Raw genomic sequence first — 288,358 nt, 5'->3', positions numbered from 1 at the left:
GCCAGACGCAAAAGATACGACTCTAGAAGGCCTTTGGGGCTCTGAGGGGATAGCCTGTATTTAACTAGGAATTGAAGTATTCGATTATCGACTGACCAGTCTCATTTCACTGAATCTTTAAATTTTAAAATGAATTCTTTTTTCTTGATGAGTTCGTAACCGGAAGGAATTCAAGCATGATTTATGAGGGGCAGCCAAATGTAAAACGAGACAAATGAAGAAAAGTAAGTAACAGGTTTTTTATTTCAAATGTAATCGCCGTAACTGTTAATATATATTTATTCTACTTTGAAATAAGATGCTCATTACCTTCAAGGAAAAATGTTTGCGGATGCGTGCGAAACGAATGTTCCCCTGTGTGCACGTCTCTGTACGAAGGAAATTGACGGCCACGGTGTCTTCCTTCAGGGCTCCAAAAGCTATGGAAATCGCAAGGGGAGTCATCAGGACTTTATGGAGAATATGCGAGGGCTTCACAGAACAACAGCTGCAGCGGAGTCGAAACAAATGTGAGCGTTCCCACATGTTGATAAAATTCTTTGGACCATGCAGCAGAGGGTTTTTCTGGGAAGCTCGTACACATCCGCCAACCAGCCCTGATCTCTCTCCACGCGATTTCCATAATTTTAGTGTCTTGAAGGAAGACATTCGTGGCCGTCTATTTGCTTCGTGTGAAGAGATCCACGTCTGGGAGCAATTGTGGTTCCGTAGGCAACCGGAAACATTTTCCATGAAGGAATTGACTGTCTCGTCTCACAGTGGGATAAAAGTATTAACAGTTACGGCGATTACTTTAGAAACAACAATCAGTTTACTTTTTTCCCCCTCTGTCTCGTTTTCACTTGACTGCTCCTTACATATGTCAGGTCAAAATTTTTACGATTGAGAGAGCGTTGGTTAATTTGAGAATTTATTAGTCTTCCTTATGGAATGTTTATAGTGTCATACTAGATCAGTCAGAAGGAAGAAGTTTTTTGTTGTTAAACAACCTCTGAATATTTAAAATTCCTAACTAGTGGTATGTCTGCAGCTCGTGGTCTCGCGGTAGCGTTCTCGCTTCCTGAGCACGGACTGCCGGGTTCGATTCCCGGCGGGGTCAGGGATTTACATCTGCCTCGAGATGACTGAGTGTTGTTGTGTCGTTCTCTTCATCACACGTATTTCATCTCCATTACGGTCGGAAGAGGGCAACTGCAAACGACCTCCATTAGGACCTTGCCTAGTACAGTAGTGTGGGTCTCCCACATTGTTCCCTTACGCTTTCTCAAAAAGCATGGGACTTCAATTCCGTTTCCATCTAGTGGTATGTAAATCACTCCATCTTCAGACCTCAAGTGGCCCATTGGGACCATCCTACCGTTGCGTCATTCTCAGCTTAGGATGGGGATAGGAGGGGCGTTTGGTCAGCATACCGCCCTCCGCCTCCATAGCTCAGCGGTAGCGTTACCGCCTACCACTCAAGCGGGGCCAGGTTCGATTCCCGGGAGGGGACTGGGTGTTGTCTGTCCTTCATAATCATATTCATCATCGTTGACACGCTAGTCGCTGAAGTGGCGGTAACTAAAAAGATTTGCAATACATCGGCCGAACCCCGAAGGGGATACCCCTGCCAATAAATGCCATACCGCCCTCCAGGTCGTTATGACGGTTTTCTTTGATCGGAGCCGCAACTATTCGGTCGAGTAGCTGCTCAATTGGCATCACGAGGCTGAGTGCACCCCGAAAAATGGCAACAGCGGATGGCTGCCAGAACAGTCACCCATCCAAGTGGCGGCCACGCCCAACAGCACTTCAATGATCTGACGTGTATCCACTGCGACAAGGCCGTTGCTAGTGGAATGTAAGCAACACCAAACTGTGACGTAGATGGAGTACTACTCCAACGCAGTCTACTTCGAACAACGCGACTTGCTTAATTAATATATAATGGTCTGCTTTTCGAATGATATTGGAAAATACTGAATGATTATTTTTTTACTATTGCGGGGAAAAGATGTATTTTCTGCAAAAGTTATAGATTGAGTACAATGGATTAGCTGTCACAGACTATGAAGTTAGGAAAACAGTACAAATATGTGAAATAAACAGCAGGCAAAGGCTTAGTGCCAGTCCATGCACACAAAGAATATGTGACAAAGGATTCCTTCAACTAATGCAACTTTAAAGAGTTTCTAAAACAAGTAAAAATCATACCTCTATTAACGAAAGATAATGCTGAAGACATAGAAAATTGGCGGCTCACCTGATCTATGACACTTGTTCGAGAGCATCACTAATGCTATGATGTATGTGTTGAGCGAGTCGTTGCTTAGAGTAAGTCTGGCTGTAACTTTCATTAGTCACGACTTATTCATTACACTGAAAGTTCAGTTTGCACTGACATCATTTCATGTAACTAATTCTCCAACAATTTAACCATCATTGATCTACTCATTTCATTTCATTGTATTAAATTAATTTCGTAAACAATGACGAGTCGACCACCGCGAGACTGAATGTTTGTCTGGTGGCATGTAAGGCATGAGACGCTGTAAGCGGTGCAGAGAGGAATGGGAGATTACCGTAAGATATCCATAATGGCAGCCGTAAGTAAAGTGAAATGACGGATGACTCTAAGACAGAAGTTCACCTGAGAATTTAGCCCACTATAACATATTAAGAAAAATAAGCCAATAATGTTCTCTAAGACTTTGTGTTAGGGAATCACTCTAGAGAGGATACGGCTAGCAAATGGGGAAATCAGCTAACATTACTCTGACGTGTGTCAGATTGTTGTTATCGCCCGACACCTGGTAAAGGGCTCCTCGGCAACAATAAGCTGATCGGCCGTTGGATCTAAATTGCGCCGTACATCAAAGGAAACATGTCGTCTGGTCGGATGAATCTAGTTTATTGTTACTGCTGGTCGTTGGTCTTGTTCGGATACGCTGTTATACTAACGAATGGATGCCCACTCGGTCATTTACCTTGTCCTCCACGTAGAGTTGTTCCAAGGCACCATGACACACGTAGAGTACATTAAAACTCCTGCGGACCAGCTGCATCCCTAAATGCTTAATGCCTTCCCCAACGTCAGTGCCATCTTCCTGTTGGATAATTGTCAATGCTGCAAGCCCAGTATTGTACTGGAATGGTTACAGTCGTGCAGCACGCTAGTAAACTCACATTGATGCCTTGGCCATCAAATCTGCCAGAGCTGAACCGATGGAATATGTCTGAGACTCCATTGTGTATGTTCTCAGCGCATATAACCCACCAGCCAAAAATTTACAGAAATTGCGTGACTTGTGCATAGACATCTGGTACTACAAACCCTCAAAATACTATCAAAGACTTGTCGAATCCATGCCATTATGCATCGCCGATGCATTGCTGCTCAATAGGTATGCTGACTCATGTATGTCTACCTATAAAAGGCTTGTCCGTGAACGAACTGACAAACTTTTTTCCATGACCACCCACTTCCACCCACACGTGGTTGTGGTGGTCCATAACCCTTGATCTCATGCTCTTAGTAAGGGAATTTGGTCTCCGTGCTAGGCGGTGGGTGACCGTGGCGAGCAAATTTCGCGAAATATGAAGCAATAAATACTCTTATTGAGAGCTATACCAAATGAATAATTGAACAGTACACTACAGTGCATTCGGACAAACGTTTCACTTATTCTTAGGTAGTATAATCCTTTTCATAATTTATCACGTTTTCGTCATTCACTTTGCTTATTCTTCTTTTGCATTAATCTTCGTTAGTATAAGCAATATCATACTTTTATTAGTTAATGCAGATTATTTAATATTACTCACTCACAATTCTGTTTCCAGATAAGATACCGAAGCGTAAAACTGTGTTCACACATTCTCATGTGAATACGGTTCAAAGAAAACTGTTAAATATAAAATGATTAAAAGATTAAATGTGTCTGCATAGCTTAATGTCAATACGGATGGAACAGAGTGAGGATTGTGTAAGTGAGTATACTCGCTAGTACGGTAATGTTGAATAGTCAAAGAGAATATAGCTTCTTCTAAGAGAACTAAATGTTCCGTATCAGGCATTATATTAAGATATCTGCCAACATAATCACCCACTTCCACCAACCACAGTATCGATAAAACACGTTGTACACTCTTATCTCCATTACCTCGTACATTGCGTCGTGAACGAAACGTTGAAAACATTTACACATATAGGATAAAGTTCGTAAGTTGTGTTTATTTAGCTTTACTTAAGAGTATCTGTTGCCCTATGTTTCGCGGATCTTGCCCTTCAGCCTCACACACTGCCACGCACCTCGACCAAACTGCCTAAGTAAGGGGACAACTGCATTCATCATATCCTTAATGAGATACACGTCTGTATGCATCTCATACCTAGAATGGTACTCATGCTTTCCCTCATACCGTACATTCTGACACTTGCAAAATTTACAAAATTTACAATTTTTACTACATACTGAGTATTAGTAACGAGGTGAAGTGTTTTAGGTGATCCACAGCGAACATTCACAATCACTCCACTCACATCTTAACCTGATTCTTTCCGTTTGACTGTCCAGTGTTTCATTCCTCTTTCTGTTCATTGAGTGTATTGCAGATTCTGCACTTTTCCACTTTACTAAATTGAAAGCCTCAAAGAGATGGTTTATTTTATGAAAATCGACTCATAGCTGAAAAAGGTTTGAATGGTGTTGCTTTCTATAACCCAATAACACGGCGACCCAGAGAAGTAATTTTGCTATTCAATCACCTCATACCACCTCACTTTGCTTCTAATCCCTCGAAAAATCATTTAAACGTTATGACACGGTAACTTTCTCCTTTTTCTTCCTCTTCTTCAACTGGCACTACATCCCGGGATAGGACTTGGCCTCCTCAATAATTTTCTGCCATTCTTCACTCGACTCCGCCATCAGTTACGGTAACCGACTCGGGCAGCATCAACCTCATCGCTCCGTCTCAACCTAGGTCGTCCTCTTTCTCTTCTCCCTCCAGGTTCACTGCAGCAGGCCTTCCTTGCGGAATCTGTCTCATCTAGTTGCATTACATGTCAATCCCATCTCAGTCAAACATTTTTATGAACTTTACATCATCATAGCAATCATGAAGTTCGTCATTCCTTCGCATTCTCCAGGTCCCATTCTCATACATAGGTCCAAAAATCCTCCTCAGTATACTTGTTTCACTTTATCTCTGTTTCTTTTCACCCTGCTTTGTAATTGTCCATTTCTCTGAGCCATAAGTGAGTACTGGGCGTATCAGCGTTTTGCAAAGTCGGCACTTAGTCCCTCGTGATAGATTTAAAGTGTCGCAACATTCCAAGGTAGCGTCGGTTAGAAGCGCTTATTCGAGCGATAATCTCAGTAAAAGTGGTCCCATTTGCTTTCATCTTTGAGCCCAGGTAAAACACTCCACTCGCTCAAATATCATTCCATCAAGGGTTATGGTGAGCTGTAAGGTTTGTTTAGTGCCATTATATGCACAGTTCGTCTTTACTTCATTAATTCTCAGGTCAATCTTCTCTGCACTTAATTTAAGAGCTGAAAATGTATTTTGTAGATCTCTAAGTGTTCTGCTCATTAAATCCAAGTCATCTACATATGCCAGTAATTGTACTGAGTTGCAGTAGATAGCAGCTCTTGTCTGAATACCCGATTCACGTACTACTATCTCAAGTGCCAGGTTGAAAATTTGGCAGCAAAGCCCATCTCCTTCCCTTAGCCCAGTTAGAGTGGAAAACTGAGGTGATAGCCTGGACTGCACTCGCACGGTACACTGGGGATACTTTAGGGTGACCTATATTAAAGGCACTAATTTTCCAGGCACTAGAAATTCTCTCATTGCCGCATAAAGTTTGGCCCGGTTTGTTGTGTCATACGAGATTTAACCTCAATGAAAAGATGGTGGACACCAACATTGAATTCATGCGTCTTTTCTACTATTTGTCGGAGAACCAATATCTAATTTACAGTTGACTTTCCTGCTCTGAACCCGCATTGATAGTTTTCAATAATGTCCTCTGCTACAGGTGAAAATCCACTAAACAGGGTATTTTATAGTACTTTACTCGTATAATATTTAAAGGCTGTTATCCCTCTGTAGTGGCAGCATTCAAATAGAGCTCCTTTCTTACGCAACAGACGCACTGTCTTTACATTCCATTCTTCTGGAAACTCTTCCTTTTCCCAGATGAGGCGCACAGTCTTGTAGATTCTAAGATATAGCTCAACTCTTCCAGCTTTCAATAGTTCAGATGTTCTATTGTCAGTCCCTGATGCTTTACTGTTCTTCAATCGAACAGTTGCCTCGTGATGACAGGATGTTGTGTGATGTCTTTAGGCTAGTTAGGTTTAAGTAGTTCTAAGTTCTAGGGGACTGATGACCATAGATGTTAAGTCCCATAGTGCTCAGAGCCATTTGAACCATTTTGCTTTGTTCACTTCTCCTTGGGAAGGGGGAGGTACTATGTCATCGTCTTCTGGAAGGACTGGGATATCTTCGATAGGGGACTCTGAAGCATCCAACAGTTCACTGAAATACTCTACCTAACGCTCCAATACTTCTTGATCATTGGTTGGTAGTGTCCAATTTATACTTTTACTCAGGTTGGTGCCCGTCTTAAATGCTCTTCTTTCACTATTAATTTTCTCATAAAATTTTCTAACATCGTTTGTTTTTCCAATTGTCTCCAGTTCTACCATCTGTGTGCTTTCCCGTTCCCATTTCTTCTTCTGATGCAGTTTCTTTTTTCATTCCTTTTGTGTTGATAATTTCTTACCGCTAGACGAGTATATGATTTATCCAGCATTTTTATGTATGCCAGATTTATCTCCTGACTTATTCTCTTGCGTTTCACAGCTGCCGTAATGACTGAATCCCTGCAAGTGTTCCATTCCTGATGCAGATTGTCACACTAGGGGTGTACAATCCAAGATTCTCAGCAACCTTTTCAGAGCAATTTTCAGAGATGTATTCGTTTTTTAGCTTCGATACCACATACATTCGGCGTCCCTCTTCTTGTATTGGATATTCCATCTCTTATTTATGCAATTACAAGATAGAGAGCTGAATCTACATGAACTCCTCTGTAAGTACATACATCTAGAAAGTTTGAGGAATGCCTGCCACCAATAAGTACATGATCAATATGGTTAAAGGTACTCTGGTCATGGCTTATTTTCAACCATGAATGTGCACAAAGGTGGCAAAAATGTTTTGCTTCGCTTATGCTTAATGTTTCGGTGTGTAATCTACGACTATTATCCAGTCCCTTCACAATTCTCCAAGGAGAGAGCAAAAGCAATAGAAGTAATGAACATAAGCAGTCGCTTTCCCTTACCTCACTACCATCTTCAGACACAGGAGGACAATCAACACCTTTGATCACAGATGTTGCACTGAGTACTGATAGAAGGGACAAACGTGCAGAAGCTGAACGCATTTACTGAATTGTAAGAAGCTATTGAACGTGATCCGAATTTTTCGCTTGTGAACGTGATCGTTCCATGCCCGAGGCAGGATTCGAACCAGCGACCGTGGCAGCAGCGCGGTTCCGGACTGCAGCGCCTAGAACCGCTCGGCCACAACGGCCGGCTTGTGCAAGTGTTTTGCAGCTGTGTATTACAGGTTGTGCCGATTCCTCAACTGATGTTCAAATATTCATCATTCTGGTTCCGACCAGCAGTGACAGTTTCATTCCTGGGATGCTGAAATGTACAGTCAGAAGTTGCTGCGTAGATAAATCATTGTTACTTGGGGCAGCTGTCAGCTAGGTGTGTCGATAACCGTTTGTACACATTTTTGTCTATGAACAAGCAGCCCATTATCAGGCATCCTCTCACACCTTAATACTGAGCGGGCTTCTGTTTGTAGCGTAACGGAAGCTGCTACTGAAATTATGAATAAGCTACCATTAGCTATTCTGCCATGGAGCCCCTTTGAGCCAGGTAGAGTCGGTATGTATCCGATCAGTTTGAGTGGAAACAACTGCGCAATACCAGGCAGCAGCATTAGTCACAAATCCGTATATGATGTACAGATCCGTGGAATGGTATAACTGCACTTTTTCAGTGTTTTGTGATGAGACGCTATGCATTAGCGAGACTATTAACTGGTCGTCCACATCAACATCGTGAATCCTTGTGCAGACACTTTTCATGTTTCTTAAAAGATTATTGGCCATTGTGTCGAATTCTGTCATAAAAACTGCACAACAATTCAATGAGGCAGTCGAACTTCTAGATGACTATCAGCAGCCTTGTTGGAATGTCTAGGAGCTGCAGTCTGGAGCTGAGCGACCGCTACGGTCGCAGGTTCGAATCCTGCCTCGGGCATGGATGTGTGTGATGTCCTTAGGTTAGTTAGGTTTAATTAGTTCTAAGTTCTAGGCGACCTAAGAAGTTAAGTCGCATAGTGCTCAGAGCCATTTGAACCATTTGGAATATTGAACAATTTTTATGAGAGCATCTGCGATATGCAGCTGCTACGAACAAAGTCTCAAACAGGACATTTTTCACGCTGGTCTACATGGTACAAAATGTTTCTGGATTACTCTCTGCATCGCAGTCAGCGGCATGAGATGCGCATCAGAGGTGGTATGGGAGAGTCGTTAATGGATGGCGATCGATCCACACTACATTACCGAGAAAATCCTTAGACTACTATTTTTTTTTTTGAGTCATCAGTCTTCTGACTGGTTTGATGCGGCCCAGCACGAATTTCTCACAGAGTAGAGCTTGCAACCTACATTCTCAATTATCAGCCGGATGTATTCCAACAGCAGTCTTCCTTTACAGTTTTTGCCCTCTACAGCTCCCTCTAGTACCATGGAAGTAAGTCCCTGATAACTTAATAGATGTCTTGTCATCCTGTCCCTTCTCCTTGCCAGTGATTTTCTCTCCGATTCTGTGCAGAACCTCCTCATTTTTTACCTTATCAGTCCACCTAATTTTCAACATTTTCCTGTGCAACACAAATCAAATGCTTCCATTCTATTTTGTAGCGGTTTTCCCACAGCCCATCTTTCACTACAATACAATGCTGTGCTCCAAACGTACATTCCAAGAAATTTCTTCCTCCAGTTTAGGCCTATGTTTGATACTAGTAGACTTCTCTTGGCCATCATTGCCCTTTTTGCCAGAGCTCATCTGCTTTTGATGTTCTCCTTGCTCTGTCCGTCATTAGGCAATAGTAATACTGCACGAAAAAGACTTCGAAGATGACACACGACACTTCTGTGGTTGTCTTTCGTACGATTTCTGAATTTCCGCGAACAAAGTCTACGCAAATCTGTGCTATGGTGGCTGAAGCTAATCTGCGACAAAAGTCTGTGGATTGGTAAATGATGATAATCACCAAGTATGCAACCCGTGTTGTAAAACAATAAAATTTTATTCTTCTCACGCGCGCACACACACACACGCACACACACAAACGTAAATATACATGCATCATCAGCGAACATGTATCAGAGCTCAATACCAAAATTTCTACCACTTGGCAGTCACAATAATAAACATAATAAACGTGTTTGGTCACGTTTCGTATAGTGGCGTAGACGTTTGCGGAAGTTCATGTCCTAACAGCGGTTTGTGACGTTGTTATCCTGTCACCATATTATCAATATTCAAACGTGTTTTCATGTTTAGGTCCAGTTGTCTCTTCAGAATTACATAAAAAGCTCGAAAGTTCCATTAAAACCAATTCGATATCACAAGGCGGCAGCTGGGAACGTAAAAATGGCCTGCGCACGTCACAAACGTCATTACAATGATCACTGCGACTTTCTGAGAACCGCATCTCGAAGTACTCACTGATTATCGATATACGTTTGCATGTGATCGTACGCGGTAGGTTCAAGTTTTATTTAGTATACCATCGTTTCCAAATACACGAGGGCATGCTAAAAAGTAATGCCTCCTAATTTTTCATATAAAATCTCTAAGCAGTTTTTTAATTAAATAATTTAATTAATACTCTACATTTTATTCTTCATGTCTACATATTTATTTCTCAACAGTTAGCCTGGCGGCGAACACATTTCGCCCTACGACACACCAGTTCGTTCATATCGTCACTGCAGAATGTTTGACTTTGTTGATGGAGTCCAACCTCACCTCGGCTAGCACCGCTTCAACACTGTGAAAGTTAAACTCTTGATGGTGTCCTTTAAGTTCTGGGAACAGGAAAATCGGATGGGCTGAAGTCGGGATTGTATGGAGGAACGTGAATGACAGTGAACCCAAGGCGTCAGACTTTTGCTGATGTAGCTGCGCTCGTGTGTGATCTGTTATTCTCATGTTGAAGGAGAGGGAGCTCCAGTTTGGACGAAGTCTACGAAGTCGTGCCGTCAGTTTTCTGTGCTGTTTCACACTCACCGACATAGTTACGTTACTCCCCGCCGTGTTAGACGCTTCAATTCTGAACCTTCTGACAGCAGAGGGTTACAACTTGCGTCAGTGAGACGTCAAAGTCGACCGCCTAGTAGGCATCACACGTAACAAGTGAACCGATATTTAGAACAGAATGAAAAACTCGGTGGCATTAAGTTTCAGCACACCCTCCTATCTGTTCCCTACATCGGTAGAAGTGCTTAATCTGTCTCAACATCTGCCAACGGACATTGCAACACTTAATCTCACAAAGACCTGGAAACTCTGGTAAACAGCTTCACTATCTTCTCTACCTCATCACGGTGACTGCAAGGCTAAAATCTCAATTAGTTTCGTGTGAGCCCGGTGGCACTGACACATATATGAGCTAAATCTGTGCCTCAGCCTCAGAACTTACTATACCTGCAATTATTTTTCAATAACAGATGTGAAAGTGTCCAACATAATCATAACAGACTACATAGCAGATATCGGAAGAAAGTATTTATCTAGTCAATTTACAAAGAAACGTTTCCACCAGTACTAAAAATTCAGGCACGAAATCTTATGAATTTTATTGTGCTTCGTTTGTGAGCGACAGCGATTTCTTCGTAAACCAGAAGCAATACTACCAAGACCGCACTAAATCTTGTGTCAGAAACGGTGCTAGAAATAACTTCCTGCTCCCGAATTTATTAATTTTGGAATTTTCCGGAACAAATCAATATACAGGTTCCATTTTTGTTCACAGCTATCGTGTTATTTGAAGGTCATATTAATTGTATTAGTCGATAGAACAGAAGAATTAAATAATGCTGAACAGTGTCTAATCATTACAGATCAGGAAAGTTCACGTTTATTTGAAGTTCAACCAAGTGAAATAATTTTAGTTGTTCGAGAATATTTTCGAAGTTGTCGATTTAAGCTAAAATATCTTACTCCGTTCCTTTCACCAAACGTTTGAAAGGCTTTTACGCAATATTGATTGGAAACAACATAGGGCAAATCTTACAAGGGGGAATCTGTCGTTTATCTAAGTTTGGTTCGACGTTTAACAAGGGATACAAATCAGTCATTTTCTTCTGGAAGCAAACATGCAGTTTTGTCCTTAGTTTTCCTGGGTCAGAAAGAGGAACCTTCACGTTGTGTATGTGTTGTACTCTGCACAGCTATATCAGAGGGTAAAGATGCCACCAATATTTTACCTGCGTCTGAGAAACGTAGATGCGTAAAGCATGTACCTGCAAAAGTGTCAGAAGTGGAACGCTGTCCTGATCTATCCAGTGAAACTAGAGAAATAAATACACGCCTAATGTTATGGGACCGCAGATATCCTTCTAAGCGGTATCCACTTCGATGAACGCCTATCTATTAATGATTGACACAACAATTCGCGTGACAAATCTCCCCTATTTCGTGATAATACAAAACGAGCTGCCCTTCTTTGAAATTTTCTCACGTTATCCGTTCATACCCGGTAAGAATCCAGTATGTGCAGGAATAATACAGAAAAGGACGAAAAGGTGTAGTATGTGCAGTCTACTTAGTAATTCTGTTGCATATTCTAAAATAAATAGTAGTTGGTTTACCTCTACCATGATGTTCCCTATGTGATTTCAGTTCGTCTGTATTGATGATATCAAGGTGTTTGGTTCAATCTCTCTCTTTTTATTTTTTCCAAATAGGTATGATGTTTCATGCGACACCATGTAGCAGCGTACGTTTCAGGTATTTGCTGGATGTATTCCAATCTCTCTCTTCATCTACAGTTTTTATCCTCTATAGTTCTCTCTTTTATCCTGGAAGCAGTAACCTCATGTCTCAACAGATGTCCTGAAGCATCCAACAGTTCACTGAAATACTCTACCTAACGCTCCAATACTTCTTGATCATTGGTTGGTAGTGTCCAATTTATACTTTTACTCAGGTTGGTGCCCGTCTTAAATGCTCTTCTTTCACTATTAATTTTCTCATAAAATTTTCTAACATCGTTTGTTTTTCCAATTGTCTCCAGTTCTACCATCTGTGTGCTTTCCCGTTCCCATTTCTTCTTCTGATGCAGTTTCTTTTTTCATTCCTTTTGTGTTGATAATTTCTTACCGCTAGACGAGTATATGATTTATCCAGCATTTTTATGTATGCCAGATTTATCTCCTGACTTATTCTCTTGCGTTTCACAGCTGCCGTAATGACTGAATCCCTGCAAGTGTTCCATTCCTGATGCAGATTGTCACACTAGGGGTGTACAATCCAAGATTCTCAGCAACCTTTTCAGAGCAATTTTCAGAGATGTATTCGTTTTTTAGCTTCGATACCACATACATTCGGCGTCCCTCTTCTTGTATTGGATATTCCATCTCTTATTTATGCAATTACAAGATAGAGAGCTGAATCTACATGAACTCCTCTGTAAGTACATACATCTAGAAAGTTTGAGGAATGCCTGCCACCAATAAGTACATGATCAATATGGTTAAAGGTACTCTGGTCATGGCTTATTTTCAACCATGAATGTGCACAAAGGTGGCAAAAATGTTTTGCTTCGCTTATGCTTAATGTTTCGGTGTGTAATCTACGACTATTATCCAGTCCCTTCACAATTCTCCAAGGAGAGAGCAAAAGCAATAGAAGTAATGAACATAAGCAGTCGCTTTCCCTTACCTCACTACCATCTTCAGACACAGGAGGACAATCAACACCTTTGATCACAGATGTTGCACTGAGTACTGATAGAAGGGACAAACATGCAGAAGCTGAACGCATTTACTGAATTGTAAGAAGCTATTGAACGTGATCCGAATTTTTCGCTTGTGAACGTGATCGTTCCATGCCCGAGGCAGGATTCGAACCAGCGACCGTGGCAGCAGCGCGGTTCCGGACTGCAGCGCCTAGAACCGCTCGGCCACAACGGCCGGCTTGTGCAAGTGTTTTGCAGCTGTGTATTACAGGTTGTGCCGATTCCTCAACTGATGTTCAAATATTCATCATTCTGGTTCCGACCAGCAGTGACAGTTTCATTCCTGGGATGCTGAAATGTACAGTCAGAAGTTGCTGCGTAGATAAATCATTGTTACTTGGGGCCGCTGTCAGCTAGGTGTGTCGATAACCGTTTGTACACATTTTTGTCTATGAACAAGCAGCCCATTATCAGGCATCCTCTCACACCTTAATACTGAGCGGGCTTCTGTTTGTAGCGTAACGGAAGCTGCTACTGAAATTATGAATAAGCTACCATTAGCTATTCTGCCATGGAGCCCCTTTGAGCCAGGTAGAGTCGGTATGTATCCGATCAGTTTGAGTGGAAACAACTGCGCAATACCAGGCAGCAGCATTAGTCACAAATCCGTATATGATGTACAGATCCGTGGAATGGTATAACTGCACTTTTTCAGTGTTTTGTGATGAGACGCTATGCATTAGCGAGACTATTAACTGGTCGTCCACATCAACATCGTGAATCCTTGTGCAGACACTTTTCATGTTTCTTAAAAGATTATTGGCCATTGTGTCGAATTCTGTCATAAAAACTGCACAACAATTCAATGAGGCAGTCGAACTTCTAGATGACTATCAGCAGCCTTGTTGGAATGTCTAGGAGCTGCAGTCTGGAGCTGAGCGACCGCTACGGTCGCAGGTTCGAATCCTGCCTCGGGCATGGATGTGTGTGATGTCCTTAGGTTAGTTAGGTTTAATTAGTTCTAAGTTCTAGGCGACCTAAGAAGTTAAGTGGCATAGTGCTCAGAGCCATTTGAACCATTTGGAATATTGAACAATTTTTATGAGAGCATCTGCGATATGCAGCTGCTACGAACAAAGTCTCAAACAGGACATTTTTCACGCTGGTCTACATGGTACAAAATGTTTCTGGATTACTCTCTGCATCGCAGTCAGCGGCATGAGATGCGCATCAGAGGTGGTATGGGAGAGTCGTTAATGGATGGCGATCGATCCACACTACATTACCGAGAAAATCCTTAGACTACTATTTTTTTTTTTGAGTCATCAGTCTTCTGACTGGTTTGATGCGGCCCAGCACGAATTTCTCACAGAGTAGAGCTTGCAACCTACATTCTCAATTATCAGCCGGATGTATTCCAACAGCAGTCTTCCTTTACAGTTTTTGCCCTCTACAGCTCCCTCTAGTACCATGGAAGTAAGTCCCTGATAACTTAATAGATGTCTTGTCATCCTGTCCCTTCTCCTTGCCAGTGATTTTCTCTCCGATTCTGTGCAGAACCTCCTCATTTTTTACCTTATCAGTCCACCTAATTTTCAACATTTTCCTGTGCAACACAAATCAAATGCTTCCATTCTATTTTGTAGCGGTTTTCCCACAGCCCATCTTTCACTACAATACAATGCTGTGCTCCAAACGTACATTCCAAGAAATTTCTTCCTCCAGTTTAGGCCTATGTTTGATACTAGTAGACTTCTCTTGGCCATCATTGCCCTTTTTGCCAGAGCTCATCTGCTTTTGATGTTCTCCTTGCTCTGTCCGTCATTAGGCAATAGTAATACTGCACGAAAAAGACTTCGAAGATGACACACGACACTTCTGTGGTTGTCTTTCGTACGATTTCTGAATTTCCGCGAACAAAGTCTACGCAAATCTGTGCTATGGTGGCTGAAGCTAATCTGCGACAAAAGTCTGTGGATTGGTAAATGATGATAATCACCAAGTATGCAACCCGTGTTGTAAAACAATAAAATTTTATTCTTCTCACGCGCGCACACACACACACGCACACACACAAACGTAAATATACATGCATCATCAGCGAACATGTATCAGAGCTCAATACCAAAATTTCTACCACTTGGCAGTCACAATAATAAACATAATAAACGTGTTTGGTCACGTTTCGTATAGTGGCGTAGACGTTTGCGGAAGTTCATGTCCTAACAGCGGTTTGTGACGTTGTTATCCTGTCACCATATTATCAATATTCAAACGTGTTTTCATGTTTAGGTCCAGTTGTCTCTTCAGAATTACATAAAAAGCTCGAAAGTTCCATTAAAACCAATTCGATATCACAAGGCGGCAGCTGGGAACGTAAAAATGGCCTGCGCACGTCACAAACGTCATTACAATGATCACTGCGACTTTCTGAGAACCGCATCTCGAAGTACTCACTGATTATCGATATACGTTTGCATGTGATCGTACGCGGTAGGTTCAAGTTTTATTTAGTATACCATCGTTTCCAAATACACGAGGGCATGCTAAAAAGTAATGCCTCCTAATTTTTCATATAAAATCTCTAAGCAGTTTTTTAATTAAATAATTTAATTAATACTCTACATTTTATTCTTCATGTCTACATATTTATTTCTCAACAGTTAGCCTGGCGGCGAACACATTTCGCCCTACGACACACCAGTTCGTTCATATCGTCACTGCAGAATGTTTGACTTTGTTGATGGAGTCCAACCTCACCTCGGCTAGCACCGCTTCAACACTGTGAAAGTTAAACTCTTGATGGTGTCCTTTAAGTTCTGGGAACAGGAAAATCGGATGGGCTGAAGTCGGGATTGTATGGAGGAACGTGAATGACAGTGAACCCAAGGCGTCAGACTTTTGCTGATGTAGCTGCGCTCGTGTGTGATCTGTTATTCTCATGTTGAAGGAGAGGGAGCTCCAGTTTGGACGAAGTCTACGAAGTCGTGCCGTCAGTTTTCTGTGCTGTTTCACACTCACCGACATAGTTACGTTACTCCCCGCCGTGTTAGACGCTTCAATTCTGAACCTTCTGACAGCAGAGGGTTACAACTTGCGTCAGTGAGACGTCAAAGTCGACCGCCTAGTAGGCATCACACGTAACAAGTGAACCGATATTTAGAACAGAATGAAAAACTCGGTGGCATTAAGTTTCAGCACACCCTCCTATCTGTTCCCTACATCGGTAGAAGTGCTTAATCTGTCTCAACATCTGCCAACGGACATTGCAACACTTAATCTCACAAAGACCTGGAAACTCTGGTAAACAGCTTCACTATCTTCTCTACCTCATCACGGTGACTGCAAGGCTAAAATCTCAATTAGTTTCGTGTGAGCCCGGTGGCACTGACACATATATGAGCTAAATCTGTGCCTCAGCCTCAGAACTTACTATACCTGCAATTATTTTTCAATAACAGATGTGAAAGTGTCCAACATAATCATAACAGACTACATAGCAGATATCGGAAGAAAGTATTTATCTAGTCAATTTACAAAGAAACGTTTCCACCAGTACTAAAAATTCAGGCACGAAATCTTATGAATTTTATTGTGCTTCGTTTGTGAGCGACAGCGATTTCTTCGTAAACCAGAAGCAATACTACCAAGACCGCACTAAATCTTGTGTCAGAAACGGTGCTAGAAATAACTTCCTGCTCCCGAATTTATTAATTTTGGAATTTTCCGGAACAAATCAATATACAGGTTCCATTTTTGTTCACAGCTATCGTGTTATTTGAAGGTCATATTAATTGTATTAGTCGACAGAACAGAAGAATTAAATAATGCTGAACAGTGTCTAATCATTACAGATCAGGAAAGTTCACGTTTATTTGAAGTTCAACCAAGTGAAATAATTTTAGTTGTTCGAGAATATTTTCGAAGTTGTCGATTTAAGCTAAAATATCTTACTCCGTTCCTTTCACCAAACGTTTGAAAGGCTTTTACGCAATATTGATTGGAAACAACATAGGGCAAATCTTACAAGGGGGAATCTGTCGTTTATCTAAGTTTGGTTCGACGTTTAACAAGGGATACAAATCAGTCATTTTCTTCTGGAAGCAAACATGCAGTTTTGTCCTTAGTTTTCCTGGGTCAGAAAGAGGAACCTTCACGTTGTGTATGTGTTGTACTCTGCACAGCTATATCAGAGGGTAAAGATGCCACCAATATTTTACCTGCGTCTGAGAAACGTAGATGCGTAAAGCATGTACCTGCAAAAGTGTCAGATGTGGAACGCTGTCCTGATCTATCCAGTGAAACTAGAGAAATAAATACACGCCTAATGTTATGGGACCGCAGATATCCTTCTAAGCGGTATCCACTTCGATGAACGCCTATCTATTAATGATTGACACAACAATTCGCGTGACAAATCTCCCCTATTTCGTGATAATACAAAACGAGCTGCCCTTCTTTGAAATTTTCTCACGTTATCCGTTCATACCCGGTAAGAATCCAGTATGTGCAGGAATAATACAGAAAAGGACGAAAAGGTGTAGTATGTGCAGTCTACTTAGTAATTCTGTTGCATATTCTAAAATAAATAGTAGTTGGTTTACCTCTACCATGATGTTCCCTATGTGATTTCAGTTCGTCTGTATTGTTGATATCAAGGTGTTTGGTTCAATCTCTCTCTTTTTATTTTTTCCAAATAGGTATGATGTTTCATGCGACACCATGTAGCAGCGTACGTTTCAGGTATTTGCTGGATGTATTCCAATCTCTCTCTTCATCTACAGTTTTTATCCTCTATAGTTCTCTCTTTTATCCTGGAAGCAGTAACCTCATGTCTCAACAGATGTCCTATCATACTGGCCCTCCTTATTACCAGTTCTTATGATCACCGATTCCGCGGAGAACCTCCCCACTCCTTACCTTTTCTGTTCACCTAATTCTTCTGTATTACTACATGTCAAATACTTCGGTTCACTTCCGTTCCGATTTTCCCTCAATTCATGTTTCATTACCATACAATGCCGTTCTCCAAATGTACATTCTCAATAATTTCTTCCTTAAATTGAAGCAGACGTCTCTTGGCTAGGAATCCCCTCCTCTCCAGTGCTATTTTCCACTGCTAGTTTGCTTTTTGTGTGCTCCTTGCTCCGTCCGTTCTGGGTTATTTTATTTGCAAGGTGGCAAAATTCCTTAATTTCGGTTGTTTCGAGGTTCCTGATATTTATGTTATGTTTGCCATTTTTCCTACTGCTCATTCTTTTTGTCTTTCTTCGATTTAATCTCAGTCCATACTTTGTACTCATTGGACTGTTAATTCCACTCAACAGATCCTGTAATTCTCTTTCACTTTCACTGAGAACAGCAAATCATCAGCGAATCTTATCATTGATATCCTTTCAACCTGGATTTCAGTCTCACTCTTGAACCTTTCTCTTATTTCCGTCATTGTTTCTTCGATGTTTAGATTGAATAGTAGGGACGAAAGGCTACCTCCCTGACTTACACCCTATTTAGTCCGAGCACTTCGTTCATGGTCTTCCACTATCATTATTTCCTGTTGGCACTTGTACGTGTTGTATATTACTCGTCGGCCCCTACATCTTACCCCTGTTCGCCTCAGAATTTCGAACATTTTGCACATTTTGACATTCAGTTCCCGGTCAAAAAATTCTATGATTGTGGATGATGTTCTTTCAGTCTTGCTTCCAGTATCAATCGCAACGTCAGAACTGCCTCTCTAGTGCCTTCACTTTTCTTAAAGCTGAACTGATCGTCATCTAACAATTCCGAAATTTCTTTTCTCATTCTTAAATCTACAACTATTAAATCTGTGTTATTTAACATATAACCGAAATTTTATGAAATGTATTAGTAGTCGTGAGAACAACTTCACACTATTTCTTCTTTGAGGCCAACCGTGCAGATATCTTGTTGAAATTATTCTCCAATTCGTCCACATAGACCAGACAAACTGATAGGGCGACTGAGACTGTCTGTTAATTTCTTTAAATAATTACGAACAGCAGAAGGCCTATAACGTTACATTTGGGAACCTCAGATACCATTTCTGTTTGAGTAGATGACGTCCCATGATACTACCCACTGTGATAGTTGTAACAGGAAGTCATGAATTCAGTCGGATAACTGAGAGGATGTCCGACTGAATAGAAGCCATCTGTGATGAAAATTGTCAGTCGCCCTTTGGAAGTCTGAAAATTAGTACCACCTTGAGATGATAGTACTCATTATTTGTTGAGAATAAAGAGCCAGTTGTCTTTCACAAGAGCGACATTTTCTGAATCGGTGCTGGTTATGAGTCAACAGAGTCATTCCGTGCAATGCGAATGAAAAGAAAAATAAACAAATGAATAAACCCGCATAAGCGTGAGTGGGACTCACGTACAGAGGGTTCCGTACAAACTTTATTATTTATCCAGACATTTCATTCATATCAGGAATTGAGGATCTTGACATTTCTGGATGGTTAACGATAACGATGCAGGCAAGATATACACCTACTCATTCCTGAGATAATGGGATCTTAACAGGACATGAAGGCATTCGGATAGGAAATGAGAAAAACGAATGATATGATTTAATTAAAAATGAAGAATTATGGGCTTTTTCCTTTGCATTTACAGTGAGGCCTTGCTTCCTTCCAAATAACCTATAGCTTTTCATGAGGTAGTTTGTGAGCACGAAAATTTTTGACATAAATAGCCGTACCTTTTGATTGCATTGACTTTGAAGCTTACGTTAATTACACCACCAAGGACTACAGACCTTAGAATAACATACAAATTTCAAAGTGATACGTTTGCCTGTTCCTGATAAAAAGAGGTCTTAAAAGTTGGACGAATAGACAGACAGTGAGGTAACAAACAACCCAAAAGAATTTTTTTCCTGTGTTATAATTCCGATTTCATAATTTTCTGATTTTTTTCTTTAGTTGTAATGTGAAATTCTGCTTCTTGTCAAATTTCATATTTCTAGGTCAACATGAAGTACCCTATAGGTTTTGATGAGTGCGTTTGCGAACATCCAAATATCTGACATACATGGCCTTATCTTTTGATCTTATTGACTTAGAAGCTTCAATTTTTTTCCCCGTCAGGAACCATAGACCATAATACGTAATATAAATTTTAGCTTTATGTTGGTTGGTTGATTGGTTTTTGGGGAAGGAGACCAGACAGCGTGGTCATCGGTCTCATCGGATTAGGGAAGGATAGGGAAGGAAGTCGGCCGTGCCCTTTCAGAGGAACCATCCCGGCATTTGCCTGGACTGATTTAGGGAAATCGCGGAAAACCTAAATCAGGATGGGCAGATGCGGGATTGAACCGTCGTCCTTCCGAATGCGAGTCCAGTGTCTAACCACTGCGCCACCTCGCTCGGTAGCTTTATGTATCTACTCATTTCTAAGAAAAGGGGTTTTAACAGTTTGACTGACAGGCACCGAGACAGACAGACGCAACAAAGTGATGCTATAAGAATTCCTCTCCCACCGACTGAGGTGCGGAATACTAAAAGCCGGAACAACATAGACGGAGAATTCGCCTAGAATAAACGAAAGCTACTTTTAAACTCACAAAATTTAATAACAAAGGTTTGGAAGATCCTGAACGCACCAATAAAAACGACTGGTCAATGAGGCTTGTAATCAATGTGGAACACCGGCCGTGGTGGTGGAGGTGGTAACCGGCCGTGGCCCGCGGTGAACCAGTGGGGCTGAGGTGTCGGGTGATCGACCCCCGCTCCCTCCTCCGGCAACCACAGAGCGATACGCCGCCACTCCAGGCCACGCCAGGCCGGCATATAAGCCGCACCAGCCGTCACTGCGGCACAGTCGACAACAGGTAGCTCACAGCACCGACATAGGAACTGCTGTAGGATCTTTCTTTTCAAGTATGTTTACAAGTAGCCTGGTGGGTAAGGTCGGAAGCTCCATGCTGCCATTCTCGTACAATAATGTACTGTTCGTGGGTCCCAAATATTTCATATTTCTCATTTCACACTTTCTTAGACTGCCGTAGTTTCAATACGGAATATATGACTTCAGGTTTCTAAGCATTCCTATCTTCAGCTGTATTCTTCAAAGCCTACTATGTGGTTACAATTAAAGTGCAGAGGCCCACTGTCAGCTGTGATTATCATACGACACCGACACTTTGTACATATCCTACTGCTTTAAAGTGGAACCGATTTACGCTGGCAAAAGAATTAGTTCCAATTCTGGCCACCAGGTGCAAATCTGGCGCTGTGAATGCAAGAAGCATAGAAATGTTACCATATGTATTGGATTAGGAACAGGACGTGGGCAGAAAATGTTAAACAAGAGAGAAAGGAATAATGCTGACTTTATTATTAACCCTGCTTACATAATTCGATCAATGTGAGCGCCGGAAACGTTGGTGAGATATTTTACAGGGCTAGGGTTGCACCTTGTGGCCAAATTGAGAACTACTTTTTTCCAGCTTAAAATAGCTTCCACATTAACGCACTAGCAGCCCCACCCCCCAGTACCCTCTCCTCCTTAATGACCGTCCCTTTCCTGACAACCTCAGTAAGGCCAACCACTTTGCCTCCCACCTCTCTGATGTTTTTTCCATCCCAGATGATCCCCACTTTGATTATTCCCTTCCCTGATGTCATGGACCGTACGAATACCTCTGATCCTCCCCTTGCTCCTAGCTTCCAGTACTTGGGCCATACCCCGCCTTCTGCCCTTAACACTCCCATCACTACACAGGACATCAGCCTCACACTCCGCACTAAACGCAACACTGCTCCCGGCCACGACTGCGTTACCTACCGCCACCTCAAACACTGCCCTCCCTCCTTCCTTTCCCTTCTTGCCACCCTCTACAATGTCATCCTTGCCACTGGCTTCTATCCCGACCTGTGGAAAACCTCCCGTATCCTGATGTTCTCCAAACCCAATAAGCCTCCATCTGATGCCTCTTCTTATCGTCCTATCTGTCTCACATCGGTGTTCAGCAAGCTCTTGGAATCCATCCTTTCCTGGCGCATCCATCTCCACCTCCACCAAAACCACCTCCTCCCAAACACCCAATGTGGCTTTCGACCTTCCTTCTCTGCTGATGACCAACTCCTCCGCCTCACTCATCTCCTCTCTCTCCAGCTTAACTCCCGTCGCTCCGCCATTTTTGTCTCACTTGACCTCGAAAAGGCCTACGACCGTGTCTGGCATCCCGGTCTCCTGTTTAAACTCCAAACCTACGCCCTTCCTATCAACTACATCCGTCTGGTGGCCTCCTTCCTCTCCCACCGCCCCTCCTATGTTACCATCCATCATGCCACTTCCCATACCTTCTACCCCTCTGCCGGTGTGCCCCAGGGCTCTGTCCTCTCCCCTCTCCTCTACCTTCTGTACACGGCAGATATGCCCCAACCCCCCCTCCAGTACACCTCTTGCAATATGCTGATGACACCGCATTCCTCGCCCTCGCTCCTACCCTCCAACGGTCCCAACGCCTTCTCCAGAATCACCTTGACCTTTTTGCTGCATGGTGTAACCAATGGCTCCTGAAACTCAATCCTTCCGAGACCCAGGCAATCATCGTAGGTCGTACCACTCGCTCCTTCCGGCTCCTGGATCTCTCCCTTACTGTCTGCGCACATCCTGTCCACCTCACCCCCACCCTCACCTACCTTGGCCTCACCATTGACCGTCACCTCACCTGGATACCTCTTCTACACTCCATCCAATCCAAAGCCCACAACCGCCTCCGACTCCTCAAACTCCTCTCTGGCCGGACATGGGGGTTGCACCCCTCTACCATCCCCCACACCTACAAATCCTTCATCCATCCCATCCTCTGTTATGCCAGTCCTGCCTGGATATCTGCCCCCCCCCCCCAAACTCTATCAGATCCTTGAGCGTCATGCACTCCGCCTTGCCTTCCGTATCCGCCTCCCGTCCCCCACGCGGATCCTCTATGATCTCATTCCTTTCCCCCATCTGCTCCTATTCCTCGAACATATCCGCACCCTCTACACCTCCCGCCGTCTTGAACCCCCTCACCCCCTGGTTGCTCCTCTCCTCTCCCATCCCCGCCCCCTGCCACGTCTTCACCGTTGTGTCCCCCCTACCCTCCATCTCTACACCCTCCATCTCCTTTCCCAAGGTGGCTTCCGTCAACTCCCCCTCCCGGATGATGCCCTCTCTCCCTCCATTTATCCTTCCTATCAACTCTGATCCTCAATCCCCCTCCTTTCCTCTGTCCTCTCCCTGGGCTCCCTCTTCCCCCCCCCTTCCGTCCTGTTTTCTCCCCACTACACCTCTCCCTCCCTCCCTTCTCTCCCCCAGTCCTTTTGTATTCCCCTCCTCTGCCTACCCCACTCCCTGTCGCGTCTGCCCCCCACCCCTCTTATGGGTCCTCATCCTCCTTCAGCTCCTTTCCCGGCTCCCCCCTTCGCTTTTACTCTCCTTTCCCCCCCCCCCCCTTTTTTTCCCATCTTCTGTCCAGCTTCCCCCCACCTACTCTCTACTGTGGTGTCACATTTGCCAACTTTTTAGTGCAGTGTTCCAGTGACTATTCAGTGTTGTTTGTCTTTCTCGTGTTGCGAACAGAAACCATGCTGTCGCTAGGTGTGAATTTTATGTCCTTTGCGAACAGAATCCAGACTGTCGCCGTGTTTTTTTAATTGTCTAATGTTTTCCCTGTCTGCTTCGTATGTATTTTTATTGGCGTCATCATCCCTGTGTTGTTGTTTTAAGTTCCACTATTTCTTTTCGCCTTGTTACTCTCTAAGTCTCCGATTTTATCGCCTGTTTTTTATTATTTGTTCTCTTGATCTTTGTCACAAAATCTGTCGGCTGAAGAGCGGCATACTAAGCTGCTGCCAGCCCGCCCCCTTCGGGGGGAATTGAAATTCAATAAATGAAAAAAAAAAAAAAAAAAAAAAAAAACGCACTAGCATGATTACCGGGTCTGACTACCATACAATAATTACAGGCCACACTGAACCGTGAGTAGCTGCAGTTTAATTACAACCACCCATCAATTGAATATGTCGTACGACAACTTATTTTTATTCAGTCTGTGAAACTGGCAGTGTCGTTTCCATCATGGTATCGAAAATTGCTTCCATATTCAGATATATTTCTATGTTGATCTGAATTTTACACCTTCATTAAAGACTTGTCCTTTGATTTTTCTTCGATTTTTGCTTCCATATTTCAGGCTGTAGTTCATTCACAATCGCTGGTAGGCATTTAGGCATTCTGATTTGAGAACGTGCTGTAGTTCCTAGTTTTGAGATTCCTGTAAACGCACTTGTTTTGCTGTCCTGTTATGTATTCTCGCCCTTCCGCCGTAAGGAGTAATTAGCGACAATAGTGATGTAAGCTGAGACATAATTTGTTGCTATGGTATTCAGTGCGAAGACTTATGTAGCTGTTCCAGTCGTCAATCTGCGGACACCTCTACGTTTAAGGTGTGTGACACTCCCTATTTCGACTTGCAGAGCGACGGTTTTGTTTTTCATAATGACAACGACCAGCTCAGTAGTCCTCATGTGGAATTCCTAGTGGGGAACTATTTAACCTCCACATTATTTTATCTAAGGGGCTACCATGACCAATAAACGTTACATTAAAGCGGCATGTGCTTGGAAAATACACTCCTGGAAATGGAAAAAAGAACACATTGACACCGGTGTGTCAGACCCACCATACTTGCTCCAGACACTGCGAGAGGGCTGTACAAGCAATGATCACACGCACGGCACAGCGGACACACCAGGAACCGCGGTGTTGGCCGTCGAATGAAGCTAGCTGCGCAGCATTTGTGCACCGCCGCCGTCAGTGTCAGCCAGTTTGCCGTGGCATACAGAGCTCCATCGCAGTCTTTAACACTGGTAGCATGCCGCAACAGCGTGGACGTGAACCGTATGTGCAGTTGACGGACTTTGAGCGAGGGCGTATAGTGGGCATGCGGGAGGCCGGGTGGACGTACCACCGAATTGCTCAACACGTGGGGCGTGAGGTCTCCACAGTACATCGATGTTGTCGCCAGTGGTCGGCGGAAGGTGCACGTGCCCGTCGACCTGGGACCGGACCGCAGCGACGCACGGATGCACGCCAAGACCGTAGGATCCTACGCAGTGCCGTAGGGGACCGCACCGCCACTTCCCAGCAAATTAGGGACACTGTTGCTCCTGGGGTATCGGCGAGGACCATTCGCAACCGTCTCCATGAAGCTGGGCTACAGTCCTGCACACCGTTAGGCCGTCTTCCGCTCACGCCCCAACATCGTGCAGCCCGCCTCCGGTGGTGTCGCGACAGGCGTCAATGGAGGGACGAATGGAGACGTGTCGTCTTCAGCGATGAGAGTCGCTTCTGCCTTGGTGCCAATGATGGTCGTATGCGTGTTTGGCGCCGTGCAGGTGAGCGCCACAATCAGGACTGCATACGACCGAGGCACACAGGGCCAACACCCGGCATCATGGTGTGGGGAGCGATCTCCTACACTGGCCGTACACCACTGGTGATCGTCGAGGGGACACTGAATAGTGCACGGTACATCCAAACCGTCATCGAACCCATCGTTCTACCATTCCTAGACCGGCAAGGGAACTTGCTGTTCCAACAGGACAATGCACGTCCGCATGTATCCCGTGCCACCCAACGTGGCTCTAGAAGGTGTAAGTCAACTACCCTGGCCAGCAAGATCTCCGGATCTGTCCCCCATTGAGCATGTTTGGGACTGGATGAAGCGTCGCCTCACGCGGTCTGCACGTCCAGCACGAACGCTGGTCCAACTGAGGCGCCAGGTGGAAATGGCATGGCAAGCCGTTCCACAGGACTACATCCAGCATCTCTACGATCGTCTCCATGGGAGAATAGCAGCCTGCATTGCTGCGAAAGGTGGATATACACTGTACTAGTGCCGACATTGTGCATGCTCTGTTGCCTGTGTCTATGTGCCTGTGGTTCTGTCAGTGTGATCATGTGATGTATCTGACCCCAGGAATGTGTCAATAAAGTTTCCCCTTCCTGGGACAATGAATTCACGGTGTTCTTATTTCAATTTCCAGGAGTGTATAATGGCTGTAGACTCCCGTCCTTTTCAACCAATCACAGTACCAACACAGCAACTCCTTGTTGGCTTATGTCAGATGGCAGCATAAGTCATTCAGACTTGCTCCTGCAACTACATGGAAACAATTCTGTACTACTTCCGGAACCATCTGCTAGTCTGGCCTCCCTACAGATACCTATACGTTGTGGTTGCACGAACCGTACGGTGGCTGAATCGTAGAGGAACACAAACACGACTATCCACTCCACCCCTCGCCCATTTAATGGTTAGGTGCGTGGTACGTAAATAGTGGCATTGTAATCATGAAGCCCACTGTTACGTTAAGAATGGCAGCGAAAGTCTGATGTATGGATACCTACCAAATACTTATGAAACGTATTGAATTCCCGTCGCCACTACTGAGAGCTAATTATTCACTTTAAACGTCAACCAAGGGACTTGTGCATAACTTTGTTACATTTATAGTCTTCAATAATGGCAGTATTTGAAATGAATGTACTCGTTGGGATGAGGGTAGTTCTGGAAATGAAGAGAAAAATCTTTAAAAATGTATCGAACGATGTGAAATAATAATCATGAATTTATGATACGTCCTTGTATACACAGCACCATGTGTCTAAAACAATGTTTTGCATTCAGAAATTTTGTCCGGGTTGTACAACCTCAGAGATCAGGGAGTGTCAGCAGGGCCACGCAACCTATAATTGCAGGTCGACTAACATTTTCAACTACAGCAAGCACGTTAGGTCGTAGTAGCGATGGATAAATCACAACTCAAGGCGACAATGACAAATATGTTTATCGTCTAGGAAAGTATATTCATTTAGAAAAATCAACTTGTACGACAATGGCCACAGTCATTACCTATGGCAATCCTTTATACATATTATGCAGTTAATAAACACTTTCAAACAAAGGAAATGTATTTGTAATAAGACAATACGAGAAGGGAGTCTCTAATTCGCAATTAATAAGTTACATTCGTAAAATATAGGTCTGCAGCTGGGCATCGATGATGCCTTTTTGCCTATGATTCACTACTGGGCATTAAAATTGCTACATCACGATGATGACGTGCTACAGACGTGAAATTTAACCGACAGGAACAAGATGCTGTGATATGCAAATGATTATCTTTTCAGAGCATTCACACAAGGCTGGCGCCGGTGGCGACACCTACAACGTGCTGACATGAGGAACGTTTCCAACCGATTTCTCATACACAAACAGCAGTTGACCGGCGTTGCCTGGTGAAATGTTGTGATGGCTCGTGTAAGGAGGAGAAATGCGTACCATCACGTTTCCGGCTTTGATAAAGGTCGGATTGTAACCTGTTGCTATTCCGGTTTATCGTATCGCTACATTGCAGCTCGCGTTTATCGAGATCCAATGAGTGTTAGCAGAATATGAAATCGGTGGGTTCAGTAGGGTAATACGGAACGCCGTGCTGGATCCCAACGGCCTCGTATCACTAGCAGTCGAGATGTCAGGCATCTTATCCGCATGGCTGTAACGGATCGTGCAGCGACGTCTCGATCCATGAGTTAACAGATGGGGACGTTTGCAAGACAACAACCATCTGCACTAAGAGTTCGACAACGTTTGCAGCAGCATGGACTCTGAGCTCGGCGACCATGGCTGCGGTTACCTTGACGCTGCATCACAGACAGGAGCGCCTGCGATCGTGTACTCAACGACGAACCTGGGTGCACGAATGGCAAAACGTCATTTTTTCGGATGAATCCAGGTGCTGTTTACAGCATCATGATGGTCGCATCCGTGTTTGGCGACATCGCGGTGAACGCACATTGGAAGCATATATTCGTCATCGCCATACTGGCGTATCACCCGGCGAGATGGTATGGGGTGCCATTGGTTACACGTCTCGGTCACCTCTTGTTCGTGTTGACGGCACTTTGAACAGTGGACGTTACATTTCAGATGTGTTACAACCCGTGGCTCTATCCTTCATTCGATCACGGTGAAACCCTACATTTCACCAGGATAATGCACGACCGCATGTTGCAGATCCTGTACTGGCCTTTCTAGGTACAGAAATTGTTCGACTGCTGCCCTAGCCAGCACGTTCTCCAGATCTCTCACCAATTGAAAACGACTGGCCAATGGTGGCAGAGCAACTGGTTCGTCACAATACGCCAATCACTACTCTTTATGAACTGTGGTATCGTGTTGAAGCTGCATGGGCAGCTGTACCTGTACACGCCATCCACGCTCTGTTTGACTCAATGCCCAGGCGTTTCAAGGCCGTTATTACGACCAGAGGTGGTTGTTCTGGGTACTGATTTCTCAGGATCTATGCACCCAAATTGCGTGAAAATGTAATCACATGTCAGTTGTAGTATAATATATTTGTCCAATGAATACACGTTTATCATCTGCATTTCTTCTTGGTGTAGCAATTTTAATGACCAGTAGTGTAGATAAAAAACTCTTTTATGTTAAAACTTTCCACAAATAGTGAACTTTAGCACACAATTTTTGGACAATGTCAGAAACTGGTTAAAAAACCTTTCTGACCACATCGCGTTCGTTTCTTTACGATCAGAGTGTGTTGAGAAAAAGGGATGTTAACTTAAAAAATAATATATATGACCACAAAAAAAGTAAAATATAGTTGCTTGGGAGAGAAATGGGAGAATCAAATATCGTTATAGTGAAGATTAATTATATCCAGTTCTATTTTTCTGGGGGAACGCTGGCGGATGCGTATCCCTAAACTTTTTGATCGGAAAAGTATTTTTTTTACGATGTTGAGAACTTGGAAGAGTGCCAAGGATTTATTTCACGGACGTAAATTTTTTATTTCATTTTTTCTGGTTGGTAATTGCGGTACGAACGACACCAGTACAGTTTTTGGTGGGGAAAGCTATGTTATTGACTGTTTCCAGCATTTCGAAGCTGCGGCAACCGTTCTCGACAAATTAATCGCTGGCAGCCAGGTCGACAAGCATGTAGTGCCCTCTCCCGCTAATAGTGAGCGATGGTAGTGCTAAACTGATATGCATACGCTCAAAGACGAGCTACTGATAGATGTCTACAGTACCGCTACCGTGATCCTTTGTGATTCATTGCCATCTTTGTTTTGTTATTCTTTATGCGTTTGCGTTTGCCGTTCCGTTTGCTGTTTCATTTGAGGTGTATTATAGGTCAATTGAAGTGTACGATACCATTTTCTACTATTGTTCAGGTGTTGATGGGAATCGCTTACTTCATTTGAGGCGATGTAAACTGATGTGTTCGATAGCCCATTCTCTTGCATGTTTGGGTGTTCGTCGGTATCGCCTGCTTCATTTGAGCTGTAAAGTCAACTGAAAAGTCCGAAAACATTTTGTTTCTTTTTTTTTTAGTTCTACATGTTGATGACGTCTAGGCTGAAAGCAGACTGGTGGTATACCATGCTTCAGTTATAAGTAATTTTCGCTGGATTATATCCAATGTCGGAGTACCCTCAAACGTTTTTTTGGAAAAAAAGCACTTGTTATATCTCCATGCGAAGTAGTGATTACCGGCTAGCAGAAGTACACTGGCTGCAAAGATACGCTCTATGCAAACCAGATAGCCGTACTTGGCTTTGGAAAACAGCAAGTCAGTGTGGGTCAGCGGCGAGGCGCCAGGTACCCATACATATACACACACACAGACGTACGCGTGTTGTGGGTTGGGAGGGAGAGCGGTCCAGTCGGCTGTTGCGCCACCAGTGGCGCAGGTCGCGGTTTCGCCGACTGGAACACAGGCGTCACGCCGTAATAGCTGCATCTGCAACTGACGACAGAGTAAAACGTTAATAGCAGCATACCACGCGATAGTATTTCATTTATTAGTCCCACACCACGAGATAGTATTACATTTATTGGTCCCATCTGCTACCGGATACCTAGGATCCTAAACAAATGTGAGGTCAACATCAGTGTGTCGTTCAAAAGTAACTCATTAATCCATCATACGCAAATAGCAAATAACGTGAACTCAATTAAGGCTTGAGTGTATAATTTTCAGCATAGTTGTCACAACTTGTATATTAGACACAGGGAGAGCGTATTAGAATGTATGGAGCCCTTCCACGAAATAATTACAGTAAGTGAACTGTTGGAATCCTTCTGCACCAGGCTGGACACAAAACGACAGACGTCAATACCTGACTGACCATTTTGAATGCATAATCAAAAGGCATAAAGTAAAAGAGTGTGGAAAGCTCAGCAGTACACAGAAACGAAAAACGACAGTGCGCTGTCATTCTGAACGAAACGATTGACAACGAACACACAAAAGTAATAAGGACCTAAGCGAAACATACTCTTTCTCTCAAACCCCATGATATGCAACAGATTGCACTTAGTTTTATTTATTATAGATCCTCTTTTTGTAGGAAATGTTATTTTTGCAAACATATCAAATTACAAACCGAGTAAGTTTATCCAGTAGCATTCGGAATTCAAATTCTGTCATACGCTTTAGTGTTTTTAATTAAATGGATGGCATATTTGAAAAACAGACTAAACACATTACTTTTTAACGTAAGAAACCGTAAAAAAATTAACATCGTCATAAATAGATAAACTATGTAATACCTCTCTTACGGAGGAAACGCTAGGTGCGTGTAACATCTCTAGTGATGTCTGTAAAGACTGAAGTGTTACGTCCAAATGCATGGCCCTCCAGAAAGGTAGGCAACTAATATTCAGGGAATATTTCATCTCTGGAATCCACAAAAAGAAATCTGAACAAAAAACGATAAATTTAAAACCTACATATTTCTACATCGATGTTTTTCCAAGTAAAATGCAACTAGACCTAAACCTGGGAACCAGCAGGAGATGAAGGAGCAAAGCCTCAAAAATGCGTAGTCAATAATAAAAAAAAGTAGAGGAACTTAAAATTTAGTTACTGTTTACGATGGGTCTATATATATATTCCCCTTTTTTCTACTCGATGACTTCAATGTGCATCATCCCCTTTGGGGTTCTCCAAGGATCTGTCAAAGAGGTGCCGTCTTGGGTGACCTTCTTAACAAACTTAACATTTTCTGCCTTAACACTGAAGCACCCACTTTCCTTTCAGAATCCTTGCGCACCTATTCCCATGGGGACCTATCCTTCTGCATGCCCAAGCTTTCCTATCGTCTTGAGTGGTCCATTCTTTCTGACACCCACTCGAGCGACCAGTTCCTGTGTGCTATCCGTTTGCTGGCTCCTACCGCATCCACATGAACACCCAAATAGCAGATTCCTAAGGCTGACTGGCAGCTTTACCTCTCCCTGCTGACCTTCGAAGAACAAGATTTCCCCAGATGGATGACAAGGTGGAATATCTCACAAAAGTTGACCTTAATGCTCCACGTCGTGTACCGGTCCCTTGGTCGACTGAGGCATGCCACGACTCAGTTCGCACACATATAAACGCTCTGTGAGTTTTTAACTGTCATCCTACGATTACAAACTGCATTAATTATAAACAGATGCATGCAAAGTGTCGTCGTGTTCTTCGGGATAGCAAAAGAGCTAGCCGGATTTCCTTCACTAGTTCTTTTCACAGTTCTACCCCTTCCTCTGTCGTGTGGGTCAACCTCCAATGGCTCTCTGAGACCAAGATCCTTTCCCCAATTCCCGGCCTGACAGTAGCAGACGATGTCATCGTAGACCCTATTGCTACAGACAACACCTTGGGCTGCCATTTTGCGAAAGTTCCGAGCTCTTCCCACTATCACCTTGCCTTCCTCCATCGGAAACGAGTGGAGGAGGCTCGGGCGATCCTCTTCTCTTCTCCGAACCATGAGTGTTACAATGCCGCCTTTACTATGAGCTTTACATGCTCTCAGTTCATCCCGATCCTCCGCCCCATGGCCAGACGCCCTCCACATTCAGATGTTGCAGCACCTTTCTCTTGCGGGCAAGCACTTTCCGCTTAACACGTACAAGCGCATCTGGGCAGAGGGCACATTTCCCGGACGCTGGCGTGAAGTCACCGTCATAGCCATACCTAAGCCCGGTAAGACAAAAACCTTTCTTCTAGCTACCACCCCATCTCTCTTACCAGCTGCGTATTCAAGGTGATGGAATGTATGATTCATACTCAGCTGGTATGGTGACTAGAGTCTCGCAATTTAGTGACGAATGCACAGTGTGGATTTCGAGCGCGGCGTTCTGCAGTTGACCATCGCGTAACTTTGTCCACCCGTGTCATGAATGGTTTTCTGCGGAAACCCAGACTATGGCTGTGTTTTTCGAATTGCATAAGGCTTACGACTCCTGCTGGAGTACTGGTATCCCCCGTGGTGTTTCCGTGGCCGCCTGCCTTGTCTCCTTCAGGAATTGTTAAAAGACAGAGTTTTCAAGGTGCGTGTGGGTCCTGCGGTGCCGATCGAACCACTTTCCTCCGTTTGTACCGGTCCCTTGTCCCTTCGAAATTCGACTATGGGTGCTTTCTTCATACGTCTGCACGTCCATCCCTCTTACGACGTCTCAACACTATCCGTTTGGCCACGGGCGCCTTTTACGCTAGCCCGGTAGAGAGTCTGTATGCTGAAACTGCTGAACTACCACTGTCCATCCGCCTTTACTTTCTCCTCAGCAGGTAAACATGCAGTTTGTCTGCCACGCGTGGCCACTCATTCCTATACCTCCATCTTCGATTATTCCTTTGATCGCCAGTATGGGTCGCGCGTCCCTCTTCTCTGTTACCTCCTGGCGTCCGCTTTCGGCACTTGCTGCGGCGGCTTATTTTCACTTTTCCTAGAACACAAAAAACCTAAACAGCTTACTTACATCGCCCAGGTGAAATGGCCGATGAGGTGGGTGCTTGGGGTGTGATATGGCAGGCTGCCAAATAAACATCAGTCACGCATTAACAAATGGTTTAAATGGCTCTGACTACTATGAAACTTAACTTCCAAGTTCATCAGTCCCATATAACTTAGAACTAATTAAACCTAACTAAACTAAGTACAGCACACAAATCCATGCCCGAGGCAGGATTCGTACCTGCGACCGTAACGACCGCGCGGTTCCAGACTGTAGCGCCTAGAACCGCTCGGCCACTCTGTCAGGCACACATTAACAGTTTCAACAAAATAAGCCAGCACTGCACCCGTAAGTAACAATATGCAAAACTGTTTACTATAAAAGTATAAATACCAGGAGATGTCCAGTTTGTTTCCTTTTACAGTCATCCGGATGTGGGCGGGATTGAAACCCGGCACCAGTTAACAGTACTGGAAGTACTTTGTTACAGAACGCTAGCCAAACAGCACCGTCACTGGTAGTTCTAAAACATATAAGTAGAATACAATTATGAAACGTAGTTCACAAAAGTGTGCAGCTCTTCAAAGTTCCTCAAAGTACACATTGCATTTCCTGCGTCCAGAAATATATTTAAATATTCTTTCATAACACCAGTAAATAATTTTGACCCACAAATACGAAGAAGCGTAATTTAAGACTACAGTTTTTGTATCTAACACCACAAATAGCTGTTATCTCTTGAATAATAAACCGACAACAACAAATCCTGTTAAACCTAGTAACAAGAATAATACATGCATGATTCTTCAGTTGCTCCCAGTATAGATCATGTCGAAATAGTTCTCCGGTGAACTCTCGGTTATCAGTGTCCAATGGACACAATATTTCGCCAAACGAGCATGTTGCGATCATGAAGCCGCGCGGGATTAGCTGAGCGATCTAAGGCACTGCAGTCATGGACTGTGTGGCTGATCCCGGCGGAGGTTTGAGTCCTCCCTCGGGCATGGGTGTGTGTGTTTGTCCTTAGGATAATTTAGGTTAAGTAGTGTGTAAGCTTAGGGACTGATGACGTTAGCAGTTAAGTCCCATAAGATTTCACACACATTTGAACATTTTTTTTTTGTCATCATGAAGTTCATAGGGGCCCAGTGCCACGCTTTTATCTTCTACGCCGCTCCGTCAGAGGTCTATGCCCGGTGTCCCTACCCCCACAACCCCCACCTAGGTTCGCGCCCAAGAGTGTGTGCAGCCGGCTCTTCTGCTGTTACACCACCCACCTGTTCCCGGAGTCATTTCGTTGCCTTACTTAGGATGTATCCGTTATCACGATTTATCAGCGATTCCCTTACTTCAGTCTCAATAGATTCCTTAATGACTCAGTCCCTGAAACTGGAGGTCTGCATCAGAACCGGGTGTGATCGTAATCCATCGTCGACATACTTTCTTTTCGATGGTGGCTACTACGAGCAGACGTAAGTAATAGCCATGGGGAGTCCACTTTCACCAGTTTGCGCCAATATGTATATAGAATATATCCAGGAGAAGGTTCAGGAATCAGACCAATGGAAACCTATGTGTTTCTTGTTTATGTAGAGGACACCTTCGTCATATCGTCACATGGAAGAGACAAGCTGAATGACTCTTCATACACCTCACTTTCGTACACCAGAATATCTATTTTAACATGGAAGTCGAAGTGGACTGAGAGCTCCCCTTTCTGGACGTCTTGGTTAGAAAAAGAGCGGTCAGTAGTTTGGGCCATAGCGTGTACCGGAAGAAGAGCCACATCGACCAATATTTACATGCAGAAAGCTGCGACAATCTGGTTCAGAGGAACATTGGTGTGCACCCCCTCTTACAGCGAAAGTATCAACCAAGAACTTTAACATCTGAGGACGATTTTCCGGAAGAATTTGCTACAATGACTGGCAAATTCGGAGATTCCTACGTCCTTTATCCTCTGAAAAACTGGCAGAACCAGAGGAGAATTCTCAGGAGGACGCAGCCATTTTATTTATTCCTTTTTATCTGCGTTAACCGGGAAGATTGAACAGATTCTCCGAAACACCACGTGAAGAATGTCTTCCGCTTACCAGTCAAACCACTGGCACTGCTTGACAGTGTGAAAGACGACGTCGGACTACGGAAATCTAGGGTCCATCAGATTCCCTGCGAATGTGGTAAGAAGCACTTAGGTCAGACTGTGCCTAGTGTCAAAGATCGTTGCCTAGAACACCAGCACCACAGCAGGCTGCAACAGCCTAAAAAGTCGGCTGTCGCAGGATGTTGCCTGACGGGATTTCATGGAGTCGGTTTGAACCACCCCAAGATCCTGACACAGGCGTCAACTTCTGGGACTGCGTCATTAAGGAATCTATTGAGATTAGTGTAAGGGAACCGCTAATAAATCGTGTTAGCGGGTACGTCCTAAGTAAGGCCTGCGACCACGCTATTAGAATGGTCAAAAACCAGAAAACGAACTGATTTCGGGGACAGGTGGAGGAACAGTAGAAGTGACGGCAGCACGTGTACCTGGGGACGAACCTAGGACGGAATACTGGGTCTTAGAAAGGAGTGGGGGTAGAGATGCTGGGCACCGACGGCCGGTGGAGTGGCCACTCAGAGGGAGAGGGGAGGAGGTAAAAGGGCGGTGCCGGTGTCCCATGAGTAAGTTCATCAGGGCACCTGAGGACGTGAGAGACACTGGATTCTGACATATGCCGGTTCGCTGGTGAAACATTCTTGTTTAACAGGTAGATAAAACTTAGAAGAAGCAGTGCTGATGACTGGAGCTTAAGTAGATTTAAGCTAAGGTACAGCATCAACTAGGGCACATTAGAATAGTCACACGGTAAAAATCTTAAAAATGTATTCACTCATCGGGCTAGATCAAATTAGTTGTACAACTCAAATATGTTCCTCGCGTAGTACCCGGCACTCAACGAATAAGTGATAAGTTTAAACGTAGGGCAAACAGAGTTTAATTCCGACCCTTGACAAAACGAGCAAATTAACGAACAGAAGCAATTTAACACCAAATAATGAATAATCAACTTAACTCACTTGGAACCAGTAACAAACATAAACTATGAAACGAACGGGAGTCAAATGGGGAGTGAAATTCTGGAAAATGGCACTAAACGTTCTGCACTGTACGTCAAATGAGTCTCCGGAGCACAAGCTCAAAGCAAAAAGTGCTGTTCTGAAAGTGTTCAACAATTTCAGTTCTTTTTTCTTGAACAGGAACTGCCACAAGTGGTAACCGTTACACCGAACTTCCTTTGTCCGCTCCCTGTGACCTGACGATTCCTTTGCCCGATGTATAGCCGCCCACTTCTCCTCCCGCCTGCACGCTCGATAGCCACAGATGCCGGCATTGTGTACTCGGCCACGTGCTTTCTGAAGATGTCCCTCTCAGCTTCTCCGTTCGGAATAGATTTGGAGCTCTTATTGGCAGCTGGAGCCTTCTTTCTTGACCGCCAGACTGTCTTCCACACGAGCCCGGTACACCCCTAAATTGCTCGGAAGTTGCCACACACGGCTTCTCCAGCGCCACACGCGAAGCCGTTACTTGGACACAGCCAAAGAACGTAATCACGGGCATTATCCGGACGAGCCGACACAGATCAAAAACTAAAGAGACTCTTGACTGTCTCGATCAACTGAGAAGCGACTATACTAGCAAGCGACGTTCAAATTGATTGCCAATTTTTTTCCACAACATTCTTGACTTTTGTGCTTATTACTTTTTCATCCTGTAAACAACAGATGACTCCAACTGGAAAACAAAAACGTTGATAAAATGAAGTGTATTCTTCAGATAAGTATAGAAATTCCTCATAAAAAGAAAATAAATTACAAATAATGCAAGCGTTAAGTGCGACCAGAAAACAAAAAAAAAGAATTAAAAGAAAAAACAATATCAACTTGTGGAATGGGTGCAGACATATTTGCAAAGATCATGTCGCCCACTTGTGCCCAGATTGTACGCAATAAAGTATAATATTAGACTGCAATGCTTGTATGTCTTACATTCGATTGTTACTTTAGATCATTAAATTATTGAATGCATTACGAACAAGTAATACTTTAATAATGTTATTAGTGGCAAAACAGAGTTTATCCAGTGACACACAGACGTGACTAAATATTGTCTGTTTAGTAAACTGAATGTTCGATTTATCATATTGGTTCATTTCGGCCACAAAAAGTAAAGTGAAACCGAACATAATCAAAGGGATAAAACATAAAATGTTTCCGATTTTACCATGCTTTATAGTAAGAGAAATTCTTTGAATTTTGAAGCCTCGGCCTTTTCATCCAGAATGAACACCGCAACATCCCATTAAAATCACAGTAAGCCAAACTTAATTTCCAAAACAAAGTACAACAGAGAAATCTCAACAGTGTCGAATATTGTCACCTACAAGACACATTACGCAGGATACATATTGTATTGTAATCCTGCATATCTTGCAAGTTATAGTGTGACGATTTTTAATTCTATAATAGGTTATTCAGGCGATTTTAATAAAAAATTCTGACATTTTCAACCATTTACTTCCATTTAGAGACTAATTATGTTACTGATCTCAACGGGAAACAGAACTGAAACAAAATGTTAACTTCTCCTCGTACTTAGGGTCTGCTCATTATTTGAATGTTACTCATTCAAAGTAAAAACAGGGTTTGAAGCACAAACTCATATTACAATAGTTATTTAGAAGATATTACTGCATTGGAAAATCTTCACTTACGCTAATTATAAAGGGAATACTTTACAGGTGACCACAATGCATGATTAATTACTAACAGTGAGGACATCAGAAGACACCTTTGATCAGTTTATGTGTGTGCTACTGCATACTGGAGTATTAAAAACATGACGAAAATAAACCGGCGTAAATTTCTGGAGCAACATAAAGTGAGGAGACCTCCACTTAGTGTCGTATGTGGCAGCACTTCGCAAGTCTGCTAATACTGTGTCATGCCACCGGCTCCATTCTGTCAAATTAGAGAAGTTAACACATAAGGGTTCAGATATTAACTGCAGTACCGTATCTTCTAGCATGGTATGCCTCATATTCAACTTTGCAGAGGATGTACTTCCTGCTTCAGTGGGTTTCAGGTGTTTATTATGTCCTGACAACCTCTTTGTCCTATACCGCAGTTCATTTGACTGAGTTCTGCTACCTTATCTTTCTTTATTGTCTAATCTTAAACTTTCAGGCCTTACGCAGGCGAATAAACCGAATAAGACCATGAAATCATACATGTTGCTTAAAAAAGTGTGCAAGTAAACAGCTGACAAAGTTAATCAGGAAAAGGGCAGTGGCAGTCTCCATCTAAATCACAAATAAGATGTTTATATTCTAATGAGCTTATACAACTGTGTGTAAAACTTAAAGACGAAACTATCTTCGTGTGATGTATCACAGCCAATTATCATACTTTCTGAAACTCGGCCTACACGTAGGAAAACCAGTAAAGATCAGCAAGTAAGTGAAAGAAATACGCAGTGAGACGAACAGAATTATGACACTTTTTTCAGACAATGAAGTCACCGCGATTCATGATGGTCACTGATATTACAATTGGTGCAACATGTTCGTTAATAGGGAGTGTGATCACCACGGAGTGCAGTGCAGGCTCTGCAACATGGTCCTATGCTGGCCAAAAGGTTGGTGAGGAGTTTTGTGGTTGGGACTTCTGTTCTTCCACCAGTGCGATTGACAACTACTGGATGATTCGGATAGCTCTGGTGGTAGAGCTCTTATCCGTAAAAGGCAAATATTCTGGATTCCAGTTTCGGTCCGACACTCAGTTTTAATATGGCAGGAAGTTTAATATCAGCCGACACTCTATTGAGGAGGAAAAATTCATTCTGCAGGATGGTTGTTGGTGCATGTGAAAGTTCAGCAATACCTCACCCCCGCGCATCCCACACGTGGTTGATGAGGTTTATGTTGGGGTACGAGCAGGCCAGTCCATTCGTCGAATATCCTCTCGTTTCAAGAGCTCATTCATCTGCTCTAAAATGTAATGTCCTACAACAAGAAGTCCTCACCAACTTTGTGGACAACATGGGAGCACGTTGCAGGGCGTGCTTTGTCATCCGTGATGATCACATACCCTATTAAGGAACATGCCCCCCGTCTGGTAATTGCCAGAGAACATCAGGAATCTCGGTGACTTTGCAGACTCACCCCTACCTGCTTTTCTGATTTCATCATCTGCTATTATCGAGTCTGAGATTCATTCATACCTACTATGGGCGCTTGGTTGTCTCATTTGTAAAAACTTCTGATGGTTATTGCTTGAAGCTAACTCTCACTCCTCTCTATGGCTTGTGGCAACAGGGTTCCTTTCGAATTACGGTCCAGTTAATTAAATGATTAATATTAGTTAATTTTCATCACTCAATTAATTGAGTAATGCCCAACGGATAATGCTTCCTGATTTAATTTCTTTCAGGTAATTAATTTAAAAAAGTCGTGTGGAGAGGACCTCCCGGCGGGTAGACCCGATCGCCTAGTGCAAGCCTTTTGAGGTGAGGCCACTTCGGTGACTTGCCCGTCGATGAGGATGAAATGATGATGATAAAGACGACACAAACACCCAGTCCGTGAGCGGAGAAAATCTCCAACCCTTCCAGGAATCGAAACCGGGCCCCCTGGCACGACAAGGTGGCGGACAGATAATTAATTATTCTCCTGTGCCGAATAAGTCAAGTACTGGGAATTTACTTTGGTTCGGAATGAGTGAGGGTGTCCCTCACATCAAGAGCAATACAGAGATCTTGTTATACAGAGTGTATTTCCGAAGTTGACGGTCATATGATAGTTACCTCTCTCCTCCATATTAGGACTTTTACATCTGCAAGACTATAGATAATAATTGCTAATGGGGATTCATCTTCGTCTCCTAGGGCTAATATAAGATCGTAACACTGTTAGGTAGCATGAATCTGTTATATAACGGAATAAATCTCACCTCGCAACACACAATTCCGACTGGCATACAAGATTCTCTGCTTAACTACTGGCTGTGGAATGCCAAGCATTGGACATCAGCTGAGTCAGTTCTGACTATCAGATCTTATAACAACGTAGATGCGCTCAAAAGCTATCGTGCTGTTTGGATTGGTAAGAAAAGCATCAGTGACTGGAAATATACTCTTGGTTATATTAGCAACGAACTGAGTGAATTTAAGCTTAGCAATATTTCAGAGAAAGTATTAAAACATGAACTGACTGTACGATAACTCTCTTGTCTATCAAGAAGGCTTTCTTTGAGGTGGGTGAGAGCGTTGCCCAACATCACCGTACTGCCATATAGTTATTGTAACTATGAAGAGACGTTACAGCAGACAACTGCGTTGACACAGTGCTGAAATGGGTGGAGCCGCAGCATCAGTATGACCATATGCTGATGCTCTCAGTCAAGCCGATGCGAGACTTCGCTGCTCGAAACTATGACTTTAATTAACTGTCGCACTCAAAGCACATATGTGCATCACTTCAATGTGCAGTGCACTCGGCACAAACGACTATGAATTTCACCACTTTTTAACTGACAATGGAACCCTACAGTCCACCGAAGCACTGACCTAGGTCTCCGACTCTACTGCGGTAACCAAACGCACTCATCTGGATGCGTTGTTTTGGTTGCCGTCCTCTTCACCACAGGGAAAGACACCTTATGTGTGGCCCTAGAACTGCTCGTATACGTTCTACATAGACTGTAGGTTTTTCAAATAGCCCAGTCCAATGGAAAAAATCTCCCAGCCAGCTCCAGCGTGGCTGCTGGCCAGCAACCGACTCACTCCTCTCTGCGTTAACGAGTCCTTGCAGATCCAACTGCGACGCGTTAGGCCTGCGACGCCCATCCAAAATGAGTTGGTCCAGCACCACATATCTGGCTTGGCACTGACTGCCCCAGATTAGTCAGCCGCTTGTATTACAACTTCCCTCGGCGGCTTTAGTCGTCGTCGCTGCATCTCCCTTTCCAATGTCCCCGTCTCCAGGCTAGGCACCCTTCCACAATCTCCGATGCCGCATCACCTCGGGGTCACGACCCATGTCGACAACTGCTGATGGACCGCGTGGTTCCCGGCCGCTCATTCGGGAGGACGACGGTTCAATCCCGTCTCCGGCCATCCTGATTTAGGTTTTCCGTGATTTCCCTAAATCGTTTCAGGCAAATGCCGGGATGGTTCCTTTGAAAGGGCACGGCCGATTTCCTTCCCAATCCTTCCTGAACCCGAGCTTGCGCTCCGTCTCTAATGACCTCGTTGTCGACGGGACGTTCAACACTAACCACCACCACCACCCGGCCGCTCCATCGCGGCCCCTGCGCAGGCCAATGGGAGATGATGAATTCTGACAGCGGAGCAGGTGAGTCCATTCCTCTGTCTTGCATCGCCCCATCTCACCTCTGAGCGACATAAACCGCGGCACCAACGCCGCCGACTGCTCCCTCTGGCCACACAATACTAGTGACAGAGCAACACTGTTGTGCCCATCTGGATGGAAAGGAAGAACTAAGTGCCGCGAATAACAAATTCATGACATATACTGCTCAAATTCCAAACTTCCCATCTTCGGGGTTCTGAAGTTACACACATTTATCTGCAGATTCTAAAAATAACCCCTAAAAAACTTTGATCGTACGTAAAATATATGAACGCTACAAATAATTCAGTACCTTCTCTAGCTGACAGTGCGGGTAATGTAACTGATGGTGATAAACATAAGGCTGAAATTCTAAACCTAGCTTTCAAAAACTCGTTTACGATGGAGGACTGCAACACCATTCCCCCTTTCAATTATCGAACGAACAATTGGATGGCTGACATAGTGTTTAGTGTATCTGGGATTGTAAAACAGTGAAGATCCTTTGACGCCAGGAAGGCATCTGGCCCAGACGGTATCCTCGTAAGATTTTATGTTGACTATGCTACAAATACAGCACCATCGTTATCCGTCATCTATCAGAGATCATTGGAACGGCGGAAAGTTCCACGGGACTGGAAGAAGGTCCAGGTCATAGCAATCTATAAAAAGGGTAGAAAATCGGATACACATAGTTAGCGGCCAATTTCACTGCCATCAATTTGTTGTAGAATCATGAAACATATTTTGTGTTCAGACAGAATGACCTTTCTAGACTCTGAGAAGCTCATGTGCAGAAACCAGCACGGTTTTAGGAAACAGCGATCATGCGAGACACCCACTTTGTGCATGAAATACAACAGGCTCTAGATACTGGCTCCCAGGTTGATGCCATATTTCTCGACTTTCGAAAGGCTTTAGACTCAGTTCTGCACTGTCGCATGCTACAAAAAGTGAGCGATTACGGTCTATCCGATGACATATGCGGTTGGATATAAAGTTTTCTAACAGACAGGGAAGCAGTATGTCGTCCGGAACGGGGTGACTTCAACAGAAACAAGAGTAATTTCAGGTGTGCCCCAGGGCAGCGTAATAGGTCCTCTGCATTTTACAATTTGCATAAACGATCTGGTTGATGGTACTGACAGCGGCCTTAGACTGTTTGCCGATGATGCTGTAGTCTACAGGAATGTAGTATCACATGAAAGTTGTGAACAAATCAATGAGGATTTGCAGAAAATGAATGCGTGGTGTAATGACTGGCAGTTATCTCTCAAAAATAGCATGTGTAACCTACTGCGTATAACAAGGCGAAATCATTATTCGAAATGATCTCAGATGGAATAATCAGATTACACAAGTAACGGGTAAGGGGAACTCTAGATTGCGGTTTATTGGTAGAATCCTGAAGCGATGCAGCCCTTCGACAAAGGAAATAGCTTACAATACGTTAGTGCGTCCAGTCTTGGAGTAATGTTCGTCTGTTTGGGACCCTTACCAGTAGGGCCTGACTCAAGAGATTGAGAAGGTCCAAAGAAGAACGGCCAGATTCGTGACTGGTACATTTAGCCATCGCGAGAAAGTTACAAATCTCATAGAAAGTTTGAAGTGGGATACACTTGCAGATAGACGGCGAACTAAATAGATGGGGCTGCTCACTAAATTCCGCAATCCGATCTTCACCGACGATGTAGATCATATATTATTACCAACAACTTTCAAATCGGGCAATGATCACGATTCAAAGATGAGGAAAATTAGAGCTCGTACTGAGGCGTTCAGATAGTCGTTTTTCCCTCGCGCGATCCGCGAGTGGAACAGAGGGGGAGAAATATGACACTGGGGCGAATTGTGCCCTCCGCCACACATCGCTTGGTGGCTAGCGGAGTATATATGTAGATGTATGTAGATGTAGACTCGTAGAATTTTGTCCTTTCTTTGGTTATTTGTCTCCATTGGTAGTATCATTCTGGGGATCCGAATGCGTGACTATTCATGCCGCATGACCTACGGATTCACATTATGTGTCTTTCATGTCGTGGTTTCTGTTGCCTCATGCCGCGGATCATTGCTGATTCTTCTGTGTTTTATGAGCAGTTTCCAACAAGAGTGCACCCCATCCTCTGTCCGCTTCTTCGCTCTCTTTGGGAAAAGTAGTTGGTGGAACGAGGGTGACTGACTTATAGTGGAAGTCTTCGGCTTCCATGCAGTTGACATACGTACGACTATCGAAACAGATCTTGATGTTTAGATAATTCAAAATTTTTCCATTTTGTTTCCTACTTGGGTACTCAGTTTTCAGCATTAATCGTCCCTGTTCCAAGGTAAAAGTCACATGTGTAAATAATTCCGGTAATGTATTAATTTTATTCTTAGGACTGACTTGCTCTGTCTTATGTATACTTCCCGAAAAGTTTTTTTAAAGACACGTTGCAGCAATTATTACGCGACTCTCAATACAAGTTGCAGCAAGCTAAGGTCACAGTCGGGCACGGGCAGTTTTAATCAACCGACATTTCATTACAGCGGGCGTTCCACACGCAGTGAAAGTTGCATTCGACAGTAAATCCTTCCGCTGTGGTCCACAAATTCCTCGTGGTATTATTTCTACCTTGTTGATAACGACGCAATGTACGGAGGTTCTTGGAGAATGGGGAAAGAGAATGTGGCATGCCAAAACTTAAGTGAGCTGGTAAAACTTTGTCACTGAGATACAAGTATCGCTTTCCACGTCCAGTCAGGCAAATAGGTTTATCTATAATTTTAGCTTTTATAAAGTTATCCACAGGACCAGATATTCTTACACTTCTAGCCTGGTTTTTTTCCTTGCCATTTCACCAATCTTGATCAATACTGCCGATGTATGTGTGTGTGTGTGTGTGTGTGTGTGTGTGTGTGTGTCGGGGGGAGGGGGGGGACGTATATCGTAGGTAAAAATCCGAGATCTTCACACCGATGACTTAAAATTAATTAAAAAAATTGTTTTTTAATGTTAAAAGATAAAACGAAATAATTTCCAAAACTTCAGATTTAGATTATTTGCAAAATGAAGGAGTAAAATTTGAGATTTTGTTAATGTACAAGTCAAACACGAATGCCCTTCGGCGAGTTCATTATCTTGTAGATAGTTTTTATGACAAGAATCAGTAAAATATGTTTGGGACGTAATGAATGACGTGTGGCTGTATTTTTAATGTTGCGAGGGTGATATCTGATTTACGCTATATTACTGAGAAAAAAAATGTTATTGGTAAAGGAGATGATACATGGTCTGTAACATATTCTGTGCGACTAAGTAAGTTTGGAATATTTTGGAACAGGATACTCAATAAAGCTGTTAGGTTAAAGAGTTGAGGTTTAGGGAGCAGAACAACGTAGAAAGGATAAATGCGATTAGACTAAATCTTGAATAAGAGTCACAGGAAATGTCATTAGGAGGGCATACACTACTGGCCATTAAAATTGCTACACCACGAAGCTGATGTGCTACAGACGCAAAATTTAACTGACAGGAAGAATATTCTGTGATATGCATAGCGTTTCAATGCGTTCACACAAGGTTGGCGACACCTACAACGTGCTGACATGTGGAAAGTTTCCAACCGATTTCTCATACACAAACAGCAGTTGACCGGTGTTGCCTGGTGAAACGTTGTTGTGATGCCTCGTGTAAGGAAGAGAAATGCGTACCATCAAGTTTCCGACTTTGATAAAGGTCGGATTGTAGCCTATCGCGATTGCGGTTTATCGTATCGCGACATTTCTACTCGCGTTGTCGAGATCCAATGACAGTTAGCAGAATATGGAATCGGTGGGTTCAGGAGGGTAATACGGAACGCCGTATGGCTGCGGTTACCCTTGCCGCTGCATCACAGACAGGAGCGCCTGCTTTTGTGTACTCAACGGCGAACCTGGGTGTACAAATGGCAAAACGTCATTTTTTCGGATGAACCCAGGTTCTGTTTACAGCATCATGATGGTCGCATCCGTGTTTGACGACATCGCTGTGAACGCACATTGGAAGCGTGTATTCGTCATCGCCATTCTGGCTTATCGCCCGGCGTGATGGTATGAGGTGCCATTGCTTACAAGTCTGGGACACCTCTTGTTCGCACTGACGGCACTTTTAACAGTGGACGTTACATTTCAGATGTGTTACGACCCGTGGCTCTACCCTTAATTCGATCCGTGCGAAACCCTAAATTTCAGCAGGATAATCCACGACCGCATGTTTCAGGTCCTGTACCGGCCTTCCTGGATACAGAAAATGTTCGACTGCTGCCCTGGCGAGCACATTCTCCAGATCTCTCACCAACTGAAAACGTCTGGTCAATGGTGGCCCAGCAACTGGCTCGTCACAATACGCCAGTCACTACTCTTGCTGAACTGTTGTATCGTGTTGGAACTGCATGGGCAGCTGTATCTGTACACGCCATCCAAGCTCTGTTTGACTCAATGCCCAGGAATATCAAGGCCGTTATTACGGCCAGAGGTGGTTGCTCTGGGTACTGATTTCTCAGGACCTATGCACCCAAATTGGGTGAAAATGTAATCACATGTCAGTTCTAGTGTAATGTATTTGTCCAATGAACACCCGTTTATCACCTGCATTTCTTCTTGGTGTAGCAATTTTAATGGCCAGTAGTGTAGTTGTGGTTTGGTTATGAGAGGATGTACACGTTACATAGAAGTAAGGACGAGTGGATTGTTTTCGGTTAGTCTGGGAAGAGAAGCGACAAAGGATATTAGTGGGGAATCTACTGCACTGTGAGCAGCACGTTTGCGATAATCGTGGGGTACATTTAGTATGTACGAGAAGAATTAGGAATTTCATAAACTAGTAAACATTTGGCAATAGAAAAGAAAGCGGATGCCTGAAGCCAGATGGAGTGAGCGTTATTATGTCATTTAGACGGAATTGCAAAATTCGGCGGGAACGCAGATCATCACTCTGGTTCATACGTCATGGGAGCAAAGCCTGATGAAAGAGACATCTGCTAGTCATTGATAACAAGCAGTAAACTATGGAAAACAAGAACTTATAGAATGACTGTAACGCGGTAATTAAGTATCGTATGGCACATAAGACCATTTTTTGCACCGTTTGCCATGCTTGTAAGTCTTGGCTGCACAACCCAAAACATAGTTCCCACTCGCCACTAACGAAGTGTCCTCTTTGTCCGTAGGAAACTATGTCGCATTTAAACGTGTCAACTAGTTATTTGCTTCTCACCATTAACATAAGCGCTACCGGTCACTTATTCATATTAAATCTTTACATTGACCGAACGACTATAGAGTTCGCCTTTTTCGCACAGAGAAGTGTTGCTCAATATAACTGGAAGACATTCTGTGCATCAGACATTTTTCCTCTACACATTGGTAGCGGTCCATGGGTAAGTGGCATCAGATGTCTGCACACAGATCAGTTAATTTGCGTGTATTAGAGGTGGTGTGTAGTGGGCGCGGACCTGGAGCTCGATGTGATCCCACCTGTGTTCCATCGGGTTCAGACAAGGAGATTTTGCTGGACAGACGTCACTAAAGAACGATTCTGACGTTGTGACGGATAGTTGCCCTGCTGGAAGATCCCACCCCCGTCAGAGAAGACTAGCATGAAGTGATGCAGGTGCCCTGCAATAATGCTCAAGTATTACACATTTGTCATTATGGATTCCATACTACAAGTCCCACGGAAGTCCAGGTGACATCTCCCGTAGTATAATACAGCCCTCACCATCCTGTGTCCGAGACGCGGAGCATGTTTTAGCTGCCTTTCGTCTGGATCACAGGTCATCCGCTGTCCAGTCTGGACGATAATGTGTCAGCTGCAGTAGTAATTGAGGTTGGCAGCCCTGCAGCCACGCGACTAGCGCGACCTTTGGTGTTCTCGTAAAGATAAGTCATTTTGGATTATAAAACATATAGTTTAGTACTGATTACGTTGTAAATAGGTGTATTATAGTAGAATACGCGAAAAGATCGTACAGTCGTATTTTCTGTTTACGTCTTGCCGCAGAAAATCTATAGAATTTCGTTTAGTTGTTCCTTGCTCTCTCCAGCAATTTAATTTAGCGTACCTCTTCATTATTTAACTAGCATTTCCGGAAAGTAGCGTAAAGTTTAAGTTGTTGTTTCAGAAACTTTGCACTGTTGTTTTCGTTTACACACAGTTGCGTATAGGCCAAATATGTGGAACCCTACTTTCCTGTTTAACTGTAATTTAACTGACTTATTCTTAATAAACTATTACATTTATCATGAGTCAAAAGTGCTTGACTTGCCGTAGAATTGTTAGGTCGGGGCTTTGGTGTGATCGATGCTGTAGTATTTTCCATGTGGGTGACTGTAGTGGCATGGGAATAAGCGAAGTAGATGAGACTCATCAGTGGTTTTGTAGGATTTGTAGTAGAGATAGGAAGATACTAGAACAGGAGGGGAAAATTGCCGCCCTTCAGGCTGAGTTAGACAAGGCCAGGGGAGATATTGACAGATTAATGAGGGAGAACGGTAAAGAGAGGTGGGAAGTGGCAACAGGCAACAGGAGGTACAGGCCTAGAAATTTGTCTGACAGCTTCGTGGTGATTGTGGAAAATAGATTTGACCCGTTGCGTCAGTTAGAAGCAGATGAGCCTCAAGCAGTTGCAGGTGTAGACGGGGCACAACAAACTTTCAACGGCAAATTGAAAAGTGAGAATGTAGGGAAATCAGTAAAGAGAAAGAAAGTGTTGTTGTTAGGTAGTTCCCATGGAAGAGGTGTTGGCCAACTTCTTCAGGATGAACTAGGATAAAAATACCAGGTCACCAATTTTTTTAAACCTAGTGCTGGTCTGGAGCAAGTGACAGAGGATTTAGGATAACTTTGCAAAGATTTCATTAAGGAGGACACTGTGGTTATAGTGGGTGGGGCAGGTAACAGTACTGACAGAGATCCTGGGCACAGTATGGAGTGTGACCAGGCAAAGATTGCATCAGCATCGAAGCGTACTAGTGTTGAGTTTGTATCTGTTATTGGGCGCCATGACCGACCTCATTTGAACTCTTCTGTCAAGAGAGTTAATTTGTAGCTGGAATGGCTGCTTATGTCGGGTGCAGGGTCACACATTGGTGTGGTTCCTGTTGATTCTCTCACCTCAATAGGAAGGGGAAGGGTAAATTGTTGGCTGGGAAAATAGCAGGAAAGTTTAAGGGGGGAGGCACTGTCATGAGTGGAAAAATACCAGTAGTTATAGGGTTCAGAATAGACCCTTTTTTAGGGTAGGGAGGACAGAAAGAAACCAAATTTTAAGAGAGGTTAGAACTGAGACAAACCTTCAGTTTGAGAAAGAAACCAAAAAACATAATTGTAGCTTATTACATCAGCATAAACAGCTATTGGTTAAGAATTTTCAACAATCAGCAGATATTTTAACTTTACCCAATTTTAACTCAGTCAATGTGAAATGTCAGCTACCTTTATTGCATCAGAATATTCGAGGGCTGGGAAATAAAATTAATGAATTAACTATCTGCACAGATGAATTAGAGTCTTCAAACCCAGCTGTCATTATCTGCCTCTCGGAACATCATGTGAGCACTGGTACAGAAATTTTAAGTGATACAGGGTTTAGATTAGCTTCTCACTTTTGTAGATCAGAAATGGAGGAAGGAGGAGCTGCCACATTCATCAGGAACTGTCATAAATTTAAGAACAGAGACATTCATAAATTTTACCTAGAACAGCATATGGAAGCATGTGCAACAGAAGTAGAATTTTACAAAAAAACCTTCATAATATTAAGTGTATATCGAGCACCTGCAGGTAACTTTAATCTTTTTGTAAACCACCTTGAAGTTGTATTGGCCCATTTAACAACTAAAAACAAAGAAATAGTGATTGCTGGTGATTTAAATGTAGATTTCCTTAAAGACTCTCAAAATAAGAACTTATTTGAGTTAGTAACACTATCATTCAACTTAATTCCCACTGTTAAGATCCCCACTAGGGTAGCCAATTGCTCACAAACAGCTATTGATAATATCTTTATAGAAAAGTCCAGTGAACAAAATTATATTACAAAACCAATAGTCAATGGCCTCTCAGACCATGACATGCAGTTCCTTCTGTTAAATGTTCATACTGAACAGGATATAAAATCTGTTAAATCTGAGCTCAAGAGGGTAATCAATAAGCCAAAAATTGATTATTTTAGGACACTCCTCAGAGACATTCACTTGACTAATGTTTACAGAGCTCATGGCATGAATGAAAAATATGACACTTTTGCTAATAAAGTGCTTACCTTATTCGAACACTGGTTTCCCCCAAAATTTACCAAGGTTAGAGCAAAGTCCACAAAGAAGCCATGGATTACTCAAGGAATAGGGGTATCTTGTAAAACTAAAAAGAAAACTGTATCTGTCTATCCGAAAGAGTTGCGATGTTGATGCTATAGGAGATTACAATAAATAATGCAAAATATTAAAGACTGTAATACGGACATCAAAGCAAATATATTACAAGGAAAAGATAGTTATATCAGATAACTAAATAAAGACAATATGGGATATAGTGAAGGAGGAAGCCGGCAGAATCAGACATGAAGAGGAACAAATAGCGTTAAAAGTAAATGATACATTGGTGACAGATGTGCATAGAGTTGCAGAACTTTTTAACAAACATTTATTAACTGTTACTGAAAAGATGGGCTTGTCAGGTTCGGTAGATGCTGCTATGGAATACCTCAGACCAGACATTTCAAGTAACTTCCATAATATGAATTTTATCCTCACTACCCCAGCAGAAATAATGTCCATCATAAAATCTTTTAAATCAAAAACATCTAGTAGGTATGATGAAATATCAAATAAGTTAATTAAAGAATTTTATTCTGAGCTAAGTAACATATTAAGGTATCTGTGTATCCAGTCGTTTATCAGTGGAATATTTCCTGAATGGTTGAAATATGCTGAAGTTAAGCCATTTTTAAGAAGGGGGATAAAGAAATAGCATCAAATTTCCGTCCAATTTCAATGTTGCCAGCATTCTCAAAAATTTAAGAAAGAGTAATGTACAATCGGCTTTATAACCATCTTATCTCAAATAACATACTGTCAAAGACACAGTTTGGATTTCTAAAGGGTTCTGATATTGAGTAGGCTATCTACACTTACGGTGAAAATGTGCTTAATTCATTAGACAAAAAATTGCAGGCAACTGGTATATTTTGTGATCTGTCAAAGGCATTTGACTGTGTAAATAACAATATCCTTTTAAGTAAATTAGAAGATTATAGTGTAACAGGAAATGCTGCAAAATGGTTCAAATCTTATATCTATGGCAGGAAACAAAGGGTGTTATTAGGAAAGAGACATGTATCAAGCTATCAGGCATCATCCAGCTGGGAACTAACTACATGAGGCGTCCCACAAAGTTCCATTTTGGGGCCCTAACCTTTTCTTATGTATATCAATGACCTTTCATCAGTAACATTAGCAGATGCCAAGTTCGTTTTGTTTGCCAATGATACAAACATTGCAATAAAAAGCAAATCAAGTGTAGTCTTAGAACATCACCTAATAACATAATTATGGATATCAATCACTGGTTCCTAGCCAATTCTTTGTCACTAAACTTTGAAAGCACACACTACATGCAGTTTCAGAACTTTTAAGGGGTGTCTCACGAGCATATGCCTAACATACGATGACAAGCAGATAGAAGAAGTGGACAGTGCTAAATTCTTGGGATTACAGCTTGATAATAAATTCAACTGGGAGGAGCACATTACAGAACTGCTGAAGCATCTTAACAAATCTCTATTTGCAATGGGAATTGTGTCAGACATAGGGGATCTAAAAATGAAAAGGCTGGCAAACTATGCTTACTTTCATTCCATAATGTCATATGGGATGATTTGTTGGGGTAATTCATCAAGCCAAACTAAAGTTTTCCTGGCACAGAAACGTGTAGTAAGAGTTATATGTGGTGTGAACTCATAAACATCCTGTAGAAGCCTGTTTAGGGAACTAAGGATACTAACTACTGCTTCCCAATATATTTATTCCTTAATGAAATTGGTCATTAAAATATATCACTTTTTAAAACCAACAGCTCAATTCATGGAATCAATACTAGAAATAAGAATAATCTTCACAAGGATTTAAAGTCACTTAGTCGTGTACAAAAAGGTGTGCATTATTCAGGAACACACACTTTCAATAACTTGCCAGCAGCCATAAAAAACTTAACAACCAAAGAAATTCAGTTTAAGAGAAGCCTAAAGGATTTATTGGTGGTCAGCTCCTTCTACTCCATTGATGAATTTCTCAGCAGCACTAACTGATTTGTGTGTGTGATACTATAACTTCTGCACAATTTCAGTGCAGTAATGTGTTCATTGTAAATAGGTATTATAGTAGGTGTATTGCACGTTTACCACCTTATAAATAAATAAATAAAGTTTTTTATTTTCGATTCAGTGTAATAGTATTTGTAAAATGACTCTTTCATATAGTGTTCATTAAAAAATGACGATCATTCCACTTGGGACCTGAGGAATGGTACATTAGCTTATTTGTTTTAGGTGTAAATATTTGTCATTTATTGTTGTTTTTCTGACATGTTCTACATCCTGGAGGACTTCCTCACTACGTATCAATTGGAATAAAAGTAAATCTAATCTAATCTAATCTTTCTTTGGTTCAGCATGGGAGCACGTCAGAGTCATTTGCTGCGAAGCCCGATATTCGACGATTTGAGTTGAACGTTGTGCTTCTAAACTCTTTTGCATTAGGGATAAGTGTGCTCTGTAGCCAAATCCGCACAGATTATCTCCTACCCTGCTTTATGGTGTGGGTAAGTGTCCGACCTCCACGCTCTGGACGTGGACTGCCGACTGCTTTCGCCTACTCGTGATTTCACCGTCCTTCAACCACTTTCCTTTGGGGCGTATGATAATACCATACGAACATCCGACCAGATGCTCATTTCCAACCGTCAGATCATAAAAATCCACTCCTTCTCTGTCGGTTGTGTCTGTAGATTTTCTCATTTGCGAATTATCGCTAGAATTATTTCTCTCCATTCCTCTTACGTATTTTCCTTACTGCGTCACGAGCCAGCAACGCCTCCTGTCCTTCATTCAGTCATGCGGTGGGCAGTGGTCACAAATTTTCTGCTCATCCGTGTATTTTCACGGGATTTGTTGGTCCTTAATTCTTTAAAGCAATGTACGAGACGTTGCACTATTGTACAATGCAATCTATTTGTTTTTGAATCATCTAAAGCTGAAGACAATACGAATGTCAAAGAGCTATCTTAATAATATCCTTGTGGAGGTGGCTTGACAGTGCCTCCGGTCTCACCTGCGAATGGATAATTGTGGATGACTGTATCTCGTTACGACTCCCCTAGAGTGTTTTTGTATTGAATAGTAACGACTGGAATGGTAAGACAGGTTGAAATGAAATGCTGGAACAAAACCAATTCCTCTTCAATAGCATCAAAATTTCCGTCTCCTTAACATTAAAATCTAACATGGATCTATATCACCAACACCCAGTGCTGTCATTCCACTACAAACATTGAATAAGTATGGAATTCAAATACAGTGGAGCAAATTTTTGTGTCATGAACCGTATGTCACTCCCTGATTCCTTTTACCAACTATTTACTAATTATGAAAATTACTTCCACCATCAGGATACGAATTGGCCCTGTTGCTGACCTAATTTGCTAATTTGATTGTATTACTTAGAGGTTTATTTTGTGTTTCAGTTCTTGACATGCTACATCTACATCTACATTTATACTCCGCAAGCCACCCAACGGTGTGTGGCGGAGGGCACTTTACGTGCCACTGTCATTACCTCCCTTTCCTGTTCCAGTCGCGTATGGTTCGCGGGAAGAACGACTGTCTGAAAGCCTCCGTGCGCGCTCTAATCTCTCTAATTTTACATTCGTGATCTCCTCGGGAGGTATAAGTAGGGGGAAGCAATATATTCGATACCTCATCCAGAAACGCACCCTCTCGAAACCTGGCGAGCAAGCTACACCGCCATGCAGAGCGCCTCTCTTGCAGAGTCTGCCACTTGAGTTTATTAAACATCTCCGTAACGCTATCACGGTTACCAAATAACCCTGTGACGAAACGCGCCGCTCTTCTTTGGATCTTCTCTATCTCCTCCGTCAGACCGATCTGGTACGGATCCCACACTGATGAGCAATACTCAAGTATAGGTCGAACGAGTGTTTTGTAAGCCACCTCCTTTTTTGATGGACTACATTTTCTATGGACTCTCCCAATGAATCTCAACCTGGTACCCGCCTTACCAACAATTAATTTTATATGATCATTTCACTTCAAATCGTTCCGCACGCATACTCCCAGATATTTTACAGAAGTACCTGCTACCAGTGTTTGTTCCGCTATCATATAATCATACAATAAAGGATCCTTCTTTCTATGTCTTCGCAATACATTACATTTGTCTATGTTAAGGGTCAGTTGCCACTCCCTGCACCAAGTGCCTATCCGCTGCAGATCTTCCTGCATTTCGCTACAATTTTCTAATGCTGCAACTTCTCTGTATACTACAGCATCATCCGCGAAAAGCCGCATGGAACTTCCGACAGTATATACTAGGTCATTTATGTATATTGTGAAAAGCAATGGTCCCATAACAAAAAAAATTGCTCTGAGCACTATGGGACTCAACTGCTGTGGTCATCAGTCCCCTAGAACTTAGAACTACTTAAACCTAACTAACCTAAGGACAGCACGCAACACCCAGCCATCGGTCCCATAACACTCCCCTGTGGCACGCCAGTGGTTACTTTAACGTCTGTAGACGTCTCTCCATTGATAACAACATGCTGTGTTCTGTTTGCTAAAAACTCTTCAATCCAGCCACACAGCTGGTCTGATATTCCGTAGGCTCTTACTTTGTTTATCAGGCGACAGTGCGGAACTGTATCGAACGCCTTCCGGAAGTCAAGAAAAATAGCATCTACCTGGGAGCCTGTATCTAATATTTTCTGGGTCTCATGAACAAATAAAGCGAGTTGGGTCTCACACGATCGCTGTTTCCGGAATCCATGTTGATTCCTACATAGTAGATTCTGGGTTTCCAAAAACGACATGATACTCGAGCAAAAAACATGTTCTAAAATTCTACAACAGATCGACGTCAGAGATATAGGTCTATAGTTTTGCGCATCTGCTCGACGACCCTTCTTGAAGACTGGGACTATCTGTGCTCTTTTCCAATCATTTGGAACCCTCCGTTCCTCTAGAGACTTGCGGTACACGGCTGTTAGAAGGGGGGCAAGTTCTTTCGCGTACTCTGTGTAGAATCGAATTGGTATCCCGTCAGGTCCAGTGGACTTTCCTCTATTGAGTGATTCCAGTTGCTTTTCTATTCCTTGGACACTTATTTCGATGTCAGCCATTTTTTCGTTTGTGCGAGGAATTAGAGAAGGAACTGCAGTGCGGTCTTCCTCTGTGAAACAGCTTTGGAAAAAGGTGTTTAGTATTTTAGCTTTACGCGTGACATCCTCTGTTTCAAGGCCATCATCATCCCGTAGTGTCTGGATATGCTGTTTCGAGCCACTTACTGATTTAACGTAAGACCAGAACTTCCTAGGATTTTCTGTCAAGTCGGTACATAGAATTTTACTTTCGAATTCACTGAACGCTTCACGCATAGCCCTCCTTACGCTAACTTTGACATCGTTTAGCTTCTGTTTGTCTGAGAGGTTTTGGCTGCGTTTAAACTTGGAGTGGAGCTCTCTTTGCTTTCGCAGTAGTTTCCTAACTTTGTTGTTGTACCACGGTGGGTTTTTCCCGTCCCTCACAGTTTCACTCGGCACGTACCTGTCTAAAACGCATTTTACGATTGCTTTGAACTTTTTCCATAAACACTCAACATTGTCAGTGTCGGAACAGAAATTTTCGTTTTGATCTGTTAGGTAGTCTGAAATCTGCCTTCTATTACTCTTGCTAAACAGATAAACCTTCCTCCCTTTTTTTATATTCCTATTAACTTCCATATTCAGGGATGCTGCAACGGCCTTATGATCACTGATTCCCTGTTCTGTACATACAGAGTCGAAACGTTCGGGTCTGTTTGTTATCAGTAGGTCCAAGATGTTATCTCCACGAGTCGGTTCTCTGTTTAATTGCTCGAGGTAATTTTCGGATAGTGCACTCAGTATAATGTCACTCGATGCTCTGTCCCTACCACCCGTCCTAAACATCTGAGCGTCCCAGTCTATATCTGGTAAATTGAAATCTCCACCTAAGACTATAACATGCTGAGAAAATTTATGTGAAATGTATTCCAAATTTTCTCTCAGTTGTTCTGCCACTAATGCTGCTGAGTCGGGAGGTCGGTAAAAGGAGCCAATTATTAACCTAGTTCGGTTGTTGAGTGTAACCTCCACCCATAATAATTCGCAGGAACTATCCACTTCTACTTCACTACAGGATAAACTACTACTAACAGCGACGAACACTCCACCACCGGTTGCATGCAATCTATCCTTTCTAAACACCGTCTGTACCTCTGTAAAAATTTCGGCAGAATTTATCTCTGGCTTAAGCCAGCTTTCTGTACCTATAACGATTTCAGCGTCGGTGCTTTCTATCAGCGCTTGAAGTTCTGGTACTTTACCAACGCAGCTTCGACAGTTGACAATTACAATACCGATTGCTGCTTGGTCCCCGCATGTCCTGACTTTGCCCCGCACCCGTTGAGGCTGTTGCCCTTTCTGTACTTGCCCAAGGCCATCTAACCTAAAATACCACCCAGCCCACGCCACACAACCCCTGCTACCCGTGTAGCCGCTTGTTGCGTGTAGTGGACTCCTGACCTATCCAGCGGAACCCGAAACCCCAACACCCTATGGCGCAAGTCGAGGAATCTGCAGCCCACACGGTCGCAGAACCGTCTCAGCCTCTGATTCAGACCCTCCACTCGGCTCTGTACCAAAGATCCGCAGTCAGTCCTGTCGACGATGCTGCAGATGGTGAGCTCTGCTTTCATCCCGCTAGCGAGACTGGCAGTCTTCACCAAATCAGATAGCCGCCGGAAGCCAGAGAGGATTTCCTCCGATCCATAGCGACACACATCATTGGTGCCGACATGAGCGACCACCTGCAGATGGGTGCACCCTGTACCCTTCATGGCATCCGGAAGGATCCTTTCCACATCTGGAATGACTCCCCCCGGTATGCACACGGAGTGCACATTGGTTTTTTTCCCCTCTCTTGCTGCCATTTCCCTAAGGGGCCTCATTACGCGCCTGACGTTGGAGCTCCCAAGTACCAGTAAGCCCACCGTCTGCGAGTGCACGGACTTAGCAGACTGAGGGGCAACCGACCGGCGTGTCTTATAGACTGGCTTATGTACTTAAGCTGTCGAATATGTAAAAGTAATCCAGCCCATATCTATTTTGATATAAACTAATTTCATTTTAATCTTTGGTACATACGCTACGTGTATTTCTCGAAACTGTTGTGGCAACTTAAGTGGGAGAGCAAGAAATATAATTATGTCTACAGAGAAGTCTTTAATCGGGAAAATAACACTGCAATTAACATCATCTCTATATAATTTCCATCAGTACCTATGCATTTGTATCAACTTTTGACAACGTAATTCCATCTTCAAAGAAGCATTGCGGCATCTTTCACATCTGCTCGTTCAACGTCTTCACAACTTTGTGAAAGAGGTGTTCCTTCATCGGATCCAAAAAGTGTAGGGCGTCACAACTGTAGGATGGGCGTTCATCAGCTCATAAGTAAAATTTTTAATGCTCTGTAGTGCTTCACCAGATGTATAAGCGAGGTTATTATCCTGAAGCAAGACCGGAACTTTGAAAGCTCCAGTTTCCTTTTCGGTTTGAGTCAGTTTTTAGATCTCGCATTAACTCACTGTTACTGTCACTGTTCACAGTGCGACCCTACATAGTGTAATGAACCAGCACTGGACCTTCCATATCCGAAGGCATTGTTATGACAACCTCTCCTGTGAAAGGCTGGTGTCTGAAATTTTTGCTGGGGGCTAAGGTGAAAGTTTGTACAGCATACCCTTCCATTTGGATGGTTCATAGTAATGGACCCACGTCCCAACTACACTTACTGGGAGACTGTTAAATATTTTCCTTCGTCTTCAAAATGCTTTAAATAGGAATTCAACATCTCCGAAAGGTCCTATTTCTGTTTCCTATTTGACGTGGTACCAAATAAGTACCAACTTTGCGACAATTCAGAGATTCACTGGTAAACGCAAATCCTGAAGCGTGGCCAAACTCATACCCAACATCACTGATTCTTGCACGACAAATTCCACAGATCATTTGCTCAGCTGAATAAGATTCCTTAGAGCAGTGAAGGAATGTAAAAGAATAGACAAAATACGAAAAGAAGATATTCGAAAGGAGTTGAAAATTTGGAGTGTGAATGAAAAGCTGGACTAAAACAAAACGAAATGCAATGAACATCTACAGTGAATGGATACAAAGAGGCTAGGTGAGATAAAGAACTTTAAACCAAAAGGGAGAGATCCTGGAAGACTGACAAAATGTTGGTAACCGTATCAGGACACGACTGGCCTTGTACGGAAAGTGCGGGAGAAGAAGATTTCCCATTTGAATTGAGTTTTTTTTTTTACTGCCCAATACGACATAAACAGTAGAACAGTGTTATCCCTGTTTAAGGCTGAACGTGCAACTTGAACTTCTTTCCTTTGTTTCCTCCTACATATACCTCACTAAGAGACGATTAAAGTAAAATGAGAGAGATTCGAGCTCACACAGAAGCTCAGTAACAATCATTCATTCCACAGACAATTCGCGACTGAAACAAGAATACAGGGAAGTAATAGTGATACACAAAATACCGTTCGCCACACACCGTAAGGTGTCTTGCAGACTACACATATTGGCGCAGATGCAGACATGTAAAATTTTACCGTTACGGTTTTACTTGACACAGGTTGTCTCCACACGCTGTAAGCTAAATCCTAGACATTCGCTCAGCAGAGGGATGTTGACCTGGTACCTCCTGAACTTCTCTGTGACGCACAGCAGAAATTTTAATACACCTTTGTGTTACATTTCTCTTATCAAAAGTAATCACTACTGAATTTTATTGGTTTCTTTTAGCTCAATTTTATTGGAAGTTATTTTTCGTGAGGTATGTGTTGCTGGCTCACAGCGTAGATACACTTACCTCGATCTACCTATAACTAGCTTCATGATTTCCCCGCCTCGATGGTCCTCTTTGCTTTCTACAGCGCACTGCAGTATCTGTGGGAGGGCAGGCTTATCTCCTGCTTAAGTCAGAACGTGAGAATTGAACTTTTGCTTATATCGTCTTGTACGCTTCATTCTCACAATCTTCGGCAAGAATAATTTGTTCATCAAGAATCAACAAATTATGTTGTGTAGAGTGGCTATAAAATAACATGGTTCATATTGTCACGGAGTATGTAGGTGTGTGACAAAGATGAACGATCAATATCTGTGAAGTGTGAGGGCTTTACAGTCGATTTCTGCATCTGTGGTGTCTGTAAACAAATCAGTGCGACCATGGCCTTCGTTTGTGTAAGGGCCGTTACATCTTTTGCCGGAATAATGGTAAGAGTAATAATAGAGCCACGAACTGTAGTGATGTTTCACATGTAGGTTGGAAAAACTGCTGTTGAAACCTATTTCCTGCTAAAACAACTGTACGATGGAGACTATATATCTCGTACGTGAGGTTTTGAGTGGTTCAAGAATCTCCAAAATGACATAGAAGATGCTGAAGACGACTCACGCCCGAGACGTCCTTCAACATCATCAACGTATGAAAACATCGAAAAAGTAGGTAAGCTTATTCGATATAACTATCGGCTGAGTATTCAACCAATTGCGAAACTCTAGGAATTTACAAAGAATATGTAAGGAAATTTTGCGTAACCAATTTAACGTGAGAGAAGTTCTCGCAAATTCTCGCGATCGAACAGAAAGAAGTTCATGAAAATATTTGTACTCACATTTAGAATACCACTAGAAATGATCATAACATTTTGGAAAGCACGATAAAATTTGACAAACTTATATTTTATATATGAATCAAACAGTAAGCGCCAATCCATGCACCGGAGGCCCCAAACTTTAGGTAGCGAAAAAAGCTCGAATGGACATATCAGCATTAAAGGGATGACGATTGTTGTTTTCGATATTAATGGAACTTTTATCATCTCAGGGTTCCTGTAGGTCGAACTGTTAATCAGTATTAGTATCTTGAGGTTAAGGAAAAGCAGGACCTGGGTTCTGCATAAAGACATCGCTCTGGCCAACACCGCAGTGGCCGTTAAGGTGAACACCATCCCGGGTTTGGACGATCAACTTTATTCTTCGGACCTAATAACATGTGTATTATCTATTCCCCAAATTCAAATTAAAAGGAACAAGACATCAGAGCACTGGAACATCGAAAGAAAAGGCGGTATCCGCTATGAAGCCTTCACAGTGGAACCTTTCAAGCACTATCAACAATGGAAAATTTGTATGGAGCGTTGTAGACATAGAGGAGGGGAATATATTGACGGTGACAGTAACTAAGTACGTACGTGTCTGAAGTAAAATGTTTTACAGCAATAATCGTGTTATTTTATAGCCACCCCTCATATATACGCTTTCACTGGAGACACTTCTTTGACATAGTTACACGCCTAAGCGATCAATAATTTAGGGATGTTCAGTAACGTCTCAACTGTTTTGTTTAAGGTATAAAGTTACAGATTATATGTCAGAGAAACATAGTCGATTCACAATTTTACCGCAGTATTCTCATGAATAAAGTTATATGAAGAGGGTTTGTTTCCACTAGCCTCACAGGAACGTTACATCGGAACATGTCACGGTAAACTCCAAACAAGCAAACCATTATCCTTGTGATGCCGCAATATTTCATGATCTGCCGAACTGCTTAATATCAACTTGCACCATATCTGCATAAATGGATGTGAGTGTAAATTTAATATGATGCAGGAGACTCACTAAATCGCTTTTTCCAAATTCGGCCCTATTATTTACGACAAAATTAGACAAGAGTGTTTTGCCACTTTAAAGCTAAATTCTATACGTGCTTCACTTTCACCGTAATATCTGCTATTCGTTTTCCAGGAAGAAAGATAGGGGCAAGTGGGGCAGAAACAAGCGGTACTGACGTAAGTAGCAGCTTCGTGCCAAATAAGAACTCGAAATTGCCCTATTAACTACCTTCTGAAAATATTTTACTTCTAATCGGTCATTTGCAAATGTCTGGACAGCTCACAAATCACGCAGCTATCATGCAAAATCTTCCCTGTGAAACGTTCAGTGACAGTCAGCAAACGGTGACCAGTTCTCTGTGTAATGTAGTATCGCGCGCTATCGGCAATTTTAGGGAATGCAAAAGAGTTTGGGGCGTGGCACAGCACACGCCTATCTCTGCCACACAGTCGGTCTGTGATACCTGTTGCTCTAGCTGCCACTGCCGCTCTGCTTTCTCCAGCTCAATCGTCTCAAAGGTCATTGTATCCTACCTGCTGTTATTTGTTAAGACAAAGTAAATGGTGGGCAGCTTTGTAGACGTAACTGCTGTTGACAAATATCTGACTCGAATAAATCAGTTCCTGTAATACTTACATAAGTAAGTATTGTCTTCGTAGAGCGAAAAATTATAGCAAGCGCATGCCGTTGCTTGCGAGAGTACTAGCATTAATAGCGGTCTCGTGATCTGGGTTAAAGATATCATCCGATACAATTTGTAAACCACAACTGAAGAAGTCCAGTTATCACTCGAAATGTATGATAAATAAAAATTGTAATTTTGGATATCAAAAATGCCACTTGTTTACTTGTATGTGATTTTGTGTTAAAAGCATGAATGAAATGGTTACAGCTGACACCTCAGTTTTGCAGCGACGCCCTTTATTTACATGACAATATGAGTTATTTTTTACTGGAAACCTGTACGCACCTCATAATTATTTGAAATATGACATCGTATGTTTGTGATGCTATCAGTTTTAATAAAATCCTACTTTTAGGTTTTCTCCGTCAACTGAAATAATAAATTAAGTATTATATTTGTCCCGGAAATGTTAGCTAACTGTTTGTGACTTTAGGTATTCTTTGCTCGGTTACAGACAGGATCAGTGCAGTAAAATAGCTAACTAGGACGAGTTCGACGGTTGCATGTGCCGTTCTCTGCGTCTCCAAGGATCTCAGTTTCTTCATTCCATCACCTCACCAGTTTCCAGCTTTCCGTCTCATTGCTCTCTGGGTGCAGGCTTTTTTATTATATTCTGAGGGTACTTTTCCGTCCATCCCTTGTAGCACAGTAAGATTTCAGGAATCAAGGGTGATGCCTCCTTTTGATTCGGACGCCTGAATAGGAAGGGCGTCTGTACGCTCTCTTCACTGAGCACATTTACTTTGGCGGTGAGAGCATTGGGTAACGCAACAGCAAGAGGTGCTCCACGGGCTGAAACACAGCAGCAGAGAAGATTTTAACGTACGGGTACTGCGACCCACTGCTAGGATTCAATGAGAGGTCATCGGCGCAGACGTACTCTTACAGCGAAAGGTATGAAGATGTATTCCACCCACGAACATGATCGTTTTAGCAGCCCAGGTGACATGGTAAGTGGAGGCGTAATGTTGCGTGTGTGTGCTGACCAGTCACCAGTCAACGTTTTTACTGCTCTGTACTTCTTCCCCATGAGCGTACACTCTGCCCTGATTTCATTTTCATGGATGAAAAAGTGCGACCGCATCTAACAGAGCAGGTGAGTAACTCTTGGAAATTTCATTGCAAATATCAAACCTTTCACTGAGGGCCTAAGATACTGTTACAATGTTAGTAGGCCGAACTGGCCTCGTCGATGAAATGTTGCCATCTCTACGAACGTTTCACTTATTCTCAGGTAGTATAGTCCTTTTCATAATTTCTCGCGTTTTCGTCATTCACTTCGCTTATTCTTCTTTTGCATTAGTCTTCGTTAGTATGAGCCTCGTCATACTTTTATTAGTTAATGCAGATGATTTAATATTACTCATTCACAAATCCGTTTCCAGATAAGATACCGAAGAGTAAAGCTGTGTTCACACATTTTCATGTGAATACGCAACAAAGAAAATGTTAAATATAACATAATTAAAACATTAAATGTGTCTGCATAGCTTAGTGGCAATACGGATGTAACAGATTCAGGATTGTGTATGTGAGTATATTCGCTAGTACCAGGCCTCTGATTCATTCTTACTCCACTATCTTCTCTACCTCATCACAGTGACTGCAAGGCTAAAATCTCAATTAGTCAGTTTCGTGTGAGCCCGGTGGCACTGTCACACACATCTTAGATAAATCTCTCTCTCATCCTCAGACCTTACTATATATGCAATTATTTTTCAGTAACAAGATTGAAGACAGACTACATTGCAGATGTCGGAGAAAAAGTATTTACCTAGCTAATTTACAAAGAAACGTTTCCACCAATACCAAAAATTCAAGCACGAAATCGTACGAATTTCATTGTACTTAGTTCAGGAGTAACAGCGAATCCTTCGTCAACGTACGAATTTCATTGTACTTAGTTCAGGAGTAACAGCGAATCCTTCGTCAACTAGAAGCAATATTACCAACACTGAACTAAATCTTGTGTCAGAAACGGTGCTAGGAATGACTTCTTGCTCCCGAATTTATAAATTTTGCAATTTTGAGGAACCAATCAATAAACAGAATCCACTTCTCAACAACTACAGTGTCAGGGTCATAATAATTGTTTTAGTCTACAGAACAGAAGAATAAAACAATGCTAAACAGCGTCTAAACATTACAGATCAGGAAAGTTCACGTTTATTTTAAGTTCAACCTATTAGTTCTTTGAGAATAGTTTCGAAGTTGTCGATTTCAGCTACAATATCTTACTCCGTTTAATTCACCAAACATTTGAATAGCTTTTGCCCAATATTGATTGGAAACAACACAGGGGAAATTTTACTACGGAGAATCTATCGTTTATCTAAGTTCGGTTCGTCGTGTAACAAGGGATACAAATCAGTCATTTACTTCTAGAAGCAAACATGCAATTTTGTCCTTAGTTTTTCTGGGTCAGAAAGGGGAATCTTCACGTTGTGTCTGTGTTGTACTCTGCACAGCTATGGCAGAGGGTAAAGATGGCACCAACATCTTTCCTGCGTCTGAGAAACGTAGATGTGTAAAGCATGTACCCGCTAAAGCGTCTGAACTGGAACGCTGTCTTGATCTATCAAGTGAAACTACAGAAATAAAAACACACCTAATGTTATGAGAGCGCAGATATCCTTCTAAGCGGTATCCATTTCGAAGAACGCCTATCTTTTAATGATTGTCACGACAACTCACGTATCATATCCCTGACAACTCTCCCCTATTTCGTCATAATACAAAACGAGCTGCCCTTCTTTGAACTTTCCTCACGTTATCCGTTCATACCCGGTGAGGATCCTGTGTGTGCTGCAGTAATACAGAAAAGAACGTAAAAGCGTAGTATATGCAGTCTCCTTAATAATTCTGTTGCATACTCTAAAATAAATAGTCTTTGGTTTGCCTCTCGCATGACATTTCCTGTGTAATTTCAGTTCGTGCGTAATTGTAATATCAAGGTATTTAGTTCAATCTCTCTCTTTTTATTTTTTTCAGATTGGTATGATGTTTCATGTGACACCACGAATTCCTCTCCTGTATCGGTCTTTTCGTCTCAGAGTTGCAGCGTACGTCTCAGTTATTTGCTGGATGTATTCCAATCTCTCTCTTCATCTACGGTTTTTATCCTCTATAGTTCTCTCTTTTATCATGGAAGCAGTACCTTCATGTCTTAACAGATGTCCTATCATGCTGGCGCTTCTTCCTACCGGTTTTGTCCATAAATTCCTGTTATCACCGATTCCGAGGCGAAATTTCCCACTCCTTACCTTTTCAGTCCGCCTAATTCTTCTGTTGCACTACATGTCAAATACTTCGATTCACTTACTTTCAGATATACCCTCAATCCATGTTTCACTACCACACAATGCTGTTCTCCAAATGTACGTTCTCAAAAATTTCTTCCTTAAATTGAAGCGGACTTCTCTTGGCTAGGAATGCCCCTTTTCTCCAGTGCTAGTCTGCTTTTGTGTGTTCCTTGCTCCGTCCGTCCTGGGTTGTTTTATTTCCAAGGTGCCAAAATTCCTTAATTTCGGCTATTTCGAGATTCCTGATTTTGATATTAACTTTGCAATTTTTCCTATTGCTCATTCTTTTTGTCTTTCTTCGATTTAATCTCAGTCCATACTTTGTACTCATTGGACTCTTATTCCATTCAACAGATCCTGTAATTCTCTTTCACTTTCACTGAGAACAGTAAATCATCAGCGAATCTTATAATTAATATCCTTTCAACCTGGATTTCAATCTCACACTTGAACCATTCTTTTATTTCAGTCATTGTCATCGATGTTTAGATTGAATACTAGGAGCGAAAGGCTACCTCCCTCTCTTACACCATTTTTTAGGCCGAGCACTTCGTTCATGGACTTACACTCTCATCATTCCCTGTTGGCGCTTGTACATATTGTATATTACTCATCTGCCCCTATGTCTCACCCTTATTTGTCTCAGAATTTCAAACATTTTGCACATTTCGACATTCAGGAACGCTTTTTCCCTGTCGACAAATTCTATGAACGTGGATGATGTTTTTTCAGTCTTGCTTCCAATATCAACTGCGTCGTCAGAACTGTCTCTCTAGTGCCTTCACCTTTCTTAAAGCCGAACTGATCGTCATCCAACAATTCCGAAATTTCTTTTCCCATTCTTAAGTCTACAATCATTAAATCTGTGTTATTTAACGTATAACCGAAATTTCATGAACTTTATTAATATTCCTGACAAGCACTTCACACTATTTCTTTTTTGGGGCCAATCATGCAGATATCTTGTCGAAATTATTCTGCAATTCGTTCACATAGACCACACAAACTAATAGGGCGACTGAGATTGTCTGTTAATTTCTTTAAATAATTACGAACAGCAGAAGGCCTATAACGTTACTTTTGGGAACCTCAGATACGATTTCTGTGACCTCCCATGGTACTACTCACTGTGACAGATATAACAGGAAGTCACGAATGCAGTCGGACAACTGAGAGGATGTCAGACTGATTAGAAGCCACCTGTGATGAAAATTGTCAGTTGCCCTATGGAAACCTGAAAACATAGTATCATCTTGAGATTCTCTGTCGTTAGCACTCGTTATTTGTTGAAAATAAAGAGCCAGTTGAGTTTCACAAGACCGACATTTTCTGAATCGGTGCTGATTATGAGTCAACAGAGTCATTTCGTGCATTGCGAAGGAAAATAAAAATAAACAAACACCTAAATCCAGAAAAGTGCGAGTGAGACTCACTCACCGAGGGTTCCGTACAAACTGTATTATTTATACAGACTTTCATTCATACCAGGAATTGAGACTCTGGAATTTTCTGGCTTTTTATCGATATCGATGCACGCAAGATATACGCCTACACATTCCTGAGAAATGAGGATCTTAAGAGGACAGGCAGGCATTCGGATAGCAAATGAGAAAAAAATGATATGATTTAATTAAAAATGACCAATTTTGGACTTTTTTCCTTTGCATTTAAGTGAGCCCTTGCTTCCTTCCAAACTCTACAGGTTTTGATGAGCTAGTTTGTTAGCAGTAAAATTTGTGACATAAATAGCCATACCTTTTGATTCCATTGACTTTGAAGCTTAAGTTAATTACACCGCCAAGGACTACAGACCTTAGGATGTGATACACATTCAAATTGATGTGTGTACCTGTTCCTGATAATAAGAGGTCTTAAAAGATGAATGAATAGACAGACAGGTAATAAACATCACAAAAGAATTTTTTTAGTGTTTTATAATTCCGGTTTAATAATTTTCGGATTTTTTTCTTTAGTTGTAATGTGAAATTTTGATTCTTGTCAAATTTCATATTTCTAGGTCACATGAAATACCGTATAGGTTTTGATGAGTTAGTTAGCGAGTATCGAAATATGTGACATAAGTGGCCTTATCTTTTTGACCTTGTTAACCCAATAGCTTAAACTCATTCACCGTCAGAGACCTTACAGATTAAAATATGATATAAATTTAACCTTGATATTTTTAACCATTCTTTCCTTGAGAAAAGTGTGACAGACAGGCACCCAGAGGGGCAGATGCAACAAAGTGATGCTATAAGGATTTCTCTTCTACCGACTGAGGTGTGGAACACTAATAACTGGAACAATACAGGCTGAGAATTCGCCTAGAAAAAACGAAAGTTACTTTGTAACTCACAAAATTTAGTAAGAAAGCTTTGGTCAACGATGATACCTGAACCTTGATGTGTCTTCGGCATTTGTGTGAGGCGGTGGAGAGTGTTTGAGGAGACTAGGTCGTGGCTTGTAATCAATGTGGAACACCGGCAGTGGTGGTGGAGGTGGTAACCGGCCGTGGCCCGCTGTGAACCAGTGGGGCTGTGGTGTCGGGTTTGCGCCCCCCGCTCTCTCCTCCGGCAGCCACAGCGCGATACGCCGCCTCTCCAGGCCACGCCAGGCCAGCATATAAGCCGCGTCACCCGTCACTGCGGCACAGTCGACAACAGGTAGCTCACACCACCGACACCAGCAGCATGAACCGCTACGTAGCTCTGCTCTTCTGCGCCTCCGTGGTGCTCGTCGCGGCCGCCGAGGTAAGCATCACTTCTCGTCGCAAGGGCCACGCCGCGTTTCTAGTGCAAAGTCTTCAGTTGAACACAGTCTTCCATAAGCGCCCACAATTCTTCATACACAGTTGTCCACAGAGCTTTCAGGCAGCAAACGTACTTCAGGTGCACCACAAAGGAACTGCTGTAGGACCTTTCTTTTCAAATAAGTCTAGAAGCAGTCTGGTGGGTAATGTCAGAAGCCCCATGCTGCCATTCTCGTACAATGATGTACTGTATGGGGTCCCAAATATTTCAGATATCTCATTTTACACTTTCTTAGACTGCCGTAGTTTCAATACGGAATATATGACTTCAACTTTGTAATCATTCCTAACTTCAGCTGTCTTCTTCAAAACCTACCAGGTGGTTATAATTAAAGTGGAGCTACTCACAGTGGCCCAGTGTCGACTGTGAGTGTCATACAGCACCGACACTTGGTAAATATTCTACTGCTTTAAAGTGGAACCGACTTACGCTGGAAAAAGAATTTTTTCCAATTTTTGCCACTAGATGCAAATCTGGCACTGTGAATGCGAGAAGTATAGAAATTTTTCCATATGTAATGGATTAGGAACAGGACGTGGGAAGAATATGTTAAACAAGTGAGAAAGGAATACTGTTAACTTTATTATTAACCGTTGCTTACACAATTTGTTGAATGTGGGCACCGGAAACGTCGGCGAGATGTTTTACAGGGCTAGAATTGCGCCTTGTGGCCAGATTGGGAAATAATTTTTTCCAGCTTACATAGGTTCCACATTAATGCACTAGCATAATTACCAGGTCTCGCTACCATCAACAATTACAGGGCATCCTGATTCGTGAGTAGCTTCAGTTTAATTATAACCACCCAGCAGTTGAATATGTCGTACGACAACTTACTTTTATTCAGTCTGTGAAATTGGCATAGTCCTTTCCATCATGGTATCCAAAATTGCTTCCATATTTAGATAAATTTCTATGTTGATTTGAATTTTACACCTTCATTAAAGACTTGTCCTGAAATTTTTCTTCCATTTTTGCTCCCATGTTTCATTCCATGGTTCATTCACATCCACTGGTTGTTGTTGTTGTTGTTGTGGTCTTCAGTCCTGAGACGGGTTTGATGCAGCTCTCCATGCTACTCTATCCTGTGCAAGCTTCTTCATCTCCCAGTACCTACTGCAGCCTACATCCTTCTGAATCTGCTTAGTGTATTCACCTCTTTGTCTCCGTCTACGATTTTTACCCTCCACGCTGCCCTCCAGTACTAAATTGGTGATCCCTTGATGTCTCAGAACATGTCCCACCAACCGATCCCTTCTTCTAGTCAAGTTGTGCCACAAGCTCCTCTTCTCCCCAATCCTATTCAATATCTCCTCATTAGTTATATGATCTACCCATCTAATCGTAAGCATTCTGCTGTAGCACCACATTTCGAAAGCTTCTATTCTCTTCTTGTCCAAACTAGTTATCGTCCATGTTTCACTTCCTTACATGGCTACACTCCATACAAATACTTTCAGAAACAACTTCCAGTCACTTAAATCTATACTCGTAGTTAAAAAATCTTTCTTCAGAAACGCTTCCCTTGCCATTGCCAGTCCACATTTTATATCCTCTCTACTTCGACCATCGTCATTATTTTGCTCCACAAATAGCCAAACTCCTTTACTACTTTAAGTGTCTCATTTCCTAATCTAATTCCCTCAGCATCACCTGACTTAATTCGACTACATTCCATTATCCCCGTTTTGCTTTTGTTGATGTTCATCTTATATCTTCCTTTTAAGACACTATCCACTCCGTTCAACTGCTCTTCTCCAAGTCCTTTGCTGTCTCTGACAGAATTACAATGTCATCGGCGAACCTCTAAGTTTTTATTTCTTCTCCATGGATTTTAATACCTACTCCGAATTTTACTTTTGTTTCCTTCACTGCCTGCTCAATATACAGATTGAATAACATCGGGGAGAGGCTACAACCCTGTCTCACTCCCGTCCCAACCACTGCTTCCCTTTCATGTCCCTCGACTCTTATAATTGCCATCTGGTTTCTGTACAAATTGTAAATAGCCTTTCGCTCCCTGTATTTTACCCCTGCCACCTTCAGAATTTGAAAGAGAGTATTCCAGGCAACATTGTCAAAAGCTTTCTCTAAGTCTACAAATGCTAGAAGCGTAGGTTTGCCTTTCCTTAATCTAGCTTCTAAGATAAGTCGTACGGTCAGTATTGTCTCACGTGTTCCTATATTTCTACAGAAACCAAACTGATCTTCCCCGAGGTCGGCTTCTACCAGTTTTTCCATTCGTCTACAAAGAATTCACTTAAGTATTTTGCATCCGTGACTTATTAAACTGACTAACATTTTCAACTACAGCAAGCACGTTAGGTCGTAGTAGCGATAGATAAATCACAACTCAAGGCGACAATGACAAATATGTTTATCGTCTAGGAAAGTAAATTCACGTAGAAAAATCAACTTGTAATACAGACAGAGGTAATGGACTACCACACTAGCAACAGTTATTATCTATGACAATGCTATATATATATATATTATACAGTTAATAAACACTTTTAAACAAATACACTCCTGGAAATGGAAAAAAGAACACATTGACACCGGTGTGTCAGACCCACCATACTTGCTCCGGACACTGCGAGAGGGCTGTACGAGCAATGATCAAACGCACGGCACAGCGGACACACCAGGAACCGCGGTGTTGGCCGTCGAATGGCGCTAGCTGCGCAGCATTTGTGCACCGCCGCCGTCAGTGTCAGCCAGTTTGCCGTGGCATTCGGAGCTCCATCGCAGTCTTTAACACTGGTAGCATGCCGCGACAGCCTGGACGTGAACCGTATGTGCAGTTGACGGACTTTGAGCGAGGGCGTATAGTGGGCATGCGGGAGGCCGGGTGGACGTACCGCCGAATTGCTCAACACGTGGGGCGTGAGGTCTCCACAGTACATCGATGTTGTCGCCAGTGGTCGGCGGAAGGTGCACGTGCCCGTCGACCTGGGACCGGACCGCAGCGACGCACGGATGCACGCCGAGACCGTAGGATCCTACGCACTGCCGTAGGGGACCGCACCGCCACGTCCCAGCAAATTAGGGACACTGTTGCTCCTGGGGTATCGGCGAGGACCATTCGCAACCGTCTCCATGAAGCTAGGCTACGGTCCCGCACAACGTTAGGCCGTCTTCCGCTCACGCCCCAACATCGTGCAGCCCGCCTCCAGTGGTGTCGCGACAGGCGTGAATGGAGGGACGAATGGAGACGTGTCGTCTTCAGCGAGGAGAGTCGCTTCTGCCTTGGTAACAATGATGGTCGTATGCGTGTTTGGCGCCGTGCAGGTGAGCGCCACAATCAGGACTGCATACGACCGAGGCACACAGGGCCAACACCCGGCATCATGGCGTGGGGAGCGATCTCCTACACTGGCCGTACACCACTGGTGATCGTCGAGGGGACACTGAATAGTGCACGGTACATCCAAACCGTCATCGAACCCATCGTTCTACCATTCCTAGACCGGCAAGGGAACTTGCTGTTCCAACAGGACAATGCACGTCCGCATGTATCCCGTGCCACCCAACGTGCTCTAGAAGGTGTAAGTCAATTACCCTGGCCCGAAAGATCTCTGGATCTGTCCCCCATTGAGCATGTTTGGGACTGGATGAAGCGTCGCCTCACGCGGTCTGCACGTCCAGCACGAATGCTGGTCCAACTGAGGCGCCAGGTGGAAATGGCATGGCAAGCCGTTCCACAGGACTACATCCAGCATCTCTACGATCGTCTCCATGGGAGAATAGCAGCCTGCATTGCTGCGAAAGGTGGATATACACTGTATTAGTGCCGACATTGTGCATGCTCTATTGCCTGTGTCTATGTGCCTGAGGTTCTGTCAGTGTGATCATGTGATGTATCTGACCCCAGGAATGTGTCAATCAAGTTTCCCCTTCCTGGGACAATGAATTCACGGTGTTCTTATTTCAATTTCCAGGAGTGTAAAATGTATTTGTGATAAGACAATACGGAAAGGGAGTCTCCAATTCGTAATTAATTAGCTACATTTGTAAAATATAGGTCTGCAGCTGGGCATCCATGATGCCTTTTTGCCTACGATAGTTAAAAATCTCTTTTATGTTAAAGTTTTCCACAAATAGTGAAGTTTAGCAAAAAATTGTAGTACAATGTCAAAAACTGGTTAAAAAAACTGACAGACCATTTAGAATGCACAATCATTGGGTATAAAGTAAAATATTGTGTAAAGCTCAGAAGGACACAGAAACCAAATACGACAGTGAGCTGTCATTCTGAACGAAACGATTGAGAACGAACACACAAAAGTAATAAGGACCTTAGCGAAACTTGCCTCTTCTCTGAAACCACATCATATGCAACAGATTCCACTTAGTTTTATTTATTATAGATCCTTTTTTTTAGAAAATGTTAATTTTGCAAATATATCAAATTACAATCAGAGTAGAGTTATACAGTATCATTCAGAATTCAAATTCTGTCATACGCTTTAGTGTTTTTAATTAAATGGATGACATATTTGAGAAACAGACTAAACACATTACTCTTTAACGTAAAAAAACTGTAAAAAATTAACATATTCATGGATAGAAAAACTATGTAATACCTCACTCAACGAGGAAACGCTAGGTGTGTGTAACATTTCTAGTGATGTCCGTAAAGTCTGGATGTGTTAAGTCCAAATGCAGCGCCCTCGAGAAAGGTAAGCAACAAATATTAAGGGAGTATTTCGTCTTATGAATCCACCAAAAGAATTCTGAACAAAAAGCGATAAATCTAAAACCTACATACTTCTACATCGCTGACTTTCTAAGAACAATGTAAATGGAACTAAACCTGCGAACCAGCAGCTGTTGAAGGAACAAAGCCTCCAAAATACGTCGAAAATAATAATATAAGAGGAACTTAAAATTTAGTAACTGTTTGCGATGGGTCTATATTTCTATTTCAAACAGAGTCACAGTAAGCGCCTGCACAGCATGTGTATATGTAAAGCAACAGAGTTCTAGTTTGAAATATAAGTGACAGTATCAACGATCAATTTCCGCTGTCGTTTTTCGAGTTTCCTCTTCTTCTTCTCGTGCTGTACCTGAGTTAGGTGACTAAGTTTTGGAACGTAGTCGTTAACGACAATTTCATCTTTTGTACATATAAAATTAATCGCGTAATTTAAGTACACACTAAGCAAACATTTATTGCTAATTTTGCTAATTTGCTAATTTTGGTACATATGTCTTCAACAAATCATTAAGGAAGACTTCAGAAATGTACTGAGTGAGGTGGAGCATTGGTAAGGTGCTAAGAACGTTTTCGTGAAGATGGTGGCTCCAGTTCCCCAACAGGCTCCCGAGTTACAGTTTAAAGCGATAGCCAGGATGGTACCTCTGGAAGGGTACGGGTGATACCGCCACTTTTATTCGGCAATACGAATTAGTGTGCATGCAATGAGACCTCTGGTTACAGCGAGTGGTGTGCTGTGTTGCAGGAGAAGTACCCGGCGACGTTCGACAGCCTGGACCTGAAGGAACTGCTGTCGGATGAAACTCGAGTCCAGGATGCGATGCGCTGCCTGCTGGAAGAAGGAGACGCAGCGTGCAGACCCGCCGGGAAGGCGCTCAAGGGTGAGACCCATCGTAGCCTACACTCTGCTACCCAGTAGGATGGTATAGCCCACATGACACCGAGCGAGGTGGCGCAGCGGTTAGCATACTGTACTCGCATTCGGGAGGACGACGGTTCAATCCAGCATCCGGCCATCCAGATTTAGGTTTTCCGTGATTTTCCTAAATAGTCCAGGCAAATGCCGGGATGATTCCTTTGAAAGGGCACGGCCGACTTCGTTCCCAATCCTTCCCTAATCCGATGAGACCGATGACCTCGCTGTTTGGTCTCTTCCCCCAAACAATCCAATCCAATCCAATCCCACACCACAAGCTCACACTCAAAATGAGACCTGTACCATGAATACAGTGAGTCTGTATCCAGTAATCGGGTAGCTGCAGATGGCAGTAAAGGGGTCCCAATGGAGCAATGACGATTGGAATATGATTGTTCCCCGAATTTAAATAAGTTTGCTTAGAAATAAAAATATGGGTTGGGATAAAGGTATAAGTCAGCCTGAAATTCCAGTCAACTGTGGGTGATACTGCAAGAACTATGTAGTGCACAGTGAACAACCTCCGAGACCATACTCTGGTCCATACAGGGAATTAATTCTTCTATCAGAATATATAGAGCTTATTGGTCCCCAGGGTAAAATTAGGGAAATCCTGCTTTACTGCAGTACCAGTCAACTTTTCCGAGGCATGTACATTTGATTAGCTGTGTAGCGTATCTCCTTACCCTGTAACGCAACGCCAGGCCACCTATATATCTTCTTCCTTAGTGAATAATATAATACTATTTGTTTTACGTGGTTAGCAAGAAGAGAAAGAGGAATTATCTTGATAGTGGGGTGGCGATAAAAACCGGCACTGTCAATGACCGTTGGTCCATCACTAACAGAGTGATGTGTCGCTGTGGAAAGAAATAAACGTATATCAACACTAGTGTTTGCATTTGTGATGTTCGGTTATTCATTGCATTTAATATTTGATCAGTGAAAGCATATATAGCATTTTCTGTTGAAAAGCTTTTCTGAAAACCAAACTGACATTTTGTTAGTACTTCATTTTTACAAATATGTGTAATGCTACACTTCCATACACATCTACCGAGCGAGGTGGCGCAGTGGTTAGACACTGGACTCGCATTCGTAAGGACGACGGTTCAATCCCGCGTCCGGCCATCCTGATTTAGGTTTTCCGTGATTTCCCTAAATCACTCGAGGCAAATGCCGGGATGGTTCCTCTGAAAGGGCACGGCCGACTTCCTTCCCCATCCTTCCCTAATCCGATGAGACCGATGACCACGCTGTCTGGTCTCCTTCCTCAAACCAACCAACCAACCATACATTTCTTTTTCAAGAATTTTGGATAAAGATGTCAGAAGTGTGATTGGGCGATAGTTGTTAGTATCAGATCCATCCCCTTTTTATGCGATGGTTTAACAATAACATATTTCACTCTGTCTGGAAAAAATTCCCTGTTTCAGTGAGCTACTACATATGTGGCTGGGAATCCTACTTATTTGTTGAGAACAGCTTTTTAATACTCTGTTGGAAATGCCATCAATTCCATATGAACTTTTACTTCTGAGTGAATTTATTATTTTCATAATTTCAGTGGGAGAGGTGGGTTGAATTTCAATTTTAACAAATTGCGTAGGTACTGCTTCTTCCCTATACTGCTTTGCATTTTCTAATGAATATCACGGACCTATCTTCTCTACAACACTTAAAAAATGATTATTAAAATGTTTTCTACTTCTGACTTCTTGTTAACAAACTTTTCATTGTGTTTGATAGAAATACAATCTTCCTGTGCTCTCGGTTGCCCTGTTCCCCTTTTCACAATATTCCAAATTGTTTTAATGATATTATGAGATGTGCTAATCTCAGATATAATGCACATAGTTCCGAACTTTTTAATACCTTTTCCTAATAAGTGCAGTAGTTTTCATAATTTTTCATTGTTTTGTGATCATTACTCCTCCTACCTATAAGATATATTTCCCTTTTCTGTTTACAAGATATTTTTATCCCTTTAGTAAGCCATGGCTTATTTACCTGGATTCTTACAATTTTATTTCACTATTTTCTTAGGAAACTGTTTCAAATGTACTCTCAAAGGTATCACAAAATAGGTTAAATTTTAAATTAGCATCATGTTCCCTGTACACCTCAGCAGTTTTTGTAACTTTTCATTGTTTTGAGATCATTACTCCTCCTAGCTATAAGATACATTTCTCTTTTCTGTTTACAAGATATTTTTATCCCTTTATTAAGCCATGGCTTTTTTACATGGTTTCTTACAAGTATATTTCACTGTTTTCTTAGGAAACTGTTTTCAAATATACTCTCAAAGGTATCATGAAATAGGTTAAATTTTAATTTAGCATCATGTTCCCTCACACCTCATCCCAGTCTGTTGCAGGATTTCCCTAAAATTTTGAAGTGTTAAATCGTTAATGGAGCACACTATTTTGGAGGACTGTTTTGCATTACTGTATGGAGCTATATCATATACTGTAACTAGCTGTGCATCATGATCAAATGGCTCTGAGCACTATGGGACTCAACTGCGGAGGTCATTAGTCCCCTAGAACTTGGAACTAGGTAAACCTCCATGCCCGAGGCAGGATTCGAACCTGCGACCGTAGCGGTTTTGCGGTTCCAGACTGCAGCGCCTTTAACCGCATGGCCACTTCGGCCGGCGCAACATAATCAGACAGACCATTCTTAACAGGAACAATTTTTATTTAATTACATTTATCTTGGTCTATGAGAAAGTTATGTATCAGTGTGCTGCTTTCCTTTACCACTCGAGTAGGAAAATCAATAACTGATGTCAAATTAAAAGAATCAAGTAATACTTCAAGGTCGAGCCTTCGATCCGACTCCTTCACAACATCTACGTTGAAATCCCCACAAACAATAATTTGCTTTCCTTTGTCTGACTGGTAGCACAACAAATAATCCAAGTTTTTCAAAAATAGTTGATAATTTCCTAGTGGGGAAATGGCTACAATTGTAAAAGTGTCTTTATTTAGTTTAAGCTCACATGTACAATCTTCTGTGTGTTTCTCTACACAAAATTTTTTATTTCCCAAATTTTTCCTTTTTAACATATATGGCATCTCCTCCTCTCTCCATAGTGTCTCTACTTACATGTGCGGAAAGCTTATATCCACCTACATTTACCATTTCCATACCTGTGATGATATGATGGTCAGGCAGGCATAGTAAATCTATTCCACCCTCCGTTTCTAAATCTTCTATGCAAACAAGAAGCTTATCTACTTTGTTTTTAAATCCCCTGACATTCTGATGCAATATATTAATATTATTTTTCCTCTGCTTTTGTGTGAATCTTGTGACATACTAACATTATTTTTCACTGTACTGTTATGAGAATCTTGTGATATTTTCACATCTCTAGTACCTGCCTGTCTGAACTTTTCATGAAGATTGATTTCAATCAATGTAGGATGATTCGATACTGATCTTAGCCTAAAAAAGTACTCCCACGAATTCCAGTGCCCCCACTTAAAGACTTTGCTATCATCCCAGCCAGTTTACCCTTCCCTTTCCTATCGAGACGCAGCCCATGTCTTGTGAAGTCCCACCTACCAATACCATCAGGAACCAAACCTATGCTTGACAAAGTAGCCACCTGAAGAAACTGATATAGCTTCATATTGACCTTCATGACAGAGCTGTTCAATTGGGGCCAGTCATACTGTATGATTGCACGAACCAAGACAACATTTGTATGGTTCGTTGCAGATGCTATTTTCACTACGTCACACTTAATATTGTAGCCCTGATCCCTATCAATACTGTTTCCCGCTCCACCCACTACCACAACATGATCCTCCTTTGTAAAATCTTTGCACAATGATGCTACATCCTCTATCACTTGGCTACGACATGGACTGCGATTGATAATACTTGTGACTTTGTACCTGTCACCTAATTTTTCCTGCAAAATCTGGCCCACACCTCTTCCATGGCTACTACCTAAGAACTTTCCTCCTACTTTCTACATTTTTTGCAACAGTTGGTTTCCTAGTGAGAGTCTCTTGAGTGCTGAATACACTTTCATCTACTTAAGACTCTTCCTTAGCTGATTGAGGTAGCAAGGCAAATCTGTTGTTTGTGCCAATGATGAAACTATCTGATATTGTTATCCTTCTGTGGTCCCTGTTCCTTGCTATCACTTCCCACCTTCCTGTTCCGCTATTTTCCTATCCCTTGAACATAATCTGCAATAACATGGAAGGTACCCATTTACTTCTCCGATTCCCATGGCACTGTATTCACCCGAATGCAACCATCTGCCACAACAGATGCACAGAACCCCATAACTGAATTTCCTATGTCAGCTCAAACACTTCTTGCTCATGGTTGTTTACAATACTTTTAACAAAATTTGTCTAGGCAATAACAATAATATTCTATTAACTACAGATCACAAAAGCCACTAATACACGTGTATACTATTAATATACACTCCTGGAAATTGAAATAAGAACACCGTGAATTCATTGTCCCAGGGAGGGGAAACTTTATTGACACATTCCTGGGGTCAGATACATCACATGATCACACTGACAGAACCACAGGCACATAGACACAGGCAACAGAGCATGCACAATGTCGGCATTAGTACAGTGTATATCCACCTTTCGCAGCAATGCAGGCTGCTATTCTCCCATGGAGACGATCGTAGAGATGCTGGATGTAGTCCTGTGGAACGGCTTGCCATGCCATTTCCACCTGGCGCCTCAGTTGAACCAGCATTCGTGCTGGACGTGCAGACCGCGTGAGACGACACTTCATCCAGTCCCAAACACGCTCAACGGGGGACAGATCCGGAGATCTTGCTGGCCAGGGTAGTTGACTTACACCTTCTAGAGCACGTTGGGTGGCACGGGATACATGCGGACGTGCATTGTCCTGTTGGAACAGCAAGTTCCCTTGCCGGTCTAGGAATGGTAGAACGATGGGTTCGATGACGGTTTGGATGTACCGTGCACTATTCAGTGTCCCCTCGACGATCACCAGTGGTGTACGGCCAGTGTAGGAGATCGCTCCCCACACCATGATGCCAGGTGTTGGCCCTGTGTGCCTCGGTCGTATGCAGTCCTGATTGTGGCGCTCACCTGCACGGCGCCAAACACGCATACGACCATCAATGGCACCAAGGCAGACGCGACTCTCATCGCTGAAGAAGACACGTCTCCATTCGTCCCTCCATTCACGCCTGTCGCGACACCACTGGAGGCGGGCTGCACGATGTTGGGGCGTGAGCGGAAGACGGCCTAACGGTGTGCGGGACCGTAGCCCAGCTTCATGGAGACGGTTGCGAATGGTCCTCGCCGATACCCCAGGAGCAACAGTGTCCCTAATTTTCTGGGAAGTGGCGGTGCGGTCCCCTACGGCACTGCGTAGGATCCAACGGTCTTGGCGTGCATCCGTGCGTCGCTGCGGTCCGGTCCCAGGTCGACGGGCACGTGCACCTTCCGCCGACCACTGGCGACAACATCGATGTACTGTGGAGACCTCACGCCCCACGTGTTGAGCAATTCGGCGGTACGTCCACCCGGCCTCCCGCATGCCCACTATACGCCCTCGCTCTAAGTCCGTCAACTGCACATACGGTTCACGTCCACGCTGTCGCGGCATGCTACCGGTGTTAAAGACTGCGATGGAGCTCCGTATGCCACGGCAAACTGGCTGACACTGACGGCGGCGGTGCACAAATGCTGCGCAGCTAGCGCCATTCGACGGCCAACACCGCGGTTCCTAGTGTGTCCGCTGTGCCGTGCGTGTGATCATTGCTTGTACAGCCCTCTCGCAGTGTCCGGGGCAAGTATGGTGGGTCTGACACACCGGTGTCAATGTGTTCTCTTTTCCATTTCCAGGAGTGTAGTAACGTAATGAAGTTAAACTAAAGTTAAATATCAAAAAATGTATACCTGAAGAAATTAGGCATATGATCGTGAATGCAAGATACGTACTTCCCGCGTTCTTAGAGGAAATAAAAGGTGGAACTTAAAACCTTTAATTCCCCGAGAAGATACGGTACTACTAAATATATGTGTAGTTAAAACAACCTAAATTCTTCGGTTAATACTTAATGTAGTACATCTTATAATTCTGCCCGTAATCATGTTGTTTTCAAACATTTATACGTCCTCGTAACAAAGTTAACCAGTAAAACATGGCCCACTATTTACTTCAACAATGTTCCATTAAGTTCTTGACTTGATGTTTCCCCATCAGAAGACGTAGCAGCTTGGTTGGTACCTAAGTTTTTCTTTAATGGCATAGTTTCTTTTGCAGTATACTCAATTAGCCAAATGGCTATGTTTTAAAACGCCTGGGATCTGTCATTCATCTTTTGTCGTTGGCTACAACCTTGATACTTCAGACCTGATCTCAAACGACACGTTTTGAATCTGGGAATGTGATTATGTGGCAGAATTGTTGAGACGATACAGTAGTATTTCCAGAAAAATTAAGGAGTAGTTGTGTTTTGACACCCGAGGACCCTAGCGACTAAGTCAGCAATATACGCACTGCTCACCCAACCTACACATACTAAATAGGACTCCATCGCGAAGCACAATACACTTCTACGATTGTAACCGTATTTTCCTTTGCAGAGGTGCTGCCCGAAATAGTGCGTACAGACTGCGCAAAGTGCACTGAGACACAGCACAAGAAGATCGGAGGTTTCTTCGGAGAGGTCTCGCGCCGCCACCCAGACCTCATGAAGAAGCTGCTGGACAAGTACGACCCATCTGGAGAATACAGGAAGAAGTACGCCAAGTCCTGGGCCGAGTACAGCATCCACCACTAATCCCCATCATCCCTTGTAACTCTTATATTCAATAAATCTGTCACCGACCCTATAACGTAAAAGTTCATTTCGACCTACCCACAAACACGGAAATACATGGAGCTCCTGAACTCGTTTGTTCTGTGAACACAGGAATGATCTGCTTTCACATCAGTGATGAAGCAACATTTCATTTTAAAATCAGCGTCATTTGCAGTTATTGCTCTCAAGAACCAGAAGTCAATCGTTCAGCATGAAGGAGACTAGCCATAAGTGCTTTCATTAATTTTTGATGACAAGGTTTACCATGTATTCATTTTGAGGACACACACAGTAACTGGAAAGATAGTCATGGAGTGCCACAGCCGTAGGTTTTTCAACAAATTTAAGAAGACACCAGTGATGTCGTATGCGAACAACAGGCAGCCTGAAACTTCCTGGCTGATTAAACCTGTGTGCCGGACCGGGACTCGAACTTGGGACCTTTGCCTTTCGCAGGCAAGTGTTTTACCAACTGTGATATCCAAGCACGACTCACGCCCGATCCTCACAGTAGGAGGCGAGGTACTGGCGGAAGTAAAGCTGTGAGGATGCGGCGTGAGTCGTGCTTGGGTAGCCCTGTTGGCTGGACCACGCATTTGACCGAGTTGACCACCATTTCCTGCACGCTGTCTTACAGAAGATGGGACTGTCCTCAATATCGGCAGGTGTGGTTCTCCCTCTCATCCACGGAGCCCCTTCCACAGTTCTCGTCAATGGCTACCGTTCACCACCGTTCACTATAGAGCGTTCAGTGCGACAAGGATGCCCTATCAGCCTTTCTCTTCGCTGTCGCCCTCGAGCCTGCACTTCATGGTCTACGACAGCGTTTGGAGGGCATTCGCCTCCGCGATGTACATTTTAAATGTTGTGCCTATGCGGACGATGTAGTATTCTTGGGGAGGTCCGCAGAAGATACATGTACGGCCATCGGGTGGCTTCATCAATACGTATAGGTGGCCGGGAGCCGTATCAATCTGCGAAAGTCGCGCTGCATGGATGTGGACAGAGGACTACAAACGAGTACGCCAGTGCCCATTACCAGAGTCCCGGCGATGAAGTGTTTGGGAGTGACCTTCCATGGGAACGTGCAGCGTACAGCAGCATACACGTATTGCAGACTACTTAATGTTATACGCACGCAAGTTCGCCTCCATAACTTTCGAACACTTGACTTGATCATGCGTGTACATTTTGTCAACGTGTACCTCGCTCCGAAACTTAATCATTACACACACGTTCTCCCGACGGCTGCTACGGTCGCTGCCAAGTTCCAGGCGGCCTTCGGTCATTTCGTCAGTGAGGGTAGGGTGTTCAAGAACCGTTACGACACGCTAACGTTGCCCACCCATGTAAGCGGCATTGGATTGATAAACGTGCACAACAGGGCGCGCGCTCTCTTCCTGCGGACGATGCATCGCCTACGTACTTCAGACGTGGCTACCCTCCCTCGTACACTAGTTCAGGAGGTGGTGCCTCAATCCATCCGTCCGCCGATTCCTGTTGGACATATCACGCCAGCACTGTGTCACATTCGCACCTGTCTGGTCGACATGAGCTATCTGTTGGATGTCTTGCCGACCACGCGGGATCCTAACACCAAGGACTTCTACCGCTACTTTCAACGATTGCTGCATGCTAATTTCGTTGAACGCCGACATCCGACGCTTGGCTGGAGACGGGTGTGGAGTAACATACACTCCCCTTTCCTTCCCACCACGGTCAGGGCGCTGTGGTATGTGATAACGATGGAAAAATTCCCCACCCGACAACGTTTACACATGATCCATCTTGCCGAGGATCCTCTCTGCCCCAGATGCGCCGCTGTCGACACCAACATTCACCATTTCATTTGTGGTACGGCTGCCGACTGCTGGCTCCTCACACGGCCTATGTTGGCTTTGTCGTTACGGCGGACGCCTCAGTCCGTAGGGCCCGCCCACCGAGCTGATCCATCCCGACGTCATTTACTTCCCTGCTACTCGTCATAACGCCACGGTGTGGGTTAAGGATATATCACTGTCATACTTTTTTAATGAGAGCGTTGCCGGGGTGTTAGATTTCTGGAATTATTTAACGAGTAACTACACAATTTTACGGCGTAATGCGTCGTATGGTACGCTACCCGGTGTGAGAAGAGAATTATAGGTTGTTTCACCCTCGCTGAGTGAAGCATGGAAGGTACCCATTTACTTCTTCGATTCCCACGGCACTATATTCACCCGAATGCAACCATCTGCCACAACAGATGCACAGAACCCCATAACAGAATTTCCTATGTCAGCTCAAATACTTCTTGCTCATGGTTGTTTACAATACTTTTAACAAAATTTGTCTAGGCAATAACAATAATATTCTATTAACTACAGATCACAAAAGCCACTAATACACGTGTATACTATTAATGTAGTAACGTAATGAAGTTAAACTAACGTTAAGTATCAAAACATGTATACCTGAAGAAATTAGGCCTATGATCGTGTATGCAAGATACGTACTTCCCGCGTTCTTAGAGGAAATAAAAGATAGAACTTAAAACCTTTAATTCTCCGAGTAGATACGGTACTACTAAATATATGTGTAATGGAAACAACCTAAATTCTTCGGTTAATACTTAATGTAGTACATCTTATAATTCTGCCCGTAATCATGTTGTTTTCAAACATTTATACGTCCTCGTAACAAAGTTAACCAGTAAAACATGGCCCACTATTTACTTCAACAATGTTCCATTAAGTTCTTAACTTGATGTTTCCCCATAAGAAGACGTAGCAGCTTGTTTGGTACCTAAGATTTTCTTTAATGGCATAGTTTCTTCTGCAGTATACTCAATTAGCCAAATGGCTATGGTTTAAAACGCCTGGGATCTGTCATTCATCTTTTGTCGTTGGCTACAGCCTTGATACTTCAGACCTGATGTCAAACGACACGTTTTGATTCCGGGAATGTGATTATGTGGCAGAATGCAGGACATCCCGCCGTCCGGCTGCTGTGGACAACCCCCGACGGAAAAAAAGAAAAATAGAACAACAACAAAAATTACAAATATCTTAATGAGAACAAAACGAGCAACAAATAGAATATAATAAAGTATTGTACCATTTCCTTTCTTCTTTTCTTTTTTTAAAATAAAATGTTCAGAGGCATATTTAATTTTTGTTCGCGGGCGGAATCTGAGGATGTGGTGAACGGCCTTCCTAGTTAGCTTTAGGATGAAAGTGGCGGTGGCACTAGCTTTGTTTTTGTTTTTAGGGTAGATAGGTTTTTGGAGCTTGTATGAGTGATAGGGGCCAAAGCCTGAAGTGGAAGAGGTGATTTTCTTTCTTTCCTTTTATATAAGTTGATAGAGCACTTGAGCGCCAAAGGCAAAGTTCCCGAGTTAGACTCTCACTCCGGCACACAGTTTTAATCTGCCAGTAAGTTTCATATCAGAGCACACTCCGCTGCAGAGTGAAATTCTCATTCAGTGTACCGATAGACTGCGGAGGTGGGAAACAAAAATCACAAGCCCCAACCAGGCTCGAAAACTCAAGCATTAAGAGGCCCTTAAGAAGCCAAGTTTAGCGTAGATACCTACAGTACAAACCACGCACTAGTAAATATTAAATTACGGACTTCCCAACTGCGCGCATACCAAAACAAATTAACACAGTTAAGCCCAGAACATCCCAAGGAACCTCTATGCACTGACACAATTTCAACTGACTGTACAAAATATGAGTTACAAACAGACAGGAGGCTACAGCCAAATCAAGTGAACAAAAAATTTAATTATTGAAATGCTCAGGTCTAAACTACATCAAAACTGCCATGAAACTAGTTCACCAAGTATCCAATTATAAATCAGCCACATAGGCATTACATATCCCGTTCAGAGATAATATCCAGATAGGCAGTAGACAGAGTAAATGTCAGTACTGAGAGAGGGTAAAATAACAAACACCCACATTCATCACTGATTTTCAAGGTAACAATGTCAGCGAAGCAACTCTAATGCTGGGCCGGATAACTTGAATTACTGTTCTGCACAACACAATAAATCATGGATATGAATCAGAGTTCCTGGGGCAAACAGGAAACTACAATTAAAATAACTTCATGGTCAACACACCTGCAGATATAGGGGCCAGGAAACATGTTAAAATAAAACGCAGGAAACTCACCTTCAAATATTTTCAAGAGCCCACTTCTGACAGCATGAATTCTCCATGCCTAGGATAATACTGCCGACGCCGGCCAAACCGACGACGACTTCGCAAGGCACTTGCTGGCTCGTAGTGCTCTGATCTCTTTCCAAAGACCCCTTTCCTCTCTCGTACAGTGCGCCACATCGTGCTCTAAGTGATGGCCGAAGATCAAAACAGAGGGAAAGGGTCGATATCCAGAGAGTCGCCACGGCTCAAAGATGTTCTTGTAATTTTTCTTTACTTTCGCTTATGATAAATATGTAAGCACTGATATTCTTTCACCCTGAATTTTAATCTCACTGTTGAACCTTCCTTGTACTGCTTCTCTCATGTATCCCAGCTTGGCGTGCTTCAAGGTTCGCCATACTCTGTGGAAATCAATGAGGACCGTTAGGTAGTGCGGCTAGGTTTTCGGGCGCTGCTGTCGCCGCCGCGAGCGCTGCAGCAACGACAGCCAGACAGGGCAGTTGTGATTTCTCTGCGCGGCAATATTGATCAACATACACACCGTTGTCTTGGTTCTGAATTCGCTAGTCTTCGTTTTCGATTTCCGTTTGCTCGCTGGACTCGTTGTTATTCTGTCTCGAGTCTCCGTTCTCCGCCATTATTTGTTGTTGTCGACCTGTTACTTTCTTGAAGTTCGCTTCCGATGCTCCCGGCCAGTGGGCCTACCTCCGCTGGGTCTCATGTCATTTCCGGTTTTGCCGCATTCCGGCTATATAACACGTACAGATTGAACAGTATTGGAGGAAGACTGCATCCCTGTCTAGTTCGGTCACTTCTTCCTCGCCCTTACATTCATGTTGCTCCTTCTTCGTTGTTGTTTATATCGTGTATTACCCATCTACTACCACAAGCTTCGCATCGGACATACTTTCTAGGTTTGCAGGTCGTTTGAAAGTATCTTAATTTTTGTTAAACCTAAACTCGGTCATCAACTACAAAGAAAGAAGTGCTTTTCTCGAGTCTTTACCTGATGTAAAGAAAATTTTACTCTCTAAATAACCCTAACTTTTCCTTTCAGTTGTTTAGCATACAGCTCTTCTCAACATCTTAGGGGCTTGAGCTAATTATATTCTCAAATGTATCCGTCTTTGATGTTTTTATCATTTTGTGAATGACACTCTTTCAAAAGGATGATTCTCATACATTCAAACACAGTAACTTAAATAATCCTTTGCTTGACATTTGCTCGAATAATATTAATAATTCTGTTGGAATCTCTATACCTCATGCTTTGTTTGCTTACAGGTCCTACAAAGGTCTCTCAAACTATAATTTTAGATACCCTAAATCTTAGAAATAGACATTCATTTTCTTGTCCATCACTTCAGCAGATTTCCTACCTTTCGTAGTGATATTTAAGGCTTTAAATGCTAGCGACGTACATTATCCGTGTACTGTAGTCGTGCTAAGACGTACACTGAGATGGCGAAAGTAATGAGATACCTCGTAATATAGTTTCGGGGGCGAGGATTTGCTAGTTTAGAGCAGGAACTCAACCAGTCGTTGGAAGTCCTCTGCAGAAATACTGAGCCATGCTGCCTCTATAGCCGTCCATAATAAAGGGGTTGCCAGAGATGGATTTTGTGCAACAACTGACCTGTAGATTATTTCCCATAAATGTTCGATAGGGTACATGTCGGGCGATCTGAGTGACTAAATCGTTCTCTCGAACTGTCCAAACTATTTTTCAAATCAATCGTGATCAAATGTGGCCCAACGACATGGCGCATTGACATTCACAAAAGTCCATCGTTGTTTGGGAGCATTAAGCCTATGAATGGCTGCAAATAGTATCTAAGTGGATAAAAATAACAAGATGCAAACACATCTCAAGACTAATGAGGACAACGCGCAAAGGAAGCAAGATAATTTCTGTGTGGCTAAGATGTGAATTAGGGTCTGATGGGAGGGGTACTGTGGTAGTGCATGCAGTTGCCATGACCACTGTGTATGGATGGCGCAGTAGTCAGTTCACCTGCCTAGTAAGCAAGAGACTCGGTTCGAATCCTGGTCCGGCACAAATTTTCAACTATCCAAATTGATTTAAATCAATCCCCACTCACAGCCAACGTCTGAATTCCTTTATATCTCACATCCCACACCATTATTGAGCTACCACTAGCTGGGACAGTGCATTGTTGACAATTTGGGTCCATGGCTACGTGTGGTAGCCTACCACCAGCCTATCAGCTCTTACAACTGAAATCGGGACTCATCTGACCAGTCCGTGGTTTTTCTGTCGTTTGGGTTCCATCGCTATTGTCACGAGCCCAGTAGGGCGCTCCAGGCGATGTCGTGCTGTTACCAAAGGCGCTTTACCGTCATAGCTCATAAACGCCAAACTTCGCCACGAACAGGTACGTTCATCGTGCGTCCTCCATTGATGTTTGCGATTATTTCACGCAGTGTCTATTAGCTTTGACAAATCGACGCAAACGTCGTTGCTCTCGGCCGTTAAGGCCGTCAGCACTGTCTTGTTCGTAGTCGGAGATATTGTGCCCGAAATGTATTATCGCCACAGTCTTGACACTGTGGATCTCGGAATATTGAATTCCCTAACGATTTCCAGACTGGAATGTTCCACGCGTCTAGCTCCAACTATAGTTCAATTCTTTTATCTTGGCGGCTCGCGCATGCCCGCCCAGACGCGGGAGATTGCTGCGTTGCCAGTTGCACACGACGCACGCGCCAATAGAAGCAGCGCCATAGTATAGCATAGTTCGCAAGCTTACGTTTAGGTGGGAGCGCGCATTTCATTAAGTAAAGCCACCATGGCCGCATTAACCCCTTCGCTGCTACAAAGACGTGCTCCCTGCATTCCGCGCTGTGCGCGATTTTGTCACTGCACTGCTCGCCTGTGCAGACACATCGTGTTCCGACTGCTTTGACACTCTTATCATTCGATTCCACAAAAATTATTTGGCCCAAAAATTAGATTTTTTCACATCTTCTTGACTGATACCTTCCCCCCATAAATGACAATTTTGTTTCGATTTTCAACGCAGTTATTATGCAGCATTAAATATAGTAAACCATTGCACGAAATTTTGAAGAGTTTGCAGAGGTAAAAGCCCATCGAATATACTTTCCGTATGGTCGATTTTAGTTGCCACAATGTTGAGAATGAAATGTGGACAAGATACCTAAATTTCATATAAAATTTACTGTGTAACAATATCTCATTTAAGTACCACATTGGTGTCGTATGTAATATTGAGAAATATTCCGTCTTTCGCCACTGTAACAAAAGTTTTATTTACACTGAGCACGTTTGGCTTTATTTTAAAGCACTTCAATCAATCAAAAGCAAGAAGACAAAATACATTAAACAAAACTGTGGACTTACAAAAACATTAGGACATGAATATACCGTCTATCAGCGAAGTGCTCTGAGCTATGTCAAATATAATTTTTGTGTGTGGCACACACAAACATCATTTATTTGCTAAAACACTGATCAGCCAACACAAATGTCGAATATCGTGTTACCACAGCACAAAACTACGAAAGGTGACTTGGCAATGGAGGAGACAAAATACTGTCCACTGAAGATGTTTCAAAAGAGAAAAACGCTTCTGGTCTAAATAAGTCGCTTATTACAGTTGCAGAAGAGGAATATATTTCAGTACCATTGGTAAAACTGCGACTGTGGAACAAAAACGAGAAAGAGAACATGAGTACCATTTTGTATGTGCCATACCCTTCATTGATTGAAGTGCTTTAAAATAAAGCCAAACGCGTCCAGTGTAAATAAAACTTTTATTACAGTCGCGAAAGACGGAATATTTCTCAATATTACATACGACACATAGGTGTTACTTAAACTAAATGAGATATCGTTATACAGTAAATTTTATATGAAATTTAGGTATCTTGTCCACATTTCATTCTCAACATTGTGGCTACTAAAATCGACCATACGGAAAGTATACGCTATGGACTTCTACCTCTGCAAACTCTTCAAAATTTCGTGCAATGGTTTACTACATTTAATGCTGCATAATAATTGCGTTGAACATAGAAACAAAATTAAGTCATTTATGGGGGGAAGGTATCAGTCAAGAAGACGTGTAAAAATCAAATTTTTGGGCCAAATAGTTTTTGTGAAATCGAATGATAAGCGTGTCAAAGCAGTGGGAACACCATGTGTCTGCACAGGCGAGCAGTGCAGTGATGATAAAATCGCCCACAGTGCGGAATGCGGGGAGCACGTGTCTATAGCAGCGAAAGGGTTAATGAAGAAACAAAGCACTAGAAATTTCAAAAAATTGCATTCAAACGAATATAATTCGTGAAGTAAGGCACATCAATAATGTTTTTAAATAATGAAAATATTAACCACCACACAAGGTTTGAACTCATAACCTTTCACATATAAGCCAAACATCTTAACCGTTACGCTATCACGGCTCGACTGCATGATGGATGCCAAGAGAACTATAACACCTCACGCAAAATACAGACAAACACTGTTGGTATAACTATGAATTACTCACGCTTTGTCGAAGTACAATAGGAAATAAACAATTATCGCTGTTCTTTATTGCGAGAAAGCAGTATAAAAGAAAGTCTGCTATCAAGACATTGCTTTTGTTCTGTTACCTTATTTATGACTGAACGTTTCTAAAACTGAAGACACTCGTCCATTCTCTGCACTGCAGTCGAGATCTGGCAACGTCGTTCTCTGTTCATTGGCTGACTGTGTTTTGTGACGTCAGATGCGCAGAGCGAACCTAAACTCGGCCGCCAACATAAATGACGAGCACTTTAGTCCCGCGTTCAAAGTCTGTTAATTCCCATAGGGCGGCCATAATCACGTCGGAAATCCTCTCACACTAGTCACCTGTGTACAAAAGACAACTCCTCCAATGCACAGCCCTTTTGTATCTTGTGTGCGCTGTACTACCACCATCTAACACCGTCTGTGTGTATGTGCATATCGCTACCTTATGATTCTTATTACCTCAGTGTATACTTGCATATGCGAAAGAAGCTTGAGTGTGCCAGGAGTACTAACAAATGGTATATACATTTCAATATTTTGTTAGTAAATGCCAGTGATATGGCAGTATGACAAAGAGAGAGAAAAACATGCAAAGAGCCAAAGAAATGTTTAAAAAGAAGGCGTTTGTCTATTTGAAATATGCGGCATTGAAAACGCAAGAGCCGTATGAAGATTAGAAAGCACTCATAATGAAACAAAATCACTAGTGAATTGTTATATTAAAAAGGATGGGAAATCTTTTCTAAAAATATGGATCATCTATTGGCCACAGAAACAAATTTAAAATTTGGAGGCTAATGAAGCAGAGGAAAGAATTAAACAAAATTTTGAATGTTAACGACATGAATGAGAAATCATGTGTTGAATACCGAACAGCGTCGTTTAAAGATAAGAAATTATCAGAAAAACAAAAGAAATCAGATATCGGCATACAAGTAAACGTTGGTACCACTGTTTTGCTTGCAGGGGAAGAAGAATCTGTAACTCTGCCAAAAATTTGTAATTTTCAGTGACTGGAAGGATTCCCAATGAATCAGTGTAGTATGGAGGATATCGACTAACTGAAAAATGAACCAAGTTAGTTAACAATGTTATAACTCTTATTAAAGCTCCATATGAATAGTGAACTAAACTTACTATTCTCACATACTAAAGAGGACACAAAAGAGAACCATCCAACTGCAGAAGGATTAATATGGATAATTCAGTTATTAAACACTTAACAAAGTAACAGGAATTAAAAACATTATTATAAGGCTTGCAAGGAGCAGTATGGTTGTAGACCTGGTCGGTCGTGAACAGATACAGTGTTCATCTTTAGACAGGTTGTTGTGGACATGATCATTGGAAACAAAAGACAAGCTTATCTTTGTTTTTCTGATTCTCAGAAAGATTTCCATACGAATCAGTTAGCAAATCTGGCAAACACGCTCAACAATCGTGGCATTACTTCCAACTTACTAAAAACAACTGAAGACATTTATTCCAAAACTACATCCAGGCCAAAATAGGTTCCATGTTAACTAGCTGTGTACAAGTTAATGGGTGTATTAGACGAGGTGAATCTTTGAGCACGCTAGTTTTTAATATTGTCATGGGCAATGTGATAAAGAATGTATGGGTTGGCAGTAGTTATAGGATGGAGAAATCAGAGACAGTTACGCTGGCGATGCAGTTCTGCTGGCAAATAGTGAAGGTATCCTGCAGAAATTTTCACATAAATTTTCACATACGTTTTTAGCAAACAGAACACAGCATGTTGTTCTAAATGGAGAGACGTCTACAGACGTTAAAGTAACCTCTGGCGTGCCACAGGGGTGTGTTATGGGACCCTTGCTATTTACAATATATATATAAATGTCCTAGTAGATAGTGTCGGAAGTTCTATGCGGCTTTTCGCGGATGATGCTGTAGTGTACAGAGAAGTTGCAGCATTAGAAAAATGTAGCGAAATGCAGGAAGATCTGCAGCGGATAGGCGCTTGGTGCAGGGAGTGGCAACTGACCCTTAACATAGACAAATGTAATGTATTGTGAATACATAGAAAGAAGGATCCTTTATTGTATGATTATATGATAGCGGAACAAACACTAGTAGCAGTTACTTCTGTAAAATATCTGGGAGTATGCGTGCGGAACGATTTGAAGTGGAATGATCATATAAAATTAATTGTTGGTATGGCGGGTACCAGGTTGAGATTCATTGGGAGAGTCCATAGAAAATGTAGTCCATCAAAAAAGGTGGTGGATTACAAAACACTCGTTCGATTTATACTTGAGTATTGCTCATCAGTGTGGGATCCGTAGCAGATCGTGTTAACGGAGGAGATAGAGAAGATCCAAAGAAGAGCGGCGCGTTTAGTCACAGGGTTACTTGGTAACCGTTATAGCGTTACGGAGATGTTTAGCAAACTCAAGTGGCAGATTCTGCAAGAGAGGCGCTCTGCATCGCGGTGTAGCTTGCTCGCCAGGTTTCGAGAGGGTGCGTTTCTGGATGAGGTATCGAATATATTGCTTCCCCCTACCTATACCTCCCAAGAAGATCACGAATGTAAAATAAGAGAGATTCGAGCGCGCACGGAGGCTTTCAGACAGTCGTTCTTCCCGCGAACCATACGCGACTGGAACAGAAAAGGGAGGTAATGACAGTGGCACGTAAAGTGCCCTCCGCCACACACTGATGGGTGGCTTGCGGGGTATAAATGTAGATGTAGATGTAGATGGTAGGTTTGAAGTGGCATGACAAAAGCGACGTACATATTTTGATGACGTTTCATACGGGTGAAGTGAAATTCTCTGGGAAAATGAATCACCAAACTGATACCGACAAAAGGAAAACTAAATGTGTATCCCATTACAAATAGTCGAGTGCAGTGGTTCCCAACAGGTGGTCCGCGGACCCCCAGGGCTCCGTGAGCTATGTCAGAAGGGTCCGCAAGACTCTATTAGAATAAAAATTATATTAAATATATTTCGTATGATCACAGATTTTTTGTTTTGGCTGCGCCGCCCCCTGTGGCCGAATGGTTCCAGGCGCTACAGTCTGGAAACGCGCAACCACTACTGTCGCAGGTTCGAATCCTGCCTCGGGCATGGATGTCTGTGACGTCCTTAGGTTAGTTAGGTTTAAGTAGTTCTAAGTTCTAGGGGATTGATGACCTCAGCAGTTAAGTCCCATAGTGCTCAGAGCCATTTGAACCATTTCTTGTTTTGGCTGCTTTCTGCATGAGCAAATATTCTAGGTTCCAGTTTCGGTCCGGCCCCCAGTTTAAATATGGCAGGAAGTTTAATATCAGCCGACACTCCACTGCGAAATAAACATTCATTCTGTTGGATGGTTTTTGGTGGTATGTGAAACTGCAGCAATACGTCACAACCGCGCATCCCACACGTGGTTGATGAGGTGTAAGTTGGGGTACGGGGAGGCCAGTCCATTCGCCGAATATCCTCTCGTGTCTAGAGCTCATTCACCTGCTCTGGAATGGAACGTCCTACAACAAGAGTCCTCGCCAACTTCGTGGACAACATGGGAGCACGTTGCAGGGCGTGCTTTGCCACCGTGATGGTCACATACCCTATTAAGAATCATGCCTCGCCTCTGGTAATGGCCAAGGAACATCCATAAATTCGGTAACTTTGCAGACGCACCTCTACCTGCTTGTCTGATTTCATCATCTGCTATTATCGAATCTGAGATTCATTCATACCTGCTAAGGGCGCTTGGTTGTCTCATTTGTTAATACTTCAGATGGTTATTGCTTGAAGGTACCTCTCACTGCTTTCTATGGCTTGTGGCAACAGGGTTTCTTTTGAATTACTGTCCAGTTAATTAATTGATTAATATTAGTTAATTTTCATCACTCAATTAATTGAAATGAAGCACAACGGATAATGCTCCCTGACTTAATTTCTCTCGGGTAATTAATTTAAAAAGTCGTGTGGAGAGGGCTTCCCGGCGGGTAGACCCGATCGTCCAGTGCAAGCCTTTTGAGGTGAGGCCACTTCGGTGACTTGCCCGTCGATGAGGATGAAATGATGATGATAAAGACGACACAAACACACAGTCGCTGAGCGGAAAAATTTCCAATCAAGCCAGGAATCGAAACCGGGCCCCCTGGCGGACAATTAATTAATTATCCTCCTATACCGAATACAATCAAGTACTGGGAATTTACTTTGGCTTGGATTGAGTGAAGGTTTCCCTCACATCAATAGCAACAGAGGGATCTTGATGTGGAGAGATTATCCCCCAAGTTGACAGTCATATCATAGTTACCTCTCCCCTCCACATTAGGACTTCTACATAAGACTATAGATAATAATTACTAGTGGGGATTCATCTTCGTCTCCTAGTGCTAATATAAGATCGTCACACCGTTAGGTAGCATGAATATTTATATAACGGAATAGATCTCGCCTCACAACACACAATTCTGACTGTCATTCAAGATTTATTAACTACTAGCTGTTGAGAGCCAAGCATTTGGTATCAGCTGAGTCAGTTCTGACCATCAGATCTTATAATAACGTACTGCACTCAAAAGTTATCGTGCTGTTTGGATTATTAAGGAATGGATCAAAAATGGTTCAAATGGCTCTGAGCACTATGGGACTTAACATCAATGGTCATCAGTCCCCTAGAACTTAGAACTACTTAAACCTAACTAACCTAACCTAAGGACAGCACACAACACCCAGCCATCAGGAAGCAGAGGAAATCCCTGACCCCGCCGGGAATCGAACCCGGGAATCCGGGCGTGGGAAGCGAGAACTCTACCGCACGACCACGAGGTGCGGGCGAATGCATCAGTGAATGGAAATCTACCCTTGATTATATTAGCAACGAACTGAGTGAAATTTAAACTTGGTAATCATTTCAGAGAAAGTATTCAAACATGAACTGACTATACGATAACTCTCGTTATTTATGCTAAATATAATGAACTGAAATTATCGAAATTGCGTTAAATGTGCGTTATGCTCTTAGAGAATTTATAATGGCGGACTACCGATTTTAACTTACACAAGCATTACAGAATTCTTAGCTCAGAAACCACCATGGTTTTTTTTTAAATTAAATTAAAATTCGGCGCCTCAAAATTCGAGGACAGTTTACCAAACAATGATTGCACACCCAGGCTATTGTGGCATCGATGTTCTGTGATGTAATACAGCATCCTGAAGCTCTCTACAGTGCACAAAACACAGTCACGCAAGGCATAACACGTAGTACTGTCACCCCACACTATGAAAACATGAAAAACAATCACCATCAATAAACATACACTCGCGGAGCTGCTGTTTTGCTTAGCAATATCTGAACATTAATAAAAAAACATACACAAATGATTACTGGCCACTGAGAACTGGTCCACTAACTTGGTGCAAAACATGTGTTGCAAAGCAATTAACAAAAGAGAGAGAGAGAGAGAGAGAGAGAGAGAGAGAGAGAGAGAGAGAGAGAGAGAGTGAGAGAGGGTGGATGGGAGGGGGAGAGAAACACCAAATCGAAAAAATTACACTGCAAAATTATTTCATATCAGAATATATCCCATCTAACAACTGTTTAGCAAACACTCTTACAAAATTACCAGATTTCTCATAGTCTCCGTTACCTTGGTGTTCCAGTCACAAAGGAAACTCACGAAATGTTAGAACTGATCCTGTTAAACTGTTATGATTAGCTTTCGACCTATATAGCTATTACGAGTGGTTGTAGTACCCCGTCAAACTTTGAAATTTTATGTCTTATGGCTCCTTTACGTTTTCAGTATGAAATGAGCTGAGTACCGACTGAAATCTTTCATCATGTCCATAGAACTGAGTAATTCTATTCGTTCCCTTAACTGAAGAAAACTTAACACAATTGTTTCGCGCTGAGAGGCAGCACTACACCCGAACTGCTGTAGATACAATACTATAATTATCAAAATTATCCAAAATATGAAAATTACAACATCTTCTAGCATTTCCCTATCTGTGTTGGCTTTCTTTAATACGTTTCGACTATGATCAAAGACAATATAGCTAATTTTTCATCCAGTTTTTCTTACCATACCAGTACACTCGACGACGAGACATCCGCGCTGTAGTCCATCGAACTACACAGTGCCTAAAAGGGCGCACCCAGGGACGAACGTCTTTCAGTTTGAATCTCTGGGGGTGGAGGGGGTGGTGAAAGTTTCTCTTTGGCGGAGTTGTCTGACCATCGTTACAATGTGAATACCTCTGCTATCCTCATTGTTCAACCTTGCTCACATATTTCTCTTCGGAAAACTACCACCCTCTATTCGTCTGTGGTTAGTTCTATCTATTCCACATCACAAACACTCATAGTTTCATTCACTCACTTTCACGTGAACGTAAGGATAAGGAATTAGTAAACTAAAACACAATTTAACAGTATTTTCACATCCAAATAATCATTGTTTGAGCGAATTATCTCACGTAGCTTCTCTGTATGCTACCACAATATATTTTACATTAACACACGTCAATATGTAGAAGTCCAGTCAAACGAAATCCACCGTTTACTGGAAATGCAATGAAAATTAAGGAGGACATCGAAATAAAAGTCAAATTTGTGAGGTGTGATCTGCCACAAATGTCAACTGCTGAGAAACGACTAAAGTTTCCTGTTTGAGAAACTGAAAATGTGAGAAATTGTACATACGTATGCAAGCGAATGAACAGTGAAATTTATGAACAAAACATAAGTGCTTTCTAGGAATTTCTGGTGTACACATCTGATTTACTTACGCAAATATGCTATTGGTAAATGAAGAATCCTGGTGAATTGCAGAGAGCGCTAACCTGTGTAGAGAAATACTACTGAAATTTTAAGGGAAGCATAAAGATGTTTCGTATTGGCAGATAATCTGTAAGCAAGATTTTTGCTACCATGCCACGGTCTGCGAGCTGGTAGTCCATGCTGCTGCAAACGTGGTAAAACTATTCGTGCAGATGGTTGTTGTCTTGCAAATGTCCCCATCTGTTGACTCAGGGATTGAGACACGGCTGCACGATCCGTTACAGCAATGCGGATAAGATGCCTGCCATCTCGACTGCTAGTGATACGAGGCCATTGGGATCCAGCACGGAGTTCCGTATTACCCTCCTGAACCCCCCGATTCCATATTCAGCTAATAGTCATTGGATCTCTACCAATGTGAGCAGCATTGTCGCGATACGATAAACCGCTGGCGCGATAGGCTACAATCCGACCTTTATAAAAGTCGGAAACGTGATGGTACGCATTTCTCTTCCTTACACGAGGCATCACATCAACGTTTCACCAGGCAACGCCGGTCAATCGTCGCTTGTGTATAAGAAATAGGTTGGAAACCTTCCTCATGTCAGCACGTTGTAGGTGTTACCACCGGCGCCAACCTTGTGTGAATGCTTTGAAAAGCTAATCACTTGCATATCTCAGCATCTTCGTCCTGTCGGTTAGATTTCGCGTCTGTGGCACGACATCTTCGTGGTGTAGCAATTTTACTGGCCAGTAGTGTAGTAAACATTTTGCAATAGATATGCAAGCGGATGAACGAAGCCAGGTGGAGTGGACGTCATACTATAATTTAGACGGAATTACAAAACTCTGTGGGAACGCAAGAGATCGTCACTCTGGTTCATACGTCATGGAGGCAAAGCCTGCTGAATGAAACATCTGCTAGTCACTGGTAATAAATAGTAAACTACGGAAAACAAGAACTTATAGACCGACTGTAATGCGGTAATTAAGTATCGTATGGCACATAAGACCATTTTTCGCACCGTTTGCCAAACTTGTAAATCTTGGCTGCACAACCCACACCATGGTTCACACTCTGCGCTAACGGAGTGTCCTCTTTGTCCATTGTGAACTATGTCGCATTTAAACGTGTCAACTAATTATATGTTTCTCATAATTAATATAAGCGCTACCGGCCTCTTTTTCAAATTAAATTTTTACAATGACCGAACGGCTATAGAGTTCGCCTCTTTCGCACCGAGAAGAGTTGCTCAGTATGACTGGAAGATATTCTGTGCATCAAACATTTTTCCTCTACATATTGGTAGCTGTCCATGGGTAAGTGGCATCAGATGTCCACACACAGCTGAGTTAATTTGCGTGTATTAGAGGTGGTGTGTAGTGGGCGCGGACCTGGAGCCCGATGTGGTCCCACATGTGTTCCATCGGGTTCAGACAAGGAGATTTTGGTGGACGGACATCACTATAGCACGATTCTGACGTTGTGACTCGGATATTTGCCCTGCTGGCAGATCTCATCCCCGTCAGAGAAGACTAGCATGAAGCGATGCAGGTGGCCTGCAATAATGCTCAAGTATTACACATTTTTCATTATGGTTTCTATAACTACAAGTCCCACGGAAGTCCAAGTGACATCTCCCGTAGCATAAATACCAAGCCCGTAGCCGTAAATAGAAATATTAAGAAAGGTAGGAAGATTTTTCTGTTTAGCGAAAGTGACAAAAAGCAGATTACAGAGCACCTGACGGCTCAACACAAAAGTTTTGTTTAAAGTACAGATAGTGTTGAGGATCAGTGGACAAAGTTCAAAACCATCGTACAATATGCGTTATATGAGTATGTGCCAAGCAAGATCATAAGAGATGGAAAGGAGCCACCGTGGTACAACAACCGAGTTAGGAAACTGCTGCGGAAGCAAAGGGAACTTCACAGCAAACATAAACATAGCCAAAGCCTTGCAGACAAACAAAAATTACGCGAAGCGAAATGTAGTGTGAGGAGGGCTATGCGAGAGCCTTTCAATGAATTCGAAAGTAAAGTTCTATGTACTGACTTGGCAGAAAATCCTAAGAAATTTTGGTCTTATGTCAAAGCGGTAGGTGGATCAAAACAAAATGTCCAGACACTCTGTGACCAACATATTACTGAAACAGAGGATGACAGACTAAAGGCCGAAATACTAAACGTCTTTTTCCAAAGCTGTTTCACAGAGGAAGACTGCAGTGTTGTTCCTTCTCTAGATTGTCGCACAAATGACAAAATGGTAGATATCGAAATAGACGACAGAGGGATAGAGAAACAATTAAAATCGCCGCTGAACCTGATCGGATACCAGTTCGATTTTACACAGAGTACGCGAAGGAACTTGCCCCCCTTCTTGCAGCGGTGTACCGTAGGTCTCTAGAAGAGCGTAGCGTTCCAAAGGATTGGAAAAGGGCACAGGTCATCCCCGTTTTCAAGAGGGGACGTCGAACAGATGTGCAGAACTATAGACCTATATCTCTAACGTCGATCAGTTGTAGAATTTTGGAACACGTATTATGTTCGAGTATAATGACTTTTCTGGAGACTAGAAATCTACTCTGTAGGTATCAGCATGGGTTTCGAAAAAGACGGTCGTGTGAAACCCAGCTCGCGCTATTCGTCCACGAGACTCAGAGGGCCATAGACACGGATTCACAGGTAGATGCCGTGTTTCTTGACATTCGCAAGGCGTTCGATACAGTTCTCCACAGTCGTTTCATGAACAAAGTAAGAGCATATGGACTATCAGACCAATTGTGTGATTGGATTGAGGAGTTCCTAGATAACAGAACGCAGCATGTCATTCTCAATGGAGAGAAGTCTTCCGAAAGAGTGATTTCAAGTGTGCCGCAGGGGAGTGTCATAGGACCTTTGTTATTCACAATATACATAAATGACCTGGTGGATGACATCGGAAGTTCACTGAGGCTTTTGCAGATGATGCTGTGGTGTATCGGGAGGTTGTAACAATGGAAAATTGTACTGAAATGCAGGAGGATCTGCAGCGAATTGAGGCATGGTGCAGGGAATGGCAATTGAATCTCAATGTAGACAAGTGTAATGTGCTGCGAATACATAGGAAGATAGATCCCTTATCATTTAGCTACAAAACAGCAGGTCAGCAACTGGAAGCAGTTAATTCCATAAATTATCTGGGAGTACGCATTAGGAGTGATTTAAAATGGAATGATCATATAAAGTTGATCGTCGGTAAAGCAGATGCAGACTGAGATTTATTGGAAGAATCCTAAGGAAATGCAATCCGAAAACAAAGGAAGTAGGTTACAGTACGCTAGTTCGCCCACTGCTTGGATACTGCTCAGTAGTGTGGGATCCGTACCAGGTAGGGTTGATAGAAGAGATAGAGAAGATCCAACGGAGAGCAGCGCGCTTCGTTACAGGATCATTTAGTAATGATGGTGGCTTGCGGAGTATGGATGTAGATGTAGATGTAGATGTAGAACACTGCCCCCACCATCCTGTGTGCAAGGAGCGGAGCATGTTTTAGCAGCCTTTCCCCTGAATCACAGCTCATCCGCTGTCCAGTCTGGACGATAGCGTGTCAGCTGCAGTAGCAGCTGATGCTGTCATTGTTTCAGCATGGTAGCTCGACGGAGGCACCTGCTGCCAAGGCCTAATTTTACAATTTGAGCCGAACGCGGTGCTTCTAAACTCTTTTGCATCCGGGAGAAGTGTGCTCTGTAGGCAAATCTGGACAGATTGTCTCCTACCCTGCTTTATGGGATGGGTAATTGTCCGACCTCTACGCTCTGGACGTGGACTTCCAACTGCTTTTCGCCTACTCGTTATTACACCGTCCTTCAACCACTTTTCATTGAGATGCATGACATCAGACCAAATGCTCATTTCCAAACGTCAGATCATAAACATCCACCTCTTCTCTGTCGCTCGTGTCTGTGGATTTTCTCATTTGCGAATTATTGCTAGAATTATTTGTCTCCGTTCCTCTTACATACACTCAAAAAATGGTTCAAATGGCTCTGAGCACTATTGGACTCAACATCTTAGGTCATAAGTCCCCTAGAACTTAGATCTACTTAAACCGAACTAACCTAAGGACATCACATACACCCATGCCCGAGGCAGGATTCGCACCTGCGACCGTAGCAGTCCCGCGGTTCCGGACCGCGGCGCCAGAACCGCACGGCCACCGCGGCCGGCCTTACATACACTACTGGACATTAAAACTCCTACATCACGAAGATGATTTGCTACAGACGTGAAATTTAACCGACAGGAAGAAGATGCTGTGATATGCAAATGATTAGCTCTTCAGAGCTTCACACAAGGTTGACACCGGTGGTGACACCTTCAACATTGTGACATGAGGAAAGTTTTCGACCGATTTCTCATACACAAACAGCAGTTGACTGGCGTTGCCTGGTGAAACGTTGTTGTGATGCCTCGTGTAAGGAGGCGAAATGCATACCATCACGTTTCCGACTTTGATCAAGGTCGGATTGTAGCCTATCGCGATTTCGGTTCATCCTATCGTGACATTGGTGCTCGCGTTGGTCAAGATCCAATGACTGTTAGCAGAATATGGAATAGATGTGTTCAGAAGAATAATACGGAACGCCGTGCTGGATCCCAACCGCCTCGTATCCCTAGCAGGCGAGATGACAGGCATCTTATCCGCATGGCTGTAACGGATCGTGCAGCCACGTCTCGATCCCTGAGTGAACAGATGTGGATGTTTGCAAAACAATAACCATCTGCACGACCAGTTCGACGACGTTTGCAGCAGCATGGACTATCAGCTCGGACACCATGGGGTTGCGGTTACCCTTGACGCTGCATCACAGGCAGGAGCGCCTGCGATGGTGTACTCAACGACGAACCTGTGTGAACGAATGGCAAAACGTCATTTTTTCGGATGAATCCAGGTTCTGTTTACAGCATCATGATGGTCGCATCCGTGTTTGGCGACATCGCGGTGAACGCACATTGGAAGCATGTATTCGTCATCGCCATTCTGGCGTATCACCAGGCGAGATGGTATGGGGTGCCATTCGTTACACGTCTCGGTCACCTCATGTTCGCACTGACGGCGCTTTGAACAGTAGACGTTACATTTCAGATGTGTCACGACCCATGCCTCTACCCTTCATTCGATCATTGCGAAACCCTACATTTCAGCAGGATGATGCACGATCGCATGTTGCAGATCCTGTATGGGCCTTTCTGGATACAGAAAATGTTCGACTGCTGCCCTGGCCAGCAGATTCAACAGATCTCTCACCAATTGGAAACGTCTGGTGAATGGTGGCTGAGCAACTGGCTCGTCACAATACGCCAGTCCATTCTCTTGATGAACTGTGGTATGGTGTTGATGCTGCATGGGCAGCTGTGCCCGTACACGCCATTCGAGCTCTGTTTCACTTAATGCCCAGGCGTATCAAGGCCGTTATTACGGCCAGAGGTCGTTGTTCTGGGTACTGATTTCTCAGGATCTATCCACCCAAACTGCGTGAGAATGTAATCACATGTCAGTTCTAGTATATTTGTCCAATGAATACCCGTTTACCATCTTCAATTCTTCTTGGTGTAGCAATTTTAATGCCCAGTAGTGTGTTTTCCTTACCGCGTCACGATGCAGCAGCGCCTCCTGTCCTTCATTCAGTCATGCGGTGGGCGGTTGTCACAAATTTTCTGCTCATCCGTGTGTGTTCATGGGATTTGTTGGTCCTTAATGCTTTAAAACAAGGTACAAGAGGTTACACTGTTATACAATGCAATCTATTTGTTTTTTAATCATCTAAATCTGAAGACAATACGAATGTCAAAGAGCTATCTTAATAATATCTTTATGGAGGTGGTTTGACAGCGCCTCTGGTCTGACCTGCGAATGGATAATTGTGGATGACTGTATCTCGTTACGACTCCTCTAGGGTGTTTTTGTATTGAATAGTAACGACTGGAATTGTAAGGCAGGTTGAAATGAAATGCAGGAACAAAACCAATTCCTCTTCAATAGTATCGATATTTCCGCCTCTCTTAACATTATTATCTAACATGGATCAGCATTACCAACACCCAATGCTCTCATTCCGCTACAAACATTGAATAAGTATGGAATTCAAATACAGTGGAACAAGTTTTGGTGTCATGAACTGTACGTCACTACCTGATTTCATTTACCAACTATATACTAATTATGAAAATTACTTCCACGATCAGGGTTCGAATGAATTGTCACGGCTGCTGAACTCATTTGCTAATTTGATTGTATTAATTAGAGGTTTATTTTATGTTTCAGTTCTTGACATGCTATGCTGAAAACCGACCGCCGTGTCTTGTAGACTGTCGAATATGTAAAAGAAATCCAGCCCACATATGTTTTGATATAAGGTAATTTCATTTTAATCTTTGGTACTTACGCTTCGTATATCTCTCGAAACTGTTGTGGCAACTTAAGTGGGAAAGCAAAGAAATATGATTATGTCTACAGAGAAACTTTTAATTGTGAAAATTGTTGTGGGTTGGCAGGAGAGCCAACATCGGTATGAGAGGAAGCCGAAAGGCACGCGTTTTAGCTCACGCAGGCTGGCGTGAGGTCTGGAACAGGACAAGGAAATTAGACTTTAGCAAAAAACGTGCTTCACCAGAGGTATGAGTGCGTGTACAATCCCGAATCAAAACCACAACTTTGAAAGCTCCACTTTCCTTTTCGGTTTGAGTCAGGTTTTACGTCTCGCAGTAACACACTGTAGCTGTCACTGTTCACCGTTCGACACCTCATAGTGCAGTGAACCAGCACTGGACCTTCCATATCCGAAGGCACTGTTAAGACAGCCTCTCCTGCGGAAGATTGGTGTCTGAAACTTTTGCTGCGGGCTAAGGTGAAGGTTTGCACAGCATATCCGTCCATTTCGATGGTTCACAGTAATGGACCCACGTCCCAACACTTACTGGGAGACTGTTAATTATTTTTCTTCGTCTTGAAAATCCTTTAAATCGAAATTCCACGTCTCCGAAAGGTTTCTGTTTGCTACTTCACGTGGTACCAAATGAGTACCAACTTTGCGAAAGTTCAGATATTCATAGGCAAATGCAAAACCTGAAGCGTGGCCAAAGTTCAACTCATACCCAATATCACTGAGGTTGGCACGACAAATTCTTCAAATCATTGGCTCAGCTGAATAAGATATCTTAGACCAGAGAAGTAATGTAAAAGAACAGACAAAATACGAAAAGAAGATATTCGACAGGAGGTAAAATTCTAGATTGTGAATGAAAAGCTGGACGAAACAAAATGAAATGCAACGAACATCTACAATGAATGGATCCAGAGAGGCTAGGTGAGATAAAGAACTTTAAACCAAAAGGGAGGGATCCTGGAAGACTGACAAAATGTTGGTAACCGTATCAGGACATAACTGGCCTTGTACGGAAAGTGCGTGAGAAGATGATTTCCCTTTTCAATTGATTTTTTTTTTTTACTACCCAATACGACATATACAGTACAACAGTGTTCCTGTTTACGGCTGGACAAGCAACCTGGACTTTTTTCCTTTGTTTCCTCCTACATATAGCTCACTAAGAGACGATCAAAGTAAAATGAGAGAGATTCGAGCTCACACAGAAGCTCAGTAACAATTGTTGATTCCACAGACAATTCGCGACTGAAACAAGATTACAGGGAAGCAATAGTGGCAACAAAGTACATTAGGAACAGTACGGTGCCTTACTGAGTACAGATATTGACGGAGATGTAGACATGTAAAATTTTACCGTTATGGTTTTAGTGGTTTTAGTTGACACTGGTTGTCTCCACAGGCTGTAAACCGAATCCTAGACATTCGCTCAGCAGACGGAAGTTGACCTGGTACCTCCTGAACTTCTGTGACTTTTCGTTACCACTTACAGCAGAAATTTCACTACACCTTTGTGTTACATTTCTCTTAATAAAAGTAATCGCTACTGAATTTTATTGGTTTCTTTTAGCTTCATTTTATTGGCAGTTCTTTTTCGTGAGCCATGTGGTGTTGGTTCACAGCGTAGATACACTTACACGGATACCTCGATGTAGCAATAACTGGCTTCATGATTTCCCCGCCTCATTGACCCTCTTTGCTTTCTACAGCGCACTGTAGTATCTGCGGGAGAGCAGGCTTATCTCGTGCTTAAGCCCGAACAGGGGTGTTTAACTTCCTTCTTTTTCTTATATCGTCTTGTACGCTTTATTCTCACGAACTTCGGCAAGAATAATTTGTTCATCAAGAATCAACAAATTATGTTGTATGAGTGGCTATAAAATAACATGGTTGCTATTCTCACAGAGTAAGTAGGTATGTGACAAAGATGAACGATCAATATCTGTGAATCTTGAGGACTTTTCAGGCGATTTCTGCATCTCTGGTGTATGTAGACAAGTCAGTGCGACCGTGGCCTCCGTTTGTGTAAGGCCCGTTACTTTTTTTGCAGGAATAATGGTAATGTAATAATAGAACCACGAACTGTAGTGAAGTTTCGCACGTAACTTGGAGAAACTGCTGTTAAAACCTGTCTCCTGCTGAAACAACTGTATGGTGGAGACTGTATATCTAGTACACGAGGATTTGAGTGGTTCAAGCATCTCCGAGGTGACCTTGAAGACACTGAAGACGACTCACGCACGAGATGCCCTTCAATATCAACAACAAATGAAAATATCGAAAAGTAAGTAAGCTGATTCGATATAACAATCGGCTGAGTATTAGACCGATCGGGGAAACTCTAGGAATTTACAAAGAACCAATTTAACATGAAAAAAGTTATCGCAAATTCTCACGATCGATCAACAAGAAGTTCGTGAAAATGTTTGTACTCACATTTGGAATACCACTAAAAATGATCCTAATATCTTGGAAAGGACAACAAATTTGACGAATCTTTATATTTTATTTATGAATTAAACAGTAAGCGCCAATCCATACACCGGAAGCCCCTAACTTTAGGTAGCGAAAGAAACTCGAATGGACATATCAGGATTAAAGCGATGACGATTGTTGTTTTCGATAATAATAGAACTATTATCTTCACTGGGTTCCTCAATGTCTAACTATTAATCAGTATTAGTATCTTGAGGTTACGGAGAAGCAGTTCATGGGTTCTGCATAAAGACAACGCACTGGCCAACACCGCAATGCCTGTTAAGGTGAACAGCATCCTGGGTTTGGACGATCCACTTTATTCTTGGATCTAGCGGCATGTTTATTATGTATTCCCCAAGTTCAAATCTGCATTAAAAGAAACAAGACATCAGCGCGCTGAAGCATCGAAAGAAAAGGCAGTACTTGCTATCAGGTCCCCACAGTGGAACCTTTCCAGCGCTACTATCATCAATGGAAAATTTGTATGGAGCGTTGTAGGCATAGAGGAGGGACTAAGTACGTACGTTCCTGAAGTAAAATGTTTAACAGCAATAATCCCGTTATTTTATAACCACACCTCATTCAATGGACACACTTCTCTGACGTAGTTCCACGCCTTAGCGATAAATTATTTAGGGATGTTTGGTAGGGTTCAACTGTTATGTTTAAGGCATACAGTTTCACATTATATGGCAGAGAAACATAGTCGATTATAATTTTACTGCAGTGTACTCAAGAATAAAGTTACATGAAGAGTGTTTGTTTCCACTAGCCTCAAAGGAACGTTACATCATAACATGTCGCGGTAAACTCCAACCAAGCAAATAAATTCCTTGTGATGCCTCAAGATTTCATGATCTGTCCAACTGTTCTATATCAACTTGCTTAATATCTGCATAAATGGACGCGAGTGTAAATTTAATATGATGCAGGAGTCTCATTTCAGCGCTTTTTGAAATTCAGCCCTATTATTTACGAAACATTGGACAAGAATATTTTGCCACTTTAAAGCTAAATCCTATATGTACTTCACTTTCACCGTAAAGTCGTCTATTCATTTTCCAGGAACAAAGATAGCGGCAAGTAGGGCAGAAAAAAGCGGTGATGAGGTGAGTAGCAGCTTTGCGTCAAACAGGAACTGGTAATTGCCCTATTAAATACCTCCTGAAAATATTTTACTTCTAATCTGTCCTTTGCAAATGTCTGGACAGCTCATAAATCACGCAGCTATATGCAAAATCTCCCCTGTGAAACGTTCAGTGACAGTCAGCAAACAGTGACCAGTTCTACGTGTAACGAAGTATCGCGCGCTATCGGCAGTTTTAGGGAATGCAAAAGAGTTTGGGGCGTGGCACAGCACACGCCTATCTCTGCCACACAGGCAGTCTGTGATACCCGTTGCTCGAGTTGCCACTACCGTTCTGCTTTCTACAGCTCAGTCGTTTCAATGATAGTTGTATCCTAACTGCTGTTTTCTGTTGTTTGTTAACACAGAGTAAATGGTGGGCAACTCTATCTTCGTAGAGTGGAAAATTATAGCAAGCGCATGCCATTGCTTGCGTGAATACTACCATTAATAACGGCCTCATAATTTGGGTTAGAGACATCATCCGATACAACTTTTAAATCGCAACTGAAGAAGTCCAGTTATTACTCTAAATGTATGATAAATGAAAATTCTATTGTTGGATATCAAAAATGGGACTTATTGTGTGATTTAGTGTTAAATCATGAACGAATTTTTTATTGGAAACCTGTACGCTCCTCATAATTAATTTCAAATATGACTTCGTATTTTTGTGATGTTATCAGTTTTAATAAAATCCTGCTTTTAGTTTTTCTCCTTGAAATTAATATATTTGTCCCGGGAATGTTAGCTAACTGATCGTAACTTTAGGTATGATATGCTTGGTTACAGACAGGATCAATGGACTAAAATAGATAACTAGGACGCGTTCGACGGTTGCAAGTGCCGTTCTCTGCGTCTTCAAGTATCTCAGTTTCTTCATTCCATCACCTCACCAGTTTCCAGCTTTCCGTGTCTTTGCTCTCTGGGTGCAGGCTTTATATTATATTGTGAGGGTACTTTTCCGTCCATCCCTTGTAGCACAGTAAGATTTCAGGAATCATGCGTGATGCCTCCTTTTAATTTAATTCGGACGCCTGAATAGGAAGGGCGTCTGTGCGCTCTCTTCACTGAGCACATTTACTTTGGCGGTGAGAGCATTGGGTAACGCAACAGCAAGAGGTGCTCCACGGGCTGAAACACAGCAGCAGAGAAGATTTTAATGTACGGGTACTGCGACCCACTGCTAGGATTCAATGAGAGGTCATCGGCGCAGACGTACTCTTAAGGCGAAAGGTGGGAAAATGTATTGCACCCACGAACATGATCGTTTTAGCAGCCCAGGTGACATGGTAAGTGGAGGCGTAATGTTGCGTGTGTGTGCTGACCAGTCACCAGTCAAAGTTTTTACTGCTCTGTACGTCTCCTCCATAAGCGTACACTCCGCCCTGATCTCATTTTTATGGATGAAAAAGTGCGACCGCCTCTAACAGCGCAGGTGAGTAACTCTTGGAACGAGAGGATATTACTCGGCGAATGGACTGGTCTGCCAATTCTCGCTCGACTTGAGTCCCATCGATCAAGTGTTGGATGTGTTGCGAAGACGTACAGCAGCACGTCCACATGCACCAACGGTCCCAACAGTTGTCAACCCGAGCAGGTGGAGGTACGGAAGGAATGTGGCCAGCATGGGAGTATTGCCGTCCGTGGTGATTACTCATCGTACGTTGAATTAATGAGTCATTCCCGTTCGTCTCATTTCGTCTCAACTTCACAGAATCTCTCCTGGCAGGAGGTAGGGGAAGTAGACGAGGTACTGGCGGAAGTAAAGCTGTGACGACGGGTTGTGAGTCATGCTTGGGGAGCTCAGCCGATAGAGCATTTGCACGCGAAAGGCGAAGATCCCGACTTCGAGTATGGGTCCGACACACAGTTTTAATCTGTCAGGAAGTTTCATATCAGCGCACACACTAGAGAGTGAAAATTTCGTTCTGGAATGCTAAAAATGTCTTCTGTCATTAGGATTCAGACTAGTTATCTCAGGTTAAGTGTCTTCAAAATAGCGAATGTTACGAGGGCTGCTAAGAAAATGGCGTGTTTTGTAAGTAATTGGCAACAGCACAAACAGTACACACATAAATGGAAACATCGCCAGCTATACAAGCCAGATGAATACACACCATGTCGTAAATAAAACCGTCATTACTGCCGCTATGGTAACGCGAACGGCATACCCGGGCGTTCTACCGTAACTGCGGAATGCCACTGAGGGAAAGCGAATTAGGGCTCGGCAAAGGCTCTGTTAGATATTCACCACAGTAGCAAATTTCATTAACTTGTTCAACAATTTTTTTGGTATAAGATAAGGATCAGCTTAAGGCTTTTCAGTTATCTACATCCGCCGGTTATTTAAATAGATAAACTGAGAGATGAATTCTAAGGGAACCTTTATTACTCAAGCATTCCGTCTGAAATACATGGTAATCAAATGGATCATGAAAGAGATCTTCCGATAGCTGCAATTTTCACAAGTGAAGTGATACTAATGACAGTCAAATGGAAGGAAAGATACTTCTAAACCATCGACGGAACAGCAAAAACCATTGTGAATTCAAGGGGAATGAAAGGTGAATATAAGAATATCAAATAGTTCAAATGCTGCGATTTTATTATGTTCCGGTTTTCCCACAGTCACTATCAAAATGTGCTGAACGGTTCAAATGGCACTGAGCGCTATGGGACTTAACTTCTGAGGTCATCAGTCCCCTGGAACTTAGAACTACGTAAACCTAACTAACCTAAGGACATCACACACATCGATCCCCGAGGCAGGATTCGAACCTGCGACAGTAACGGTGGCGCGGTTCCAGACTGTAGCGCCTAACAACCGCTTGGCCACCATGGCCGGCTATAAGAATATCCTTTCATCCAAGACTATAAGGACTGATGCATGTGCAGGACACTTTTATGCAGGCCTTTATTCAACAACTTCGGACCGCAAAGCCTAGTAAATATTACTGATAATACACCCTAAAAGAAAGAAAAACCGGTGCACCACGAAGGAATTACTCGAATGGAACGGAAATCGGTAGATGTGATTTACAGAAAAGCAAATATTTATAATTTCAGAAGAAACCAATGAGTTGGTCAGGCGAAAGAGCTTCACAAATTGGGCAAGCCAAAATCGCGTTAGTCCGTTTTATGCAGACAGTTATTCTTCTTGGCACTAATTAACAGAGTTGTTATACGAGCCCGCAGCTCGTGGTCGTGCGGTAGCGTTCTCGCTTCGCACGCCCGGGTTCCCGGGTTCGATTCCCGGAGGGGTCAGGGATTTTCTCTGTCTCGTGATGGCTGGGTGTTGTGTGATGTCCTTAGGTTAGTTAGGTTTAAGTAGTTCTAAGTTCTAGGGGACTGATGACCATAGATGTTAAGTCCCATAGTGCTCAGAGCCATTTGAACCATTTTTTTTTGTTGTACGTCCTTCTATTGTCAAACTGTGGCGTTAGATCGTCAAAATCCATAGATGGTAGAAGGGACCCGCCCATAATGTTCCAAAGATTGCAGATTGAGGAAAGGTAGGGTTTGGCAAGCACGGAGACAACAATAGAAGCTCTCGATGTGTGCGGACAGGCATAACCTGGTTGAAATGTAAGTCCATGATAGCTCGCCACGAAGGACAATAAAACAGGGTAGTAGAAAATCATCGACATACCTCTGTGTTGGAAGGGTGCCGCGGGTGACTACCAAAGAGAACCTGGTATGAAATAACGTGGCATCCCGGACCATCACTCCTGGTTGTCGAACACTCCAGTGAGGTCTGGGGCTTCACCAGACACGTCTACTCTCGTCATCGGGGCTCAGTGCGAAACGGGACTCGTCACTGATGACTGAAGAATCAGTGAGATTCTAGGCTGACGAAGTGTCGGGAGACGTCCTGGTCAGCGGTGGGATACTAACCTAGCCGTCTCCCACCGTAAGGTCTGCCAACCCGGAGTGATGTCTGGGTGCGTTTCTTTCACACAAGATTTCTTTAGTTGTCATCTGCAGCAACATTACAGAACAGTGGTACGTCGACGATATTCCACGCACCGTTTCGTTGCATTTCATGGCAAGCCATCCTGTGCTGACATTTCAGCAAGGTAATGTCTGCCCGCACACAGCAACACTTTCTACTGCTCGTTTTCGTGCTTGGCAACACCTGCTTAGGCCAGCAAGATTGTCGGTTATCTTCCGAAATGAGAACATTTGGAGCTCTACGGGCAGGCCCGTACAACTAGCTCTGATTTTCCTGGTCTACCGCACCCGTTGAACAGAATTTGGCAGAATGTCCCTAAGGGGCAGGCGACGGCTCTATCAATCGATGCCCAGTCGAATAACTGGCTGCATAAGGGTCAGAGATGCTGAATTTGTGAAGCTCTTTATCCAGAATACACCATCCAATTTTTCTGAAACTGTAACCAATTGTTTGTCTGAACATGTTCATCACGTCTACCGAATTCCGTCCCATTCTAATAATTCCCTCGTGGTGCGTCGGTTTTTGTTTGTCTTAGAGTATATTTACAAAGAGTTTCTGAGTCTGATATGTTATATAGTAATCTTCCTTGTCCTTGTGATGGACGTTCTCCTTACGGCATAAAATCGTGTGTCGTTTGTAAATGAATACTGCTCACAAATAGTGTGCTCTGAGATGCACCGATGTACTGTAGCTCAAAATTGCAGTCTGGCACCTAAGGTATAATTTTTTTTTATATCGTACAGAAAGTGAAGTCACTACATCGGTATCATGCTCATAAAGTACTGCTATGCAACAGTTCTGATAAAGACTCATCTAGAATATCGCGTCAAAGTTCTTGAGGAAAAACGATCTTTTAGCTTACAGAAACTAGAGAGGTATAATTTAACTATTATTCGAAGCATCATGAGGAAAATACTTATGAAAAGGTTACAGAAGTAGGTCGACGATCTTACCTCATACCAGTCGGGATTTGGGAAAGGTACGACAAGTATAAGTCAGATCAGTACTCTACAAATCATCAAGCAATGGTTTCACTGTTTAACGTAACTTCTTGGATTTTGATCGTGCTTAGGAAACTGATTTATGAAACATCAGATGAAAAATATTGAAACAAGAACCCTTGACGTGGATTCACAAGTAAGACACAAATGTCTGCTACCTCTTGTCCTAAATTAAACAGACCCTTTTACTAAGAAAATTTCGTGTCATTATTAGTAATAGAAATTTCCAGCGAACTGCGAATCAATATGGCATCCACGTAAGTGGAAACGCTATAGAGTAAGAAATTAAGTTCACTAATACCAGCAGATTGATGACAAGAGAAGATGGCGGATTATTAGCGCCAAATCATCAGTTCAAGGAGTACGCTCTGACATATGCAATCTATTTGTGAAGCTAGCCAAATTCAATATCAAACACCCAATATTTAACAGAAACCTTCAAGTATTTGTGTTCTTCAAATATAACTCATCCCTGAAAGAGTTACGTATCCCACCTTTTTAAAGGATTCCTGAAATAATGCTACTGTAGGAGGATCTATGTCTTCTATAGTTAGTAACGTTTGAGAAATACTCACATAGAGACCAACAGAAGAGCGAATTAAGAAGAGAATGTGGAGGCTCCTTTCAAATCCTTCACCTTGTCTCAGGGCAACCGTCGACTGATGGGGTCACACAAGGTGGAGGAAACTAGGACGACCTCGGATTACGTGAAGGAGATCTGCGGGCCGGGTACTTAGCAAGATGCAATAGATACGACTCTAGAAGGCCTTTGGGGCTCTGCGAGGATAGCCTGTATTTAACTACGAATTAGAGTATTCTGTTATCGGCTGCCCACTCTGAACTATTAGGCGGCCTGAGTTGCCGTGCGGTTCTAGGCGCTACACTCTAGAGCCGCGAGAGCACTACGGTCACAGGTTCGAATCCTGCCTCGGGCATGGATGTGTGTGATGTCTCTAGGTTAGTTAGGTTTAAGTAGTTCTAAGTTCTAGGGGACTGATGACCTCAGAAGTTGAGTCCCATAGTGCTCAGAGCCATTTCTTTTGGAACTATTTGGATCTTTCAGTTTTAAGTGATCCACAGTGAACATTCACAATCACTCCACTCACATCTAAACCCTATTCTTTCCCTTTTACTGTCCAGTGTTTCATTCCTCTTTCTGTTCATTGAGTGTATTGCAAATTCTGTACTTTTCCACTTTACTAATTTGCGAGCCGCAAACAGATGGTTTGATTGATGAAAATCGACTCGTAGCTGAAAAAGGTTTGAATGCTGTTGCTTTTTATAGACCAATAACACGGCGATCCAGAGAAGCAATTTTGCCATTCAATTACCTCATACCACCTCACTTTGCTTCTAATCCTTCGAAAAGGCATTTACAAATTTTAAACGTTATGACACGGTAACTTTGTTCTTCTTCTTCTTCAATTGGCACTACATCCCGGGGTGGGACTTGGCCTCCTCAATAATTTTCTGCCATTCTTCTCTGGACTTCGACCTCAGTTACGGCAACCGACTCGGGCAGCGTCCTCTCCAACCTCGTCGCTCCGTCTCAACCTATGACTTACTCTTGCTCTCCTTCCTCCACGTTCACTGCAGCAGGCTTTCCTTGCGGGATCTGTCTCATCTAGTCGCATTACATGTCCAGCCCATCTCAGTCTACACATCTTTATGAACTTTACCACATCATCCGCCTTATAAAATTCGTTGTTCCTTCGCCTTCCCCAGGTCCAAAAATCCTCCTCAGTATACTTCTTTCACGTGATCTAAGTTTCTTTTCACCCTGCTTTGTGATTGTCCATATTTCTGAGCCATAAGTAAGTACTGGGTGTATCAGCGTTTTGCTAAGTCGGCACTTTGTCCCTCGTGATAGATTTAAAATGTCGCAACATTCCAAAGTAGCGACGGTTAGAAGTACTTATGCGAGCGGTAATTTCAGTAAAGATGGTCCCTTTTGCTTTTATCTACAACCCCACATAGGTAAAACATTCCACTCGCTCAAATGTCATTCCATCAAGGGTTATCGTGAGCTGTAAGGGATGGTTAGTGCAATTACACATATACTTCGTATTTTCTTCATTAATTCTCAGGCCTATCTTCTCTGCACTCAATTTCAAAGCTGAAAATGTATTTTGTAGATCTCTAAGTGTTTTGCTCATTAAATACAAGTCATCTGCATATCCCAGCAACTGTACAAACTTATAGTGGATTTTACCTCTTGTCTGAATTCCGGTTTCACTTACTTCTTTTTCAAGTGCCAAGATGAAAAGTTGGTAGGAAAGCCCATCTCCTTGTCTTAGCCCAGTTCGAGTGGGAAACTGAGGTGATAGCCTGGGCTGCACCCGCAAGGTACACGGGGGATGCTTTAGGGTGACCTATAATAATTTTTCAGGCACTAGAAATTCTCTCATTGCCTCATGAAGTTTGGCCAGGTTTATTGTGTCATATGCATATTTAAAGTCAATGAAAAGATGGTGGACACCAACATTGAATTCATGTGTCTTTTCTACTATTTGTCGGAGAACCAATATCTAATTTGCAGTTGAGTTTTCTGCTCTGAACCCGCATTGATAGTTTTCAATAATGTCTTCTGCTACAGGTGAAAATCCACTATACAGGGTATTTTATAGCACTTTACTCGTACAATATTTAAAGGCTGTTATCCCTCTGTAGTGGCTGCATTCAAATAGAGCTCCTTTCTTACGCACCAGACGCACTGTCCCTACATTCCATTCTTCTGGAAACTCTTCCTTTTCCCAGACGAGGCACACAGTCTTGCAGATCCTACGATTTAGCTCAACTCTTCCAGCTTTCAATAGTTCAGATGTTCTATTGTCAGTCCCTGATGCTTTATTGTTCTTGAATCTAACAATTTCTTTGTTCATTTCTCCTTGGGAAGGGGTGAGGTACTATGTCATCATCTTCTGGAAGGACTGGGATATCTTCGATAGGGACTCTGAAGCATCCAATAGTTCACTGAAATACTCTACTCAACGCTCCAATACCTCTTGATCATCGGTTAGTAGTGTCCTATTTTACTTTTACTCAGGTTGGTGCCGTCTTAAATGCTCTTCTTTCCCAATTAATTTACTGATAAAATTTTCTAACATCATTTGTCTTTCCTGTTGTCTCCAGTTCTACCATCTTCTTTCTTTCACGTTCCCTTTTCTTCCACCGGTGAAGTTTCTCGTCTTCTTTTCTTTTATCTTGATAATTTCTTACCGCTAGACGAGTATATGATTACTCAAGCATTTTCCTGTATGCCAGGTTTTTCTCGCTTTCCCTTACTCCACCACAATCTTCAGAGACAAGTGGACAGTCAGCACCTCTGATTACAGATGTTGCACTGAGGGCCGATAAAAGGGACAAACGCGCACGAAGCTGGACGCATTTACTGAATTCTAATAAGCTATTGAACGTTACCCGTATTTTTCGCTTGTGAACGTGACCGTATACAATCCACCGGAAGTAGCATAATGACGCTCTCAGTTACATAACTTCTTTGGTGATAAAAAAAAAAAACCGCGAGAAAATTGTGACTGACTCCTATGCTATTTAGGAGTTCTTTTGTACTGAAATGTGTTCTATAACGACTGTCTTTGATCCGCTAAGAGAGGGAACTGTTGTTTCCAGTATTTTTCTGCTTTATAAAAAATTATGGGCCGCCATTATAGCTGTCACGAGTCCAGTATCTAAATCTCAGATAGCTCATTGCAGAAGGCTGGAAAATCCAACAAGTTGTGTAAGTGTTTTACAGCTGTGTATTACAGGTTGTGCCGATTCCTCAACTGATGTTCAAATGTCCATCATTCCGGTTCCGGTCACTAGTGACACTTAGTTTCATTCCTGGGAAGCTGAAATGTACAGTCAGAAGCTGCTGCGTAGGTAGATCATTGTTACTTGGGGCCGCTGTCAGCTAGGAGTATCGATAACCGTTTGCACACATTTTGGCCTATGAACAAGCAGCCTCGTACCAGGCATCCTCTCACACCTTAATACTGATCGGGCTTCCGTTTGTAGCGTAACGAAAGCTGCCACTGGAGCTATGAATCAGCTACCATTAGCTATTATGCCATGGAGCCCCTTTCAGCTAGGTAGAGGCGGTATATATCCGATCAGTGTGTGTGGTCGGGCCAGTGTGGCCGAGCGGTTTTAGGCGCTTCAGTCTGGAGCCGCGCGACCGCTACAGTGGCAGATTCGAATCCTGCCTCGGGCATGGATGTGTGTGATGTCCTTAGGTTAGTTAGGTTTAAGTAGTTCTAAGTTCTAGTCGACTGATGACCTCAGATGTTAAGTCCCATTGTGCTCAGAGCCATTTGATTTTTAGTGTGAGTGGAAACAACTGGGCAATACCAGGCAGCAGCATTAGTCACAAATCCGTATATGATGTGCAGATCCGTGGAATGGTATAACTGCACTCATTCAGTGTTTAATGATGAGAAGCTATGCATTAGCGAGACTATTAAGTGGACGTCCACATCAACATCGTGAATCCTTGTGCAGACAGTTTTCGTGTTGCTTAAAATATTATTAGCATTGTGTCGAATTGTGTCATAAAAACTGGACAACAATTCAATGAGTCAGTCGAACATATAGATGACGAGCAGCAGCCTTGTTGGAATGTTGCACAAATTCTATGACAGCATATGCCATATGCAGCTGCTACGACCAAAGAGTCTCAAACAGGACATTTCTCACGCTGGTCTATATGGTACAAAATGTTTCTGGGTTACTCTCTCCATCGCAGTCAGAGGCATGAGATGCGCATCAGAGGTGGTATGGGAGAGTCATTAGTGGACGGCGATCGATCCACACTACATTACCGAGAAAATCCTTTGACTACGTTTATTTTATTTATTTATTCATTTATTTTTTTGAGTCAACAGTCATCTGACTGGTTTGATGCAGCCCAGCACGAATTTTCTCAGAGTAGCGCTTGCAACCTACGTTCTCAATTATCAGCCGCATGTATTCCAAGAGCAGTCTTCCTCTACAGTTTTTGCCCTCTACAGCCCCCTCTAGTATCATGGAAGTCAGTCCCTAATAACATAATAGATGTCCTCTCATCCTGTCCCTTCTCCTTGTCAGTCATTTCCTCTCCGATTCTGCGCAGCACCTCATTCCTTACCTCACCAGTCCACCTAATTTTCAACATTTTCTTGTAGCAACACAAATAAAACGCATCCATTCTCTTTTGTTCCGGTTTTCCCACAGCCCATCTTTCACTACCATACAATGCTGTGCTCCAAACGTATATTCCAAGAAATTTCTTTCTCCAGTTTAGGCCTATGTTTGATACTAGTAGACTTCTCTTGGCCATCATTGCCCTTTTTGCCAGTGCTCGTCTGCTTTTGATGTTCTCCTTGCTCTGTCCGTCATTAGGCAATAGTCTGGTATAATGACTGAAGCTAATCTGCCACAAGTCTGTGGATTGGTAAATGATAATAATCACCAAGTGTGCAACCCGAGTTGTACAAGAATAAAATTTCATTCATCTCGCACCACAGACACAGACATGCACACACACACACACACACACACACACACACACACACACACACACACACACACACACACACAAACAAACATAAATATACATGCATCATCAGCGAACATCTGTCAAAGCTCAGTATCAAAATTTCTAGCGCTTGGCTGTCACAATAATAAACATAATAATCGAGTTTGGTCACGTTTCGTAGAGTGGCGTAGACGTTTGTGGAATCTGTTGTCCTAACAATGGTTTGTGACAGTGGTTTATCCTGTCACCATATTATCAATATCCAAACGTGTTTTCATATTTAAGTCCACTTGTCTCTCCAGAATTACATAAAAAGCTTGACAGTTCGATTAAAAACAATTCGGTGTCACAATGCGGCAGCTATGAACGTAAAAATAACTTGTGTACGTCACCAAATTCATCCCAATGATCGCTGCGACTTTCTGGGAACCGCATCTCGAAGTACTCACTGATTAGAGAATACGTTTGTTTATGATCGTATCAGGTAGATTCAAGTTATATTTAGTATACCATCGTTTCCAAATAAAATCTAGCATTCTAAAAAGTAATGCCTCTGAATTTTTCATGTAAAGACTCTAAACAGTTTTTTTAATTAAATGACTTTATTAATACTCTAATCTTCAGTCCTCATGCCTAAATATTTATTTCTCAACAGTCAGCCTGGCGATGAACACATTTCTCTCTACGAGACACCAGTTTTTTCATATCGTCACTGCAGAATGTTTGACTTTTTTGATGGAGTCCAACCTCACCTCTGCTTGCACCGCTTCATCACTATGAAAGTTAAACTCTTGAAGGTGTTGTTTAAGTTCTGAAAGCATGAAAATCGGATGGGTTGAAATCAGGATTGTATGGAGGAAAATGAGTGACAGTGAACCCAAGGCGTCAGACTTTTGCGGATGTAGCTGCGCTCATGTGTGATCTTTTATTCTCATGTTCAAGGCGAGGGAGCTTATGTGTGGACGAAGTCTTCAAATTCGTGACGTCAGGTTTCTGTGCTGTTTCACACTCACTGACATAGTTACGTTACCAATGCCGTGTTAGACGCTTCAATTCTCTACCCTCTGACGGCAGAGCGTTACAACATGCGTTAGTGATGCGACAAAGTCGACCGTCTAATAAGCATGACAGGTAACAAGTCAACCCATATTTAGAACAGAATGAAAAACTTGGTGGCATTACGTTTCAGCATACCCTCGTAACTGTTCCCTACTTCGGTAGAAGTGCTTAATCTGCCTCCACGTCTGCCAGCGGACATTGCAACACTATCTCTCAAAGACGTCGAAACCCCGGGAAACAGCACCAGGCCTCCGTTTCGTTCTTACACCACCATCTTCTCTACCTCATCACGGTGACTGCAAGGCTAAAATCTCAATTAGTCAGTCTCGTTTGAACCCGACGGCACTGACACACATTTCAGCTTTATCTCTGTCTCATCCTCAGACCTTACAATACCTGCAATTATTTTTAAATAACAAATGTGAACGAGCCCAACATAATCATAACAGACTACATAGCAGATATCGGAAAAATGTATTTATCTAGCCAATTTGGAAAGAAACGTTTCCATCAGTACTAAAAATTCAGGCACGAAATCTTATGAATTTTATTGTGCTTAGTTTGAGAGCGACTGCGATTTCTTCGTCAACCAGAAGCAATACTACGAAGACTCCACTAAATCTTGTGACAGAAACGGTGCTAGGAATGACTTCTTGCTCCCGAATTTATATATTTTGGGATTTTGCAAACCGATCAATAAATAGGATCCATTTTTTTCACAGCAACAGTGTCATTTGAAGGTCATAATAATGGTATTAGTCGACAGAACAGAAGAATAAAATAATGCTAAACAGTGTCTAAACATTACAGACCAGGAAACTTCACGTTTATTTGAAGTTTTAGTTCTTTGAGAATATTTCCGAAGTTGTCGATTTCAACTAAAATATTTTACCCCGTTTCCTTCACCAAAAGTTAGAAAGACTTTTGCGCAATATTGATTGGAAACAACACAGGGCAAATTTTAGTACTGGGAATCTGTCGTTTATCTAAGTTGGGTTCGTCGTTTAACGTGGGATACAAATCAATCATTTACTTCTGTGCAAACATGCAATTTTATCCTTAGTTTTCCTGGGTCAGAAATGGGAACCTTCACGTTGTGTCTGTGTTATACTCTGCACATCTATGGCAGAGGGTAAAGATGCCACCAACATTTTTCCTGCGTGTGAGAAAGCATCAGAAATGGAACGCCGTCCTGATCTGTCCAGTGAAACTACAGAAATAAAAACACGCCTAATGTTAAGGGAGCGCAGATATCTTTCTAAGCGGTGTCCACTTCGAAGAACGCCTATCTTTTAATGATTGGTTCAAATGGCTCTGAGCACTATGGGACTTAACTTCTGAGGTCATTAGTCCCCTAGAACTTAGAACTACTTAAACCTAACTAACCTAAGGACATCACACACATCCAGCCCGAGGCAGGATTCGAACCTGCGACCGTAACTGTCGCGCGGTTCCAGACTGTAGTGCCTAGAACCGCTCGGCCACCCTGGCCGGCTATTAATGATTGAGACAATTCGCGTTTCATATCCGTGACAACTCTCCCCTATTTCGTGATAATACAAAACGAGCTGCCCTTCTTTGAACTTTTCTCACGTTATCCGTTCATAGCCGGTAAGGATCATATATATGCAGCAATGCTACAAAAAAGGACGAAAAAGCGTAGTATGTTCAGTCTTCTTAGTAATTCTGTTGCATATTCTAAAGGAATTAGTCTTTGGTTCATCTCTTCTATGACATTTCCTAAGTGCTTTCAGTTCGTGCGTAGTGGTAAAATCAATGTATTTAGTTCAATCTCTCTCTTTTTATTTTTTTCAGATTCGTATGATGTTTCATGCGACACCACGAAATCCTCTCCTGTACTAGTCTTTTCGTCTCAGACTAGCATCGTACGTCTCAGTTATTTGCTGGATGTGTTCCAATCTTATTCTTCATAAACAGTTTTTATCCTCTATAGTTCTCTCTTCCATCGTGGAAACAGTTCCCTCATGTCTTAACAGATGTCCTATCATGCTGGCCCTTCTTCTTACCGGTTTTGTCCATACACTCCTATGATCGCCGATTCTGCGGATAACCTCCCCACTCTTTACCTTTTCACTCCGCCTAATTCTTCTGTTGCACTATATGTCAGATACTTCGGTTCACTTCCGTTCCGATTTTCCCTCAATTCATGTTTCACTACCATACAATGCTGTTCTCCAAATGTACATTCTCAAAAATTTCTTCCTTAAATTGAAGCAGACTTCTCTTGGCTAGGAATGCCCTTTTCTCCAGTGCTAGTTTGCTTTTTGTGTGCTCCTTGCTCCGTCCGTCCTCGGTTATTTTATTTCCTAGGTGACAAAATTCCTTAATTTCGGCTATTTCGAGATTCCTGATTTCGATATCAAGTTTGTCATTTTTCCTACCGCTCATTCTTTTTGTCTTTCTTCGATGTAATCTCAGTCCATACTTTGTACTCATTGGACTGTTCATTCCACTCAACAGATCCTGTAATTCTCTTTCACTTTCACTGAGAGCAGCAAATCATCAGCGAATCTCATCATTGATATCCTTTCAACCTGGATTTCAGTCTCACTCTTGAACCTTTCTTTTATTTCCGTCATTGTTTCTTCAATGTTTAGATTGAATAGTAGGGACGAAAGACTACCTCCCTCTCTTACACCCTTTTTACTCCGAGCACTTCGCTCATGGTCTTCCACTCTCATTTTTCCATGTTGGCGCTTGTACATATTGTATATTACTCGTTTTGCCCTACATCTTACCCCTGTTCGCCTCAGAATTTCGAACATTTTGAACATTTCGACATTCAGGAACGCTTATTCCCGGTCGACAAATTCTATGAACGTAGATGATGTTTTTTATGTCTTGTTTCCACTATCAATCGCAACGTCAGAACTGCCTCTCTAGTGCTTTCACCTTTATTAAAGCTGAAATGATCGTCATCTAGCAATTCCGAAATTTCTTTTCCCATTCTTAAATCTCCAACCATTAAATCTGTGTTATTTAACATATAACCGACATTTTATGAAATTTATTAGTAGTCGTGAGAAGGCCTTCACACTATTTCTTCTTTGGGGCCAACTGTGCAGATATCTTGTCGAAATTATTCTGCAATTCGTTCACATAGACCAGACAAACTGATAGGGCGACTGAGATTGTCTGTTAAATTCTTTAAATAATTACGAACAGCAGAAGGCCCATAACGTTACATTTGAGAACCTCAGATACCATTTCTGTTTGAGTAGATGACGTCCCATGATACTACTCACTGTGATAGTTTTAACAGGAAGTCACGAATCCAGTCGGACAACTACGAGGTTGTCAGACTGAATAGAAGCCATCTGTGATGAAAATTGTCAGTCGGCCTTTGGAAATCTGGAAATAATCATCTTGAGATCACTTGTCGTTAGCACTCATTATTTGTTGAGAATAAACAGCCAGTTGTCTTTCACAAGAGCGACATTTTCTGAATCGGTGCTGGTTATGAGTCAACAGAGTCATTTCGTGCATTGCGAAAGAAAAATAAACAAATAAACATCCGGAGAAGTGCGAGTAGGACTCACGTACCGAGGGTTTGGTACAAACTTTATTATTTATACAGACATTTCATCGATACCAGGAATTGAGAATCTAGACATTTCTGGCTTTTTATCGATATCGATGCAGGGAAGATATACACCTACACATTCCTGAGAAAAGGGGATCTTAACAGGACAGGCAGGCATTCGGATAACAAATGAGAAAGAAGTGATATGATTTAATTAAAAATGACCAATTATGGACTTTTTTCCTTTGCATGTAGAGTGAGACCTTGCTTCCGTGCAGATACTCTATAGTTTTGATGAGCCAGTTTGGGAGCACGAAAATTTGTGACATAAATAGCAATACCTTTTGATTCCATTGAGTTTGAAGCTTACGTTAATTACACCGCCAAGGACTGCAGACCTTAGAATACGTCACAAATTTCAAATTTATACGTCTACCTGTTGCTAATGAAAAGAGGTCTTAAAAGATGGATGAATAGACAGACAGTTATTTAATAAACAACCGAAAAGAATTTTTTTAGTGTGTTATAATTCCGATTTAATAATTCTCGGATTTATTTCTTTAGTTGTAATGTGAAATTTTGATTCTTGTCAAATTTCATATTTCTAGGTCACATGAAATACCGTATAGGTTTTCATGAGTTAGTTAGCGAGTATCGAAATATGTGACATAAGTGGCCTTATCTTTTTGACCTTGTTAACCCAATAGCTTAAACTCATTCACCGTCAGAGACCTTCCAGATTAAAATATGATATAAATTTAACCTTGATATTTTTAACCACTCTTTCCTTGAGAAAAGTGTGACAGACAGGCACCCAGAGGGACAGATGCAACAAAGTGATGCTATAAGGATTTCTCTTCTACCGACTGAGGTGTGAAACACTAATAACTGGAACAACACAGACTGAGAATTCGCCTAGAAAAAACGAAAGTTATTTTGTAACTCACAAAATATAATAAGAAGGCTTTAGTCAACGATGATACCTGAACCTTGATGTGTCTTCGGCATTTGTGTGAGGCGGTGGAGAGTGTTTGAGGAGACTAGGTCGTGGCTTGTAATCAATGTGGAACACCGGCCGTGGTGGTGGAGGTGGTAACCGGACGTGGCCCGCTGTGAACCAGTGGGGCTGAGGTGTCGGGTGATCGACCCCCGCTCCCTCCTCCGGCAACCCCAGAGCGATACGCCGCCACTCCAGGCCACGCCAGGCCGGCATATAAGCCGCGCCAGTCGTCACTGCGGCACAGTCGACAACAGGTAGCTCACAGCGCCGACACCACCAGCATGAACCGTCACGTAGCTCTGCTCCTCTGCGCCTCATTGGCGCTCGTCGCGGCCGCCGAGGTAAGCATCACCTCTCGTTGCCAAGAGCCACTCCGCGTTTCTAGTGCAAAGTCTTCAATCAGACACAGTCTTCCATAAGCACCCACAATTCTTGATACACAGTTGCCCACAATGCTTTCAGGTAGCAAACGTACTTCAGGCGCACCACTAAGGAACTGCTGTAGGACCTTTGTTTTCTAGTAAGTTTATAAGTAGCCTGGTGGCTATGGCCCCATGCTGCCATTCTCCTACAATGATGTTCTGTGCGTGGGTACCCAAATATTTGAGATATCTCATTTTACACTTTCTTAGACTGCTGTAGTTTCAATAGGGAATATATGACTTCAAGTTTGTAAGCATTCCTAACTTCAGCTGTCTTCTTAATAACCTACCAGATTGTTATTAATAAAGTTCAGCTACTCACAGAGGCCCAGTGTCGTATGTGATAATCATACGGCACCGACACTTGTACGAGGGCAGTTCAATAAGTAATGTAACACATTTTTTTCTGAAACAGGGCTTGTTTTATTCAGCATTGAAATACACCAGGTTATTCCCCAATCTTTTAGCTACACAACACTATTTTTCAACGTAATCTCCATTCAATGCTACGTCCTTACGCCACCTTGAAATGAGGGCCTGTATGCCTGCACGGTACCATTCCACTGGTCGATGTCGGAGCAAACGTCGTACTGCATCAATAACTTCTTCATCATCCGCGTAGTGCCTCCCACGGATTGCGTCCTTCATTGGGCCAAACATATGGAAATCCGACGGTGCGAGATCGGGGCTGTAGGGTGCATGAGGAAGAACGAAGTTTTGTGAGCTCCTCTCGGGTGCGAAGACTTGTGTGAGGTCTTGCGTTGTCATGAAGAAGGAGAAGTTCGTTCAGATATTTGTGCCTACGACACTTCAGAGTTGATCGTTTGACCATGGGGAAGGACATCGAACAGAATAACCCCTTCAGCGTCCCAGAAGACTGTAACCATGACTTTACCGGCTGAGGGTATGGCTTTAAACTTTTTCTTGGTAGGGGAGTGAGTGTGGCGCCACTCCATTGATTGCCGTTTTGTTTCAGGTTCGAAGTAATGAACCCATGTTTCATCGCCTGTAACAATCTTTGACAAGAAATTGTCACCCTCAGCCACATGACGAGCAAGCAATTCCGCACAGATGGTTCTCCTTTGCTCTTTATGGTGTTCGGTTAGACAACGAGGGATCCTGCGGGAACAAACCTTTGAATATCAGAACTGGTGAACAATTGTGACAGCACTACCAACAGAGATGTCAAGTTGAGCACTGAGTTGTTTGATGGTGATCTGTCGATCATCTCGAACGAGTGTGTTCGCACGCTCCGCCATTGCAGGAGTCAGAGCTGTGCTCGGCCGGCCCGCACGCGGGATATCAGACAGTCTTGCTTGACCTTGCGGCGATGATGACACACGCTTTGCCCAACGACTCACCGTGCTTTTGTCCACTGCCAGATCACCGTAGACATTCTTCATGCGCCTATGAATATCTGAGATGCCCTGGTTTTCCGCCAAAAGAAACTCGATCACTGCCCGTTGTTTGCAACGTACATCCGTTACAGACGCCATTTTAACAGCTCCGTACAGCGCTGCCACCTGTCGGAAGTCAATGAAACTATACGAGACGAAGCGGGAATGTTTGAAAATATTCCACAAGAAATTTCCGGTTTTTTCAACCAAAATTGGCCGAGAAAAAAAATATGTTCCATTACTTATTGAACTACCCTCGTACATATCCTATTGCTTTAAATTGGAACCCACTTACACTGGAAAAAGAATTAGTTCCAATTTTGTCCACCAGGTGCAAATCTGGCGCTGTGAATGCAAGAAGTATAGAAATGTTACCATATGTAATGGATTAGGAACAGGACGTGGGCAGAAAATGTTAAACCAATGAGAAAGGAATAATGTTGATTTGCACAAATTGTTCAGTGTGTGCGCCGGAAACGTCGGCGAGATATTTTACAGGGATAGAGTTGCACCTTGTGGGCAAATTCGAAACTATTTTTTTCAGCATAAATAGGATCCACATTAATGCACTAGCATAATTACCACATCTCGTAGCCATACAATAATTACAGCTCACACGGAACGGTGAGTAGTTTCACTTTAATCATAACCACCCAGCAGTTGAATATGTCGTACGACAACTTATTTTTATTCAGTCAGTGAATCTGCCAGCGTCGTTTCCATCATGGTACACAAAATTGCTTCCATATTCAGGTAGATTTCTATGTTGACCTGAATTTCATTAAAGACTTGTCCTTTGATTTTTCTTCGATTTTTGCTTCCATGTTTCCAACTGTGGTTCTGTCACATTCACTGATAGGCATTCTGATTTGAGAATGCGCAGTAGCACGTAGTTTTTGAGATTCCTGTGAACGCACTTGTTTTGCTGTTCTATTATGTATACTTGCCCTTCCGCCGTAAGGAGTAGTTACCGACAATAGTGACGTAAGCTAAGACATAATTTGTTGTTATGGTATTCAGTGCGAAGACTGATGTAGCTGTTCTCGTCTTCTCTCCTGCAGACGCCTCTACGTTTAAAATATGTGATACTCCATGTTTCGACCTACAGATCAAGGGATTTGTTTCTCTTAATGACAACGACCAGTTCAGTAGTCCTCATCCGGAATTCCTGGGGGAACTATTTTACCTCCACAATATTTTATCAAAGGGGCTACCATCATCAATAAACGTAGGATTAAAACGGCATGTTCTCGGGAAATATAATAGCTGTAAACTCCCGTCCTTTTCAGCCAATCACAGTACCAACACACCAACTCCTTGTTGGCTTATGTAAGATTGCAGCATAAGTCATTCAGACTGTTGCTCCTGCAACTACATGGAAACGTTGCTGTACTACTTCCGGAACCCTATGCTAGTCTGGCCTCTCTACGGATATGTATGTGTTGTGGTTGCACGAACCGTACGGTGGCTGAATCGTAGAGGAGCACAAACACGACTGACCACTCCACTCCCCCGCCTCCCGCCCCCTTTAATGGTTAGGTGCGTGGTACGTGAGGGGTGGCATTGTTATCATGATGCTCACTTTTACCTTAAGAATGGCAGCGAATGTCTAATGTAAGGATACTACCAAACACTTATGAAATGTATTGAAATGATCCCGTCGCCACTACTGACAGCTAAATATTCACTATAAACGTCAACCAAGGGACCTGTGCATAACCTTCTTACTTTTATAGTCTTCAACAATGGCAGTATGTGAAATGAATGTTTTCGTTGGGATGAGGGTGGTTGTGGAAATGAGAGAAAACTCTTTAAAAACGTATCGTACGACGTGAAATAATAATCATGAATTTATGATACATCCTTGTATACACATGACTATGTGTCTAAAACTATGTTTTGGATTCAGAATTTTTCTTCTGGCTTGTACAACGTGCAGAGATCAGCGAGTGTCAGTAGGGCCACATAACCTGTAATTGCAACTCGACTAACATTTTCAATTACAGTAAGCACGTTAGGTCGTAGTAGCAATAGGTAAGTTTGATTTTATCCATACATCCAATAGGCAAATCACAACTCAAGGCGACAATGACAAATATGTTTGTCGTCCAGGAAAATAAATTCATTTAGAAAAATCGGCTCGTACGACAGACAGAGATAATGGACTACCGCACTGGCCACGGTTATTATTTATGGCTATGCTGTATACATATTATACAGTTAATAAATACTTTCAAACAAATTAAATGTATTTGTGATAAGACAAAATGAAAAGGGAGTCTCTAATTCGTTATTAATATGTTACATTTGTGAAATAGAGGTCTGCAGCTGCGCATCCATCATGCCTTTTTGCCTACGGTAGTTGAAAATCTCTTTTATGTTAAAATTTTCCACAAACAGTGAACTTTAGCGCAATATTGTTGCACAATGTCAGAAACTGGTTAAAAAACCTTTCTGACCAAATCGCATTCGTTTCTGTACGATCAGAGTGTGTTGAGGAAAAGGGATGTTGACTTAAAAAATAATGTATACGATCACAAAAGTAAGTAAAATATGGTTGCTTGGTAGAGAAACGGGAGAAACAAATAGCGCTACAGGGAAGATTAATTATATCTCTACGCGAAGAAGTGATTACCGGCTAGCAGAAGTAGACTGGCTGCAAAGATACGCTGTATGCAAACCAGATAACCGTACTTGGCTTTGGAAAGCAATAAGTCAGTGTGGGTCAGCGGTACCCATACACACACACACACACACACACACACACACACACACACATACGTACGTGCGTTGTGGGTCGGGAGGGAGAGCGGTCCAGTCGGCTGTTGCTCACCATTACCGCAGGTCGCGTTTTCACCGACACGCCAGAATAGCTGCATCTGCAACTGAATAGCAGCATACCACGCGATAGTAAACCATTTATTAGTCCCATACCACGCGATAGTATTACATTTATTGGTCCCATCCGCTACTGAATAACTAGGATCCTGAACAAGTGTGAGGTCAACATCAGTTTGTCGTTCAAAAGTAACTCATTAATCCATCATACCCAATTAGCAAATAACGTAAACCCAATTAAGGCTTCAGTGTATAAATTTCAGCATAGTTGTCACAACTTGTATATTAGACACAGGGAGTGCGTATTAGAACGTATGGAGACCTTCCACCAAATAATTACAGTAAGTGAACTGTTGGAATCCTTCTGCACCAGGGAGAACACAAAACGACAAACATGAATAACTGACTGACCATTTCGAATGCACAATCAAAAGGCATAAAGTAAAGGATTACGGAAAGCTCAGGCGTACACAGAAACAAAAAACGACAGTCAGCTGTCATTCTGAACGAAACGATTGACAACGAACACACAAAAGTAATAAGGACCCTAGCGAAACTTGCCTCTTCTCTCGAACCACATCATATGCAACAGATTCCACTTAGTTTTATTTACTGTACATCCTCTTTTTGTAGAAAATGTTATTTTTGCAAACATGTCAAATTACAAACCGAGGAAGTTTATCCAATATCATTCAGAATTCAAATTCTGTGATACGCTTTAGAGTTTTTAATTAAATGGATGACATATTTGAGAAACAGACTATACTTATTGCACTTTAACGTAAAAAACTGTAAAAAATTAATATCTTCATAAATAGAAAAACTATGTAATACCTCTCTTAACGAGGAAACGCTAGGTGCGTGTAACATTTGTAGTGATGTCTGTAAACTCTGAATGTGTTAAGTCCGAATGCAGCGCCCTCGAGAAAGGGAATATTTCGTCTTACGAATCCACCAAAAGAATTCTGAACAAAAAGCGATAAATTTAAAACCTACACACTTCTACATCAATGATTTTCCAAGAACAATGTAACTAGAACTAAACCTGCGAACCAGCCGCTGTTGAAGGAGCAAAGCCTCAAAAATGCGTAGTCAATAATAAAAAAAAGTAGAGGAACTTAAAATTTAGTTACTGTTTACGATGGGTCTATATTTATATTTGAAACATAGTCACAGAAAGTGCCTGCACGGCATGTGTATATGTAAGGCAGCAGAGTTCTAGTTCGAAATATAAGTGACAGTATCAACGATCAATTTCCGCTGTCGTTTTTTAAGTTTCCTCTACTTCTTCTTCTTCTTCATCTTCTGGTGCTGTACCCGAGTTAGGTGACAAAGTTTTGGGATGTGGTCGTTAACGACATTTTCACCTTTTGTGCATATAAAATTAATCGTGTAATTTATGTACACACTTAGCAAACATTTATTGCGTACACACATACCAATGCTAATTTTAGTATATATGCCTTCAACAACTCATTAAGGAAGACTTCAGAAATGTACTACGTGAGGTGGATCATTGGCAAGGTGCTAGAGACATTTTCGGGAAGAAGGTGGCTTCAGTTCCCCGACAGGCTCCCGAGTTGCAGTTTAAAGCGATTGCCAGGATGGTAATTTGAAGGGTACGGGCAATATCGACAGTTTCTTTCGGAAATACGAATTACTGTGCCTGCAATGAGTCCTCTGGTTACAGCGAGTGGTGTGCTGTGTTGCAGGAGAAGTACGCGGCCACGTTTGACAGCCTAGACCTGAAGGAGGTACTGTCGGATGAAACTCGAGTCCAGGATGCGATGCGCTGCCTGCTGGAAGAAGGAGACGCAGCGTGCAGACCCGCCGGGAAGGCGCTCAAGGGTGAGCCCCATCGTAGTCTACACTCCGCTACCCAGTAGGACGGTATAGCCCACACGACAAGCTCACACACTTAAAATGAGGCCCGTGCCGTGGATGCAGTGAGTCTGTATTCAGTAACCACGTAGCTGCAGATTGCAGTAACGGAACCCCACTGGAGTAATGGCGATTGGAATATGAGTGTTAACCAAATTTAAATAAGTTTGATTACAAATAAAAATGTGGGTTGGGATAAAGGTTTAAGTCAGTCTGAAATTCCTGTCTACTGTGGTTGATACTGCAAGAACTATGTTGTGCACAGTGAACAACCTCCGAGACCATACTCCAATTCCATACAGGAAATTAATTCTTCCCCCATAATACATAGTGCTTATTGGTCCCCAGCATAAAATTGGAGAAATCATGGTTTACTGCGGTACCAGTAAGCTTGTGCGAGGCACGCACATTTGATTAGCTGTGCAGCTTATCTCCTTACGCTGTAACGCAACGCCAGGCCACCTATATATGTTCTTCCTTTGTGAATAATCTAATATTATTTGTTTTACGTGGTTAACAAGAAGATAGCGGGAGTGGCGATAAAATCCGGCACAGTCGATGACTGTTTTTCCGTCACTAACAAAGTGATGTGTGGCCATGGAAAGAAATAAACGCATATCAACACCAGTATTTGCGTTGGTTAAGAATACTTCTTTTAAAAAGATCGAACTCCTTAAAACGAATGTTCAGTAGACACCGATTCCATTATAGATCATGCATCATCTATTTAACGCTGCACCATATGCATGCCGATCAATAGCTACGCCTTATTAGCAACACTCAAATCCATTTGGAGTTACTCGTTAAAATCCAGGAAAACTATTTAAAACAGAGAATATTAGTAATACCGAACAAAAGTAGTACAGCTTTGGAGCATATTAACCTATGATGTAGGAGGATTATCAATATGACCTTCTGCTTTTGTATTGACAGTAGAGAGGCCAAGAAATAAGTTGTACAAGAAACTGAACCAATTGCAGCAAATGCTTTATAGCAAAAGCACAACGAAAAGTTGACATAGGGGTTACAATTTTATACATCACCTCATATCTTGGGAGGCTGTGGATTCTCTTTCACATAATAATGTTCTATTACACTCCACAGGATGCACACAGATATACCCACTGAAGAAACCACCGTTGTCACACTATACACTTTTATCACCAGTGGACTAGTAAAAACAGAACAATTAGATCGATTAAAATGGAACATTGTTTACTGATCACAAGCATTAATTCTTCCTTAAGGCATGTGATGAATTGCTCTGTAGTTCTCAATTATAGAGGGCGGTCAGAAACAGTCTGAAAAGCTAGTTAAAGTGTTACAGGGTAGCTTGTGCTGAGAAACAACAGTTAACAATGAAATTCCACACGTTGCGCCGTTTCCGACTTAATTAGCATTGAAATTGGTCAATCAGGGCGTTGCGCGAGCCAGAGAAGGTGTCGCCAAACGTGTTCCTCGTTTGATTTCCTAAAACCGGAGAAGAGAGCGATACAAAAGTTGAACATGGGACGGTAGTAAGTATCGAACTCGAATCAAAGCCTGCGCTATAATCTGCACCTGATTAGCTAATTACAATGCTAATTAACTCCGGAACAGCGCAACTTATCGAGTTATCAGCTGAACAATTATTTATTAGCATAACCTAATCTGCAACTCCCTTGCAAGCTTTTCAGTTTATTCCTCACCACCCTGTGTACCATCAACAAAGCTGTCTGGGAACAAAAATCAGCTCAAAATACTACACACACTGTCTCTAAATGAAAGACGGAATATTAATTGGTTGACCAAAGCGTAACACATGACACTAAAACACTACTCATGGTGATAACTCAGCTTCAATTCTATTACACCTTCAAGTTCGCCTAATGACTGTAGTGATGGCGGTATAACAGTCCATTCAGCTAGTCACAGGCCTACTCTATCGTCCAGTTGTTCATTGTTATTACCGTTAAAAATTGCAAATCTCACAAGTAGACACCCTAACGAGCCAAAATTTTGTCACCAGCTGATTAGTATTCTTTTCGTACACTGTTGGTACGTAATAAGGAAGTGTGCTTGGAAAGATTTTTCAAAGTCCTAGTTGGGTCTGTGAAGGTTTATGACACCAAACCTCTACGCACTGCCTACGAGTTTTCTGTAAATCGCGGGCTGCAGATATGTAGTGGCGGAGCTGGCACCCTGAAGAGTCACAGATGCGTTTATTTGGTGTCTTTTCATACGTATTTGGTGACCAAAATACCAATTTGAGTTCACCGTCTTGCTGCTAAAACTGATGTAGCATGATTCTGGTCTTGTGATGCGGGCAGTGATACTGCTGGAAGATGCCATTACTATCGGGAAAGATATCAAACGCAAAGGGATACAGGCGGTCCGCAATAATGTTACTGTGGTCCACAGCTGTGATGGTGCCGTCAATTGTTACCACAGATCCTATGGAAATCCAAGTGAAAGTCGCTACGGTCGCAGGTTGGAATCCTGCCTCGGGCATGGATGCGTGTGATGTCCATAGATTAGTTAGGTTTAATTAGTTCTAAGTTCTAGGCGACTAATGACCTCAGAAGTTAGGTCGCATAATGCTCAGAGCCATTTCAACTATTATTTTTTCACAACCTTCAAACAGTTCCCGTACCGGTTCACGACCTAATCACGTGAAAAGCCGACCATATTCACCGTTTCATAAATGCTCTTTCCGCGGCGTCGAACTATAACAATCTGCCCTTCGACAGAGTGGCTTATATCATTGGACTTCTCCATGTCGTAGGATACGCAGCGAACTTACTTTCGCAATGCTTCCAGCAAGAGACATTACGTCGCTCTAACTTCTCGTACTCAGTTAATCACAAGTAATTGCCTAATTACCACTATCATTCTCCGCTAATTGTTCCTTTCCTAGCCTCAAGTCTTGTACAGTGGAAGATGGCATTCTGTCTACGCTATTCGACTCACCTTATGACAGTTCGCTACGGACAGATGTACGAGGGCGGGATGACTCCCTAGTAAATGTCAGAACCACACTTCCTGGCCCTTCTCCAGCCAGTCGATGCTTGTGTTTCGACTTTCGTTAACTTATTCTAAAGGCACTTGAACCCTAATATTTCTTCAATTCTATTAGCGCAACAGCTTGTTTCGTATTGAATTACATTGTCTACGAGCGTGAATTATCCAATTTTACACATGTTTTCAATGTTTGGAATTATTTTACTTAAATTATTTTATTAGAAATCTTGTTATTACCTTTCAACATAAAATTAATGCACTAGTTTCCACCCAGTAGGCCTCTATATCTAATAATCTACTGGCATACTCCCCATAGAATTTGGCGTTCGTAAGCGGTGGCTTATTATTCTTGGTGTTTATATTTTTATGGGGCGAAAGTTTCAGGATGAGACAGATGTCTTCCCGTATTTCATTAAAACCTGAGCAGTACACGAACGAAAATATTAGTACCAAATCCCACTGCCCTATGTGCTTCCCGAACAGTTTTGATACTGAAACTCCTTGGCAGAATGAAACTGCGATACCGGAACTCCAGACTTCAACTTTTGCCTTTCGCGGGCAAGTGATCCACCGACTGAAATATCCAAGAACGTCTAAAGTGTTACACCGACCAAGCTATCGAAGAGTGACCCACGACTCGCCCTCACAGCTTTAGTTTCGCGAGAAATTCTTCTCCCGGCCCTACACACACTTTTATTCTTCCAGGTAGTTGAGAATTGTCGACTGGAAGACCGCCCCCTCCTTTTGCCACTAAGGTATAAGGTTATTGAGCCACCTGTTTGGAAAAGTTTTCGTAACTATCATTCCGTCCTGAAGTGTCAGTGTCATGTCCTAAGCGTATCTACTAAAGGTTGCTGATAGAAGCGTGCGTAAACAGTTGACCCCATTTCTTGAGTTTCTGATGACATTGAGAACTAAAGGAGTGGGAAAACCTTATGAAAATTTCAACTCGTATGAAAAGGAGCTAAATCTCGAGCCTATGTTTTAGTGACGGTTTTCACTGCAGAGTGTCTTATTTGCTCACTAATTATAAGATTCCTTTCTTCGGGTCTATTCTTAAACGTCTGTATATACCAAAAAATGTAAACAGCTTCGAAATGTTAACTTTTTTGGAACAAGGATGGGTTTTGACGAAAAATCGTCTTCTCTGCCTGTCTTTCCAGCAAGTGTTCTTTTACCTGTATCTTTATCCACAAGCAGTACGATGGTAAGGAAGTTATCTGTAGGCCTAAACTGGAAAAGCAATTGCTATATATTTAGACATCCCTGCGTACAGCCTTTTTAGGAGTTACATATGCTGCGGAAGTGCGCATATTTGTCGTGATATAGTTTATGATAAATTTTCTGTACATACATAAATTAATCCTTTTTTCATAGATCATGAATACGACATTTCGTAATGATGTGGAACGTGTCTTCCTGTGCTCTCAGTTGCCCTGTTTCCCTTTACACAGTATTCCAAATTGTTTTAATTTTATTATCAGATGTGCTAATCTCAGACATAAGGACATACTTCTGAACTTTTTAAAAACTTTTCTTAATACAGTGCAGTAGTTTTTATAATGTTTCATTGTTTTGAGGTCATGACTCCTCCTAGCTATAAGATACATTTCCCTTTTCTATTTGTAAAATATTTTTATCCCTTTAGTAAGCCATGGCTTTTACAATTATATTTCACTGATTTCTTAGGAAACTGTTTTCAAATATACTCTCAAAGGTATCATGAAATAGGTTAAATTTTAAATTAGCATCATGTTCCCTGTACACCTCATACCAGTCTGTTGCAAGGTTCCCCTAAAATTTTGAAGTGTTAAATCGTTAATGGGACACACTATTTTGGAGGGCTGTTTTGCATTCCTGTACAGAGCTATATCATATACTGAAACTAGCTTTGCATCATGATCAGACAGACCACGCTTAACTGGAAAATTTTTTATTTAATTAAATTTATCTTCGTCTATGAAAACGTTATCTATCAGTGTGCTGATTTCCTGTACCACCCGAGTAGGAAAATCAATAACTGATGTCTAATTGAAAGAACCAAGTAATACTTCTAGGTCAAGCTTTCTATCTGACTCTTTCAGAAAATATACGTTGAAATCCCCACAAACAATAATTTGTTTCCTTTTTCTGACAGGATGCACAACAAATAATCCACGTTTTTCTACAATAGTTGAAAATTTCCCAATGGGGAAACAGCTACAATTATAAAAGTGCCTTTATTTAGTTTCAGCTCATATGCACATGATTCTATGCGTTGGTCTGCGCAAAATTTTTTAGTTTCCAAATTTTTCACACTATGACTGATTTTAACATACATCCTCTTTCCATAGTGACTCTACTTACATGTGCTGAAAGCTTATATCCACCTACATTTACCATTTCCATACCTGTGACTACATGATGTTCAGACGGGCATAGTAAATCTATTCCATCCTCAGTTTCTAAATCTTCTGTACAAACAAGAAGCTTATCTACTTTGTTTTTTAATCCCCTGATATTCTGATGCAATATATTAACATTATTTTTACTGTACTTTTATGTGAATCTTGTGACATACTAACATTATTTCCACTGTACTGTTATGAGAATCTTGTGATATTTTCACATCCCTAGTACCTGCCTGTCTGAACTTTTCATGAAGTTTGATTCCAACCAATGTAGGATGATTGGATAATGATCTTAGCCTAAAAAAGTAATCCCATGAGTTCCAGTGCACCCACTTAAAGATTTTGCTATCATCCCAGCCAGTTTACCCTTCCCTTTCCTACTGAGATGCAGGCCATGTCATGTGAAGTCTCACCTACCAATACCATCAGTTGGAACCAAACCTATGCTTGAAAAAGTAGCAGAACAAAGCAGCTGATCTAGCTCCATATTGACCTTCCTGACAAAGCTGTTCAATTGGGGCCAGTCATACCGCATGAGAGCAGGAACCAAGCCAACATTTGTATGGTTCGTTGCAGATGCCGTTTTCACTAGGTCACACTTAATATTGTAGCCCTGGTCCCCATCAATACTGTTTCCCGCTCCACCCACAACCACAACATGATCCTGCTTTGTAAAACCTTTGCACAATCATCCTACATCCTCTATCACTTGTCTAAGACATGCACTGGGCTTGAAAATACTTGTGACTTTGTACCTGTCACCTAATTTTTTCTGCAAATTCTGGCCTACACCTCTTTCATGGCTACTACCTGACAACAGAACTTTCCTCCTACTTTCTAGGTTTTTTGCCACAGTTGGTTTCCTAGTGAAAGTCTGTTGAGTGCTGAATACACTTTCATCTAGTTCAGACTCTTCCTTAGCTGACTGAGGTAACAAGGCAAATCTGTTGTTTGTGCCAATGATAAAACTGTCTGATACTGTTCTCTTTCAGTGGCCCCTGTTCCTTGCTACCACTTCTCACCTGTCTTCACCCTCCTCCGCCCTTAACCTCATCAGTTCCTCCCTAGCACTATCCAGTTCAGCCCGATGGGCTCTTATGTTCCCTTCCCGTTCCGCTATTTTCCTATGCCTTGAAGATAATCTGCAATACCATGAAAGAGACCCATTCACTTCTCCGATTCCCATGGCACTATCGTCACCCCAATGTAAACATCTGCCACAACAGCTGCACAGAACCCCAGAACTGACTCTCGTACGGCAGCTCAAACACTTCTTGCTCATGGTTGTTTAAATATTTTTAACAAAATTAATTTAGGCAATAACAATAATATTGTATTAACTACAGATCACAAAAGCCACTAAAGTTATGTGGAACACTAATAAACATGTGTAATATTAATATAGTAAAGTAATACAGTTAAATTAACGTTATAAATCAAAACTTGTATACCCGAAAAATTAGGCCTAAGATCGTGTATGTGCGATACGCACTTTACGCGTTTTGAAAGGAAATAAAAGATAGAAATTAAAACCTTTAATTCTGCTAGTAGGTACGGTACTACTAAATATATGTGTAATTAAAACAACCTAAGTTCTTCACTTAATACTTAATGTAGTACATCTTATAATTCTCTCCGTAATCCTGTTGATGTCAGACATTTACACGACCTCGTAACAAAGTTAACCTGTAAAACATGGCCCACTATTTACTTCACCAATGTTCCATTAAGTTCTTGACTTGATGTTTCCCCATTAGAAGACGTAGCAGCTTGATTGGTACCTAAGTTTTTCTTTAATGGCGCAGTTTCTTCTGCAGTATACTCAATTAGCCAAATGGCTAGGTTTTAAAACGCCTGGGATCTGTCATTCATCTTTTGTCGTTGGCTACAGCCTTGATACTGCAGGCCTGATGTCAAACGACAAGTTTTGATTCTGGGAATGTGATTATGTGGCAGAACGGTTGAGACGACGCAGTAGTATTTCCAGAAAAATTAAGGAGTAGTTGTGTTTTGACGCCTGAGGACCCTAGCGACTATGTCAACAATTTACGCACTGCTCACCCCAATCTACAAATTCAAAACCGGCCTCCATCCCGAAGCACAACAAAATTCGATGATTTTAACAGTATTTTCTTTTGCAGAGGTGCTGCCCGAAATAGTGCGTACAGACTGCGCCAAGTGCACTGAGACACAGCACAAGAAGATCGGAGGTTTCTTCGGAGAGGTCTCGCGCCGCCACCCAGACCTCATGAAGAAGCTGCTGGACAAGTACGACCCATCTGGAGAATACAGGAAGAAGTACGCCAAGTCCTGGGCCGAGCACGGCATCCGCCTCTAATCCCTTGTAACTCTTATATTCAATAAATCTATCACCTAACCAATAATGTAAAACACCATTTCGACATACCCACAAACACGGAAATACATGGAGCTCCTAAACTCGTTTGTTCTGTGAACACAGGAACGATCTGCTTTCACCTCAGTGATGAAGCAACATTTCATTTTAAAATCAGCGTCATTTGCACTTATGGGTCTCAAGAATCAAAACTGACATTGTTGAATGTCTACGGAAAAAGTTCAAGCCAATCGTAAAATACGTTTTAGACAGGTACGTACCGAGTACAACTGTGAGGCACGGGAGAAATCCACCGTGGTTCAACAACAAAGTTAGGAAACTACTGCGAAAGCAAAGAGAGCTTCACTGCAAGTTTAAACGCAGTCAAAACCTCTCAGACAAACAGAAGATAAACGATGTAAAAATTAGCGTAAGGAGGGCTATGCGTGAAGCGTTCAGTGAATTCGAAAGTAGAATTCTATGTACCGACTTGACAGAAACTCCTAGGAAATTCTGGTCTCACGTTAAATAAGTAAGTGGATCGAAACAGTATATCGAGACACTCTGGGATGATGATGGCATTGAAACAGACGATGACACGCGTAAAGCGGAAATACTAAACACCTTTTCCCAAAGCTGTTTCACAGTGGATGACCGCACTGCAGTTCCTTCTCTAAATGCTCACACGAACGAAAAAATGGCTGACATGGAAATAAGTGTCCAAGGAATAGAAAAGCTACTGAAATCACTCAACAGAGGAACATCCACTGAACCTGACTGGATATCAATTCGAATCTACACAGAGTACGGAAAGAACTTGCCCCCATTCTAACAGGCGTGTACCGCAAGTCTCTAGAGGAACGGAAGGTTCCAAATGATTGGAAAAGAGCACAGGTAGCCCCAGTTTTCAAGAAGGGTCGCCGAGCAGATGCGCAAAACTATAGGCCTATATCTCTGACATCGATATGTTGTAGAGTTTTAGAACATATTTTTTGCTCGCGTATCATGTCATTTCCGGAAACCCAGAATCTACTCTGTAGGAATCGACATGGATTCCGGAAACAGCGATCGTGTGAGACCCAACTCGCTTTATTTGTTCATGAGACACAGAAAATATTAGATACAGGCTCCCAGGTAGATGCCATTTTCCTTGACTTCCTGAAGGCGTTCGATACAGTTCCACACTGTCGCCTGATAAACAAAGTAAGAACCTACGGAATATGAGACCAGCTGTGTGGCTGGATTGAAGAGTTTTTAGCAAACAGAACACAGCATGTTGTTCTCAATGGAGAGACGTCAACAGACATTAAAGTAACCTCTGGCGGACCACAGGGGTGTGTTATGGGACCATTGCTTTTCACAATATATATAAATGACCTACTAGATAGTGTCGGAAGTTCCGTGCGGTTTTTCGCCGATGATGCTATAGTATACAGAGAAGTTGCAGCATTAGAAAATTGCAGCGAAATGCAGGAAGATCTGCAGCGGATAGGAACTTGGTGCAGGGCGTGGCAACTGACCCTTAACATAGACAAATGTAATGTATTGCGAATACATAGAAAGGAGGATCCTTAATTGTATGATTATATGATAGCGGAACAAACACTGGTAGCAGTTACTTCTGTAAAATATCTGGGAGTATGCGTACGGAACGATTTGAAGTGGAATGATCATATAAAATTGATTGTTGGTAAGGCGGATGCCAGGTTGAGATTCATTGGAAGGGTCCTTAGAAAATGTAGTCCATCAACAAAGGAGGTGTCTTACAAAACACTCGTTCGACCTATACTTGAGTATTGCTCATCAGTGTGGGATCCGTACCGGGTTGGGTTGACAGAGGAGATCGAGAAGATCCAAAGAATAGCGGCTCGTTTCGTCACAGGGTTATTTGGTAACCGTGATAGCGTTACGGAAATGTTTAGCAAACCCAAGTGGCAGACTCTTCAAGAGAGGCGCTCTGCATCGCCGTGTAGCTTGCTGTCCAGGTTTCGAGAGGGTGCGTTTCTGGATGAGGTATCGAATATGTTGCTTCCCCCTACTTATACCTCAGGAGGAGATCACGAATGTAAAATTAGAGACATAATAGCGCGCACGGAGGCTTTCCGGCAGTCGTTCTTCCCGCGAACCATAAGCGAGTGGAACAGGAAAGGGAGGTAATGACAGTGGCACGTTAAGTGTTCTCCGCCACACAGCGTTGGGTGGCTTGCGGAGTAGAAATGTAGATGTAGATGTAGAAGAACCAGAAGTCAATCGTTCAGCATAAAAGAGACTAGCCATAAGTGAAAGTGTTTTGTTTAATTTTTTATGACAAGGTGTACCATATATTCTTTTTGAGGACATACACAGAAACTGGAAAGTTAGTCATGGAGTGCCACAGCCGTAGGTTTTTCAACAAATTCAAGAAGACACTAGTGATTTCATATGCAAACAACAAGGAGTCCCACTTCACTGGCGCAACAACGAGCGGCAATTCCTCAGTGACACACTGCTCCATGTTCTTGATGTCCATGTTTCCAGACATGATACCATCCTATAGTTCATGTGTACCTAAAGGATTCCTTACAACTTCTTCTCGTGACATGAAATAGCTCTTCGGCAGAACAACAGCAGCAGTGACTTTTGTCGTCAAAGGAATGTTACTTAGCGTAAGTGAAGAATTTTGTAGACGTCATCTACATGATTAGTGATAATAACACAGCGAAAAACTTTGGTTTTGTAAACATTTTGCGGTTTTCTCCTGTTTTAAAGTGTTATTCCACTAGTAAATATAAGTGCTTATACTCATTGTATTCTTTTTGAAACCCAACATCCTAGCACCACCAGTGTCCAACGTAGATCCAGCTGACATAGATAACCAGATATCCAAGGTATTAGCAGCAGAGAAACTGCTTAGCTTTTTGTAACTACTGCTTGATATAGCTTATGGAGACAGAATTCATCGACACGCAAGTCGCTGAAACGGCGTCAGCTAAAGAGATTTGAAATACGGCGGCTGAAGCCCGAAGGGAATATCCCGACCAATAAATGCCATACGATAATTTCATACACTGCTGTGGTCCAGACGTACTTTCTCAGGAATTTCGTCTTCAATTTAAGACCTACGGTTTATGCTAGTAGTCATATTTTGCCTGTTAGCCTGTGTTAGTGTTCTCCTTACAGCCTCCTTACTTCATCCATCGAGAGCCCATATGCCGCTACGGCATCAGAATTTCTTCACTTCGAGTGCTATTTTGTCAGCAGGATTGATGTTAGGTATATTGCTAGTGTAACTTCAGCTGTAAATTGTTGCAACCACTTTGGTTTCATTTACTTTTAATTCTTATTCTGAGCTGAGTAATTTGGTCATTCTGTACAACAGTGTTATGGGGCTACAATCGCCAACGTCAATGTTAATGGAAGGACTGGACCACAGACCTCTGATTCGTCATTCATCATTCATTGCATACAAAACAATTTCTTCATGAAAAGTTTTAGAATTAAAACAATGTATTTTACGTGGCAATACAAAGATACCGAAACTCAAAGTTTACAATTTTAAAGCAACAATACGGAAATATAAAGCTTTTAGATATTGAAACACGTATGTAACATAGCAGCGATGGCGAGGCATTGTAGCATCTGTGACCAGAGAGTTTGCGCTTGACCGCGCGAGTCGTCGCGAGCAGTAGCTCTGTTTAGTTGCGTGCTGTATTCTGTCAGTAGTCGTTGCGAGTCTGTAGCTCTGTCTAGTTGAGGGCAGTACTCTGTCAGTAGTCGTCGCGAGCAGTAGCTCTGTTCAGTGGCGTGCAGTACGCTAGTAGTCGTCATGCAGAGCGGTCGGTCAGTGGTAGCAGTCCAGTGGGATTGCGTGATGTGCTCTGGCGACAACACTGGTCAAGATGCTGAATGAGGTATACTGTTAATCAAGATAATCATCGGATAATGTAAAGTTTAACTATTGTAACTAATTTTCAACAAGTGCCCTCAATAATAACTTTGATTTCAAAAGCAATTTTACATAAAATTTTCATTTAATTGAAGTAACTATTTCGTTCCACTTCCCTTAAACAAAAGTTTCAGTTTTCAATTAGATTACAAAAAAAAAAAAAAAAGGAATATTATTATTTGCAATGCAGTTCCTCCAAGCGGTGCGCAACTACAAGAGCAGAAATTTGACTAGGTGTTGCAATGAGGTAAGAATTTAATTTTGATTTTTTGCACAGGGCCAAAGACCGATATTTCGGTTTAATTGAATCATTATTATCATTTTTCTGAGATTTTCTTATCACTGAATTGACTTTCATTATTTTTGTGGGAGCTTACACCAGAGTCAGATTGCGATTTTCACATTTTTGTTGCCTTTGTCAGTACATTTGATTGCAGGGAGGTTATTCTTGGGTCCCACTTATTATTATATTTTTTTATCTAAATATTTCTGAGGGGACGATATTGCCGCTTGGCTCCTTTTCTGTTAAATATTGTCATACAAAATTTTTGTGGGGAGGTTACACTTGGCGACACCCAGTCCAGGATCGTATTTCATTGAGAGTCTTTTGAGCAACAGTCAGATATCTGCTCTTATTTGCTTAGATATAATTAGGATTTGGCGCAACGCTTTTATTAATTTGTGACTTTCTTTCTACAGGTCAATGGCAATTCTTTGCTCTGTTGTATTTGTGTGTTACTTTTGCATTGTGCTTATTTGTTTTTTGAATAATTGTGACTACTTTAAAAATGCCGCGAAAGACTGTGAATAGTGTATCGCGAGGTATTATGAATGAAATTACCGACGCAAACAACTTTACCGATAGGACATGTGACACGCAGTGTAATGATGACAATCCTGCGTTCACTAACAATCAGTGCATTCCAACCACAAGTGATGACTTTTACCTTGATAATGAACAAACGAACTCAATTGTCTCGTCGGTTAATTTGACGACAATTGATGGCGCGGAGCGGTCTATAGTAATGAGCGCTGCCGAGCCTAACACACCCGGTTTGAAAAATTCTCGTGAAAGTGGTCAGTGTACCGAAAATACGACGGACTCGAGTGAGGAACCTTTTTGTAAATTACAGAATGACCAAATGGTCACACAAAACGCGACAATGGCAAATACACCGTCAAACAGTACAGAGAATAGAGCAGGTAATGCTACTGAGGCTGAAATTATAGCATTATTGCTACAAATGATTAAAAAACTTGATGAACAGCACAAAGAATTTATAGAATGGAACAAAGAGTTTTCTGAAAGTCTTAAACAGCAGAACGAAAAACACGACAACGTTAACGAACAGAACAAACAAGTTAGGGAAGAGATTACAGCTGTTACCGTTCAATGTCAGGACAATAAAGAACAATTACGTGTGGATAGTAAGGCTTGTGCTAATAACAGTAATGAAAAAGTTGGCACTGTTGCACAAGAATCAAGTAGCACACGTGTAGACACAACAAAATCACAGATACACGAAATTAATGCAGTCACCGAACAATGTCCTAAAAACGCAGTACAGATTCGCGACGAAGTTAATTTAGAGTCAGTGGAAGTTTTACACACTGTGAATACGGAAGTTGTTAATAAATGTGAACGACACAACAACCAAATTGACGAAAGTAGTAAAGTAATAGAATTAACAATTATTTCAGTCACCAATACGTCACAGAACCCGCCACGTTGCGAAGATTTGTCAGACTTACGCAGCGCGTATAATGTGAGCAATTTACAGAGACTACGAGCCGTAAAATCCGAAAAGCCACGCGACTTAAAATATGAAAAGCTACGCAACTTGAAGTACGAAACGACACAGACGAACAGATTCACACACAAACCTGAACGTGTTCTCAAATTCAGTGACGAGAGCGTTGATAATAAGCAATTTGTATTTGTAAGAAAATGTAAAGAATTTAATAATGACAGAACACAGGTACACGCTTTGAGCTATATACGACAATTTGTTTTTGTACTTTCACCGCTATTATCTGTAATGGAGAAACTAGCTTTGAATCTGAGGCGACAATTTGCTATTGTATTTTCATCAGCATTATCTATTATACAGAAATTTGAATTAACATGGTTACAACAATTTGGTTTTGGAATTTTACCGCCATTGCCTGCAACGCTAAAGCTAAAATTTATTTGCAGTGCGTAATTGACCTCAGGGGATTCATTACGCTTTAATGAATATGTGCCGTAGCGAGCATAGGGCCCCGAGCTGTAGTAGTGCTGTTTCATCTTTAGTTTTCTGCACTGCTTCCTTCTCTTCTACTATCCTTTATATCTATCAAAACTGCTCTTTAACTATTGCTCTATCTAGTATTAAGAAATATGTAACGAATACCCGATGTGACAAACTTTTACCGACTATGACAATTTTCAGTAGGCACTCCCGTGATGACAACTACCGCCGTAATTTTAATTACAGATAAAATCGTAATCATCAGTATGTGTAAAATTTTTGAGCAATAGGAACCATATTTTTGTAACAATAGATGTTTTTCACCACAACAGTATGAAAGTAAGCCGCCTAGCATACCTAACCAACAACGCAGTCTACAAGGTCAACCAAACTTTAATGTTTCGCCGCGTGCACGTATAGTCCCAGCTCCAACAAATAGTAACGCATGGCAGCAAAGAAATAACTACGTACAGATAACACACTATTTCAACTCGTATCGCAATGCGCCGTATAGAAATTACTATCATGACAGACGTAAAAAAAAAAAAAAAATGATGAGCACAATTTTCAGCGTACATTTAATAACAGTCGATCTTATGAGCAGCAACAACATCAGCAACAACAAATAATCATGAATGAAACAGACAATAGGTGTCATCCATAGCGTATTACGTCAGTAAGAAATAACAGAACAGTTCATATAGTGGATATGCCACAACATTCTCCCGTAAATAATAACACGTACGATAAATTGTAACCAGATAGAGCACAGATTGCATATTACAGTAACGCAAACATTACTTTTGACACGCAGAATTTTGCTCACGAGAATGTTATTTGAAACATGCTCTGTTGAATGCTCCACTGTTATTGCACCCAGACCTTACTAGAAATTTTTCCATTGCCACCGACAGTTCTAACACCGCTTTAGGCGTACATATTTTCCAGGAAATTGAAGAAGATGGTTCTACAGTAATCAAAAACATCGCATTTGCAAGGCGCATTTTGTCACCTGCTGAACGAAATTATTCTGTTACAGAACTGGAAACATTATGTGTTGTATGGGCTTTCACGAGATTTAGGCATTTTCTTTACGGCAGACATACCACCGTCTACACAGACCACAGAGCGATACAATTTTTACTTTCGGCTAAATTCACTCACGACAGGGTAAGTAGATGGAAACTATATTTACAAGAATTTAATTTTACGATTGTCCACATTCCCGGCACACAAAATGTTATAGCAGACGCACTATCGCGTTCTCTCGGCAACAATCAGCAAGACGTAGCAACCAACTTCTGCAAAACAAATTTCAGTGTCATGTACATTCAGCAAGTTGCATTTGAAAACTTTATTTCATCGTCATTACAGGACATAGCAAAAGAGCAAAATAAAGAGAACGTGTGGAAAGAAATTAAACACCTTTGGCTAGATAAGAATAATGTTACGATTAGAAACCATTACACTGTACGCAATGACATTCTGTTTCGCCGCTCTCATCCTGACAGCAACAATTGGTTATTATGCATTCCTGACGAACTGGTTAACAAATTAATCTGGTACACTCATTTAAGTTACGCACATTACGGAGCACGAAAATGTTTTCTTATACTGAGACAGAACTGTTATTTTACCAACATGGAGAAACGTATACGACGAGTTTTAGCGTCTTGTAAAATTTGCCAGAAAGCTAAATCAGACACCACTTCACATATTCCTCCATTATATCCCATTATACCTGTTAAATTAAGACACATGGCCGCTGTAGATATTTTTGGTCCGATTCCGAGAACTAACAGAGGTTTTTGCTACATCTTTGTCGCTGTTGAGCTCACTTCAAAATTTGTTACTTTCACTCCGTTACGCAAAGCTACTGCTAAAACTGTTTCGAAAGCATTTGTAAAACATTTTCTATTTCATGTAGGGCATGTGATGAAAGTAATTTCTGACCATGGATCACAATTTCGTAGTAGCGTATGGACACGAATGTTACGAGCCAGAAACATTTCTCCGATCTATATATCCAAGTACCACTCTTCTTCGAACCCCTGTGAAAGATTAATGAAAGAAATTGGTAAACTGTGTAGAATATACTGCCACAAAAGACATATTGATTGGGATACATACATACTCTCATTCCAAGACGTAATTAATTCCATTCCAAATGAATCCACTATGCTATCTCCGTCTGTTATACTGAAAAACGTTGAACCACCAAACAAAATTAAAGAATTAGTAAACTTCCCTAACTGTCGTCGACTAAGACACCACGAAATAATTGACATTGCGCTGAACAACATCAAACGTGCCGCAGAGCGCCGGAGAAAACAGCAAAAACAGGTTTGTAGACGCCGCGACTTTCACGTTGGACAGAAGATATTAGTACGTACACACTATTTATCCAGCAAAATAAAAGGTAAGTGCAGTAAATTTGAACTTCTATACGCAGGTCCATATCGGATTCGAAGCATCCCTCACCCCAATGTTGTACACGTCGAAACTTTGAGAACCAGAAAATCGAAAGGCAATCACCATATCTCAAACATTAAACCGTTTATTGAATGAAGACCCTGTATGATTCAACACACTATGATGCCATTTACTAATGCAATCATATTCACCTGACTAATTACTGATTATTATCGTATTTTCTCTTGGCAAGTGCCCGGCAAGGTAAGGTTATCAGGTCGCTTTTCTTGTCGTTACACATCAGACCGTGCACATTTTCCATTTTTTTGTGTATATGATTGTACTCCAGTTTTGTTTGTATGCACTGTGAAATAGTTAAGATATAACACACCTGTTGACTTTGACATTTTTTGCCCTATGATATCTCAACATCGTGACTGTTTTACATTTTTTGCTGCTGCATTGTATTATTCTGTGTACATTTTTGCATCTGAACACTGTCAATGTCTTTGACATATTACGTTTTCTGTCATGTTATGCTGTATGGTTAATTATGTTACCATAAACCAGTCATTATTTAGTGGGTATATGATTTAAATGCAAGACATTAATCTCTGTTCATCAATTTCAGAAAGAAATGATGTATGTAAGAAATAAATTCAACAGAAATGGGAATTTCACCTACGGAATAAACAAAAAAAGATGCAATAACTTTATGAGGAAGAGTAAATGGATCAGGATTAACAAGCATTAACAAGAATATACTATACTCATCGTAGAATAGCAGTCTTAACTAATTTTTTCTTTCAGAATACAAGGTGATTGATGCAGGCTGTCAGAGAGAACTACACATCTTAGTTTTAGTGACGAAATATGCTAGAGATAAGGAATAGTTATGTAATGAGTAATGAAGTGATTTTTGCAGATGATAATGAATGCTGACGAATAATGATGAAGAATATGCTATTATGAATAATGAAGTTTTTCTTTACAGGTGATGATGATAATGGTATTATGATGAGATGTATAATGAAGTTTTCTTTACAGATGAGAATAATGTTGAAGTTATGTATTTATGCTATGTAGTTATTAAAGTAATTGTTGCAGTTTGTTTTGACAGCAGGTGTTATATTGCATAGTAGGATGACGGAAAGTTTTGGAAAGGACAGCTATGGAACACATTTTTATACACATTTCACTACCTGTTAATTCGAAGTTCACTACTTTTCAGCATAGTACGTGTTTCTTCTTTCAGCTCAATAATCCTTTTTGTATTTTTTTTTCCAGGAGAAGCTTTTCATGATACTTACTAAACCTGTTACTTATTATACCTATTCTAGTACTTGCATTTTTTTTACCCATTTGTGTCTATCATTTATAAATGTGATCACATATACTGCCTTGTTACATAACCTTGCTACAGCTGACTCATGACGAATGACGTTACTTATCCTCATTTGTAGCAATAGGTCAAAAGCAAATAGTGTTATGCCTCAGCAATCAATTATCGATCCCAACGCAATGCATTGCTACCAAAAAAAATGTATTACCAGTCCCACATAATGTCACTAGTTTATGATAATTCTGAATAATACTGATTAGCTCTGAATAGTATGTCACTTGAGTAATGACTTCTTAATGAGACAAAAAAATATACATATATAAAATAATGCTTTATAACTGGCTAATAACTGCCACTGTTTATTGTAATGAGACTACTTATAATGCCCGTGATTATTAATGCTATGATTGTAATTAGCTGATTTTTAATAATGACTTCTTAATGATCTGAATAATACTGAATGATGAACAATGTTTTATTCTATTCAATATTTGCTGGCCACTGAGTGCCAATAAATAATGACACTAAATGAATTACGTTATTAATTATGCCATTAATTAGCTCCTGTTTTCAATGATGATTTTTCATGTTCTATTACTGGCCACTGAGTGCTAATAATTAATGTCACTAAATGAATTACGTTATTAATTATGCCATTAATTAGCTCCTGTTTTCAATGATGATTTTTCATGTTCTATTACTGGCCACTGAGTGCCAATAATTAATGTCACTCCATGAATATGTTATTAATTATGCCATTAATTAACTCTTGTTTTCAATGCTATACTTTGTAACTGGAAAAGCATGTGATTGTTTAATAGTGCTTTGTAATTAGGAGAAAGCTAATGATTATTACTATTGGAATGACAAATGATTAATTAATTATGCTATGCTTTGTAATTGTAAATGAAAATGCTTTGTAATTAGGAGAAGGATAATAATTCTTACTATATTCAAATGACAGATGATTAATTAACTGACAAATAATTAATTAACTACGCCATATTTTGTAACTGGAAAAGAATGTGACTGTTTAATAATGCTTTGTAATTAGGAAAAGGCTAATGATTAATACTATATTGGAATGACAAATAATTAATTAATTATGCTATATTTTGTAACTGGAAAAGAATGCGATTGTTTCATAATGCTTTGTAATTAGGAGAAGGTTAATGATTAATACTATTGGAATGACAAATAAATAATTAACTATGCTATATTTTGTAACTGGAAAAGAATGCGATTGTTTCATAATGCTTTGTAATTACGAGAGGGCTAATGATTAATACTATTGGAATGACAGATAATTAATTAACTCTGCTATACTTTGTAACTGGAAAAGAATGCGAATATTTAATAATGCTTTGTAACTAGGAAAAGAAGGTTACTGATTTTATGTAATACAATTAATGAATATTTTTCTGTAATACTACATACTTGGTACAGAAATGTTCAATAACTGGGCTATGAATGCCACAAACTACTAGTGAAGACTGTAATTGTCAATATTATGTGACATAATGTCCTTCTCCTCATAAGCTAACTACCCTGAATTACTGCAATGTCCATTTGTCCTGTTTATCCTAGTGATCATGGAGCACTATCTTTGGTTTTGCACTAATTCTACGTTGGTGTGCCTTGTAAGAGCGTGGTGTTGACACGACATGCTGTCCACCACCGTGAGCGATGAAGACGTTATTATGGTCCCACTGTTTGGTGTACCTAATATACTGCCAAAATAAAAAAAAAATGGAATATTACTACGACAGTTCAGTGTCTTGGCTACACTGATAAATTCTGAGGGGAAAAGAACTTCAAGTTGTGTCACTTGGTGGTGTACTTCTGTGGAAAGATATGGACTTTCAAAACAGCTGTGTGCAATCTAAAGTGCTACAACCATGATGTAATCCTTCCCTTTCCTATCCTAATTCTTGTCACATAGTGAAAATCATTTTTTGCTAACATTATTTATGTTCATGGCTATACATTTTTTCAATTCGCTAAACTCCAGTGCGAGTACACTTATGTCACTGGTCGACATGATTTTTTTTTTGCTATTATGTTTATTTATTGCCAAAATGCTAAAGACATTTTTTTGATTTGTTCTGAAGTACAGTATATGTGCACTTTTGTCTTTTATATTGTATATACATTTTTTATTTTCTGAACTACAGTGCATGTGCACTTCTGTTAGGTGTTAATATGTTTTCTACTGAATTTCAGTGCCTGTACACTTTTCTCATTTTTCAATATGATTTCTACTATTCTGTATATTCAATACTTCAATGCGTATGCACTTATGTCATTTGTTACTAATTGTATATACATTTCATCATTTACTGATATGTTCTCAACTGCAGTGCATGTGCACTCATGTCACTTGTCAACATAATATTTTTTGCCAGTCTGTTTATTTGTTCTGAATATGCTAAAGAATTTTTTTCAGTGCCTGTGCACTTTGTTATCTGTCAAATAATTTGTATATACATTTTTTCTGATTTGCTACTATGTTTTGTACTCACATTTTGTCTTTGTCTGATGTATTTTGTACTTAGTGCGTGTGCACAACATTTAAATATTCTGTAAGTTGTAGAATTTTGTTAATTAAAGAAAAATTTTGCCGCGCTTGGCACGTCCAAATGACTCACCATCGCTGCCAAATTTTTGCCCCCCCAGTGGAGGGTTATGAAACACGTATGTAACATAGCAGCGATGGCGAGGCATTGTAGCATCTGCGACAAGAGAGTTTGCGCTTGACCGCGCGAGTCGTCGCGAGCAGTAGCTCTGTTTAGTTGCATGCTGTACTCTGTCAGTAGTCGTTGCGAGTCTGTAGCTCTGTCTAGTTGAGGGCAGTACTCTGTCAGTAGTCGTCGTGAGCAGTAGCTCTGTTCAGTGGCGTGCAGTACGCTAGTAGTCGTCATGCAGAGCGGTCGGTCAGTGGTAGCAGTCCAGTGGGATTGCGTGATGTGCTCTGGCGACAACACTGGTCAAGATGCTGAATGAGGTATACTGTTAATTAAGATAATCATCGGATAATGTAAAGTTTAACTATTGTAACTAATTTTCAACAAGTGCCCTCAATAATAACTTTGATTTCAAAAGCAATTTTACATAAAATTTTCATTTAATTGAAGTAACTATTTCGCTCCACTTCCCTTAAACAAAAGTTTCAGTTTTCAATTAGATTACAAAAAAAAAAAAAAAGGGAATATTATTATTTGCAATGCAGTTCCTCCAAGCGGTGCGCAACTACAAGAGCAGAAATTTGACTAGGTGTTGCAATGAGGTAAGAATTTAATTTTGATTTTTTGCACAGGGCCAAAGACCGATATTTCGGTTTAATTGAATCATTATTATCATTTTTCTGAGATTTTCTTATCACTGAATTGACTTTCATTATTTTTGTGGGAGCTTACACCAGAGTCAGATTGCGATTTTCACATTTTTGTTGCCTTTGTCAGTACATTTGATTGCAGGGAGGTTATTCTTGGGTCCCACTTATTATTATATTTTTTTATCTAAATATTTCTGAGGGGACGATATTGCCGCTTGGCTCCTTTTCTGTTAAATATTGTCATACAAAATTTTTGTGGGGAGGTTACAATATAAAAACAATAATTTAATTTAAACTAACTTCAAAATTTGTTTGAATGACTGCAATAACAACCACTTATTGAGCAACAGGTCAATAAGTAATACCTAATTTCAGATGAACCAATTAAAAACCAAGTTCCAAATGAATAATGTCAAATCCCAGAATTTATTTACAACACATAAGAAACCCAAAGGGCTGGCAACCATACTAATAATGCCTTGCCCCTAAAAAGCAAGATGATGGTAATAAACACAAAGAGCTCGATACAGGGATATGAGGTGATTACAACCCCACTCATTAAAGTAAATTTGAACAATAGCCACTAATCGCTGTCACTGGGGCAAGAGACCCCCCCCCCCCCCATAGTCTTAATGAATGCCATTGGAGGGCGAAATTCATGTCCAATAACATTTTTAGGAACACATTAACATGGGAATATTTTTTTCTTTTAGACATATAAAAATACAATAGTAAGAAACATGCCAATCTCACTAGAGAATTTCAAGTTATGTTAATATACAAAATTAGAACTCTTTTCCCTAAAATAGAATTTGGTGTCTGCTTGAAGAGAACAAGCTACTAAAGAAAACACTCCCAACTTATGTCAAAGACTTTTCCAGGTAGTACAGAAGGAATTCAACTAATCTTTTGTGTAAGCTCCGTTCATGGAGAGGATCCCGATGATACCGTCGCACACAACGGTAGCCACAGCTAAAGCCTCGTTATCGCGTCGGCTCGCCAGACGCCGTACTGACAAGAAGTGTACTGACAGACTGCGGAGTTGGGAATTAAGGATCACAAGCCCCAACCAGGCTCGAAAACTCAAGCATTACAAGGTCCTTAAGAAGCCAAATTTAGCGCAGATACTTACAGTACAAACCATCCACTAGTAAATATTCAGTTATGAACACCCCAGCTGCCCGCACACCAAACCAATTTAACACGGCTAATCCCACAACATCCCATTGAACCCCTATGCGCTGACACAATTTCAATTGAGTGTTCAAAATATAAATTAGAAACAGATAGGAGGCTACAGACAAATCATTTAAACAAAAAATTTAATTATTGAAATGCTCAGGTCAAAACTACATCAAAAATTCCATGAAACTAGTTCACCAAGTATCCAATTATAAATCTGCCATATAGGCATTATATATCTGGTTCAAAGACAGTATCCAGATCGGCAGTACACAGAGAAATTGTCAGTACTGAGAGAGGGTAAAATAACAACACCCACATTGATCACTGATTTTCAAGGTAACAATCTCAGTGAAGCATCTTTGACGCTGGGCCCGGTAACTTGAATTACTGTTCTACACCACTCCAACACAATAAATCATGAATATGAATTCTGAATTCCCGGAGCAAACAGGAAACTGCAATTAAAACAACTTGAGGGTAAACACACCGACCGCCGTGTCTTATAGACTGGCTTATGTTCTTGTAAAAAAACTCCAACCCACATATATTTTGATATAAGGTAATTTCATTTTAATCTTTGGTACATACGCTACGTATATGTCTCGAAACTGTTGTGCACCTTAAGTGGGAAAAGCAAAAAAATAAGATTATGTCTATAGAGAAACTTTTAATCGGGAAATAACACTGCAATAACATCATCTCTATATCGTCGCTGTCAATCCCTATGCAACTGTATCATCTCTTGACAACGTAGTTCCAATCTCAAGGAAGCATTGCAGCATCTTTCATATCTGCTCGTTCAACGTCTTCACAACTTTCTGAAAGAGTTGATCCTTCATCGGATCCAAAAATTGAAAATTACGTGTAGGACGTCACGACTGTAGGACGGGTGTAAGTCAGCTCATAAGTAAAATTTTTAATGCTCTGTAGTACTTCACCAGATGCGTAAAAGAGGGTATCATCCTGAAGTAACTTCGAACGCTCCACTTTCCTTTTCGGTCTGAGTCAGGTCTTACGTCTCGCAGTAACTCACTGTAGCTGTCACTGTTCGCCGTTCGACACCTCATAGTGCAGTGAACCAGCACTGGACCTTCCATATCCGAAGGCACTGTTATGACAGCCTTTCCTGCGGATGGCTGCTGTCTGAAATTTTTGGAACTTCTGATGAAAGTTTGCAGAGCATATCCTTCCATTTCGATGGTTCATAGTAATGTATCCACGTGCCAGCAACACTTACTCTGGGAATGTTAAATATTTCCCTTCGTCCTCAAAGTGCTTTAAATAGGAATTCGACACGTCCGAAAGGTAGTATCTCTGTTTGCTACCTGACGTGGTACCAAATGAGTACCAACTTTGCGACAATTCTGAGATTCACAGCAAATGCAAATCCTGAAGCGTGGCCATACATCACTGATTCTGGCACAACAAATTCCACAAAACATTTGCTCAGCTGAATAAGATTCCTTAGAGCAGTGAAGGGATGTAAAGGAACAGACAAAATACGCAAAGGAGATATTAGACTGGAGTTGAAAATTTGGTGTTAGAATGAAAAGCTGGACGAAAACAAAATGAAATGCAATGAACGTCTACAATGAATGGATCCAGAGAGGCTAGGTGAGATAAAGAACTGTACACCAAAAGGGAGAGATCCTGGAAGACTGAGAAAAAAGTGGTAACCCTATCAGGACTCAACTGGCCTTATACGGAAAGTGCGGGAGAAGATTTCCCATTTGAATTGATTTTTTTGTTTCTACCCAATACGACATATACAGTACAACAGTGTTATTCCTGTTTAAGGCTGATCGTGAAACCTGAACATTTTTCCATTGTTTCCCCAAACATATATCACACTAAGAGACGATTAAATTAAAATGAGATTCGAGCTCACACAGAAGCTCAGTAACAATTGTTCATTCCACAGACAATTCGCGACTGAAACAAAAATATGGTACACAAAGTACCATACGAAACGTAAGGTGCCTTACAGAGTATGGATATTGACGGAGATGTTGACATGTAACATTTTACCGTTATGGTTTCACTTAGCACAGGTTGCCTCCATATTCTGTACACTTAGCAGAGGGAAGTTGATCTGGTACCTCCTATCTTCTCTGTGACTTTTCATTACCATTTACAGCAGAAATTTCACTACACCTTTGTGTTACATTTCTCTTATCAAAAGTAATCACTACTGAATTTTATTGGTTCCTCTTAGCTTCATTTTATTGGAAGTTATTTTTCGTGAGCTATGTGTTGTTCGCTCACAGCCTAGACACACTTACCTCCATCTAGCTATAACTAGCCTCATTCGCCCTCTTTGCTTTCTACAGCGCACTGCAGTATCTGCGGGAGAGCAGGCTTATCTCCTGCTTAAGTCCGATTATGAGAGTTGAACTTTCTTCTTTTTCTTATATCGTCATGTACGCTTTATTCTCACGACCTTCGTCAAGAATAATTTGTTCATCAAGAATCAACAAATTACGTTGTGTGATGAGTGGCTATAAAATAACATGGTTCATATTGTCACGGAGTATGTAGGTGTGTGACAAAGATGAACGATCAATATCTGTGAAGCGTGAGGGCTTTTCAGTCGATTTCTGCATCTGCGGTGTCTGTAGACAGGCCAGTGCGACCGTGGCCTTCGTTTGTGTAAGGTCCGTTGCTTTGTTTTCAATAATAATGGTAAGAGAAATAATAGAGGCACGAACTTAAGTGATGTTTCACATGTAGCGTGGAAAACTGCTTCTGTAGCCTATCTCCTGCTATAACAACTGTACGATGGTGACTGTATATCTTGTACGCGAGATTTTGAGTGGTTCAAGAGTCTCCAAGACAACCTAGAAGACGCTGAAGACGACTCACGTCCGAGACGTCCTTCAATATCAGCAACGCATGAAAATATCGAAAAATTAGGTAAGCTGATTCGATATAACCATGGGTTGAGAATTCGACCGATCGCGGAAACTCTAGGAATTTACAAAGTATATGTAAGGATATTTTGCGTAACCAATTTAACACGAAAAAAGTTCTCAAAAATTCTCGCGATCGAACAGAAAGAAAGTTAGTGAAAATGTTTGTACTCACATTTCGAATACAACTAAAAATAATCCTAATATCTTGGAAAGCATGATAAAATTTGACAAATCCTTATATGTTATTTGTGAATCAAACAGTAAGCGCCAATGCATGCACCGAAAACCCCAAACTTAAGGTAGCGAAAAAAGCTCGAATGAACATATCAGAATTAAAGGAATGATATTAATGGAACTTTTATCTTCTCTGGGTTCCTGAAGGACAAAACTATCAATCAGTAATAGTATCTTGAGGTTCCAGAAAAGCAGGTCATGAGTTCTGCATAAAGATAACGCACTGGCCAACACCGCAGTGTTGTTAAGGTGAACACCATCCTCGGTTTGGACGATCCACTTTATTTTTCGGACCTAGCACCATGTGTATTGTATATTCCCCAAGGTCAAATCTGCATTAAAAGGAACAATAGATCAGCCCTCTGAAACATCGAAAGAAAAGGCGGTACGCGCTTTCAGGCCCTCACAGTGGGACCTTTCCCGCACTACTATCATCATTGGAAAATTAGTATGGAGCGTTATTGGCGTAGAGGAGGGGAGTATGTTGACGGTGACAGTAACTAAGTACGTACGTTTCTGAAGAATAATCCCGTTATTTTATAGCCACACCTCATATATACGGTTTGACTGAACACATTTCTTTGACTTAATTCCACGCCTAAGCGATCAATAATTTAGGGATGTTCAATAAGGTCCCAACTGTTTTGTTTAAGGCATACAGTTACAGATTCTGTGGCAGAGAAACATAGTCGATTCATAATTTTACCGCAGTATCCTCATGAATTAAGATATTTGAAGAGATTTGTTTCCACCAGCCTCACAGGAATGTTACATCAGAACATGTCACGGTAAACTCCAACCAAGCAAATCAATATCCTTGTGATGCCTCAAGATTTCATGATCTGTCGAACTGTTGCAATAAACATGCATAATATCTACATACATGGATGTGAATGTAAATTTAATGTGATGCAGGAGTCTCACTCAGCGCTTTTTCCAAATTCTGCCCTATTATTTACGACAAAATTAGACAAGAATATTTTACCATTTTAAAGCTAAATTCTATACGTACTTCACTTTCACCTTAAAATCGTGTATTCGTTTTCCAGGAAGAAAGATAGGGGCAAGTGGGGCAAAAACAAGCGGTGCTGACGTAAGTAGCAGCTTTGTGTCAAATAAGAGCTCGTAATTGTCCTATTAACTACCTTCTGAAAATGTTTTTACTTCTAATCGGTCCTTCGCAAATGTCTGAGCAGCTCATAAATCACGCAGCTATCATGCAAAATCTCCCCTGTGAAACGTTCAGTGACAATTAGCAAACGGTGAACAGTTCTACGTGTAACGTAGTATCGCGCGCTATCGGCAGTTTTTGGGAATGCAAAAGAGTTTGAGGTGTGGCACAGCACACGCCTATCTCTGCCACCCAGTCAGTCTGAGATACCTGTTGCTCTGCTTTCTCCAGCTCAGTCGGCTTAAAGGTCATTGTATTCTAACTGCTGTTATTTGTTAAGACAAAGTAAATGGTGGGCAACTTTGTAACGTAACTACTGTTGACAAAAATCTGCCTCGAATGAATCAGTTCCTCGCATGCCATTGCTTGCGAGAGTACTAGCATTAGTAATGGTGTCGTAATTTGGGTTAGAGACATCATCCGATACAACTTTTAAACTGCAACTGAAGAAGTCCAGTTATTACTCGAAATGTATGATAAAAAAATTGTAATGTTGGGTATCAAAAATGGGTCTTATTATGTTATTTTGTGTTAAAAGCGGGAATGAAATGGGTACAGGTGACACCTCAGTCTTGCAGCAACGACCTTACTTACATGGCAGTATGAGTTATTTTATTACTGGAAACCTGTACGCACCTCATAATTAATTTAAAATGTGACATCGTATTTTTGTGGTGTCATCAGTTTAAAAAAAAATCCTGCTTACAGGTTTTGTCCCTAAACTTATATAATAAATGTAATTAACATATTTGTCCCAGAAATGTTAGCTAACTGTTTTTAACTTTGGGTATGCTATGCTCGGTTGCAGACAGGATCAGTGGAGTAAAATAGCTAACTAGGACGCGTTCGACGGTTGCAAGTGCCGTTTTTCATTCCATCACCTCACCAGTTTCCAGCTTTCCGTGTCTTTTCTCTCTGGGTGCAGGCTTTTTTATTATATTCTGAGGGTACTTTTCCGACCATCTCTTCTAGCACAGTAAGATTTCAGGAATCTTGTGTGATGCCTCCTTTTGATTCGGACGCCTGAATAGGAAGGACGACTTTGTACTCACTTCACTGAGCACATTTGCTTTGGTGGTGAGAGCAGTATAGAGCAATTGGTGAAACAACAGCCTGGTCTGCTCCATGAGCTCAAACACAGCAGCAGAGTAGATTTTAATGTACGGGTACTGCGACCCACTGCTAGGATTAAATGAGAAGTCATCGGCGCAGAAAGGTGGGAATATGTATTGCACCCACGATCATGATCAGATTAGTCCTGGTGTTGCGATAAGGGGAGGCATAATGTTGCGTATGTGTGCTGACCACTCACTTCTCAATGTTTTTACTGCTCTGTACTTCTTCTCCATGAGCGTACACTCCACCCCGATTTCATTTTTATGGATGAAAAAGTGCGACCGCATCTAACAGCGCAGGTGAGTAACACTTGGAACGAGAGGATATTATTCGGCGAACGGACTGGTCTGCCCACCGCTAGACTCGAGTCTCATCGATCAAGTGTTGGACGTGTTGCGAAGACGTACAGCAGCACGTCCACATGGACCATCGACACCTATCAGTTGTCAACCGCGCAGGTGCAGGTATGTAACGAACGTGGCCAACATGGGAGCATTGCCGTTCGTGTTGATTACGCGCCGAATTAAGAACCGTACCTTGAATTATGGTGTCATTTTTGTTTCGTCTCGTTCCGTCTCCCAAACTTCACAAAAGCTCTTCTGGCAGGAGGTAGGGGAAGTAGGAGACGGGGTACTGGCGGAAGTAAAGCAGTGACGACGGGTTGCTAGTCGCGCTTCAGTTGCTCAGCCGGTGGACCAATTGCACGTGAAAGCCTAAGGTCCCGACTTCGAGTGTCGGTCCGGCATACAGTTTAAATCTGTCAGGAAGTTTCATATCAGCGCACACTCCGCAACAGAGGGAAAATTTCGTTCTGGAATGTTGAAAATGTCTTCTGCCATTAGGATTCAGACTAGTTACCTCAGGTTTAGTTTCTTCAAACTAGCGTATGTTGCGAGCGCTGCTAAGAAAATGGCGTGTTTTGTAAGTAATTGGCAACAGCACAGATGGTACACACATAGATGGAAACATCGCCAACTATACAAGACCAGATGAACACACACCATGTCCTAAATAAAACCGACATTACTGCCGCTATGATGACGGTAACGGCATATTCGGGCGTTCTACCGTAACTACCGAAAGCCACTCAGGGGAATCGAGGAAGGGCTGGGCAAAGGTCCTGTTCGATATCATTCACCACTGTACCAAACTTCGTTAACTTGTTATAGAAATTTTTTGGTATAAGATAAGGACCGGCTTAAGGCCGTTCAGTTATCTACATCCGGTTATTTAAATAGAAAAATTGAGAGAAGAATTCTAAGGGATCCTTTATTACTCAAGCATTGTCTCTGAAATACATGGTAATCAAGTGGATAATGCAAAATATCTTCCGATAGCGGCAATGTTCACAAGTGAACTGAAACTAATGACAGTCATATTGAAGGAAAGATATTTCGTAAACCAGCTACGAAACAGCAAAACCATTATGAATTCAACGTGAATGAAACTTGAATATATGAATATCCTTACATCTAAGACTGTCAAGACTGACGCATGTGCAGGACACTTTCGTGCAGGCTTTTATTCAACAGCTTGGGATCGAAAAGTCTAGTGAAATATTACCGATAATACACCCTAATACAAAGAAAAACCGACGCACCACGAAGGAATTACTCGAATAGGACGGAAATCGGTAAATGTGATATACATGTACAGACAAACAAATAATTACAATTTCAGAAAAAAACCAATGAGTTGGTTAAGACAAAGAGCTTCACAAATTGGGCAAGCCAGTAACGCGTTAGTCCGCCTTATGCAGACAGTTTTTCTGCGTGGCGCTAATGAACAGAGTTGTTGGATGTCCTCCTATTGTCCAACTGGTTCGTTAGCTCGTGTAAATCCATAGATGGCAGAAGGGCCCGGTCCATAATGTTCCAAACATTGTAGATTGGGGCAAGGTAGGGTTTGGCAAGTGCGGAGACAACAATAGAAGCTCTCACTGTGTGCGGGCGGCCATAACCTCGTTGAAATATAAGCCCAGCATAGATCACCACGAAGGGCAATAAAACGGGGTCGCAGAAAATCGTCTACATACTTCTGTGTTGGAAGGGTGGTGCGGGTGACTACCAAAGAGGCCCTGGCATGAAATAACATGGCATCCCGGACCATCACTGCTGGTTGTCGGACACGCCAGTGAGGTTGGTATCCCACTGCTGTCTGGGGCTTCACCAGACACGTCTACGCTCGCCATCGGGGCTCAGTGCGAAACTGGACTCATCACTGATACCTGAAGAATCAGTGATATTCCAGGCTGACGAAGCGTCGGGAGACGCTACGGTCAGCGGTGGGATACTAACTTAGCTGTCTGCCGCCGTAAGGCCCGACAACCGGGAGTGGTGTCTGGGTGCCTTTGTTTTCACACCAGGACTGCTTTGGCGGTCACCCACAGCAGCATTACAGCTCAGCGGTACGCAGAAGATATTCCACGCATCATTTCGTTACATTTCATGGCAAGCCATCCTGTGCTTACATTTCAGCAGGATAATGCCTGCCCGCACCCGGTAACAGTTTCTACTGCTTGTTTCCGATCTTGGCATCCCCTGCCATGCCCAGCAAGATTGTCGGTTATCTTCCCAAATGAGAACATGTGGAGCGTTACGGACAGGACTCTGCAACTTGCTCGGGCTTTTGATGGTGTACCTCTACAATACATTTACACAGAGTTTTTGAGTCTGAAATGTTATATGATTATCTTCATTGTCCTAGTGATGGACGTTCTCCTTACGGCGTAAAATCGTCAGTCGTTTGTAAATGGAACTTCTCACAAGTAGTGTGCTCTGAGAAGAACCGGAAGCACCGATGTACTGAAGCTGAAAATTGCAATTTGACACCTGAGGTATAATTTTCTTATATCGTATAGAAAGTGAAGTCTGGAAGCACTCACTACATCGGTATCATGCTCATAAAGTATTTCTATGCAACAGTTCTGATGAACACTCATCTAGAAGATCCTGTCAAAGTTCTGGAAGAAAAACGATCTTTGTTCTTACAGAAACTAGAGAGGTATAATTTAAATATTATTGGCAGAATCGTGTGGAAAATGCTTCTGAAAAGGTTTCAAAAGTAGGTCGACGTTCTTACCTCATACCAATCGGGATTCGGGAAAGATACAAGTATAAGCCAGATAAGTACTCTACGAATCATCAAGGAATAGTTTTCAGAGTTTAACGTAACTTCATGGATTTTGATCGTGCTTAGGAAATTGGTTTATGAAACATCAGATGAAAAATCTTGAAACAGAAGCCCTTGACATGGATTCACAAGTAAAAAACGAATGTCTGCTACCTCTTATCCTAAATTAAACAGACTCTTTTACTAAGAAAATATCGAGTCGTTATAAGCAATAAAAATTTCCAGGGAACTGCGAATTAATATGGCAACCACATAAGTGGAAATGCTAAAAACCAGTAAATTAAGTTCAGTAATATCAGCAGATCGATTACAGGAGAAGATGGCGGATTATTAGCGCAGAATCAACAGTTCAACGAGCACGCTCTGACATATGCAATCTATTTGTTAAGCTGCTTCAGTGTCAAACACTCTCTAAACATTCAGCGTGGTGTCTGTTTGTTCTATATTGTGTCTCCCTACCACTTTCGCGCAACGACGCTCTGAGCGTGTTTTTTAGGGAATTGACTAGTTTGAACCTGGGACCTGTTACTGGTAAGGAGACGCCAGACCACACATGACATGTAGAATTCAGAAGAGTTCAGAGAGACTAGCGATTATATAACCAAATACTTAATGATTTCAGCGTCAGCTCCACTGCACTCCCTGTAAAAGGATCTTAATACTAACTAAATTTAGTGGAAGGGGTTCAAGGCTCTCCTATTTTTAATTAGCTGGCAAAATAACGTCGAAAAAGCAGTTAAGTTTACTATTGGAAATTTTATTCTACTCCCAGAACTTTGTTTATAAATTGCACTATTGATAAAAGGAAATGTTTTAATACAGGAGGGTGAAAACCAACTGTGTTCAACAAAAATGTGAACGAATATTCCCTGAATTGGTTTCCAAGTTCTAAAATGGATCGAAGGATGACCTATGCCATATCACATCTATAATCTAGGTTTAATTTAAGTTTCACAAAAGAGAAAACTATCAAAATGGTCTACAGTGACCCTCAACTTTCTTTAATTACTTATCTAACTTGTCGTAAATTACAGTGGCTGATGTGGCTTCTCAATAACTATATAACAGAAAAATCATCGCGTTTCAGATTATTACTTCAAGTGGCAAATGTGAACACCATGAGCTTTAATTGACGATCGACAGTAGTATTACGCAAAAAGGGGATGTAACAGATGAGACTTCCGCAGTTCTGAGTGAAGCCTTATGCGCTCAAAAATGCGGCATCGCATGCGTTCATTACCTTGGCGGTGTTCGTCAGGGGGCGGCGGGCAGCACAGCTCCGCTCACCTTGCCGTCTCCAAAGCAACTCTCCCCTAACTTCTCCTTACTACAATTTACCGAAGTTGGTTTAAAAAAAATATCTGGCTGTGTTTTCATCTGACCAATCAGGCTCACAATGTTAACATTAAGCTCCGCCTACAAAAATTCTGTCTATCCAATGAGAAATGTTATACTTTTCGTGGTGGGGCAATGTTTTTTAAAGTTTGCAACGTAACAGAGACGCGAAAAAGTCTCACGCTAAAACTTGCAGCTGGTGTGGTCCTTTTAGCGTTATCGTAAGATCTATACAGTTCTTCTGGAGGGCTCTAGCTTTTAACATGGGCTGGGGGGGGTGGTCTTCACGTAACAGAGACGCGAAAAAGTCTCACACCAAAACTTGCGGGTGATGTGGTCCTAGCAGTTAGCTGGCGACGTGGGTGTCCGTCCGTCCCTTATCGTAGGGCCTTCCAGCTTAACACGGTTGTGCTCTCGGCTTCTGTTCTCGTTTCTCCCCTGGGAACTGCGTCTGTCTCACGGTGGGAAGGTATGACATGCATTTAGGCATTCTTGTGTTAGTCTGTGGTATTCCATTTGCTCACTCGTTACTCGTATTACTTTGGTTAATTTAATGTCACGAGTTATTCGGAGCTATGTGACATACTACTGGATTTGCTTATCATGTCAGGGTTTTCATGGAAGGTGTTGGATTTGCCTGACACCTTACAACTCCATATTTAACAGAAACCTTCAGCTATTTGTGTTCCTCAAATATAACTCATCCGTAAAAGAGTTACGTAACCCATCTTTTTTAAAGAGTCCTGAAATAATAATAATGTTGGGGTATCTAGGTATTTTATAGTTGGTAGCGTTTGAGAAATACGCACCTTAAGACCAACAGAAGAGCGGATTAAGAAGAGAATGTGGAGGCTCCTCGCAAATGCTTCGCCTTGACTCAGGGTAACCGACGACTGATGGGGTCACACAAGCTGGAGGAAACAAGGATGATCTCGGATTACGTGAAGGAGATCTACGAGCCAGGTAGACTACTGGCGGCAGTAGACGATACATCGCCAGACGCAAAAGATATGACTCTAGAAGGCGTTTGGGGCTCTGAGGGGATAGCCTGTATTTAACTAGGAATTGAAGTATTCGATTATCGACTGACCAGTCTCATTTCACTGAATCTTTAAATTTTAAAATGAATTCTTTTTTCTTGATGAGTTCGTAACCGGAAGGAATTCAAGCATGATTTATGAGGGGCAGCCAAATGTAAAACGAGACAGATGAAGAAAAGTAAGTAACAGGTTTATTATTTCAAATGTAATCGCCGTAACTGTTAATATATATTTATTCTACTTTGAAATAAGATGCTCATTACCTTCAAGGAAAAATGTTTGCGGATGCGTGCGAAACGATTGTTCCCCTGTGTGCACGTCTCTGTACGAAGGAAATTGACGGCCACGGTGTCTTCCTTCAGGGCTCCAAAAGCTATGGAAATCGCAAGGGGAGTCATCAGGACTTTATGGAGAATATGCGAGGGCTTCACAGAACAACAGCTGCAGCGGAGTCGAAACAAATGTGAGCGTTCCCACATGTTGATAAAATTCTTTGGACCATGCAGCAGAGGGTTTTTCTGGGAAGCTCGTACACATCCGCCAACCAGCCCTGATCTCTCTCCACGCGATTTCCATAATTTTAGTGTCTTGAAGGAAGACATTCGTGGCCGTCTATTTGCTTCGTGCGAAGAGATCCACGTCTGGGAGCAATTGTGGTTCCGTAGGCAACCGGAAACATTTTCCATGAAGGAATTGACCGTCTCGTCTCACAGTGGGATAAAAGTATTAACAGTTACGGCGATTACTTTAGAAACAACAATCAGTTTACTTTTTTCCCCCTCTGTCTCGTTTTCACTTGACTGCTCCTTACATATGTCAGGTCAAAATTTTTACGATTGAGAGAGCGTTGGTTAATTTGAGAATTTATTAGTCTTCCTTATGGAATGTTTATAGTGTCATACTAGATCAGTCAGAAGGAAGAAGTTTTTTGTTGTTAAACAACCTCTGAATATTTAAAATTCCTAACTAGTGGTATGTCTGCAGCTCGTGGTCTCGCGGTAGCGTTCTCGCTTCCTGAGCACGGACTGCCGGGTTCGATTCCCGGCGGGGTCAGGGATTTACATCTGCCTCGAGATGACTGAGTGTTGTTGTGTCGTTCTCTTCATCACACGTATTTCATCTCCATTACGGTCGGAAGAGGGCAACTGCAAACGACCTCCATTAGGACCTTGCCTAGTACAGTAGTGTGGGTCTCCCACATTGTTCCCTTACGCTTTCTCAAAAAGCATGGGACTTCAATTCCGTTTCCATCTAGTGGTATGTAAATCACTCCATCTTCAGACCTCAAGTGGCCCATTGGGACCATCCTACCATTGCGTCATTCTCAGCTTAGGATGGGGATAGGAGGGGCGTTTGGTCAGCATACCGCCCTCCGCCTCCGTAGCTCAGCGGTAGCGTTACCGCCTACCACTCAAGCGGGGCCAGGTTCGATTCCCGGGAGGGGACTGGGTGTTGTCTGTCCTTCATAATCATATTCATCATCGTTGACACGCTAGTCGCTGAAGTGGCGGTAACTAAAAAGATTTGCAATACATCGGCCGAACCCCGAAGGGGATACCCCTGCCAATACATACCATACCGCCCTCCAGGTCATTATGACGGTTTTCTTTGATCGGAGCCGCAACTATTCGGTCGAGTAGCTGCTCAATTGGCATCACGAGGCTGAGTGCACCCCGAAAAATGGCAACAGCGGATGGCTGCCAGAACAGTCACCCATCCAAGTGGCGGCCACGCCCAACAGCACTTCAGTGATCTGACGTGTATCCACTGCGACAAGGCCGTTGCTAGTGGAATGTAAGCAACACCAAACTGTGACGTAGATGGAGTACTACTCCAACGCAGTCTACTTCGAACAACGCGACTTGCTTAATTAATATATAATGGTCTGCATTTCGAATGATATTGGAAAATACTGAATGATTATTTTTTTACTATTGCGGGGAAAAGATGTATTTTCTGCAAAAGTTATAGATTGAGTACAATGAATTAGCTGTCACAGACTATGAAGTTAGGAAAACAGTACAAATATGTGAAATAAACAGCAGGTAAAGGCTTAGTGCCAGTCCATGCACACAAAGAATGCGTAACAAAGGATTCCTTCAACTAATGCAACTTTAAAGAGTTTCTAAAACAAGTAAAAATCATACCTCTATTAACGAAAGATAATGCTGAAGACATAGAAAATTGGCGGCTCACCTGATCTATGACACTTGTTCGAGAGCATCACTAATGCTATGATGTATGTGTTGAGCGAGTCGTTGCTTAGAGTAAGTCTGGCTGTAACTTTCATTAGTCACGACTTATTCATTACACTGAAAGTTCAGTTTGCACTGACATCATTTCATGTAACTAATTCTCCAACAATTTAACCATCATTGATCTACTCATTTCATTTCATTGTATTAAATTAATTTCGTAAACAATGACGAGTCGACCACCGCGAGACTGAATGTTTGTCTGGTGGCATGTAAGGCACGAGACGCTGTAAGCGGTGCAGAGAGGAATGGGAGATTACCGTAAGATATCCATAATGGCAGCCGTAAGTAAAGTGAAATGACGGATGACTCTAAGACAGAAGTTCACCTGAGAATTTAGCCTACCATAACATATTAGGAAAGATAAGCCAATAATGTTCTCTAAGACTTTGTGTTAGGGAATCACTCTAGAGAGGATACGGCTAGCAAATGGGGAAATCAGCTAACATTACTCTGACGTGTGTCAGATTGTTGTTATCGCCCGACACCTGGTAAAGGGCTCCTCGGCAACAATAAGCTGATCGGCCGTTGGATCTAAATTGCGCCGTACATCAAAGGAAACATGTCGTCTGGTCGGATGAATCTTGTTTATTGTTACTGCTGGTCGTTGGTCTTGTTCGGATACGCTGTTATACTAACGAATGGATGCCCACTCGGTCATTTACCTTGTCCTCCACGTAGAGTTGTTCCAAGGCACCATGACACACGTAGAGTACACTAAAACTCCTGCGGACCAGCTGCATCCCTAAATGCTTAATGCCTTCCCCAACGTCAGTGCCATCTTCCTGTTGGATAATTGTCAATGCTGCAAGCCCAGTATTGTACTGGAATGGTTACAGTCGTGCAGCACGCTAGTAAACTCACATTGATGCCTTGGCCATCAAATCTGCCAGAGCTGAACCGATGGAATATGTCTGGGACTCCATTGTGTATGTTCTCCGCGCATATAACCCACCAGCCAAAAATTTACAGAAATTGCGTGACTTGTGCATAGACATCTGGTACTACAAACCCTCAAAATACTATCAAAGACTTGTCGAATCCATGCCATCATGCACCGCCGATGCATTGCTGCTCAATAGGTATGCTGACTCATGTATGTCTACCTATAAAAGGCTTGTCCGTGAACGAACTGACAAACTTTTTTCCATGACCACCCACTTCCACCCACACGTGGTTGTGGTGGTCCATAACCCTTGATCTCCTGCTCTTAGTAAGGGAATTTGGTCTCCGTGCTAGGCGGTGGGTGACCGTGGCGAGCAAATTTCGCGAAATATGAAGCAATAAATACTCTTATTGAGAGCTATACCAAATGAATAATTGAACAGTACACTACAGTGCATTCGGACAAACGCTTCACTTATTCTTAGGTAGTATAATCCTTTTCATAATTTATCACGTTTTCGTCATTCACTTCGCTTATTCTTCTTTTGCATTAATCTTCGTTAGTATAAGCAATATCATACTTTTATTAGTTAATGCAGATTATTTAATATTACTCACTCGCAATTCTGTTTCCAGATAAGATACCGAAGCGTAAAACTGTGTTCACACATTCTCATGTGAATACGGTTCAAAGAAAACTGTTAAATATAAAATGATTAAAAGATTAAATGTGTCTGCATAGCTTAATGTCAATACGGATGGAACAGAGTGAGGATTGTGTAAGTGAGTATACTCGCTAGTACGGTAATGTTGAACAGTCAAAGAGAATATAGCTTCTTCTAAGAGAACTAAGTGTTCCGTATCAGGCATTATATTAAGATATCTGCCAACATAATCACCCACTTCCACCAACCACAGTATCGATAAAACACGTTGTACACTCTTATCTCCATTACGTTTTACATTGCGTCGTGAACGAAACGTTGAAAACATTTACACATATAGGATAAAGTTCGTAAGTTGTGTTTATTTAGCTTTACTTAAGAGTATCTGTTGCTCTATGTTTCGCGGATCTTGCCCTTCAGCCTCACACACTGCCACGCACCTCGACCAAACTGCCTAAGTAAGGGGACAACTGCATTCATCATATCCTTAATCAGATACACGTCTGTATGCATCTCATACCTAGAATGGTACTCATGCTTTCCCTCATACCGTACATTCTGACACTTGCAAAATTTCCAAAATTTACAATTTTTACTACATACTGAGTATTAGTAACGAGGTGAAGTGTTTTAGGTGATCCACAGCGAACATTCACAATCACTCCACTCACATCTTAACCTGATTCTTTCCGTTTGACTGTCCAGTGTTTCATTCCTCTCTCTGTTCATTGAGTGTATTGCAGATTCTGCACTTTTCCACTTTACTAATTTGAAAGCCTCAAAGAGATGGTTTATTTTATGAAAATCGACTCATAGCTGAAAAAGGTTTGAATGGTGTTGCTTTCTATAACCCAATAACACGGCGATCCAGAGAAGTAATTTTGCTATTCAATCACCTCATACCACCTCACTTTGCTTCTAATCCCTCGAAAAATCATTTAAACGTTATGACACGGTAACTTTCTCCTTTTTCTTCCTCTTCTTCAACTGGCACTACATCCCGGGATAGGACTTGGCCTCCTCAATAATTTTCTGCCATTCTTCACTCGACTCCGCCATCAGTTACGGTAACCGACTCGGGCAGCATCAACCTCATTGCTCCGTCTCAACCTAAGTCGTCCTCTTTCTCTTCTCCCTCCAGGTTCACTGCAGCAGGCCTTCCTTGCGGAATCTGTCTCATCTAGTTGCATTACATGTCAATCCCATCTCAGTCAAACATTTTTATGAACTTTACATCATCATAGCAATCATGAAGTTCGTCATTCCTTCGCATTCTCCAGGTCCCTTTCTCATACATAGGTCCAAAAATCCTCCTCAGTATACTTGTTTCACTTTATCTCTGTTTCTTTTCACCCTGCTTTGTAATTGTCCATTTTTCTCAGCCATAAGTGAGTACTGGGCGTATCAGCGTTTTGCAAAGTCGGCACTTAGTCCCTCGTGATAGATTTAAAATGTCGCAACATTCCAAGGTAGCGTCGGTTAGAAGCACTTATTCGAGCGATAATCTCAGTAAAAGTGGTCCCATTTGCTTTCATCTTTGAGCCCAGGTAAAACACTCCACTCGCTCAAATATCATTCCATCAAGGGTTATGGTGAGCTGTAAGGTTTGGTTAGTGCCATTATATGCACAGTTCGTCTTTACTTCATTAATTCTCAGGTCAATCTTCTCTGCACTTAATTTAAGAGCTGAAAATGTATTTTGTAGATCTCTAAGTGTTCTGCTCATTAAATCCAAGTCATCTACATATGCCAGTAATTGTACTGAGTTGCAGTAGATAGCAGCTCTTGTCTGAATACCCGATTCACGTACTACTATCTCAAGTGCCAGGTTGAAAATTTGGCAGCAAAGCCCATCTCCTTCCCTTAGCCCAGTTAGAGTGTAAAACTGAGGTGATAGCCTGAACTGCCCTCACACGGTACACTGGGGATACTTTAGGGTGACCTATATTAAAGGCACTAATTTTCCAGGCACTAGAAATTCTCTCATTGCCGCATAAAGTTTGGCCCGGTTTGTTGTGTCATACGAGATTTAACCTCAATGAAAAGATGGTGGACACCAACATTGAATTCATGTGTCTTTTCTACTATTTGTCGGAGAACCAATATCTAATTTACAGTTGACTTTTTTGCTCTGAACCCGCATTGATAGTTTTCAATAATGTCCTCTGCTACAGGTGAAAATCCACTAAACAGGGTATTTTATAGTACTTTACTCGTATAATATTTAAAGGCTGTTATCCCTCTGTAGTGGCAGCATTCAAATAGAGCTCCTTTCTTACGCAACAGACGCACTGTCTTTAGATTCCATTCTTCTGGAAACTCTTCCTTTTCCCAGATGAGGCACACAGTCTTGTAGATTCTAAGATATAGCTCAACTCTTCCAGCTTTCAATAGTTCAGATGTTCTATTGTCAGTCCCTGATGCTTTACTGTTCTTCAATCGAACAGTTGCCTCGTGATGACGGGGTGTTGTGTGATGTCCTTAGGCTAGTTAGGTTTAAGTAGTTCTAAGTTCTAGGGGACTGATGACCATAGATGTTAAGTCCCATAGTGCTCAGAGCCATTTGAACCATTTTGCTTTGTTCACTTCTCCTTGGGAAAGGGTGAGGTACTATGTCATCGTCTTCTGGAAGGACTGGGATATCTTCGATAGGGGACTCTGAAGCATCCAACAGTTCACTGAAATACTCTACCTAACGCTCCAATACTTCTTGATCATTGGTTAGTAGTGTCCAATTTATACTTTTACTCAGGTTGGTGCCCGTCTTAAATGCTCTTCTTTCACTATTAATTTTCTCATAAAATTTTCTAACATCGTTTGTTTTTCCAATTGTCTCCAGTTCTACCATCTGCGTGCTTCCCCATTCCCATTTCTTCTTCTGATGCAGTTTCTTTTTTCTTTCCTTTTGTGTTGATAATTTCTTACCGGTAGACGAGTATATGATTTATCCAGGATTTTTATGTATGCCAGATTTATCTCCTGACTTATTCTCTTGCGTTTCACAGCTGCCGTAATGACTGAATCCCTGCAAGTGTTCCATTCCTGATGCAGATTGTCACTTACACTAGGGGTGTATAATCCAAGATTCTCAGCAACCTTTTCAGAGCAATTTTCAGAGATGTATTCGTTTTTTAGCTTCGATACCACATACATTCGGCGTCCCTCTTCTTGTATTGGATATTCCATCTCTTATTTATGCAATTACAAGATAGAGAGCTGAATCTACATAAACTCCTCTGTAAGTACATACATCTACAAAGTTTAAGGAATGCCTGCCACCAATAAGTACATGATCAATATGGTTAAAGGTACTCTGGTCATGGCTTATTTTCAACCATGAATTTGCACAAAGGTGGCAAAAATGTTTTGCTTCCCTTATGCTTAATGTTTCGGTGTGTAATCTACGACTACTATCCAGTCCCTTCACAATTCTCCAAGGAGAGAGCAAAAGCAATAGAAGTAATGAACATAAGCAGTCGCTTTCCCTTACCTCACTACCATCTTCAGACACAGGAGGACAATCAACACCTTTGATCACAGATGTTGCACTGAGTACTGATAGAAGGGACAAACGTGCAGAAGCTGAACGCATTTACTGAATTGTAAGAAGCTATTGAACGTGATCCGAATTTTTCTCTTGTGAACGTGATCGTTCCATGCCCGAGGCAGGATTCGAACCAGCGACCGTGGCAGCAGCGCGGTTCCGGACTGCAGCGCCTAGAACCGCTCGGCCACAACGGCCGGCTTGTGCAAGTGTTTTGCAGCTGTGTATTACAGGTTGTGCCGATTCCTCAACTGATGTTCAAATATTCATCATTCTGGTTCCGACCAGCAGTGACAGTTTCATTCCTGGGATGCTGAAATGTACAGTCAGAAGTTGCTGCGTAGATAAATCATTGTTACTTGGGGCAGCTGTCAGCTAGGTGTGTCGATAACCGTTTGTACACATTTTTGTCTATGAACAAGCAGCCCATTATCAGGCATCCTCTCACACCTTAATACTGAGCGGGCTTCTGTTTGTAGCGTAACGGAAGCTGCTACTGAAATTATGAATAAGCTACCATTAGCTATTCTGCCATGGAGCCCCTTTGAGCCAGGTAGAGTCGGTATGTATCCGATCAGTTTGAGTGTAAACAACTGCGCAATACCAGGCAGCAGCATTAGTCACAAATCCGTATATGATGTACAGATCCGTGGAATGGTATAACTGCACTTTTTCAGTGTTTTGTGATGAGACGCTATGCATTAGCGAGACTATTAACTGGTCGTCCACATCAACATCGTGAATCCTTGTGCAGACACTTTTCATGTTGCTTAAAAGATTATTGGCCATTGTGTCGAATTCTGTCATAAAAACTGCACAACAATTCAATGAGGCAGTCGAACTTCTAGATGACTATCAGCAGCCTTGTTGGAATGTCTAGGAGCTACAGTCTGGAGCTGAGCGACCGCTACGGTCGCAGGTTCGAATCCTGCCTCGGGCAAGGATGTGTGTGATGTCCTTAGGTTAGTTAGGTTTAATTAGTTCTAAGTTCTAGGCGACCTAAGAAGTTAAGTCGCATAGTGCTCAGAGCCATTTGAACCATTTGGAATATTGAACAATTTTTATGAGAGCATCTGCGATATGCAGCTGCTACGAACAAAGTCTCAAACAGGACATTTTTCACGCTGGTCTACATGGTACAAAATGTTTCTGGATTACTCTCTCCATCGCAGTCAGCGGCATGAGATGCGCATCAGAGGTGGTATGGGAGAGTCGTTAATGGATGGCGATCGATCCACACTACATTACCGAGAAAATCCTTAGACTACTATTTTTTTTTTTTTTGAGTCATCAGTCTTCTGACTGGTTTGATGCGGCCCAGCACGAATTTCTCACAGAGTAGAGCTTGCAACCTACGTTCTCAATTATCAGCCGGATGTATTCCAACAGCAGTCTTCCTTTACAGTTTTTGCCCTCTACAGCTCCCTCTAGTACCATGGAAGTAAGTCCCTGATAACTTAATAGATGTCTTGTCATCCTGTCCCTTCTCCTTGCCAGTGATTTTCTCTCCGATTCTGTGCAGAACCTCCTCATTCTTTACCTTATCAGTCCACCTAATTTTCAACATTTTCCTGTGCAACATAAATCAAATGCTTCCATTCTATTTTGTAGCGGTTTTCCCACAGCCCATCTTTCACTACAATACAATGCTGTGCTCCAAACGTACATTCCAAGAAATTTCTTCCTCCAGTTTAGGCCTATGTTTGATACTAGTAGACTTCTCTTGGCCATCATTGCCCTTTTTGCCAGAGCTCATCTGCTTTTGATGTTCTCCTTGCTCTGTCCGTCATTAGGCAATAGTAATACTGCACGAAAAAGACTTCGAAGATGACACACGACACTTCTGTGATTGTCTTTCGTACGATTTCTGAATTTCCGCGAACAAAGTCTACGCAAATCTGTGCTATAGTGGCTGAAGCTAATCTGCGACAAAAGTCTGTGGATTGGTAAATGATGATAATCACCAAGTATGCAACCCGTGTTGTAAAACAATAAAATTTTATTCTTCTCGCGCGCGCACACACTCACACACACACACACACACGCACACACACAAACGTAAATATACATGCATCATCAGCGAACATGTATCAGAGCTCAATACCAAAATTTCTACCACTTGGCAGTCACAATAATAAACATAATAAACGTGTTTGGTCACGTTTCGTATAGTGGCGTAGACGTTTGCGGAAGTTCATGTCCTAACAGCGGTTTGTGACGTTGTTATCCTGTCACCATATTATCAATATTCAAACGTGTTTTCATGTTTAGGTCCAGTTGTCTCTTCAGAATTACATAAAAAGCTCGAAAGTTCCATTAAAACCAATTCGATATCACAAGGCGGCAGCTGGGAACGTAAAAATGGCCTGCGCACGTCACAAACGTCATTACAATGATCACTGCGACTTTCTGAGAACCGCATCTCGAAGTACTCACTGATTATCGATATACGTTTGCATGTGATCGTACGCGGTAGGTTCAAGTTTTATTTAGTATACCATCGTTTCCAAATACACGAGGGCATGCTAAAAAGTAATGCCTCCTAATTTTTCATATAAAATCTCTAAGCAGTTTTTTAATTAAATAATTTAAGTAATACTCTACATTTTATTCTTCATGTCTACATATTTATTTCTCAACAGTTAGCCTGGCGGCGAACACATTTCGCCCTACGACACACCAGTTCGTTCATATCGTCACTGCAGAATGTTTGACTTTGTTGATGGAGTCCAACCTCACCTCGGCTAGCACCGCTTCAACACTGTGAAAGTTAAACTCTTGATGGTGTCCTTTAAGTTCTGGGAACAGGAAAATCGGATGGGCTGAAGTCGGGATTGTATGGAGGAACGTGAATGACAGTGAACCCAAGGCGTCAGACTTTTGCTGATGTAGCTGCGCTCGTGTGTGATCTGTTATTCTCATGTTGAAGGAGAGGGAGCTCCAGTTTGGACGAAGTCTACGAAGTCGTGCCGTCAGTTTTCTGTGCTGTTTCACACTCACCGACATAGTTACGTTACTCCCCGCCGTGTTAGACGCTTCAATTCTGAACCTTCTGACAGCAGAGGGTTACAACTTGCGTCAGTGAGACGTCAAAGTCGACCGCCTAGTAGGCATCACACGTAACAAGTGAACCGATATTTAGAACAGAATGAAAAACTCGGTGGCATTAAGTTTCAGCACACCCTCCTATCTGTTCCCTACATCGGTAGAAGTGCTTAATCTGTCTCAACATCTGCCAACGGACATTGCAACACTTAATCTCACAAAGACCTGGAAACTCTGGTAAACAGCTTCACTATCTTCTCTACCTCATCACGGTGACTGCAAGGCTAAAATCTCAATTAGTTTCGCGTGTGAGCCCGGTGGCACTGACACATATATGAGCTAAATCTGTGCCTCAGCCTCAGAACTTACTATACCTGCAATTATTTTTCAATAACAGATGTGAAAGTGTCCAACATAATCATAACAGACTACATAGCAGATATCGGAAGAAAGTATTTATCTAGTCAATTTACAAAGAAACGTTTCCACCAGTACTAAAAATTCAGGCACGAAATCTTATGAATTTTATTGTGCTTCGTTTGTGAGCGACAGCGATTTCTTCGTCAACCAGAAGCAATACTACCAAGACCGCACTAAATCTTGTGTCAGAAACGGTGCTAGAAATAACTTCCTGCTCCCGAATTTATAAATTTTGGAATTTTCCGGAACAAATCAATACACAGGTTCCATTTTTGTTCACAGCTATCGTGTTATTTGAAGGTCATATTAATTGTATTAGTCGACAGAACAGAAGAATTAAATAATGCTGAACAGTGTCTAATCATTACAGATCAGGAAAGTTCACGTTTATTTGAAGTTCAACCAAGTGAAATAATTTTAGTTGTTCGAGAATATTTTCGAAGTTGTCGATTTAAGCTAAAATATCTTACTCCGTTCCTTTCACCAAACGTTTGAAAGGCTTTTACGCAATATTGATTGGAAACAACATAGGGCAAATCTTACAAGGGGGAATCTGTCGTTTATCTAAGTTTGGTTCGACGTTTAACAAGGGATACAAATCAGTCATTTTCTTCTGGAAGCAAACATGCAATTTTGTCCTTAGTTTTCCTGGGTCAGAAAGAGGAACCTTCACGTTGTGTATGTGTTGTACTCTGCACAGCTATATCAGAGGGTAAAGATGCCACCAATATTTTACCTGCGTCTGAGAAACGTAGATGCGTAAAGCATGTACCTGCAAAAGTGTCAGAAGTGGAACGCTGTCCTGATCTATCCAGTGAAACTAGAGAAATAAATACACGCCTAATGTTATGGGACCGCAGATATCCTTCTAAGCGGTATCCACTTCGATGAACGCCTATCTATTAATGATTGACACAACAATTCGCGTGACAAATCTCCCCTATTTCGTGATAATACAAAACGAGCTGCCCTTCTTTGAGATTTTCTCACGTTATCCGTTCATACCCGGTAAGGATCCAGTATGTGCAGGAATAATACAGAAAAGGACGAAAAGGTGTAGTATGTGCAGTCTACTTAGTAATTCTGTTGCATATTCTAAAATAAATAGTAGTTGGTTTACCTCTACCATGATGTTCCCTATGTGATTTCAGTTCGTCTGTATTGATGATATCAAGGTGTTTGGTTCAATCTCTCTCTTTTTATTTTTTCCAAATAGGTATGATGTTTCATGCGACACCATGTAGCAGCGTACGTTTCAGGTATTTGCTGGATGTATTCCAATCTCTCTCTTCATCTACAGTTTTTATCCTCTATAGTTCTCTCTTTTATCCTGGAAGCAGTAACCTCATGTCTCAACAGATGTCCTATCATACTGGCCCTCCTTATTACCAGTTCTTATGATCACCGATTCCGCGGAGAACCTCCCCACTCCTTACCTTTTCTGTTCACCTCATTCTTCTGTATTACTACATGTCAAATACTTCGGTTCACTTCCGTTCCGATTTTCCCTCAATTCATGTTTCATTACCATACAATGCCGTTCTCCAAATGTACATTCTCAATAATTTCTTCCTTAAATTGAAGCAGACGTCTCTTGGCTAGGAATCCCCTCCTCTCCAGTGCTATTTTCCAGTGCTAGTGTGCTTTTTGTGTGCTCCTTGCTCCGTCCGTTCTGGGTTATTTTATTTGCAAGGTGGCAAAATTCCTTAATTTCGGCTGTTTCGAGGTTCCTGATATTTATGTTATGTTTGTCATTTTTCCTACTGCTCATTCTTTTTGTCTTTCTTCGATTTAATCTCAGTCCATACTTTGTACTCATTGGACTGTTAATTCCACTCAACAGATCCTGTAATTCTCTTTCACTTTCACTGAGAACAGCAAATCATCAGCGAATCTTATCATTGATATCCTTTCAACCTGGATTTCAGTCTCACTCTTGAACCTTTCTCTTATTTCCGTCATTGTTTCTTCGATGTTTAGATTGAATAGTAGGGACGAAAGACTACCTCCCTGACTTACACCCTATTTAGTCCGAGCACTTCGTTCATGGTCTTCCACTATCATTATTTCCTGTTGGCACTTGTACGTGTTGTATATTACTCGTCGGCCCCTACATCTTACCCCTGTTCGCCTCAGAATTTCGAACATTTTGCACATTTTGACATTCAGTTCCCGGTCAAAAAATTCTATGATTGTGGATGATGTTCTTTCAGTCTTGCTTCCAGTATCAATCGCAACGTCAGAACTGCCTCTCTAGTGCCTTCACTTTTCTTAAAGCTGAACTGATCGTCATCTAACAATTCCGAAATTTCTTTTCTCATTCTTAAATCTACAACTATTAAATCTGTGTTATTTAACATATAACCGAAATTTTATGAAATGTATTAGTAGTCGTGAGAACAACTTCACACTATTTCTTCGTTGAGGCCAACCGTGCAGATATCTTGTTGAAATTATTCTCCAATTCGTCCACATAGACCAGACAAACTGATAGGGCGACTGAGACTGTCTGTTAATTTCTTTAAATAATTACGAACAGCAGAAGGCCTATAACGTTACATTTGGGAACCTCAGATACCATTTCTGTTTCAATAGATGACCTCCCATGATACTACCCACTGTGATAGTTGTAACAGGAAGTCATGAATTCAGTCGGATAACTGAGAGGATGTCCGACTGAATAGAAGCCATCTGTGATGAAAATTGTCAGTCGCCCTTTGGAAGTCTGAAAATTAGTACCACCTTGAGATGATAGTACTCATTATTTGTTGAGAATAAAGAGCCAGTTGTCTTTCACAAGAGCGACATTTTCTGAATCGGTGCTGGTTATGAGTCAACAGAGTCATTCCGTGCAATGCGAATGAAAAGAAAAATAAACAAATAAATAAACCCGCATAAGCGTGAGTGGGACTCACGTACAGAGGGTTCCGTACAAACTTTATTATTTATCCAGACATTTCATTCATATCAGGAATTGAGGATCTTGACATTTCTGGATGGTTAACGATAACGATGCAGGCAAGATATACACCTACTCATTCCTGAGATAATGGGATCTTAACAGGACATGCAGGCATTCGGATAGGAAATGAGAAAAACGAATGATATGATTTAATTAAAAATGAAGAATTATGGGCTTTTTCCTTTGCATTTACAGTGAGGCCTTGCTTCCTTCCAAATAACCTATAGCTTTTCATGAGGTAGTTTGTGAGCACGAAAATTTGTGACATAAATAGCCGTACCTTTTGATTGCATTGACTTTGAAGCTTACGTTAATTACACCACCAAGGACTACAGACCTTAGAATAACATACAAATTTCAAAGTGATACGTTTGCCTGTTCCTGATAAAAAGAGGTCTTAAAAGTTGGACGAATAGGCAGACAGTGAGGTAATAAACAACCCAAAAGAATTTTTTTCCTGTGTTATAATTCCGATTTCATAATTTTCTGATTTTTTTCTTTAGTTGTAATGTGAAATTCTGCTTCTTGTCAAATTTCATATTTCTAGGTCAACATGAAGTACCCTATAGGTTTTGATGAGTGCGTTTGCGAACATCCAAATATCTGACATACATGGCCTTATCTTTTGATCTTATTGACTTAGAAGCTTCAATTTTTTTCCCCGTCAGGAACCATAGACCATAATACGTAATATAAATTTTAGCTTTATGTTGGTTGGTTGATTGGTTTTTGGGGAAGGAGACCAGACAGCGTGGTCATCGGTCTCATCGGATTAGGGAAGGATGGGGAAGGAAGTCGGCCGTGCCCTTTCAGAGGAACCATCCCGGCATTTGCCTGGACTGATTTAGGGAAATCACGGAAAACCTAAATCAGGATGGCCAGATGCGGGATTGAACCGTCGTCCTTCCGAATGCGAGTCCAGTGTCTAACCACTGCGCCACCTCGCTCGGTAGCTTTATGTATCTACTCATTTCTAAGAAAAGGGGTTTTAACAGTTTGACTGACAGGCACCGAGACAGACAGACGCAACAAAGTGATGCTATAAGAATTCCTCTCCCACCGACTGAGGTGCGGAATACTAAAAGCCGGAACAACATAGACGGAGAATTCGCCTAGAAAAAACGAAAGCTACTTTTAAACTCACAAAATTTAATAACAAAGGTTTGGAAGATCCTGTACGCACCAATAAAAACGACTGGTCAATGAGGCTTGTAATCAATGTGGAACACCGGCCGTGGTGGTGGAGGTGGTAACCGGCCGTGGCCCGCTGTGAACCAGTGGGGCTGAGGTGTCGGGTGATCGACCCCCGCTCCCTCCTCCGGCAACGACAGAGCGATACGCCGCCACTCCAGGCCACGCCAGGCCGGCATATAAGCCGCGCCAGCCGTCACTGCGGCACAGTCGACAACAGGTAGCTCACAGCACCGACATAGGAACTGCTGTAGGATCTTTCTTTTCAAGTATGTTTACAAGTAGCCTGGTGGGTAAGGTCGGAAGCTCCATGCTGCCATTCTCGTACAATAATGTACTGTACGTGGGTCCCAAATATTTCATATTTCTCATTTCACACTTTCTTAGACTGCCGTAGTTTCAATACGGAATATATGACTTTAGGTTTCTAAGCATTCGTTACTTCAGCTGTATTCTTCAAAGCCTACCATGTGGTTACAATTAAAGTGCAGAGGCCCACTGTCAGCTGTGATTATCATACGACACCGACACTTTGTACATATCCTACTGCTTTAAAGTGGAACCGATTTACGCTGGCAAAAGAATTAGTTCCAATTCTGGCCACCAGGTGCAAATCTGGCGCTGTGAATTCAAGAAGCAAAAAAATGTTACCATATGTATTGGATTAGGAACAGGACGTGGGCAGAAAATGTTAAACAAGAGAGAAAGGAATAATGCTGACTTTATTATTAACCCTGCTTACATAATTCGATCAATGTGAGCGCCGGAAACGTTGGTGAGATATTTTACAGGGCTAGGGTTGCACCTTGTGGCCAAATTGGGAACTACTTTTTCCAGCTTAAAATAGCTTCCACATTAACGCACTAGCAGCCCCACCCCCCAGTACCCTCTCCTCCTTAATGACCGTCCCTTTCCTGACAACCTCAGTAAGGCCAACCACTTTGCCTCCCACCTCTCTGATGTTTTTTCCATCCCAGATGATCCCCACTTTGATTATTCCCTCTTCCCTGATGTCATGGACCGTACGAATACCTCTGATCCTCCCCTTGCTCCTAGCTTCCAGTACTTGGGCCATACCCCGCCTTCTGCCCTTAACACTCCCATCACTACACAGGACATCAGCCTCACACTCCGCACTAAACGCAACACTGCTCCCGGCCACGACTGCGTTACCTACCGCCACCTCAAACACTGCCCTCCCTCCTTCCTTTCCCTTCTTGCCACCCTCTACAATGTCATCCTTGCCACTGGCTTCTATCCCGACCTGTGGAAAACCTCCCGTATCCTGATGTTCTCCAAACCCAATAAGCCTCCATCTGATGCCTCTTCTTATCGTCCTATCTGTCTCACATCGGTGTTCAGCAAGCTCTTGGAATCCATCCTTTCCTGGCGCATCCATCTCCACCTCCACCAAAACCACCTCCTCCCAAACACCCAATGTGGCTTTCGACCTTCCTTCTCTGCTGATGACCAACTCCTCCGCCTCACTCATCTCCTCTCTCTCCAACTTAACTCCCGTCGCTCCGCCATTTTTGTCTCACTTGACCTCGAAAAGGCCTACGACCGTGTCTGGCATCCCGGTCTCCTGTTTAAACTCCAAACCTACGCCCTTCCTATCAACTACATCCGTCTGGTGGCCTCCTTCCTCTCCCACCGCCCCTCCTATGTTACCATCCATCATGCCACTTCCCATACCTTCTACCCCTCTGCCGGTGTGCCCCAGGGCTCTGTCCTCTCCCCTCTCCTCTACCTTCTGTACACGGCAGATATGCCCCAACCCCCCCTCCAGTACACCTCTTGCAATATGCTGATGACACCGCATTCCTCGCCCTCGCTCCTACCCTCCAACGGTCCCAACGCCTTCTCCAGAATCACCTTGACCTTTTTGCTGCATGGTGTAACCAATGGCTCCTGAAACTCAATCCTTCCGAGACCCAGGCAATCATCGTAGGTCGTACCACTCGCTCCTTCCGGCTCCTGGATCTCTCCCTTACTGTCTGCGCACATCCTGTCCGCCTCACCCCCACCCTCACCTACCTTGGCCTCACCATTGACCGTCACCTCACCTGGATACCTCATCTCCGCTCCATCCAATCCAAAGCCCACAACCGCCTCCGACTCCTCACACTCCTCTCTGGCCGGACATGGGGGTTGCACCCCTCTACCATCCTCCACACCTACAAATCCTTCATCCGTCCCATCCTCTGTTATGCCAGTCCTGCCTGGATATCTGCCCCCCCCAAACTCTATCAGTCCCTCCAGATCCTTGAGCGTCATGCACTCCGCCTCGCCTTCCGTATCCGCCTCCCGTCCCCCACGCGGATCCTCTATGATCTCATTCCTTTCCCCCATCTGCTCCTATTCCTTGAACATATCCGCACCCTCTACACCTCCCGCCGTCTTGAACCCCCTCACCCCCTGGTTGCTCCTCTCCTCTCCCATCCCCGCCCCCTGCCACGTCTTCACCGTTGTGTCCCCCCTACCCTCCATCTCTACACCCTCCATCTCCTTTCCCAAGGTGGCTTCCGTCAACTCCCCCTCCCGGATGATGCCCTCTCTCCCTCCATTTATCCTTCCTATCAACTCTGATCCTCAATCCCCCTCCTTTCCTCTGTCCTCTCCCTGGGCTCCCTCTTCCCTCCCCCTTCCGTCCTGTTTTCTCCCCACTACACCTCTCCCTCCCTCCCTTCTCTCCCCCAGTCCTTTTGTATTCCCCTCCTCTGCCTACCCCACTCCCTGTCGCGTCTGCCCCCCACCCCTCTTATGGGTCCTCATCCTCCTTCAGCTCCTTTCCCGGCTCCCCCCTTCGCTTTTACTCTCCTTTCCCCCCCCCTTTTTTTCCCATCTTCTGTCCAGCTTCCCCCCACCTACTCTCTACTGTGGTGTCACATTTGCCAACTTTTTAGTGCAGTGTTCCAGTGACTATTCAGTGTTGTTTGTCTTTCTCGTGTTGCGAACAGAAACCATGCTGTCGCTAGGTGTGAATTTTATGTCCTTTGCGAACAGAATCCAGACTGTCGCCGTGTTTTTTTAATTGTCTAATGTTTTCCCTGTCTGCTTCGTATGTATTTTTATTGGCGTCATCATCCCTGTGTTGTTGTTTTAAGTTCCACTATTTCATTTCCCTTGTCACTCTCTAAGTCTCCGATTTTATCGCCTGTTTTTTATTATTTGTTCTCTTGATCTTTGTCACAAAATCTGTCGGCTGAAGAGCGGCATACTAAGCTGCTGCCAGCCCGCCCCCTTCGGGGGGAATTGAAATTCAATAAATGAAAAAAAAAAAAAACGCACTAGCATGATTACCGGGTCTGACTACCATACAATAATTACAGGCCACACTGAACCGTGAGTAGCTGCAGTTTAATTACAACCACCCATCAGTTGAATATGTCGTACGACAACTTATTTTTATTCAGTCTGTGAAACTGGCAGTGTCGTTTCCATCATGGTATCGAAAATTGCTTCCATATTCAGATATATTTCTATGTTGATCTGAATTTTACACCTTCATTAAAGACTTGTCCTTTGATTTTTCTTCGATTTTTGCTTCCATATTTCAGGCTGTAGTTCATTCACAATCGCTGGTAGGCATTTAGGCATTCTGATTTGAGAACGTGCTGTAGTTCCTAGTTTTGAGATTCCTGTAAACGCACTTGTTTTGCTGTCCTGTTATGTATTCTCGCCCTTCCGCCGTAAGGAGTAATTAGCGACAATAGTGATGTAAGCTGAGACATAATTTGTTGCTATGGTATTCAGTGCGAAGACTTATGTAGCTGTTCCAGTCGTCAATCTGCGGACACCTCTACGTTTAAGGTGTGTGACACTCCCTATTTCGACTTGCAGAGCGACGGTTTTGTTTTTCATAATGACAACGACCAGCTCAGTAGTCCTCATGTGGAATTCCTAGTGGGGAACTATTTAACCTCCACATTATTTTATCTAAGGGGCTACCATGACCAATAAACGTTACATTAAAGCGGCATGTGCTTGGAAAATATAATGGCTGTAGACTCCCGTCCTTTTCAACCAATCACAGTACCAACACAGCAACTCCTTGTTGGCTTATGTCAGATGGCAGCATAAGTCATTCAGACTGTTGCTCCTGCAACTACATGGAAACAATTCTGTACAACTTCCGGAACCATCTGCTAGTCTGGCCTCTCTACAGATACCTATACGTTGTGGTTGCACGAAGCGTACGGTGGCTGAATCGTAGAGGAACACAAACACGACTATCCACTCCACCCCTCGCCCATTTAATGGTTAGGTGCGTGGTACGTAAATAGTGGCATTGTAATCATGAAGCCCACTGTTACGTTAAGAATGGCAGCGAAAGTCTGATGTATGGATACCTACCAAATACTTATGAAACGTATTGAATTCCCGTCGCCACTACTGAGAGCTAATTATTCACTTTAAACGTCAACCAAGGGACTTGTGCATAACTTTGTTACATTTATAGTCTTCAATAATGGCAGTATTTGAAATGAATGTACTCGTTGGGATGAGGGTAGTTCTGGAAATGAAGAGAAAAATCTTTAAAAATGTATCGAACGATGTGAAATAATAATCATGAATTTATGATACGTCCTTGTATACACAGCACCATGTGTCTAAAACAATGTTTTGCATTCAGAAATTTTGTCCGGGTTGTACAACCTCAGAGATCAGGGAGTGTCAGCAGGGCCACGCAACCTATAATTGCAGGTCGACTAACATTTTCAACTACAGCAAGCACGTTAGGTCGTAGTAGCGATGGATAAATCACAACTCAAGGCGACAATGACAAATATGTTTATCGTCTAGGAAAGTATATTCATTTAGAAAAATCAACTTGTACGACAATGGCCACAGTCATTACCTATGGCAATCCTTTATACATATTATGCAGTTAATAAACACTTTCAAACAAAGGAAATGTATTTGTAATAAGACAATACGAGAAGGGAGTCTCTAATTCGCAATTAATAAGTTACATTCGTAAAATATAGGTCTGCAGCTGGGCATCGATGATGCCTTTTTGCCTATGATTCACTACTGGGCATTAAAATTGCTACATCACGATGATGACGTGCTACAGACGTGAAATTTAACCGACAGGAACAAGATGCTGTGATATGCAAATGATTATCTTTTCAGAGCATTCACACAAGGCTGGCGCCGGTGGCGACACCTACAACGTGCTGACATGAGGAACGTTTCCAACCGATTTCTCATACACAAACAGCAGTTGACCGGCGTTGCCTGGTGAAATGTTGTGATGGCTCGTGTAAGGAGGAGAAATGCGTACCATCACGTTTCCGGCTTTGATAAAGGTCGGATTGTAACCTGTTGCTATTCCGGTTTATCGTATCGCTACATTGCAGCTCGCGTTTATCGAGATCCAATGAGTGTTAGCAGAATATGAAATCGGTGGGTTCAGTAGGGTAATACGGAACGCCGTGCTGGATCCCAACGGCCTCGTATCACTAGCAGTCGAGATGTCAGGCATCTTATCCGCATGGCTGTAACGGATCGTGCAGCGACGTCTCGATCCATGAGTTAACAGATGGGGACGTTTGCAAGACAACAACCATCTGCACTAAGAGTTCGACAACGTTTGCAGCAGCATGGACTCTGAGCTCGGCGACCATGGCTGCGGTTACCTTGACGCTGCATCACAGACAGGAGCGCCTGCGATCGTGTACTCAACGACGAACCTGGGTGCACGAATGGCAAAACGTCATTTTTTCGGATGAATCCAGGTGCTGTTTACAGCATCATGATGGTCGCATCCGTGTTTGGCGACATCGCGGTGAACGCACATTGGAAGCATATATTCGTCATCGCCATACTGGCGTATCACCCGGCGAGATGGTATGGGGTGCCATTGGTTACACGTCTCGGTCACCTCTTGTTCGTGTTGACGGCACTTTGAACAGTGGACGTTACATTTCAGATGTGTTACAACCCGTGGCTCTATCCTTCATTCGATCCCGGTGAAACCCTACATTTCACCAGGATAATGCACGACCGCATGTTGCAGATCCTGTACTGGCCTTTCTAGGTACAGAAATTGTTCGACTGCTGCCCTAGCCAGCACGTTCTCCAGATCTCTCACCAATTGAAAACGACTGGCCAATGGTGGCAGAGCAACTGGTTCGTCACAATACGCCAATCACTACTCTTTATGAACTGTGGTATCGTGTTGAAGCTGCATGGGCAGCTGTACCTGTACACGCCATCCACGCTCTGTTTGACTCAATGCCCAGGCGTATCAAGGCCGTTATTACGACCAGAGGTGGTTGTTCTGGGTACTGATTTCTCAGGATCTATGCACCCAAATTGCGTGAAAATGTAATCACATGTCAGTTGTAGTATAATATATTTGTCCAATGAATACACGTTTATCATCTGCATTTCTTCTTGGTGTAGCAATTTTAATGACCAGTAGTGTAGATAAAAAACTCTTTTATGTTAAAACTTTCCACAAATAGTGAACTTTAGCACACAATTTTTGGACAATGTCAGAAACTGGTTAAAAAACCTTTCTGACCACATCGCGTTCGTTTCTTTACGATCAGAGTGTGTTGAGAAAAAGGGATGTTATCTTAAAAAATAATATATATGACCACAAAAAAAGTAAAATATAGTTGCTTGGGAGAGAAATGGGAGAATCAAATATCGTTATAGTGAAGATTAATTATATCCAGTTCTATTTTTCTGGGGGAACGCTGGCGGATGCGTATCCCTAAACTTTTTGATCGGAAAAGTATTTTTTTTACGATGTTCAGAACTTGGAAGAGTGCCAAGGATTTATTTCACGGACGTAAATTTTTTATTTCATTTTTTCTGGTTGGTAATTGCAGTACGAACGACACCAGTACAGTTTTTGGTGGGGAAAGCTATGTTATTGACTGTTTCCAGCATTTCGAAGCTGCGGCAACCGTTCTCGACAAATTAATCGCTGGCAGCCAGGTCGACAAGCATGTAGTGCCCTCTCCCGCTAATAGTGAGCGATGGTAGTGCTAAACTGATATGCATACGCTCAAAGACGAGCTACTGATAGATGTCTACAGTACCGCTACCGTGATCCTTCGTGATTCATTGCCATCTTTGTTTTGTTATTCTTTATGCGTTTGCGTTTGCCGTTCCGTTTGCTGTTTCATTTGAGGTGTATTATAGGTCAATTGAAGTGTACGATACCATTTTCTACTATTGTTCAGGTGTTGATGGGAATCGCTTACTTCATTTGAGGCGATGTAAACTGATGTGTTCGATTCATTCCATGTAGGCTTTCACGGCCGGCGTCCTTATCAGTAAACTCTTCCGGGCTAAGTTGCCGTGGTCGATCTGTAGAACTTCTTCTCCCTGACGTCGTCGACTCACCTCGGAAGATGTTCTCCGCAGTTGAGAACGAAACGTCAGGGAGAAGAAGTTCTACAGATCGACCACGGCAACTTAGCCCGGAAGAGTTTACTGATAATGATGTGTTCGATGTTGATGACATCTAGGCTGAAAGCAGACTGGTGGTATACCATGCTTCAGTTATAAGTAATTTTCGCTGGATTATATCCAATGTCGGAGTACCCTCAAACGTTTTTTTGGAAAAAAAGCACTTGTTATATCTCCATGCGAAGTAGTGATTACCGGCTAGCAGAAGTACACTGGCTGCAAAGATACGCTCTATGCAAACCAGATAGCCGTACTTGGCTTTGGAAAACAGCAAGTCAGTGTGGGTCAGCGGCGAGGCGCCAGGTACCCATACATATACACACACACAGACGTACGCGTGTTGTGGGTTGGGAGGGAGAGCGGTCCAGTCGGCTGTTGCGCCACCAGTGGCGCAGGTCGCGGTTTCGCCGACTGGAACACAGGCGTCACGCCGTAATAGCTGCATCTGCAACTGACGACAGAGTAAAACGTTAATAGCAGCATACCACGCGATAGTATTTCATTTATTAGTCCCATACCACGAGATAGTATTACATTTATTGGTCCCATCTGCTACCGGATACCTAGGATCCTAAACAAATGTGAGGTCAACATCAGTGTGTCGTTCAAAAGTAACTCATTAATCCATCATACGCAAATAGCAAATAACGTGAACTCAATTAAGGCTTGAGTGTATAATTTTCAGCATAGTTGTCACAACTTGTATATTAGACACAGGGAGAGCGTATTAGAATGTATGGAGCCCTTCCACGAAATAATTACAGTAAGTGAACTGTTGGAATCCTTCTGCACCAGGCTGGACACAAAACGACAGACGTCAATACCTGACTGACCATTTTGAATGCATAATCAAAAGGCATAAAGTAAAAGAGTGTGGAAAGCTCAGCAGTACACAGAAACGAAAAACGACAGTGCGCTGTCATTCTGAACGAAACGATTGACAACGAACACACAAAAGTAATAAGGACCTAAGCGAAACATACTCTTTCTCTCAAACCCCATGATATGCAACAGATTGCACTTAGTTTTATTTATTATAGATCCTCTTTTTGTAGGAAATGTTATTTTTGCAAACATATCAAATTACAAACCGAGTAAGTTTATCCAGTAGCATTCGGAATTCAAATTCTGTCATACGCTTTAGTGTTTTTAATTAAATGGATGGCATATTTGAAAAACAGACTAAACACATTACTTTTTAACGTAAGAAACCGTAAAAAAATTAACATCGTCATAAATAGATAAACTATGTAATACCTCTCTTACGGAGGAAACGCTAGGTGCGTGTAACATCTCTAGTGATGTCTGTAAAGACTGAAGTGTTACGTCCAAATGCATGGCCCTCCAGAAAGGTAGGCAACTAATATTCAGGGAATATTTCATCTCTGGAATCCACAAAAGAAATCTGAACAAAAAACGATAAATTTAAAACCTACATATTTCTACATCGATGTTTTTCCAAGTAAAATGCAACTAGACCTAAACCTGGGAACCAGCAGGAGATGAAGGAGCAAAGCCTCAAAAATGCGTAGTCAATAATAAAAAAAAGTAGAGGAACTTAAAATTTAGTTACTGTTTACGATGGGTCTATATATATATTCCCCTTTTTTCTACTCGATGACTTCAATGTGCATCATCCCCTTTGGGGTTCTCCAAGGATCTGTCAAAGAGGTGCCGTCTTGGGTGACCTTCTTAACAAACTTAACATTTTCTGCCTTAACACTGAAGCACCCACTTTCCTTTCAGAATCCTTGCGCACCTATTCCCATGGGGACCTATCCTTCTGCATGCCCAAGCTTTCCTATCGTCTTGAGTGGTCCATTCTTTCTGACACCCACTCGAGCGACCAGTTCCTGTGTGCTATCCGTTTGCTGGCTCCTACCGCATCCACATGAACACCCAAATAGCAGATTCCTAAGGCTGACTGGCAGCTTTACCTCTCCCTGCTGACCTTCGAAGAACAAGATTTCCCCAGATGGATGACAAGGTGGAATATCTCACAAAAGTTGACCTTAATGCTCCACGTCGTGTACCGGTCCCTTGGTCGACTGAGGCATGCCACGACTCAGTTCGCACACATATAAACGCTCTGTGAGTTTTTAACTGTCATCCTACGATTACAAACTGCATTAATTATAAACAGATGCATGCAAAGTGTCGTCGCGTTCTTCGGGATAGCAAAAGAGCTAGCCGGATTTCCTTCACTAGTTCTTTTCACAGTTCTACCCCTTCCTCTGTCGTGTGGGTCAACCTCCAATGGCTCTCTGAGACCAAGATCCTTTCCCCAATTCCCGGCCTGACAGTAGCAGACGATGTCATCGTAGACCCTATTGCTACAGACAACACCTTGGGCTGCCATTTTGCGAAAGTTCCGAGCTCTTCCCACTATCACCTTGCCTTCCTCCATCGGAAACGAGTGGAGGAGGCTCGGGCGATCCTCTTCTCTTCTCCGAACCATGAGTGTTACAATGCCGCCTTTACTATGAGCTTTACATGCTCTCAGTTCATCCCGATCCTCCGCCCCATGGCCAGACGCCCTCTACATTCAGATGTTGCAGCACCTTTCTCTTGCGGGCAAGCACTTTCCGCTTAACACGTACAAGCGCATCTGGGCAGAGGGCACATTTCCCGGACGCTGGCGTGAAGTCACCGTCATAGCCATACCTAAGCCCGGTAAGACAAAAACCTTTCTTCTAGCTACCACCCCATCTCTCTTACCAGCTGCGTATTCAAGGTGATGGAATGTATGATTCATACTCAGCTGGTATGGTGACTAGAGTCTCGCAATTTAGTGACGAATGCACAGTGTGGATTTCGAGCGCGGCGTTCTGCAGTTGACCATCGCGTAACTTTGTCCACCCGTGTCATGAATGGTTTTCTGCGGAAACCCAGACTATGGCTGTGTTTTTCGAATTGCATAAGGCTTACGACTCCTGCTGGAGTACTGGTATCCCCCGTGGTGTTTCCGTGGCCGCCTGCCTTGTCTCCTTCAGGAATTGTTAAAAGACAGAGTTTTCAAGGTGCGTGTGGGTCCTGCGGTGCCGATCGAACCACTTTCCTCCGTTTGTACCGGTCCCTTGTCCCTTCGAAATTCGACTATGGGTGCTTTCTTCATACGTCTGCACGTCCATCCCTCTTACGACGTCTCAACACTATCCGTTTGGCCACGGGCGCCTTTTACGCTAGCCCGGTAGAGAGTCTGTATGCTGAAACTGCTGAACTACCACTGTCCATCCGCCTTTACTTTCTCCTCAGCAGGTAAACATGCAGTTTGTCTGCCACGCGTGGCCACTCATTCCTATACCTCCATCTTCGATTATTCCTTTGATCGCCAGTATGGGTCGCGCGTCCCTCTTCTCTGTTACCTCCTGGCGTCCGCTTTCGGCACTTGCTGCGGCGGCTTATTTTCACTTTTCCTAGAACACAAAAAACCTAAACAGCTTACTTACATCGCCCCGGTGAAATGGCCGATGAGGTGGGTGCTTGGGGTGTGATATGGCAGGCTGCCAAATAAACATCAGTCACACATTAACAAATGGTTTAAATGGCTCTGACTACTATGAAACTTAACTTCCAAGTTCATCAGTCCCATATAACTTAGAACTAATTAAACCTAACTAAACTAAGTACAGCACACAAATCCATGCCCGAGGCAGGATTCGTACCTGCGACCGTAACGACCGCGCGGTTCCAGACTGTAGCGCCTAGAACCGCTCGGCCACTCTGTCAGGCACACATTAACAGTTTCAACAAAATAAGCCAGCACTGCACCCGTAAGTAACAATATGCAAAACTGTTTACTATAAAAGTATAAATACCAGGAGATGTCCAGTTTGTTTCCTTTTACAGTCATCCGGATGTGGGCGGGATTGAAACCCGGCACCAGTTAACAGTACTGGAAGTACTGTGTTACAGAACGCTAGCCAAACAGCACCGTCACTGGTAGTTCTAAAACATATAAGTAGAATACAATTATGAAACGTAGTTCACAAAAGTGTGCAGCTCTTCAAAGTTCCTCAAAGTACACATTGCATTTCCTGCGTCCAGAAATATATTTAAATATTCTTTCATAACACCAGTAAATAATTTTGACCCACAAATACGAAGAAGCGTAATTTAAGACTACAGTTTTTGTATCTAACACCACAAATAGCTGTTATCTCTTGAATAATAAACCGACAACAACAAATCCTGTTAAACCTAGTAACAAGAATAATACATGCATGATTCTTCAGTTGCTCCCAGTATAGATCATGTCGAAATAGTTCTCCGGTGAACTCTCGGTTATCAGTGTCCAATGGACACAATATTTCGCCAAACGAGCATGTTGCGATCATGAAGCCGCGCGGGATTAGCTGAGCGATCTAAGGCACTGCAGTCATGGACTGTGTGGCTGATCCCGGCGGAGGTTTGAGTCCTCCCTCGGGCATGGGTGTGTGTGTTTGTCCTTAGGATAATTTAGGTTAAGTAGTGTGTAAGCTTAGGGACTGATGACGTTAGCAGTTAAGTCCCATAAGATTTCACACACATTTGAACATTTTTTTTTTGTCATCATGAAGTTCATAGGGGCCCAGTGCCACGCTTTTATCTTCTACGCCGCTCCGTCAGAGGTCTATGCCCGGCGTCCCTACCCCCACAACCCCCACCTAGGTTCGCGCCCAAGAGTGTGTGCAGCCGGCTCTTCTGCTGTTACACCACCCACCTGTTCCCGGAGTCATTTCGTTGCCTTACTTAGGATGTATCCGTTATCACGATTTATCAGCGATTCCCTTACTTCAGTCTCAATAGATTCCTTAATGACTCAGTCCCTGAAACTGGAGGTCTGCATCAGAACCGGGTGTGATCGTAATCCATCGTCGACATACTTTCTTTTCTATGGTGGCTACTACGAGCAGACGTAAGTAATAGCCATGGGGAGTCCACTTTCACCAGTTTGCGCCAATATGTATATAGAATATATCCAGGAGAAGGTCCAGGAATCAGACCAATGGAAACCTATCTGTTTCTTGTTTATGTAGAGGACACCTTCGTCATATCGTCACATGGAAGAGACAAGCTGAATGACTCTTCATACACCTCACTTTCGTACACCAGAATATCTATTTTAACATGGAAGTCGAAGTGGACTGAGAGCTCCCCGTTCTGGACGTCTTGGTTAGAAAAAGAGCGGTCAGTAGTTTGGGCCATAGCGTGTACCGGAAGAAGAGCCACATCGACCAATATTTACATGCAGAAAGCTGCGACAATCTGGTTCAGAGGAACATTGGTGTGCACCCCCTCTTACAGCGAAAGTATCAACCAAGAACTTTAACATCTGAGGACGATTTTCCGGAAGAATTTGCTACAATGACTGGCAAATTCGGAGATTCCTACGTCCTTTATCCTCTGAAAAACTGGCAGAACCAGAGGAGAATTCTCAGGAGGACGCAGCCATTTTATTTATTCCTTTTTATCTGCGTTAACCGGGAAGATTGAACAGATTCTCCGAAACACCACGTGAAGAATGTCTTCCGCTTACCAGTCAAACCACTGGCACTGCTTGACAGTGTGAAAGACGACGTTGGACTACGGAAATCTAGGGTCTATCAGATTCCCTGCCAATGTGGTAAGAAGCACTTAGGTCAGACTGTGCCTAGTGTCAAAGATCGTTGCCTAGAACACCAGCACCACAGCAGGCTGCAACAGCCTAAAAAGTCGGCTGTCGCAGGATGTTGCCTGACGGGATTTCATGGAGTCGGTTTGAACCACCCCAAGATCCTGACACAGGCGTCCAACTTCTGGGACTGCGTCATTAAGGAATCTATTGAGATTAGTGTAAGGGAACCGCTAATAAATCGTGTAAGCGGGTACGTCCTAAGTAAGGCCTGCGACCACGCTATTAGAATGGTCAAAAACCAGAAAATGAACTGATTTCGGGGACAGGTGGAGGAACAGTAGAAGTGACGGCAGCACGTGTACCTGGGGACGAACCTAGGACGGAATACTGGGTCTTTGAATGGAGTGGGGGTAGAGATGCTGGGCGCCGACGGCCGGTGGAGTGGCCACTCAGCGGGAGAGGGGAGGAGGTAAAAGGGCGGTGCCGGTGCCCCATGAGTAAGTTCATCAGGGCACCTGAGGACGTGAGAGACACTGGATTCTGACATATGCCGGTTCGCTGGTGAAACATTCTTGTTTAACAGGTAGATAAAACTTGGAAGAAGCAGTGCTGATGACTGGAGCTTAAGTAGATTTAAGCAAAGGTACAGAATCAACTAGAGCACATTAGAATAGTCACACGATAAAAATCTTAAAAACGTATTCACTCATCGGGCTAGATCAAATTAGTTGTACAACTCAAATATGTTCCTCGCGTAGTACCCGGCACTCAACGAATAAGTGATAAGTTTAAACGTAGGGCAAACAGAGTTTAATTCCGACCCTTGACAAAACGAGCAAATTAACGAACAGAAGCAATTTAACACCAAATAATGAATAATCAACTTAACTCACTTGGAACCAGTAACAAACATAAACTAAGAAACGAACGGGAGTCAAATGGGGAGTGAAATTCTGGAAAATGGCACTAAACGTTCTGCACTGTATGTCAAATGAGTCTCCGGAGCACAAGCTCAAAGCAAAAAGTGCTGTTCTGAAAGTGTTCAGCAATTTCAGTTCTTTTTTCTTGAACAGGAACTGCCACAAGTGGTAACCGTTACACCGAACTTCCTCTGTCCGCTCCCTGTGACCTGACGATTCCTTTGCCCGATGTATAGCCGCCCACTTCTCCTCCCGCCTGCACGCTCGATAGCCACAGATGCCGGCATTGTGTACTCGGCCACGTGCTTTCTGAAGATGTCCCTCTCAGCTTCTCCGTTCGGAATAGATTTGGAGCTCTTATTGGCAGCTGGAGCCTTCTTTCTTGACCGCCAGACTGTCTTCCACACGAGCCCGGTACACCCCTAAATTGCTCGGAAGTTGCCACACACGGCTTCTCCAGCGCCACACGCGAAGCCGTTACTTGGAGACAGCCAAAGAACGTATCCAGACGAGCCGACACAGATCAAAAACTAAAGAGACTCTCGACTGTCTCCATCAACTGAGAAGCGACTATACTAGCAAACGACGTTCAAATTGATTGCCAATTTTTTTCCACAACATTCTTGACTTTTGTGCTTATTACTTTTTCATCCTGTAAACAACAGATGACTCCAACTGGAAAACAAAAACGTTGATAAAATGAAGTGTATTCTTCAAAAAAGTATAGAAATTCCTCATAAAAAGAAAATAAATTACAAATAATGCAAGCGTTAAATGCGAACAGAAAACAAAAAAAAAAGAAAGAAAAGAAAAAACAATATCAACTTGTGGAATGGGTGCAGACATATTTGCAAAGATCATGTCGCCCACTTGTGCCCAGATTGTACGCAATAAAGTATAATATTAGACTGCAATGCTTGTATGTCTTACATTCGATTGTTACTTTAGATCATTAAATTATTGAATGCATTACGAACAAGTAATACTTTAATAATGTTATTAGTGGCAAAAAAGAGTTTATCCAGTGACACACAGACGTGACTAAATATTGTCTGTTTAATAGTCTGAATGTCCGATTTATCATATTGGTTCATTTCGGCCACAAAAAGTAAAGTGAAACCGAACATAATCAAAGGGATAAAGCATAAAATGTTTCCGATTCTACCATGCTTTATAGTAAGAGATATTCTTTGAATTTTGAAGCCTCGGCCTTTTCATCCAGAATGAACACCGCAACATCCCATTAAAATCACAGTAAACCAAACTTAATTTCCAAAACAAAGTACAACAGAGAAATCTCAACAGCGTCGAATATTGTCACTTACAAGACACATTACGCAGGATACATATTGTATTGTAATCCTGTATATCTTGCAAGTTATAGTGTGACGATTTTTAATTCTATAATAGGTTATTCAGGCGATTTTAATAAAAAATTCTGACATTTTCAACCATTTACTTCCATTTAGAGACTAATTATGTTACTGATCTCTACGGGTAACAGAACTAAAACAAAATGCAAACTTCTCCACCTACTTAGGGTCTGCTCATTATTTGAATGTTACTCATTCAAAGTAAAAACAGGATCTGAAGCACAAACTCATATTACAATAGTTATTTAGAAGATATTACTGCATTGGAAAATCTTCACTTACGCTAATAATAAAGGGAATAATTTACAGGAGACCACAATGCATGATTAATTACTAACAGTGAGGACATCAGAAGACATCTTTGTTCAGTTTATGTGTGTGCTACTGCATACTGGAGTATTAAAAACATGACGTAAATAAACCGGCGTAAATTTCTGGAGCAACATAGAGTGAGGAGACCTCCACTTAGTGTCGTATGTGGCAGCACTTCGCAAGTCTTCTAATACTGTGTCACGCCACCGGCTCCATTCTGTCAAATTAGAGAAGTTAACACATAAGGGTGCAGATATTAACTGCAGTACCGTATCTCCTAGCATGGTATGCCGCATATTCAACTTTGCAGAGGATGTACTTCCTGCTTCAGTGGGTTTCAGGTATTTATTATGCCCTAACAACCTCTTTGTCCTATACCGCAGTTCATTTGACTGAGTTCTGCTACCTTATCTTTCTTTATTGTCTAATCTTAAACTTTCAGGCCTTACGCATGCGAATAAGCCGAATAAGACCATGAAATCATACATGTTGCTTAAAAAAGTGTGCAAGTAAACAGCAGACAAAGTTAATCAGGAAAAGGGCAGTGGCAGTCTCCATCTAAATCACAAATAAGATGTTTATATTCTAATGAGCTTATACAACTGTGTGTAAAACTTAAAGTCGAAATTATCTTCGTGTGATGTATCACAGCCAATTAACATACTTTCTGAAACTCGGACTACACGTAGGAAAACCAGTATAGATCAGCAAGTAAGTGAAAGAAATACGCAGTGAGACGAACAGAATTATGACACTTTTTTCAGACAATGAAGTCACCGCGATTCATGATGGTCACTGATATTACAATTGGTGCAACATGTTCGTTAATAGGGAGTGTGATCGCCACGGAGTGCAGTGCAGGCTCTGCAACATGGTCCTATGCTGGCCAAAAGGTTGGTTAGGAGTTTTGTGGTTGGGACTTCTGTTCTTCCACCAGTGCGATTGACAACTACTGGATGATTCGGATAGCTCTGGTGGTACAGCTCTTATCCGTAAAAGGCAAATATTCTGGATTCCAGTTTCGGTCCGACACTCAGTTTTAATATGGCAGGAAGTTTAATATCAGCCGACACCCTATTGCGGAGGAAAAATTCATTCTGCAGGATGGTTGTTGGTGCATGTGAAAGTTCAGCAATACCTCACCCCCGCGCATCCCACACGTGGTTGATGAGGTTTATGTTGGGGTACGAGCAGGCCAGACCATTCGTCGAATATCCTCTCGTTTCAAGAGCTCATTCATCTGCTCTGAAATGTAATGTCCTACAACAAGAAGTCCTCACTAACTTTGTGGACAACATGGGAGCACGTTGCAGGGCGTACTTTGTCATCCGTGATGATCACATATCCTATTAAGGAACATGCCCCCCGTCTGGTAATTGCCAGAGAACATCAGGAATCTCGGTGACTTTGCAGACTCACCCCTACCTGCTTTTCTGATTTCATCATCTGCTATTATCGAGTCTGAGATTCATTCATACCTACTATGGGCGCTTGGTTGTCTCATTTGTAAAAACTTCTGATGGTTATTGCTTGAAGCTAACTCTCACTCCTCTCTATGGCTTGTGGCAACAGGGTTCCTTTCGAATTACGGTCCAGTTAATTAAATGATTAATATTAGTTAATTTTCATCACTCAATTAATTGAGTAATGCCCAACGGATAATGCTTCCTGACTTAATTTCTTTCAGGTAATTAATTTAAAAAAGTCGTCTGGAGAGGACCTCCCGGCGGGTAGACCCGATCGTCTAGTGCAAGCCTTTTGAGGTGAGGCCACTTCGGTGACTTGCCCGTCGATGAGGATGAAATGATGATGATAAAGACGACACAAACACCCAGTCCGTGAGCGGAGAAAATCTCCAACCCAGCCAGGAATCGAAACCGGGCCCCCTGGCACGACAAGTTGGCGGTCAGATAATTAATTATCCTCCTATACCGAATAAGTCAAGTACTGGGAATTTACTTTGGTTCGGAATGAGTGAAGGTTTCCCTCATATCAAGAACAATAGAGGGATCTTGTTATCCAGAGTGTATTTCCGAAGTTGACGGTCATATGATAGTTACCTCGCTCCTCCATATTAGGACTTTTACATCTGCAAGACTATAGATAATAATTGCTAATGGGGATTCATCTTCGTCTCCTAGGGCTAATATAAGATCGTCACACTGTTAGGTAGAATGAATCTTTTATATAACGGAATAAATCTCGCCTCGCAACACACAATTCCGACTGGAATACAAGATTCTCTGCGTATTAACTACTGGCTGTGGAAAGCCAAGCATTGGACATCAGCTGAGTCAGTTCTGACTATCAGATCTTATAACAACGTAGATGAGCTCAAAAGCTATCGCGCTGTTTGGATTAGTAAGAAAAGCATCAGTGACTGGAAATATACTCTTGGTTATATTAGCAACGAACTGAGTGAATTTAAGCTAGCAATCATTTCAGAGAAAGTATTAAAACATGGACTGTACGATAACTCTCTTGTCTATCAAGAAGGCTTTCTTTGAGGTGGGTGAGTGCGTTGCCCAACATCACCGTACTGCCATATAGCTTTTGTAACTATGAAGCGACGTTACAGCAGACAACTGCCTTGACACAGAGCTGAAATGGGTGGAGCCGCAGCCTGAGTATGACCATATGCAGATGCTCTCAGTCAAGCGGATGCGAGACTTCGCTGCTCGAAACTATGACGTTAATTAACTGTCGCACTCAAAGCACGTATGTGCATCTCTTCAATGTGCAGTGCACTCGGCACAAACGACTATGAATTTCACCACTTTTTAACTGACAATGGATCCCTGCAGTCCACCGAAGCACTGGCCTAGGTCTCCGACTGCGGTAACCAAACGCGCTCATCTGGATGCGTTGTTTTGGTTGCCGTCCTCTTCACCACAGGGAAAGACACCTTATGTGTGGCCCTACAACTGCTCGTATACGTTATACATAGGCTGTATGTTTTTCAAATAGCCCAATCCAATGGAAAAAATCTCCCAGCCAGCTCCAGCGTGGCTGCTGGCCAGCAACCGGCTCACTCCTCTCTGCGTTAACGAGTCCTTGCAGATCCAACTGCGACGCGTTAGGCCTGCGACGCCCATCCAAAATGAGTTGGCCCAACACCACATAGTGGCTTGGCACTGACTGCCCCAGATTAGTCAGCCGCTTGTATTACAACTTCCCTCGGCGGCTTTAGTCGTCGTCGCTGCATCTCCCTTTCCAATGTCCCCGTCTCCAGGCTAGGCACCCTTCCACAATCTCCGATGCCGCATCACCTCGGGGTCACGACCCATGTCGACAACTGCTGATGGACCGCGTGGTTCCCGGCCGCTCCATCGCGGCCCCAGCGCAGGCCAATGGGAGATGATGAATTCTGACAGCGGAGCAGGTGAGTCCATTCATCTGTCTTGCATCGCCCCATCTCACCTCTGAGCGACATAAACCGCGGCACCAACCCCGCCGACGGCTCCCTCTGGCCACACAATACTAGTGCCAGAGCAACACTGTTGTGCCCATCTGGATGGAAAGGAAGAACTAAGTGCCGCGAATAACAAAAATGACATATACTGCTCAAATTCCAAACTTCCCATCTATCTTCAGGGTTCTGAAGTTACACACATTTATCTGCAGATTCTAAAAATAACCCCTAAAAAACTTTGATCGTACGTAAAATATATGAACGCTACAAATAATTCAGTACCTTCTCTTGCTGACAGTACGGGTAATGTAACTGATGATGATAAACAGAAGGCCGAAATTCTAAACCTAGCTTTCAAAAACTCGTTTACGATGAAGGACTGCAGCACCATTCCCCCTTTCAATTATCGAACGAACAAAAGGACGGCTGACATAGTGTTTAGTGTATCTGGGATTGTAAAACAGTTAAGATCCTTTGACGCCAGGAAGGCATCTGGCCCAGACGGTATCCTCGTAAGATTTTATGTTGACTATGCTACAAATACAGCACCATTCTTATCCGTCATCTATCAGAGATCATTGAAACGGCGGAAAGTTCCACGGGACTGGAAGAAGGTCTAGGTCATAGCAATCTATAAAAAGGGTAGAAAATCGGATACACATAGTTAGCGGCCAATTTCACTGCCATCAATTTGTTGTAGAATCATGAAACATATTTTGTGTTCAGACAGAATGACCTTTCTAGACTCTGAGAAGCTCATGTGCAGAAACCAGCACGGTTTTAGGAAACAGCGATCATGCGAGACACCCACTTTGTGCATGAAATACAACAGGCTCTATATACTGGCTCCCAGGTTGATGCCATATTTCTCGACTTTCGAAAGGCGTTAGACTCAGTTCTGCACTGTCGCATGCTACAAAAAGTGAGCGATTACGGTCTATCCGATGACATATGCGGTTGGATACAAAGTTTTCTAACAGACAGGGAAGCAGTATGTCGTCCGGAACGGGGTGACTTCAACAGAAACAAGCGTAACTTCAGGTGTGCCCCAGGGCAGCGTAATAGGTCCTCTGCATTTTACAATTTACATAAACGATCTGGTTGATGGTATTGACAGCGGCCTTAAACTGTTTGCCGATGATGCTGTAGTCTACATGAATGTAGTATCACATGAAAGTTGTGAACATATCAATGAGGATTTGCAGAAAATGAATGCGTGGTGTAATGACTGGCAGTCATCTCTCAATAATACACTCCTGGAAATTGAAATAAGAACACCGTGAATTCATTGTCCCAGGAAGGGGAAACTTTATTGACACATTCCTGGGGTCAGATACATCACATGATCACACGGACAGAACCACAGGCACATAGACACAGGCAACAGAGCATGCACAATGTCGGCACTAGTACAGTGTATATCCACCTTTCGCAGCAATGCAGGCTGATATTCTCCCATGGAGACGAGCGTAGAGATGCTGGATGTAGTCCTGTGGAACGGCTTGCCATGCCATTTCCACCTGGCGCCTCAGTTGGACCAGCGTTCGTGCTGGACGTGCAGACCGCGTGAGACGACGCTTCATCCAGTCCCAAACATGCTCAATGGGGGACAGATCCGGAGATCTTGCTGGCCAGGGTAGTTGACTTACACCTTCTAGAGCACGTTGGGTGGCACGGGATACATGCGGACGTGCATTGTCCTGTTGGAACAGAAAGTTCCCTTGCCGGTCTAGGAATGGTAGAACGATGGGTTCGATGACGGTTTGTATGTACCGTGCACTATTCAGTGTCCCCTCGACGATCACCAGTGGTGTACGGCCAGTGTAGGAGATCGCTCCCCACACCATGATGCCGGGTGTTGGCCCTGTGTGCCTCGGTCGTATGCAGTCCTGATTGTGGCGCTCACCTGCACGGCGCCAAACACGCATACGACCATCATTGGCACCAAGGCAGAAGCGACTCTCATCGCTGAAGACGACACGTCTCCATTCGTCCCTCCATTCACGCCTGTCGCGACACCACTGGAGGCGGGCTGCACGATGTTGGGGCGTGAGCGGAAGACGGCCTAACGGTGTGCGGGACCGTAGCCCAGCTTCATGGAGACGGTTGCGAATGGTCCTCGCCGATACCCCAGGAGCAACGGTGTCCCTAATTTGCTGGGAAGTGGCGGTGCGGTCCCCTACGGCACTGCGTAGGATCCTACGGTCTTGGCGTGCATCCGCGCGTCGCTGCGGTCCGGTCCCAGGTCAAATGGCACGTGCACCTTCCGCCGACCACTGGCGACAACATCGATGTACTGTGGAGACCTCACGCCCCACGTGTTGAGCAATTCGGCGGTACGTCCACCCGGCCTCCCGCATGCCCACTATACGCCCTCGCTCAAAGTCCGTCAACTGCACATACGGTTCACGTCCACGCTGTCGCGACATGCTACCAGTGTTAAAGACTGCGATGGAGCTCCGTATGCCACGGCAAACTGGCTGACACTGACGGCGGCGGTGCACAAATGCTGCGCAGCTAGCGCCATTCGACGGCCAACACCGCGGTTCCTGGTGTGTCCGCTGTGCCGTGCGTGTGATCATTGCTTGTACAGCCCTCTCGCAGTGTCCGGAGCAAGTATGGTGGGTCTGACACACCGGTGTCAATGCGTTCTTTTTTCCATTTCCAGGAGTGTAGATGTAGACTCGTACAATTTTGTCCTTTCTTTGGTTATTTGTCTCCATTGGTAGTATCATTCTGGGGATCCGAATGCGTGACTATTCTTGCCGCATGACCTACGGATTCACATTATGTGTCTTTAAAGTCGTGGTTTCTGTTGCCTCATGCCGCGGATCATTGCTGATTCTTCTGTGTTTTATGGGCAGTTTCCAACAAGAGTGCACCCTATCCTCTGTCCGCTTCTTCGCTCTCTTTGGGAAAAGTAGTTGGTGGAACGAGGGTGACTGACTTATACTGGAAGTCTTCGGCTTCCATGCAATTGACATACGTACGACTATCGAAACAGATCTTGATGTTTAGATAATCCAAAACTTTTCCATTTGGTTTCCTACTTGGGTACTCAGTTTTCAGCATTAATCGTCCCTGTTCCAAAGAAAAAGTCACATGTGTAAATAATTCCGGTAATGTATTAATTTTATTCTTAGGACTGACTTGCTCTGTCTTACATATGTATACTTCCCGAAAAGTTTTTTTTAAAGACAGGTTGCAGCAATTATTACGCGACTCTCAATACAACTTGCAGCAAGCTAAGGTCACAGTCGGGCACGGGCAGTTTTAATCAACCGACACTTCATTACAGCGGGCATTCCACATGCAGCGAAAGTTGCATTCGACAGTAAATCCTTCCGCTGCGGTCCACAAATTCTTCGTGGTATTATTTCTACCTTGTTGATAACGACGCAATGTACGGAGGTTCTTGGAGAATGGGGAAAGAGAATTTGGCATGCCAAAACTTAAGTGAGCTGGTAAAACTTTGTCACTGAGATACTAGTATCGCTTTCCACGTCCAGTCAGGCAAATAGGTTTATCTATAATTTTAGCTTTTATAAAGTTATCCACAGGACCAGATATTCTTACACTCCTAGCCTGGTTTTTTTCCTTGCCATTTCACCAATCTTGATCAATACTGCCGATGTATGTGTGTGTGTGTGTGTGTGTGTGTGTGTGTGTGTGTATGTGTGTGTGTGTGTGTGTGTGTGTCGGGGGGAGGGGGGGGGGACGTATATCGTAGGTAAAAATCCGAGATCTTCACACCAATGACTTAAAATTAATTAAAAAAATTGTTTTTTAATGTTAAGAGATAAAACGAAATAATTTCCAAAACTTCAGATTTAGATTATTTGCAAAATGAAGAAGTAAAATTTGATATTTTGTTAATGTACAAGTCAAACACGAATGCCCTTCGGCGAGTTCATTATCTTGTAGATAGTTTTTATGACAAGAATCAGTAAAATATGTTTGGGACGTAATGAATGACGTGTGGCTGTATTTTTAATGTTGCGAGGGTGATATCTGATTTACGCTATATTACTGAGAAAAAAAATGTTATTGGTAAAGGAGATGATACATGGTCTGTAACATATTCTGTGCGACTAAGTAAGTTTGGAATATTTTGGAACAGGATACTCAATAAAGTTGTTAGGTTAAAGAGTAGAGGTTTAGGGAGCAGAACAACGTAGAAAGGATAAATGCGATTAGACTAAATCTTGAATAAGAGTCACAGGAAATGTCATTAGGAGGACATACACTACTGGCCATTAAAATTGCTACACCACGAAGCTGATGTGCTACAGACGCAAAATTTAACTGACAGGAAGAATATTCTGTGATATGCATAGCGTTTCACTGCATTCACACAAGGTTGGCGACACCTACAACGTGCTGACATGTGGAAAGTTTCCAACCGATTTCTCATACACATACAGCAGTTGACCGGTGTTGCCTGGTGAAACGTTGTTGTGATGCCTCGTGTAAGGAAGAGAAATGCGTACCATCAAGTTTCCGACTTTGATAAAGGTCGGATTGTAGCCTATCGCGATTGCGGTTTATCGTATCGCAACATTTCTACTCGCGTTGTCGAGATCCAATGACAGTTAGCAGAATATGGAATCGGTGGGTTCAGGAGGGTAATACGGAACGCCGTATGGCTGCGGTTACCCTTGCCGCTGCATCACAGACAGGAGCGCCTGCTTTTGTGTACTCAACGGCGAACCTGGGTGTACGAATGGCAAAACGTCATTTTTTCGGATGAACCCAGGTTCTGTTTACAGCATCATGATGGTCGCATCCGTGTTTGACGACATCGCTGTGAACGCACATTGGAAGCGTGTATTCGTCATCACCATTCTGGCGTATCGCCCGGCGTGATGGTATGAAGTGCCATTGCTTACAAGTCTGGGTCACCTCTTGTTCGCACTGACGGCACTTTGAACAGTGGACGTTACATTTCAGACCCGTGGCTCTACCCTTAATTCGATCCGTGCGAAACCCTAAATTTCAGCAGGATAATCCACGACCGCATGTTTCAGGTCCTGTACCGGCCTTCCTGGATACAGAAAATGTTCGACTGCTGCCCTGGCGAGCACATTCTCCAGATCTCTCACCAACTGAAAACGTCTGGTCAATGGTGGCCCAGCAACTGGCTCGTCACAATACGCCAGTCACTACTCTTGATGAACTGTTGTATCGTGTTGGAACTGCATGGGCAGCTGTATCTGTACACGCCATCCAAGCTCTGTTTGACTCAATGCCCAGGAATATCAAGGCCGTTACTACGGCCAGAGGTGGTTGCTCTGGGTACTGATTTCCCAGGATCTATGCACCCAAATTGGGTGAAAATGTAATCACATGTCAGTTCTAGTGTAATGTATTTGTCCAATGAACACCCGTTTAACACCTGCATTTCTTCTTGGTGTAGCAATTTTAATGGCCAGTAGTGTAGTTGTGGTTTGGTTATGAGAGGATGTAGACGTTACATAGAAGTAAGGACGAGTGGATTGTTTTCGGTTAGTCTGGGAAGAGAAGTGACAAAGGATATTAGTGGGGAAACTACTGCACTGTGAGCAGCACGTTTGCGATAATCGTGGGGTACATTTAGTATGGATGGGAAGAATTAGGAATTTCATGAACTAGTAAACATTTGGCAATAGAAAAGAAAGCGGATGCCTGAAGCCAGATGGAGTGAGCGTTATTCTGTCATTTAGACGGAATTGCAAAATTCGGCGGGAACGCAGATCATCACTCTGGTTCATACGTCATGGGAGCAAAGCCTGATGAAAGAGACATCTGCTAGTCATTGATAACAAACAGTAAACTATGGAAAACAAGAACTTATAGAATGACTGTAACGCGGTAATTAAGTATCGTATGGCACATAAGACCATTTTTTGCACCGTTTGCCATGCTTGTAAGTCTTGGCTGCACAACCCACAACATAGTTCCCACTCGCCACTAGCGAAGTGTCCTCTTTGTCCGTAGGAAACTATGTCGCATTTAAACGTGTCAACTAATTATTTGCTTCTCACCATTAACATAAGCGCTACCGGTCTCTTATTCATATTAAATTTTTACATTGACCGAACGACTATAGAGTTCGCCTCTTTCGCACAGAGAAGTGTTGCTCAATATAACTGGAAGACATTCTGTGCATCAGACATTTATCCTCTACACATTGGTAGCGGTCCATGGGTAAGTGGCATCAGATGTCTGCACACAGATCAGTTAATTTGCGTGTATTAGAGGTGGTGTGTAGTGGGCGCGGACCTGGAGCTCGATGTGATCCCACATGTGTTCCATCGGGTTCAGACAAGGAGATTTTGCTGGACAGACGTCACTAAAGAACGATTCTGACGTTGTGACGGATAGTTGCCCTGCTGGAAGATCCCATCCCCGTCAGAGAAGACTAGCATGAAGTGATGCAGGTGCCCTGCAATAATGCTCAAGTATTACACATTTGTCATTATGGATTCCACACTACAAGTCCCACGGAAGTCCAGGTGACATCTCCCGTAGTATAATACAGCCCTCACCATCCTGTGTCCGAGACGCGGAGCATGTTTTAGCTGCCTTTCGCCTGGATCACAGGTCATCCGCTGTCCAGTCTGGACGATAACGTGTCAGCTGCAGTAGTAATTGAGGTTGGCAGCCCTGCAGCCACGCGACTAGCGCGACCTTTGGTGTTCTCGTAAAGATAAGTCATTTTGGATTATAAAACATATAGTTTAGTACTGATTACGTTGTCAATAGGTGTATTATAGTAGAATACGCGAAAAGATCGTACAGTCGTATTTTCTGTTTACGTCTTGCCGCAGAAAATCTATAGAATTTCGTTTAGTTGTTCCTTGCTCTCTCCAGCAATTTAATTTAGCGTACCTCTTCATTATTTAACTAGCATTTCCGGAAAGTAGCGTAAAGTTTAAGTTGTTGTTTCAGAAACTTTGCACTGTTGTTTTCGTTTACACACAGTTGCGTATAGGCCAAATATGTGGAACCCTACTTTCCTGTTTAACTGTAATTTAACTGACTTATTCTTAATAAACTATTACATTTATCATGAGTCAAAAGTGCTTGACTTGCCGTAGAATTGTTAGGTCGGGGCTTTGGTGTGATCGATGGTGTGGTTTTTTCCATGTGGGTGACTGTAGTGGCATGGGAATAGGCGAAGTAGATGAGACTCATCAGTGGTTTTGTAGGATTTGTAGTAGAGATAGGAAGATACTAGAACAGGAGGGGAAAATTGCCGCCCTTCAGGCTGAGTTAGACAAGGCCAGGGGAGATATTGACAGATTAATGAGGGAGAAGGGTAAGGAGAGGTGGGAAGTGGCAACAGGCAACAGGAGGTACAGGCCTAGAAATTTGTCTGACAGCTTCGTGGTGATTGTGGAAAATAGATTTGACCCGTTGCATCAGTTAGAAGCAGATGAGCCTCAAGCAGTTGCAGGTGTAGACGGGGCACAACAAAGTTTCAATGGCAAATTGAAAAGTAAGAATGTAGGGAAATCAGTAAAGAGAAAGAAAGTGTTGTTGTTAGGTAGTTCCCATGGAAGAGGTGTTGGCCAACTTCTTCAGGATGAACTAGGATAAAAATACCAGGTCACCAATTTTTTTAAACCTGGTGCTGGTCTGGAGCAGGTGACAGAGGATTTAGGATAACTTTGCAAAGATTTCATTTAGGAGGACACTGTGGTTATAGTGGGTGGGGCAGGTAACAGTACTGACAGAGATCCTGGGCACAGTATGGAGTGTGACCAGGCAAAGATTGCATCACCATCGAAGCGTACTAGTGTTGAGTTTGTATCTGTTATTGGGCGCCATGACCGACCTCATTTGAACTCTTCTGTCAAGGGAGTTAATTTGTAGCTGGAATGGCTGCTTATGTCGGGTGCAGGGTCACACATTGGTGTGGTTCCTGTTGATTCTCTCACCTCAACAGGAAGGGGAAGGGTAAATTGTTGGCTGGGAAAATAGCAGGAAAGTTTAAGGGGGAGGCACTGTCATGAGTGGAAAAATACCAGTAGTTATAGGGTTCAGAATAGACCCTTTTTTAGGGTAGGGAGGACAGAAAGAAACCAAATTTTAAGAGAGGTTAGAACTGAGACAAACATTCAGTTTGAGGAAGAAACCAAAAAACATAATTGTAGCTTATTACATCAGCATAAACAGCTATTGGTTAAGAATTTTCAACAATCAGCAGATATTTTAACTTTACCCAATTTTAACTCAGTCAATGTGAAATGTCAGCTATCTTTATTGCATCAGAATATTCGAGGGCTGGGAAATAAAATTAATGAATTAACTATCTGCACAGATGAATTAGAGTCTTCAAACCCAGCTGTCATTATCTGCCTCTCGGAACATCATGTGAGCACTGGTACAGAAATTTTAAGTGATACAGGGTTTAGATTAGCTTCTCACTTTTGTAGATCAGAAATGGAGTAAGGAGGAGCTGCCACATTCATCAGGAACTGTCATAAATTTAAGAACAGAGACATTCATAAATTTTACCTAGAACAGCATATGGAAGCATGTGCAACAGAAGTAGAATTTTACAAAAAAACCTTCATAATATTAAGTGTATATCGAGCACCTGCAGGTAACTTTAATCTTTTTGTAAACCACCTTGAAGTTGTATTGACCCATTTAACAACCAAAAACAAAGAAATAGTGGTTGCTGGTGATTTAAATGTAGATTTCCTTAAAGACTCTCAAAATAAGAACTTATTTGAGTTAGTAACACTATCATTCAACTTAATTCCCACTGTTAAGATCCCCACTAGGGTAGCCAATTGCTCACAAACAGCTATTGATAATATCTTTATAGAAAAGTCCAGTGAACAAAATTATATTACAAAACCAATAGTCAATGGCCTCTCAGACCATGACATGCAGTTCCTTCTGTTAAATGTTAATACTGAACAGGATATAAAATCTGTTAAATCTGAGCTCAAGAGCGTAATCAATAAGCCAAAATTGATTATTTTAGGACACTCCTCAGAGACATTCACTGGACTAACGTTTACAGAGCTCATGGCATGAATGAAAAATATAACACTTTTGCTAATAAAGTGCTTACCTTATTCAAACACTGTTTTCCCCCAAAATTTACCAAGGTTAGAGCAAAGTCCACAAAGACGTCATGGATTACTCTAGGAATAGGGGTATCTTGTAAAACTAAAAAAAAAACTGTATATGTCTATCCGAAAGAGTTCCGATGTTGATGCTATAGGAGATTACAAGAAATACTGCAAAATATTAAAGACTGTAATACGGACATCAAAGCAAATATATTACAAGGAAAAGATAGTCATATCAGATAACTAAATAAAGACAATATGGGTATATAGTGAAGGAGATAGCCGGCAGAATCAGACATGAGGAGGAACAAATAGCGTTAAAAGTAAATGATACATTGGTGACAGATGTGTATAGAGTTGCAGAACTTTTTAACAAACATTTATTAACTGTTACTGAAAAGATGGGGTTGTCAGGTTCGGTAGATGCTGCTATGGAATACCTCAGACCAGACATTTCAAGTAACTTCCATAATATGAATTTTATCCTCACTACCCCAGCAGAAATAATGTCCATCATAAAATCTTTTAAATCAAAAACATCTAGTAGGTATGATGAAATATCAAATAAGTTAATTAAAGAATTTTATTCTGAGCTAAGTAACATATTAAGGTATCTGTGTATCCAGTCGTTTATCAGTGGAATATTTCCTGAATGGTTGAAATATGCTGAAGTTAAGCCATTTTTAAGAAGGGAGATAAAGAAATAGCATCAAATTTCCGTCCAATTTCAATGTTGCCAGCATTCTCAAAAATTTAAGAAAGAGTAATGTACAATCGGCTTTATAACCATCTTATCTCAAATAACATACTGTCAAAGACACAGTTTGGATTTCTAAAGGGTTCTGATATTGAGTAGGCTATCTACACTTACAGTGAAAATGTGCTTAATTCATTAGATAAAAAATTGCAGGCAACTGGTATATTTTGTGATCTGTCAAAGGCATTTGACTGTGTAAATAACAATATCCTTTTAAGTAAATTAGAAGTTTATTGTGTAACAGGAAATGCTGCAAAATGGTTCAAATCTTATATCTATGGCAGGAAACAAAGGGTGTTATTAGGAAAGAGACATGCACCAAGCTATCAGGCATCATCCAGCTGGGAACTAACTACATGAGGCGTCCCACAAAGTTCCATTTTGAGGCCCTTACCTTTTCGTATGTATATCAATGACCTTTCATCAGTAACATTAGCAGATGCCAAGTTCGTTTTGTTTGCCAATGATACAAACATTGCAATAAAAAGCAAATCAAGTGTAGTCTTAGAACATCACCTAATAACATAATTATGGATATCAATCACTGGTTCCTAGCCAATTCTTTGTCACTAAACTTTGAAAGAACACACTACATGCAGTTTCAGTACTTTTAAGGGGTGTCTCACGAGCATATGCCTAACATACGATGACAAGCAGATAGAAGAAGTGGACAGTGCTAAATTCTTGGGATTACAGCTTGATAATAAATTCAACTGGGAGGAGCACATTACAGAACTGCTGAAGCATCTTAACATCTCTATTTGCAATGGGAATTGTGTCAGACATAGGGGATATAAAAATGAAAAGGCTGGCAAACTATGCTTACTTTCATTCCATAATGTCATATGGGATGATTTGTTGGGGTAATTCATCAAGCCAAAACTAAAGTTTTCCTGGCACAGAAACGTGTAGTAAGAGTTATATGTGGTGTGAACTCATAAACATCCTGTAGAAGCCTGTTTAGGGAACTAAGGATACTAACTACTGCTTCCCAATATATTTATTCCTTAATGAAATTTGTCATTAAAATATATCACTTTTTCAAACCAACAGCTCAATTCATGGAATCAATACTAGAAATAAGAATAATCTTCACAAGGATTTAAAGTCACTTAGTCGTGTACAAAAAGGTGTGCATTATTCAGGAACACAAACTTTCAATAATTTGCCAGCAGCCATAAAAAACTTAACAACCAAAGAAATTCAGTTTAAGAGAAGCCTAAAGGATTTATAGGTGGTCAACTCCTTCTACTCCATTGATGAATTTCTCAGTAGCACTAACTGATTTGTGTGTGTGATACTATAACTTCTGCACAATTTCAGTGCAGTAATGTGTTCATTGTAAATAGGTATTATAGTAGGTGTATTGCACGTTTACTACCATATAAATAAATAAATAAAGATTTTTATTTTCGATTCAGTGTAATAGTATTTGTAAAATGACTCTTTCATATAGTGTTCATTAAAGAATGACGATCATTCCACTTGGGACCTGAGGAATGGTACATTACCTTATTTGTTTTAGGTGTAAATATTTGTCATTTATTGTTGTTTTTCTGACATGTTCTACATCCTGGAGGACCTCCTCACTACGTATTAATTGGAATAATAGTAAATCTAATCTAATCTAATCTTTCTTTGGTTCAGCATGGGAGCACGTCAGAGTCATTTGCTGCGAAGCCCGATATTCGACGATTTGAGTTGAACGTTGTGCTTCTAAACTCTTTTGCATCAGGGATAAGTGTGCTCTGTAGCCAAATCCGCACAGATTATCTCCTACCCTGCTCTATGGTGTGGGTAAGTGTCCGACCTCCACGCTCTGGACGTGGACTGCTGACTGCTTTCGCCTACTCGTGATTTCACCGTCCTTCAACCACTTTCCGTTGGGGCGTATGATAATACCATACGAACATCCGACCAGATGCTCATTTCCAACCGTCAGATCATAAAAATCCACTCCTTCTCTGTCGGTTGTGTCTGTAGATTTTCTCATTTGCGAATTATCGCTAGAATTATTTCTCTCCATTCCTCTTACGTATTTTCCTTACTGCGTCACGAGCCAGCAACGCCTCCTGTCCTTCATTCAGTCATGCAGTGGGCAGTGGTCACAAATTTTCTGCTCATCCGTGTATTTTCATGGGATTTGTTGGTCCTTAATTCTTTAAAACAATGTACGAGACGTTGCACTATTGTACAATGCAATCTATTTGTTTTTGAATCATCTAAAGCTGAAGACAATACGAATGTCAAAGAGCTATCTTAATAATATCCTTGTGGAGGTGGCTTGACAGTGCCTCCGGTCTCACCTGCGAATGGATAATTGTGGATGACTGTATCTCGTTACGACTCCCCTAGAGTGTTTTTGTATTGAATAGTAACGACTGGAATGGTAAGACAGGTTGAAATGAAATGCTGGAACAAAACCAATTCCTCTTCAATAGCATCAAAATTTCCGTCTCTCTTAATATTAACATCTAACATGGATCTATATCACCAACACCCAGTGCTGTCATTCCACTACAAACATTGAATAAGTATGGAATTTAAATACAGTGGAGCAAATTTTTGTGTCATGAACCGTATGTCACTCCCTGATTCCTTTTACCAACTATATACTAATTATGAAAATTACTTCCACCATCAGGATACGAATTGGCCCGGTTGCTGACCTAATTTGCTAATTTGATTGTATTACTTAGAGGTTTATTTTGTGTTTCAGTTCTTGACATGCTACATCTACATCTACATTTATACTCCGCAAGCCACCCAACGGTGTGCGGCGGAGGGCACTTTACGTGCCACTGTCATTACCTCCCTTTCCTGTTCCAGTCGCGTATGGTTCGCGGGAAGAACGACTGTCTGAAAGCCTCCGTGCGCGCTCTAATCTCTCTAATTTTACATTCGTGATCTCCTCGGGAGGTATAAGTAGGGGGAAGCAATATATTCGATACCTCATCCAGAAACGCACCCTCTCGAAACCTGGCGAGCAAGCTACACCGCCATGCAGAGCGCCTCTCTTGCAGAGTCTGCCACTTGAGTTTATTAAACATCTCCGTAACGCTATCACGGTTACCAAATAACCCTGTGACGAAACGCGCCGCTCTTCTTTGGATCTTCTCTATCTCCTCCGTCAGACCGATCTGGTACGGATCCCACACTGATGAGCAATACTCAAGTATAGGTCGAACGAGTGTTTTGTAAGCCACCTCCTTTTTTGATGGACTACATTTTCTATGGACTCTCCCAATGAATCTCAACCCGGTACCCGCCTTACCAACAATTAATTTTATATGATCATTTCACTTCAAATCGTTCCGCACGCATACTCCCAGATATTTTACAGAAGTAACTGCTACCAGTGTTTGTTCCGCTATCATATAATCATACAATAAAGGATCCTTCTTTCTATGTATTCGCAGTACATTACATTTGTCTATGTTAAGGGTCAGTTGCCACTCCCTGCACCAAGTGCCTATCCGCTGCAGATCTTCCTGCATTTCGCTACAATTTTCTAATGCTGCAACTTCTCTGTGTACTACAGCATCATCCGCGAAAAGCCGCATGGAACTTCCGACAGTATCTACTAGGGCATTTATATATATTGTGAAAAGCAATGGTCCCATAACACTCCCCTGTGGCACGCCAGAGGTTACTTTAACGTCTGTAGACGTCTCTCCATTGATAACAACATGCTGTGTTCTGTTTGCTAAAAATACTTCAATCCAGCCACACAGCTGGTCTGATATTCCGTAGGCTCTTACTTTGTTTATCAGGCGACAGTGCGGAACTGTATCGAACGCCTTCCGGAAGTCAAGAAAAATAGCATCTACCTGGGAGCCTGTATCTAATATTTTCTGGGTCTCATGAACAAATAAAGCGAGTTGGGTCTCACACGATCGCTGTTTCCTACATAGTAGATTCTGGGTTTCCAAAAACGACATGATACTCGAGCAAAAAACATGTTCTAAAATTCTACAACAGATCGACGTCAGAGATATGGGTCTATAGTTTTGCGCATCTGCTCGACGACCCTTCTTGAAGACTGGGACTATCTGTGCTCTTTTCCAATCATTTGGAACCCTCCGTTCCTCTAGAGACTTGCGGTACACGGCTGTTAGAAGGGGGGGAAGTTCTTTCGTGTACTCTGTGTAGAATCGAATTGGTATCCCGTCAGGTCCAGTGGACTTTCCTCTATTGAGTTATTCCAGTTGCTTTTCTATTCCTTGGACACTTATTTCGATGTCAGCCATTTTTTCGTTTGTGCGATGATTTAGAGAAGGAACTGCAGTGCGGTCTTCCTCTGTGAAACAGCTTTGGAAAAAGGTGTTTAGTATTTCAGCTTTACGCGTGTCATCCTCTGTTTCAATGCCATCATCATCCCGTAGTGTCTGGATATGCTGTTTCGAGCCACTTACTGATTTAACGTAAGACCAGAACTTCCTAGGATTTTCTGTCAAGTCGGTACATAGAATTTTACTTTCGAATTCACTGAACGCTTCACGCATAGCCCTCCTTACGCTAACTTTGACATCGTTTAGCTTCTGTTTGTCTGAGAGGTTTTGGCTGCGTTTAAACTTGGAGTGGAGCTCTCTTTGCTTTCGCGGTAGTTTCCTAACTTTGTTGTTGTACCACGGTGGGTTTTTCCCGTCCCTCACAGTTTTACTCGGCACGTACCTGTCTAAAACGCATTTTACGATTGCCTTGAACTTTTTCCATAAACACTAAACATTGTCAGTGTCGGAACAGAAATTTTCGTTTTGATCTGTTAGGTAGTCTGAAATCTGCCTTCTATTACTCTTGCTAAACAGATAAACCTTTCTCCCTTTTTTTATATTCCTATTAACTTCCATATCCAGAGATGCTGCAACGGCTTTATGATCACTGATTCCCTGTTCTGTACATACAGAGTCGAAAAGTTCGGGTCTGTTTGTTATCAGTAGGTCCAAGATGTTATCTCCACGAGTCGGTTCTCTGCTTAATTGCTCGAGGTAATTTTCGGATAGTGCACTCAGTATAATTCACAGGAACAATCCACTTCTACTTCACTACAGGATAAACTACTACTAACAGCGACGAACACTCCACCACCGGTTGCATGCAATCCATCCTTTCTAAACACCGTCTGTACCTTTGTAAAAATTTCGGCAGAATTTATCTCTGGCTTAAGCCCGCTTTCTGTACCTATAACGATTTCAGCTTCGGTGCTTTCTATCAGCGCTTGAAGTTCTGGTACTTTACCAACGCAGCTTCGACAGTTGACAATTACAATACCGATTGCTGCTTGGTCCCCGCATGTCCTGACTTTGCCCCGCACCCGTTGAGGCTGTTGCCATTTCTGTACTTGCCCAAGGCCATCTAACCTAAAAAACCGCCCAGCCCACGCCACACAACCCCTGCTACCCGTGTAGCCGCTTGTTGCGTGTAGTGGACTCCTGACCTATCCAGCGGAACCCGAAACCCCACCACCCTATGGCGCAAGTCGAGGAATCTGCAGCCCACACGGTCGCAGAACCGTCTCAGCCTCTGATTCAGACCCTCCACTCGGCTCTGTACCAAAGGTCCGCAGTCAGTCCTGTCGACGATGCTGCAGATGGTGAGCTCTACTTTCATCCCGCTAGCGAGACTGGCAGTCTTCACCAAATCAGATAGCCGCCGGAAGCCAGAGAGGATTTCCTCCGATCCATAGCGACACACATCATTGGTGCCGACATGAGCGACCACCTGCAGATGGGTGCACCCTGTACCCTTCATGGCATCCGGAAGGACCCTTTCCACATCTGGAATGACTCACCCCGGTATGCACACGGAGTGCACATTGGTTTTCTTCCCCTCTCTTGCTGCCATTTCCCTAAGGGGCCTCATTACGCGCCTGACGTTGGAGCTCCCAACTACCAGTAAGCCCACCCTCTGCGACTGCCCGGATCTTGCAGACTGAGGGGCAACCGACCGGCGTGTCTTATAGACTGGCTTATGTACTTAAGCTGTCGAATATGTAAAAGTAATCCAGCCCACATCTATTGTGATATAAACTAATTTCATTTTAATCTTTGGTACATACGCTACGTGTATTTCTCGAAACTGTTGTGGCAACTTAAGTGGGAGAGCAAGAAATATAATTATGTCTACAGAGAAGTCTTTAATCGGGAAAATAACACTGCAATTAACATCATCTCTATATAATTTCCATCAGTACCTATGCATTTGTATCAACTTTTGACAACGTAATTCCATCTTCAAAGAAGCATTGCGGCATCTTTCACACCTGCTCGTTCAACGTCTTCACAACTTTGTGAAAGAGGTGTTCCTTCATCGGATCCAAAAAGTGTAGGGCGTCACAACTGTAGGATGGGCGTTCATCAGCTCATAAGTGAAGTTCTTAATGCTCTGTAGTGCTTCACCAGATGTATAAGCGAGGGTATTATCCTGAAGCAAGACCGGAACTTTGAAAGCTCCAGTTTCCTTTTCGGTTTGAGTCAGTTTTTAGATCTCGCAGTAACTCACTGTTACTGTCACTGTTCACAGTGCGACCCTACATAGTGCAGTGAACCAGCACTGGACCTTCCATATCCGAAGGCATTGTTATGACAACCTCTCCTGTGAAAGGCTGGTGTCTGAAATTTTTGCTGGGGGCTAAGGTGAAAGTTTGTACAGCATACCCTTCCATTTGGATGGTTCATAGTAATGGACCCACGTCCCAACTACACTTACTGGGAGACTGTTAAATATTTTCCTTCGTCTTCAAAATGCTTTAAATAGGAATTCAACATCTCCGAAAGGTCCTATGTCTGTTTCCTATTTGACGTGGTACCAAATAAGTACCAACTTTGCGACAATTCAGAGATTCACCGGCAAATGCAAATCCTGAAGCGTGGCCAAACTCATACCCAACATCACCGATTCTTGCACGACAAATTCCACAAATCATTTGCTCAGCTGAATAAGATTCCTTAGAGCAGTGAAGGAATGTAAAAGAATAGACAAAATACGAAAAGAAGATATTCGAAAGGAGTTGAAAATTTGGAGTGTGAATGAAAAGCTGGACTAAAACAAAACGAAATGCAATGAACATCTACAGTGAATGGATACAAAGAGGCTAGGTGAGATAAAGAACTTTAAACTAAAAGGGAGAGATCCTGGAAGACTGAGAGAAAGGTGGTAACCGTATCAGTACACGACTGGCCTTGTACGGAAAGTGCGGGAGAAGAAGATTTCCCATTTGAATTGAGTTTTTTTTACTGCCCAATACGACATAATCAGTAGAACAGTGTTATCCCTGTTTAAGGCTGAACGTGCAACTTGAACTTTTTTCCTTTGTTTCCTCCTACATATATCTCACTAAGAGACGATTAAAGTAAAATGAGAGAGATTCGAGCTCACACAGAAGCTCAGTAACAATCATTCATTCCACAGACAATTCGCGACTGAAACAAGAATACAGGGAAGTAATAGTGGTACACAAAATACCGTTCGCCACACACCCTAAGGTGTCTTGCAGACTACACATATTGGCGCAGATGTAGACATGTAAAATTTTACCGTTATGGTTTTACTTGACACAGGTTGTCTCCACACGCTGTAAGCCAAATCCTACACATTCGCTCAGCAGAGGGATGTTGACCTGGTACCTCCTGAACTTCTCTGTGACGCACAGCAGAAATTTTAATACACCTTTGTGTTACATTTCTCTTATCAAAAGTAATCACAACTGAATTTTATTGGTTTCTTTTAGCTCAATTTTATTGGAAGTTATTTTTCGTGAGGTATGTGTTGTTGGCTCACAGCGTAGATACACTTACCTCGATCTACCTATAACTAGCTTCATGATTTCCCCGCCTCGATGGTCCTCTTTGCTTTCTACAGCGCACTGCAGTATCTGTGGGAGGGCAGGCTTATCTCCTGCTTAAGTCAGAACGTGAGAATTGAACTTTTGCTTATATCGTCTTGTACACTTCATTCTCACAATCGTCGGCAAGACTCCTTCATGAAGAATCAACAAATTATGTTGTGTAGAGTGGCTATAAAATAACATGGTTCATATTGTCACGGAGTATGTAGGTGTGTGACAAAGATGAACGATCCATATCTGTGAAGTGTGAGGGCTTTACAGTCGATTTCTGCATCTGTGGTGTCTGTAAACAAATCAGTGCGACCATGGCCTTCGTTTTTTGCCGGAATAATGGTAAGAGTAATAACAGAGCCACGAACTGTAGTGATGTTTCACATGTAGCTTGGAAAAACTGCTGTTGAATTCTATCTCCTGCTAAAACAACTGTACGATGGAGACTATATATCTCGTACGTGAGGTTTTGAGTGGTTCAAGAATGTCCAAAATGACATAGAAGATGCTGAAGACGACTCACGCCCGAGACGTCCTTCAACATCATCAAGGTATGAAAATATCGAAAAAGTAGGTAAGCTTATTCGATATAATTATCGGATGAGTATTCGACCGATTGCGAAACTCTAGGAATTTACAAAGAATATGTAAGGAAATTTTGTGTAACCAATTTAACGTGAGAGAAGTTCTCGCAAATTCTCGCGATCGAACAGAAAGAAGTTCATGAAAATGTTTGTACTCACATTTAGAATACCACTAGAAATGATCATAACAATTTGGAAAGCACGATAAAATTTGACAAACTTATATTTTGTATATGAATCAAACAGTAAGCGCCAATCCATGCACCGGAGGCCCCAAACTTCAGGTAGCGAAAAAAGCTCGAATGGACATATCAGCATTAAAGGGATGATGATTGTTGTTTTCGATATTAATGGAACTTTTATCATCTCAGGGTTCCTGTAGGTCGAACTGTTAATCAGTATTAGTATCTTGAGGTTTAGGAAAAGCAGGACCTGGGTTCTGCATAAAGACAACGCTCTGGCCAACACCGCTGTGGCCGTTAAGGTGAACACCATCCCGGGTTTGGACGATCAACTTTATTCTTCGGACCTAATAACATGTGTATTATCTATTCCCCAAATTCAAATTAAAAGGAACAAGACATCAGAGCACTGGAACATCGAAAGAAAAGGCGGTATCCGCTACGAAGCCTTCACAGTGGAACCTTTCAAGCACTATCAACAATGGAAAATTTGTATGGAGCGTTGTAGACATAGAGGAGGGGAATATATTGACGGTGACAGTAACTAAGTACGTACGTGTCTGAAGTAAAATGTTTTACAGCAATAATCGTGTTATTTTATAGCCACTCCTCATATATACGCTTTCACTGGAGACACTTCTTTGACATAGTTACACGCCTAAGCGATCAATAATTTAGGGATGTTCAGTAACGTCTCAACTGTTTTGTTTAAGGTATAAAGTTACAGATTATATGGCAGAGAAACATAGTCGATTCACAATTTTACCGCAGTATTCTCATGAATAAAGTTATATGAAGAGGGTTTGTTTCCACTAGCCTCACAGGAACGTTACATCGGAACATGTCACGGTAAACTCCAAACAAGCAAATCATTATCCTTGTGATGCCGCAATATTTCATGATCTGCCGAACTGCTTAATATCAACTTGCACCATATCTGCATAAATGGATGTGAGTGTAAATTTAATATGATGCAGGAGACTCACTAAATCGCTTTTTCCAAATTCGGCCCTATTATTTACGACAAAATTAGACAAGAGTATTTTGCCACTTTAAAGCTAAATTCTATACGTGCTTCACTTTCACCGTAATATCTGCTATTCGTTTTCCAGGAAGAAAGATAGGGGCAAGTGGGGCAGAAACAAGCGGTACTGACGTAAGTAGCAGCTTCGTGCCAAATAAGAACTCGTAATTGCCCTATTAACTACCTTCTGAAAATATTTTACTTCTAATCGGTCCTTTGCAAATGTCTGGACAGCTCACAAATCACGCAGCTATCATGCAAAATCTTCCCTGTGAAACGTTCAGTGACAGTCAGCAAACGGTGACCAGTTCTACGTGTAATGTATTATCGCGCGCTATCGGCAGTTTTAGGGAATGCAAAAGAGTTTGGGGCGTGGCACAGCACACGCCTATCTCTGCCACACAGTCGGTCTGTGATACCTGTTGCTCTAGCTGCCACTGCCGCTCTGCTTTCTCCAGCTCAGTCGTCTCAAAGGTCATTGTATCCTAACTGCTGTTATTTGTTAAGACAAAGTAAATGGTGGGCAGCTTTGTAGACGTAACTGCTGTTGACAAATATCTGACTGGAATAAATCAGTTCCTGTAATACTTACATAAGTAAGTATTGTCTTCGTAGAGCGAAAAATTATAGCAAGCGCATGGCGTTGCTTGCGAGAGTACTAGCATTAATAGCGGTCTCGTGATCTGGGTTAGAGATATCATCCGATACAATTTGCAAACCACAACTGAAGAAGTCCAGTTATCACTCGAAATGTATGATAAATAAAAATTGTAATTTTGGATATCAAAAATGCCACTTGTTTACTTGTATGTGATTTTGTGTTAAAAGCATGAATGAAATGGTTACAGCTGACACCTCAGTTTTGCAGCGACGCCCTTTATTTACATGACAATATGAGTTATTTTTTACTGGAAACCTGTACGCACCTCATAATTATTTGAAATATGACATCGTATGTTTGTGATGCTATCAGTTTTAATAAAATCCTACTTTTAGGTTTTCTCCGTCAACTGAAATAATAAATTAAGTATTATATTTGTCCCGGAAAAGTTAGCTAACTGTTTGTGACTTTAGGTATCCTTTGCTCGGTTACAGACAGGATCAGTGCAGTAAAATAGCTAACTAGGACGAGTTCGACGGTTGCATGTGCCGTTCTCTGCGTCTCCAAGGATCTCAGTTTCTTCATTCCATCACCTCACCAGTTTCCAGCTTTCCGTCTCATTGCTCTCTGGGTGCAGGCTTTTTTATTATATTCTGAGGGTACTTTTCCGTCCATCCCTTGTAGCACAGTAAGATTTCAGGAATCAAGGGTGATGCCTCCTTTTGATTCGGACGCCTGAATAGGAAGAACGTCTGTGCGCTCACTTCACTGAGCACATTTACTTTGACGGTGAGAGCAGTATAGAGCAATGAGTAACGCAACAGCAAGAGGTGCTCCACGGGCTGAAACACAGCAGCAGAGAAGATTTTAATGTACGGGTACTGCGACCCACTGCTAGGATTCAATGAGAGGTCATCGGCGCAGACGTACTCTTACAGCGAAAGGTGGGAAAATGTATTGCACCCACGAACATGATCGTTTTAGCAGCCCAGGTGACACGGTAAGTGGAGGCGTAATGTTGCGTGTGTGTGCTGACCAGTCACCAGTCAACGTTTTTACTGCTCTGTACTTCTTCCCCATGAGCGTACACTCTGCCCTGATTTCATTTTCATGGATGAAAAAGTGCGACCGCATCTAACAGAGCAGGTGAGTAACTCTTGGAAATTTCATTGCAAATATCAAACCTTTCACTGAGGGCCTAAGATACTGTTACAATGTTAGTAGGCCGAACTGGCCTCGTCGATGAAATGTTGCCATCTCTACGAACGTTTCACTTATTCTCAGGTAGTATAGTCCTTTTCATAATTTCTCGCGTTTTCGTCATTCACTTCGCTTATTCTTCTTTTGCATTAGTCTTCGTTAGTATGAGCCTCGTCATACTTTTATTAGTTAATGCAGATGATTTAATATTACTCATTCACAAATCCGTTTCCAGATAAGATACCGAAGAGTAAAACTGCGTTCACACATTTTCATGTGAATACGCAACAAAGAAAATGTTAAATATAACATAATTAAAACATTAAATGTGTCTGCATAGCTTATTGGCAATACGGATGGAACAGATTCAGGATTGTGTATGTGAGTATATTCGCTAGTGCCAGGCCTCTGATTCATTCTTGCTCCACTATCTTCTCTACCTCATCACAGTGGCTGCAAGGCTAAAATCTCAATTAGTCAGTTTCGTGTGAGCCCGGTGGCACTGTCACACACATCTTAGACCTTACTATATATGCAATTATTTTTCAGTAACAAGTTTGAAGACTCCAACATAATCATAACAGACTACATTGCAGATGTCGGAGAAAAAGTATTTACCTAGCTAATTTACAAAGAATCGTTTCCACCAATACCAAAAATTCAAGCACGAAATCGTACGAATTTCATTGTACTTAGTTCAGGAGTAACAGCGAATCCTTCGTCAACTAGAAGCAATATTACCAACACTGAACTAAATCTTGTGTCAGAAACGGTGCTAGGAATGACTTCTTGCTCCCGAATTTATAAATTTTGCAATTTTGAGGAACCAATCAATAAACAGAATCCATTTCTCAACAACTACAGTGTCAGGGTCATAATAATTGTTTTAGTCTACAGAACAGAAGAATAAAACAATGCTAAACAGCGTCTAAACATTACAGATCAGGAAAGTTCACGTTTATTTTACGTTCAACCTATTAGTTCTTTGAGAATAGTTTCGAAGTTGTCGATTTCAGCTACAATATCTTACTCCGTTTAATTCACCAAACATTTGAATAGCTTTTGCCCAATATTGATTGGAAACAACACAGGGCAAATTTTACTACGGAGAATCTATCGTTTATGTAAGTTCGGTTCGTCGTGTAACAAGGGATACAAATCAGTCATTTACTTCTAGAAGCAAACATGCAATTTTGTCCTTAGTTTTTCTGGGTCAGAAAGGGGAATCTTCACGTTGTGTCTGTGTTGTACTCTGCACAGCTATGGCAGAGGGTAAAGATGGCACCAACATCTTTCCTGCGTCTGAGATACGTAGATGTGTAAAGCATGTACCCGCTAAAGCGTCTGAAGTGGAACGCTGTCTTGATCTATCAAGTGAAACTACAGAAATAAAAACACACCTAATCTTATGAGAGCGCAGATATCCTTCTAAGCGGTATCCATTTCGAAGAACGCCTATCTTTTAATGATTGTCACGACAACTCACGTATCATATCCCTGACAACTCTCCCCTATTTCGTCATATTACAAAACGAGCTGCCCTTCTTTGAACTTTCCTCACGTTATCCGTTCATACCCGGTGAGGATCCTGTGTGTGCTGCAGTAATACAGAAAAGAACGTAAAAGCGTAGTATATGCAGTCTCCTTAATAATTCTGTTGCATACTCTAAAATAAATAGTCTTTGGTTTGCCTCTCGCATGACATTTCCTGTGTGATTTCAGTTCGTGCGTAATTGTAATATCAAGGTATTTAGTTCAGTCTCTCTCTTTTTATTTTTTTCAGATTGGTATGATGTTTCATGCGACACCACGAATTCCTCTCCTGTATCGGTCTTTTCGTCTCAGAGTTGCAGCGTACGTCTCAGTTATTTGCTGGATGTATTCCAATCTCTCTCTTCATCTACGGTTTTTATCCTCTATAGTTCTCTCTTTTATCATGGAAGCAGTACCCTCATGTCTCAACAGATGTCCTATCACGCTGGCGCTTCTTCTTATCGGTTTTGTCCATATATTCCTGTTATCACCGATTCCGAGGCGAAATTTCCCACTCCTTACCTTTTCAGTCCGCCTAATTCTTCTGTTGCACTACATGTCAAATACTTCGATTCACTTACGTTCAGATATTCCCTCAATCCATGTTTCACTACCACACAATGCTGTTCTCCAAATGTACGTTCTCAAAAATTTCTTCCTTAAATTGAAGCGGACTTCTCTTGGCTAGGAATGCCCCTTTTCTCCAGTGCTAGTCTGCTTTTGTGTGTTCCTTGCTCCGTCCGTCCTGGGTTGTTTTATTTCCAAGGGGCCAAAGTTCCTTAATTTCGGTTATTTCGAGATTCCTGAATTTGATATTAACTTTGTAATTTTTCCTATTGCTCATTCTTTTTGTCTTTCTTCGATTTAATCTCAGTCCATACTTTGTACTCATTGGACTCTTATTCCATTCAACAGATCCTGTAATTCTCTTTCACTTTCACTGAGAACAGTAAATCATCAGCGAATCTTATAATTAATATCCTTTCAACCTGGATTTCAATCTCACACTTGAACCATTCTTTTATTTCAGTCATTGTGTCATCGATGTTTAGATTGAATACTAGGAGCGAAAGACTACCTCCCTCTCTTACACCATTTTTTAGGCCGAGCACTTCGTTCATGGACTTACACTCTCATCATTCCCTGTTGGCGCTTGTACATATTGTATATTACTCATCTGCCCCTACGTCTCACCCTTATTTATCTCAGAATTTCAAACATTTTGCACATTTCGACATTCAGGAACGCTTTTTCCCTGTCGACAAATTCTATGAACGTGGACGATGTTTTTTCAGTCTTGCTTCCAATATCAACTGCGTCGTCAGAACTGTCTCTCTAGTGCCTTCACCTTTCTTAAAGCCGAACTGATCGTCATCTAACAATTCCGAAATTTCTTTTCCCAATCTTAAATCTACAACCATTAAATCTGTGTTATTTAACATATAAACGACATTTTATGAAATTTATTAATATTCCTGAGAAGCACTTCACACTATTTCTTTTTTGGGGCCAACCGTGCAGATATCTTGTCGAAATTATTCTGCAATTCGTTCACATAGACCAGACAAACTAATAGGGCGACTGAGATTGTCTGTTAATTTCTTTAAATAATTATGAACAGCAGAAGGCCTATAACGTTACTTTTGGGAACCTCAGATACGATTTCTGTGACCTCTCATGGTACTACTCACTGTGACAGATATAACAGGAAGTCACGAATGCAGTCGGACAACTGAGAGGATGTCAGACTGATTAGAAGCCACCTGTGATGAAAATTGTCAGTTGCCCTTTGGAAACCTGAAAACATAGTATCATCTTGAGATTCTCTGTCGTTAGCACTCGTTATTTGTTGAAAATAAAGAGCCAGTTGAGTTTCACAAGACCGACATTTTCTGAATCGGTGCTGGTTATGAGTCAACAGAGTCATTTCGTGCATTGCGAAGGAAAATAAAAATAAACAAATACGTAAATCCAGAAAAGTGCGAGTGAGACTCACGCACCGAGGGTTCCGTACAAACTATATTATTTTTACAGACTTTCATTCATACCAGGAATTGAGAATCTGGAATTTTCTAGCTTTTTATCGATATCGATGCACGCAAGATATACGCCTACACATTCCTGAGAATTGGGGATCTTAACAGGACAGGCAGGCATTCGGATAGCAAATGAGAAAAAAATGATATGATTTAATTAAAAATGACCAATTTTGGACTTATTTCCTTTGCATTTACAGTGAGCCCTTGCTTCCTTCCAAATACTCTATAGGTTTTGATGAGCTAGTTTGTTAGCAGGAAAATTTGTGACATAAGTAGCCATACCTTTTGATTCCATTGACTTTGAAGCTTAAGTTAATCACACCGCCAAGGACTACAGACCTCAGAATATGATACACATTCAAATTGATGTGTCTACCTGTTCCTGATAATAAGAGGTCTTAAAAGATGGATGAATAGACAGACAGGTAATAAACATCACAAAAGAATTTTTTTAGTGTTTTATAATTCCGGTTTAATAATTTTCGGATTTTTTTCTTTAGTTGTAATGTGAAATTTTGCTTCTTGTCAAATTTCATATTTCTAGGTCAACATGATGTACCCTGTAGGTTTTAATGAGTTAGTTAGCGAGTAACGAAATATGTGACATAAGTCGCCTTATCTATTTGACCTTGTTAACCTAGAAGCTTAAATTTGTTTCACCGTCAGGGACCTTACAGCCTAAAATGTGATATAAATTTCGCCTTGATATTTCTAAGTATTTCTTTCTTGGGAAAAGAGGTTTCAACAGTGCGACAGACAGGCGCCCAGACAGACAGACGCAACAAAGTGATGCTATAATGGTTCCTCTTCTACTGACTGAGGTGTGGAACACTATAAACCGGAACAATATAGACTGAGAATTTGCCTAGAAAAAACGAAATTTACTTTGAAACTCACAAAATTTAATAACAAAGTTTTGGAAGGTCCTGTACACACCTATAGAAACGACTGGTTTATGTTGATTCCTGTACCTAGATGTGTCTTCGGCAGTTGGGTGAGGCAGTGGGGAGCGTTTGAGGAGACTTGGTCGTGGCTTGTAATCAATGTGGAACACCGGCAGTGGTGGTGGAGGTGGTAACCGGCCGTGGCCCGCTGTGAACCAGTGGGGCTGAGGTGTCGGGTGATCGACCCCCGCTGCCTCCTCCGGCAACCACAGAGCGATACGCCGCCACTATAGGCCACGCCAGGCCAGCATATAAGCCGCGCCAGCCGTCACTGCGGCACAGTCGACAACAGGTAGCTCACAGCACCGACACCAGCAGCATGAACCGTCACGTAGCTCTGCTCCTCTGCGCCTTCTTGGCGCTCATCGCGGCCGCCGAGGTAAGCATCACCTCTCGTCGCCAAGGGCCACTCCGCGTTTCTAGTGCACTGTCTTCAGCTGAACACAGTCTTCCATAAGCGCCCACGATTCTTCATACACAGTTGTCCACAGAGCTTTCAGGCAGCAAACTTACTTCAGGTGCACCACAAAGGAACTGCTGTAGGACCTTTCTTTTCAAATAAGTCTAGAAGCAGTCTGGTGGGTAATGTCAGAAGCCCCACGCTGCCATTCTCGTACAATGATGTACTGTATGGGGTCCCAAATATTTCAGATATCTCATTTTACACTTTCTTAGACTGCCGTAGTTTCAATACGGAATATATGACTTCAAGTTTGTAATCATTCCTAACTTCAGCTGTCTTCTTCAAAACCTACCAGGTGGTTATAATTAAAGTGGAGCTACTCACAGTGGCCCAGTGTCGACTGTGAGTGTCATACAGCACCGACACTTGGTAAATATTCTACTGCTTTAAAGTGGAACCGACTTACGCTGGAAAAAGAATTTTTTCCAATTTTTGCCACCAGATGCAAATCTGGCACTGTGAATGCGAGAAGTATAGAAATTTTTCCATATGTAATGGATTAGGAACAGGATGTGGGAAGAATATGTTAAACAAGTGAGAAAGGAATACTGTTAACTTTATTATTAACCGTTGCTTACACAATTTGTTGAATGTGGGCGCCGGAAACGTCGGCGAGATGTTTTACAGGGCTGGAATTGCGCCTTGTGGCCAGATTGGGAAATAATTTTTTCCAGCTTACATAGGTTCCACACTAATGCACTAGCATAATTACCAGGTCTCGCTACCATACAACAATTACAGGGCATCCTGATTCGTGAGTAGCTTCAGTTTAATTATAACCACCCAGCAGTTGAATATGTCGTACGACAACTTACTTTTATTCAGTCTGTGAAATTGGCATAGTCCTTTCCATCATGGTATCCAAAATTGCTTCCATATTTAGATAAATTTCTATGTTGATTTGAATTTTACACCTTCATTAAAGACTTGTCCTGAAATTTTTCTTCCATTTTTGCTTCCATGTTTCATTCCGTGGTTCATTCACATTCACTGGTTGTTGTTGTTGTTGTTGTGGTCTTCAGTCCTGAGACGGGTTTGATGCAGCTCTCCATGCTACTCTATCCTGTGCAAGCTTCATCATCTCCCAGTACCTACTGCAGCCTACATCCTTCTGAATCTGCTTAGTGTATTCAGCTCTTTGTCTCCCTCTACGATTTTTACCCTCCACGCTGCCCTCCAGTACTAAATTGGTGATCCCTTGATGTCTCAGAACATGTCCTACCAACCGATCCCTACTTCTAGTCAAGTTGTGCCACAAGCTCCTCTTCTCCCCAATCCTATTCAATATCTCCTCATTAGTTATATGATCTACCCATCTAACCGTCAGCATTCTGCTGTAGCACCACATTTCGAAAGCTTCTATTCTCTTCTTGTCCAAACTAGTTATCGTCCATGTTTCACTTCCTTACATGGCTACACTCCATACAAATACTTTCAGAAACGACTTCCAGACACTTAAATCTATACTCGTAGTTAAAAAATCTCTCTTCTTCAGAAACGCTTTCCTTGCCATTGCCAGTCCACATTTTATATCCTCTCTACTTCGACCATCGTCATTATTTTGCTCCATAAATAGCAAAACTCCTTTACTACTTTAAGTGTCTCATTTCCTAATCTAATTCCCTCAGCATCACCCGACTTAATTCGACTACATTCCATTATCCCCGTTTTGCTTTTGTTGATGTTCATCTTATATCCTCCTTTTAAGACACTATCCACTCCGTTCAACTGCTCTTCTCCAAGTCCTTTGCCGTCTCTGACAGAATTACAATGTCATCGGCGAACCACTAAGTTTTTATTTCTTCTCCATGGATTTTAATACCTACTCCGAATTTTTCTTTTGTTTCCTTCACTGCCTGCTCAATATACAGATTGAATAACATCGGGGAGAGGCTACAACCCTGTCTCACTCCCGTCCCAACCACTGCTTCCCTTTCATGTCCCTCGACTCTTATAACTGCCATCTGGTTTCTGTACAAATTGTAAATAGCCTTTCGCTCCCTGTATTTTACCCCTGCCACCTTCAGAATTTGAAAGAGAGTATTCCAGGCAACATTGTCAAAAGCTTTCTCTGAGTCTACAAATGCTAGAACCGTAGGTTTGCCTTTCCTTAATCTAGCTTCTAAGATAAGTCGTACGGTCAGTATTGTCTCACGTGTTCCTATATTTCTACAGGAACCAAACTGACCTTCCCCAAGGTCGGCTTCTACCAGTTTTTCCATTCGTCTACAAAGAATTCACTTAGGTATTTTGCATCCGTGACTTATTAAACTGACTAACATTTTCAACTACAGCAAGCACGTTAGGTCGTAGTAGCGATAGATAAATCACAACTCAAGGCGACAATGACAAATATGTTTATCGTCTAGGAAAGTAAATTCACGTAGAAAAATCAACTTGTAATACAGACAGAGGTAATGGACTACCACACTAGCCACAGTCATTATCTATGACAATGCTATATATATATATATATATATATATTATACAGTTAATAAACACTTTTAAACAAATAAAATGTATTTGTGATAAGACAATACGAAAAGGGAGTCTCTAATTCGTAATTAATTGGCTACATTTGTAAAATATAGGTCTGCAGCTGGGCATCCATGATGCCTTTTTGCCTACGATAGTTAAAAATCTCTTTTATGTTAAAATTTTCCACAAATAGTGAAGTTTAGCAAAAAATTGTAGTACAATGTCAGAAACTGGTTAAAAAACCTGACAGACCATTTAGAATGCACAATCATTGGGTATAAAGTAAAATATTGTGTAAAGCTCAGAAGGACACAGAAACCAAATACGACAGTGAGCTGTCATTCTGAACGAAACGATTGAGAACGAACACACAAAAGTAATAAGGACCTTAGCGAAACATGCCTCTTCTTTGAAACCACATCATATGCAACAGATTCCACTTAGTTTTATTTATTATAGATCCTCTTTTTGTAGAAAATGTTAATTTTGCAAATATATCAAATTACAATCAGAGTAGAGCTATACAGTATCATTCAGAATTCAAATTCTGTCATACGCTTTAGTGTTTTTAATTAAATGGATGACATATTTGAGAAACAGACTAAACACATTACTCTTTGACGTAAAAAAACTGTAAAAAATTAACATATTCATGGATAGAAAAACTATGTAATACCTCACTCAACGAGGAAACGCTAGGTGTGTGTAACATTTCTAGTGATGTCCGTAAAGTCTGGATGTGTTAAGTCCAAATGCAGCGCCCTCGAGAAAGGTAAGCAACAAATATTAAGGGAGTATTTCGTCTTATGAATCCACCAAAAGAATTCTGAACAAAAAGCGATAAATCTGAAACCTACATACTTCTACATCGCTGACTTTCTAAGAACAATGTAAATAGAACTAAACCTGCGAACCAGCAGCTGTTGAAGGAGCAAAGCCTCCAAAATACGTCGAAAATAATAATATAAGAGGAACTTAAAATTTAGTAACTGTTTGCGATGGATCTATATTTCTATTTCAAACAGAGTCACAGTAAGTGCCTGCACAGCATGTGTATATGTAAAGCAACAGAGTTCTAGTTTTGAAATATAAGTGACAGTATCAACGATCAATTTCCGCTGTCGTTTTTCGAGTTTCCTCTTCTTCTTCTCGTGCTGTACCTGAGTTAGGTGACTAAGTTTCGGAACGTAGTCGTTAACGACAATTTCATCTTTTGTACATATAAAATTAATCGCGTAATTTAAGTACACACTAAGCAAACATTAATTGCTAATTTTGCTAATTTGCTAATTTTGGTATATATGTCTTCAACAAATCATTAAGGAAGACTTCAGAAATGTACTGAGTGAGGTGGAGCATTGGTAAGGTGCTAAGAACGTTTTCGTGAAGATGGTGGCTCCAGTTCCCCAACAGGCTCCCGAGTTACAGTTTAAAGCGATTGCCAGGATGGTACCTTTGGAAGGGTACGGGCGATACCGCCACTTTTATTCGGCAATACGAATTAGTGTGCATGCAATGAGACCTCTGGTTACAGCGAGTGGTGTGCTGTGTTGCAGGAGAAGTACCCGGCCACGTTCGACAGCCTGGACCTGAAGGAGCTGCTGTCGGATGAAACTCGAGTCCAGGATGCGATGCGCTGCCTGCTGGAAGAAGGAGACGCAGCGTGCAGACCCGCCGGGAAGGCGCTCAAGGGTGAGACCCATCGTAGCCTACACTCTGCTACCCAGTAGGATGGTATAGCCCACACCACACCGAGCGAGGTGGTGCAGCGGTTAGCAAACTGGACTCGCATTCGGGTGGACGACGGTTCAATCCAGCATCCGGCCATCCAGATTTAGGTTTTCCGTGATTTTCCTATATAGTCCAGGCAAACGCTGGGATGGTTCCTTTGAAAGGGCACGGCGGACTTCGTTCCCCGTCCATCCCTAATCCGATGAGACCGATGACCTCGCTGTTTGGTCTCTTCCCCCAAACAATCCAATCCAATCCAATCCCACACCACAAGCTCACACTCAAAATGAGACCTGTACCATGAATACAGTGAGTCTGTATTCAGTAATCGGGTAGCTGCAGATGGCAGTAAAGGGGTCCCAATGGAGCAATGACGATTGGAATATGATTGTTCCCCGAATTTAAATAAGTTTGCTTAGAAATAAAAATATGGATTGGGATAAAGGTATAAGTCAGCCTGAAATTCCAGTCAACTGTGGGTGATACTGCAAGAACTATGTAGTGCACAGTGAACAACCTCCGAGATCATACTCTGGTCCATACAGGGAATTAATTCTTCTATCAGAATATATAGAGCTTATTGGTCCCCAGGGTAAAATTAGGGAAATCCTGCTTTACTGCAGTACCAGTCAACTTTTCCGAGGCATGTACATTTGATTAGCTGTGCAGCGTATCTCCTTACCCTGTAACGCAACGCCAGGCCACCTATATATCTTCTTCCTTAGTGAATAATATAATACTATTTGTTTTACGTGGTTAGCAAGAAGAGAAAGAGGAATTATCTTGATAGTGGGGTGGCGATAAAAACCGGCACTGTCAATGACCGTTGGTCCGTCACTAACAGAGTGATGTGTCGCTGTGGAAAGAAATAAACGTATATCAACATTAGTGTTTGCATTTGTGATGTTCGGTTATTCATTGCATTTAATATTTGATCAGTGAAAGCATATATAGCATTTTCTGTTGAAAAGCCTTTCTGAAAACCAAACTGACATTTTGTTAGTACTTCATTTTTACAAATATGTGTAATGCTACACTTCCATACATTTCTTTTTCAATAATTTTGGATAAAGATGTCAGAAGTGTGATTGGGCGATAGTTGTTAGTATCAGATCTATCCCCTTTTTATGCGATGGTTTAACAATAACATATTTCACTCTGTCTGGAAAAAATTCCCTGTTTCAGTGAGCTACTACATATGTGGCTGAGAATCCTACTTATTTGTTGAGAACAGCTTTTTAATACTCTGTTGGAAATGCCATCAATTCCATATGAACTTTTACTTCTGAGTGAATTTATTATTTTCATAATTTCAGTGGGAGAGGTGGGTTGAATTTCAATTTTAACAAATTGCGTAGGTACTGCTTCTTCCCTATACCGCTTTGCATTTTCTAATGAATATCAGGGACCTATCTTCTCTACAACACTTAAAAAATGATTATTAAAATGTTTTCTACTTCAGACTTCTTGTTAACAAACTTTTCATTGTGTTTGATAGAAATACAATCTTCCTGTGCTCTCGGTTGCCCTGTTCCCCTTTTCACAATATTCCAAATTGTTTTAATGATATTATGAGATGTGCTAATCTCAGATTTAATGCACATAGTTCCGAACTTTTTAATACCTTTTCCTAATAAGTGCAGTAGTTTTCATAATTTTTCATTGTTTTGTGATCATTACTCCTCCTACCTATAAGATATATTTCCCTTTTCTGTTTACAAGATATTTTTATCCCTTTAGTAAGCCATGGCTTATTTACCTGGATTCTTACAATTTTATTTCACTATTTTCTTAGGAAACTGTTTCAAATATACTCTCAAAGATATCACAAAATAGGTTAAATTATAAATTAGCATCATGTTCCCTGTACACCTCAGCAGTTTTTGTAACTTTTCATTGTTTTGAGGTCATTACTCCTCCTAGCTATAAGATACATTTCCCTTTTCTGTTTACAAGATATTTTTATCCCTTTATTAAGCCATGGCTTTTTTACATGGTTTCTTACAAGTATATTTCACTGTTTTCTTAGGAAACTGTTTTCAAATATACTCTCAAAGGTATCATGAAATAGGTTAAATTTTAATTTAGCATCATGTTCCCTCACACCTCATCCCAGTCTGTTGCAGGATTTCCCTAAAATTTTGAAGTGTTAAATCGTTAATGGAGCACACTATTTTGGAGGACTGTTTTGCATTACTGTATGGAGCTATATCATATACTGTAACTAGCTGTGCATCATGATCAAATGGCTCTGAGCACTATGGGACTCAACTGCAGAGGTCATTAGTCCCCTAGAACTTGGAACTAGGTAAACCTAACTAACCTAAGGACATCACAAACATCCATGCCCGAGGCAGGATTCGATCCTGCGACCGTAGCGGTTTTGCGGTTCCAGACTGCAGCGCCTTTAACTGCACGGCCACTTTGGCCGGCGCATCATGATCAGACAGACCATTCTTAACAGGAACATTTTTTTTTAATTACATTTATCTTGGTCTATGAGAAAGTTATCTATCAGTGTGCTGCTTTCCTTTACCACTCGAGTAGGAAAATCAATAACTGATGTCAAATTAAAAGAACCAAGTAATACTTCAAGGTCGAGCCTTCGATCCGACTCCTTCACAAAATCTACGTTGAAATCCCCACAAACAATAATTTGCTTTCCTTTGTCTGACTGGTAGCACAACAAATAATCCAAGTTTTTCAAAAATAGTTGATAATTTCCTAGTGGGGAAATGGCTACAATTGTAAAAGTGTCTTTATTTAGTTTAAGCTCACATATACAATCTTCTGTGTGTTTCTCTACACAAAATTTTTTAGTTCCCAAATTTTTCCTTTTTAACATATATGGCATCTCCTCCTCTCTCCATAGTGTCTCTACTTACATGTGCGGAAAGCTTATATCCACCTACATTTACCATTTCCATACCTGTGATGATATGATGTTCAGGCAGGCATAGTAAATCTATTCCACCCTCCGTTTCTAGATCTTCTATGCAAACCAGAAGCTTATCTACTTTGTTTTTAAATCCCCTGACATTCTGATGCAATATATTAATATTATTTTTCCTCTGCTTTTATGTGAATCTTGTGACATACTAACATTATTTTCACTGTACTGTTATGAGAATCTTGTGATATTTTCACATCTCTAGTACCTGCCTGTCTGAACTTTTCATGAAGATTGATTTCAATCAATGTAGGATGATTCGATACTGATCTTAGCCTAAAAAAGTTCTCCCACGAATTCCAGTGCCCCCACTTAAAGATTTTGCTATCATCCCAGCCAGTTTACCCTTCCCTTTCCTATTGAGACGCAGCCCATGTCTTGTGAAGTCCCACCTACCAATACCATCAGGAACCAAACCTATGCTTGACAAAGTAGCCACCTGAAGAAACTGATCTAGCTTCATATTGAACTTCATGACAGAGCTGTTCAATTGGGTCCAGTCATACTGTATGATTGCACGAACCAAGACAACATTTGTATGGTTCGTTGCAGATGCTATTTTCACTACGTCACACTTAATATTGTAGCCCTGATCCCTATCAATACTGTTTCCCGCTCCACCCACTACCACAACATGATCCTCCTTTGTAAAATCTTTGCACAATGATGCTACATCCTCTATCACTTGGCTACAACATGGACTGCGATTGGAAATACTTGTGACTTTGTACCTGTCACCTAATTTTTCCTGCAAAATCTGGTCCACACCTCTCCCATGGCTACTACCTAACATAAGAACTTTCCTCCTACTTTCTACATTTTTTGCAACAGTTGGTTTCCTAGTGAAAGTCTCATGAGTACTGAATAAACTTTCATCTACTTAAGACTCTTCCTTAGCTGATTGAGGTAGCAAGGCAAATCTGTTGTTTGTGCCAATGATGAAACTGTCTGATATTGTTATCTTTCTGTGGCCCCTGTTCCTTGCTATCACTTCCCACCTTCCTGTTCCGCTATTTTCCTATCCCTTGAACATAATCTGCAATAACATGGAAGGTACCCATTTACTTCTCCGATTCCCATGGCACTGTATTCACCCGAATGCAACCATCTGCCACAACAGATGCACAGAACCCCATAACTGAATTTCCTATGTCAGCTCAAACACTTCTTGCTCATGGTTGTTTACAATACTTTTAACAAAATTTGTCTTGGCAATAACAATAATATTCTATTAACTACAGATCACAAAAGCCACTAATACACGTGTATACTATTAATATACACTCCTGGAAATTGAAATAAGAACACCGTGAATTCATTGTCCCAGGAGGGGGAAACTTTATTGACACATTCCTGGGGTGAGATACATCACATGATCACACTGACAGAACCACAGGTACATAGACACAGGCAACAGAGCATGCACAATGTCGGCACTAGTACAGTGTATATCCACCTTTCGCAGCAATGCAGGCTGATATTCTCCCATGGAGACGATCGTAGAAATGCTGGATGTAGTCCTGTGGAACGGCTTGCCATGCCATTTCCACCTGGCGCCTCAGTTGAACCAGCGTTCGTGCTGGACGTGCAGACCGCGTGAGACGACGCTTCATCCAGTCCCAAACATGCTCAATGGGGGACAGATCCGGAGATCTTGCTGGCCAGGGTAGTTGACTTACACCTTCTAGAGCACGTTGGGTGGCACGGGATACATGCGGACGTACATTGTCCTGTTGGAACAGCAAGTTCCCTTGCCGGTCTAGGAATGGTAGAACGATGGGTTCGATGACGGTTTGGATGTACCGTGCACTATTCAGTGTCCCCTCGACGATCACCAGTGGTGTACGGCCAGTGTAGGAGATCGCTCCCCACACCATGATGGCGGGTGTTGGCCCTGTGTGCCTCGGTCGTATGCAGTCCTGATTGTGGCGCTCACCTGCACGGCGCCAAACACGCATACGACATCATTGGCACCAAGGCAGACGCGACTCTCATCGCTGAAGACGACACGTCTCCATTCGTCCCTCCATTCACGTCTGTCGCGACACCACTGGAGGCGGGCTGCACGATATTGGGGCGTGAGCGGAAGACGGCCTAACGGTGTGCGGGACCGTAGCCCAGCTTCATGGAGACGGTTGCGAATGGTCCTCGCCGATACCCCAGGAGCAACAGTGTCCCTAATTTCCTGGGAAGTGGCGGTGCGGTCCCCTACGGCACTGCGTAGGATCCTACGGTCTTGGCGTGCATCCGTGCGTCGCTGCGGTCCGGTCCCAGGTCGACGGGCACGTGCACCTTCCGCCGACCACTGGCGACAACATCGATGTACTGTGGAGACCTCACGCCCCACGTGTTGAGCAATTCGGCGGTACGTCCGCCCGGCCTCCCGCATGCCCACTATACGCCCTCGCTCAAAGTCCGTCAACTGCACATACGGTTCACGTCCACGCTGTCGCGGCATGCTACCGGTGTTAAAGACTGCGATGGAGCTCCGTATGCCACGGAAAACTGGCTGACACTGACGGCGGCGGTGCACAAATGCTGCGCAGCTAGCGCCATTCGACGGCCAACACCGCGGTTCCTGGTGTGTCCGCTCCGCCGTGCGTGTGATCATTGCTTGTACAGCCCTCTCGCAGTGTCCGGAGCAAGTATGGTGGGTCTGACACACTGGTGTCAATGTGTTCTTTTTTCCATTTCCAGGAGTGTAGTAACGTAATGAAGTTAAACTAAAGTTAAATATCAAAAAATGTATACCTGAAGAAATTAGGCATATGATCGTGAATGCAAAATACGCACTTCCAGCGTTCTTAGAGGAAATAAAAGGTGGAACTTAAAACCTTTAATTCCCCGAGTAGATACGGTACTACTAAATATATGTGTAATGGAAACAACCTAAATTCTTCGGTTAATACTTAATGTAGTACATCTTATAATTCTGCCCGTAATTATGTTGTTTTCAAACATTTATACGTCCTCGTAACAAAGTTAACCAGTAAAACATGGCCCACTATTTACTTCTACAATGTTCCATTAAGTTCTTGACTTGATGTTTCCCCATAAGAAGACGTAGCAGCTTGGTTGGTACCTAAGTTTTTCTTTAATGGCATAGTTTCTTTTGCAGTATACTCAATTAGCCAAATGGCTATGTTTTAAAACGCCTGGGATCTGTCATTCATCTTTTGTCGTTGGCTACAACCTTGATACATCAGACCTGATCTCAAACGACACGTTTTGTATCTGGGAATGTGGTTATGTGGCAGAATTGTTGAGACGATGCAGTAGTATTTCCAGAAAAATTAAGGAGTAGTTGTGTTTTGACATCCCAGGACCCTAGCGACTAAATCAGCAATATACGCACTGCTCACCCCAATCTACACATACTAAATAGGACTCCATCGCGAAGCACAATACAGTTCTACGATTGTAACCGTATTTTCCTTTGCAGAGGTGCTGCCCGAAATAGTGCGTACAGACTGCGCCAAGTGCACTGAGACACAGCACAAGAAGATCGGAGGTTTCTTCGGAGAGGTCTCGCGCCGCCACCCAGACCTCATGAAGAAGCTGCTGGACAAGTACGACCCATCTGGAGAATACAGGAAGAAGTACGCCAAGTCCTGGGCCGAGTACAGCATCCACCACTAATCCTCATCATCCCTTGTAACTCTTATATTCAATAAATCTATCACCTACCCTATAACGTAAAAGTTCATTTCGACCTACCCACAAACACGGAAATACATGGAGCTCCTGAACTCGTTTGTTCTGTGAACACAGGAACGATCTGCTTTCATATCAGTGATGAAGCAACATTTCATTTTAAAATCAGCGTCATTTGCAGTTATTGCTCTCAAGAACCAGAAGTCAATCGTTCAGCATGAAGGAGACTAGCCATAAGTGCTTTCTTTAATTTTTGGTGACAAGGTTTACCATGTATTCCTTTTGAGGACACACACAGTAACTGGAATGATAGTCATAGAGTGCCACAGCCGTAGGATTTTCAACAAATTCAAGAAGACACCAGTGATGTCGTATGCGAACAACAGGCAGCCTGAAACTTCCTGGCTGATTAAACCTGTGTGCCGGACCGGGACTCGAACTTGGGACCTTTGCCTTTCGCAGGCAAGTGTTTTACCAACTGTGGTATCCATGCACGACTCACGCCCGATCCTCACAGTAGGAGGCGAGGTACTGGCAGAAGTAAAGCTGTGCGGATGCGGCATGAGTCGTGCTTGGGTAGCCCTGTTGGCTGGACCACGCATTTGACCGAGTTGACCACCATTTCCTGCACGCTGTCTTACAGAAGATGGGACTGTCCTCAGTATCGGCAGGTGTGGTTCTCCCTCTCATCCACGGAGCCCCTTCCACAGTTCTCGTCAATGGCTACCGTTCACCACCGTTCACTATAGAGCGTTCAGTGCGACAAGGATGCCCTATCAGCCTTTCTCTTCGCTGTCGCCCTCGAGCCTGCACTTCATGGTCTACGACAGCGTTTGGAGGGCATTCGCCTCCGCGATGTACATTTTAAATGTTGTGCCTATGCGGACGATGTAGTATTCTTGGGGAGGTCCGCAGAAGATACATGTACGGCCATCGCGTGGCTTCATCAATACGTATAGGTGGCCGGGAGCCGTATCAATCTGCGAAAGTCGCACTGCATGGATGTGGACAGAGGACTACAAACGAGTACGCCAGTGTCCATTACCAGAGTCCCGGCGATGAAGTGTTTGGGAGTGACCTTCCATGGGAACGTGCAGCGTACAGCAGCATACACGTATTGCAGACTACTTAATGTGATACGCACGCAAGTTCGCCTCCATAACTTTCGAACACTTGACTTGATCATGCGTGTACATTTTGTCAACGTGTACCTCGCTCCGAAACTTAATCATTACACACACGTTCTCCCGACGGCTGCTACGGTCGCTGCCAAGTTCCAGGCGGCCTTCGGTCATTTCGTCAGTGAGGGTAGGGTGTTCAAGAACCGTTACGACACGCTAACGTTGCCCACACATGTAGGCGGCATTGGATTGATAAACGCGCACAACAGGGCGCGTGCTCTCTTCCTGCGGACGATGCATCGCCTATGTACTTCAGACGTGGCTACCCTCCCTCGTACACTAGTTCAGGAGGTGGTGCCTCAATCCATCCGTCCGCCGATTCCTGTTGGACATATCACGCCAGCACTGTGTCACATTCGCACCTGTCTGGTCGACATGAGCTATCTGTTGGATGTCTTGCCAACCACGCGGGATCCTAACACCAAGGACTTCTACCGCTACTTTCAACGATTGCTGCATGCTAATTTCGTTGAACGCCGACATCCGACGCTTGGCTGGAGACGGGTGTGGAGTAACATACACTCCCCTTTCCTTCCCACCACGGTCAGGGCGCTGTGGTATGTGATAACGATGGAAAAATTCCCCACCCGACAACGTTTACACATGATCCATCTTGCCGAGGATCCTCTCTGCCCCAGATGCGCCGCTGTCGACACCAACATTCACCATTTCATTTGTGGTACGGCTGCCGACTGCTGGCTCCTCACACGGCCTATGTTGGCTTTGTCGTTACGACGGACGCCTCAGTCCGTAGGGCCCGCCCACCGAGCTGATCCATCCCGACGTCATTTACTTCCCTGCTACTCGTCATAACGCCACGGTGTGGGTTAAGGATATATCACTGTCATACTTTTTTAATGAGAGCGTTGCCGGGGTGTTAGATTTCTGGAATTATTTAACGAGTAACTACACAATTTTACGGCGTAATGCGTCGTATGGTACGCTACCCGGTTTGAGAAGAGATTTATAGGGTGTTTCACCCTCGCTGAGTGAGGCATGGATGGTACCCATTTACTTCTTCGATTCCCATGGCACTATATTCACCCGAATGCAACCATCTGCCACAACAGATGCACAGAACCCCATAACAGAATTTCCTATGTCAGCTCAAATACTTCTTGCTCATGGTTGTTTACAATACTTTTAACAAAATTTGTCTAGGCAATAACAATAATATTCTATTAACTACAGATCAAAAAAGCCACTAATACACGTGTATACTATTAATGTAGTAACGTAATGAAGTTAAACTAACGTTAAATATCAAAACATGTATACCTGAAGAAATTAGGCCTATGATCGTGTATGCAAGATACGTACTTCCCGCGTTCTTAGAGGAAATAAAAGATAGAACTTAAAACCTTTAATTCCCCGAGTAGATACGGTACTACTGAATATATGTGTAATGGAAACAACCTAAATTCTTCGGTTAATACTTAATGTAGTACATCTTATAATTCTGCCCGTAATCATGTTGTTTTCAAACATTTATACGTCCTCGTAACAAAGTTAACCAGTAAAACATGGCCCACTATTTACTTCAACAATGTTCCATTAAGTTCTTAACTTGATGTTTCCCCATAAGAAGACGTAGCAGCTTGGTTGGTACCTAAGATTTTCTTTAATGGCATAGTTTCATCTGCAGTATACTCAATTAGCCAAATGGCTATGGTTTAAAACGCCTGGGATCTGTCATTCATCTTTTGTCGTTGGCTACAGCCTTGATACTTCAGACCTGATGTCAAACGACACGTTTTGATTCCGGGAATGTGATTATGTGGCAGAATGCAGGACATCCCGCCGTCCGGCTGCTGTGGACAACCCCCGACGGAAAAAAAGAAAAATAGAACAACAACAAAAATTACAAATATCTTAATGAGAACAAAACGAGCAACAAATAGAATATAATAAAGTATTGCACCATTTCCTTTCTTCTTTTCTTTTTTTTAAAACAAAATGTTCAGAGGCATATTTAATTTTTGTTCGTGGGCGGAATCTGAAGATGTGGTGAACGGCCTTCCTAGTTAGCTTTAGGATGAAAGTGACGGTGGCACTAGCTTTGTTTTTGTTTTTAGGATAGATAGGTTTTTGGGGCTTGTATGAGTGATAGGGCCCAAAGCCTGAAGTGGAAGAGGTGATTTTCTTTATTTACTTTTATATAAGTTGATAGAGCACTTGAGCGCCAAAGGCAAAGTTCCCGAGTAAGAGTCCCACTCCGGCACACAGTTTTAATCTGCCAGTAAGTTTCATATCAGAGCACACTCCGCTGCAGAGTGAAAATCTCATTCAGTGTACCGATAGACTGCGGAGGTGGGAAACAAAAATCACAAGCCCCAACCAGGCTCGAAAACTCAAGCATTAAGAGGCCCTTAAGAAGCCAAGTTTAGCGTAGATACCTACAGTACAAACCACCCAATAGTAAATATTAAATTACGGACTTCCCAACTGCGCGCATACCAAAACAAATTAACACAGTTAAGCCAAGAACATCCTAAGGAACCTCTATGCACTGACACAATTTCAACTAACTGTACAAAATATGAGTTACAAACAGACAGGAGGCTACAGCCAAATCAAGTGAACAAAAAATTTAATTATTGAAATGCTCAGGTCTAAACTACATCAAAACTGCCATGAAACTAGTTCACCAAGTATCCAATTATAAATCAGCCATATAGGCATTACATATCCCGTTCAGAGATAATATCCAGGTAGGCAGTAGACAGAGTAAATGTCAGTACTGAGAGAGGGTAAAATAACAAACACCCACATTCATCACTGATTTTCAAGGTAACAATGTCAGCGAAGCAACTCTAATGCTGGGCCGGACAACTTGAATTACTGTTCTGCACAACACAATAAATCATGGATGTGAATCAGAGTTCCCGGAGCAAACAGGAAACTACAATTAAAGCAACTTCAGGGTCAACACACCTGCAGATATAGGGCCAGGAAACATGTTAAAATAAAACGCAAGAAACTCACCTTCAAATATTTTCAAGAGCCCACTTCTGACAGCATGAATTCTCCATGCCTAGGATAATACTGCCGACGCCGGCCAAACCGACGACGACTTCGCAAGGCACTTGCTGGCTCGTAGTGCTCTGATCTCTTTCCAAAGACCTCTTTCCTCTCTCGTACAGTGCGCCACATCGTGCTCTAAGTGATGGCCGAAGATCAAAACAGAGGGAAAGGGTCGATATCCACGGCTCAAAGCTGTTCTTGTAATTTTTCTTTACTTTCGCTTATGATAAAAATGTAAGCACTGATATTCTTTCACCCTGAATTTTAATCTCACTGTTGAACCTTCCTTGTACTGCTTCTCTCATGTATCCCAGCTTGGCGTGCTTCAAGGTTCGCCGTACTCTATGGAAATCAATGAGGACCGTTAGGTAGTGCGGCTAGGTTTTCGGGCGCTGCTGTCGCCGCCGCGAGCGCTGCAGCAACGACAGCCAGACAGGGCAGTTGTGATTTCTCTGCGCGGCAATATTGATCAACATACACACTGTTGTCTTGGTTCTGAATTCGCTAGTCTTCGTTCTCGATTTCCGTTTGCTCGCTGGACTCGTTGTTATTCTGTCTCGAGTCTCCGTTCTCCGCCATTATTTGTTGTTGTCGACCTGTTACTTTCTTGAAGTTCGCTTCCGATGCTCCCGGCCAGTGGGCCTGCCTCCGCTGGGTCTCATGTCATTTCCGGTTTTGCCGTATTCCGGCTATATAACACGTACAGATTGAACATTATTGGAGGAAGACTGCATCCCTGTCTAGTTCGGTCACTTCTTCCTCGCCCTTACATTCTTGTTGCTCCTTCTTCGTTGTTGTTTATATCGTGTATTACCCATCTACTACCACAAGCTTCGCATCGGACATACTTTCTAGGTTTGCAGGTCGTTTGAAAGTATCTTAATTTTTGTTAAACCTAAACTCCGTCATCAACTACAAAGAAAGAACTGCTTTTCTCAAGTCTTTACCTGATGTAAAGAAAATTTTACTCTCTAAATAAGCCTAACTTTTCCTTTCAGTTGTTTAGCATACAGCTCTTCTCAACATCTTAGGTGCTTGAGCTAATTGTATTCTCAAATGTATCCGTCTTTGATGTTTTTATCATTTTGTGAATGACACTCTTTCAAAAGGATGATTCTCATACATTCAAACACAGTAACTTAAATAATCCTTTGCTTGACATTTGCTCGAATAATATTAATAATTCTGTTGGAATCTCTCTACCTCATGCTTTGTTTGGTTACAGGTCCTACAAAGGTCTCTCAAACTATAATTTTAGATACCCTAAATCTTAGAAATAGACATTCATTTTCTTGTCCATCACTTCAGCAGATTTCCTACCTTTCGTAGTGATATTTAAGGCTTTAAATGCTAGCGACGTACATTATCCGTGTACTGTAGTCGTGCTAAGACGTACACTGAGATGGCGAAAGTAATGAGATACCTCGTAATATAGTTTCGGGGGCGAGGATTTGCTAGTTTAGAGCAGGAACTCAACCAGTCGTTGGAAGTCCTCTGCAGAAATACTGAGCCATGCTGCCTCTATAGCCGTCCATAATTACGAAGGGGTTGCCAGAGATGGATTTTGTGCAACAACTGACCTGTAGATTATTTCCCATAAATGTTCGATAGGGTACATGTCGGGCGATCTAAGTGACTAAATCGTTCTCTCGAACTGTCCAAACTATTTTTCAAATCAATCGTGATCAAATGTGGCCCAACGACATGGCGCATTGACATTCACAAAAGTCCATCGTTGTTTGGGAGCATTAAGCCTATGAATGGCTGCGAATAGTCTCTAAGTGGATAAAAATAACAAGATGCAAACACATCTCAAGACTAATGAGGACAACGCGCAAAGGAAGCAAGATAATTTCTGTGTGGCTAAGATGTGAATTAGGGTCTGATGGGAGGGGTACTGTGGTAGTGCATGCTGTTGCCATGACCACTGTGTATGGATGGCGCAGTAGTCAGCTCACCTGCCTAGTAAGCAAGAGACTCGGTTCGAATCCTGGTCCGGCACAAATTTTCAACTATCCCAATTGATTTAAATCAATCCCCACTCACAGCCAACGTCTGAATTCCTTTATATCTCACATCCCACACCATTATTGAGCTACCACTAGCTGGGACAGTGCATTGTTGACAATTTGGGTCCATGGCTACGTGTGGTAGCCTACCACCAGCCTATCAGCTCTTACAACTGAAATCGGGACTCATCTGACCAGTCCGTGGTTTTTCTGTCGTTTGGGTTCCATCGCTATTGTCACGAGCCCAGTAGGGCGCTCCAGGCGATGTCGTGCTGTTACCAAAGGCGCTTTTAACACAATTGTTTCGCGCTGAGAGGCAGCACTACACCCGAACTGCTGTAGATACAATACTATAATTATCAAAATTATCCAAAATATGAAAATTACAACATCTTCTAGCATTTCCCTATCTGTGTTGGCTTTCTTTAATACGTTTCGACTATGATCAAAGACAATATAGCTAATTTTTCATCCAGTTTTTCTTACCATACCAGTACACTCGACGACGAGACATCCGCGCTGTAGTCGATCGAACTACACAGTGCCTAAAAGGGCATACCCAGGGACGAACGTCTTTCAGTTTGAATCTCTGGGGGTGGAGGGGGTGGTGAAAGTTTCTCTTTGGCGGAGTTATCTGACCATCGGTACAACGTGAATACCTCTGCTATCCTAATTGTTCAACCTTGCTCACATATTTCTCTTCGGAAAACTACCACCCTCTATTCAAATGGTTCAAATGGCTCTGAGCACTATGGGACTTAACAGCTATGGTCATCAGTCCCCTAGAGCTTAGAACTACTTAAACCTAACTAACCTAAGGACAGCACACAACACCCAGCCATCACGAGGCAGAGAAAATCCCTGACCCCGCCGGGAATCGAACCCGGGAACCCGGGCGTGGGAAGCGAGAACGCTACCGCACGACCACGAGATGCAGGCCCACCCTCTATTCGTCTGTGGTCAGTTCTATCTATTCCACATCACAAACACTCATAGTTTCATTCACTCACTTTCACGTGAACGTAAACACGGGACTAAGGATAAGGAATTAGTAAACTAAAACACAATTTAACAGTATTTTCACATGCAAATAATCATTGTTTGAGCGAATTATCTCACGTAGCTTCTCTGTATGCTACCACAATATATTTTACATTAACACACGTCAATATGTAGAAGTCCAGTCAAACGAAATCCACCGTTTACTGGAAATGCAATGAAAATTAAGGAGGACATCGAAATAAAAGTCAAATTTGTGAGGTGTGATCTTCCACAAATGTCAACTGCTGAGAAACGACTAAAATTTCCTGTTTGAGAAACTGAAAATGTGAGAAATTGTACATACGTATGCAAGCGAATGAACAGTGAAATTTATGAACAAAACATAAGTGCTTTCTAGGAATTTCTGGTGTACACATCTGATTTACTTACGCAAATATGCTATTGGTAAATGAAGAATCCTGGTGAATTGAAGAGAGCGCTAACCTGTGTAGAGAAATACTACTGAAATTTTAAGGGAAGCATAAAGATGTTTCGTATTGGCAGATAATCTGTAAGCAAGATTTTTGCTACCATGCCACGGTCTGCGAGCTGGTAGTCCATGCTGATGCAAACGTGGTAAAACTATTCGTGCAGATGGTTGTTGTCTTGCAAATGTCCCCAGCTGTTGACTCAGGGATTGAGACGTGGCTGCACGATCCGTTACAGCAATGCGGATAAGATGCCTGCCATCTCGACTGCTAGTGATACGAGGCCATTGGGATCCAGCACGGAGTTCCGTATTACCCTCCTGAACCCCCCGATTCCATATTCAGCTAATAGTCATTGGATCTCTACCAATGTGAGCAGCATTGTCGCGATACGATAAACCGCTGGCGCGATAGGCTACAATCCGACCTTTATAAAAGTCGGAAACGTGATGGTACGCATTTCTCTTCCTTACGCGAGGCATCACATCAACGTTTCACCAGGCAACGCCGGTCAATCGTCGCTTGTGTATAAGAAATCGGTTGAAAACCTTCTTCATGTCAGCACGTTGTAGGTGTTGCCACCGGCGCCAACCTTGTGTGAATGCTTTGAAAAGCTAATCACTTGCATATCTCAGCATCTTCGTCCTGTCGGTTAGATTTCGCGTCTGTGGCACGACATCTTCGTGGTGTAGCAATTTTACTGGCCAGTAGTGTAGTAATCATTTTGCAATAGATATGCAAGCGGATGAACGAAGCCAGGTGGAGTGGACGTCATACTATAATTTAGACGGAATTACAAAACTCTGTGGGAACGCAAGAGATCGTCACTCTGGTTCATACGTCATGGAGGCAAAGCCTGCTGAATGAAACATCTGCTAGTCATTGGTAATAAATAGTAAACTACGGAAAACAAGAACTTATAGACCGACTGTAATGCGGTAATTAAGTATCTTATGGCACATAAGACCATTTTTCGCACCATTTGCCATACTTGTAAATCTTGGCTGCACAACCCACACCATGGTTCACACTCTGCGCTAACGGAGTGTCCTCTTTGTCCATTGTGAACTATGTCGCATTTAAACGTGTCAACTAATTATATGTTTCTCATAATTAATATAAGCGCTACCGGCCTCTTTTTCAAATTAAATTTTTACAATGACCGAACGGCTATAGAGTTCGCCTCTTTCGCACCGAGAAGAGTTGCTCAGTATGACTGGAAGATATTCTGTGCATCAAACATTTTTCCTCTACATATTGGTAGCTGTCCATGGGTAAGTGGCATCAGATGTCCACACACAGCTGAGTTAATTTGCGTGTATTAGAGGTGGTGTGTAGTGGGCGCGGACCTGGAGCCCGATGTGGTCCCACATGTGTTCCATCGGGTTCAGTCAAAGAGATTTTGGTGAACGGACATCACTATAGCACGATTCTGACGTTGTGACTCGGATATTTGCCCTGCTGGCAGATCTCATCCCCGTCAGAGAAGACTAGCATGAAGCGATGCAGGTGGCCTGCAATAATGCTCAAGTATTACACATTTTTCATTATGGCTTCTATAACTACAAGTCCCACGGAAGTCCAAGTGACATCTCCCGTAGCATAAATACCAAGCCCGTAGCCGTAAATAGAAATATTAAGAAAGGTAGGAAGATTTTTCTGTTTAGCGAAAGTGACAAAAAGCAGATTACAGAGCACCTGACGGCTCAACACAAAAGTTTTGTCTCAAGTACAGATAGTGTTGAGGATCAGTGGACAAAGTTCAAAACCATCGTACAATATGCGTTATATGAGTATGTGCCAAGCAAGATCATAAGAGATGGAAAGGAGCCACCGTGGTACAACAACCGAGTTAGGAAACTGCTGCGGAAGCAAAGGGAACTTCACAGCAAACATAAACATAGCCAAAGCCTTGCAGACAAACAAAAATTACGCGAAGCGAAATGTAGTGTGAGGAGGGCTATGCGAGAGGCTTTCAATGAATTCGAAAGTAAAGTTCTATGTACTGACTTGGCAGAAAATCCTAAGAAATTTTGGTCTTATGTCAAAGCGGTAGGTGGATCAAAACAAAATGTCCAGACACTCTGTGACCAACATATTACTGAAACAGAGGATGACAGACTAAAGGCCGAAATACTAAATGTCTTTTTCCAAAGCTGTTTCACAGAGGAAGACTGCAGTGTTGTTCCTTCTCTAGATTGTCGCACAAATGACAAAATGGTAGATATCGAAATAGACGACAGAGGGATAGAGAAACAATTAAAATCGCCGCTGAACCTGATCGGATACCAGTTCGATTTTACACAGAGTACGCGAAGGAACTTGCCCCCCTTCTTGCAGCGGTGTACCGTAGGTCTCTAGAAGAGCGTAGCGTTTTCAAGAGGGGACGTCGAACAGATGTGCAGAACTATAGACCTATATCTCTAACGTCGATCAGTTGTAGAATTTTGGAACACGTATTATGTTCGAGTATAATGACTTTTCTGGAGACTAGAAATCTACTCTGTAGGTATCAGCATGGGTTTCGAAAAAGACGGTCGTGTGAAACCCAGCTCGCGCTATTCGTCCACGAGACTCAGAGGGCCATAGACACGGATTCACAGGTAGATGCCGTGTTTCTTGACATCCGCAAGGCGTTCGATACAGTTCCCCACAGTCGTTTCATGAACAAAGTAAGAGCATATGGACTATCAGACCAATTGTGTGATTGGATTGAGGAGTTCCTAGATAACAGAACGCAGCATGTCATTCTCAATGGAGAGAAGTCTTCCGAAAGAGTGATTTCAAGTGTGCCGCAGGGGAGTGTCATAGGACCTTTGTTATTCACAATATACATAAATAACCTGGTGGATGACATCGGAAGTTCACTGAGGCTTTTGCAGATGATGCTGTGGTGTATCGGGAGGTTGTAGCAATGGAAAATTGTACTGAAATGCAGGAGGATCTGCAGCGAATTGACGCATGGTGCAGGGAATGGCAATTGAATCTCAATGTAGACAAGTGTAATGTGCTGCGAATACATAGGAAGATAGATCCCTTATCATTTAGCTACAAAGCAGCAGGTCAGCAACTGGAAGCAGTTAATTCCATAAATTATCTGGGAGTACGCATTAGCAGTGATTTAAAATGGAATGATCATATAAAGTTGATCGTCGGTAAAGCAGATGCAGACTGAGATTTATTGGAAGAATCCTAAGGAAATGCAATCCGAAAACAAAGGAAGTAGGTTACAGTACGCTTGTTCGCCCACTGCTTGGATACTGCTCAGTAGTGTGGGATCCGTACCAGGTAGGGTTGATAGAAGAGATAGAGAAGATCCAACGGAGAGCAGCGCGCTTCGTTACAGGATCATTTAGTAATGATGGTGGCTTGCGGAGTATGGATGTAGATGTAGATGTAGATGTAGAACACTGCCCCCACCATCCTGTGTGCAAGGAGCGTAGCATGTTTTAGCAGCCTTTCCCCCGAATCACAGCTCATCCGCTGTCCAGTCTGGACGATAGCGTGTCAGCTGCAGTAGCAGCTGATGCTGTCATTGTTTCAGCATGGTAGCTCGACGGAGGCACCTGCTGCCAAGGCCTAATTTTACAATTTGAGCCGAACGCGGTGCTTCTAAACTCTTTTGCATCCGGGAGAAGTGTGCTCTGTAGGCAAATCTGGACAGATTGTCTCCTACCCTGCTTTATGGGGTGGGTAATTGTCCGACCTCTACGCTCTGGACGTGGACTTCCAACTGCTTTTCGCCTACTCGTTATTACACCGTCCTTCAACCACTTTCCATTGAGATGCATGACATCAGACCAAATGCTCATTTCCAAACGTCAGATCATAAACATCCACCTCTTCTCTGTCGCTCGTGTCTGTGGATTTTCTCATTTGCGAATTATTGCTGGAATTATTTGTCTCCGTTCCTCTTACATACACTCAAAAAATGGTTCAAATGGCTCTGAGCACTATTGGACTCAACATCTTAGGTCATAAGTCCCCTAGAACTTAGATCTACTTAAACCGAACTAACCTAAGGACATCACATACACCCATGCCCGAGGCAGGATTCGCACCTGCGACCGTGGCAGTCCTGCGGGTCCGGACCGCGGCGCCAGAACCGCACGGCCACCGCGGCCGGCCTTACATACACTACTGGCCATTAAAATTCCTACATCACGAAGATGATTTGCTACAGACGTGAAATTTAACCGACAGGAAGAAGATGCTGTGATATGCAAATGATTAGCTCTTCAGAGCTTCACACAAGGTTGACACCGGTGGTGACACCTTCAACATTGTGACATGAGGAAAGTTTTCAACCGATTTCTCATACACAAACAGCAGTTGACTGGCGTTGCCTGGTGAAACGTTGTTGTGATGCCTCGTGTAAGGAGGCGAAATGCATACCATCACGTTTCCGACTTTGATCAAGGTCGGATTGTAGCCTATCGCGATTTCGGTTCATCCTATCGTGACATTGGTGCTCGCGTTGGTCAAGATCCAATGACTGTTAGCAGAATATGGAATAGGTGTGTTCAGAAGAGTAATACGGAACGCCGTGCTGGATCCCAACCGCCTCGTATCCCTAGCAGGCGAGATGACAGGCATCTTATCCGCATGGCTGTAACGGATCGTGCAGCCACGTCTCGATCCCTGGGTGAACAGATGTGGATGTTTGCAAAACAATAAACATCTGCACGACCAGTTCGACGACGTTTGCAGCAGCATGGACTATCAGCTCGGACACCATGGGGTTGCGGTTACCCTTGACGCTGCATCACAGACAGGAGCGCCTGCGATGGTGTACTCAACGACGAACCTGTGTGAACGAATGGCAAAACGTCATTTTTTCGGATGAATCCAGGTTCTGTTTACAGCATCATGATGGTCGCATCCGTGTTTGGCGACATCGCGGTGAACGCACATTGGAATCATGTATTCGTCATCGCCATTCTGGCGTATCACCAGGCGAGATGGTATGGAGTGCCATTCGTTACACGTCTCGGTCACCTCATGTTCGCACTGACGGCGCTTTGAACAGTAGACGTTACATTTCAGATGTGTCACGACCCATGCGTCTACCCTTCATTCGATCATTGCGAAACCCTACATTTCAGCAGGATGTTGCACGATCGCATGTTGCAGATCCTGTATGGGCCTTTCTGGATACAGAAAATGTTCGACTGCTGCCCTGGCCAGCAGATTTAACAGATCTCTCACCAATTGGAAACGTCTGGTGAATGGTGGCTGAGCAACTGGCTCGTTACAACACGCCAGTCCATTCTCTTGATGAACTGTGGTATGGTGTTGATGCTGCATGGGCAGCTGTGCCCGTACACGCCATTCGAGCTCTGTTTGACTTAATGCCCAGGCGTATCAAGGCCGTTATTACGGCCAGAGGTCGTTGTTCTGGGTACTGATTTCTCAGGATCTATCCACCCAAACTGCGTGAAAATGTAATCACATGTCGGTTTTAGTATATTTGTCCAATGAATACCCGTTTACCATCTTCAATTCTTCTTGGTGTAGCAATTTTAATGCCCAGTAGTGTGTTTTCCTTACCGCGTCACGATGCAGCAGCGCCTCCTGTCCTTCATTCAGTCATGCGGTGGGCGGTTGTCACAAATTTTCTGCTCATCCGTGTGTGTTCATGGGATTTGTTGGTCCTTAATGCTTTAAAACAAGGTACAAGAGGTTACACTGTTATACAATGCAATCTATTTGTTTTTTAATCATCTAAATCTGAAGACAATACGAATGTCAAAGAGCTATCTTAATAATATCTTTATGGAGGTGGTTTGACAGCGCCTCTGGTCTGACCTGCGAATGGATAATTGTGGATGACTGTATCTCGTTACGACTCCTCTAGGGTGTTTTTGTATTGAATAGTAACGACTGGAATTGTAAGGCAGGTTGAAATGAAATGCAGGAACAAAACCAATTCCTCTTCAATAGTATCGATATTTCCGCCTCTCTTAACATTATTATCTAACATGGATCAGCATTACCAACACCCAATGCTGTCATTCCGCTACAAACATTGAATAAGTATGGAATTCAAATACAGTGGAACAAGTTTTGGTGTCATGAACTGTACGTCACTACCTGATTTCATTTACCAACTATATACTAATTATGAAAATTACTTCCACGATCAGGGTTCGAATGAATTGTCACGGCTGCTGAACTCATTTGCTAATTTGATTGTATTAATTAGAGGTTTATTTTATGTTTCAGTTCTTGACATGCTATGCTGAAAACCGACCGCCGTGTCTTGTAGACTGTCGAATATGTAAAAGAAATCCAGCCCACATATGTTTTGATATAAGGTAATTTCATTTTAATCTTTGGTACTTACGCTTCGTATATCCCTCGAAACTGTTGTGGCAACTTAAGTGGGAAAGCAAAGAAATATGATTATGTCTACAGAGAAACTTTTAATTGTGAAAATTGTTGTGGGTTGGCAGCAGAGCCAACATCGGTATGAGAGGAAGCCGAAAGGCACGCGTTTTAGCTCACGCAGGCTGGCGTGAGGTCTGGAACAGGACAAGGAAATTAGACTTTAGCAAAAAACGTGCTTCACCGGAGGTATGAGTGCGTGTACAATCCCGAATCAAAACCACAACTTTGAAAGCTCCACTTTCCTTTTCGGTTGAGTCAGGTTTTACGTCTCGCAGTAACTCACTGTAGCTGTCACTGTTCACCGTTCGACACCTCATAGTGCAGTGAACCAGCACTGGACCTTCCATATCCGAAGGCACTGTTATGACAGCCTCTCCTGCGGAAGATTGGTGTCTGAAACTTTTGCTGCGGGCTAAGGTGAAGGTTTGCACAGCATATCCGTCCATTTCGATGGTTCACAGTAATGGACCCACGTCCCAACACTTACTGGGAGACTGTTAATTATTTTTCTTCGTCTTGAAAATCCTTTAAATCGAAATTCCTCGTCTCCGAAAGGTTTCTGTTTGCTACTTCACGTGGTACCAAATGAGTACCAACTTTGCGACAGTTCAGATATTCATAGGCAAATGCAAAACCTGAAGCGTGGCCAAAGTTCAACTCATACCCAATATCACTGAGTCTGGCACGACAAATTCTTCAAGTCATTGGCTCAGCTGAATAAGATATCTTAGACCAGAGAAGGAATGTAAAAGAACAGACAAAATACGAAAAGAAGATATTCGACAGGAGGTAAAAATCTAGATTGTGAATGAAAAGCTGGACGAAACAAAATGAAATGCAACGAACATCTACAATGAATGGATCCAGAGAGGTTAGGTGAGATAAAGAACTTTAAACCAAAAGGGAGGGATCCTGGAAGACTGACAAAATGTTGGTAACCGTATCAGGACATAACTGGCCCTGTACGGAAAGTGCGTGAGAAGAAGATTTCCTTTTCAATTGATTTTTTTTACTACCCAATACGACATATACAGTACAACAGTGTTCCTGTTTACGGCTGGACAAGCAACCTGGACTTTTTTCCTTTGTTTCCTCCTACATATAGCTCACTAAGAGACGATCAAAGTAAAATGAGAGAGATTCGAGCTCACACAGAAGCTCAGTAACAATTGTTGATTCCACAGACAATTCGCGACTGAAACAAGATTACAGGGAAGTCATAGTGGCAACAAAGTACATTAGGAACAGTACGGTGCCTTACTGAGTACAGATATTGACGGAGATGTAGACATGTAAAATTTTACCATTATGGTTTTAGTGGTTTTAGTTGACACTGGTTGTCTCCACAGGCTGAAACCGAATCCTAGACATTCGCTCAGCAGAGGGAAGTTGACCTGGTACCTCCTGAACTTCTGTGACTTTTCGTTACCACTTACAGCAGAAATTTCACTACACCTTTGTGTTACATTTCTCTTAATAAAAGTAATTGCTACTGAATTTTATTGGTTTCTTTTAGCTTCATTTTATTGGCAGTTCTTTTTCGTGAGCTATGTGGTGTTGGTTCACAGCGTAGATACACTTACACGGATACCTGGATGTAGCAATAACTGGCTTCATGATTTCCCCGCCTCATTGACTCTCTTTGCTTTCTACAGCGCACTGTAGTATCTGCGGAAGAGCAGGCTTATCTCGTGCATAAGCCCGAACATGGGAGTTGAACTTCCTTCTTTTTCTTATATCGTCTTGTACGCTTTATTCTCACGAACTTCGGCAAGAATAATTTGTTCATCAAGAATCAACAAATTATGTTGTATGAGTGGCTATAAAATAACATGGTTGCTATTCTCACAGAGTAAGTAGGTATGTGACAAAGATGAACGATCAATATCTGTGAATCTTGAGGACTTTTCAGTCGATTTCTGCATCTCTGGTGTATGTAGACAAGTCAGTGCGACCGTGGCCTCCGTTTGTGTAAGGCCCGTTACTTTTTTTGCAGGAATAATGGTAATGTAATAATAGAACCACGAACTGTAGTGATGTTTCGCACGCAACTTGGAGAAACTGCTGTTAAAACCTGTCTCCTGCTGAAACAACTGTATGGTGGAGACTGTAAATGTAGTACACGAGGCTTTGAGTGGTTCAAGCATCTCCGAAGTGACCTAGAAGACACTGAAGAAGACTCACGCACGAGATGCCCTTCAATATCAACAACACATGAAAATATCGAAAAGTAGGTAAGCTGATTCGATATAACAATCGGCTGAGTATTAGACCGATCGGGGAAACTCTAGGAATTTACAAAGAACCTATTTAACATGAAAAAAGTTATCGCAAATTCTCACGATCGATCAACAAGAAGTTCGTGAAAATGTTTGTACTCACATTTTGAATACCACTAAAAATGATCCTAATATCTTGGAAAGGACAACAAATTTGACGAATCTTTATATTTTATTTATGAATTAAACAGTAAGCGCCAATCCATACACCGGAAGCCCCAACTTTAGGTAGCGAAAGAAACTCGAATGGACATATCAGGATTAAAGCGATGACGATTGTTGTTTTCGATAATAATAGAACTATTATCTTCACTGGGTTCCTGAATGTCTAACTATTAATCAGTATTAGTATCTTGAGGTTACGGAGAAGCAGTTCATGGGTTCTGCATAAAGAGTACGCACTGGCCAACACCGCAGTGCCTGTTAAGGTGAACAGCATCCTGGGTTTGGACGATCCACTTTGTTCTTGGATCTAGCGGCATGTTTATTATGTATTCCCCAAGTTCAAATCTGCATTAAAAGAAACAAGACATCAGCGCGCTGAAGCATCGAAAGAAAAGGCAGTACGTGCTATCAGGTCCCCACAGTGGAACCTTTCCAGCGCTACTATCATCAATGGAAAATTTGTATGGAGCGTTGTAGGCATAGAGGAGGGACTAAGTACGTACGTTCCTGAAGTAAAATGTTTAACAGCAATAATCCCGTTATTTTATAACCACACCTCATTCAATGGACACACTTCTCTGACGTAGTTCCACGCCTTAGCGATAAATTATTTAGGGATGTTTGGTAGGGTTCAACTGTTATGTTTAAGGCATACAGTTACAGATTATATGGCAGAGAAACATAGTCGATTATAATTTTACTGCAGTGTACTCAAGAATAAAGTTACATGAAGAGTGTTTGTTTCCACTAGCCTCAAAGGAACGTTACATCATAACATGTCGCGGTAAACTCCAACCAAGCAAATAAATTCCTTGTGATGCCTCAAGATTTCATGATCTGTCCAACTGTTCTATATCAACTTGCTTAATATCTGCATAAATGGACGCGGGTGTAAATTTAATATGATGCAGGAGTCTCATTTCAGCGCTTTAAGAAATTCAGCCCTATTATTTACGACAAAATTGGACAAGAATATTTTGCCACTTTAAAGCTAAATCCTATATGTACTTCACTTTCACTGTAAAGTCGTCTATTCGTTTTCCAGGAACAAAGATAGCGCCAAGTAGGGCAGAAAAAAGCGGTGATGAGGTGAGAAGCAGCTTTGCGTCAAACAGGAACTGGTAATTGCCCTATTAAATACCTCCTGAAAATATTTTACTTCTAATCTGTCCTTTGCAAATGTCTGGACAGCTCATAAATCACGCAGCTATATGCAAAATCTCCCCTGTGAAACGTTCAGTGACAGTCAGCAAACGGTGACCAGTTCTACGTGTAACGAAGTATCGCGCGCTATCGGCAGTTTTAGGGAATGCAAAAGAGTTTGGGGCGTGGCCCAGCACACGCCTATCTCTGCCACACAGGCAGTCTGTGATACCCGTTGCTCGAGCTGCCACTACCGTTCTGCTTTCTACAGCTCAGTCGTTTCAATGATAGTTGTATCCTAACTGCTGTTTTCTGTTGTTTGTTAAGACAGAGTAAATGGTGGGCAACTCTCGTAGAGTGGAAAATTATAGCAAGTGCATGCCATTGCTTGCGTGAATACTACCATTAATAACGGCCTCATAATTTGGGTTAGAGACATCATCCGATACAACTTTTCAATCGCAACTGAAGAAGTCCAGTTATTACTCTACATGTATGATAAATGAAAATTCTATTGTTGGATATCAAAAATGGCACTTATTATGTGATTTAGTGTTAAATCATGACCGAATTTTTTATTGGAAACCTGTACGCACCTCATAATTAATTTGAAATATGACTTCGTATTTTTGTGATGTTATCAGTTTTAATAAAATCCTGCTTTTAGTTTTTCTCCTTGAAATTAATATATTTGTCCCGGGAATGTTAGCTAACCGATCGTAACTTTAGGTATGATATGCTTGGTTACAGACAGGATCAATGGACTAAAATAGATAACTAGGACACGTCCGACGGTTGCAAGTGCCTTTCTCTGCGTCTTCAAGTATCTCAGTTTCTTCATTCCATCACCTCACCAGTTTCCAGCTTTCCGTGTCTTTGCTCTCTGGGTGCAGGCTTTATATTATATTGTGAGGGTACTTTTCCGTCCATCCCTTGTAGTACAATAAGATTTCAGGAATCATGCGTGATGCCTCCTTTTAATTTAATTCGGACGCCTGAATAGGAAGGGCGTCTGTGCGCTCTCTTCACTGAGCACATTTACTTTGGCGGTGAGAGCATTGGGTAACGCAACAGCAAGAGGTGCTCCACGGGCTGAAACACAGCAGCAGAGAAGATTTTAATGTACGGGTACTGCGACCCACTGCTAGGATTCAATGAGAGGTCATCGGCGCAGACGTACTCTTAAGGCGAAAGGTGGGAAAATGTATTGCACCCACGAACATGATCGTTTTAGCAGCCCAGGTGACATGGTAAGTGGAGGCGTAATGTTGCGTGTGTGTGCTGACCAGTCACCAGTCAAAGTTTTTACTGCACTGTACGTCTCCCCCATGAGCGTACACTCCGCCTTGATCTCATTTTTATGGATGAAAAAGTGCGACCGCATCTAACAGCGCAGGTGAGTAACTCTTGGAACGAGAGGATATTACTCGGCGAATGGACTGGTCTGCCAATTCTCGCTCGACTTGAGTCCCATCGATCAAGTGTTGGATGTGTTGCGAAGACGTACAGCAGCACGTCCACATGCACCAACGGTCCCAACAGTTGTCAACCCGAGCAGGTGGAGGTACGGAAGGAATGTGGCCAGCATGGGAGTATTGCCGTCCGTGGTGATTACTCATCGTACGTTGAATTAATGAGTCATTCCTGTTCGTCTCATTTCGTCTCAACTTCACAGAAGCTCTCCTGGCAGGAGGTAGGGGATGTAGACGAGGTACTGGCGGAAGTAAAGCTGTGACGACGGGTTGTGAGTCATGCTTGGGGAGCTCAGTCGATAGAGCATTTGCACCCGAAAGGCGAAGGTCCCGACTTCGAGTATGGGTCCGACACACAGTTTTAATCTGTCAGGAAGTTTCATATCAGCGCACACACCGCTAGAGAGTGAAAATTTCGTTCTGGAATGCTAAAAATGTCTTCTGTCATTAGGATTCAGACTAGTTATCTCAGGTTAAGTGTCTTCAAAATAGCGAATGTTACGAGGGCTGCTAAGAAAATGGCGTGTTTTGTAAGTAATTGGCAACAGCACAAACAGTACACACATAGATGGAAACATCGCCAGCTATACAAGCCAGATGAATACACACCATGTCGTAAATAAAACCGACATTACTGCCGCCATGGTAACGGGAACGGCATACCCGGGCGTTCTACCGTAAGTGCGGAATGCCACTGAGGGAAAGCGAATAAGGGCTCGGCAAAGGCTCTGTTAGATATTCACCACAGTAGCAAAATTTCATTAACTTGTTCAACAATTTTTTTGGTATAAGATAGGGATCAGCTTAAGGCTTTTCAGTTATCTACATCCGGTTATTTAAATAGATAAACTGTGAGATGAACTCTAAGGGAACCTTTATTACTCAAGCATTCCGTCTGAAATACATGGTAATCAAATGGATCACGAAAGAGATCTTCCGATAGCTGCAATTTTCACAAGTGAAGTGATACTAATGACAGTCAAATGGAAGGAAAGATACTTCTAAACCATCGACGGAACAGCAAAACCATTGTGAATTCAAGGGGAATGAAAGGTGAATATAAGAATATCAAATAGTTCAAATGCTGCGATTCTATTATGTTCCGGTTTTCCCACAGTCACTATCAAAATGTGCTGATCGGTTCAAATGGCACTGAGCGCTATGGGACTTAACTTCTGAGATCATCAGTCCCCTAGAACGTAGAACTACTTAAACCTAACTAACCTAAGGACATCACACACATCGATCTCCGAGGCAGGATTCGAACCTGCGACAGTAACGGTGGCGCGGTTCCAGACTGTAGCGCCTAACAACCGCTTGGCCACCATGGCCGGCTATAAGAATATCCTTTCATCCAAGACTATAAGGACTGATGCATGTGCAGGACACTTTTATGCAGGCTTTTATTCAACAACTTCGGACCGCAAAGCCTAGTAAATATTACCGATAATACACCCTAAAAGAAAGAAAAACCGGTACACCACGAAGGAATTACTCGAATGGAACGGAAATCGGTAGATGTGATTTTTATGAACAGAAAAGCAAATATTTATAATTTCAGAAGAAATCAATGAGTTGGTCAAGAGAAAGAGCTTCACAAATTGGGCAAGCCAAAATCGCGTTAGTCCGCTTTATGCAGACAGTTATTCTTCTTGGCACTAATTGACAGAGTTGTTGTACGTCCTTCTATTGTCAAACTGAGGCGTTAGATCGTCAAAATCCATACATGGTAGAAGGCACCCGCCCATAATGTTCCAAAGATTGCAGATTGAGGAAAGGTAGGGTTTGGCAAGCACGGAGACAACAATAGAAGCTCTCGATGTGTGCGGACAGGCATAACCTGGTTGAAATGTAGGTCCATGATAGCTCGCCACGAAGGACAATAAAACAGGGTAGTAGAAAATCATCGACATACCTCTGTGTTGGAAGGGTGCCGCGGGTGACTACCAAAGAGAACCTGGTATGAAATAACGTGGCATCCCAGACCATCACTCCTGGTTGTCGAACACTCCAGTGAGGTCTGGGGCTTCACCAGACACGTCTACTCTCGTCATCGGGGCTCAGTGCGAAACGGGACTCATCACTGATGACTGAAGAATCAGTGAGATTCTAGGCTGACGAAGTGTCGGGAGACATCCTGGTCAGCGGTGGGATACTAACCTAGCCGTCTCCCACCGTAAGGTCTGACAACCCGGAGTGATGTCTGGGTGCGTTTCTTTCACACAAGATTTCTTTAGTTGTCATCTGCAGCAACATTACAGCACAGTGGTACGTCGACGATATTCCACGCACCGTTTCGTTGCATTTCATGGCAAGCCATCCTGTGCTGACATTTCAGCAAGGTAATGTCTGCCCGCACACAGCAACACTTTCTACTGCTTGTTTTCGTGCTTGGCAACACCTGCTTAGGCCAGCAAGATTGTCGGTTATCTTCCGAAATGAGAACATTTGGAGCTCTACGGGCAGGCCCGTACAACTAGCTCTGATTTTCCTGGTCTACCGCACCCGTTGAACAGAATTTGGCAGAATGTCCCTAAGGGGCAGGCGACGGCTCTATCAATCGATGCCCAGTCGAATAACTGGCTGCATAAGGGTCAGAGATGCTGAATTTGTGAAGCTCTTTATCCAGAATACACCATCCAATTTTTCTGAAACTGTAACCAATTGTTTGTCTGTACATGTTCACCACGTCTACCGAATTCCGTCCCATTCTAATAATTCCCTCGTGGTGCGTCGGTTTTTGTTTGTCTTAGAGTATATTTACAAAGAGTTTCTGAGTGTGATATGTTATATGATAATCTTCCTTGTCCTTGTGATGGACGTTCTCCTTACGGCATAAAATCGTCTGTCGTTTGTAAATCAATACTGCTCACAAATAGTGTGCTCTGAGATGCACCGATGTACTGTAGCTCAAAATTGCAGTTTGGCACCTAAGGTATAATTTTTTTTATGTCCTACAGAAAGTGAAGTCACTACATCGGTATCATGCTCATAAAGTACTGCTATGCAACAGTTCTGATAAAGACTCATCTAGAATATCGCGTCAAAGTTCTTGAGGAAAAACGATCTTTTAGCTTACAGAAACTAGAGAGGTATAATTTTACTATTATTCGAAGCATCATGAGGTAAATACTTACGAAAAGGTTACAGAAGTAGGTCGACGTTCTTACCTCATACCAGTCGGGATTCGGGAAAGGTACGACAAGTATAAGTCAGATCAGTACTCTACAAATCATCAAGCAATGGTTTCACTGTTTAACGTAACTTCTTGGATTTTGATCGTGCTAAGGAAACTGATTTATGAAACATCAGATGAAAAATATTGAAACAAGAACCCTTGATGTGGATTCACAAGTAAGACACAAATGTCTGCTACCTATTGTGCTAAATTAAACAGACCCTTTTACTAAGAAAATTTCGTGTCATTATTAGTAATAGAAATTTCCAGCGAACTGCGAATCAATATGGCATCCACGTAAGTGGAAACGCTATAGAGTAAGAAATGAAGTTCACTAATACCAACAGATTGATGACAAGAGAAGATGGCGGATTATTAGCGCCAAATCATCAGTTCAACGAGTACGCTCTGACATATGTAATCTATTTGTGAAGCTAGCCAAATTCAATATCAAACACCCAATATTTAACAGAAACCTTCAAGTATTTGTGTTCTTCAAATATAACTCATCCCTGAAAGAGTTACGTATCCCACCTTTTTAAAGGATTCCTGAAATAATGCTACTGTAGGAGGATCTATGTCTTCTATAGTTAGTAACGTTTGAGAAATACTCACATAGAGACCAACAGAAGAGCGAATTAAGAAGAGAATGTGGAGGCTCCTTTCAAATCCTTCACCTTGTCTCAGGGCAACCGTCGACTGATGGGGTCACACAAGCTGGAGGAAACTAGGACGACCTCGGATTACGTGAAGGAGATCTGCGGGCCGGGTACTTAGCAAGACGCAAAAGATACGACTCTAGAAGGCCTTTGGGGCTCTGCGAGGATAGCCTGTATTTAACTACGAATTAGAGTATTCTGTTATCGGTTGTCCACTCGGAACTATTAGACGGCCTGAGTTGCTGTGCGGTTCTAGGCGCTACACTCTAGAGCCGCGAGAGCACTACGGTCACAGGTTCGAATCCTGCCTCGGGCATGGATGTGTGTGATGTCTCTAGGTTAGTTAGGTTTGAGTAGTTCTAAGTTCTAGGGGACTGATGACCTCAGGAGTTGAGTCCCATAGTGCTCAGAGCCATTTTTTTTGGAACTATTTGGATCTTTCAGTTTTAAGTGATCCACAGTGAACATTCACAATCACTCCACTCACATCTAAACCCTATTCTTTCCCTTTTACTGTCCAGTGTTTCATTCCTCTTTCTGTTCATTGAGTGTATTGCAAATTCTGTACTTTTCCACTTTACTAATTTGCGAGCCTCAAAGAGATGGTTTATTTGATGAAAATCGACTCCTAGCTGAAAAAGGTTTGAATGCTGTTGCTTTTTATAGACCAATAACACGGCGATCCAGAGAAGCAATTTTGCTATTCAATTACCTCATACCACGTCACTTTGCTTCTAATCCTTCAAAAAGGCATTTACAAATTTTAAACGTTATGACACGGTAACTTTGTTCTTCTTCTTCTTCAATTGGCACTACATCCCGGGGTGGGACTTGGCCTCCTCAATAATTTTCTGCCATTCTTCTCTGGACTTCGACCTCAGTTACGGCAACCGACACGGGCAGCGTCCTCTCCAACCTCGTCGCTCCGTCTCAACGTTTGACTTACTCTTGCTCTCCTTCCTCCACGTTCACTGCAGCAGGCATTCCTTGCGGGATCTGTTTCATCGAGTCGCATTACATGTCCAGCCCATCTCAGTCTACACATCTTTATGAACTTTACCACATCATCCGCCATATAAAATTCGTTGTTCCTTCGCCTTCCCCAGGTCCAAAATTCCTCCTCAGTATACTTCTTTCACGTGATCTCAGTTTCTTTTCACCCTGCTTTGTAATTATCCATATTTCTGAGCCATAAGTAAGTACTGGGTGTATCAGCGTTTTGCTAAGTCGGCACTTTGTCCCTCGTGATAGCTTTAAAATGTCGCAACATTCCAAAGTAGCGACGGTTAGAAGTACTTATGCGAGCGGTAATTTCAGTAAAGATGGTCCCATTTGCTTTTATCTTTAACCCCAAATAGGTAAAACATTCCACTCGCTCAAATGTCATTCCATCAAGGGTTATCGTGAGCTGTAAGGGATGGTTAGTGCAATTACACATATACTTCGTATTTTCTTCATTAATTCTCAGGCCTATCTTCTCTCCACTCAATTTCAAAGCTGAAAATGTATTTTGTAGATCTCTAAGTGTTTTGCTCATTAAATACAAGTCATCTGCATATCCCAGCAACTGTACAGACTTATAGTGGATTTTACCTCTTGTCTGAATTCCCGTTTCACTTACTTCTTTTTCAAGTGCCAAGATGAAAAGTTGGTAGGAAAGCCCATCTCCTTGTCTTAGCCCAGTTCGAGTGGGAAACTGAGGTGATAGCCTGGGCTGCACCCGCAAGGTACACGGGGGATGCTTTAGGGTGACCTATAATAATTTTTCAGGCACTAGAAATTCTCTCATTGCCTCATAAAGTTTGGCCAGGTTTATTGTGTCATACGCAAATTTAAAGTCAATGAAAAGATGGTGGACACCAACATTGAATTCGTGTGTCTTTTCTACTATTTGTCGGAGAACCAATATCTAATTTGCAGTTGAGTTTTCTGCTCTGAACCCGCATTGATAGTTTTCAATAATGTCTTCTGCTACAGGCGAAAATCCACTATACAGGGTATTTTATAGTACTTTACTCGTACAATATTTAAAGGCTGTTATCCCTCTGTAGTGGCTGCATTCAAATAGAGCTCCTTTCTTACGCACCAGACGCACTGTCCCTACATTCCATTCTTCTGGAAACTCTTCCTTTTCCCAGATGAGGCACACAGTCTTGTAGATCCTACGATTTAGCTCAACTCTTCCAGCTTTCAATAGTTCAGATGTTCTATTGGCAGTCCCTGATGCTTTATTGTTCTTGAATCTAACAATTTCTTTGTTCATTTCTCCTTGGGAAGGGGTGAGGTACTATGTCATCATCTTCTGGAAGGACTGGGATATCTTCGATAGGGACTCTGAAGCATCCAATAGTTCACTGAAATACTCTACTCAACGCTCCAATACCTCTTGATCATCGGTTAGTAGTGTCCTATTTTACTTTTACTCAGGTTGGTGCCGTCTTAAATGCTCTTCTTTCCCAATTAATTTACTGATAAAATTTTCTAACATCATTTGTCTTTCCTGTTGTCTCCAGTTCTACCATCTTCTTTCTTTCACGTTCCCTTTTCTTCCACCGGTGAAGTTTCTCGTCTTCTTTCCTTTTATCTTGATAATTTCTTACCGCTAGACGAGTATATGATTACTCAAGCAGTTTCCTGTATGCCAGGTTTTTCTCGCTTTCCCTTACTCCACCACAATCTTCAGAGACAAGTGGACAGTCAGCACCTCTGATCACAGATGTTGCACTGAGGGCCGATAAAAGGGACAAACGCGCACGAAGCTGGACGCATTTACTGAATTCTAATAAGCTATTGAACGTTACCCGTATTTTTCGCTTGTGAACGTGACCGTATACAATCCACCGGAAGTAGCATAATGACGCTCTCAGTTACATAACTTCTTTGGTGAAAAAAAAAAAAACCGCGAGAAAATTGTGACTGACTCCTATGTTATTTAGGAGTTCTTTTGTACTGAAATGTGTTCTATAACGACTGTCTTTGATCCGCTAAGAGAGGGAACTGTTGTTTCCAGTATTTTTCTGCTTTATAAAAAATTATGGGCCGCCATTATAGCTGTCACGAGTCCAGTATCTAAATCTCAGATAGCTCATTGCAGAAGGCTGGAAAATCCAACAAGTTGTGTAAGTGTTTTACAGCTGTGTATTACAGGTTGTGCCGATTCCTCAACTGATGTTCAAATGTCCATCATTCCGGTTCCGGTCACTAGTGACACTTAGTTTCATTCCTGGGAAGCTGAAATGTACAGTCAGAAGCTGCTGCGTAGGTAGATCATTGTTACTTGGGGCCGCTGTCAGCTAGGAGTATCGATAACCGTTTGCACACATTTTGGCCTATGAACAAGCAGCCTCGTACCAGGCATCCTCTCACACCTTAATACTGATCGGGCTTCCGATTGTAGCGTAACGAAAGCTGCCACTGGAGCTATGAATCAGCTACCATTAGCTATTATGCCATGGAGCCCCTTTCAGCTAGGTAGAGGCGGTATATATCCGATCAGTGTGCGTGGTCGGGCCAGTGTGGCCGAGCGGTTTTAGGCGCTTCAGTCTGGAGCCGCGCGACCGCTACAGTGGCAGATTCGAATCCTGCCTCGGGCATGGATGTGTGTGATGTCCTTAGGTTAGTTAGGTTTAAGTAGTTCTAAGTTCTAGTCGACTGATGACCTCAGATGTTAAGTCCCATTGTGCTCAGAGCCATTTGATTTTTAGTGTGAGTGGAAACAACTGGGCAATACCAGGCAGCAGCATTAGTCACAAATCCGTATATGATGTGCAGATCCGTGGAATGGTATAACTGCACTAATTCGGTGTTTAATGATGAGAAGCTATGCATTAGCGAGACTATTAAGTGGACGTCCACATCAACATCGTGAATCCTTGTGCAGACAGTTTTCGTGTTGCTTAAAATATTATTAGCATTGTGTCGAATTGTGTCATAAAAACTGGACAACAATTCAATGAGTCAGTCGAACATATAGATGACGAGCAGCAGCCTTGTTGGAATGTTGCACAAATTCTATGACAGCATATGCCATATGCAGCTGCTACGACCAAAGAGTCTCAAACAGGACATTTTTCACGCTGGTCTATATGGTACAAAATGTTTCTGGGTTACTCTCTCCATCGCAGTCAGAGGCATGAGATGCGCATCAGAGGTGGTATGGGAGAGTCATTAGTGGACGGCGATCGATCCACACTACATTACCGAGAAAATCCTTTGACTACGTTTATTTTATTTTATTTTATTTTTTTTTTTTTTTTTGAGTCAACAGTCATCTGACTGGTTTGATGCAGCCCAGCACGAATTTTCTCAGAGTAGCGCTTGCAACCTACGTTCTCAATTATCAGCCGCATGTATTCCAAGGGCAGTCTTCCTCTACAGTTTTTGCCCTCTACAGTCCCCTCTAGTACCATGGAAGTCAGTCCCTAATAACATAATAGATGTCCTCTCATCCTGTCCCTTCTCCTTGTCAGTGATTTCCTCTCCGATTCTGCGCAGCAACTCATTCCTTACCTCACCAGTCCACCTAATTTTCAACATTTTCTTGTAGCAACACAAATAAAATGCTTCCATTCTCTTTTGTTCCGGTTTTCCCACAGCCCATCTTTCACTACCATACAATGCTGTGCTCCAAACGTATATTCCAAGAAATTTCTCTCTTCAGTTTAGGCCTATGTTTGATACTAGTAGACTTCTCTTGGCCATCATTGCCCTTTTTGCCAGTGCTCGTCTGCTTTTGATGTTCTCCTTGCTCTGTCCGTCATTAGGCAATAGTAATACTGCACGAAAAAGACTTCGAAGATGACACACGACACTTCTGTGGTTGTCTCTCGTACGGTTTTGTATTCCAGCGAACAAAGTGTTTGCAAATATCTGCTATAATGACTGAAGCTAATCTGCCACAAGTCTGTGGATTGGTAAATGATAATAATCACCAAGTGTGCAACCCGTGTTGTACAATAATAAAATTTCATTCATCTCGCACCACAGACACAGACATGCACACACACACACACACACACACACATAGACACACACACACACACACACACACACACACACACACACACAAACATAAATATACATGCATCATCAGCGAACATCTGTCAAAGCTCAGTATCAAAATTACTAGCGCTTGGCTGTCACAATAATAAACATTATAATCGAGTTTGGTCACGTTTCGTAGAGTGGCGTAGACGTTTGTGGAATTTGTTGTCCTAACAATGGTTTGTGACAGTGGTTTATCCTGTCACCATATTATCAATATCCAAACGTGTTTTCATATTTAAGTCCACTTGTCTCTCCAGAATTACATAAAAAGCTTGACAGTTCGATTAAAAACAATTCGGTATCACAATGCGGCAGCTATGAACGTAAAAATAACTTGTGTACGTCACAAAATTCATCCCAATGATCGCTGCGACTTTCTGGGAACCGCATCTCGAAGTACTCACTGATTAGAGAATACGTTTGTTTATGATCGTATCAGGTAGATTCAAGTTATATTTAGTATACCATCGTTTCCAAATAAAATCTAGCATTCTAAAAAGTAATGCCTCTGAATTTTTCATGTAAAGACTCTAAACAGTTTTTTTAATTAAATGACTTTATTAATACTCTACATCTTCAGTCCTCATGCCTAAATATTTATTTCTCAACAGTCAGCCTGGCGATGAACACATTTCTCTCTACGAGACACCAGTTTTTTCATATCGTCACTGCAGAATGTTTGACTTTTTTGATGGAGTCCAACCTCACCTCTGCTTGCACCGCTTCATCACTATGAAAGTTAAACTCTTGAAGGTGTTGTTTAAGTTCTGAAAGCATGAAAATCGGATGGGTTGAAATCAGGATTGTATGGAGGAAAATGAGAGACAGTGAACCCAAGGTGTCAGACTTTTGCGGATGTAGCTGCGCTCATGTGTGATCTTTTATTCTCATGTTCAAGGAGAGGGAGCTTATGTGTGGACGAAGTCTTCAAATTCGTGCCGTCAGGTTTCTGTGCTGTTTCACACTCACTGACATAGTTACGTTACCAATGCCGTGTTAGACGCTTCAATTCTGTACCCTCTGACGGCAGAGGGTTACAACATGCGTTAGTGATGCGACAAAGTCGACCGTCTAATAAGCATGACAGGTAACAAGTCAACCGATATTTAGAACAGAATGAAAAACTTGGTGGCATTACGTTTCAGCATACCCTCGTAACTGTTCCCTACTTCGGTAGAAGTGCTTAATCTGCCTCCACGTCTGCCAGCGGACATTGCAACACTATCTCACAAAGACGTCGAAACCCCGGTTAACAGCACCAGGCCTCCGTTTCGTTCTTACACCACCATCTTCTCTACCTCATCACGGTGACTGCAAGGCTAAAATCTCAATTAGTCAGTCTCGTTTGAACCCGACGACACTGACACACATCTCAGCTTTATCTCTGTCTCATCCTCAGACCTTACAATACCTGCAATTATTTTTAAATAACAAATGTGAACGAGCCCAACATAATCATAACAGACTACATAGCAGATATCGGAAAAAAGTATTTGTCTATCCAATTTGGAAAGAAACGTTTCCATCAGTACTAAAAATTCAGGCACGAAATTTTATGAATTTTATTGTGCTTAGTTTGAGAGCGACTGCGATTTCTTCGTCAACCAGAAGCAATACTACGAAGACTGCACTAAATCTTGTGACAGAAACGGTGCTAGGAATGACTTCTTGCTCCCGAATTTATATATTTTGGGATTTTGCAAAACCGATCAATAAATAGGATCCATTTTTTTCACAGCAACAGTGTCATTTGAAGGTCATAATAATGGTATTAGTCGACAGAACAGAAGAATAAAATAATGCTAAACAGTGTCAAAACATTACAGACCAGGAAACTTCACGTTTATTTGAAGTTTTAATTCTTTGAGAATATTTCCGAAGTTGTCGATTTCAACTAAGATATTTTACCCCGTTTCCTTCACCAAACGTTAGAAAGACTTTTGCGCAATATTGATTGGAAACAACACAGGGCAAATTTTAGTACTGGGAATCTGTCGTTTATCTATGTTGGGTTCGTCGTTTAACGTAGGATACAAATCAGTCATTTACTTCTGGAAGCAAACATGCAATTTTATCCTTAGTTTTCCTGGGTCAGAAAAGGGAACCTTCACGTTGTGTCTGTGTTATACTCTGCACATCTATGGCAGAGGGTAAAGATGCCATCAACATTTTTCCTGCGTGTGAGAAAGCATCAGAAATGAAACGCCGTCCTGATCTATCCAGTGAAACTACAGAAATAAAAACACTCCTAATGTTAAGGGAGCGCAGATATCCTTCTAAGCGGTATCCACTTCGAAGAACGCCTATCTTTTAATGATTGGCTCAAATGGTTCAAATGGTTCTGAGCACTATGGGACTTAACTTCTGAGGTCATTAGTCCCCTAGAACTTAGAACTACTTAAACCTAACTAACCTAAGGACATCACACACATCCATGCCCGAGGCAGGATTCGAACCTGCGACCGTAACGGTCGCGCGGTTCCAGACTGTAGTGCCTAGAACCGCTCGGCCACCCTGGCCGGCTTTTAATGATTGAGACAATTCGCGTTTCATATCCGTGACAACTCTCCCCTATTTCGTGATAATACAAAACGAGCTGCCCTTCTTTGAACTTTTCTCACGTTATCCGTTCATAGCCGGTAAGGATCATATATATGCAGCAATACTACAAAAAAGGACGAAAAAGCGTAGTATGTGCAGTCTTCTTAGTAATTCTGTTGCATATTCTAAAGGAATTAGTCTTTGGTTCATCTCTTCTATGACATTTCCTAAGTGCTTTCAGTTCGTGCGTAGTGGTAAAATCAATGTATTTAGTTCAATCTCTCTCTTTTTATTTTTTTCAGATTCGTATGATGTTTCATGCGACACCACGAAATCCTCTCCTGTATCAGTCTTTTCGTCTCAGACTAGCATCGTACGTCTCAGTTATTTGCTGGATGTGTTCCAATCTTATTCTTCATCAACAGTTTTTATCCTCTATTGTTCTCTCTTCCATCGTGGAAACAGTTCCCTCATGTCTCAACAGATGTCCTATCATGCTGGCCCTTCTTCTTACCGGTTTTGTCCACATACTCCTATGAACGCCGATTCTGCGGATAACCTCCCCACTCCTTACCTTTTCACTCCGCCTAATTCTTCTGTTGCACTATATGTCAGATACTTCGGTTCACTTCCGTTCCGATTTTCCCTCAATTCATGTTTCACTACCATACAGTGCTGTTCTCCAAATGTACATTCTCAAAAATTTCTTCCTTAAAATGAAGCAGACTTCTCTTGGCTAGGAATGCCCTTTTCTCCAGTGCTAGTTTGCTTTTTGTGTGCTCCTTGCTCCGTCCGTCCTCGGTTATTTTATTTCCTAGGTGGCAAAATTCCTTAATTTCGGCTATTTCGAGATTCCTGATTTTGATATCAAGTTTGTCATTTTTCCTACCGCTCATCTTTTTGTCTTTCTTCGATGTAATCTCAGTCCATACTTTGTACTCATTGGACTGTTAATTCCACTCAACAGATTCTGTAATTCTCTTTCACTTTCACTGAGAGCAGCAAATCGTCAGCGCATCGTATCATTGATATCCTTTCAACCTGGATTTCAGTCTCACTCTTGAACCTTTCTTTTATTTCCGTCATTGTTTCTTCAATGTTTAGATTGAATAGTAGGGACGAAAGACTACCTCCCTCTCTTACACCCTTTTTACTCCGAGCACTTCGCTCATGGTCTTCCACTCTCATTTTTCCATGTTGGCGCTTGTACATATTGTATATTACTCGTTTTGCCCTACATCTTACCCCTGTTCGCCTCAGAATTTCGAACATTTTGCACATTTCGACATTCAGGAACGCTTATTCCCGGTCGACAAATTCTATGAACGTGGATGATGTTTTTTAAGTCTTGTCTCCACTATCAATTGCAACGTCAGAACTGCCTCTCTAGTGCTTTCACCTTTATTAAAGCTGAAATGATCGTCATCTAGCAATTCCGAAATTTCTTTTCCCATTCTTAAATCTACAACCATTAAATCTGTGTTATTTAACATATAACCGACATTTTATGAAATTTATTAGTAGTCGTGAGAGGGCCTTCACACTATTTCTTCTTTGGGGCCAACTGTGCAGATATCTTGTCGAAATTATTCTGCAATTCGTTCACATAGACCAGACAAACTGATAGGGCGACTGAGATTGTCTGTTAAATTCTTTAAATAATTACGAACAGCAGAAGGCCTATAACGTTACATTTGAGAACCTCAGATACCATTTCTGTTTGAGTAGATGACGTCCCATGATACTACTCACTGTGATAGTTTTAACAGGAAGTCACGAATCCAGTCGGACAACTACGAGGTTGTCAGACTGAATAGAAGCCATCTGTGATGAAAATTGTCAGTGCCCTTTGGAAATCTGGAAATAATCATCTTGAGATCACTTGTCGTTAGCACTCATTATTTGTTGAGAATAAACAGCCAGTTGTCTTTCACAAGAGCGACATTTTCTGAATCGGTGCTGGTTATGAGTCAACAGAGCCATTTCGTGCATTGCGAAAGAAAAATAAACAAATAAACATCCGGAGAAGTGCGAGTAGGACTCACGTACCGAGGGTTTGGTACAAACTTTATTATTTATACAGACATTTCATTGATACCAGGAATTGAGAATCTAGACATTTCTGGCTTTTTATCGATATCGATGCAGGCAAGATATACACCTACACATTCCTGAGAAAAGGGGATCTTAACAGGACAGGCAGGCATTCGGATAACAAATGAGAAAGAAGTGATATGATTTAATTAAAAATGACCAATTATGGACTTTTTTGCTTTGCATGTAGAGTGAGACCTTGCTTCCTTGCAGATACTCTATAGTTTTGATGAGCCAGTTTGGGAGCACGAAAATTTGTGACATAAATAGCAATACCTTTTGATTCCATTGAGTTTGAAGCTTACGTTAATTACACCGCCAAGGACTGCAGACCTTAGAATACGTCACAAATTTCAAATTTATACGTCTACCTGTTGCTAATGAAAAGAGGTCTCAAAAGATGGATGAATAGACAGACAGTTATTTAATAAACAACCCAAAAGAATTTTTTTCGTGTGTTATAATTCCGTTTTAATAATTTTCGGATTTTTTTCTTTAGTTGTAATGTGAAATTTTGTTTCTTGTCAAATTTCATATTTCTAGGTCACATGAAATACCGTATAGGTTTTGATGAGTTAGTTAGCGAGTATCGAAATATGTGACATAAGTGGCCTTATCTTTTTGACCTTGTTAACCCAATAGCTTAAACTCATTCACCGTCAGAGACCTTACAGATTAAAATATGATATAAATTTAACCTTGATATTTTTAACCATTCTTTCCTTGAGAAAAGTGTGACAGACAGGCACCCAGAGGGACAGATGCAACAAAGTGATGCTATAAGGATTTCTCTTCTACCGACTGAGGTGTGGAACACTAATAACTGGAACAACACAGACTGAGAATTCGCCTAGAAAAAACGAAAGTTATTTTGTAACTCACAAAATTTAATAAGAAAGCTTTAGTCAACGATGATACCTGAACCTTGATGTGTCTTCGGCATTTGTGTGAGGCGGTGGAGAGTGTTTGAGGAGACTAGGTCGTGGCTTGTAATCAATGTGGAACACCGGCCGTGGTGGTGGAGGTGATAACTGGACGTGGCCCGCTGTGAACCAGTGGGGCTGAGGTGTCGGGTGATCGACCCCCGCTCCCTCCTCCGGCAACCCCAGAGCGATACGCCGCCACTCCAGGCCACGCCAGGCCGGCATATAAGCCGCGCCAGCCGTCACTGCGGCACAGTCGACAACAGGTAGCTCACAGCGCCGACACCACCAGCATGAACCGTCACGTAGCTCTGCTCCTCTGCGCCTCATTGGCACTCGTCGCGGCCGCCGAGGTAAGCATCACCTCTCGTCGCCAAGGGCCACTCCGCGTTTCTAGTGCAAAGTCTTCAATCAGACACAGTCTTCCATAAGCACCCACAATTCTTGATACACAGTTGCCCACAATGCTTTCAGGTAGCAAACGTACTTCAGGCGCACCACTAAGGAACTGCTGTAGGACCTTTGTTTTCTAGTAAGTTTATAAGTAGCCTGGTGGCTATGGCCCCATGCTGCCATTCTCCTACAATGATGTTCTGTGCGTGGGTACCCAAATATTTGAGATATCTCATTTTACACTTTCTTAGACTGCTGTAGTTTCAATAGGGAATATATGACTTCAAGTTTGTAAGCATTCCTAACTTCAGCTGTCTTCTTAATAACCTACCACATTGTTATCATTAAAGTTCAGCTACTCACAGAGGCCCAGTGTCGTATGTGATAATCATACGGCACCGACACTTGTACGCGGGCAGTTCAATAAGTAATGTAACACATTTTTTTTCTGATACAGGGGTTGTTTTATTCAGCATTGAAATACACCAGGTTATTCCCCAATCTTTTAGCTACACAACACTATTTTTCAACGTAATCTCCATTCAATGCTACGGCCTTACGCCACCTTGAAATGAGGGCCTGTATGCCTGCACGGTACCATTCCACTGGTCGATGTCGGAGCAAACGTCGTACTGCATCAATAACTTCTTCATCATCCGCGTAGTGCCTCCCACGGATTGCGTCCTTCATTGGGCCAAACATATGGAAATCCGACGGTGCGAGATCGGGGCTGTAGGGTGCATGAGGAAGAACGAAGTTTTGTGAGCTCCTCTCGGGTGCGAAGACTTGTGTGAGGTCTTGCGTTGTCATGAAGAAGGAGAAGTTCGTTCAGATTTTTGTGCCTACGACACTTCAGAGTTGATCGTTTGACCATGGGGAAGGACATCGAACAGAATAACCCCTTCAGCGTCCCAGAAGACTGTAACCATGACTTTACCGGCTGAGGGTATGGCTTTAAACTTTTTCTTGGTAGGGGAGTGAGTGTGGCGCCACTCCATTGATTGCCGTTTTGTTTCAGGTTCGAAGTGATGAACCCATGTTTCATCGCCTGTAACAATCTTTGACAAGAAATTGTCACCCTCAGCCACATGACGAGCAAGCAATTCCGCACAGATGGTTCTCCTTTGCTCTTTATGGTGTTCGGTTAGACAACGAGGGACCCTGCGGGAACAAACCTTTGAATATCAGAACTGGTGAACAATTGTGACAGCACTACCAACAGAGATGTCAAGTTGAGCACTGAGTTGTTTGATGGTGATCCGTCGATCATCTCGAATGAGTGTGTTCGCACGTTCCGCCATTGCAGGAGTCACAGCTGTGCTCGGCCGGCCCGCACGCGGGAGATCAGACAGTCTTGCTTGACCTTGCGGCGATGATGACACACGCTATGCCCAACGACTCACTGTGCTTTTGTCCACTGCCAGATCACCGTAGACATTCTTCATGCGCCTATGAATATCTGAGATGCCCTGGTTTTCCGCCAAAAGAAACTCGATCACTGCCCGTTGTTTGCAACGTACATCCGTTACAGACGGCATTTTAACAGCTCCGTACAGCGCTGCCACCTGTCGGAAGTCAATGAAACTATACGAGACGAAGCGGGAATGTTTGAAAATATTCCACAAGAAATTTCCGATTTTTTCAACCAAAATTGGCCGAGAAAAAAAATGTGTTCCATTACTTATTGAACTGCCCTCGTACATATCCTATTGCTTTAAATTGGAACCCACTTACACTGGAAAAAGAATTAGTTCCAGTTTTGGCCACCAGGTGCAAATCTGGCGCTGTGAATGCAAGAAGTATAGAAATGTTACCATATGTAATGGATTAGGAACAGGACGTGGGCAGAAAATGTTAAACCAATGAGAAAGGAATAATGTTGATTTGCACAAATTGTTCAGTGTGTGCGCCGGAAACGTCGGCGAGATATTTTACAGGGATAGAGTTGCACCTTGTGGGCAAATTCGAAACTATTTTTTTCAGCATAAATAGGATCCACATTAATGCACTAGCATAATTACCACATCTCGTAGCCATACAATAATTACAGCTCACACAGAACGGTGAGTAGGTTCACTTTAATTATAAGCACCCAGCAGTTGAATATGTCGTACGACAACTTATTTTTATTCAGTCAGTGAATCTGCCAGCGTCGTTTCCATCATGGTACCCAAAATTGCTTCCATATTCAGGTAGATTTCTATGTTGACCTGAATTTCATTAAAGACTTGTCCTTTGATTTTTCTTCTATTTCTGCTTCCATGTTTCCAACTGTGGTTCTGTCACATTCACTGATAGGCATTCTGATTTGAGAATGCGCAGTAGCACGTAGTTTTTGAGATTCCTGTGAACGCACTTGTTTTGCTGTTCTATTATGTATACTTGCCCTTCCGCCGTAAGGAGTAGTTACCGACAATAGTGACGTAAGCTAAGACATAATTTGTTGTTATGGTATTCAGTGCGAAGACTGATGTAGCTGTTCTCGTCTTCTCTCCTGCAGACGCCTCTACGTTTAAAATATGTGATACTCCATGTTTCGACCTACAGATCAAGGGATTTGTTTTTCTTAATGACAACGACCAGTTCAGTAGTCCTCATCCGGAATTCCTGGGGGAACTATTTTACCTCCACAATATTTTATCAAAGGGGCTACCATCATCAATAAACGTAGGATAAAAAAGGCATGTTCTCGGAAAATATAATAGCTGTAAACTCCCGTCCTTTTCAGCCAATCACAGTACCAACACACCAACTCCTTGTTGGCTTATGTAAGATTGCAGAATAAGTCATTCAGACTGTTGCTCCTGCAACTACATGGAAACGTTGCTGTACTACTTCCGGAACCCTATGCTAGTCTGGCCTCTCTACGGATATGTATGTGTTGTGGTTGCACGAACCGTACGGTGGCTGAATCGTAGAGGAGCACAAACAAGACTGACCACTCCACTCCCCCGCCTCCCGCCCCCTTTAATGGTTAGGTGCGTGGTACGTGAGGGGTGGCATTGTTATCATGAAGCTCACTTTTACCTTAAGAATGGCAGCGAATATCTAATGTAAGGATACTACCAAACACTTATGAAATGTATTGAAATGATCCCGTCGCCACTACTGACAGCTAAATATTCACTATAAACGTCAACCAAGGGACCTGTGCATAACCTTCTTACTTTTATAGTCTTCAACAATGGCAGTATGTGAAATGAATGCATTCGTTGGGATGAGGGTGGTTGTGGAAATGAGAGAAAACTCTTTAAAAACGTATCGTACGACGTGAAATAGTAATCATGAATTTATGATATGTCCTTGTATACACATGACTATGTGTCTAAAACTATGTTTTGGATTCAGAATTTTTCTTCTGGCTTGTACAACGTGCAGAGATCAGCGAGTGTCAGTAGGGCCACATAACCTGTAATTGCAACTCGACTAACATTTTCAATTACAGTAAGCACGTTAGGTCGTAGTAGCAATAGGTAACTTCGATTTTATCCATACATCCAATAGGCAAATCACAACTCAAGGCGACAATGACAAATATGTTTGTCGTCCAGGAAAATAAATTCATTTAGAAAAATCGGCTTGTACGACAGATAACGGACTACCGCACTGGCCACGGTTATTATTTATGGCTATGCTGTATACATATTATACAGTTAATAAATACTTTCAAACAAATAAAATGTATTTGTGATAAGACAAAATGAAGAGGGAGTCTCTAATTCGTTATTAATATGTTACATTTGTGAAATAGAGGTCTGCAGCTGCGCATCCATGATGCCTTTTTGCCTATGGTAGTTGAAAATCTCTTTTATGTTAAAATTTTCCACAAACAGTGAACTTTAGCGCAATATTGTTGCACAATGTCAGAAACTGGTTAAAAAAACTTTCTGACCAAATCGCATTCGTTTCTGTACGATCAGAGTGTGTTGAGGAAAAGGGATGTTGACTTAAAAAATAATGTATACGATCACAAAAGTAAGTAAAATATGGTTATTTGGTAGAGAAACGGGAGAAACAAATAGCGCTACAGGGAAGATTAATTATATCTCTACGCGAAGAAGTGATTACCGGCTAGCAGAAGTAGACTGGCTGCAAAGATACGCTGTATGCAAACCAGATAACCGTACTTGGCTTTGGAAAGCAATAAGTCAGTGTGGGTCAGCGGTACCCATACACACACACACACACACACACACACACACAGACGTACGTGCGTTGTGGGTCGGGAGGGAGAGCGGTCCAGTCGGCTGTTGCTCACCATTACCGCAGGTCGCGGTTTCACCGACTGGCACACAGGCGTCACGCCAGAATAGATGCATCTGCAACTGAATAACCTTTAATAGTAGCATACCACGCGATAGTAAACCATTTATTAGCCCCATACCACGCGATAGTATTACATTAATTGGTCCCATCTGCTACCGAATAACTAGGATCCTGAACAAATGTGAGGTCAATATCAGTTTGTCGTTCAAAAGTAACTCATTAATCCATCATACCCAATTAGCAAATAACGTAAACTCAATTAAGGCTTGAGTGTATAAATTTCAGCATAGTTGTCACAACTTGTATATTAGACACAGGGAGTGAGTATTAGAACGTATGGAGGCCTTCCACCAAATAATTACAGTAAGTGAACTGTTGGAATCCTTCTGCACGAGGCAGAACACACAACGACAAACATGAATACCTGACTGACCATTTCGAATGCGCAATCAAAAGGCATAAAGTAGAGGATTACGGAAAGCTCAGACGTACACAGAAACCAAAAACGACAGTCAGCTGTCATTCTGAACGAAACTATTGACAACGAACACACAAAAGTAATAAGGACCCTAGCGAAACTTGCCTCTTCTCTCGAACCACATCATATTCAACAGATTCCACTTAGTTTTATTTACTGTAGATCCTCTTTTTGTAGAAAATGTTATTTTTGCAAACATATCAAATTACAAACCGAGGAAGTTTATCCAATATCACTCAGAATTCAAATTCTGTGATACGCTTTAGAGTTTTTAATTAAATGGATGACATATTTGAGAAACAGGCTATACTCATTACACTTTAACGTAAAAAACTGTAAAAAATTAATATCTTCATAAATAGAAAAACTATGTAATACCTGTCTTAACGAGGAAACGCTAGGTGCGTGTAACATTTGTAGTGATGTCTGTAAACTCTGAATGTGTTAAGTCCGAATGCAGCGCCCTCGAGAAAGGTAAACAAAAAATATTAAGGGAATATTTCGTCTTATGAATCCACCAAAAGAATTCTGAACAAAAAGCGACAAATTTAAAACCTACACAATTCTACATCAATCATTTTCCAAGAACAATGTAACTAGAACTAAACCTGCGAACCAGCAGCTGTTGAAGGAGCAAAGCCTCCAAATTACGTCGTAAATAATAATATAAGAGGAACTTAAAATTTAGTAACTGTTTGCGATGGGTCTATATTTCTATCTCAAACAGAGTCACAGTAAGTGCCTGCACAGCATGTGTATATGTAAAGTAACGGAGTTCTAGTTTGAAATATAAGTGACAGTATCAACGATCAATTTCCGCTGTCGTTTTTTAAGTTTCCTCTACTTCTTCATTTTCTGGTGCTGTACCCGAGTTAGGTGACAAAGTTTTGGGATGTGGTCGTTAAAGACATTTTCACCTTTTGTGCATATAAAATTGATCGTGTAATTTATGTACACACTTAGCAAACATTTATTGCGTACACACATACCAATGCTAATTTTAGTATATATGCCTTCAACAACTCATTAAGGAAGACTTCAGAAATGTACTATGTGAGGTGGATCATTGGCAAGGTGCTAGAGACATTTTCGGGAAGAAAGTGGCTTCAGTTCCCCGACAGGCTCAGAGTTGCAGTTTAAAGCGATTGCCAGGATGGTAATTTGAAGGGTACGGGCAATATCGACAGTTTTTTTCGGAAATACGAATTAGTGTGCATGCAATGAGACCTCTGGTTACAGCGAGTGGTGTGCTGTGTTGCAGGAGAAGTACCCGGCCACGTTCGACAGCCTGGACCTGAAGGAGCTGCTGTCGGATGAAACTCGAGTCCAGGATGCGATGCGCTGCCTGCTGGAAGAAGGAGACGCAGCGTGCAGACCCGCCGGGAAGGCGCTCAAGGGTGAGCCCCATCGTAGTCTACACTCCGCTACCCAGTAGGACGGTATAGCCCACACGACAAGCTCACACACTTAAAATGAGGCCCGTGCCGTGGATGCAGTGAGTCTGTATTCAGTAACCACGTAGCTGCAGATTGCAGTAACGGAACCCCACTGGAGTAATGGCGATTGGAATATGAGTGTTAACCAAATTTAAATAAGTTTGATTACAAATAAAAATGTGGGTTGGGATAAAGGTTTAAGTCAGTCTGAAATTCCTGTCTACTGTGGTTGATACTGCAAGAACTATGTTGTGCACAGTGAACAACCTCCGAGACCATACTCCAATTCCATACAGGAATTTAATTCTTCTCCCATAATACATAGTGCTTATTGGTCCCCAGCATAAAATTGGAGAAATCATGGTTTACTGCGGTACCAGTAAGCTTGTGCGAGGCACGCACATTTGATTAGCTGTGCAGCTTATCTCCTTACGCTGTAACGCAACGCCAGGCCACCTATATATGTTCTTCCTTTGTGAATAATCTAATATTATTTGTTTTACGTGGTTAACAAGAGGATAGCGGGAGTGGCGATAAAATCCAGCACAGTCGATGACTGTTTTTCCGTCACTAACAAAGTGATGTGTGGCCATGGAAAGAAATAAACCCATATCAACACCAGTATTTGCGTTGGTTAAGAATACTTCTTTTAAAAAGATCTAACTCCTTAAAACGAATGTTCAGTAGACACCGATTCCATTATAGATCATGCATCATCTATTTAAGGCTGCAGCATATGCATGCCGATCAATAGCTACGCCTTATTAGCAACACTCAAATCCATTTGGAGTTACTCGTTAAAATCCAGGAAAACTATTTAAAACAGAGAATATTAGTAATACCGAACAAAAGTAGTACAGCTTTGGAGCATATTAACCTATGATGTAGGAGGATTGTCAATATGACCTTCTGCTTTCTGTATTGACAGTAGAGAGGCCAAGAAATAAGTTCTACAAGAAACTGAACTAATTGCAGCAAATGCTTTATAGCAAAAGCACAACGAAAAGTTGACATAGGTGTTACAATTTTATACATCACCTCATATCTTGGGAGGCTGTGGATTCTCTTTCACATAATAATGTTCTATTACACAGGATGCACACAGATGTACCCACTGAAGAAACCACCGTTGTCACACTATACACTTTTATCACCAGTGGACTAGTAAAAACAGAACAATTAGATCTATTAAAATGGAACATTGTTTACCGATCACAAGCATTAACTCTTCCTTAAGGCATGTGATGAATTGCTCTGTAGTTCTCAATTATAGAGGGCGGTCAGAAACAGTCTGAAAAGCTAGTTAAAGTGTTACAGGGTAGCTTGTGCTGAGAAACAACAGTTAAGAATGAAATTCCAAACGTTGCGCCGTTTCCGACTTAATTAGCATTGAAATTGGTCAATCAGGGCGTTGCGCGAGCCAGAGAAGGTGTCGCCAAACGTGTTCCTCGTTTGATTTCCTAAAACCGGAGAAGAGAGCGATACAAAAGTTGAACATGGGACGGTAGTAAGTATCGAACTCGAGGCAAAGCCTGCGCTATAATCTGCGCCTGATTAGCTAACTACAATGGTAATTAACTCCGGAACTGCGCAACTTATCGAGTTATCAGCTGAACAATTATTTATTAGCATAACCTAATCTGCAACTCCCTTGCAAGCTCTTCAGTTTATTCCTCACCACCCTGTGTACCATCAACAAAGCTGTCTGGGAACAAAAATCAGCTCAAAATACTACACACACTGTCTCTAAATGAAAGAAGGAATTTTAATTGGTTGACCAAAGCATAACACATGACACTAAAACACTACTCATGGTGGTAACTCAGCTTCAATTCTATTACATCTTCAAGTTCGCCTAATGACTGTAGTGATGGCGGTATAACAGTCCATTCAGCTAGTCACAGGCCTACTCTATCGTCCAGTTGTTCATTGTTATTACCGTAAAAAATTGCAAATCTCGCAAGTAGACACCCTAACGAGCCAAAATTTTGTCACCAGCTGATTAGTATTCTTTTCGTACACTGTTGGTACGTAATAAGGAAGTGTGCTTGGAAAGATTTTTCAAAGTCCTAGTTGGGTCTGTGAAGGTTTATGACACCAAACCTCTACGCACTGCCTACGAGTTTTCTGTAAATCACGGGCTGCAGATATGTAGTGGCGGAGCTGGCACCCTGAAGAGTCACAGATGCGTTTATTTGGTGTCTTTTCATACGTATTTGGTGACCAAAATACCAATTTGAGTTCACCGTCTTGCTGCTAAAACTGATGTAGCATGATTCTGGTCTTGTGATGCGGGCAGTTATACTGCTGGAAGATGCCATTACTATCGGGAAAGATATCAAACGCAAAGGGATACAGGCGGTCCGCAATAATGTTACTGTGGTCCACAGCTGTGATGGTGCCGTCAATTGTTACCACAGATCCTATGGAAATCCAAGTGAAAGTCGCTACGGTCGCAGGTTGGAATCCTGCCTCGGGCATGGATGCGTGTGATGTCCATAGATTAGTTAGGTTTAATTAGTTCTAAGTTCTAGGCGACTAATGACCTCAGAAGTTAGGTCGCATAATGCTCAGAGCCATTTCAACTATTATTTTTTCACAACCTTCAAACAGTTCCCGTACCGGTTCACGACCTAATCACGTGAAAAGCCGACCATATTCACCGTTTCATAAATGCTCTTTCCGCGGCGTCGAACTATAACAATCTGCCCTTCGACAGAGTGGCTTATATCATTGGACTTCTCCATGTCGTAGGATACGCAGCGAACTTACTTTCGCAATGCTTCCAGCAAGAGACATTACGTCGCTCTAACTTCTCGTACTCAGTTAATCACAAGTAAATGCCTGATTACCACTATCATTCTCCGCTAATTGATCTGTTCCTTTCCTAGCCTCAAGTCTTGTACAGTGGAAGATGGCATTCTGTCTACGCTATTCGACTCACCTTATGACAGTTCGCTACGGACAGATGTACGAGGCCGGGATGACTCCCTAGTTAATGTCAGAACCACACTTCCTGGCCCTTCTTCAGCCAGTGGATCCTTGTGTTTCGACTTTCGTTAACTTATTCTAAAGGCACTTGAACCCTAATATTTCTTCAATTCTATTAGCGCAACAGCTAGTCTCGTATTGAATTACATTGTCTACGAGCGTGAATTATCCAATTTTACACATGTATTCAATGTTTGGAATTATTTTACTTAAATGATTTTATTACAAATCTTGTTATTACCTTTCAACATAAAATTAATGCACTAGTTTCCACCCAGTAGGCCGCTATATCTAATTATCTACTGGCATACTCCCCATAGAATTTGGCGTTCGTAAGCGGTGGCTTATTATTCTTGGTGTTTATATTTTTATGGAGCGAAAGTTTCAGGATGAGACAGATGTAATGTCTTCCCGTATTTCATTAAAACCTGAGCAGTACACGAACGAAAATATTAGTACCAAATCCCACTGCCTCTGAATTCTATGTGCTTCCCGAACAGTTTTGATACTGAAACTCCTTGGCAGAATGAAACGGCGATACCGGAACTCCAGACTCCAACTTTTGCCTTTCGCGGGCAAGTGATCTACCGACTGAAATATCCAAGAACGTCTAAAGTGTTACACCGACCAAGCTATCGAAGAGTGACCCACGACTCGCCCTTACAGCTTTAGTTTCGCGAGAAATTCTTCTCCCGGCCCTACACACACTTTTATTCTTCCAGGTAGTTGAGAATTGTCGACTGGAAGACTGCCCCCTCCTTTTGCCACTAAGGTATAAGGTTATTGAGCCACCTGTTTGGAAAAGTTTTCGTAACTATCATTCCGTCCTGAAGTGTCAGTGTCATGTCCTAAGCGTATCTACTAAAGGTTGCTGATAGAAGCGTGCGTAAACAGTTGACCCCATTTCTTGAGTTTCTGATGACATTGAGAACTAAGGGAGTGGGAAAACCTTATGAAAATTTCAACTCGTATGAAAGGAAGCTAAATCTCGACCCTATGTTTTAGTGACGGTTTTCACTGCAGAGTGTCTTATTTGCTCAATAATTATAAGATTCCTTTCTTCGGGTCTATTCTTAAACGTCTGTATATACGAAAAAATGTAAACAGCTTCGAAATGTTAACTTTTTTGGAACAAGGATGGGTTTTGACGAAAAATCGTCTTCTCTGCCTGTCTTTCCAGCAAGTGTTCTTTTACCTGTATCTTTATCCACAAGCAGTACGATGGTAAGGTAGTTATCTGTAGGCCTAAACTGGAAAAGCAATTGCTATATATTTGACATCCCTGCGTACAGCCTTTTTAGGAGTTACATATGCTGCGGAAGTGCGCATATTTGTCGTGATATAGTTTATGATAAATTTTCTGTACATAACTAAATTAATCCTTTTTTCATAGATCATGAATACGACATTTCGTAATGATGTGGAACGTGTCTTCCTGTGCTCTCAGTTGCCCTGTTTCCCTTTACACAGTATTCCAAATTGTTTTAATTTTATTATCAGATGTGCTAATCTCAGACATAAGGACATACTTCTGAACTTTTTAAAAACTTTTCTTAATACTGTGCAGTAGTTTTTATAATGTTTCATTGTTTTGAGGTCATGACTCCTCCTAGCTATAACATACATTTCCCTTTTCTATTTGTAAAATATTTTTATCCCTTTAGTAAGCCATGGATTATACAATTATATTTCACTGTTTTCTTAGGAAACTGTTTTCAAATATACTCTCAAAGGTATCATGAAATAGGTTAAATTTTAAATTAGCATCATGTTCCCTGTACACCTCATCCCAGTCTGTTGCAAGGTTCCCCTAAAATTTTGAAGTGTTAAATCGTTAATGGGACACACTATTTTGGAGGGCTGTTTTGCATTACTGTATAGAGCTATATCATATACTGTAACTAGCTTTGCATCATGATCAGACAGACCACGCTTAACTGGAAAAATTTTTATTTAATTAAATTTATCTTCGTCTATGAAAATGTTATCTATCAGTGTGCTGATTTCCTGTACCACCCGAGTAGGAAAATCAATAACTGATGTCAAATTGAAAGAACCAAGTAATACTTCTAGGTCAAGCTTTCTATCGGACTCTTTCAGAAAATCTACGTTGAAATCCCCACAAACAATAATTTGTTTCCTTTTTCTGACAGGATGCACAACAAATAATCCACGTTTTTCTACAATAGTTGAAAATTTCCCAATGGGGAAACAGCTACAATTATAAAAGTGCCTTTATTTAGTTTCAGCTCATATGCACATGATTCTATGCGTTGGTCTGCGCAAAATTTTTTAGTTCCCAAATTTTTCACACTATGACTGATTTTAACATACATCCTCTTTCCATAGTGACTCTGCTTACATGTGCTGAAAGCTTATATCCACCTACATTTACCATTTCCATACCTGTGACTACATGATGTTCAGACGGGCATCGTAGATCTATTCCATCCTCAGTTTCTAAATCTTCTGTACAAACAAGAAGCTTATCTACTTTGTTTTTTAATCCCCTGATATTCTGATGAAATATATTAACATTATTTTTACTGTACTTTTATGTGAATCTTGTGACATACTAACATTATTTCCACTGTACTGTTATGAGAATCTTGTGATATTTTCACATCCCTAGTACCTGCCTGTCTGAACTTTTCATGAAGTTTGATTCCAACCAATGTAGGATGATTGGATAATGATCTTAGCCTAAAAAAGTAATCCCATGAGTTCCAGTGCCCCCACTTCAAGATTTTGCTATCATCCCAGCCAGTTTACCCTTCCCTTTCCTACTGAGATGCAGGCCATGTCTTGTGAAGTCCCACCTACCAATACCATCAGTTGGAACCAAACCTATGCTTGAAAAAGTAGCAGACCAAAGCAGCTGATCTAGCTCCATATTGACCTTCCTGACAAAGCTGTTCAATTGGGGCCAGTCATAACGCATGAGAGCAGGAACCAAGCCAACATTTGTATGGTTCGTTGCAGATGCCGTTTTCACTAGGTCACACTTAATATTGTAGCCCTGGTCCCCATCAATACTGTTTCCCGCTCCACCCACTACCACAACATGATCCTGCTTTGTAAAACCTTTGCACAATCATCCAACATCCTCTATCACTTGGCTAAGACATGCACTGGGCTTGAAAATACTTGTGACTTTGTACCTGTCACCTAATTTCTTCTGCAAATTCTGGCCTACACCTCTTTCATGGCTCCTACCTGACAACAGAACTTTCCTCCTACTTTCTAGGTTTTTTGCCACAGTTGGTTTCCTAGTGAAAGTCTGTTGAGTGCTGAATACACTTTCATCTAGTTCAGACTCTTCCTTAGCTGACTGAGGTAACAAGGCAAATCTATTGGTTGTGACAATGATGAAACTGTCTGATACTGTTCTCTTTCAGTGGCCCCTGTTCCTTGCTACCACTTCCCACCTGTCTCCACCCTCCTCCGCCCTTAACCACATCAGTTCCTCCCTAGCACTATCCAGTTCAGCCCGATGGGCTCTTATGTTCCCTTCCCGTTCCGCTATTTTTCTATGCCTTGAAGATAATATGCAATACCATGAAAGAGACCCATTCACTTCTCCAATTCCCATGGCACTATCGTCACCCCAATGTAAACATCTGCCACAACAGCTGCACAGAACCCCAGAACTGACTCTCGTACGGCAGCTCAAACACTTCTTGCTCATGGTTGTTTAAATATTTTTAACAAAATTTATTTAGGCAATAACAATGATATTCTATTAACTACAGATCACAAAAGCCACTAAAGTTATGTGGAACACTAATAAACATGTATAATATTAATATAGTAAAGTAATACAGTTAAATTAACGTTATAAATCAAAACTTGTATACCCGAAAAATTAGGCCTAAGATCGTGTATGTGCGATACGTACTTTACGCGTTTTGAAAGGAAATAAAAGATAGAAATTAAAACCTTTAATTCTGCTAGTAGATACGGTACTACTAAATATATGTGTAATTAAAACAACCTAAGTTCTTCACTTAATACTTAATGTAGTACATCTTACAATTCTCTCCGTAATCCTGTTGTTGTCAGACATTTACACGACCTCGTAACAAAGTTAACCTGTAAAACATGGCCCACTATTTACTTCACCAATGTTCCATTAAGTTCTTGACTTGATGTTTCCCCATTAGAAGACGTAGCAGCTTGATTGGTACCTAAGTTTTTCTTTAATGGCGCAGTTTCTTCTGCAGTATACTCAATTAGCCAAATGGCTATGTTTTAAAACGCCTGGGATCTGTCATTCATCTTTTGTCGTTGGCTACATCCTTGATACTGCAGGCCTGATGTCAAACGACAAGTTTTGATTCTGGGAATGTGATTATGTGGCAGACCGGTTGAGACGACGCAGTAGTATTTCCAGAAAAATTAAGGAGTAGCTGTGTTTGACGCCTGAGGACCCTAGCGACTATGTCAACAATTTACGCACTGCTCACCCCAATCTACAAATTCAAAACCGGCCTCCATCCCGAAGCACAACAAAATTCGATGATTTTAACAGAATTTTCTTTTGCAGAGGTGCTGCCCGAAATAGTGCGTACAGACTGCGCCAAGTGTACTGAGACACAGCACAAGAAGATCGGAGGTTTCTTCGGAGAGATTTCGCACCGCCACCCAGACCTCATGAAGAAGTTGCTGGACAAGTACGACCCATCTGGAGAATACAGGAAGAAGTACGCCAAGTCCTGGGCCGAGCACGGCATCCGCCTCTAATCCCTTGTAACTCTTATATTCAATAAATCTATCACCTAACCTATAATGTAAAAGACCATTTCGACATACCCACAAACACGGAAATACATGGAGCTCCTAAACTCGTTTGTTCTGTGAACACAGGAACGATCTGCTTTCACCTCAGTGATGAAGCAATATTTCATTTTAAAATCAGCGTCATTTGCACTTATGGCTCTCAAGAATCAAAACTGACAATGTTGAATGTCTACGGAAAAAGTTCAAGCGAGATTTTGAGTGGTTCAAGAGTCTCCAAAACAACCTAGAAGACGCTGAAGACGACTCACGTCCGAGACGTCCTTCAATATCAGCAACGCATGAAAATATCGAAAAATTAGGTAAGCTGATTCGATATAACCATGGGTTGAGAATTCGACCGATCGCGGAAACTCTAGGAATTTACAAAGTATATGTAAGGATATTTTGCGTAACCAATTTAACACGAAAAAAGTTCTCAAAAATTCTCGCGATCGAACAGAAAGAAAGTTAGTGAAAATGTTTGTACTCACATTTCGAATACAACTAGAAATAATCCTAATATCTTGGAAAGCATGATAAAATTTGACAAATCCTTATATGTTATTTATGAATCAAACAGTAAGCGCCAATCCATGCACCGAAAACCCCAAACTTTAGGTAGCGAAAAAAGCTCGAATGAACATATCAGAATTAAAGGAATGATATTAATGGAACTTTTATCTTCTCTGGGTTCCTGAAGGACAAAACTATCAATCAGTAATAGTATCTTGAGGTTCCAGAAAAGCAGGTCATGAGTTCTGCATAAAGATAACGCATTGGCCAACACCGCAGTGTTGTTAAGGTGAACACCATCCTCGGTTTGGACGATCCACTTTATTTTTCGGACCTAGCACCATGTGTATTGTATATTCCCCAAGGTCAAATCTGCATTAAAAGGAACAATAGATCAGCCCTCTGAAACATCGAAAGAAAAGGCGGTACGCGCTTTCAGGCCCTCACAGTGGGACCTTTCCCGCACTACTATCATCAATGGAAAATTAGTATGGAGCGTTATTGGCGTAGAGGAGGGGAGTATGTTGACGGTGACAGTAACTAAGTACGTACGTTTCTGAAGAATAATCCCGTTATTTTATAGCCACATCTCATATATACGGTTTGACTGAACACATTTCTTTGACTTAATTCCACGCCTAAGCGATCAATAATTTAGGGATGTTCAATAAGGTCCCAACTGTTTTGTTTAAGGCATACAGTTACAGATTCTGTGGCAGAGAAACATAGTCGATTCATAATTTTACCGCAGTATCCTCATGAATTAAGATATTTGAAGAGATTTGTTTCCACCAGCCTCACAGGAATGTTACATCAGAACATGTCACTGTAAACTCCAACCAAGCAAATCAATATCCTTGTGATGCCTCAAGATTTCATGATCTGTCGAACTGTTGCAATAAACATGCATAATATCTACATACATGGATGTGAATGTAAATTTAATGTGATGCAGGAGTCTCACTCAGCGCTTTTTCCAAATTCTGCCCTATTATTTACGACAAAATTAGACAAGAATATTTTACCATTTTAAAGCTAAATTCTATACGTGCTTCACTTTCACCTTAAAATCGTGTATTCGTTTTCCAGGAAGAAATATAGGGGCAAGTGGGGCAAAAACAAGCGGTGCTGACGTAAGTAGCAGCTTTGTGTCAAATAAGAGCTCGTAATTGTCCTATTAACTACCTTCTGAAAATGTTTTTACTTCTAATCAGTCCTTCGCAAATGTCTGAGCAGCTTATAAATCACGCAGATATCATGCAAAATCTCCCCTGTGAAACGTTCAGTGACAATTAGCAAACGGTGGACAGTTCTACGTGTAACGTAGTATCGCGCGCTATCGGCAGTTTTTGGGAATGCAAAAGAGTTTGAGGTGTGGCACAGCACACGCCTATCTCTGCCACCAAGTCAGTCTTAGATACCTGTTGCTCTGCTTTCTCCAGTTCAGTCGTCTTAAAGGTCATTGTATTCTAATTGCTGTTATTTGTTAAGACAAAGTAAATGGTGGGCAACTTTGTAACGTAACTACTGTTGACAAAAATCTGCCTCGAATGAATCAGTTCCTCGCATGCCATTGCTTGCGAGAGTACTAGCATTAGTAATGGTCTCGTAATTTGGGTTAGAGACATCATCCGATACAACTTTTAAACTGCAACTGAAGAAGTCCAGTTATTACTCGAAATGTATGATAAAAAATTGTAATGTTGGGTATCAAAAATGGGTCTTATTATGTTATTTTGTGTTAAAAGCGGGAATGAAATGGGTACAGGTGACACCTCAGTCTTGCAGCAACGACCTTACTTACATGGCAGTATGAGTTATTTTATTACTGGAAACCTGTACGCACCTCATAATTAATTTAAAATGTGACATCGTATTTTTGTGGTGTCATCAGTTTAAAAAAAATCCTGCTTACAGGTTTTGTCCTTAAACTTAAATAATAAATGTAATTAACATATTTGTCCCAGAAATGTTAGCTAACTGTTTTTAACTTTAGGTATGCCATGCTCTGTTGCAGACAGGATCAGTGGAGTAAAATAGCTCACTAGGACGCGTTCGACGGTTGCAAGTGCCGTTTTTCATTCCATCACCTCACCAGTTTCCAGCTTTCCGTGTCTTTGCTCTCTGGGTGCAGGCTTTTTTATTATATTCTGAGGGTACTTTTCCGACCATCTCTTCTAGCACGGTAAGATTTCAGGAATCTTGTGTGATGCCTCCTTTTGATTCGGACGCCTGAATAGGAAGGACGACTTTGTGCTCACTTCACTGAGCACATTTGCTTTGGTGGTGAGAGCAGTATAGAGCAATTGGTGAAACAACAGCCTGGTCTGCTCCATGAGCTCAAACACAGCAGCAGAGTAGATTTTAACGTACGGGTACTGCGACCCACTGCTAGGATTAAATGAGAGGTCATCGGCGCAGAAAGGTGGGAATATGTATTGCACCCACGATCATGATCAGATTAGTCCTGGTGTTGCGATAAGGGGAGGCATAATGTTGCGTATGTGTGCTGACCACTCACTTCTCAATGTTTTTACTGCTCTGTACTTCTTCTCCATGAGCGTACACTCCGCCCCGATTTCATTTTTATGGATGAAAAAGTGCGACCGAATCTAACAGCGCAGGTGAGTAACACTTGGAACGAGAGGATATTATTCTGCGAACGGACTGGTCTGCCCATTACCGCTAGACTCGAGTCTCATCGATCAAGTGTTGGACGTGTTGCGAAGACGTACAGCAGCACGTCCACATGGACCATCGACACCTATCAGTTGTCAACCGCGCAGGTGCAGGTATGGAACGAACGTGGCCAGCATGGGAGCATTGCCGTTCGTGTTGATTACGCGCCGAATTAAGAACCGTACCTTGAATTATGGTGTCATTTTTGTTTCGTCTCGTTCCGTCTCCCAAACTTCACAAAAGCTCTTCTGGCAGGAGGTAGGGGAAGTAGGAGACGGGGTACTGGCGGAGGTAAAGCAGTGACGGCGGGTTGCTAGTCGCGCTTCGGTTGCTCAGCCGGTGGAGCAATTGCACGTCCCGACTTCGAGTGTCGGTCCGGCATACAGTTTAAATCTGTCAGGAAGTTTCATATCAGCGCACACTCCGCAACAGAGCGAAAATTTCGTTCTGGAATGTTGAAAATGTCTTCTGCCATTAGGATTCAGACTAGATACCTCAGGTTTAGTTTCTTCAAACTAGCGTATGTTGCGAGCGCTGCTAAGAAAATGGCGTGTTTTGTAAGTAATTGGCAACAGCACAGATGGTACACACATAGATGGAAACATCGCCAACTATACAAGACCAGATGAACACACACCATGTCCTAAATAAAACCGACATTACTGCCGCTATGATGACGGTAACGGCATATTCGGGCGTTCTACCGTAACTACCGAAAGCCACTCAGGGGAATCGAGGAAGAGCTGGGCAAAGGTCCAGTTCGATATCATTCACCACTGTACCAAACTTCGTTAACTTGTTATAGAAATTTTTTGGTATAAGATAAGGATCGGCTTAAGGCCGTTCAGTTATCTACATCCGGTTATTTAAATAGAAAAATTGAGAGAAGAATTCTAAGGGATCCTTTATTACTCAAGCATTGTCTCTGAAATACATGGTAATCAAGTGGATAATGCAAAATATCTTCCGATAGCGGCAATGTTCACAAGTGAACTGAAACTAATGACAGTCATATTGAAGGAAAGATATTTCGTAAACCAGCTACGAAACAGCAAAACCATTATGAATTCAACGTGAATGAAACTTGAATATATGAATATCCTTACATCTAAGACTGTCAAGACTGACGCATGTGCAGGACACTTTCGTGCAGGCTTTTATTCAACAGCTTGGGATCGAAAAGTCTAGTGAAATATTACCGATAATACACCCTAATACAAAGAAAAACCGACGCACCACGAAGGAATTACTCGAATGGGACGGAAATCGGTAAATGTGATATACATGTACAGACAAACAAATAATTACAATTTCAGAAAAAAACCAATGAGTTGGTTAAGACAAAGAGCTTCACAAATTGGGCAAGCCAGTAACGCGTTAGTCCGCCTTATGCAGACAGTTTTTCTGCGTGGCGCTAATGAACAGAGTTGTTGAATGTCCTCCTATTGTCCAACTGGTTCATTAGCTCGTGTAAATCCATAGATGGCAGAAGGGCCCGGTCCATAATGTTCCAAACATTGTAGATTGGGGCAAGGTAGGGTTTGGCAAGTGCGGAGACAACAATAGAAGCTCTCACTGTGTGCGGGCGGCCATAACCTCGTTGAAATATAAGCCCAGCATAGATCACCACGAAGGGCAATAAAACAGGGTCGCAGAAAATCGTCTACATACTTCTGTGTTGGAAGGGTGGCGCGGGTGACTACCAAAGAGGCCCTGGCATGAAATAACATGGCATCCCGGACCATCACTGCTGGTTGTCGGACACGCCAGTGAGGTTGGTATCCCACTGCTGTCTGGGGCTTCACCAGACACGTCTACGCTCGCCATCGGGGCTCAGTGCGAAACTGGACTCATCACTGATACCTGAAGAATCAGTGATATTCCAGGCTGACGAAGCGTCGGGAGACGCTACGGTCAGCGGTGGGATACTAACTTAGCCGTCTGCCGCCGTAAGGCCCGACAACCGGGAGTGGTGTCTGGGTGCCTTTGTTTTCACACCAGGACTGCTTTGGCGGTCACCCACAGCAGCATTACAGATCAGCGGTACGCAGAAGATATTCCACGCATCATTTCGTTACATTTCATGGCAAGCCATCCTCTGCTTACATTTCAGCAGGATAATGCCTGCCCGCACCCGGTAACAGTTTCTACTGCTTGTTTCCTATCTTGGCATCCCCTGCCATGCCCAGCAAGATTGTCGGTTATCTTCCCAAATGAGAACATGTGGAGCGTTACGGACAGGACTCTGCAACTTGCTCGGGCTTTTGATGGTGTACCTCTACAATACATTTACACAGAGTTTTTGAGTCTGAAATGTTATATGATTATCTTCATTGTCCTAGTGATGGACGTTCTCCTTACGGCGTAAAATCGTCAGTCGTTTGTAAATGGAACTTCTCACAAGTAGTGTGCTCTGAGAAGAACCGGAAGCACCGATGTACTGAAGCTGAAAATTGCAATTTGACACCTGAGGTATAATTTTCTTATATCGTATAGAAAGTGAAGTCTGGAAGCACTCACTACATCGGTATCATGCTCATAAAGTATTTCTATGCAGCAGTTCTGATGAACACTCATCTAGAAGATCCTGTCAAAGTTCTGGAAGAAAGTCGATCTTTGTTCTTACAGAAACTAGAGAGGTATAATTTAAATATTATTGGCAGAATCGTGTGGAAAATGCTTCTGAAAAGGTTTCAAAAGTAGGTCGACGTTCTTACCTCATACCAATCGGGATTCGGGAAAGATACGTCAAGTATAAGCCAGATAAGTACTCTACGAATCATCAAGGAATAGTTTTCAGAGTTTAACGTAACTTCATGGATTTTGATCGTGCTTAGGAAATTGGTTTATGAAACATCAGATGAAATATCTTGAAACAGAAGCCCTTGACATGGATTCACAAGTAAAAAACGAATGTCTGCTACCTCTTGTCCTAAATTAAACAGACTCTTTTACTAAGAAAATTTCGAGTCGTTATAAGCAATAAAAATTTCCAGGGAACTGCGAATTAATATGGCAACCACATAAGTGGAAATGCTAAAAACCAGGAAATTAAGTTCAGTAATATCAGCAGATCGATTACAGGAGAAGATGGCGGATTATTAGCGCAGAATCAACAGTTCAACGAGCACGCTCTGACGTATGCAATCTATTTGTTAAGCTAGCCAGCTTCAGTGTCAAACACTCTCTAAACATTCAGCGTGGTGTCTGTTTGTTCTATATCGTGTCTCCCTACCACTTTCGCGCAACGACGCTCTGAGCGTGTTTTTTAGGGAATTGACTAGTTTGAACCTGGGACCTGTTACTGGTAAGGAGACGCCAGACCACACATGACATGTAGAATTCAGAAGAGTTCAGAGAGACTAGCAATTATATAACCAAATACTTAATGATTTCAGCGTCAGCTCCACTGCACTCCCTGTAAAAGGATCTTAATACTAACTAAATTTAGTGGAAGGGGTTCAAGGCTCTCCTATTTTTAATTAGCTGGCAAAATAACGTCGAAAAAGCAGTTAAGTTTACTATTGGAAATTTTATTCTACTCACAGAACTTTGTTTATAAATTGCACTATTGATAAAAGGAAATGTTTTAATACAGGAGGGTGAAAACCAACTGTGTTCAACAAAAATGTGAACGAATATTCCCTGAATTGGTTTCCAAGTTCTAAAATGGATCGAAGGATGACCTATGCCATATCACATCTATAATCTAGGTTTAATTTAAGTTTCACAAAAGAGAAAACTATCAAAATGGTCTACAGTGACCCTCAACTTTCTTTAATTACTTATCTAACTTGTCGTAAATTACAGTGGCTGATGTGGCTTCTCAATAACTATATAACAGAAAAATCATCGCGTTTCAGATTATTACTTCAAGTGGCAAATGTGAACACCATGAGCTTTAATTGACGATCGACAGTAGTATTACGCAAAAAGGGGATGTAACAGATGAGACTTCCGCAGTTCTGAGTGAAGCCTTATGCGCTCAAAAATGCGGCATCGCATGCGTTCATTACCTTGGCGGTGTTCGTCAGGGGGCGGCGAACAGCACAGCTCCGCTCACCTTGCTGTCTCCAAAGCAACTCTCCCCTAACTTCTCCTTACTACAATTTACCGAAGTTGGTTTAAAAAAACTATCTGGCTGTGTTTTCATCTGACCAATCAGGCTCTCAATGTTAACATTAAGATCCGCCTACAAAAATTCTGTCTATCCAATGAGAAATGTTATACTTTTCGTGGTGGGGCAATGTTTTTTAAAGTTTGCAACGTAACAGAGACGCGAAAAAGTCTCACGCTAAAACTTGCAGCTGGTGTGGTCCTTTTAGCGTTATCGTAAGATCTATACAGTTCTTCTGGAGGGCTCTAGCTTTTAACATGGGCTGGGGGGGGGTGGTCTTCACGTAACAGAGACGCGAAAAAGTCTCACACTAAAACTTGCGGGTGGTGTGGTCCTAGCAGTTAGCTGGCGACGTGGGTGTCCGTCCGTCCCTTATCGTAGGGCCTTCCAGCTTAACACGGTTGTGCTCTCGGCTTCTGTTCTCGTTTCTCCCCTGGGAACTGCGTCTGTCTCACGGTGGGAAGGTATGACATGCATTTAGGCATTCTTGTGTTAGTCTGTGGTATTCCATTTGCTCACTCGTTACTCGTATTACTTTGGTTAATTTAATGTCACGAGTTGTTCGGAGCTATGTGACATACTACTGGATTTGCTTATCATGTCAGGGTTTTCATGGAAGGTGTTGGATTTGCCTGACACCTTACAACTCCATATTTAACAGAAACCTTCAGCTATTTGAGTTCCTCAAATATAACTCATCCGTAAAAGAGTTACGTAACCCATCTTTTTTAAAGAGTCCTGAAATAATAATAATGTTGGGGTATCTAGGTATTTTATAGTTGGTAGCGTTTGAGAAATACGCACCTTAAGACCAACAGAAGAGCGGATTAAGAAGAGAATGTGGAGGCTCCTCGCAAATGCTTCGCCTTGACTCAGGGTAACCGACGACTGATGGGGTCACACAAGCTGGAGGAAACAAGGATGATCTCGGATTATGTGAAGGAGATCTACGAGCCAGGTAGACTACTGGCGGCAGTAGACGATACTTCGCCAGACGCAAAAGATACGACTCTAGAAGGCCTTTGGGGCTCTGAGGGGATAGCCTGTATTTAACTAGGAATTGAAGTATTCGATTATCGACTGACCAGTCTCATTTCACTGAATCTTTAAATTTTAAAATGAATTCTTTTTTCTTGATGAGTTCGTAACCGGAAGGAATTCAAGCATGATTTATGAGGGGCAGCCAAATGTAAAACGAGACAAATGAAGAAAAGTAAGTAACAGGTTTTTTATTTCAAATGTAATCGCCGTAACTGTTAATATATATTTATTCTACTTTGAAATAAGATGCTCATTACCTTCAAGGAAAAATGTTTGCGGATGCGTGCGAAACGAAT

The 288,358-nt window shown here is 42.1% G+C and overlaps 2 protein-coding genes across 2 annotated transcripts; both read left to right on the top strand.

Moving 5' to 3' along the window:
• Positions 1–66,967: 66,967 nt before the first annotated feature.
• Positions 66,968–231,781, top strand: LOC124616442. Its single transcript, XM_047144750.1, has 5 exons — positions 66,968–67,027; positions 79,340–79,515; positions 121,224–121,443; positions 225,018–225,153; positions 231,585–231,781. Exons 1-5 carry the CDS (start codon positions 66,968–66,970, stop codon positions 231,779–231,781), a joined length of 789 nt encoding a protein of 262 aa, XP_047000706.1.
• A 20,473-nt stretch (positions 231,782–252,254) lies between these two features.
• On the top strand, positions 252,255–279,676 carry LOC124616441 (ejaculatory bulb-specific protein 3-like). Its single transcript, XM_047144749.1, has 4 exons — positions 252,255–252,361; positions 265,503–265,722; positions 271,768–271,903; positions 279,480–279,676. Exons 1-4 carry the CDS (start codon positions 252,255–252,257, stop codon positions 279,674–279,676), a joined length of 660 nt encoding a protein of 219 aa, XP_047000705.1.
• The last annotated feature ends 8,682 nt before the right edge of the window (positions 279,677–288,358 follow it).

This window comes from Schistocerca americana, chromosome 5, assembly GCF_021461395.2.
Source record: "Schistocerca americana isolate TAMUIC-IGC-003095 chromosome 5, iqSchAmer2.1, whole genome shotgun sequence".
NCBI classification, from domain to species: Eukaryota; Metazoa; Arthropoda; class Insecta; order Orthoptera; family Acrididae; genus Schistocerca; species Schistocerca americana.
This window is presented reverse-complemented; position numbering and strand designations above follow the sequence as displayed.

Bases quoted from the DNA above. Each gene is read 5' to 3' on its own strand.
- LOC124616441 (XM_047144749.1), top strand. From the start codon at position 252,255: ATGGCCGGCTATAAGAATATCCTTTCATCCAAGACTATAAGGACTGAT. The intron at 252,362-265,502 runs GTAAATATTACC...GCTGTGAACCAG, and splicing joins ACTTCGGACCGCAAAGCCTA to TGGGGCTGAGGTGTCGGGTG. The intron at 271,904-279,479 runs GTGAGCCCCATC...TTTCTTTTGCAG, and splicing joins CGCCGGGAAGGCGCTCAAGG to AGGTGCTGCCCGAAATAGTG.
- LOC124616442 (XM_047144750.1), top strand. From the start codon at position 66,968: ATGAACCGCTACGTAGCTCTGCTCTTCTGCGCCTCCGTGGTGCTCGTC. The intron at 79,516-121,223 runs GTACAGCATCCA...GCTGTGAACCAG, and splicing joins TACGCCAAGTCCTGGGCCGA to TGGGGCTGAGGTGTCGGGTG. The intron at 225,154-231,584 runs GTGAGACCCATC...TTTCCTTTGCAG, and splicing joins CGCCGGGAAGGCGCTCAAGG to AGGTGCTGCCCGAAATAGTG.